This window comes from Xiphophorus couchianus, chromosome 3 (genome assembly GCF_001444195.1).
Source record: "Xiphophorus couchianus chromosome 3, X_couchianus-1.0, whole genome shotgun sequence".
In the NCBI taxonomy this organism is placed as follows: Eukaryota; Metazoa; Chordata; class Actinopteri; order Cyprinodontiformes; family Poeciliidae; genus Xiphophorus; species Xiphophorus couchianus.
The window spans coordinates 8,870,024-9,158,381 of record NC_040230.1 but is presented as its reverse complement, the minus strand read 5'-3'; the positions used below and the strand labels follow the sequence as shown (position 1 = coordinate 9,158,381).

Sequence of the window (288,358 nt, the reverse complement as noted above, 5' to 3'; positions counted from 1 at the left end):
TCTAGGTATAGATACGTGTAAAAAATGTTTTTTACTGATTTTATTTCCCATTCCATTTTTTAATGTATCCTTTCATTTGTCTGTCCATTACTCAATTCTCCTTTTATCCATCCATCCATCCATCCATCCATAAATGGAAAGGTGTGCTTGCCCAACGACTGCTGGAGACAGGTATCAACTCCCCTGGAAACCCTGCAAGGACAAATGAGTCTAAAAAAAAATGGATGGATGTTGACTTTGGAAACTGTCGTAGTACTGTATTGCATTTGGTAATTTCTTGATTCCTCCAAATTTACACAGAAAAGAAAACATCTCCTTTTGAAACATTTGATGATTTTTCACGTTGACAAGCTAAACAAATCATGTCCTTTCAATAATATATTATTCCCTTTGTTAAGAAACCTTTTCTGTCCCTCACCCCTCCTCCACTCTCTCCTGTCTGCAACCCACCTACCCAAACTGTGTCAGGGTAGCCCCCCACCCCCACCCCTCATCCATCCCTGTAGAATCAGGAGAGATTAAAAATTATGGGATTAGCTTCCCCTCCTAGCCCTGTAATCCAAAAAACAATGCTTTCTAACGCTAGCGAGAGCTCTTGAGGCGTGGGTAAGTCATCTGTGTCAGTTATTCCTTATGGAAGGATTCCCTCGGAATAGACGCATGCTCCCTTTCTGTCTTTGACCATTTACTCTGTCCCAACCCCCTCTCTTTATGGTCCAAAACTACAATGAGATGACATGGGACACAGGGCCCTAATATATCCTAATAGGGTCAATGGAATAAACTGTTCTATTAGGTTTATACTTGGCATAAACACAAAGTGATGAATGAATTCTCATCACCTTTGGTGCTAAGTGTATTGTTAAACTCCTATTTTGTACAACAGCTTTGTGTCAAGCAGTAATAATGATTTTGATAACACTGAGGTGTCCAAGGGTTGGTAAAGCACTTGCCAGCTACTGAATTAAGGTCCTGTTTTAAATATGTCAGTGCCACAGTAAGGCTGGAGCTACAGCTGGCCATGGGATGCACTCCTTTAATTTCATCGCTCTGTCAGCTTTTATTAAAACCCATTTGTCATGGAGAGAGAGAGAGAGAAAGAAAGAAAACAAGGAGAGAAAAAAGTATTCAATGGGTGCAGAGTGATAAGAGAAAGGGGCAGCAAGGGGAAGGAGAGCTATAAGCAGTAAGACAAACAGGGATGATAATTTTGAGGAGGCAGACGAAATAAATAGTTGATTTGAGGATGGATAAGTTTTATGGTTGGTGTTCACTGTTAGAAAGGGGGTACGCAAGGATAGGTTGCCATTACAATGAAGAACAGGCCTACAAAGCCAGGAGACAACGGTGGCAAGAAGGGGCGAGAGAGTCGGAGGGGCTCAGCTCAAGTGATTAATGATGAATCTGGGATATAGTGGACCAATGGGAAAACCCATACTTGTCTCCATTCTCGTTCCTTCTACCCCCTTCCTCCCCTTGCCCCATCCTTCTGTCCTCACAACCCCACCTGTGTAACCATTTATAACTGTCTTGGGAGGGGCAGTTCAGACTCACTGATGTGCCCCTTTGTTTCCTTAAAGAAAAAAGCAAGAAATGCATCCACCCAAATTCATTCCTTGAATTACTATTAGAGAGGGTATAGTTTACATTAATATCTTTAATTAAACAAAGTTACATTATTTTATTTCAATCAACAAACTCTGAAAATATCTCAGATCTTTCTCTTGAACCATTGGTTTGTTAAGGCAACTGAGGCAGTGAGCCAAGGCAAACTCCTGCAACAGATTTTATGTTATTATGTAAATTGTTATCCCCTCTCATTGTGACTATAGCAGTTGCTTCTGTACATAAGCCCAGATATTATGCCCTTTTGTAATTTACAGCTCATTTAGAAATGTAGCTTAATTGTGAACAAGAATGAAAAAATACAGTATCAACAAATGACATAAGAATGGACATCAACACTGGAACAAGTCACACTTCACCACTTCATATACTCTTCTCTGATCAGCAGCTTTTTGAGTTTGGGTTTTCTATTTCAAATCTCCCTTGTGTTTTTGTGTCATTGCTATTTTTGGTATTGATCGTCATTTGATATACATCAGCCTATTGTCCTATGTTTTGCTTCCTACTGATTTGTAGTGAAGTTGAAGATGGACATGCTTCTTCATTCTTTTATCCACTTTCTGCAATGCACCAGTACTACTAGTAGCGAAACAGCTGATTATGACTATGAACTTTTGTAGTAGTTGACAGTCATATAGTTAAACATAGTCACAGTTGACTATGATTTTGCCACTACTGTGTTTGCAAGTTAGAAGAAAGAACAGTTTGAAGAAATCATTAAAAGTTCAAAATTAACGCCATCTAAACTTCTGACCAAAACTATATATAAAAAGAATAAGGACAGTGCTAAGGAGAAGGGAAGTGGGTTAATTGGGAGTCCACACAATTGATAGGAAATCACTGATTTCAAAGCATGATAGCATCCACTCTTCTGTCTATAATTACAAAGGTTAAGACAGCCACTGATTGACACTGGTCTTCATGTGAAAAAATCTTTCTGGAAGGAGTAGTGAAGAAATTTTATGTCTATCTAAAAATGTGCATGTACAACAGCTATACTTTGCTCACTCTGTCTTTGACTTTGGCATAGAGCTCTGAAATGGCATCAAAGTGGTCCACCAGCTCATCTCAATCCCATCCCTTGGTCCCTTAATCCCCATGTTCCACCTCCAAACCCACGCACCCCTGCACCTACAATCAAAAAGGAAATTAAATGATTCATTATGTCTTCCCGCCTTCTCGACTAAGTAAAAACATAAAAAATAAAAGAAAGGGCTTCAGGAAATCCTTTTACAATGCTCTTACATTCTTCTGTTTCCCTTGATTTGCCCTTTCTAACTGAATAGTACATGATGGCACTTGACAGAGGAGAAGTGGAGGAAGATGACGAAAAAGCAAAAGAGAGAGAGTGACTGAGAGTGAGGGAGACTAAAATCAAGTGTGACAACATATGAATTTCAAATTTTTGAGGAGACATCAAAGTGCACCATCCGGGTGTCTCCTCGACAAGGACACTTTCTGATTTTTAATTCCATACCCTGATTGTATCGCTGAGGCCCTAACGAAGAACGGAGTAGCAGCGCTGGAGAGTGGCATCAGGCAGTGAGAGATAGACGAGCAAAGGAGAAAACGGAAGGGGGGGCAAGGAGAGAGTAAGAGAGATCAGAGGGGGTTAGAAGGAATAGATAGAGATGGAAGAGGAAAGAGAGAAGAAAGGAGAGCCTAATCCAAACACAAGCAGCTGGGCCCTTTGTTGTCGAAGTGATCATAGTTCCTCTTTTATCAGACAGAAAGATGGAGAGAGGAGAAAGGAAAAGAGACACAGAGAGTGAAAGTGATCCACTCCTTTTTCCGCTGGGGTGACAGGGACATGGATGGAAGGAGGGCAACTTTTTTCAGCCTTTGCACAAATCATATCAAGGCCCCTGTTCCAAGGACTCATTGCTATGTGTGCCCTTTGAGAGCAAATACTAAGAAATAAAGCTGGAAGGGCATGTTACCAATGCACCCTCTTTAACCAGAAACAATTTGCCTGCATACCCAGCTGTTCAGTCATGTGCCAATACAAACTGGTAGACTCTGCTAATCCTTCGTCCTGCTCAGTGCTTTCCCATTTAGACGGCAGATCACCACTGTAGCAGCGCTAATTGCCTGGGAGAATCTCAGCAGGAATGTGGCATGCTTCTGGCTTCCTCGTTCCTGCCAAAACTCAATGCCAGCACTGCTGAAGCGGGAGCCTTGCCCAATCAGCATCCACGCCAGAGGCCTCATAACCCCAAACAATGCCCCATGATGGGCACTCCCTGCAAGGCCTCACTGGAAACGGATGGGAAACCCCAGGGAAGACGCAAAGAGGTTGCAAAGGTCATGTTGATGGCACATAACTGCTCAAAGGATGATATCAAGTTCTAAGATGCAAACACACACTGAAACTCACATTAACTGCACTTAATTTTTCTTTCGACCCCTCTTTTCTTTAATATATGGAAATGGTTTTGAATATAAATGAGAACACAGTGAATATCTTGACATCAACCTTTGGGAAAAAGTAACTCAGACAGACAAATACACACCAGATTTGTCAGAATTTTATTAGCATAAAATGTCTAAAACCATGTAGGCTGTCATTGTCCTTTTACTGTCGTCGACTGTTGTCCTGTCAAGTGAAATTTGTGTAAATATATTGTTGTTTGTAGTTCTGAGCTGGAAAATTGTGATAATATTAAAATAGTGTAAACAATTTTGCGCATACTGTATGTTTTGAGAGTGTTGATCTGAGAAAAGAAATTTTGAAAGTCAAATTTTCTCTCTTGAAATGTGTTGTATTCTAGTTTGTGGCAGGTTTGGATTCCCAGCAGGCCAGTTTAGCACCAAGTCATGCTGTTGTAATACATGCAGAATCTGTTTGAGGTTTACTATTGTCTTGATCAAATAAGAAACAGCTTGCCTAAATGCATAATCTGGATGGGAACATATGTTGAGCCAGAACCTGGATGTATAGCTCAGCATTAATGCTGCCTGCACAGATGTGCATGTTAGCCTGCTATGCTCTCTCCTCCCATAATATCATCAATGCTGCTAACAAGATCTTGTATTTCATTGAAGAGGGCACTAGGGCACTTCATTATTATAAGTTTGCATTTCACAACACCGAAAGCACTCATTGCTTTTATACTCTTACAACACATTTTAAACACTAATATTTATTCTTTAAATGTGGCTGGTGCTTTTTTTACAAAATAAGGAAATTGATAAGCCAAAATCTGAAGCTATTTGTTTCTTTAATGATAATATGATTTTATTACATCAACACTAACATTTTATTAGAAGTGCATTCATGTTGTTGAAAACATCACGTGGAGAATACCTGACAAATCTCCAAAGTCCAAAATAAATTTTAGTGGACAGCAAATATATTTTATGACCTAGGAAAGACTTAAAGAGGCCCCAAAACCAGTTTAACCGGAGCAATTAATCACTGTGGCAATCATGTCAGTAGTTTAAGATTTAAGCATTGCACATCTGGAGTTATGGCCCCTTTCATCCTCACCAGAGAGGAGGCAAAGGTGCCGGCACCCACAGCAACACACCTGGGATTTACAACAGTTTTACCTCCACCTGTCATATTAGACTTGATATTTAAAAAGGATTTGAAATATGTTCTCCTGGTAGGTGTGAGTCTACGTCTAAAAGTCCTGAAAAAAGTACCTTTTATATTCTACTTAAAAATACTAGACTGAGTACTGAAAACAAACTTTCTTTCTGAACTTTGTTAAAGTTTGCAAATCTAGGTTTTTATTGTATAAGTCGAAATACAGAATTTATATATATATATATTTTTTTTTTGTTTGTCCAACCATGACACTTTTTTAACTTCTTCACTTTACAGTGACACATTGCACTGTACAATTTTTGGAATTTATGAGAAAATATAATGCAAAGCACTGGCTAGAATTCAACAATGGGTTCATTAAGGAACCCAGCAAACATGTGGAAGAAAGTGCTCTGGTGGGATGAAACCAGGATTTAATTTTATCAGATATAAACGAAAAATATTTTGTGGAAGAAAGCTAATACTGCACATCAAATTGATACATCATGGTGCCGAAGGAATACTCTCTTTAGCAGGGGCAGTGTTTAGGGGAAATGGCTTGAACTTTATACAAGAAAATATTACCAAAAAAACCTATTGAAAGCAATAGGTTTTTAAGAGCAGCAAAAACTCTTAAACCCAGACAGAGTTTCTGTCAAGCAGGACAATTACTAAAACATATACCGTGACTATAATAATAATGCAATGGTTTAGATCATTTTTGTTCCTTTTCACAGTTATGATGAACTTTATGTCGGTTTAGCATTCAAACTCACAATAAAACACTCTGAAGTTGGAGGTTGTAAAGTAACAAAAAGTGAGAAAGTTCAAGGGGCAGGAGTACTTTAGAATAGTTCTCCATATCATGCGTTTCTAACAGCTCAGAGAATTGCAACAGAAGGTCAGGCAAACCGATGCCATGCGAACCATCTCATCCTAATACACACACTTGCAATAGCCCCTCCTCAGTCATAGAGTGGGGTGAGCAGTGAAGCAGCTGGGAGACGTGGAGCCACAATGGCCCTTTAGGGCGAGACGGCCCTAATCCGTCCCGCGTCCGACAGCGCCGGTGAAAGGAGGCCTGTCAATCATAGCATGGCACCCTCGGGTCTCAGAGATGGGCTTGCTCAGATGTAGGATTTACTGTACCCCCTCTTTTCTGTCTTATTAAAATCTCTTTGCAGACAGACTGTGATACATGCATGCACGTGGGTACAAACACACTCACAAATGCACACAAACAGCTCAATGTTTCTCGTCTATCAAAGCTGAATATGTCATGATGACGGTAATGTACAATTTCATAATTTGGAGTTATGCATGTTAATTAGAATAAAATATAAACGTAAAAATGTGAACTGTTTTCACAATAAACTCAAATCTCTACAAATGACACATTCACAACAAAATTTGGTTCCATTTTCTTTTATTTATGTTTTTTTGCTTGATCATTATACAGATAAATCATTCTTTACTTGTTTAAATATGTAATGAGAATGTTTTTGGTTCATATGAAAAATTGCACATAATTATATGCTGATAAGGGAGAAAGTCATGTAAAGGCTAAAAATAGCTCATGATCATTTTGGGTACATCTCATTTGACGTGTTGTTGCCTCCCTTACAAACACACTAACACACACTCATAGTCCTAGATGGGAAGGTAACTACAGAGGAAAAAAATGCAAAAGGCAAATACACATGCACAGATACACGCCCTCTCACTGACACACACAGAGAAAGAGTAAACACTTATTTAGAGGTGTCAGACACTACATGTAATATCCTCTGGCACAGTGGCTGTTGGGGTGCATGTGTGCGTGTTGCAATGAGCCGACAGCTGAGCTGAGCTGCATGCTGTCCGTTGCAGTTGGGTGATGGTGATCAAATCTAACAGACAGTGAGGACTGGAGCACACTCGCTGCCTCTGAGACACGGAGAGAGAGAGGGAGTGCACCGAGATCGCCTCTGGCCACCATTATCTCTTCAGTGCATGACTGTGTCCATGTGAGTGTGACAGTGTGAAAAATAGTGTTTGTTTACTTGCTGCATGCTTGTGTGTGTGTGTGTGTGTGTTGGGGTGTTTGCATGTGTGTCAGTGGATGTGACTGAGTGTGTGTTCGTATTTGCTGGTCAGTGTGCTGAAATCCTAATAACTGACTGGGGGATAACTACATGACAAGAAGACACTTCTTCCCATGTAGGCCCAGAAAAAAAAAACCTTCCTGCCAGGTTTGATGCTGCTTAAACTTTGTTTCTTTGTCATTGACGGGTTATTCATTTTTTGTCATTATTAAAGTTGAAAAACTTTGAATATATTCTTCTCTTTTGCAAAAGTAAATAAATCATCTGATTATAAGGACAGTTCATAATTTTTCTAAGGTATAGTCCCGTTAAAAGGTGTTAAGCAGTTTGCATCATACCTACAGTAGAAGATTCTTCTCACATCTTCATCTAGCATTAACCCAGATTAGCTGGTCCCAGAGAATGGATACTCCTGGAAGACCCAGCACATACACAACTAAGTCCTGCTGACCTAAAACCGCTCCATTCTCAAGTACATAATCACAGTTTATGTAAAACCTAATTATGAACGTTTAAATATATGTCATTTTTGAGTCTGGAAGGGTTATGTAAAGAGTTTCTGGTTAAAGTAATAGATAAATAAGGCTGCGTACTAATAATAAACCACTACAACAGTTCCTCTTATTACACTGCTTTACCTTTTTAAGAAAGTTTTACTGCACACATTTTACCAGTCCCTTTCTGATTTACTCAAGAAAACCAATACAACAAGCATCACTTTCCACCCCATGCTTTTACTGTTCATGCATTTGTATATACCTATAACACTCCACACCAAAACTAGTGTAAAGAACAGCTAGTGACAGTAATACACAGTACCCTGGAGGCCCAGCCACATGTTGTCAGTTGGAAGTGAGAAAGTTTTGGGGCTTAGGTGAAAAGAAGTGGGACCAATTGTGCGCTAAGCTCAATGGTCGTATTATAATACTCTTAAGTCAATCTGTTTGTGAATTCATTCCATAACATTGATATCATGTCTCATTTACAATAAATTCACCACCAGGAGCACATCATGCCAAAAAGCCACATAGATTACCAACAGCATCATAATAAGTGAGCTATAGTTTCTGTTGTATTTTTGCTTCCTGGAAGACCCAGCACATACACAACTAAGTGTATGCAAAAGGCAAATACATATAATATATTCTACTTTGAATAAAGAATTAATTAATTTAAACAACCTGAAACTCACTTTCAATGCAACAAAAACCCAGAGGGAACTGTTCAGTTGAAATTAGGAACTTTTTTTTTAAATTTAAAATATGTCTAATTTATTTTAAAAAAAGAAATGTTATGTATTTGTATATTGCTATTATTTCACAAGGTAATTGTGTTTCATGGCAAAAAAAAATGGAATGGAGACATTTTGAGAATAAAGCACTCCAGTGATGAAAAGGAGACATTTGAACAGCAGTTTTATTTTGAATGATTTCTGTTTGATTAATGATGATTTCTAAAATTAAACTACTAAAGGAACAACTTTTGCTCTGGCGGTGTAGATTACCTCTAAAAAATTTGTTTCATTTTTTTTAGTCGGTCTAATTTTTCTTTACCACAATTTTCAACATGCAGATATTTTAGAGTTTAGTGTTTAGTTAACTTCAAATGAAACATTTCTGAGTCTTTTTCTCTGTAACCAAAAGGAGAAGAAATAAACTTTTTAACAAAAAGAAGGAAAATAATTTTACACATACTACTTATTGTGCAATGCCAGTGATGGGAGGAAAGCACTGCCTCAGAATTACATTTGTTAATTCTTGCTGCAGTTCCAGGGAATTATAACATGTGGAGTGCTAGAAGCTTGTAATTCATATCTATAAAGAAATACCTTCAGTGGACAGATAAAAAGGATAAAACTAAGCTCTGTGTGTAGCTTAGCTGGGGTAATAAGAGAAAAATAGTTATCTGTATCTTGTGAGTAAATCGGTTTATTCAGACCGATTTACAATCAGACCCATCAATTATCAGCTGATATTTTTTTTGCTATTTCTATTTTGGTGTTGTGCTTACCAAGCCTGGTATTTATTTTTACTTGTTGGGACATATTTAAGAATATCACATTTATACTTTCTGTCTGGCCAAAAACATTATTCAAAAGAAAAATCTTTAAAACGGTGATGAGTCTTTTCTCAATTGCTGAGAACAGAAAACAGCCAAGAGCTTTGCTGGCCTGGAGACCCACATCATTTAACATACTGCCAACACCACTCTGCATCTGCACCCAGAGCACCCCACTCACTCCATCCACACATCAGTCACTGCTCATATTGTGTTTGTGTGTGCGTGGGGGTGTGCATGTGTGTGTGTGTGTGTGTGTGTTTGAGGAAGAAACAGAGATGAATGACCGCCTAATCACTCACACAATGCAGCGAGGCCACATAATGAAAACCACTGATAAGAAAAATTCACATAAAACCTACGTAGTACAGGACAAGACAGTGGACATAAATAAAGAATGCACCATAAATCTAAACTATAAACACAAACACTGACAACACACTCATGTAACTGAGAGGCTTCCTCACTCTAGGCTGGGGAAAAAGACCCTGGAGCACATGTGCTCGTATCTGCTTTATCCTCATTTTTACTTTTTGCCCGCTCCCGCAGAGCTGGGTCCTCCGCTCATAGCACAGTGCAGTAAGTTTTAATGGTAAATCAACAAAGGGGCGACATGAAAGAAAGGCTAGCTTTCCAGTTTGCAGGGTGAAGAATTATTCATCAGCACTGTAGTGTTGCACTGCAGGCGAAAATCCTGCAGCAGCGCTCCATTTTAATTGCCAGAAAATGACTGTAAATGATACACAGAGAGAGAAGGAGAAGGGGGCCCAAAAGGAGAGAGAAAGGAAAAAGAGAGCTGGAATCAGAGGTATAAAGAACTGGAAAAAAAAGAAATCCCCCACTACCAACAGCTGCCCCCCAAAATTGAAGGCCGCGGTGATAAAAAGCTATGTGGCAATCACAGAAGTGGAGTGTCCCCCCACCCTCTCCAGCAGTCTAAAAAAGCGATAGTGAAGGGAGAAAAAGAGGACAGGAGGGCGAGGGGGAGTGCCATCAAAAAAGGAGTGGTGGGATTAGGTCTGAGAGAGAGTTTACTACGCTCTTTTTGTGCGCCGAACCTGCAGGATTAGAGATAACAAATGTTAGCTGAGGAGGAGCACCTGCTGTGAGCTGAGAAGTGGAGGAGGAGACGTGGAGGAGAGGGGAGGAGTGGAGAGATGAGCTAACCCGCTAAAACACCAAAATGGGCTTTTGCTGCCCCCCATGCAGAATTAGAGGAAAGAGGGTTAAAGGAAGAAGGGGGGAGAGAGGGAGAAGCAAAGAAGTGGATGGAACGGGTACAAAGTAAATTTGTAATCATCAAACAGATAAAGGAGGGGAAGTATTGTGGAAGGGTAAGCACTGAAGATGCTGCTTTGTGGAGCTCAGATCCCACACTGCTCTCAGCAACTCCAACTTTTTTACCTGTAAGGATTTTTGTGACTCTGGTGATCAAACTTTATGTAGGAAAAATTAACAGAAACATAACTAATTTCTTACCAACTTCCTGATTCTCGTTTGTTCCTCTCATTGAGGCCTTACTGCCCTGCTCTTTTTCTCCGCTGTATTTTTTTTTCTCCTCTCCACATCGCTTTGGGGAGACATGGCTAAAATTACAGCTGGGGCCTTGGGACCTCACTGTCTGTGCTCCTCAGTGACCCCAGCCCAGGCAGCACTCAGACTGGTCAATCAACAATTAAAAGCCTGTCTGTGGCCACTAACTCAATTCAGCCACTCAGCTTAGTGGTCTGTTAGAAGCAAGTCTCTCAGACAGAACCGAGACAGCCTTAGAGGCATGGACTACCCTGCTTCTCTCTTACACACACACCCACACACACACACACACACACACACAAACACACGCCCGCACGCATAAAAAGAGGGTCTTGCTGCTGCGATCACGCCTACGCAACCTTATGTCTAAACGTCCGTAGGGAAGGCATAAAAATAATCACTTTTTTGGGTAAACAGGAGTGGAAACAAATGTGACAACAAGAAGCAGGAGAGGTCTACCTTGAGTTCTGGCCTGGATATAAATGTCACAAGCACTTTCTGTTTCTTTCTGTTGATTAGAGCAACAACAAAAAAATTGTTAACTACAATCAAAAGTACTAGACACAAACTAATGCAAGTATGACTGCATTGTCAACCGTGAAGCACAGAATCTTGAAGGCCCATGTAATTGTTTAAATTTAGCAGTTCAAAGATGTGGAGTTTCAAGTAAATTGGGCAAAATATAGTTGAACAAATAGAAAATGGAGAGCCTATAGGTCAGTGGATAGGTTAACAAGGTGCAGTGGTGGACGCGACACCTCAGTACTCAACACAGCCATCACAGGTTTGAGTCCTGGCCCACTGACCTTTGCCCCATGTCTTTTCCATCTTTCATAACCCACTTTTCTGTCAATCGATTGTGAAATAAAGGCCCCTAGAGCCAAAATGTCATTTTTTAAAGAAAAAAAAATACAGCAAATAATTTGTATGTTTTTGTTACATTAATTTATGGTCTTAAGCACTCCACATCAAATAGTGTGTGGTAATAATGACACACAGAAGACTTAAGGGGAATTATCATTTTTCTTAAATTAGCATTGCAAAGATTTAGCTTTTTGGTAATATATGAAAAATGTAGAGAGATTGGTGGAAAAATGGTTCACCTATGTCAGCTGTTATAGCAAAGGATTTTACATATTCACTCTGTATCCTTAGTTACAAATTATTAGATATTATTAGTAATGTTCAGGAAATATGCCTCCACAAATCACTGGACACAAAATAAACAAACTCACCATTCCTTTTCACTCAAACTCAAACAAGTTTTAGCTACTATAGTCACTTATTTGCAGCCTTATGTTTGAACCCTGGAGAAGACGTTTCGTTTGGGAAGCAGGAGTAGAAGCAGGCATGACAACAGCAGGCAGGAGTGATTTACCTTGAGGTCTGGCATGGACAAAAGGTCACAACCTCGCTTGGTTAGGTGCACCTCAAACTGAGAGTTTAACCCTTCTTAGCCTTCAAAATGGACTTTGACCTTTTTTTAGCGCTGATGTTAAGCAATTTACTGTAGTGGATTGTTGGTCAGTGGGGGTGTGCGGGCGTGTGTGTGTGTGTGTGTGTGTGTGTGTGTGTGTGTGTGTGTGTGTGTGTGTGTGTGTGTGCGTGCGTGTGCGTGTGTGTGTGTGTGTGTGTCTTTGTGTGTCTGAGAAATTCAACATTTGACATAGACACACACCCATTAAAGTAAAATGAGCACAAACATATGGGTGCTGGTTCTCACTCTCAGCAGACGCACACTTCACTCACCCATATGTTTCCTGTTTTGACTGTTTAATCTTTCACTCACTGCTTCAAAAAAAAAATAAATAAATAAAAAAGATTTGAAAATGTAAAAGAAAAACAAAAGCCAGAGAATAACTGCAGGGGCTGGTAAATGAAGCATAAAGACCCCGAGTGACCGAGGGGAATTATTTGGCTCCATTAAGCAGGCATTAACATGAATTACTATCTAATTAAAATTAAACAGCTCATTAATAACTTTGCGGTGGGGCTTTAGTGTGGAAGTTCTCCTGAGTGTGTGTGTTTGGAGTGTGTGTGTGTTTGAGAAAGCAAAGCTGTGTTTGAGTAGTGGCCAAGAGAGCAATCAAGTGGAGTAAACCTAACCGGTCGCCCCAGAGGAAAGTCGGGGCCAAAGAGGGCTACATGTGAAACATGAGTGCACTCAAAAAAGATGTTCCTCTTCATAAAGTTAAGTTTAGTCACTGTTTAATTGCGCAGTAGAAAGAACAAGAACTGTTAGAAAAAACTTGCACCACTGTGACTCAGAGGATAAGAACACAAACACTTAAAATCATGACATCAAGCAGATGAAAAACCGGCAGACTACCTCTGATAAGATAAGAATGCCAAATTAAATTGAGTGAAGATGAGAACCTACCTAGTTTACATTTGAATATTTGCACATACAGTAAAAAACTGGGGCAGTATGTGCAAGATACATTCATTCACTCCTACAGAGTCCGTTGGGGGTCGTGGCCTCCATGCTGGCAAGCAGCTCATCACTGCGGGGCCTGTCAGGAGACAAGAAGACAGAAAAAGGTAGTCAGTTTCCTGGACTTTAATGATAAAGGGAGAAGAGAAAGGCGCTAAATCCAATTCACCTCTTTCCCCTGATTCTTAGCCCTTAAACCCATACGACACTAAGGGGAAAGGCGTCTCAATTGTTTCTGAAGGGAAGGCGACAGCAAAGGGGAATGGCTTTCTAGCCCTTAAATGCTGAGTTTTCTTAGAAGTACACTTAAAAAATGTAGGAAAAACACAGGACTTACAGTTCCACACACAAAAACAAACATTTTCCCAGATCAGGGGTTTTAGCATCGTAGTGACCACTGTAATGAGTGAACTGGAGTATTTGATATGTTCTCTATTAATGTTGGTCATAGTTAATCAATTTAAAAATATAAAATTTAAGAAAGAAAAGTAATAGAAATACAGTATTTCTCCTTTTAGCATATGTAAAACCGTTAATATTTAGTTTGATGCATTCTGATGTATTCCTGTGAAATACCAATATACAAAATAAATAACATGTTGACATGGCATAAGAATATTTGCAGAAGGACTGATCATAAATATATTTAAAATATCAAAGATCTATACACATTTTAAAAACATTGCACATATTTATTTCTTGTTCTGGTAACTTTGGTATTATGTTTTCAATGTCAGCCTACATGGGTGGGAATCCTTGTAGGCTGACATCTGCTACAGGGTTGATAACTGTTTACATGACCTGTAACATTAAGTCATGTATGTCCATATTTTAGGAATGAGCAAAAACCGATCTTGAATGTGCTTCTTGAACGAGTGTAAATTGGACATTTTAACTGCTACCTGCTCAAGAGCTATGAGTATTTTCAGAGAGTACCTCATAAGGTATTTATATCCCTTAAACTTTCTCAGTTTTGTTACAACTATAAATTTCTATTAATGTTATTGTGATTTTCATAAGACAAGACCAACACATAGTCGTGTCCTACTGAGAAATGAACCTCCTCCCTAGTCTGCAATCAGCTTTTTCATACTTTGATTTAGGTTTTCACCATTAGCTTTTTTTATAATTGTGCAAAAAAAGGTACTTTGATCATCTCTGAGCAGATTAACTTCTCCCATATTGTTGCATTTAGACGTTCTTTGGGGAAATGTTTAAATGTGAATTCTTATTCATTCAAATAAGCTTTTTCCTTAACACTCTTGTATAAAGGGCAGATTTGCAATTTACAATTCACTTGACAGATTGAATAGTGATCTTTGAGATATTCAAAGTTTGAGATTTGTTTTATTATTCGAACTGTGGCTCATAATTCCATATATTTTCTTAGACCTATAGTTCCTTGGTCATTATGAAGCTGTTTGATCACTAATGACGTCTAGCAAAAATGTGAGGCCTTCACTAATAGCTGTAATTGTGCTGAAATTCAATGCATACATGTGGGTTCTATCTATTAATCGAGTAACTTCTGGTTGGTTGTAAATGATTTTATTCAGTGGTTTCAGTGTAAATGGTAATTAAAACATTTGTGCAAAACATTGTTCAAATTTATTTGTCAATAATTTGAACAAAAAACTATGCATTATTATATTTTTCATCTTCACAATTAGAATAGAATAGAATAGAATTCAACTTTATTGTCATTGCAGTGTCACAAGTACAAGCAACGAGATGTAGTTTGCATCTATCCAGAAGTGCTCTACGAGATATAAATATTTATTTACAGATGTACAAGACTATGTATGTATGGACTATAAGGGGTTATAGCAAGAGAGATGCACTACCTGCATTTATTTGTCACTTAAACTCTCAATGCAGTACAATATGTTGTTGTCATTGCATTGTGAAAAAGTTCAAGAAATGAGAACAAGATGCTGTAAGATGTGAAGTGTATCTGCCATGAAATGTCTCCAGATAATGCAAGTCAGTTCCGCAATGATATAATGAAATAAATGTATATTGTACCTTTGTTGATTTTTTTTTCTAATGTGAACTTTAATACTCATTATGTTAAATGTGTAATGCACAACATTTCGAAATATCAAACTTTGATTTATTTAGAACATTTTAGTTGAGTTGTGGTGAACTTATTGAGAGTTCCCGAAGTAAATTCTGACATGGAACCCATACAGTCATTTGCTGACTCTCTTTGGATTTATATAGAAATAAAATGTGCATCGTAAAAAAACAACTGAACTGGCACCTTTACGTGTACTGATTCTGCTGATCTGGATAAACACATACTTTACAGTGTGAAATTTGCAAGTTCTGAGCCATAAGTCAGATTTACAAACTCCAACTTCCTGTGCATTGATAATGGAAACCCATCATCCAAATCCACAAGATCGTCCAGAAGGAAGTACGACAAAGAAATAATGACAGATAGCTCTTGATGATCAAGAATGAATGACAGGGAAGGAAAGAAAGGAAGTTAGAGCCCCAGATGTATGCCGGTGCATGCATCAAGCATATCCCTCCACCTCCTACCCCTCTCCTTCCTTCTCTTGGCCAGGAGCTGTTTACCTCTCTATCAGCAGCGCTCTCTGAAAGCAGGGACCCCATCCATATTCACCGGCCTCAAATTCCTCTGCTTATCTCCCCCCCAACCCTTGAAAAACCTCCTCGTGCTCTTCTCTGCACATACATACATACATAAACACGTCTTTATGGAGGCGAGAGGCAAACGCGCCAGGCCAGGAGGGGGTCGGGGATAAGCATCACCTTGAATTCAAAGCAGAGGATTGGGGGTCCTCAGTGGGCAGAAGAACAGGCAGCAAGGCGCATGGACTGAAGCTCACACTGGCATGACACAGACAGGTAGACTGAGGCTTTATAGGCTCTGAGTCCAGATGTGTGCATCTTTGGTAATTCAAAGGATTTGAAAATAGGGGCATGTTGTTGTCAGAAAGTGCCTAAAAGTGTGTATCTAAAGTATGGACTTTCAAATTGCATGTCCAAATTTGATTTCTAAATAAGTTCCAGAACAACTAGTGAGAAGGAAATGTTTTCTAATAAATGTGCTCGCACCAGTTTGCCAAAGATTGCAGATTTTCTCTTTTATGTCTGTGGGAAACAAAATCTTGAAAAATATGTAATCAACTGGTCAGACCTTAAAGAAAACTGGAGACAGCTATCAACCAAGAAAAATGTGATTGATCCACCTCTTTTTACACCCCTTATGCAACTTAAATGAAACTTTGAGAATACAATTATTTATGACCCTAAGACACTAACTTTTGATGAACTCTATTGTTTTTTTTTTTTACTTTGACTTTATCTTTTTTATGCCTCAACAAACATGGCATATTTCTTTGGGCACAAGAATAAACAAGGAAATTGATCTTAGCACGCAACAGCACTAAAATATTAAAACAAATGAAGTAAAACTCACAGGCTTCCAGGAATTTCTCTGACAATTAGCCTGCTGTGTAAAATGGCACTGCCTGTTTTCAATAAACTGCTTACGCCAGTATTTATATGGAACTAATTGTGTTTTTTTTTTTCTGCAATCCATCTTTGCATCGTTTTTCCAAAATCATTATTTCTATATGTTACTTTTCATATTATAGCTATTATATTACTACAAATATTTTCTTTACTTTTAAAGAATTTAATTATACAAAATTTCAATAATTTCATTTTTTTTAAAAGTTGAGCCAGTTTAGTAGGATACATTTATTTATTTATTTATTGTTTTGGAAATGTGTCAAATCTACTTGTTTGAAAATACACAATATAGAAAGATAACATCATAATCCAACATGCTGCTGTGAATGTGTAATTGTAGTGCCCTTAGATGGTAATTTGGTCATCATATTTGTAATGATGAAGATGTGTCAAAAGAAGTTATGTTTAAATTATTGAAGCACGTTTTGTAACTAACGCATAATGCATGTATATTATATGCAGGAAGCTATCCTGTTTGTGAAATACATTTTTTGAGTTATTGAGATTAAAATTCCAGAGCATTTCAGCAGTTTCACATAGATGTAGTTTTGATGGAATTTTGAGGACTAGATGACTTCCCACATAGCCTATGGATACATACTTAAATGTTTTCTAGATGTTAGGCCTGTGTTAGCTTGCTTCCTCTCCGTTTTGGTATGACTTTTTGCTAACAACATGCATCTATGTGTTCCAGTTCATAGTTTGTTGACATAACTTACAGATAATTTGTTCTCTTGCTTTTTAAGCTAATTACTTTTCTTGAAGATATTAATCAATATTTACAGTGTGCCATGGTTCTGTCCTCAAGTCTTACTGATGCAGTTGTTGACTGAGGTTCATTTGAGAATGCCGTAATAATAAGGTGTCGATAGGATCTGGACTGGCTTTTGTTATTGTTATCACTGATCTATTGTAAAGTTTTTATGTTCTTTAAAAACAATAATTTTAAAATAAATTCTAGGTGTAAAAAGGTGAATCCAAAAATCTCCAAAAGCTTTCATCACACAAAAAACTTTCTGTTTAGGCCACCTCAGAGGTTCCTGACAAATCTAATTGGATTATCTGTTATTCCCAACATGGAGATTCAAATGAAGTGGTCCAAACACTTATGATGGTGGCTGCCTTGAAAAGGAGGGGGGAGTGGGAGACCAGCTGATAAGCTCTGTGAGTACAAGTTGAGGGCTCAAAGAGCGCTCCGGCAGCAGAGACACATGGAGCAGGAGGGGGGAACTCTAGCCCGCTTCCTCTGCGAGCCATGCGTTGTTTTGGGATTGAAGTTGGGAACTCTCTCCTCTACTAATTGCGCACTGGTGGTTTTCATGAATATTCATTCTGGCGTGTTCAGACCCCGCCTAATTAGCCGGGAGATAGAGGAAGAAACTCGCACCTTTTACCACAAGAGAAACACACACCCCCCTTCCTTAGCTGCATTCTCAAGGGGATGCTGGCAGAGTAGCCCAAGTTCATTAGCCAAAAAAGAAAGAGGAAAAAAGTTACCTGAAAAGAGCAGGACGATTTAGTGTTCAAAATGGATGGCCTACAAGCAGCTTTTTCTTTTGGCGATTGCATATTTAGTGCTTATTACGCATGTCTGTCAAAAACAGTGAAAACAAAATACAATTATCTGATTGAACGACTTGGTGGATATTATTCCACTGTCTGCAGGAGGTACATCGCATGAATTTTAACATCTAAACACGCTCCTGCTGCTGTCCCAAATGTTCCCCCTGGAAATACGAAAAAGGATTATTGATCTGCAGTGAGGCTGAGTACAAATCAAGGATCTCTTCAGAAAGTTTTAAAAAGGGGTGACCAGATCGGTGGGGTGGGGGGAGCACTTATAATCATGAGGTAGCACATCAAAACTGAAAGTCATAAGAGAAATACAGGAGTTTTATTTTGATGTTGCAATGAATCTCTACTACATTCCTAGAACTTGCTGGAGCTCAAGGGGACCAAACAGAGGGGACCTCTTGGCAGACCCTCAACATACTCTGTTCCCAGGTGGCTATGGTTACCTTTTGTCCTATGCTCTTAGAAAGTTCACCTATATGGTTGTATTTTGGCAAACAGTTTCTGACCAGATGCCTATTATTTCCTTTGAATGCCTATTTATTTTTCTTCACTTTTTTTTTATACTTCTGCTGTATCCAAATGTCAAAAAATGGTCTCATTGGTTGGTCTTTCAGTTGTCAGTTGGGATGAAATGCTTAGATCTGCACAAGACCGTTGTACATATGTTTTCCAAGAATTTTCAATACCTCCACTGAATGAATCTAATATGAATCTGGGCACTCAAGGGGCCAATTTATTTGAGAAAAGTACATCTGTCAGTGGTAAATTCACTTTTTTCCCCTTTTCTTTTCTATTATAATCTTTTGAGTAATAGGTTTAAATTTATTCTTTATTTATTATGATTTACTTAAAAAGTGAGAATAATTATGTAAAATCTTGAATTTAAAAAAATAAAAGAATCAAAATATGATATCAATAAATAAATAATATGTCTTCTCTAACAAGACGTCTTGCTAGTATGAGAGATTGTAGCCCCAAAGCCCCCGGGCCCCACCGATCCGACCCCCCCTTAGAGACGCCACTGGTATGAATTAAAATAGATTTACGCGTCAGAGCCGGTTTAAAACCCGCAAATTCAGAAACTGCATTTCATTCATTTTATTTTAAAATTGATTTCTGACTTATTTTTTTATCGTCTATCTGAAAATGTCAGAAAATGCAAAGACAGTTTAAGAAACTCGTTAGACGCTTTTATCATGTTTTTTTTCCCCCTCTGCACATCCCACAGCAGACGGGAAATGAGAGAGGAACTTCCTGTCTCCTGACAATAAATGCTTTCTAAATTTCATAAATTACAGAAACTGGAAAATAGTTGCATACCTAAGTGAAATATTGATTCAAAATATATCGAAACTATAATTTGGACATAAAAACGTAACATACAGTTTGAATTACAAGTCTCAACTCGTTCCGCTTTTCTCATTTTCTGTAACGCATTCCCACATCTGTATCATAAGGAAAACTGGCAAAAAGTCAAGAATAAATCATAAAATCATGATGTCATATAGATACAAAGAACACTTATTTTTCCTAAAGGAGGTCACTCAACTTCCTCAACACTCATCTCCGCGGTTCACACTCGGAGCGCTCTGTAATTTCATCCTTTATACACTTTTTTTTTTTTCTTTTCAACCCATCATATCGCGCTCATTTGCAGCCGTCTTTTGCCGGAGCGGCCCGTCCCTTCACAGCTGAGTTTTGTGTGATCCCCTTTCATCGGGCGCACCATGGAAACCTTGTGCGTCCTGGCAAAAATGCACCTCAGCGCAACAACAAGGCCGTATTCTTCCCCCTGCAAAAAAGGGCCCAAAGCATCTGGAGCTTTTCTCTTTTCCAGCAGCTCGTCACTGGCATGGCAAAGCACAAGCCTCGGTCTGTGTGACAGAAACCAGCGCTTTTTATAGACTGGAGGAGACAAGAGTGACTGAATGGCAAACGTCTTTATTAACTGTGAGCTGCGTGGAGCTGCGGGTCCCTCAGAGCAAGCGACACGCTGGATCTCTCGGGGGTTTTACGCACAGATTCCAAGAAGTTTGCTGTTTGGAATATCTCGAAATATCAATATTATATATTGCTTTCTCATTTTTATAACATTTCCGTACTCTACTCAAACAACTAATTGCATTTTTAAAAGCCTTATTTTATGATTGCATCGCAGACAACAGTATTCCATACGTCCTCCCCCCCTCCCCCCCGTCAATTTACACATTCAATTAAGCATTTTTAATGTGTTTTTACGAGTGTCGCACAGTGATCACTGATTTCTCTCTTTAAAAAATCACGAGGTAACAGATTGGATTTACTTATTGATAAATTGCAAGAAGACGCATGAAGAGTGTCCCCCACTTATTCCAATAAATATATAAAGGACGCGTGGGCAAAAACCACGCCTTTCCGGAGATGATGACGAGCACCTGTGACCCCGCCAACATTTTGCGCACAAACGCACACCCCCTCACACACACTTTCACACATGCACACCACACTGTTAGCGTAGGAGACAAGGGTACAGCGAGGACGCATCCACAGCAGAAAAGAGACAACTTACCGTTTAGTCATGAAGCCCCGGATTAAAATGAACACCAGAGCCGAGTAACTCCTGTAAAGAGAAAAAAGGAACAGTCGCATGGGGCTGAGATAAAAAAGGGGAAAAAAACCCACATTGCTTTTAGGTGAATGATTAAAATGGGACCTTCCCCAAAAAGCAGCTCCTGTTTTAGAAGGAGCGGAACATGCGCCTGATTGCAGAGTTTTGGGCGAATGGAAGGGGAGAGATGTAAGATTTGTTTAAAGCCCCGCATTTCCATTTAAGAACGTGATTGTGTTTGCAAAGATCCCTTTCAATCTTTGCATCCCCACCACCGCCACGTCCTCCCCCTCCTCTCTCTACCCCTTCAGCGTCTCTGAGGCTGCTTTGCAATTCATAGAATTGGTAATTTGCTATTGGGACAAAACGTGAAGGGAAAAATAATCAGATCAACCGGGTGAGGAAGAGAAGAGTAAGCCAGGAGGAGGGAAAAAAAACAAGAGATTTATCTCTTTAAGTTGCAATGCTTCAAACGATAAATGATATTTGAAAAACATTACAAGAGTTGAGTAGAACATCTAGTCGGGAATTATGTTGAAATTAAATTAGATTGTCTTGTTATAGATAACGATCACGAGGAAGTAATAATTTCACCTACATTTAAAAATAAAGTCCTATTTGGGGGCACGTGTAGAAAGTTTTAAAGCGGTGGCCGGATGGGGGGCACGTATAGTATTTGAGTGGCACATCAAAATTAAAATCTATAACACAATTTCAAGAGCTTAATTATATTGTTGTCATATTTTTGGAGAGGTTAGAGTTGGAGTGACATTCAAAACTTGCAGAGACGGAAGGGCAAATAAATCTACATAATAAAACCTTATCTTCTATGTTGTTAAATATACATTGTAACAAATATTTCTCAAATAAGGTTATCAAATTTAATGGGTGCTGGAGCCGAATAATGTGAATACTCCCTGTTTTAACATTTCACCTGCACGCTGCAGAGAGTCAGAGAAAAGAGCCCCAAACAGAGAGCGTGCATCTTGGCCTATCATAACTAAGTGATGAGGTCTTACAACACTGAAAATTACTGGAGACAATACAAATAAATGACAGACGTGGAGGCTTTTGAAACAGAGCAAATGCTCTCAAATTTGTCACACCTTTTCTTCTTTCTAAAGCGCTCACAGACGCATCACATCAGCTTATTTGCGCGCCTCTCGTCGTGTGGGAGGCTGCAGAGCTGGAGAGGATCGCGCCTCATAATCTGTTTAAAATGAGGAGCGCTATAATCATCAGTGACCTATTATAAAGGTGCACGTGTGTGTGAGTGTGTGCAGATGTGTAGGGGTGTGTGTGCGTGTGTGTGTGTGATAAAGACAGAGGGGGGGCAACCCTTCAGAAAGATCTCCGTACTCCCCCACGTGGTTATTTGCAAAACAACCGATCCGAACCTGTGGAAACCCAATCAGACCCCGCTGCTGCAGCTCCTGCTCACCTTCTACACCGAGAACATTTAGAAGACACGCAGAGTCTGTGAGCAGGTGCGCACAGAAACTCAAAGAGACATTTCATAAGTAGAACATATGTTTTTTCTCTAACATATGTAAAACCGGACCTCCATCCATCGCGCACGCCGTCCTCTGAAAGCGTGCGCCTATTGAGTTTCTCTCCAGTGGGCTTGAGTCGGAGAGGAGCCAATACAAGCCGAGGGGAGGCGTGTCTTCGCTCTTCCCGAAGACCTCCCAGAGCAGGTTGTTGCGTTTTTGGCTCTAAAGCTCGGAGACCTCCGAAGCGCTCGTCAGTTTTCCAAGTTGGAGCCATGGCGACAACAGCTCAGTACATCCCGAGGAATAACTCCTTACCGTCCAACCCGCTCATGCATCCGGATTCGGACAGGATGCACCAGGGGACGACCTACAGAGAAGTGCAAAAAATGATGCACCACGAGTACCTGCAGGGGCTCGCGGCCACCAATACGGGGCATCCGATGAGCCTGACGCACCATCAGTGGCTGCCCACCTCCAACACCGACTGGTCCAGTGGCACCCACATCGGTCAGCAGGAGCACAAAGCCAGCGTTCAGGCGAGCAGGGAGGACTTGACCAGCGGCTTCCACCACAGATCTCACCTGGTGCACCAGCAGTCGCAGAGCGCGCACCACGGTTCGTGGGCGCCCGCTACTACTCACCACCTGTCCCCGCTGTCCCCGGCTTCTAACAGTCACCAGTCGCTCGTCTACTCCCAGCCCGGATACACAAACCTCAACGCGATGTTGAGCCCACAGCCGGGCGCCCTGCACCACGGCATGCGGGATCCGCTGCACGACGAGACAGGCAGCCACGATAACCAGATGGAGTCGCCCCAGCAGGCTTTTAGCCACCACCAGGACCACTCGGACGAGGACGCGCCCAGCTCCGACGACCTGGAGCAGTTCGCCAAGCAGTTCAAGCAGCGGCGGATCAAGCTGGGCTTTACGCAGGCGGACGTGGGCTTGGCCTTAGGCACCCTGTACGGAAACGTCTTTTCTCAGACCACTATCTGCAGGTTCGAGGCGCTGCAGCTCAGCTTCAAGAACATGTGCAAACTTAAGCCACTGCTTAACAAGTGGCTAGAGGAGACAGACTCGAACACGGGGAGCCCCACCAATTTGGACAAGATCGCCGCGCAGGGCAGGAAACGAAAGAAGAGAACCTCCATTGAGGTTGGGGTGAAAGGGGCGCTGGAGAACCACTTCTTGAAATGCCCAAAGCCATCCGCTCACGAAATCAGCACTTTAGCCGGCACTCTGCAGCTGGAAAAAGAGGTGGTCCGCGTTTGGTTTTGCAACAGAAGACAAAAAGAGAAAAGAATGACACCGGTGGGGGTCCCGCACCCGAATATGGAGGACGTATATTCCCAGGCAGAGACCCCTCCACTACACCGCACACTACAGAGTCCTGTGCAGTGACTGTTTTCATGAACAATCCGAGCATTTAGAGAGAATAAAGGAAAGGGACAATGGAGTTTTACAGTATTTAAGTTGAACTTTTGTTCTCCGGATAGGAAGAGAGAGAGAAAAAAAACAACAAAAAACAAAAAAACACAAGATCAGTTTTTCCTTTTAGTTTTCGGAGATTAAGTTAATCAGATATAAAAATCAGAAGGGAACATGATAGGGAAACAGAAAAAAATCGCTAAAACTGATTCCATGCGCATTCAAATTGAAGCAAATATCTTTTATTTACCAAAATCAAAGAGAGGAGAAAATATATCTAAAGTAAAAGTTGGCTGTACTGAAATGTTAGACTCGATCTCCTCCTCCTGGTGCACCATGAACTCTTGGACATCACTAGAATGAGGTGATCGTCTGAAAAATGATTAACACTGGAGACACTGGATCACACTGAATAAACTTTTTTGTGCTTTTTTCAGTCTCAAACTGCTCAACCAGATTTCTGAATATGAGTGCACACTGTCATTATAATATAATTATTTTTTATGTCTTTTTGCAAATACTTTAACTTAAGTGTCTTTACCTGCAAAAACAGTGTTTTGAATTTTGCTCATCATTTGCTCATCAGAGCAGTTTGTTTTGTGTTTAATGGTTTGCTGTTTTTCCTGTTTCCTTGATGGTGGATAAGTGTTTGAAAATCTTGAATTAAACATCTGTCAGATACATTTACAGTTAAAGTCCAATGCAACAGAACGTTTAAAGTTCTGAGGGCATGCCTTAAAAATAATAAATAAATAATAATAATAAAATGTTTTCCAACTGATCACGTCGAAATGTGCAAACAGCATCAGACGCTAAAATTTCTGCTTTTTTTATTTTTAAATTCGCATTTTGTTTTTGTTCTTTTTAGAAAATATATTCTTTGCATGGAGCACTTATTTTTTTTCGCTAATATTATTGTTATTATTATTTTATTGTTTGTTTATAAAAGTGTTGTTTCTGTCACCGAAACTGTCTGCTAGTCTGCTAAAACTCAAACATTTCAAGAAAACATTTGGTCTAACAATAAAACCGAAGAATAACTCAGGTAACTGTAGAATATATCACGCCTGTACATGATTTGCTGTTTGAATCTGATTGCATCTCTACCAATTACCTTCGTCCCATAGAAAACCTGTATTATTTTAGAAGGCTGTGCTCGGAGAAAAAGGGGGGAAAAAACAACGGTTTTTTTAAATCTATTTATTTTGTTCTCTTTCGACTTGTAAGGAAATCTGAAAATCTCATGCGTTGTGTCATTTCTCAATGTTGGACCAGTTAAAAAAAAATAATGATAATAAAAAAATAATGAAAATAAATAATACAGCAGTGCTTTTCAACACTAATGAGGGGTACTTTTTTTTCAAGAAAAAAAAAAAATAATAAAAAGAAACGTTTTAGAGAAAATGTTGCCAGGATTATTTCCGATCTGTAAATATGTCCAATATGTAAACTTGTATTTGTTCTGAGATATTGTTTTTGTTTGTTTGTTTGTTTTTCTTTCTTTTCTTTTTTTTTTTTTCCGGGCAGTTTTGTACACTTACTAATTCCAAGAAGATATTTTAATATGATTTCATTTATGAATCTGACCATTTATATATATAAATATTTATTTCCTCAAAGTGTTTGGAGCTCTTTTTGTTTGTTTAGCTCTGTCGATGGTTTTGTTGTGGATTTCCTTTTTTTTTCTTTATGACATTGGTTGTTTGTTGATTGCTAAATGTAGACTGCAAAGTCACATTTATATTTATGTTATAGTAATATTTTATTACTTACATAAAACATATATACAAGAAATTGTCTTTTGTCTTCATTTGAATCCAAAGCAATCGCTGTTTTGTTACCGTTTATTGTACAGCATCACCAGGCAAACAGAATGAACATGAAGCTGAGGCAGATCAGATTTTTTTTTTTTTCTGTTTTTCTATTATTATTTTTTTAGGTGCAGTGATTGGTTATGTAACAAAGCATCGTTTGAAAGCAGAAGCTGTGTGTACATGTGCTGTTTAAGGGAACTGACAACAGTTATTTTACCTCAGGCATTCCCTGCTAACTTCAGTCTGTGACGCTCTTCAAGTCTTTGTGAAAACGCAGAATTAAATTGTGCAATATTAATACGAAATTATTGTCTTTTTATTGTGGTACTCCTATGTTGTTGTTCTGATTCGTTTAGAAAAGGCCAAGATAGGCATTCTTCATTTAGCTTCTCCCACCCCCCCAATATAAACTATCAGATGACATGTTTTAGGCTTTGAAGGGAGAATTGTGAGACTCTTTGATCTGGCAGAGAAAAATGCCTGCAGGCGCTAAATCAACTAAAGATAAAGAGAGAGAAAAATACACTTAAAGGCCCAAGAGTTGCTAAATGGATGAATAGGGATTTACAATCTGCAGAATTTTTAAATGTATTACTTAGTAAATCATTGACTTCTATGTTGCAAGAGCGCGATGTTTAAGTCCTATATTGCTTTTTAATTCAAAATTTTAATTCCAAAGTGGATTTGACCAGATGTTGTCATTTTTTTTCTGCGGACGATCTTTCCCCCAGAGACAGCACCTAATTCTGAATTAAACTACTGGCCTTTATTTTTCCTTCCACCACAATTTGGAAAAATTCGTTCAAATACAACACCACGAAAAAAACCCGTAAAAATGTGCAAAACAATGAATAAGCTTGTGAACCACAAGACCTGATTTCTTTTTCTTTTTTTTTTCTTTCAAAAGGTTAATGGAAATTTTGCCTCGCGATTCATGTTTTATTATTATTTCGTTGCCAAATTCCAAAACGAAACCGTGACAAAGAGTTTGCTTGAAGTTTTTCAACAAAACTTCTTTCACATCCTGGATTTATTTACATGTGAGTTATTTTTTCTGTCTATGAAACCGAACTTTGAGTCCGCGAATATTTTTTCGTTCATTTGCTCCAGTGCAGTTTGGGTTCAAACCTGGTTTTCTGCGCGTCTTTTGCGCAACTGAAACGACCAGCTGACATTTACAGCGACAACATAAAACGGCAACCTGCATTTTATGTGGCTGTAAAGTGAGTGTCAAAAAGGGATATTTTTAAGTGACAGATGTAGTCAGTCTGCTGGAGAAAGACACGCTTAGGTGGACATCGATTTGCCAAACAATAACGAGTCAAAAGCTCCACCTGCTGGTTAAACTGCGGTTGTTCAACATGGTACCTGGATCTCAGATTCTCGAAAGATCATATTCCAAGCGGAACATCCACACAGATTATTGTGTTTCTGAGTTTCTTTCGGTTTCAGTTAAATAACGTTAATAAGTGAACTCATTTAGGCAAGGAATCATAAAAAATAGTTTTTTATCAATGTGTTTTTTGAACAAGCAAACTTATTTAATTTACTCATGACACCTATTCAATCATTGACTACTTTATTGTCGTGTATTTTTTAGACCTTTAATTGTGTTTCATTTTAAATAGCATTGTTTTAGATAATTAACATTCACCTTTTTTAATTGCTATGTTAACTGTAATAGTGAAAAAGATATATTTTTAACAATGGAGGAAAAGATAAATGCCAAAAATAAAAAAATAATAATGAAAAAGTTTGGCTTGTCAAACTAAACTTTTATTTAGTACTTAATCTTTGGCCATTAAGTCGTTGTTGCACTTAATGTGCAAGCAAGCACATTAAATTGGTAAAACAGTTACTGCAAATAAAAGATCAAATCTAGATGAATAAGTAATCAATGAAAAATTTTATAGTGGGTAAAATCTATCAAAGTAAATTTATAATAAAAAAAGTCTTAAAAACATGTCTAGGTTTTAAAACTTTAAATCAGTCAGAATAGCTACAAAGACACCAAACCACAGGTTGTTGTCCAACGTATGACATCAATAAAAATAAAAACTTGTCCACTTGAGGGGTCTGGAAGGTGCATAAGTCAAAATGAAATCAGACAAAGGCTTTGGACTCAGAGTATTTAAAAAATTTAAAATCTCGTAAATTAACTGTAAAATCAGCCCTAAAAGATACAGGAAGCCAGTGCAGAAATATCAAAATCAGAGTAAGCATTGACAAGGATGAGACACAGTTCTTAAAATGTCATTTAATTGAATTGATGTGGTTGCAGTAGAAGTGATAGAAAATAGCCACCCAATGGGTCCTTATAAATGTCGATTATTACATTACAATAGCATTTCCTCCAAAGCATCTCAAGACCGATGATTGATCTATCTTTTTTAGTCAAACTACAGGATATTTTTCTGAATACAACAGAGTGGACTAAACGGTTAAACAAAATGAGTCCACAGTGGACCGGATAAGAGAAGTGGTTGTTGCACACACTAACTGTTATTTTCTGATGATATGCAGTTTTTTTCCTTGTTTTGTGAAGGTACACAAGCTCCATTATGCCATTAAATCAATAATACATGAGCAGAACCCATCACAATATAGCAAAGCTCCCCAAAAATGCAACCCACAAATCACAACCGTCCATCCTCCCCTCTGCTCTCATCCCTGCAGCCTGTTCTCCTGCACTGAAGGGGCCCTCGGCAGCTCTTCAGGAGGAGCTCCAGCTTCAGCAGTGCCCAGACACATGTGAGCACCAATGCCTCCTTCATCAGGGAAGTATCGTCGCACACAGAAGAATGTGGATTAGTGATGATTAGCAGGGATTATGGCTGGTTAATCGTGGGAAAATACATTAGGAACCATCGGCTCTGTCAAAGGGGGGGGGGGAATTTTCACTCACACTAGCGGATTTGCATTGATCCACAGCAAATGAATGAGGATTAGCAGCATCAAGCTATCTGCCAACAGATAAATAACATTAAGCGCATTATAAGGCAATGCTTGTTATTAATTACATTACAAACGGCACTACAATGCTGGCAATTATGGAAATAATAGAAGCAGCTAAATAACATATTTGGGGGAATCTTGGATTTCTGTTAATCATTGTGTAGAAATGGGTAATGATGCTATAGAGGGCAGTAATAATCAATTTAGAAGAAATATTTCAGCTTTCCAGTTAAAGAATTTACCATTGTAATTGTCTGGCACCTTTCTTCCAATTACCTGTGATTTTATACCTGAAAGCAAGCCACATTTATTGCAGTGTACACAGAGTTCAGAATTGACTTTTCGTCTACAAGACCTCTCTTTTCAGATAACTTTAGATGGATTCATCAAATGTTAGATGTAGTTGAAAGAAACTCTCAATCCCACCATTATGGAGCCAACTTTCCAAACAATGAGGGCTTTCACAAGCTTGTTTGTGGTTATTGTCTTGTCTCTTCATAAGCAAGCTGATAGCAGAAGGCTGCATTTTGTTTAATTTAGAAATACAAATAGTTTTCAAATAATTCTCGATTAAAAAAATCATGATTGATTTTCAATATGTCAAACTTTTAATGTGAACCGATCTTTTATTCATTGAAGTAGTTACATGTTTCAAACGGTTTCATGTCAAAATAGCTTCAATACTGAGTCACAGTAGTTTGTATGGGTAAGCTGAAAGACTGATGACACCTTTAGAAGTAACAGCAATCTTTCTGGCATGTAAAGTACGTGATTTGAAAAACGATATAGTCCATTTATTTTTGGCTTTACAATGTGGTATAGTTCTCTTGTTATCCCATACCCACTTCCAGTTGGTGAGCCAGTTTGTTGTTACTTCCTGCAAAAAACTGTCATCAGAAACTCAGATGGAACCTTAGAATCCATCAAGAGCAAGACTTAAATAACCTGACAGTCAATCAGTGTTTTGTGTTTTCTTTGCAATCCAACAGGTTACCTTCATCTTTTTCTGTGTAAGGTTTATGCTTATTATAATCTTTAGCTCTGGTTTTAATTCAGCATGTTTGAATATGTAGAATCAATTCACAAAAAAAACATTGTTTCTGGATGCTCACGAGTCTCAGTGAGGTGGAAATCCACCACCAGCTTCTAAACTGATTAGGAGTTTGTTCTGCTGGCACCAGTCTACAAAGTATTGTCTGTACTTTGTGTCATCCTCGCATTTGATGAGGTTGACTATGGCAGAGTCATCAGAATACTTCTGTAGATGGTAGTGTGAGGAGTTGATGGAGAAGTGTGTAGTGTTGACAGGAAAGAGGAAAGGTGTCAGCACAATTCCCTGTGGGGCCCACGTACTGCAGAAATGGGCCTGTGTCCTCATAAACTATGGGATGGCCAGTGAGGTACTCCAGTATCCACTAGGACATGTGGTGTCCACTCCAGACAAGTCCAGCTAGTTCCTCAGAAGGCTGGATGGTGTTGAAAACACAGGAGAAATCAAAGATCCCGATCCTCTCAGTGCCTTAAAGGTTCTTGACTGTAAATACACAGTTTTTTTTTTTTTTTACTTTTGATGTAAAATGCAGACTAAACATTAAGACAATTTACATTGCTCCAAAATTGCTACATGTAGTAAGAATTTCTTAAAACAAACTTTCTACCTTCTCTTCATTAATCCTAGAGGTAAAAGAACCAGGAACTTTCTCTCTGCCTCTATTACCACGTCTTCCTCCCACTGAGCTCAACTCTTCTTTTCTTACCATTTATGTAATAAATACTCCTCTCTCGCAGTAAGTGGCACCAAAAAGAGCGGACTTGAGATTGGAAAAAAAAAAAGAACGGAATAATGCATTTCTTCATCAAAAATTCCTTCTATTCCTCTACCTCAAGGTTTCCCTCCTCTGAGTCACTTGAAAGGTGGGCAACAATGTGGCCACACAGTGAACACCTAGTTACCATATGAAACACTCCAGCAGTGAAGTGAAGGAGACGGAGAAGGGAGAGGAGAAGTCTTGTGTTATTTATGATACTGGACCGTGTAGCTATATGGGTTCCCCCCTTCATGTTGGCTCAGAGGTATGGCCCCCATATGCAGAGAGTAGTGGTGGGGGTGCAGCTTTAGAAAGCAACTCTCCCCTCCTCACTGTATCTCTTTGCTCCTCACTCAGAGCTTTAAAAGAAGAGAAGTAGCCCATCTCCTTCTTTCATGGCTTTGAGGGACATTTTATATCGCCTCAGGTGTCTGTCAGTGTGACTAACAGTTCTGAGAGTGGAGAACTAATATCTCAGGAACTTGCCTTCAGGCAGCCGCACATGGATGTTGCTGTTGGTGGCCTTACAATGAAAAGAAAGTCATATTTTGAAGACTTTTGGTGCAATGTAATTATTACAAGATCTTTCTGATCAACCTGTTATTGAACAATAAAAGTGTCATTTGGACATAATGGAAAAATACAAAACACAGAGTGAAAAATGGTATTGATACTAAGTGTTAATTACAAGGTATTAATGATTTTATCAATAATTTCAAATTATTTGTAATGAGACTACTGACATGAAATTCCTACCAGATGTCAGTAAGTAGCACAGTCACTCAACAAACAGTTCATAAATTAGTTACTGTTTTGAAACTTAGCTGACAAAATATGTTTACTTGCAAAATTTCAAACAGGTTTGGTGGCACAGTATACTTCAAAGTAGGTCCACATCATGATGTTTTCACCTTCAAACCTAACTTTTAGAATGGTGTTTTGTTGTTTGATGGGCAGTGCCATTTCTCCTCTAAACATTTTGTGTGAAATGACATTCAAAGAGGTTAATTTTGATTTTATCCAACTCCTCTAGAGTTTCACTGGCCTGTTCAAATTTTCTACAGCAAGCATTAAATAATCTTCAATATAGTTTTTTGTTTTCTAGATGTTTCTATAAGTATTTTGTAGCTGTGTAGAACTTTATGTTTTTAAAATTGCACATGTAATGAGTTGAAGGACTTAAAGTTCAATGTTGTATTTTTGCTCTGTGTTGGTTTTTGTTCCACTTTGAGCTCTCTTTGCTGTTTGGTTTGTTTTTTATTAAGGTAATCTAGTTTACCCTGTTCACAGTGTTCTATCATTAATTTCCTCCAGTTATACCTGTTTTGAACTCTTGGTGTTTTGTCATATCTTCTCTCAGATTAACATCCCCACCAGTTGTTTCTCTTGGGGTAAATTAGTCTTACATGTTCTTGTCATGCCATTCCAGTATATATCTCTTCTGATTAATTCTCAGATCCTCCTGTTCTCCCCAACACTGGTTTCCTCCAGGTTGTGTTCCCTGCCAGTTCTGTTCAGGCTTTAGATGTTTCATGCCATATTTGAGAATCCCTTTTGAAACCATAGGTTTTGACTGCAACATGTGACATTAACTTGCCCTGATAGGGTATAGGGCTATTTTAACTTTTTGCATTCTGTGCTTTTTTGTAGCTTCGTTTTTTCATAAACGTAATACATTTTCTCTATGTCATTCAAGTTCTTCATTACGCACCAACTTGATTCATGGAGCAGATTGCTTTCACTTGTTGTTGCTGACATCTGTAGATAATTTTGTGTCAGTAATGCCTTTAGACATATACGTATATATATATATATATATATATATATATATATATATATATATATATATATATATATATATATATATATATATATCCTGGGAAAAAATATTGACATACTCAGATAGTCAATGCGGTTTTCAGCATAGTAAAAACTGTCTTTGTCTTGCATAAAACTCAACACACCTGGAAAGTGCTCACAGCACTTCACATTTTCCACAATGTATTTTAGAGAATTACTCTAAATAGTATTAAATTAATCTCTTTCCTCAAAATTCTAAACAGAAATACCCAATTATGACAATGTGGAAAAAGGTTTGAGATGTTTGCAAATTTATTAAAAAAGGAAAACCAACAAATCCCATTTATTCAAAGCCTTTGCTTAACACTTTGTTGATACAACTTTAACAGCACTTACAGTCTCAAGTCTGATTGAATGTGATGAAACTTAGCTCACCTATTTTTATGCAGTTTCGCCCATTCTTAAGCTCTGTCATGTTGGATGGGAGATGTTTGTGCAGCCATTTTCATATGTTGAAACATCTCAGTGGTGATCAGTGGGAACTGCTCAGTTGTGTGCTTCTTGACAATGGCTGTGGATACTTAGGTAAATGTAATTTTTGGTTTTCTACTTATGATAAATTTGCAAAAATGTCAAAAATCTTTTTTTCACATAGTCGTATCTGTACGTAATTTGTAGGAAATATACTAATTTAATACAATTTGGAATAAGGCTGTAACATAACAAAATGTGTAAAAAGTGAAGCTCTCTGAACACATTCCAGATGCCTGGTATGTGGTAAAATTCACAACAAAGCCGCATTTCAGTATTATCTTTTTTGGACCTTGTGACTCATGTGAAATCATATAGCACAGCTGCAGGTGAGATCTTTCAGACTGCTGCACAAGGTTGCAAAGTTAATTGTTGCACCAAAAAGGACATGGCAGCCTCATGTAAAAGATTGTCCCTTCTCTTCACCTTCAAATAGGCCTTTTGTCAACTATTGCAAAAGGCGCTGCAATGTCTCTTGACTTCAGTAACAAGGTTTACTGCAGAGAAGAGAAAAAAAGATGCGGCCTCGTCGTAAAGAGACACACACCAGCAAAGAAAAATGAAGGTCAGCTAACCCCAGAGCTCAGAGAGATATTCAGGGTCTTCCTTCCATCAAATGCATCTGAAAAGAATGAACAATATACCTATTTAGAAATGCATACCAGTTGAAAAATGTATATATATATGTTTTGCATACACGAAGCACCGTGTTGTTTCGAGTAGGGCTTTGGAAAATCTAAAAGTGGATTCACATTCCTTACTTTTGTCCTCCATCCATGTCTCTTTTTTATGCATGTAAGACTAGATGTTGTGAACCGCAGCAAATTGGAGGTAGACAAGAAAAAGATCATAAAAATGATTTTACTGTCCGCGACAGCTGTCTGTGGCCCGTGATGCTCAGTTCAAAGGATGTAGATTGGTGGGTAAATGAGTGCTGCTGCTCAGCCCACATAGTCAACCGAAACAACAACAAAGATAAGAATGATGGGAATAAATAAATAAGGATTTTGGAAGAGAGGGGGGAAAAATGAGGCAAGTAGGCGGGGATAGACACAGCGGAGTGATGAAATGAAGGCCTGCCACTGTGCTCAAGGACACCGCATGCCACCATGTAATTAGAAATGTACACAGATGATTTGGATGCAGCGATATGATTAGGCAGAGCAGTCCCCAGTCCTGGGCCTAATCAGCTCACTTCTGAGAGTTGCTCCACTGCTGTTGCTGTGTGTATGTGTGTGTATGTTCAGAAGGGACTTACACACTTATGCTCTCCCCTCACTGCAAGTTTAAGGAGGATGTGCCAAAAAAACAAAAAAACAGTTTAACATGCAGAGATGAGAATAACACCGAGGGAAAAAAGTGAAAGAAAACATGGATACATTTATTGAAAACCTGTTAATGGTGACAAATTGTGTAATTTGTATTAAAGGTATTCAGTGTATCCAGTATGACTCATTTGCTGTGGTCATAGTAGGCATAACCTGTGAAGGGGAAGCAAATTATCCATGTTACATGTGGTATTATTTAGTATCCTTTTCATCTGATACTTCTAAATAAAACCCAGTGCAACAAATTTCACTTGTGAGTAAATTAATCTTAGTATAAATCCACTGGTTCTTCATATGCCTCAGAGGTTTGTAAGAGAATGTCAGGTACAGAAGGTCTTTAGCCTCAACTATTGAGAAAGGAGGCATGGACTCTGTTGACTTTTTAAATGACTGAATCTCATTTTACCATTCACTAATGTTTGGCTGTGTACTGTATGTAATGGGCCAGCTTGATCGTAAAGGAAGCTATGCTTTGAAGCTTATGGAAAAATTGTGTGCACTGTGAACAACCAGGCACCAGAAATGTGCCCATGTACAAGACATAAGCAGGGAATCACAAGGGGAAACACAGCTGACAGAATGGGATGATAGAATAGGTGGAACTCATTACAACATTGAAAGTGTACATATTAAACATGACTGAATTGAAACTGGAATGGCGCTATATTGGAATGGTTACACACATTCATGAAGGGCCCAAGCAAAGTCTTGACCTTAATCCCAATGATAATCTGGAGCAAGACTTGAATGTTGTTATTCAATGAGCTGAATATAGATGTTCCAATATTTTCCAATTCTATGTCATATTTTCATTAGTTGTAAATTGAAAATCAATATAATGAACAGAAATAAAGTATTGAAAACATCAGTGTGTGTGTAATTAAGCTATATAATGTGTTTCACTTAGTGAATTAGGTTTCTGAAATAAATAAACTTTTCAATAATATTCTAGCTCTTTAGGTGGGTCTGTACATTTTAAACAATAATTTTCCTGCCATCTTGTACTACTTAGCTTTAGTCTGTCACATATAATCCCACTATAATGCAACAGAGATTATGGTGATAACATGACAAAGTGTCAAAGAGGCCAAGGAGTATATATATATAAATAGCATTGTTTAACTATTGCCCCAGACCCAGAGCTAAAATTAGATGAGCAAATTGAAAAATAAAAAAGAGCTATAATTTTGAAGAGGAAAAAAGATGTAGAATATAACAAAAGTAAATGTTTTATTTCCTCTTTACAGTCTGATGCTGGGTCAAATTTGGAGTAGTAGCTGCAGAGTTCACCTTTACAAACAACCCCACCTCCCCAAACTCCTAACACATATGTGATCCAGAGATGAAGGTGGAGACACACAAAGGAGGTGATGATGCACACAAAAATCCAACTAATGAGCAGAGACCAATTAAAAAGAGCTGCTCTCTCTACCACCCTTTCTCCACCCCGTTCTGCCTGTCCCTCTGTTCCCTCCATCCTTCAGTGGCTTGTTATTGATCACCTTTAACCTCCTCTCTCAGTGGTGTCAAAACTACCATTTAGGCTCATCCCCAGGGCTAATGGAGTGTCGATCACACCCTGCCCCATAAATCATTACAGAGAGGAGGATTTGGGAGGTTTGGTTTGTTTGAACCACAGAGGAAAATCTTGATTTCTACAGGAAAACTTCGGCAGGACTCAGCCTTTCGCCCTGTGGGGTCAGAGGTCATCTGTGGTCCCATGGATTAGCACCCAGGCAACCTTCGCCTCGACCCAGCAAAACTCGATTTCCCCATGGACGCAGAAGTGGTACTCTTTGATTTTTAAATAAGATAAAAGGTCAGTCGTGGTCCTGCCCTCTCTTCACAGCAATCTACTGCTCTGGTTTCTCTAATTCTCTTTGGGATATAATTTTTATCTTGTTGGTGAAAAACTGAAAGAATGATGAGAAAAGTTTTACCTGAAGGTAAAGCAACACATTTTCCTATCACTTTCTAATATTTTCCACCTGGGCCTTCCCATCACTCTGGTGCATCCAAAGGTGCTTTCAGGGCACATAAGTTCCATCCATCCATCCATCCATTGTCTGTTCACCCTTGTCCCTAATGGGGTCGGGAGGGTTGCTGGTGCCCATCTCCAGCTACGTTCCAGGCGGGAGGCGGGGTACGCCCTGGACAGGTCGCCAGCCTGTCGCAGGGCAACACAAAGACATACAGGACAAACAACCATGCACACACACACACACACCTAGGGAGAATTTAGATAGACCAATTAACCTAACAGTCATGTTTTTGGACTGTGGGAGGAAGCCGGAGTACCCGGAGAGAACCCACGCATGCACAGGGAGAACAAGCAAACTCCATGCAGAAAGACCCCGGCCGGGAATCGAACCCAGGACCTTCTTGCTGCAAGGCAACAGTACTACCAACTGCGCCACTGTGCAGCCGCACATAAGTTCACCTCACAAAAAAAAAAAATAATACATTTAAAAAAAAGAAAAAAATCCAAATAAAAAAAAGAAAATGAAGAGATCGTGCAAATGCCTGTTTGAAGAGTAGCGCGTTCAGCTGGGATTTAAAGTCAACAGCGTGTCAGAGAGCCTTTGAGTGGGGAATGTTATCGTTAATTGTAAATAATGGAATCATGTGCACAACTTGTGCATTTGAATAGAGATGCTTTCTGTCCATAAAGGTACATTCACAAAGCGGGCGGCTTGATTGCAGGATGACTGCAGCTGGACCGGTACCGGTTCCGCACGGCTCCTTCTTTAAGTTTTGCTCAGAGCTACAGGATGGTCAGTCTGGGAAATCTAAACGCTAATAAACCATCATCAACATTTCCCAGCAGATCAATATGATCTCTGAACACGCGCTCCCTCTGAATCCTTCCACTGAAGATGTTCTCCATCAGAGCCAAAGTGTTCCACAATTACGCGGCTCACCTTTGCGCAGCATATGTACGTGTGATTGTATACGCACCTTAATTACCTTAAAAATAATCAAACCTGAACTGTCTGCAGTTAATCTGCTGATCCAACCCTGTTTTCTTTTTTTAGTGAGAATGAAATGATCCCGCATATGGATTCCATGCGCTCCGGCGCACAGAGTACGTTTATGAGACAAAAACTGAGGAAAAGTACTATTAATATTCGAGTGAGGTTTTCACATCCTTTCACTTTTTATTTTTTATTTATTTTGTGTGGGTGTTAGGTGATAAATGCGGTTCAGTTTCAACATTTACGTTTAAACAATAAAATCGGGTTTGATGCTTCTTGGTCTGAATTACATTGAATGTAGTCAGATTTCAGTGTATTTAGGTGAGTTTTAACGCTTTGTAATTTGATATTGTTAACAGAAAAAAATGTGAGTGGCTGCCGTGCATTTTCACGCCAGGGAAAAAGTGTGCGTATATTTATGCAAACTTTGACAAGTTAATTTTTATTCATGCCGATTTGTGCGTAAATATGGCGCCGCACATTTGTTATGCGTACGTACGCTTTATACATGAGGCCCCAAGTGTTTTGAGGTAATCAAAATAAGAGGAGTGGTACAGCACTCTCTGCAAGAATTTGCAACCCTCATAAAAAATTATTAAAAGCATTGAAATAGGACTATCTACTATTGAAATTAATATTCCTGGTTTGGGTCAGCAGCATCTTGGTGCCTCTCTGTGCCAAACCTTTGTTAATAAATAAAACAATACTGTCATACGGATATTTTCCACTGTAAACACGATACCAACTCAGCAACTTTATTAGACGATAGCAGACTTTGGTATCAAACATATTCTGGTCACATCTCTTTACACATGATTTTGTTTGCTGCCTGAACATAAAGATGAAAGGCCTCCATCGATTTTGATACAGGGCCAGTGGTGAGGCCATGCTGGGGTGTAGATATGGTATGTGTTGTTGGTTAAGGGTTCTGTTTGTGCTTTTCTACTCAAAGCTCTCCTTCTGCCCCTGCCAGGGGGTGTGGGGGCAGAACCCTCCACCATCAAGGGGATTATCTGTAGTGGCACCTCGTTGGCTTGCATGGTCAATGCAATTAAATAGTGGCCCTAGGCCTTCGGTTTGTGACAATATTGGTGATAACTGGAAGAAATTTGAAGGTTTTTTCTGGTACCATATATACATATCTTCATGCAGATGAGATGAAGCATTTTTTTCTTGTGTCAAATGAGGGATTTGCAGGTTAACATTACGAGGAAGGTAAATGTTAAAGCACAATTTGTCATCACAGGATGTGTAGGTTCATGTGTTCCAGATATCTAAACAGTTCAATCTAGGTCTGGTGGCTTGCTTCAGTCTCCCTCGTACAGCCTGCAGCCTTCAATTAGAGAGTGTTCAAGAAATCATGGTCTTTCACACAAGCCTTTGTTGCTTCTGTCTCTGTTTCCCACTCTCAGTCTCCTCTGTGTTTGAAGTTTGAGAAAAGGCACAACTCACGTTAGTACAGCTCTCTCTGGGGTTTTGGTTGTTCTCTTCACCTTTTTAAGACAGAGTCCACAGAGGCTTTAAACACAGGAGAAAAACACAGGCTAAGTCGTGGAGCACAAGTCCTTTCTCAGAAAATATCTATTTGTACTGTTTGATAGAGTTTTCTATCATCCCAAAGATCTGGTTGTTCCTAAGAAATATTAGGAGTGTTGAGATCAAGGGAACAAAGTGAGGAAAGAATAGAAAGGAAAGTAAGAAACATGTATAATAAAGTATCCATACTTTAGATTTATTCCCCCTGTGTACATGTCCATTTTTATTTGTCATCTTCCCTAGGTTTTTCTGCTCAGAAAACTGCATGTCCCAGATTAGTCACACAGATTAGTATCTTAAGTGCCAGTGAGTTTTTTTCCACCTAATCTGATCCTTCCGTTCTCTGTTGTCCATCACCTGTTATCCTTCCTGTGCTGTGTCTCGGTTGGTTTGTTTTCAGTCAGTTGATCTAAAGTTCCTCCAATGGCTCTTCCCGATCTTGTACATCTTCTCTCAGTAAATCTTTGCCTGCAATCTGATCCATGACTTTGTTGTTGGGGCCCAATTGCAATTTAGAGATCTATAACTGATTGTCTTCAAAGCACAAATAAACTAAAATGTATAACCTTTTTTATCATCATTGTTAAATGTAAACATTTTGTGCCAACTTGCTGTTCAGTTATGTCAAAGTGCAGCTCCAGGGTCTTTATTGAATGTTAAAGTTAAGTACTGTTTGTTAATTTTGAATTGTTCTAGTACAATAAAATTGAGCTAAAACAGTAAAACATTTTGAGTTTCTTCAGCACAGCCATCCATTGTCTACAAAAACGTGTTCACCCCCAACCGCTAAGCCATTCAGCCCAGAACTCCAGACACCCAAGTGGTAGGAGGCGTGGAGAGAGGGGCCAGACTGCTAACCATCCATCACATCCTTCTGACCCAGCCCATGGTGTTGAAAAGACCAGGGTTATCACTCATTGCTGACACCACCATCAATGTTTGCCCTTAGAAATGCACATGTGCAAAGACACCAGAGCAGCACATGTACAGCAGAAAGTCCAAAGTATTCTGTCACCTCTACCTCTGCCCTTCATTGAATTCTCATCATCATCCATCTGCCTGTTTCATTTACAAAAAATCTCAATGTCCTCAACAGATAGTTTAAACCCAGCCAGATCAAACAGGAACTTGTCTTGTTCTGCAATCTCAACAAATGAACTTGTTACCTCGAGCCCAGCAAAAATGGCAACGCAAAGCTCTGTGCTGATCTGAGTTGGAGGCTTTACAATTGCTTCTATTGTCCCTCTGCCTCTCAGCATTATTACATATGTATGTGTTGATTGCTCCAAGACAACAATGCTGGTGCATGGCATTAAGCAGTAACAATAACAGTGATGCTTGCCGCTCCTACTCAGCATTGGATGTTTTTCCAACAAACCTCTGTGTTGACGCCCAACTCACAAAACTGTGAAATACCAGCCAAAGAGCCAGCTTGGGAATATCATGAATGGGAATTCCATCATTATAAATATTATCATAGTAAAATATGAGTAACTTTACACATTGTGCTGTTCTAATTGAAGAAAGATGAAGTCCATAAGCTCTCAACTGTTCATTTGGCTACTGAGCATAGACACAAAGTTTTGTCTATAAATTCAGAAACATACATTGTCTGTTGATGTATAAGAAAAATTAAAAAATATGTGAAAAATCTGTCAGCTCAAAGGTCACCTAACCTGCCCACATTACTGTGTGCAATCCAAAGTCTAAAGATTACACCCAATCCTCTAAAACATTGTGACACACCCCAGGGGCCAAGCTATGTTCCACACCCACGGGTACCCTCTTCTAGAGAACTCCTCTTTCTTAGATCCCATTCAGACAGAACCACACATAGGCGTATGCAAACAACAGCTATCTCTGATGCTGGTCTGACTCTCTCTGCTGGCATTTAGCAAGAGAGACTCCCTGCGTGTGCACTTGTAAGAGGCAGTCATAGCCAGTGCGTTAGAGCATATTTTGTTTCGTCAAAGCCGTATGCAGCGGAGAACAGTGGCTGAGGTGACAAGACTTGTGGTGCAGATGTCCCAGCAGCGAGTCAAGCCTCATGAATGGCAGTCGTTGTGATGGTGACGGGGAAACGCGTTGGAAGTTGAGCCTACGCACTTCAGTCATTTGAATGGCTGGAATTTAACATGGTCGAAGAGAAAAAGCTCATGCGTGCAGATTGGAAACAAAGTGGCCTCTTTATTACTTTTTCTTTGTACTGCTGTCTCTGTCACCCTTTCTTCTGTAACTTTGAATCATTCCATCTGTACAAATGTAGTTGTAATTTTCATCCTGTTTACCCTGTGGGATCCTTGTTCCAATAATACAAATTACAGTATAGTACACTTTTAATGTGCTACAAAAACATCTACACAGCCAGAAGGATAAATTAATACTTAATTAAACCTTAAATGATGGCGGTAATTGTTTGAAAGACAAAGGGCAGTCAATTGTAACTAGGATGGATAGGAAGTCAAAGTGTAATTGATTTGAAGTGGAAATGTTATGATTGATCTATTGATTAGCTGTCTGGTGCTTCAGCTCATCTGAACAGCCGACATACGACTTTACTCAGGGGACCATGAAACGTTGGGCTGTGAAGCACACAGACACGCCTTTGGTTCATCTATTTACAATGTGACTTTCAGGACTATGAGACAAAGGGAAGACAAGAGGAGGATGTCCTATTAAACAGCTGTTCAAGCAGTATAGCAGTTGTATAAGTGGACTAAATGACTAAGTGCAATCCGTTTTGCTCCCTTCGATGGATACATTTTTACCAACGTGCCTTCTGTGATCAACTAACTTTGATTATAGTGTTTTAATCAAGACAGAAGCAGGCCACATTTAATTGGATAGTAATGTGACTGTATTTTTATCACATTGGAATGCATTGAATTGATTTGAACAGCCTCATTAAATATTCAGCTTTGTTTGATTCACTATGAATGAATTTAATGTTTTTCAGTTGTGATGTTAGGGTAATTTGGAAGAAGAATGTATTGCTCTGGGAGCTAAAAATTGAGAGGATAACGTAAATATAACAACATATTTACATATTTGTTCTGTACTGGCAAATAGAAGCAACCCACATTTTATTCCAGCGCTTTTACACATTTGAGCTGCCAATGCACTGACAGCAATACACTTTCTTGACATTACTTGAGAAGGCATTAAGTTTTTCATAAGAAAGGGGAGTTGTACAGCAAAAACTCCTAATCTACAGCTAAAACTACTCTCAAATTCAGCAGTTCAATCCCTGTTGCTAAATTGTACAGTCAGAGTATCTCTGAGGCAGACAAGCTTTGAAGTTACATTTTTTCTTACAAATACAATGTCATAAAATCACAAGCAACAATAATAAAATCATGACTGGTATACTGTAACTAAGTACAGTTGCATTATTTTTCTATAAGCAAGAGACAACAGTATGGCTAGATATTTCCCTGCAATGCATTTGTTTACAATACTTTCCCAGAGTAAATTATTTTTGTTAGTCTGAAAAACAGACCTTGAGGGTGAGAGAACTTTCTGCACACCTGTGGCGTAAGGTTGTGCCAAGGCTCAGATGTTTGAAAGGACACTAAAAAAACATTTGCACCCTTTAAAATATCAAAGGAACAGTGACCTTTGTCATTTTGAAATGAATTATAGCTCAGTGTTATAAACAAGCCAGACATCCTTTAATAGGATAGGAGAAGCTCACTGAAGAACGTGAGTTCAGCACTGTACTAACCTGGCCTTTGTAGACAGTGTTTTTTTGTTTGTTTGTTTGTTTGTTTTTTTTTTCAAATTTAAGCAAACATTTACACAAAACAGAAAAATAGTTAAATATTTTTTGACTATGGGGCGTGCTGTGGTGGCGCAGGGGGTTAGCACGCCCCACGTTTGGAGGCCTTAGTCCTCGACGCGGACGTCGCGGGTTCGACTCCCGGTCCCGACGACCTTTGCCGCATGTCTTCCCCCCTCTCCTCACCCTCCTTCCTGTCTGCCTACTGTCAAAAAAATACGTGCCACTAGCGCCGCAAAAAAACTCTTCGGAGAAAAAAAATATATATATTTTTTGACTATAAATCTGACAGAATCGATATCACGGTCACAAATAAATCTTTTCAAACGTCATGGATTACATAAATATGGACATTTTTGAAACTGTAAAAAATAATCCAAATGTAGGCAGGTAGACAAATAATGAAAATGTTATTAAATACAAGAGATCCAAAAGACTTAAAGTAAACAGGAAAGCGTGACTGACAGGTTGGCAGACGTGTCTATTAGCTGATGTGTAACTGATCTGAGGTGCCGAAAACCGAGAGGTCACTGGGGATATAATGACAGCGAAACAAAGAAGTTACAAAGAAACCATCCCACAAAACACTTTAAGATAGCAATACATCTAAACAATATCTAAATGATCCCCAAACATCTGGCTTAAAACTGATATACATTGAGTTTAAAAGTGAAAGGTTTCTTGATGCTTTATAACACATAGTGTCTAAGTGTATATTTATTTTCAGCCAAGATTGACAAGCGTAAAACAAGAGAGGAGTGAGCTGGGCTGAAACTCAAGACTGCGCGATTACTTAACATGGTGTCTTTATCATTTGAGCTATAAGTCAAAATGCTTCAGTGTTCAAATAGTACATAAATCCAGGATTTTCTTATGTGCATTAGTCAAGGTTTTATTGTAGTTTCCATCATATTGATGTTTCCAAAAAAATAAAAACTTAACTCGGCTACCTCAGAGTTATTTTGTCAGCAATGTATCAGTAAATCTATCATTTCTGTGTTACAAGCAACTCAGTCACAGGTGCTGCAGTGGTGGCTTTCAAACAAGATTGTATGCTCTTATTTCACTGTTTTAAACAACAGTTTAGAGGCTTTTTTGTTTGCTTATAGTAAAGTCTAATTTGTTTGTAATTGTGAAGTACATTTAAGAGTAATTTGATATGTGTAAGACTGTAAAGCATTATGAACTGAACTTCCTTGCAGTTCATGGGTGAAAACAGATCCATAACTGCACTGCTTGTTTATTAATTTCTACAGGCCAGATATATTAAAACATTTATTTTAGACTTTTTAAGGGGCTAAAAATACACAAAAAGGAATTTATGTTGGAAGGACAGGTTTTCTCACTTGTGGGAACACTCACGACTCAGACGTCATAGAAAATGCAGGGGAATGAGTTGGAGATGAACGTTTTTTTTATTTTTAACTTCTTCAGACCAGTCTCAAGCTGGTATCATCACATTATTAATCTTGCCATATATATTTGTGCATCTAAAATGGTACATTACCTGGATTTAAACACCACTGCACTGGCATAAGTAAAGGTTAATACATTTTGGTCAAATCAGTGGCTCTGGTTGATTGTTTGAAATCTTCTCGGGGCTTCTGTGGATGTAATTTATGATGCCCTTATATATTTGACATTACTAAGGCCTTCAGTCATTGTGAGGATGCTTTTTTGAGCTTGACTTACTCAATGAGTGTCCAGCTTCAGTCTTCAATGGCCAGTGTCCTGCCAGATTTATGTATGTCTCATCTTCAATACAGCTGATTCAAATGGTCCAACTACTTCTCATAATGTCAGAATGTTCAGCAGAGGCCTGCTAATGAACCATTGTTTGATTCAGACATGTTGAACCAGGGAAATAACTAAAACATTCAGCATTGTAACCCTTGAGGGCCGACTTTGGACACCACTGATTTGTTCTTTGCATTGTGTTCATAGTAGACTCTATTAATCTGTTTTTTTTTTTGCAATTTAAACTTGCCTTTTCTAGTTCTTCTCAGTGGTTGTTGCCCTGGCCTATGCTCACCTGGTTGATCATGAGCAGATTCTTAATTAGCCCAGAAAGCTGTCTGTCTGTGAGGCTGTGACAACATGAACAGCTCACCTATGTGTCTTTTCATGACTGCCCTTGGTGAAAAGCTTGTTTAGTACTTCAACAACACCTTGTTTTGTCATCCAACTATTCATATTCTGTTATTGAAGGCAGAGACAAATAATAGTTTATTTCCCATTTCCCCTCAGATTCAAATGCTTGTTAGGCTTCTTCATTGCTTAGTGCCAGCAATTTTATGGGTGCTGCTGCTTGAACATTTGTTTGGTTATTGGTGGGGTTTTTTGTTTGTTTTTTTTGCTTGAGAAAAATCCTGTAATCATCAGTTTTTGTCAAAACTTATAACTAAATCCTGGTTAAACCTTTTAAGTTTGGTCAGTATTATCATCAGTTTTTCCCCAGCCAAGCTAAGTTTTAACAAAGAAGAATTAATGTTAATTTACTGCATAATTTAGAACCTGGTTTAGGAAAATTTGCTGTATTTGGTTTAGGGCATAACTATTTTTTTTTTACATTCATAAAGATGATATAGATTTTCATTGATATAGGTAAAACTGGTCAGTGGGACTGCAGCTCAGGGGATATTGTTGAACTTGTTTTTCCCCCATATCCAAGATTCAAATAAATGTTAACCACTCTTGAAATGTGTGAAAGTGTTTAAGGTTTTGGGCATGTTTAGGAATCCAAAATAGGCCTTTCAGTGCCCAGACCTAAATGTTAATCCAATTCAAAAACAAAGATTTTCTGGGAGAATATTATTTTAAAAGTCAGGTCTTTTTAATATGGATCAGTCATATATTAGAAAAATTAAAAAAAATAAAATTTAACTGTCAGCTTGTAACAATATCTTATGCTGTTTCCTTATGCAATCAGCAGTTCTGTTTTATAATATGATGTATCAACATCTTCCAGTCAACATACACAAAGCTTTCTTACATGACTGTGATGTGGAGAGCTAGACTACAGTGAAGTTCTTTATCATGACTGAGGAGCAGATAAATCACATACACAGAAGAAGAAGAGAGATAGGCAGTAAAATCTGACAAGAGGGACTGAGAAAAGGATTTTTGTTTGAAGCAGGAAGGGGGTATTGTTCACCAGCTGCCAGGGCGTGGGCACCCAGGAACAGATTAGCACCAAGGAAACATTATCTCTCCAGCTAGTTTATGAGACCAAGTCTGCTCAGGCCTGACATAGTTTGACCATCTAGGTATTTTGTTCTGAGTGACTCTTGTCGCCCATACGAACAAAGTGAGGACTTGTTAGAAAATCCGGAGGGGCAACTCCATGCTCCACTCCCACCTATTCTCCTCCCCTCTGCCCCCCTGACCAACTGTGAGGCTGCTGGAGTTCAAGCCTGGCCACGTGTTGGTCATTACACTCCCACAATGACCTCGTTGAGCTCAACATTTAGAGTCTCATAAAAAACATTATTGTCCGACTCCTGAGATCATTTGTCCACCACCACAAAGACTGAGAGAAAACCAAAATATTAACCCCTCCCGGGGTTTTGTGGAGGCACATTTTTCAGATTCTGCCCCTTCTCATCTCTGTCCAGCCGCCCTTTTGAGACCACATTGCACCCACGCTGACGTAGTTCCCCAGTGGTGCCCACAGGGTGCTCCTACAGCAGCACTCTCAGATGTGAAGATGGCTGCATGCTAAAAATTCTTTTGTACCCTTATGCGCACCCAAAGAAGCAAATAAACAATAATATCCTTTCTGTGCAGCATACGTCACCCTTTCTGCTTTTTTTCCACTTTAATATCATCAACTTTATGTCATAAATGTTCCTGTTTGTCATCTAGCAGACTGTCCTTCAATCTAGCTCCCCTTTTCACATGCATTACTTTAGACCCATAACAGCTAAAAGTCTCTAATGGTCATTTAGTCTCTAAATATGTCCATCCCACATCAGCAGGGTTCATGTACCTTCTCAGTGAATGGGCAAGGTCGTGCCAGCCTATTAACCATATTAAAAACCAACCCATTATGATAATTGGGTAGGTCTAATGCATGTACAGGTTGCTTAGCGCTCACATATTAACTCTGATAGATGACTCAGTGATTAGCATTGAAAGGTACATTGTACTACAGCGCTGCAGCCTGCCCCTATGCTCCATGTCCTCTGATCCCTTTTTTCAGTGTAACGACCTCTGCTGTGGACTTTTTTAGTCAGGTGTAAAGAACCAAATGTTCGATTCAGGAACTCAGTGAAACAACCTTGGATTGAACATGCATTACCTGGAAAGATAATGACTGAGACGTAGCTTTAAAAATGGGTAATAAGTTTGGTTCAAATGGAGTCAGTCTATACACTAGGTGACAATAGTCAAATGTGATGAGAATTAAAAAGATTTACAATTTTACTCTCATATTGTCTTCCATGTGTTTTGTCTTGCTTCGCAAACAGCATGATGGGTCTGGTTGTCTATGTTATGATGAAGATCCATATTAAAATAGGCGGCTTAATGAAATGAAACCTTTGATGTATATGTTACTAAATACAATTAAAGGAATGACAACAAAAATCTTTTGAAGAGAACAAAAGGGACAGATTTCGACAATTATAAACAGACAAATGTGAAAGGGAGAGCGCGAATAGAGGAAAAGCTTGGTATGGAGACAAAAGAATGACACTCAAAATTAAAGACAAAGTGAAAAATCTTCCTCAGTGCTTTTCTCTTATTATGGTTACAATTCATCATATAGCCCTTTGTCATTTTTAGATGTAAAAGGTGCTACAAAGTTCTACTTACTAATTCAGTCCTCTGGGGCCAGTGTTTGTTTTATGGAAGCATGAATGCTTCCATAGTTAACATGTTTTTCATTTGGAGACTCCATATCCCATTTTATTAACCGTCTATCCAGCACCCACCTAACTCCAGAGCTCTTGCTCCGGCTCCGTGAGCGGCTCTGAATTGATCTTTCAGGGAAGGGAGCACATTCTCCTTACATTCTCTCTTAGAGGACAAACATCAGTCCCATCTCACGACCCATCCATATTCATGACTCTTTCTAAATACCTGATAGTGGCTTTGCTACAACAGTTTGGCTGGCAAAGCAGTGCAAAGAAACTACACGTACACAAACACACAAGCACTTTTTTTTGTAGGGGTGTGCATTCATGTGTAATATGCAGATGCTTAAACATATACTGCATTTCCACAACTGTGTGTATGTGCTCTGTATACACATAGACACGTTCTGTAGCACATCTCCCAGAGGTTTTACCTGAACTCCTGATAGCATCAGCTTGTTGCAGGGCTATCGCTCTCACCTGTCCTCTTTTTCTCTGGGATTTAATTAAAACGTATGACCACAGAATGAAAGGGGAATCCTTAAGTGCTGTATTTACCTTCCACCTGACATGACTCTTGCTTATCTGCACTGTTTCTAAACCCAGAGACAAAAATTTTTGAAAGAAAAATCCCTCAACATCTTAAGACAGGTGATTTTCTGTTTGAAACCAGTTTGAAAAAAATTCTAAATGATTTATTAAAACATAGGCATAGTAAATGCTATATTCACTGGCATATGACATCAATAGTAAAATATCTCTTGCAGTGATTTTTACCCCCTTACTGTTTCTCTTACTTTTTCCTTGAACACCTGCCTTTGATATGTTCCATACATGTAAAGTCTGACTTTTAACATCTTTTTTTGTTTGAATTTGGACAAAACTGCTAAAAAGGACACTTTTTTCCCCCTAGTACTTTGAAGACAGTACTATCTGAAATAAGGATAAAATTCTAGGGTTTCAGATTAGAGTAGTGATATGAAGACATCCTACTGCTAGTGAGCTCCGAATCATTTCCCTGCATCTGATGCTGTGGCTGAGACTGAATAAGACAGTAAGGGGGAAGACAGAGGAGATATTTGAGAACACAGAATGGAGAAAGTAAGCAACTATTCACAAGGCAAAATTCAAATGGTGCATAAAAAAATACTCATATTCAAATTTGACAATGCAGGTGAGCACTACCTGCATTTATTGTATTTCTGGCACACCAAAAAAAATGAAACAGCACCTTCTAAGGAGTTTCTTTTTATTTACTGATACCTAAGTGTTTACGCTCACCCTTCTTCTTCTTCAGCTCATTACAAAAATTAGAATTGCTGATGCCAGCATGAAAATACATTTTCCTTCAGTCTGAGGACTACGTTTGTTTTGTTTCCAGTACAAATAAACTGAGATTAAAATGCGATTCCTCTGTTGTGTGCCTGTGGGGTAAGGAAGAGAGTCTGTGCAACTGAAGCTGAGCTGCTGTTCAGAGTGTATATGAAAGGATGAGATACTGCATGAGCTTGTATGTATGAGTGTGACTCTATGTGTATTCGCACAAGGCAGTTCTGTTCCTTGTAGGGAGTCCAGTTAAGAGACAGTGTAGAGCTGAACTCCATAGATTCAGAAATGAATTTTTTTCTGCCATGAAGGTCATATAAAACTCTTAGCAAACACAACAGAAGCACACTAAAGAACAGAATACTTCTACAGATACAGTAGCTTGCAAAAGTCTTTATAAACCTTGAATTTTTCATATATTGTTGTTTATTGTACCCTTAATGTACTTAAAATTTTATGAAATTCAATGTGATAGACCAAGACATAGCAGCTCAAAGTTGTGAAGGGGTGGAAGAAACATATATGGCTTTTAATTTTTTATAAGACAAAAAGTTGTGTGGTGTGAATATGCATTCAGCCACCACATGTCAATGTTTTATAGAAATGTCTTTCCTTGCCATTGCATCTGCAATTCTTTTGCAGTAGATAACTAGCATCTTTGCACATCTAATGACTGAAAATTCTCCATTGCAAAATAGCTCAAACTAAGACCGATTGGATCTAAACCGTTCTGATGTAGATCTGGCTGCAGAATTTGGAATACTGCCCTATATAGGTAAATCTCTATTCCAGTCTTAAGTCATAAGCCTCTTAACAGTTTATCTTCCAAGATTTTCCTGCATTTAACTCTATTACTCTTCCAGTCAACCCTCCTATTTTGGTCTTTGCTAAACTGAACATCCCCGTAACAGGACTGCACTCACTATGTTTCACCATAGTGTGTTTCTTACATGATGTATGCTAATCTACCAGAAGAACTTCTAATGGATTTCTTTCAACAAGCTGAGGATCTCTGCAGCTCCACTGGAGCTATAGGTGGACGGCCATATTATGATCGGTTTGAAGTTGTGGCATACTCCTGACTATTTAACATCAACGTAACATAACAGTTGTATTTATCAATACTTTATTCCACACTATTTGCTTATTATTTAACTTTTATAGTACATTATATAGGGGTACTATATTGTAAGGGACTAAATCCATGCATGTCATACTTGTCTGTGTTGGGCCATCACAAAAACTATCAATAATATGCAATGGAGTTTTTGAAAATAATTCTAGAATACATCTGATTGGCACAGTAATGCTTAATATAAAGAAAAGTAGAACAATGAAATAAAAGTAAATAAAATGTGTGTATAAAAAATCAAGAAAATAAAAAGAGGCAGTGAATCTGGCTATAGCTTTCCTCATTAGTCATGCAGAGCATCTTGGCTCCTCTCCCACACCTCCCGGCTCATCATCGCCTGGGCCATGGCTGCCAGCGCACCCCCACCTCCATGAGCCATCCCTCCTGCCACATTTTCCCAATCCCTCCCTCCCTTCGCTCCCATCCCCTATAATCACACCCGCAATCACAGTCTCTAATTAGGTTAATTAATTTGTATCAGCCCTTGTAGGGACTTGGCTGATGAGGCAGCCATAATAGCGTCAGCAACTCCTTCCCACAAAAAAAAGAAAAAGAAAGGGGGATGAGGTTGGGAGAGTAGACAAAGATCTGATGCAAGACTATAAACCAGGGGGTCACAATTTTATCCCCCGCCCCCCAACCCCTTTCACCCCGTCACATTTCTCCCCCTGGCTTTGTTATTCAAACGGGGTGACACTGACACCTAAACAGTGATATATAACCCATCATATTACAATGTGCCGCTCTGTCCACTGGAATGAAAACGTTCCGTGTAATAATAATTGAGTTTGGATCTTTCCAGTAAAACAGTACTTCTCTGCATTTATCATCGTATTGTTCTGCTTGTTTGTTTACACTTCTTCCATGGTGTTTTCAGGAGCGGATAACCGAAAGGGGGGGAAAAAGAAAACAAAACTGTATGATAATGATTCTCTTGCCGGTTTGTCTGCGTAAGTAGTCAGAGATGCCGATCGAAGCATCGCATTACAATCAGCGGCCCTCGTCGCCCCTCATCAGGCCACTGACGAACAAACTCTGATTAACACAACCATCTGATTACTGCAATCACCCAGGCTAACCACGCACGAGCGCTGTCCCCCTGCCAGCGCACGCACACATCCATCCTAACACCACGGTGCTATCTGAGCAGATACGACACAGACGCGAAACAGCTCTCATCGTGCATTGTCACACAATTTCAATTAGAGAAGTGAAGGTTAGAGAAACACACTAAAAACTTTGAGTTGGGGTGGATTAAGATGCTGAGAATATTACAAAGGAGTGAAAAGGGGCATGACAAACCCACAGCTTACTGTATAAACCTGTCCTCTTGTGCGTTTTATTTAAATCACTGATTTCTTTGAAACTCCATAAATACCAGTCCTCATGTGAAGGAAATGTTGTGATGCATGTTGACGCATGCATAAATATACATACATGCAATCTGAGGCAGACAATGACACAAGGAGGCTGCAAGACAAGGACAGATCCGGTAGTTAAAGCGTAATGAACACGTCCCCAAGGCACGAACCTGGCATTCCCCTGAATGATGGACTGACAGTAATGCCGAGGCAGATGGGTGCGTTCCACGCCCCGTTCAACACCACAGACACGTACGCACACACGCACGCACACCAGTGTGTACACACACCCTCCCCCTGGTGCATCCTGGGCCTCTCTCCTGCAGAGAGATACCCCCTGTAGGTCTGATGGGGAGGAGGGGGCATAGCAGGGGTCCTGTGTGTATAAATGCGAGTATGTGCACATCTAGAGGTGGGGTGCACAAGTATGAGGCCCCTGTCATGATTTAGGCTCCCATGCAAATTTAATCAATTCGAGTACCTCTCGCCAGCCAGGGCTCATTAGCGGCAATTTAAAAAGGAGGCTCTGTGATCCCCACCTCTTCGCAAGAGCCAGACTTTTAACTCGGGCATCCACATGCAAACCCACACAAACATGCTACGATACATATTGATATCCACACACACACACACGCGCACATAAAAAAGGCATGCACATCAGGGGCACTGTCAAGGCCGCAAAGATTTTCCTTCAGACATCTTCCCTCTCTGCCATGGAGAAAGACACTGCCTCTTCCTTCCCCCCACTCTTCTGTCCCTACTGTCTTTCCACAACTTCAAAAGCCCCATGACACCCAGCTTTAAGTTAAAGGAGAGAAGAGATTCACAGATAAATACTAGCTCTCATCGTCCCTTTGCAACCCTCCTAACACTAAAATCCCATGCTGCCTCTCTCGTCTCCCCACCTCTCGTTCTTCAGCTCTCAGTAATTGGGGGATCGATTAGCACTGTCCTTAACCATCCTTAACCTCGGATCAGTATGCAGGGCAACCTGGTGGAGGAGCTGGATGGAGGTGCTGCACTTGTGATTTTCAGAGGAGCAAGTGCAAGGTTAAAATAGTGTTGGAGATCTACATTTGTATATCATAATTTATGAGTGAGAAATAGAAGCACAATGCATTATCCGTACATAGCCTACAGACGCAGACCAGTTTTTTGAGGTCAGGATGTGTAAAAAAAAACCTTTAAAAAAGTTCAGCTTTTATTACAGGAGCTTACAGGTTTCCCATATGATTTAGATCTGGTAGGTGAGAAGCAGGCTGATTTGTTGAAAGACCAAATACAGACTTGCTTTTAGTTTTTTTCTAATCAGAGTAAACCAAATTTTAGCTTTATATGGCATCATATTTTTTCAAGTTTATGATAACATTCTTACAAGGTTCCCAGATGCACAGCTTCACACATCCTCTTCTGTACCCAACAATGGGTATGAGGTGGTGGTCCACAGAATAAAGCACAGTTGTGTAGAGTTTAGCTAACTTTACATGTTATGTTTACTTAAGACCACCGAAAGTACTTGTTCCTGGCATGTCTCTCAGAAAACTGACAGACAGGTATATAGTCTCTGATACTTACCGAGACTTAGTGACTTGGTGACCCCAATGTGTCACACAGTAAGCCATGAAATTCATGGCTTACTTTTTTTTTTTGCCTCCCTAACCATTCTGCTCCATGTGCATGGTGGCCAGTGGCTAAAAGAAATGGTCTCTCTGTTTCGTGTCATATTTGCCCCCCAGGGAAACAGAAACTTGTAGATTCTTAAGCAGAAGTGCCTCGATTGTAAATGAAGTTCACATTGAGTTCAACTTATTTTGAAAGGGGGTTTTGCTTGTAACAGGTAATTACTTGAGTCAAATTTTTGTCGCCAGTGACAAAAATTGCTCAAAAAGGTTGGATTTTCCTTTTTTGTTTTTACACTTTTTGCTTTGGATGGTTTTTCTTATTACACATCTTTACCAAGGAGATTGATACATTTATTAGCATCTGCAAGACATTTGGTTTAATTCACATAGTCACCAGCTTTAGTTCAGATACACTGTTCAGTGCACTCTAGAAAATCTGATAGTTGTCATTATATTCAAACATTTCCAAACTGCAAGCAGTTTATAATTAATTTTTTTAACTGTAGTGGGCAAACAAAACTAATTTTGGGCTCTGAAGGATACGAACGATGGATCTCAATTTAAGAACCCGTGACAATTCAACTGAATAATACAATACTAGAAGTAAACATGTCTTTAAAGTGTGAATTTGGACTATTATATTCTCTAATATCTACATTTGGTGAACAAAACTCTTTTGTTCATTACTTCCTCTTAACCAGGCTATACTTTCCCTTTTCAACAGTACCAGGGTCAATGTCATACCCTGCAGCAGTGCCGCTAACACCCTGTCCTCCACTTCCAGTTCCCACTCAAAAACGTGACTATTCGTTAACAAACCTCATGGGTCATTAACTTTAGAGATGGCATATGGGACGGAAAAATGGCCTGTGCGAGCAGCCAAATGAGTTATGAGGTCTACGACAATAGAAGGAATGCCTGTTTATATCTTTAAAATCAGGAGGTCACCCTCTGTCCACCCCTGAGCTCTGCCACTGCGCCCCAGCGTAAGAGCCCCTTTGGTGGAGGAGGGAATAAAAGGATAGCTTGAGAAGAGACAGAGGCCTGTCTGTGCTCAGGTCTCATAGTCAGGGAGGGGTCCCGGAACTGCGCATACAGTGTTTTGACCCCTGGGCTCCTCTTAACGACCTACACCCCCTCAGCTTACGGACAGTGGGCCCCGGGGTCCACTGTCCGTAACGCTCTCTCAGCATCGTGACGCAGTATCACAGGGCAGGCTGAGAATGTGATTCACTAACACATTCAGGATACATCAAGTCTGAAATGAATGATCGGGTTCTGGGACATGGAAGTAAAGCTCTCCAGTGTCTATATAATTAAATTTAAACATTTAAATAACCACTTGTTCGCAGGTTAAATGATTTGTTTTCAATCTTTCAATAATTTCAAAGCTGATCGGTTTAATTTAAAATTTAAACAGCTACACCAGGTGGACTGTGGTTCATCCTGAGCTGTCTGTTTGTCCGATGCCTTCTCTCCTTCCCTTCCCTTCAGTGTCTCCCTGTTGAAGGTGATGGATGGGCTCTGCTTATGAAGCTGCTGAAACCACAATGAACAGTCAAACCAGCTTCACTGTAATCTGCTGGTGGGAGCCAGATCTTCAGCATAGTCTCCAACTTCGGCTGAAGAAGGCCATGGAGCTTATCCCATATGTGTAACCACAAAAAAAGACAGAAATGAAATGTAGTCAGAGAGTGTGTAGTTGTTTTGCTGTATCTATAATACCCTGAAAAGGTTATATAAAAATAAATAAATTTTTGGCAGCAGTTGCATGTTTTTGAGGTATCTTTCTATCAGTTTTGCACATTGAGACACTGAAAGGTTTGCCAGTTTGTCTTTGCAAATTAGCTTATGCTCAGTCTGATTAAATAAGAGGGAATCTGTATTGTGCATTTTTTATTTATTGTCAAAATTTACAATGTGGATTTAGATCTAAACTTTTCGTGGATGATTAGATGATGTATTGAACAATGCCTCATCAGATGTTTAAAGCTTGGCATATTGTTTTAAATTTTAACTCTGCTTTACACTTCTCCCTGACATATCTCTTGTGTTTCTTGGTTGGTGTGATGCTGTTTCCTCTCAAAAGTCACATTTCCACATGTACCAACGCAGCTTAACTCGATTTTAGGGTTTTCGATTACATACTGGTACCAGCTCCTTTTATCTACTTGGCCAGGCTTCTAAGCAACCTGAATTGAAGTGAAAATACAACTTCAGAAAAGTAAAAATCATTGATTGGCGCCACTGGTTGAGTCATGAAAGTGACTTAATTTCCAGAATCAAACCCATCATTTATAAAACTTTCAACAGCAACTGAGCATATCGAGACCTTAAGGAAATGGCAGAATGGGCCATTGAAAAGGTGCAATTTTTGTCAGATGAAATACTCAAAGATGGTTGTTTATCAAACACAAATCACATTAACTTACTTATTGAACTATCTTGCCATGGCAAAAAACACAACGTGGTGGTAATCCACTACAATTGAACAAGACCGCACCAGTGTAGCATCAGAAAATGAGAAAAACAGAAAAAAACTACACCTGGTTAAGGATTTTTTGCCCTGATTTGTTTCCCAACATGCGAGGTGGTCAGGACACCTTAAAATACCTTGTTTAGCTTGTTTAGATTTGAACAATTAAGTTAGAGGGGTTCTCATATTTAGATCAAAATATGTAAAGACTACTAAATGAATCTATAGGGTTAAAATAAATATTTAAGGTGTTTAAAATGTAAATCACAAAAGTAACATCCTGGGCTCCTCTATAATTATTAGATATATTAGAAAATTTATTTTTATAGTCAAAGAACACTAATGCCCCCTGGTGGTAACTTAAAATATAATTCCACCATTTAAGCACCTCCTATGAACAGATTGCATCTTTTCAAACTCAGCCTAGGGCCACTTCAGAAATCTTTTTCTCCAAAACTATGGAAACTCATAAGTTTGTAAGCAAAGCCAACAGCGACTCATCTCACTGAATTAAATGAATGAGAAATTAATTTGCATTTAGATTTTTATTTGCACAAAATAATTAATTTGCACTAAAATATTTGCACAAATATGCACTAAATGGCAATACTCCAGCAGTTTGGTGAAAAAGATTATTTCTCTTCTGGATTTCCTGGGATCAAATGTGAGTTCAGTACTTTGTAGGCATCTTATCCAAAAACTAACTTGGTCCTCAGTTGTCCTTTCTTAGCGTTTCCTCTTGGACTCAAACTTGTAAATGGCTGCTCTGTCAGGTGTCTCCTTTTTCACCTTCACTTTCTTGTTTTTATCCTGGAGCCAAAGTAAACAAAATATAGAAGAATAAACATGTTGACAATAAGGATTCTGGTGTTCAAGTGTTTAGCACTACTCACCTGTAGGTCTTTACGGGTCTGGATTTTCTGGCTGATGACAAACATTTTCTTCTCTCTGTCAATCCTTTGAGAGAGGATTTTATACTGATGCTTCCTCTGCTTGGCCAGTTTCTACAGGTGAAGCAAACAGGAGGGGTTTTTACCTCACTGGGCTCAACAGAAAAATAATTAACAACCAAAACACTGAAGATAGTACTCTTTACTGACAAGGAGTTGTCAGTAAATAGCACATGTGACTGAAAAACAAAAAACTGAGCAAACAACACTGCAAAAACTAACATTAATAATATTTGGTTTCACAGATCCTTTGATGCTTTTGGTCTCCAATGTTTGCAGAGTTGGTCTGTTGTACACTCGATCCACCAGCTTTGGATGAGTACCGAGGTGGCTGGCCAGGTTAAATGTTTCCACTGAGGACACAAAAATAAAAAATAAAAATGTATCTTGCATAATCAATTCTGCAAAACTGTTTGTTCTACACAAACCAATTGAGCAGTAATCATCTTCCAAGCAATCACTATTCAAACCTTTATCTATTAAACCTCTGTACTTACCTTTCTTGTTGGAATCAACAAAAAAAGTGTGTTTGTTCTTCTGTTTGTTCTCTGCATCCAGAAGATGAAGCTCTCCTTTCAGTCTTTCTATTTTCTGAAAAAAAGCACTATTATCAGGTATATGTTTAAGCTATCTGTCTTAAACTGTGCATGTATTCTATATAATCCTTCAGTAACTTGTCAACTGCACCTTCTGAATTTCAACAAAATTAAAAGGTATTTAGCTTTACAATACTCACAAGGTGACAACTATGCCTGTTTCCTATGCACTTTTTTTCTTTCACTCAACTTTCCAGTAATATACTTGATTCCAGCACAAGCAATAACTTGTGACTTAGTCTTCCTGTGGAGTGTATCAAAGACTACCTACAAAACTAGTGTAAAGTCAGAGATTTTTGTCATATTTGTGTAGCTCATATATTGGCTATAACATTTGTGTATTAAAAATATTTTTAATTGGTCTTATGTAATTGTTTTATTATCTGATGGTATGAATTTATTTAGTAAATCTATGTCATAAATGAATATACTTTATTAATACCAGAAGGGAACTCTCACTATAAACTACATAGAACACCAGTTTTAATATTATTACTTTTACATAATTACAGTACCTTTACAATAATATTTCATTTTGTTGCGGTACAACAGTACTACTCTTTGTGGAAATAGACAAAGGCCTGGCACCAGCTGACATACCTTTGCCTCTGCAACCCGTTTCATCTCCACATATCTCATGTCCTGGGTCCTCATTACGTTCTTCTGCTCCTCCGTCACCTCCTCCTCAGTTTTCTTCATCACATGAACTCCATCCTGTCAGCATGACAGAACACAGCACATAACTACTCTGTCAGATCCAGATATAGAGGAATCTATATAAAATGGTCAAAACTATGATGAACTAGTTCTAACCTCCAGTTTGGAGCTGATCATTTTGAAGTAAAACTCATCTGGGTTTTTCTCCAGAGCTTTCTTTCGCAGAGCAGAGAGAGTGTTTTGTTTCTTGTGATAATCTCTATAACAACATCAAAAAACACAATGATAAACATGTTTTGTATTAGGTTTAACCATAAAAAGGAATAAAACAGAACTTACACTGCTCGTAGTTTGTAGTCTTTCTTCTTCTCCAACAAACCCACAGTTTTCCTAAAACCAGGCTGGTTGGACAAATTGAAAAAATTAATACGAGTTTAATATTACTAGTAATACGTCTTGAAACGAAAACACAACCATACATTCTTGAATTTGAGTATAAACGCTTGGCTAACCAAGAGAACATCTAAATGTTTACCTGAGATCTCTCATGGTGGTTCCTCTGTTGGGACTTCAGCGCTTTTCTAAATGAAGACATCTTTAGTTAGTGTCCAGAGACCTAAAACCTCCTAAAAACCGTCAAAATAGATAAATGTTGTTTCTTTATTTGTGGAACAAACACAGAAAGCTAACTGCTACACCAGCTCTGTTGCTTCCTGTGAGCACGTGGTTTCCTGCCTGTCTGACGGCGTGTTGCTCATTTCCTAACCACAGATTCGCTACTTTATAGCAAAACTTTATAAAAGCGAAACTTAACGGATTATGACATTTTAAATAAATGTCATTGTTTTATATTATTACTTACTTAAATAAAAGACAATACAGAACAATAAATTGTTTATTTCCCCTTTAAATCCTAATCAAATTGTTGTGGTATTGTTTTGTGGGTACTGCAGATGAGTATAACACCACCAGAGGGAGCTGTTGCACAGAACGTTGAAGCTTCAGACGCGGCGCTTTCTAAGCCTGAGTAATTTATAGCAGTGGCAACTGTTATTTGATGTACAGCCTTTAATTTTTGTAGTCACCGTCTTATAATCAAGAATCACTATTTAAGAGTAAGTATAGTGTTGAAGTATGTGTTACATCCTTTACCGATGTCCATGTTTTAAATTATCTTGTACACAAGTCTGTTATTTAAATAAGCTCTTAAATCCTAATAGCTGTCTACCCCTTTTCCTGCTGGTCTTGGTAAAGACTTAACTCACTTTTCACAATTCAGAAACCAACTGCAAATCACCAGTTGTTGTTTTTTTTGCTTGTTTGTTTGTTTGTTTGTTTTATAATGGATTAGAATGCTGATAGCCTATTTTGTTTTCTATCAACCCATTTTATTAACTGTTGATTTTTGTTCCATAAGCAAACTAAGCTATTGTTATGGGCTCCAAAGTCCATAAAGGCCCTCCCGTCAATGCTTTAATCTTAATGCAGACAATAGATTTAATATTTTTATAATTTTTTTTATTGAAAATTAAAATCCTTTTTAATTTGGTTTAATAATTTTTTATAGATAAATGAAAAGATTGACAAATGTTTTAGGTAACTTGCAAGTGTACTTTGTAATAGTGTAAAGAATATTCTTTGTTGTAGTGCTAACATAGTTACGATCACATGTCACGTCTTTAATCTTTCACATGTGTTTTGATCTGTTCACAAATATTTACGATGTACTTAAATGAAACATTAACTCCAATTCAATTTTTGATTAAGGCCTCAAAGAATCAAACTGTCTATGCCATGTTCTATTCTGTGAAATTGTGTTCTCTGAGTGATAGTGTAAGTTTTCCATCAATCTCATCTCACCAAAGTACCTTCTTCCACTTTCTAATGGGGTACCATACATGGCCTGCTGTAAACCACATACTGGACTTACCATGACTTTCATTTAATACTTATTTTTATCTTGCCACTTTTTGTATGAAGGTCGAATGTACAGAGGAGACTGCAGATCCTCCTTTGTAAAGAATTACCATGACTTCACTTTTTCAAATTTTTTTTTTTAAATATATGTTTTAGCTTCTATTGAATTCTTTTTATCATAGAAGAATGTATTCATTTTGTGTTCATTTTTGTAAAATTGTTGCTGTAGAGTTAAACTACAAAGTGGCATGCAAACAAAAACCGATTGTAAGTTAAATCCAACTACTGTCTGTTACTTCACACTGCAGGGATCATATGCTAGATTCAACACTTACAGGTCTCTTGCAGCAACTGGATCTCCAAGTTTCATAATAATATATCTGTGTAATAAAAACATATTTACATCATTACTTAATGAAGTAAACCAATAAGTAAAGTTCTTTATGTATCTATCCATTTATCCTTAAGTATTCAGAGCTATAAAAGCTGCACCACAAAGATCAACTCCAAATCATAATGGGATGAATCATTTTCAGTTGTAAAGACCATAAGCCAGGCAAAATATATGTATTGGCTGCCCTTTATGGACACTAAATTATTTTAGTAATTAAGATAAGGATTAGCTTTTGCCAGAATGAACAGTTGACATTAATTTGGTAACAAGTTTGTATTTTTCCAACATTAGTTTAGTTCCTCAGGGTTTACAAACTCTGTTTGATTTATGGACCTACTCAACAGACTTAAAAAAGATTAACTCAAGCAGGAAACAAACTGTACAACTTTCCCATTTGAACTTAAAGCATATTATGAATTTGAACCACACAGGAACTGTACAATCAGGACTTTTCTCTTGAGACAGATACACATGGAGTCTCTTTGTTGTTTTTCCATTAAGTGATTCCTGCAGGAACCCAGAAGATTAAGGGGTCACTGCTCTACCCTAGGGAGAAACCACTGTCCACTTCCTGAGATGATATAGTCTTCTGCAACGAAAGACAAAGACAAAGCCACAGTGGCACCAGTCCCCTAATCTTACACATATTTCAAGCTGTCTGTGGATGTGAGAAGAAGCCAGTGAGACAGGGAAATATTCCACTCAACAACCATCCCCCCCTCTAGGAAGGGTCACTATCCCCTGCCGACCACAAGGAATTTGTTTTATATGTGTGAGATTTGCCTGGCATGCAGAATGTTTTGTGGGTGAGCAGAACTGTGAATGGGATCAGTGTTTCCACATTATGTCACAGGCTTGTTTATCAGTCTGATGGCCAATGACCCCGTTTTCTTGTGAAGGTTTCAGCCCAAGGCCTGTCTGATCCACTCAACCCCTAGCATGTTTCAACCAGGCAAATACAGAGAGCAGGCAAAACATCTTGCGCTCTGACTTACTGGGCTCCGTGCTGTTTAATTCATGTGAGTATTTATCATTACAAGTGAAATGCCTGGTGAGCCACAGCAGGGGTAAATACTACTTTGGAAATCAGAGGCTCGTAAGAAGCTGATGCAGGAGCAGGAGCACAAGAGCTTGTGGGTTTGTTCAGGGTCAGCAGTGGAGGAATGCCCTTGCGGAGCAGATGCAGAACCGTTTGGTTTGCTAATATGACCCTGTAAAAATAACACTGCTGACATATTGTAAGACTTCTGTGCTCAGGCTTAGCTCACAACTTTGGTATGTCTCCCCATTCTATGGTTGGTCCTCATCTAGAGTGAGCTGCCAAGCAAGCCAAGTCAAAAAAATGCATGACACAAAAGTTCCCCCCGTATGGTTGTTTAGACACATCTCATTTTATTGGTTTTGGTGAAATGTAATGCAGTAAATCCTCTGTTCTTTCTCATTCATCTTCTTAATTATAACATAAAGTCCAATTTTAAAGTGCATATTCTCTCCTAAAAAGTTACCACTGACAAAGTGCCTTGAAGATCTTGTCTTTTTACCAAGACTTTTCTTTCTTTTTTTAATGGCACCAACATGTAGCACATGTGGTAACTACTTATATTTACTTAGACTTACTCAACATTTTTGGGGGAATTTTTTTTTTCTAGGAGTAGTTTTACTGTACTTTTTACTTTAACTTTTTTTATTTGTACAAAATCTCCATTATCCTAATGCTTTTTTTCTGTCTGCTTGGTGAGCTAGATAATTTGGAGGTCAAATGAATATGCAACAAACCATATTGTTGCTAGGAGTACTTGTTCTGTTAATATTTTTGCACAAAAAAATATATATCAAGATCCACTTGAAAAGAATCAAGACAAGATTACCATGTAAAATGTTAGTCCTTGGGTTTGGTACTAAACCACAACCTGCCCCAAGTATGCTCCTTGACTCTTGAACTAAAATACTTATTATTACATTTAAATATATCTAAAATTAATTGTTACCCTGGTGTATAGAAGCTGAAGAACATTACCAAACACTAAATAGTAGGTGTTTGATAAACAAATAGGTGATCCTTTAATTTTATCCAGAAAGGTTACTACTCCTACTTCTTCAAATAGCTTTGAGTTATTTGATAAAAGTAACTCCATCTGAACTGTTTTGATGCATCAGTGTTCACAATCTAATAATGTAAATGTCTTGGTGTGACACTGACGGAGACTATTCGATTTGCAGTTCTAAACATTCTTTTGTTGTTCTCTTCTGTTTGATCCCAGCACAACTTAAGGACACTAGTGGGATAGGTTTTAGCATAACATGCTGAGCACAAATTCTTAAAAACAAAACTATCAGCTAGAGACAATCAGATTTGTCTTTCATAAAGTCGTATTTACCAAAACCAGTCTATTTAGTGTGGCATGAGGCCAAGAGTTAACATCAGACATACCTCCAAACTTTGCACCAAACCTCTAAATAGCAGTCTTATTAAATAAGAGATAATAGCAAACCTCTTTGTTCATCTAAACTAGAGCTATGTTGACGTTTTAATGTAGAAATTGGAAGCAGTTTAAAAAGGTAATGAAAAACCTGTGTACTCCTTCACAGGGGGCTCGTCCTCCAGAGTGACAGATTAGGTCTTCTCATTTCATAGCTTCACACAAAGTGTGTTATTTCATTTTACTAATTTTAAGAATTAGTTGGATAACTTAGTTTCAAGTGACAAATAAAATGTTTTGATCAGGATTTCTCAAATAGGGATCAAAGTCATTTATGACAGAGTATCAATTGTATTCTTCATTCCATATGGTAGGTCACATGTATCAATTGTATTCTTCATTCCATATGGTAGGTCACATGACATAGGCAGACAGGGAGTTGATGCAGCCTCTCTCCTAATGTCAAAGTCATTGTAAATGGCAAAAAGGGTCAGATTCAAAGCAGAAAATTAAGATTGAACTACAATTATGTTTTGCAAGGGTGGCTTCAATAATTGATTGTGACTGTTATAAAAACAAAAATGACTGAAGTTTACTGGGAAAACTGTACAAATTCAAGTCCAACAACTTGGCTGGGAAGTGCATTTAGTGACGGACTTTTTATGCTGTGATTGAGATTCCAAGTCAGGATTGTATCTGGATATCCCTAACCTGATTTCTTTGCCAATTTTCTGTTTTAAGATGGGTCAGAAATCATGGTCACTTCCCACCACAGCGCTTTGCAATATATGCAAACCCTTGGAATAAGTGTAACAGCAGGTATCAGGGGAGAGGTGGAATGAGCATTAGGGTTACATTTGTAGATCTGTGGTATAGCAAAATATGTTTAAATGCAATTAATATTTTTTTTAGAATGCACTAAAATTTAGCATCTTTTGCCTAAAAACCATTGCCTTTTGTGCGTGGGTTTCTCCATCATAGTTTGTTACTTTCTTGCTTGTCATAAAAACGGTGTCATCTGATTCCAAGTTATAACCCTATAACTGAAGTGCAACATTTAGCAGTATAAAGTTTAGCCTTGTGTTAAGGGGCATGATTCTCATTAGAGCTAATTTTACTCAGATGTCCTAAAACTGCAAATGTTTAGGAAAATGTTATGTTTACATTGTGGCACTAAATTAAATCTCACTGTAACCCGTTTAGCTTGCTGTTCAAAACGCAAAACAAAGAGGCATTTTAAATCAGCCACCCTTGACCTTTTTTCAAAGAAAGACGCAATGTGCAAGTTGTCCTACCCAATCTACCTCAATGAATTGACAGGCATGTGTATCCTTTAATTTGTAACATGCAGCCTGACAGGGCCACGCCTTGGAGTGTAAAAGTAGAATTTATAATTAAGGGGTTGTGGGGAGTTAAGGGGTCAGCGCAGTGCAGATCACATTCCCCCAGTTGTCACAGGACCATGAAAAACACAAGTCACAGGCTTTGGCTGATATGTATTTATTTAGCAATTTTGCATATACAAGAATAGAATAGAATAGAACAGAATAGAATAAAAATAACCTTTATTGTCCTACAGAGAGAAAATGCAGGTGTAACAGTACACAAAAGTGTTACAAATATATAAAAACAGCTTAACAAAGATGACAACAACAACAATAACAATAATAATAATAATAATAATAATAGTAATAATAATATTAATAATAATATACTGTACAAGATTATAACATAAAGATATTGTTGGGTAGAAATATATTCACCATCAAAGGGATGTGTAACTGAGTAGGATAGCTTTTTTAAAGGTACATGTTTGTTAAACTTTAAAAAGATGTAACAGACTATTTACAATACATTATATGCATACAGATAAACAGATATTAAATTATTACAGAAATTTTATTTGAAATGAGCAAGCAAAAAACAGTGCATCTGATTTTCTTCTAGATGAAAGTCCTTCTCTCCTTGAGTTGCTGCAGGTAAGAATGAAAACCAAAATACATCACAATGAGCCTTCTAGGCTTCATTTTAATATTTTATGTGGTTACACACACAATAGTAAAATGACCATTCACAAAAGGTGGCACCTCTCTCTCCCTCTTAATACATAACTGAGTAACTAATGATTAAGCTGATCAGAGGTGAGAACCCTTTCCTGAGTAACACACACAGCCTTCTGCATTGGGGCAAATGTCTCTCCCACTTGTTGAGTCATGAAAAAGATGAAACATCAGGGCTGCACACATTGTAAAATAGGGAAGTGAAATTCAATAACTGGGCTGGTCTGAATCTGCTCTAGTCATATTAGGACATACACAGATCGGCAAAGGTCACAGAGTGCAGGAGATGTTATGGTTTGGCCAGTGCTCAGTCTGTCCACAAGTATTTATTTGGATGTAATGTTTCCCAGGAATGGTTAAGGGTGCCTGGAGAAAGTTTGGAAAGGGGCGATCAGATGGGGGCCATAAGAGGACTTTGGGAGACATGTCCTGCCACCACATGTAGAGAGATTGGAGGTGGAGTCAAGACAAAGCTATTCAAGAGTATCATGGTAAAAGGTTTATATGAACAACCAACTAACCAGTCAACCAAACCAAACAAACAAACAAAAACAGTAACTAAATAAAAGTGGAACTCAATGGAGCATGAACTCATCTGTCCAAATTTAATATATTTAAAAGTATTCTAAAATATCTAAATAATAAAGATAAATACATGAAAGAGCTTTGGTAAAACCAGAAGACTGAAATATCAGCACCACAAACATGTAAATGTGAGGCAAATATCACACGTAGCATTACATTTTTGGGGGATGTGGGAGATGATAAAAACCTATTAAGATACATTAACTACTTTATCAAAATACTTTACTTTTATCAACTTTTATTAATAAGTTGTTAAAACTTTTGTGCCATTCTGATTGCCACCTCCAGATGGTTAATGCACCTATGACAAAAGCTTTAATTATTTCAACCTATTTTTTTGAATATGATCATATTTTCTTCAATAGCCTGTACAGTCAGATCTCAATCCAACAGAGCCCCTTTAGGATGAAGTGCAATGACTGATTCACATAATGTATGTGAAGCTGACAATTCCACTCAACTGAGAGATACTGTCAATATTGACCATTCTCTGATAATGCTTCTAACACCTTGTTGAATAAATTCAGTGGAGCAGTGAGCCCAAAATTATTCCTACCTCTGGTAGATTTAGGTTCTAAGTAATCTCTTAGCTTCTTATCATATGTCATCTTAGTGGAAGCAACATTAATGTTTTCAAGTGGCAACTTAAATCTCATAGAGCATCTATTAAGAGATGTAAAGATTAGGGTGATGGCAACAGGGCCTTCCAAACTCTAAGATGTGGAGTCCATTGCCAAAGATAAATCATCAAAAACAAACATGTAAAAAGTTGGACAACAATTTAAGAAAATGGATTTTATTGCTGAAATACCATCCATCCATATAGAGAGGTCGCCAGGGGTGCTGGTGCCTGTCTCCAGTGGTCACTGAAATACCAATAAAGATAACATAAATTTTTCCAATGCCTACAAAGAAGGGTCTAAATAAATATTGACATGCCATTTTTTAAATAAAATGTTAATAAATATTTTTTTATTCTTTCAAACTGATCCATTTTTTAATCAAGTTTTACATTTTGAGATGAGTCCTTTCCTGTTAGGATCAAACCTCTCAGTCAACTGAAAATATTTTTAGTCACTACTTCCTACATACAAGAATGTTGCTTATTTGCTAAAAAGGAAAGTGAGATACTTTTAACATGGGCTTAAACTCTGAACGACACAAAGGGCCCTGAAGTACTCTACCCTCCTGCCTGGAGTTCTCTGTCTGCTCTTGTTTGAAGTCGCAGAGGCTGGGAGGGGAGGGAGGAATGTATTTTGGGAGGCGGGATCTTGTGACTCACAAGCAACTTCCTCAGTAGTAGGACAAAAGTAGCCGGCAAGCCACATCCATCTTCGCCACAGAGGTTTGACTGCAGTTAGAAGAAGCGTAGAAAGTTTTCCAGCTGGAAGAGTGAAGCTCCTGACCCGTCAAAGGAGCAGACTGATCTGAGATCAGATCCTGACAGCAGCAGACTTACCGCAGACACTTTGGGAAGGCGAGTCCAGACTTCACACATTACTCCTGGTAAGGCTTCAATCAACTTTTTCCTCCCTGTTTCTTTCTTAGTTTTATCTATCCATGAATTTGCCAGTTTCCCTTTGGAAATTTTCTTTAATCCATACCCAACCTACTTCCGATTTAATTTTTTTATGGAAAAAGTTGCAATCATAGTGACCACAGTTGATGTGTAAAAAAGGTGTTAAAATGAATCAATGAAATATAGTACCAAGCTGTAATTTTTCAGCCATAATTGTTGTCTGTGCTTAAGGTAACTGCAAAAAAAACCCCTCTTAGAGCATAAATGATTAAAACTCTGTAAATAGAATCAACAGTTTCCATAGCTTTGTTATCTCAGAGAGATTGCATAGATAAAATTGCTTGAACAGGTGGTAGACATGTCAGTGTTAGTTGCTTGATAATTGTGACTCTGGTACCTTTGGATATAAATAATTCATTGCTTTCATTTAGAAGTTTAACCTTTAGTGCTTTTCTGCACATATTGATGTTGACCATGTTGATTCCTTTTTAATTGTACACAGCTTTTAAAAATAGGCTGAAAGTTCAAACAAATAAGGATTTAAGCTGCGGAAGATATTTCTAAACCAACTCTCACTTCTCATTTCACCTCTGGTTATATCCCCTCTACATTTCCACTAAATTAAGAGTAGCAATAACTTTGCCTTGTTGGAGAAACTTTTGGCTTGCATTATCAAATGAAGTGTCTATGGGGGAATTATGGAGCAACTATTGAAGCTCCCATATGAATGGTGTGTGAAAACCTCAGAGAGCAAAGTCCCTCAGGCTCAACGTGTCTGCTCTCCGGCAGGAGGAAGTGGAGTATGGCAATGTGAGTCTGCAAAGGGTGTGTCTGTGCGGCAGCGTCTGTGGAGCTGTGTTGGCAGTGCATCAATACTGTGTAGCTCTTAGTGTTGTCATCATCATGACGACTGTTTTTGCGCACTTGTTGCTTCATGGAGGCGTGCAGTTGGCATGGTGGGAGAGCAAAGTGTTGGGACTTGTCAATGGTGGAACAATACCAGGATGGAGAAGCTGCTTTATTTATCAGTTTCCACAGAAGGCTTCCGTATTTTGTACTGGATTTATTGGAAGAACATTAATGAACTTGTGATGAACAAAACGTTCAGGGCGCATTTAAGACTCTGCATTGACTCTGTAGAACATTTAGTGGCAAAGTCTTAAAAACGTAAAGCTGGATTGGATATTTTTCAGCGGAGGCTCTGTGAGGTTACTATTTGTAACAGTTTCCCTATCTGTTGTAGACCGGTGTCATATTGAAGTGAGATTGTAGAAAAGTCAAGAATACCTCAGAATAAGTTAAGGGTCACAGCTAATCGGACAGACCCCTATTTCTGGTGACTTTAGCAGGAAATAACATTTTACAATACTACATTAGTAGATATTAAATGTGTATCCTTTTATAGGAGGTTGTTTGTAAGAGGTTTTTTTTTGTCTTTTTCTTAGTTGAGGATCATTCAAGTTATTACCTGTACGTGACATTGTTTGGTAATGCCTGTTGTAAAATGATCAGCTAAGACTTGCCAGTCTGCTCAATGTCTGCCAAGAATAAAGTCAAATTTGTATTTCATTGCTGACTGCCATTTGTTTACTGTAGTTCAGTTTGGAAATTATTCTTGTTGCTTTTTAATCAGCTGATCAGACAACTTGATGTAATTACTTGAAAGTAATTTTGCATTGTAACAGTTTAGTAAAGAAGATCCTATAAGATTTGTCTGACTAGCTCTTATAGTGACTCTACTGCTCTGAGAATATCTTCATTATTCAACAAACTGACAGCAATATGACATCTCTCTGCTACAAGTAAGGAGACAATTACTGATAATTATTCTACATAAACTAACTTTAAAAAGTCTGAAGTCATCCTTTAAGCGTTAAGAAAGGGTAGCCTTTTCTGGGTCATTAAAATCCATTGGTATTGCTAATTGTGATGTTAACTTAAAAAGTAAGTCAATGGGTAATGCCTGGTTTTAATGTTTCTCAAATTACTAACTGTGTTTTGCTAAATCTCTGCTTAGTGTAAAATGATCAAGTTCACATTTGTTCACAGTCTATTTTAAAACTTGAATTAGAAAACATCAATGGCATTAAGAGTCATTATAAAGTGTACAAAGCCTTATGGTACCGTGTGAGTAGTTAGCCATCATTTTCCTAATTTAATTCATTGTTTCTCATTCTGGTGGTATCTCAGTGTCCTTTCTGTTCTTGAGGTCAGACTAACAAACACCAAAGCAAAACTCCTTTAAGCGTCTTTATTGTTTTGCTGCAAAATTTATACCCTGCAGGAATTTGGTCTCTGAGGAACCCCACTGTGCTCTCATGGCTAGCAGGTTATTTTTACACAACATTTTTGTCACAGTAACAAGCTTAAATAATGCTCTATTAGCAAAAAAGCCAGCCATTCAGTCCCATTTAGCATCTGGGAAGTTTGCCTTGACAGAATCCACGGGCTGTATAATGTATTTGTTTGCCTTTTTTCCTCTTCCTCTCCCTCTCCGTCTCACTGACCGTGGTTACATTCTTCAGAGGGCTCAGTGTTTTCCAAAGGTTAGCCCCCGCATGGTGACTGGACCCCCGCCAGTTCCAAACTGCAGTGGGACTGCAGCTTAAACAACCTGGACTGGTTGTGGCTGGTTTTTATGTGTTGGCACCGTTTGAAAACAGGCCAACAATAATGACGGAGGAATCAGCGGTGAAGTGTTTGCAGGTGCTTTGGGAACAGAGTTTAGATTTGTGCTGGACTTGCTCCCTTTTGACATTGTGAAGCTGACCATTTCTAAGTGGTGTTTCTGAGGGCATTGGGTACAGTTGTTCTTTGGCTAATTACTCAGTGGCACTTAATCCCAAAGATTTCGAAAAGTTTTCGACTCAGAATAGGGCGGTGCTTGAATTTGATTGTTACACAGCTAGTGCAGGCATACAACCCCTGGCAAAAAGTATGGACTCACCAGTCTTGGATGAGCACTCATTCAGACATTTCATGCTGTAAAACAAACTCAGATCAAAAACATGATACAATATTAAGGTCGTTCCAAAGTGCAACTTGTTGGCCTTCAGGAACACTCAAAGAAATGAAGAGAAACTATTGTGGGAGTCAGTGAATGATACTTTAATTGACCAAGCACAGGGAAATAAATATGGAATCACTCAGGTCTGAGGAAAAAAGTATGGAATCATGAAAAACGCATAAACAAAAGACCATTCAACATACATCACTAGTATTTAGTTGCACCACCTTTGGCTTTTATAACAGCTTTCAGTCTGTGAGGCATGGACTTGATGAGTGACAAACAGTATTCTGCATCAATTTGGTGCCAACTCTCTTTGATAGCAGTTGCCAGATCAGCTTTGCTGGTTGTACCCTTCTTGTGGACCATTTTTTTCAATCTCCACCACAGGTTTTCAATTGGGTTGAGATCTGGACTATTTGCAGGCCATGACATCGACTGAATGTGTCTTTCTTCAAGGAATGCCTTCACTGTTTTTGCCCGATGGCACGATGCATTGTCATCTTGGAAAATTATTTCATCATCACCAAACATCTGTTCAATTGAAGGGATGAGAAAACTGTCCAAAATGTCAATGTAAACTTGTGCATTGATAGAAGAATTAACCACAGTCATCTCCCCAGTGCCTTTGCCTGACATGCAGCCCCATATCATCAAGGACTGTGGAAATTTGGTTGTTTTCTTCAGGCAGGCCTCTTCATAAATCTCACTGGAACGGCACCAAACAAAAGTTCCAGCATCATCACCTTGTCCAATGCAGATTCTTGACTCATCACTGAAGACAACTTTCATCCAGTCATCCACAGTCCATGATTGCCTCTCCTTAGCCCATTGGAGTCTCGTTCTTTTATGTTTAGGTGTCAATGCTGGTTTTCGTTTAGCTTTCCTGTATTGAAATCCCATCTCCTTTAGGCGATTTCTTACGGTTCGGTCACATACATTGACTCCAACTTCCTCCCATTTATGCTTCATCTGTTTAGTTGTACTTTTTCGGTTTTCAAGACAAATGGCCTTAAGTTGTTTGTCTTGACGCTTTGATGTCTTTCTTGGTCTACCAGTACGCTTGGCTTTGACAACCATTCCATGCTGTTTGTATTTGGTCCATATCTTGGATACAGCTGACTGTGAACAGCCCACATCTTTAGCAACCATGCGTGAAGGGTTACCTTCCTCAAGAAGTTTCACAATCCTCTCTTTTGTTTCAAGGGACATTTCTCTTGTTGGAGCCATGGTTCTCACCACTCCACTTCGTCCAGCAGCCCTCCAAGGTGTCATGACTGCAGGTGTTTTGAACTGCACACTAACGGGCACATCTAATCTGGGGCAGGTGTCCATTTAGGGAAAGGAAATAGACTGGGTGTGTCCTTTTTTTTCTACCTCCAATTTGAGTGATTCCACACTTTTTTCCTCAGACCTGAGTGATTCCATATTTATTTCCCTGTGCTTGGTCAATTAAAGTATCATTCACTGACTCCCACAATAGTTTCTCTTCATTTCTTTGAGTGTTCCTGAAGGCCAACAAGTTGCACTTTGGAACGACCTTAATATTGTATCATGTTTTTGATCTGAGTTTGTTTTACAGCATGAAATGTCTGAATGAGTGCTCATCCAAGACTGGTGAGTCCATACTTTTTGCCAGGGGTTGTATGTCATCAAATTCACAAGACAGGAGTCTCCCTGATCAGCATTTCCTTCATCACTGTCAGTGTTCAACACTTTATTTCTATAAATCAACAGAGCATTAAATGAAATTCAAGCTTAGCACCTCTGACAGATCAGTAAAATCATTGCAATACACAGGCATAGGTTTCTGTTGTAGCTTGTTATAGTAAGCCAGTTCCCTCCTCTGTAGGATGTGGGGGCACGTGGCTGGATGGAATAGCATGTCTACATTCCCTGAAAGGGGGGAAGTGACCTCAGATTTCCTGTGTGGAGATCGCCAGGTGCAGCAATATCGTGGGGGTCCGGAGACTTCCTCCATGGATGCTTCTGTTGGTAAACGTCTGAAACTTGATCCCTTAAGTCAGGGCCCCTGTGGGAGGTGTTGCCCCCCCCTCCCTCTTCACAGTCCAGTCATCTCGCCTCACTTGCTAATCTGTCTTCTCCACAGTGCTCAGTCAGTGCCAGATTTCAGAGAAAAAGAGAACATAAACTTGATATAGTCTGCTAAATAGTGTGAATAGGAACCAGCTCCCCTGCTAATGGGGGTAATTACATTTCTCTAGGGATACAATTACAGGTCCATACCTAGTACTTACCTGCTACACTCAAAGGAAATTCTGTTTTTGAGGAAATACCAAATTGTGAGGCCGAATTTCAGATGCCTTGTAACTACATGGTTTAATGCAGACTAATTACATGCCATGAAAGAATTGGGGCTGGTATACCTCACTTGACCCCTCACTACTTGATATTTATTATATTTCATACACCATGAAGTGATGGAACATGTCCCTTCTGAAACATTGCTCATGTAACAGATGTTGTCCGGGTGCAGAAATGCTGTAGATTCACAGCTGCATCATCACATTTTGCTTTGTGTTGAGGAAACATGACTAAGGCCTGACTGTTCTTCTGCACCCTTGCCTAAAGGGAGGAGGGCAGGGCTGTGCAACAGAAGTCCATGGCATGCACACAAATTAACAAGACCTGACTAAAAGAATGTTATGCAAACTTGCAGCAGTTAACTGTCTCCTTCATCCAAACCTGGCTTGTTTTGTTTATTGGAACGAGAACCCAGAAGAACCTGTCTGGATGTACGTAAAACTCGGTTCACCTCTGCCTCGGGTAAACAAAATGTGTGCTGAAAGTGTGGAAATCGCTTTAGGATTGTGTTGATGTCACGACTTGCTTAGCATTCTGGCACCAGTATAAGATTTTATCCTGGGAAAATAGTTTGCTTCTACAGAGGGCATAAATGGTAGATGTTTTTTTTTTTTTTTTAAACACAGAAAGAGACAAATCATCGCCATTTTATACAACTTATCATGCAGTTTGTATTCCAGATCATAAACCTAATGGTTACACTGTGATGTCCAAATCACTGTAAATGGAAAATGGAGTTACCTAAGATGTGCATAAAAGAAGTAAAAAATAATTATTCCACTCTGATATTTTGTCTTCTGAGAATGATGAGAAAGTTAAAAATGACAAGCCTTGCATTTTATGATGTACTGCCACTTTTCTACGTGGGATAAAATAAAAAACTTTTTTTGAATCACGTTTCTATTAGAGGGGTCTCTGCTGCCCTGGCCTGTAATTATCAAAGCTTCTGTCCAGAGTATGCCACTATTAAATTGCTGTGTGCTTTACTTTTTGTTAGCTTAGTACATCATTTAATGCTGAACTGGGAGTAGACTTGGGCCTGTTATCAGTATCAAAGTCGTAGTTTTAGTTGTGAAACTTTAAAACCGTGGTGGAATAGAAGCCAAAAGATTGACTCATCACTCTTATTCACAGTTCTAAACTAAAGTTGGTAAAGAAACCGCAGGATGTCTGTTAAGCAACCCAATGGATTAACCAGCTGATATCATCTTACTATTCTTCTGGTAATCTATAATGGGTCAAGTGGTTTTCTGAATTTTTAAGATATTACTAAATAAGATTTAAAATGTAAAACTTTCACCACAATTTTTACTGTCTCTGGAATTTCAAGAAATGGCTCCATACATTGACATGGAATGTTAATGTATGGAGTTGGGTTCAAAGTTTCCAACACACTTGGACACATTAATTTCTATGAAAAAAATAAAATTAAAATAAAAACTTTAGCCAAAGAAGCAGTATGTCTTGCTGTGAAGTTCTTGTTGTGCTTTGACTTGTAGTTCTCACGTTTCTGTGTCTTAGCTTAGCTTAGTGGGAAATATCAGCACCACAGTTGTTCAGCCAGCCTGAGGTTCATACTGTTGCATGAAGGTAGCAGCTGGCTCATCAGGTCATTGGACGTTTTTGTGCTTTCTCTCTTTGGATCATCTCAAACTGGGTAGGAAGATAAAACAGTTATTGTAGAAAGACACTGAGTGTTGTGGAGAAAAACAGAACTTGGTGCTGAAAAGTATGATGCCAGAAAATATTTATTGCAACTGAAAAAAAACCCAACAAATTAATAAAATTAATTAGAGGGCATAAAATTCTTGTGGTTGTCTGTTTCTCTTACTTTCCCTTCCATGTCAAAGCGAGCTTTCAGCTTGATTAGGAACAGTCAACATTTCAGTGGAAGATGTAACAATCTGATCATCCAACTAGATGGAGACTTTGCTATATACCCCATAAAAACTATATCCTATTATTTTTTTCTGCCACATAATTTTAACCAGAGAGTTCATATTTCTTTTGTACAGTTTTTTTCTTTTATTTCATCCTATTAGTAATTTTTTTGATTTTGTAGGAAGTCATCTATCTTAAGCATTTTATTTTTCATTGTTGAAATTATATTAACCTGCATATGACAAATAAACCAATCTGAACATGGAATGTAAAAAATCATTACAGATTTGCACAATCAAGCTTTCCAATCATGCACAATTTGAGTTGAAGATGAACATTTGAAACATGAGAATTCACTTTAACACTTGATTTGGTATTTAGAGTTTTTAGGATAACACTTTAAGATTAACATTCATTTGTTAAACTCACAAATGTTATCAAGATGTAGTAAGGGGTTTCTTGGAGAATGTAAAAGTTCAGGAAAATATATTTCAAAGTGCTTGAAATAGCCCTGTGTGTGAGAGGTTATATTTGAGATTTTCCTGTTCACCACACAAGCTCATCATACCATGACATTCTTAGCTTCAAATAACATTTTATGCATGCAAAGCTCTAGGCAACATAAATCTGACTAAGTGTATTTGTTTCTGTAGAAGCAACACTTTCGTCATCTTTCTCACTGAGTGTCCTTCTAGGTTGACTAAATTAAGAAATGAATTCAAAGCATCAGCCGTGCAGTTCTCAAGCAAGCAGTTGCACACCCGGCATGAAGTGATTCAACAGTGGCCGAAGCTCAAAATGCCATCTTTCAGTACACTGTAGCTCTTCTGAATAGGCTGATAATAAGCTTTTTTTTTTACTTTATTCTCTACTCTGCAGAACTTTGCTCTTTTTTGCATTAGATAAATAAAGATTGGCATTCATATCTATGTACTGTTTGTTCCCTCATATATCCCCACCTGGATCTCACGCCCTTGTGATTGCTCACAAAGTTTTATATGCCTTGTAACATCAACTGCACAGGCGTTGACATGCTTCCAAAGCATTTAATAGAGATGGATCCTACACTTGCAAAAAAATGAACTCAGACCATGACATTACAGCAGAAAAAATATTGTTAAGGATTTTGGTGATTATCCTGTTTACACCATTATCTCAATGCACATGAATGTGTTGCATGTTGCACAAGTTTCTTACAGGAAGGAAACCCAAGGATATGAGAATGTGTTATTTGTTCAGATTAGAAGTGTATTAGCCTTTCTGTGATAAGTGCAGTAGTGTTTATTTGCAGTGCAGCTGCTGGAAAGAGTATTCCCCTCATTCAAAGTAAACACTGTAAAAATGCTTGCTGTGCATGATGAAACTAGCAAGTTATCAAGAATGTGACTTCTTACCCAGAATGCATTACGCTATCTCTCTCCATCATCTGCCTATTTATGTCTTTTCACTCACTAGTATTTACAAGCATACACATTTTGCAAGCTGTGGCCTCTCACTTTTGTCTCTTCGGCTCTGAGAGAGAAACAATAGTCTCCACAACCGAGGCAGGTTTAGACAAGTCACGGTTGCTAGATACACTGAGGTGAGGATTTATGCCTCTTACTTAATTGAACTGTATATGACAGTTGGGTGCTTTTCAAAACACACAGAGGAGACTGCACTTGACACTGCTTAGAATCACTTTGGCACACATTTTTAAAGCTGTCAAAGGTTCAATGGATCTGTCTTGTCCTTTTTTGCTGCTGCCTTCTCTCACCTTGGATGCTGACCCACCTCATATTGTTCTTTAGAGGAGCCATAAATGGCAGAAAGTGTCTGTCCTGTGTCTATAAAAGGACATCAGCTCCTGCATGGACACATCACATCGAGGTACAACAGGGGATAGTTACAGAGAGCTTATTCTGTTGTTGTGAAGAGAGACTGAGAGAGCATCTAATGACTTCTCAAATATGTAAATAATGGCTGTTTGGGAGGTGAGTACAGAGACATAAATGATAAATTCACATAAATTTCATTTTCTCTATATATTTGATTTATCTATTGAAATCCAATCCACTATGTATAACTTTCCAACATCTACATGTTGAAGCATTTTGTAACTTGTTTAATTTATCAGCACCTGTCCTATATTCCTGTTACGAAAGAGTCCACAAAAGTAAAGCAGTTTTTGTATTTTTTGTCTAATAGAAGGTTCAGTGCCAATCATGCTGAGCTGGCACATTTCCACAACATGGCAGCTCAAAGTGCTTTATAATGTGAAAACATAAAACACATCATATACAGTAGTCAACAGTTGTAAAAACTAATTACATTCATACACTTAGTCAGATTACACTTTGTCAAGTGCCATTGTCAAAATCCTCAATATATATCAAAAATGTTGGTCAATGTTGCATTTATTAGGGTTCTAAAGCAACTCAAAAGACATGGATTTTTTGTCTTGATTTAAAGGAACTCAGCGTTTCAGCTGTTTTGCAGTGTGATGGAAGTTTGTTCCAGATTTGAGGTGCATAGAGGCTGAATAGAGAAAAGCAATCAGTAATTTCTTCCTGATTTCCTTCATTAGTAGACAACAGACCATAACATGTTCTAAATCAGGTGTGGATTGCACCTCATTCACTTAACCCTACTGCATAGGTTATGTTGTTTGAGCACTAAGTGTTCTGTATTTCTACTAATATTGTGTTTATGATTTTGGGCAGTTAGCAAAACCACCTACAGGAAAGGAGGCTCGGTTTCATCAGCAACTTCAAATTGTAACAAATTTCTGTCATTAAAAATGGACTGACTTATGAATGAGGAACTTCCTACGAACAATAATTCTTTAGCGGAGTTTGATATAGTATTAACTGTTATAATAATAACTGTTTTACTAAGAAAGAAGAACAATAACACCAGTAGTCACACTGCAACACACAGTATAGTATTATGTTTAAAACTGTGAACACCTGTTTTGTTCACCAGCTTTTGTGTCATTTTTTTATGATCGTCCTCCTTATGAAACTGTATGCATATGAGCCAGGCCTGGTTTTCATTCATTTCTTAGTCAGGAACATAAGTAGACTCCATTTAGACATTTGCATCAATTAGATACGTAGTTTGTTGCACAACTAAACAGACATGACACTGGAAAAAACTGCAAGGAGAGCAAAAGGTTAAACTTGGTGGCTAATTAGATAAACATAGAAAAAAGAAATCCGGATGAGAATGCCTGAATAGAAAACAAAGTGGGACAAGCACTATCAGTTCTCTGAGCTAAAAAGTAACAATATCTTTGGTGTGTTAAAAAGTGAGAACTGTCACACCACGTTTTTCTGCAAAGTGTGAACTTATTTTGGTTTGCTCAACTTTTTGTGGAGATTTTCAGGTGGGAGGCAAAGATACACAGATGACAGATGGACCAGGGTCTGTTAGCTGTTTTCTTAAAGAGAACTTGGAAACTTGAAATAGTTCAGGAGCCAACAATTATGCACCTGAAAAAACAGAACAATTTAAAAATCTGTTTCTTTTTAAAATGCCTTTAGTTATGTCTTCAAACAATTTGAAAGCAGTCATACTTATGCTGAAGATATTCATAACCCCATATCCACTGTACACTTTACATATATATATACTGTAAAGTGTACAGTTATATATATCTATATATATATAGATATATATAGATCTATATATAGATCTATAGGATGTGTATCTTAGTATATAGACACTAAGATAAGGGTCTATATATAGATCTATATATACAGTATATATATCGTTATACTGCGATCGTTTCTGCTTGTGAGCTCTGGTTAGGGGTGGCTGAATAGTAGGTTCATGCACCGCAAGCCTCTGGAGGATCCTCCACCTTGAGGTTCCAGAGGCACAAGTAGCTTCAAGTAACTGTTTGCTGCTTTGTAAGGGCATTTTAACAGCTGCTCTCTTAATCTGATGAATTTGTCTAACAGAAACCTTCCTCATTATGCCTTTATCTGCACAAACCCATCTTTGTTCTGAATCAGCCACAAATCTCTTCACAGTACAATAACGCCTCAGTTTTCGTTAAATATCTAATGTTTTCATGCCTTGTCATATGGCACCACACTATCTGATGATTTTCGTCAGAAGAGAGATCCTTTCTCTTTCCCATATTGCTTGAAACCTGTGGCCTGCTTAACAATGTGGAACATCCTTCTTAAGTAGATTTCCTTTAAATGAGCTCACCTATAAATTTAATGGCACAACAAAAAATGTAATCTTTATGACACTTAAATTCAATTTGCATAATAATTTGGAACACGGTGCAGTGACGTGCGGTCAGGGGAGGCAGGTGAGGCTCCGCCTCACCTGTAATCATGGAAAAATAATAATGATAAAATCATTTATATTGCTATTTTCACCCGGTGGTTTGTATTATACCTATTTTTCATTTAACTTAAAAGAATTCAGATAATTTTTTCTTCAAAATCGCTGAATTTCTGCATTTTCCCATTCAAATGCTCGGAAGCGAAGCTGGTGAGGCAGCAGCGAGTTGAGCCTCACCTGGGATTGCGCAACGTCTAGCTAACTGCACTGGCTGCCATTCTATGAGAGAATGTTCCTCCTGTCTGTACGTCGCCAATAAAATGGCTAAAAAACATTTTTGTATGAGCTGATTTTCCATAATTTAGCTTATGTATATAATGTACAGTGTTTTTTTTTGTCACCAACTGTGTGCGTAACGTGTTTCATGTGCTGAAGAGCGATCAGAAACGAGGTGAGGCAGGCAGTTCTCTTGCCTCATGGCAGGGGGCGCTCATGATCCCAGACATTGTGACTCCACAACTGCAGAGTAAGATACTGTAAGCGAGCTAGCCATGGAGCTAGCCATACAGTAAAGTCAAGTGCAGCGATATATTTATAGTTTTCTCCTCTTACCACAGCAATTAATTAATAATCGCAAAAATAATACTAAAACAATACTACTGCAACAGACTGAATGTTCTGCTTTTTGCGTGGGAAATATTTGAGTGTTTTTTATTGTGGCGTTGTTGTCAGTTGCTATGGCAACGAGTCTGCGCGTAGCTGCGCTGATACAGAGAGCGACAAAGACGTGGTTTTGAGTTGTACTTTAACGGTTTTTCCCTTCGCTGCGGAGCACAGCACGAAATGAATAATATCTACATGTCCAAGTTTGATTGAGTGAACGGAAATAGTCTTTTTGCCCTCCAGCGTTGTCCACATGCGCGTAATTTCCTTACATAAACAATAACATGCAGGGGGTCTATATTTGTAAATCTGAAGATGATTAAGTCAGTGCCTCACCAGCTATGAACCTCACCGCACGTCCCTGACACGGTGTATACACTCCTTTTTTGACTGCACATATCTTGATGTATTTTTCAAGAACACACAGTTGTGCATTTTCTTGTCCAATGAATGCCTCCAAAAATGGCAGATTCCATTTATGTTGTTCTTCTCATAAGTCTGACAGAAATCTCCTAGTTGTTTCTTCTCTACTTGTCCTTAGGTCCACCATACGTTTGCAATTCTGTCTGCTACTTTAATGGGCCTAAACACTCTGCTTCAAAAAGAGCAACATTCACTGTTGGCAATGGAAATTAGATCAATGGGCAAAATGCAGGCCAGACGGTGAGCAAAGCACTGCAGAGGGCCAATGACACAAGCACCATGACTTCACTCTTGAAGTATTTGGCCCCCCTTAACCTCCTTCTTCATCCCATTGCTTGCTTTCTCAACCCTGGTGAGAGGAAACTGTTTAAGGTTTAATGACTGCTGAAAAAGAATGAAGTAAATGTGTTGCAGTATAAGATCTGATACATGACTGCTGGGCGCATCATGCCTTAAATTTGTTGGTAATAGACCACATATGTGATTTGTTTTCTCAAGATTTCCAACCTTGGATCCTTCCAGTCCAGAAATTGTAGAAATACTTAGATATCTTATTAATATACTCAAATGTGGATTGTATTTAAACTTGACCTGAATGACAAAGAGTCTGCGGAGCCACAACAAGATCCTTGTGGTTTCTGCATGTTTGTCTTTCTGTTTACGTCTGTTTTGTTTTCCTTATAACCCTGGAAGTCAGTATTCCCCCTGAATAGAAAAAGGAGCAGGATAAAAGTGAAATAAGGTCAGTAAAGATTTCTTGTTGATAGATTGGAAGATGTTGACTGGTCTGCGCTGCAAAGCAGGGTAATTCAGCCATGCTATCAGTATTTACCAAAGCACCTGTTCTTTCTTTGTCTCTCCATTTAACATAAGCAGATGGGACTTTGCATTTTATCACTTGTAATGAATTAGGTGGGAGAAGATGAATGGTGTTTTGCATGAGTGCATGATAAAGAGATGCTGGTGTGTGACACTAAGATAAGGGTCTGAAGGATTACAGCTCTCTTTGTGCAAAGTCAAGAAAGTAACTGCAGCAATTCTGAACTTGAACGCCTTCTTAAGACTCAGCTGCTAAGATCTGCTGTTAATGTTAATAAAAATGTTGTTTTTTATAGTAATCATCTTTTTTATAGTAATTATCATTTCTAAAGCAGCACAACAATGTCACCTCACTCTTCACTGTAGGGCTGCTATTTTTGTTAAATCCAAAAAAAAAAAAATTTCAGTTTTTACATAAGCTTTCATTCATGGCCCAGTTGATTGATACAAAAACTCAAAGCACAACAGATTTTGTTTTGCTGAAGGTTTAATAAAACAACAGAACAACAGAAAAGACTGAGGTAGATGTGATCAAATGTTGTCGGCAGTCTGCACTCATGGCAGCATGATTTATGGATAACTCTAAAGTGAGCTCAGTGCAACCTCAAAGTCTTCATCTACACAAGTCTGTGCCAGGACATTCAGCTTTCAGCTAAGTGACAGAGAATAAACCTTTTTTGCTCATTAATCTTTACCAGTGCACCAATCAGCTGGAGGTTTTGGTAATCATTAGTGTGCATTTGCTTTCAACATGCAAAAATGTGCTGCTACAACATCCAGTGTGGGTGTCACTCATTTATCAATAACATATTTGAAGGTCAGTGCAAACAGGGAATCAGATTTTCTTTTTTTTAGTAAGACAAAATACTGTTCCCCATTTCTGTCTGCCTCTTACTCAGACTTATATTTGTACTACAGATTTGGGGAATACCAAACTTTTTGTGATGTATTCAGAGGTTACAGAGTTTGTACTATCTAGCCCTTCAAAAGGAAATGTTCCAGCAGCACATCTCAAACAGAGAGATGTACTTAGCTGGTGAAAAAAAACTCATCTAAACCCCAACCTTAAAACTGGGTCATCATTTCTAAATCCACCACATTACATGAAAGAGACTGAAATATTTGCTGTACTCCACTCAGCTCTCCTGTTATCTGCTAAAGTCTTGCTCTCTTGCATACATTCACAAAATTAGATAACTTCTTGCATCTCTGTGCCTCCTGTTGATTTCACGTTAAACCCATCAATTATCATGAACATAGCTGTATGTGAGTCCTCTTCACATATTGACAGTTTCCACAAGTTCACTGATTGGGAAATACAAACATTTTGTGTTTTTGACTGACCCACTGAATGCCTCTAAAGCATTAGAGGTCCTAGTCACTAATGACTAGTCAAAAATCATTGGTCAAGAATTATGAGTCTAGAAAGGCGGATGCCAGTCACCGCCTGCTTCTTTTTTTTGTGAATCTCTAACTTTAACGCACAATCATATTGTGACTGAATTAAAGGGGGGTGAGTGAATCACAATATGACTTCACCTAAGTATGTTTTACTCTTCATGAGGTGTTGAAGACAAAGGTGTTTGATACACCAGTAGTAAATACCAGCTCTTGAGTCTAAATTCATTATCCACATGCCATATTCTGATCTTAACACTTTGTTAAAAAAACTCATTTCCTATATCCATCAAATTGTTTAAGCTTATCAGTATATTTTATGCAACCAGTAAGGCTAGGGATCATGGCTATCAAAAGTAATTACACTTGACAGAAAGTCCCCACAAAAAGACTCAAAGTCTGAATGCGTGTTTGCAGCTGCTCACTGTATGTGCTTTCCGTGGCCATGTCACTGCGCCACTTAGTTTGATTGCGTTTTTTGTTTTTTCCCTGTATAGCAACATTTATTTTTGTTTTTATGAATGAGTGTGAATTCATGCATCCCCTTGGAGGTGTTTGGCAACTTGCAGAGCCTGCAGGTGTGTCCATGTCACCCTGTCTTAGTTCTTGTGCAGGACAGTGTCTGTGTGTTTAGACATAATAAGGCTGTTTTCCATTGTAACTGTGTGCTAGTATGTATATGTTCAGCCGTCGTTTTGAGAAGTTCCAGAGACAGCTCTGTTTGGGGTAACAGGAAGAAGCACAGTGTGAATTCATAGTGTCTTGGACATTACTATCAGCCCTGCGCGGGTGGACCGGGTCATTGGCCAAAGGAAAATAAAGCTGGTTTTTTTTGTTGTTTTTTTTTTTTAGCAAAATACCAGTGTAAAGAAAGAAGACACAATGTTTTTATGACAGGAAATGGCTCTGAAGGATATTTTGAGGTCAACCCTCAATTACACATGAGGTCTTCAATTTGTTCTGTGTTTAATTAGTTTTTTAAAAAATCTGTGTTTTGCAGTATTGTCGCTAAAATGTATATTCTTTAACTTATAAAAAAAAACAGTTTCCAATGTATTAAAGTCCTTTTTTTCTGATATGTATTCCTACAGTATAAACGGTTGTATTTCTCATTTCTACCATGCTCTCAAAAAAACCTCAAGGTTATGAACTAAGCATAAAGTGTGACTCAATGTCGCTGCCAAAGCTTTATGGTCCTCAGCTATGTAGCCACTGTTTACTTGTATCCATAGAGACAAGTCAGAGAAAGGAAAGTTTGACTACTAAACTGGAAATGACTTATGAATTGATCATCCCAGGTCTCCCCAAATTTAAACAGTGTTATGTTTATTCAGCCAGTTGCTCTTGATTTGTGGTCTATGGTGGACAAAGCTGAATCCTGTGACTTAGAAAGATATTGATAGATAGAATTGAACCATACACATCACATGATTTAATGCCACTATCTGAAGTTAAATTAGACCAAAGTTGTCTTGTTAGAATTAACCAGATTATTTCTATTTGCTAAATGCCAGAAAATGTGGTGAGGACATCTTTTAGAGATTTTTTTTTTCAGAAGTTCACTTATCAGTCAGTATCAGAGATAATTGTTTCCTAAACTATATGTATTGGGTCGTTTGACCCAATACATTTTTTGTGTTTCCTTCCATAAGTGTCTTTGTAGTAGTTTTATGGAGTTCTGGTCCATTCCTTCTGACAGAGCTTTTGTAACACAGTCAGATTTGTTAGATAGGCTGCCTTTTCAGATTTACCCACAACTTCTCCATGGGAATGAGATGAGGATTTGTGATAGTTACACTAAAGTACTGACTTTGTTGTCCTTAAGCCACTTTGTAACCACATTGTCTGTATGCTTAGTGTTACCGTGCATTTGGAAGACCAATCATCAGACTAGGACATATCTACAAAAATGAAGGTCTTTGTACCTGTGTGCATTTTCAAATGGCAATCTGGCTTTTTATGTTTCTTTTGAAATAAAAGCTCATGTGGGTATAGGCAAGTTAGATTGTGAATGATGACAATATCTTATCAGCTTCAGCCAGCATCTTCACAAGATCTTTGGCTTTTGTTCCAGGGTCAACATGAACATTTTGGACCAAAACCTGTCCAAAATGTACAAAACCCATCTCCTCCCTGAGAGGTATTATTGTTGGACATTCCCATCATGTCTGCACTTGCATGTAATTGTTTGAACAGATGAATGCAGTACCTTCAAGCATCTGGAAATTGTTCCCAAGGATGAACCAGACTTTTGCAGTTGCACAGTTACCTTTCTGATATCTTGGCTGATTTCTTTTGACTATCCAATTGTGTTAAAAAAGAAAGCAGTGTTTCCCACCTGTGCCCTTAGAATCAGGCACAGGTGTACCTCCAATTAACTCAAGAATAATTGACACTGATCAAATGTATGTAAACTTATGAATTTTTAAAAAGCTACAAAAATTGTCTAAAAAATATTCTCGCTAGGTTCTGTGGCATTTAGCAAATAGAAATAGTTTTAGTAATTCTAACTAACCTAAAAAAACTAAGTTTAGTTTGATTTAGACAGACAGTGATAAAAAATGTGTATGTCTTTTTAGTCATTGTATCTAAATATCTGGCTTTAAGTATTGTTAAAATGTGGATTTTTCTTGCAGTGAAACAACATTAAGAACAATATTACAGTACATCTACCTGCTGCTCATAACACTCTTAATATTCATGTCAGAGGATGATGAGATGTTTATTTATACTGAAAAAATAAGATTTTTGGTTTAGGCTTGACCCTTATGACCTGGTGCCATGTCTGCCACCATCAGTTATAAGTCTGATTGTGTTATAAAAGATTGCTTGCAGCTTTTGCAGCTCTTTCATTGCTGACTTTGCAGTCTGTGAAATCTTTCACTGCTTTCTTATTGCCCTGCCAGGTTGTGTTGATTCAGCAACATTGAGAAAATGTCTAGGAAGCATAAGGAGCAATTTTCTGTCCATAAGTATATAAAATAAGTGATGATGATCTCTCACTGGACTCTAAAGAAGGATCAAACTATGACATCAAGTAGTATTGTATCAACTATTACATGAATGTCAATTCTAAATGGTTGTGTTTTCAGGTGCATAATGTATATTATATTTCCAAAAAGCTAAACACAAAAAAAATATAATTTTTTCTTAAAAAGAATACAAAACAGCATCCCGTTGGCTGATGTGTTTAAAAAGTACTTGACCTGGTGATTACTGATCAGAACTGCTTAATGGCTGATTCCCGTCTCTGTCAAGTTGAACGGATCATTGCTTTAAGAATGGTATAAAAACCATAATGCGAAAATAAAAGTAGCTTTTATGGCAAATATTATTATCCTCTCATAAGCCATTAACAGCAAGGTCAAAGCATTTTCCAACTCTTATGTCTTCAGATTCTTGTGGTCTTAAAAACCCACAGCAGTTCGTCAAAGGCACGTGCCTCAAATCCAAGAATGTGTAAATAGAGGGAGTTTTCCAAATTGGCCCCTGGTTTTTTTGTGGGATCAGACAGTTTAGAGAACTCAGCTTTATAAGTTGGAACAATTGACCTAATGATATAGTCACTGAGTTTGCCTGGCAGTAAAGCAAAAGCAGTTAGAAAGAAGAAAAATATATTTTCCTGTTTTGTCACTGAAGGTATTGCATCAGAATGGGGGTGGTCTTATGAGCACAACATCCTCTCTGGGCGCTTACAAACTAGTTACTAAATCAGCCAACATGCCAGTGGAAGTATTCTGACCTCACTTAGCATACTTTTCACTCGACTCTCATCTGAGACTGTTTCTTGTGTGGGCCTTCCTTAAAATGTTCTTTCAGGTTTACTGTTTTGTTTTAAAAGAATACTCTTGAGTAAAATACAACATGGTGTAAAAAGGGAAATTGTGCTCTAGTTAAAGGGGATGGCTTCAAATATCAAAAGGATTCCCTCACCCTTGGAAGAAAAGGTTAGGATGACAAGGAGAATGTGAAGATAAAATGAAAGTGACAACAAGTCACTTAGAAGGAATGGGTTAATTTGAAAGACTGATTGGATGAGTCAAAGAGAACTGACAAATAATCTCAGACTGAGAAATAGTTTTATGAGCTTATTGTTTTCTGACATTTGTACTGTGAAGATTAGCTTTTTGCCAGTTTTTTTCTGGCATTTGAACAATTTTTAGGAAATTCCAGCACAGAAAAAGGAGGGGAAAAAAGGACACTCTTCCGTAGATTTTGAAAGCAGTGACACTCCACTGGCACACAGGAGTTAACTGCATAGTTTTGTCAATGCAAACCAGATGTCAAGCACTAATGTATGGCAGTATTTTTTTTCCAAAAGAAAGATAAACGTAGGCTAAAAATGTCCTCCAGTCATGATGATATAGAAATAAATACAGTCATTTCAGTTTCAAACTTCCTCTCAGGGTGGTTGGGTCAGTACTGCAATGGTTTGCAGTAATTGCAATGTTATTGTTTGGCAAAGTATTGTGGAACGAGCTTTGGGAAAGAAAAAGATGACATGAGCCAGTCAGTCACATTTTCTAGTTGAACTACAGTGCTCTGAATATGCATTTTCCCCCATTACAACTTACCTCTGTTTTTTTTCTCCACATCAAAATAACTTAATCCTATACCAACATATGTTGAGTAATTGCAAAAAGCAGTTTTCACATGATTACTTCATTTAAGGGAAGAAAAAGCTACCCAAACCACCTTGGCTGTATGTAAAAAGCAATTGCTCCTTTAGCCTAATAACTGGTTATCCCTTCCTGGCAATGAGTCTTTTACATCACTGGAGGAATTCTGGTCCAGTCTGTCTGACCATGTTGTTTTAATGTAGTAAAGGCAATCTTTTATGGAGCATGAACTTTAAAGTTGTCCCACAACATCGCAATTGCATTTAAGTCAGCGTTTTAATTTGGCCACTTCAAAACTTCTGTTTTTTGAGCCATTAAGACATGAATTTACTGGTATGCTTCAAGTTAGCTTTCCCCACTGCATAAGCGAACTGCACTTAAACTAAAGGCCACAAGCTGAGGCTGGACATTTTCCATCAATATTTTATAATAGAGAGTTCAGAGTTCATGGTTCCATTGATTGTTGCAAGTCGTTGAGGACTCCAGTGCCTTAGATGGATAAACCTTTGGCACACTATTGGAACAAATTTGATTATGCCTCTCCTGGGGTTGTTCACCTCTGTTCCAAGCCTTGGAGACTGATTCTCCAATGTTCTTGACTTTTTATATATAATGTATTACTTTTATCCTACTTCCTGTTGTCAGACAAGATTTTTTCAAGTCGTTTCCTGATACTATTGGTCAGGTAGTTGTTAATTTATGACTTAACAAGGGGGTTGAATATATTTTCATGCAGAACTAGGTGTGTTTGGGTAACTTTTTCTGATCGTACTTACTCTGCTTATTTTGTCCAATATTGAAATTGGTCAGATGATCTGAAACATTTAATAATGTCACAAAAGCCAAGCAAGAAATTTGCAAAGGGATAAATATGTTTTCAGAGCACTGCATGCTGGAGTGAGCATTGCACATGCTGTTATTTTCTTTAGCAGATCCTTGAGTCTAAACTTGCCAAACAGCTGTCGCAGTATGACAAATTTGTGTTTTAACTTTAGCTAAATAAATGTCAGCCCTTTATCTACCAGACCTTTGTTTATCTTTTGCAGAACTAGTTCTTTTGATAAATGAGGTTATAATATTTTAGACCACAAATAGCTTTTCTCTAACCCCATAGTGGGCACTGTACAATACAGTACAGGCTAATATCAAGCCATATCTCCTCAGTAGCATAGTTATTAAATGTTGCCAAAGTGGGAATAAATTACAAAGAGCAAAGTGACATTTTCTGCTACAGGTAGTCATTTTCTTCCCTTTTGTTTATGGTGCTGGCTTTGACTTGAACCTTTTGTCACCTCCCACTCAACACCAGGCTGTGTTTAAGAGCTCAGGGACAATAACAGGTTTGTGTTCCAGTGTCTGGTCCTGCAGCACGTACCTTGTCGTCAAGTCTGACCCAGCTCACGCTGTGGAGCAGTCTCAGGTGTGCCTGGATTAACCTCAGTCCGCTTATCCTCAGTCACTAATGTTCTTACAAACCTTTATCATCCTGGTAATGTGCTGTTGGCAGACCTGGTTATTATTTATCCAAGAAGGAGAAAGAACAATTATGACAAGATTCATAGTTAATTCCAATATTTACCAGTCCTATTTTAACAGTGGCTCAGTTCCAAACTCATAGTATAAACTTGGAGGACTGTAGATTGCTTAAAATCTTTAGGTTAGCACTCCTGTTAAAAATGTGTTTTAACATAAATCAATCTTTTAATGCAGAAAGATCTCTCAAGTTTCAAGTCGACTATTCTACTATTTCAAGTCTCTCAGGTTTAAAAAAATCCAACTTTTAATGGCAGTACATTAATTTATTCTGAGGAGGAAATAAAAAACAAAATCACTTGATTTGTGAGTGAATAAGAAATTCTAATCAGTTCTTCATATTTTCTTGTTTTAATAGGATATGACATGACGCAGGAAGAATGAACATTTTGTTGTACTCTACAGAACCTGAAATTGTGTGCCTTGGTCAGATGAGACCAAGATGTATTTTGCGACAATAACTTCCAAGTACATAAATGGCATTCAGGTTGATTCAGTTATTATCCTTTGTATTTCCAGAACCAGCCATCAGGAGTCTGTTTAAACAAGATTGTGTTTATAAAATGAGTCTGTATGTAGATCCCCTTCATGAGCAATTTCCTCTCTTCCTGTGGTAAGATTCATTGCCTCAGTGTGTCCTTTTGATTATTTCTCTACATTTATCTGATCTAGTGAAAGCCAAAACACAAAACATTGAAGTAATTAGATAATTTGTTAAAAAAAAAAACACCCCCACACACATTCTCTGGGTCCAGCTCTGTTTTGTGTTACAGTGACCTGGAAAATCCTAATGTTTTTATGTTATTTTTTTTATAAACCAATTAGACAACAATTAGTTGCTGTGGTTAGTTTTGTGTGACTCTTAAGTCACACAAAAGGGATTCATTTTATGTGCTTAAAAACATAAAATGAATCCCTCTGATGCTGTGTTGTAATTTTCTTTTTCTGAGCCATTTGGGAGTATTTGTCATACACTTCAGCTTTTGTCTTTAGTCAGTAAAATAAAATTCTTTCAAAGTCATGAGGTGGAAAATCTATTTGACTGCATCTCTATCAGGGGGCTTTCATGTGTCTGAGGCTTTAGTTTACCTCATTTTGAAGCAAGGAATGATGCTTTATCTGTTAAAAAATGTTCAGAAAACTGAATGGATACAATGTGATGATGTCTTGTCCCAAAGATGTTTTTTCTCTAAAGGGTAGTATTATGTAAAATAATTTTTTTTTAGCTTTATGTCATGATAAAAGTTATTCCCTCATCAAAAACATACCTAAAGTGTTGTGTCTATTCTTTCATGCAGAATCCATGAATCTCCCCACTCAGCTCCTTCAGACTAGCAGCAGCAGCAGCAATTAACAAACACCTGTTAGAAATGGGTGCCTGCTGAGATTATCGTACACATTACTTCTCAGTCCAATACTACTAAGACCAGATCTAAACAGAAAAATGGAATGCCATTGTTGTGATGACGTGCTGAAGGAGGAGTGTTGGGAAGAATAGGAGTTTCTTAAAGAAAGAGTCCAAATTCAATGTGTCAAATTATGAATGAAGTTTTTCTTATGTTTTATATATGCAGTATTTCTATAACAACTGAAGGTAACAGTTACTTAATTATTCTACAAAATGGCACTATGTGCCTGGAAAATACATAATACTGCCCCTTTGAGATTTCAGTTTTTATTAGATATTGATCCTTGACCGTAACTTTTTCTGGATTAATTTGGAAAAGAAAAAAAACACTTGAGTATTTGAAGGCATACTGTTGCAACACACTTCTTCCACTGGTGTCTGAGTCAATTTGTTGCCAGAAGATCCGTCCAGACAAAAGCGATCAAGTGCCCTTTTTAGCTGCTACTTTGGAAGTACATTAAATGTTACTGAGCACAGTAAAATCCACACATGCTGAAGTATCCACTTTAACTAAATAGCCCCTCAGTCATAATAGGCCTATAAAACGCAAACCTAACAATTTCAGCATTTAATCTTGTGCCTATCCACTCTGGTTGGCTTTATAAAACACCAAACTACTTTATTACAAACATTTGTGCTGAACTTGGCTATTTGAAATCACATATCAGACAGAGACGTCTGGATCAGTGGGCAGATTAATGGTTTTATGTCAATGTCTACAGGTTCGATAGCTATATTTCAAGAGATCACTCCCAACTCAGAGTAAAATCATTACCAGTCAGCTTAATATAGAATGGAAAATTCTACTTTTCAGTACTGTAGCTGCAAATTAGACCTTAAAATGACCTTAAAATAAATCCAGATGGTTGAAAAAAACATCCATCATCAGACTGTTTTATAATAAAAAGGTAATTTATAATAAACCACTTAGTTTCCCAAATGTCATATATAAATAATGAATGTGAATTTCTGTCATTGAATATATTAATCTTCATGACAGGCTGAATTGAAATGTAGAAAAAGTTTGAAAGTAATATTTATGGCGACCTCCTTGCTGGATGTTTGTATAATTGAGTTAATTGTGAATGACGTCATCATGGGACAAGAAGTAACTCATCACCGCAGGAGTATTTCTGTTTTCATCAGGATGGTTAGGCAGAAAAATTGTGCACATGTAACAGAGCAGAGCAGCTACTATCACACTGAGACATAAGCTGGCTGAGGTAGGATGAGCTCTCTCTCTGACTATGCTCATATGGATGGATGTCAAGCTTTGTCTAGCCTTATTTTTCCACTAGTGGATGGCAGAAAAATGGGAAGCTGGGAGTCTTATTTCTATCAAGCTCCTAAGGCTTTTCATTTAGAATTAGGCAGCTAGTAAGCAAAGTTTGGGCTGGGGATTTCTGGCCTGTGGGAAAGAACTGAACTTGGTGCAAGCTAACTCACCAGTAGCCGTCCATGACTGTTTCTCAGGGACAGCTTTGATGTTGGTTTGGATGCATCAGTCTGTTCTGTGGTGTCTCACAGTTATCCCTGAATATGACCTTTTTCTGCCAATCAGGGAGTATTGTGATGGCTAGCAGAATGCAGCCTTCACATTCTTGCCTTATCTCATATCCACATATGTAACAACAACCTAAGAATCCAGCAAGCTGTTTGTAAGTGATATTTGTGCAAGATCACATATGACTAAATAGGCTTTTTTTTCTTTTGTGCTTAGACTAAAATGTTTGCATTGATAAAAATTAATTGTAAATAAGTTAGTTGCTTGTCAAATGCCACTTTATTAGGAAATTATGTTTTTCTTTAATTAAAAAACTGGAAACTTTTAAGCATAAGTACCTTGTGTTACATTGATTTAAATTTGGCATAATATGAATATGATATGAATGCAATGATAAAATCTATAATTTTAAATTAAACACTAAAGTAACTGTGGAACATGTTACACTTTTTCAATGACCAATATTTTGATGTACAAATGCACATAAAATAATGCAAATGAAGTTTACATTACTGGCTGTAATCTCTTCTCCATCTTTTAATGGTGGCTCCACTCTGCATGATAGGCTAAAAAATTGTTTGTCTTTCATTCATCATTGTTTATATTTTGTAATTTTCTGATTTTTTTCATTTTTTATTGTTGTATTGCTCAGCACTACATAAAACACCTTTTTAACAATGCCAACATAATGTCAAGATGTGAAACAGTTTAGGAGTAATTTAACCCTGACCAGAAACACCTTACCAGACACATTTGTGTTTATTATTCATGCTTCTACATTTTTGTCCTACCGCCACTTAAATACATTAACTGCAGTTCTCTATGAGATTATGAAAAGTTACGTTAGTTGTCATCTGTTATAGTAAACAGCTCTGACTGGTACTAATCATATTGCATGTTACGTTGATTCTGTAACATCTTGAATGTCTATGTCTGAATAGTTATTTATTTGTAATACATAATTTGCTTTGTGATGTCATTTCAGGAAAAAGTAGGAATTTTTCCTAAAAAGGTAAAAAAAATATATATTTGAGGCCCTTTAAAGGTACTAAGCTCATCTGCAATACTAACACAGACTGACTGTAATAAGGCATACCATTGTATAATCTTAGGAAGGTTGAAAAATACCGAAAATAGCTCAGGACAATAAACGTGACTCTTTGTTCTGTGTTGGTACAATAATGATTTCCTTCAAAAAGCCCACAAATTTCCCAGGGGCCTAAAATCAGTCATAGCTCTGGTATTTTGGAGGCTTATTAGTGAGGTTCTTAGTCTGTGAGCACTGGAAATAAAGGAGATGGACCTCTGCTGGGAACAACCAGAGTAGAGACTGTAAACAGTGCTGTGAGAAACACAGCCTCACGTCTGGAAGCTCTTCTGTCTTCTCTTTTGGGTCAGCAACATGTGCATGCACTCACATCTATGTCCGTCACCCCTGGGGTTAGTGGGTTGACGTCATGCCCCTCTCTGTGAGACCGTGTCATCAGAAGTTTATTACAGGCCTTAGTTTGGCTTGTCAAACTCTGATACTGGAAGCAAATCTGCAGATGAAAGTTGAGAAGATCTGCCAGGAAAAACAAGCATTTACTCTTCTTTATGGGGTAGTGTGTGTTTTTTAGGCTTTCTAGGCTTTTCCCCAGTTGTTCAGTCTTAAATGGTGTACCAAATCACAATATCTCCCTCAGATCTTTTTTTATTTTTTTTTTCTGAGAACACAAAGTATGATGGGAAACAGTAATTCTGTGTCCTATAGGTATTTGCTCCTTGCTGATTTCTACCGTTTTTACATATTTTTGTGACCTTTAAATGTTTTTGATCATCAAGCAAATTTTTAAATCAAAGACAATACAATACAAGTGGTTTTGGAGTGATAATTAGATTTTTTTTTGTTGGGGATAAAAATCTTTCACATTAGGCTGGTCTTATGCAATCACCTAACTCTCGAAAGTAGTTGTACCACCAACTGCTAGCAAATAATTGCAATGGTGAAAAGTAGTTGTTTACGTTACTCTTGAAATCCCCAGCCACGTTTTCACCCTACAGAGCACCCGTCCCCCACACAGCTCCACCAGTCTAGTGGCAGCAACAACAAGCAAACGTGATGGAAATGCATGTCTGTTGAGCTCTGAAGAACAGTTTGCATCAATGGATGTCAGGAAGAAGCATTGTTGTGATAATATGATAAAGGGAGAGTGTTGGAGAAGATTGGAGGTTCTTAAAGAGTCATAGACCAATTTCAAGGAATCAGATATGGTTCCTTGAAATTGAATTGATATATAGAACATTTTCATAACTGATAGTGACAATGTTACTTGATTGTGCTATAAAATGCGACTATGTGCCAATACATAATAACCCATCATTACCAAAATACAGTAGAATTGACATTATTCATCAGGATTTTTTACAAAGTTAATTTTTTTCACAAATCTTTCAGTACTGAAGCATTCCCACAGGATGACATACCACCAAGCTATTTGACTGCCAGTACTGTGTTTTCTTTTACTGAAATGCTGTTTTATGTTGGATATGATGTAACAGACAGAAGTCGGAACATGATTTGTTGCACATGACTTAATTCATGTTATGAAACATCTTCTTTTTAGCTGGTTTCTTAGTTCTACAGGTGGTAGTCAGACAGTAGTCAGACATGAGTACTGCTTGTCCAATTAAATTACAAACATGTGGTTAATCACAGTTAATTCAGGGTTTAACAAGGAGCAGGGGAGCATTGTATTTTCATATATGAACACAGTATTTTGAGTAATGGTTCAATAAATTCAATTATCTTTTGAAAACTGTTTTACTCTGGCAATTTTTGTCAGAATCAGACTTCTTTGATTGTTATTGTACGGAAGCACAACAAAAAATTTCAGTACAGCCTATTCAATTCTAATACTAAAATCAGTTTTATGATCTGATAGGTGTGGCCAAAAAGCAAACACAGAATACATTTGTAAGACGAAGAATTATTCTTCACAGTACTGCATTTCAAGTAGCATGTGCTAGGATGTAAAATTGTCTCTACTTAATCAACTCACTCTTGCAGCATTTCTGGCGTGCTGATACGTAAAATTATACATGCACATTTAGAGGGCAATAAATATTTTAGCAGTGCAATTTGGTTTGGAAATTAGTGTTGCTTTTGTGTCGTTGTGAGTCATGCCTCATCTCGTTCGCTGACCCGGCAGACGCAGACAGCACATTCTGTACCTTTTTTTACCTGGCACTGCTGGTTACAACATGATCCGAGTTCTCCTTTTTAGGTATATACCTTGTTGATCTAATCTCTTCGTAATCTTGATGTGGGCTTATGGTTGCAACATTGCTGGAATTTAGGGATGGATGGACTTGTGAAATTCAGCGAATGTTGAACACATGCAGACAAGTTCATTGCCTTAATGTTACATTTCACAGACCAACCACAGCTGCTCTCAGATATTTAGCCATAACCTCCAGATGGATATTGTAACATGAGTGATTAGATATTTGTGATGTATTTAGCCAAGTCTCTGAGTACACTTAGAGATGTTGCTGTAGTAATGTGAGCTACGGTGCTATAAACACTGGGCTGCAGGGCTGTCGTGAGTTTAGACTTCATAATTAATGTTTTAAGGTCACTGAAAGGGGTGAAAGTGCCTTGGGGAAAGATGTGTCATTCTACAGCAAAAAGCCTGTCAAAGGGCTTTATGTAGGGGCTGAGAGCAGGTAAACTCTGTTGGATCGTGACTCTCTCACCCCAACTCATTAGGATCCTTTGTCTTGCAGAAGGTCCATACAGAAACTTGATTCTCTGTTTGATGATGAATTGTGTGTAATTTGTCTCGTTTTGTTCTTTTTTCTTTTCTCCTATGTCACTGTGTGTTTTTCTGTGGGAGTATGTTTACATGCCCCTCATGTGCTTTTGTGTGTGTATTACACTTGAGTGTGTAAGATGGGCAGCACGAGTCTGGTTTGAAGTTTGATTGATTGCTATATCAGTGTTGATTATTATTCCTGGGTGGTGGGAATGGATATCCAGCCGTGTGCTCTGCCAGAGGACTGGATCACTTATCACCGGGCTGCCCTCCAGCCATGTCGTAACGCTTAAGCAACCTGATATTGTTGCCGTAATACTCTCATAATGTTATTCTGTGACTTTGTTGTGTGCTCAGTCATGGTCAGGGGGCCAACAAGGATGGTAGATCATGCACCCCCTAAATCTATGGGAATTATGTAGCTTTACCTTTATTCTGAAAAGGAGCTATTTGTTCAGGGATCTTGGTATTTATATTAGGGCTATAACTAATCAAGTACTCTACTGAATCAAGTAGTCAGGTTTATGTGTGCTTCCCTACAGGCATAGGTATGTAAAACCACATGAAGTATTGAGCTAGAGATTTTTACCTAACCGTGTCATTCAACACCTAATTTACAAAGACACACAGACAGGCGAACACATTAATACTTTATATATATTCATAGGTGTATATTATGTGTTGTGTGTATTATATAAGATAAGACTGCAACAGCTTTTTGTCCTTTCTATAGTTTTAGCAGCAGATATTTATTCTTTATTTTCATTAGGTTCCATTTTTGGTCAGGGTTTCGTCTAAGCTGAGAACAGCCAATTATTTTTGCTATAGCATCTGCTACTGCTGGTGCTGTGACTCTCCCTCCATTACTTCCACATTTTCTTATCCTCATCTCTGCATCTTTTTGATTGGTTTACTTTTTTTCTTTCATTTGTTTTTTTAAACACTGTAGTCCTGACCTTCCTCTTTCTGGGTTGCAGGTTTTCAGAAAACTACAATGGCTGACCGATTCGACTGCGATAACTGCAAAGAATCCCTGTATGGCCGCAAGTACATCCAATCTGATGACAACCCATACTGCATTCCCTGTTACGACAGTCTGTTTTCAAACACCTGTGATGAATGCAAAGAGCTAATTGGCCATGATGCAAGGGTAAGGCTTCCATGCTGATGTCACCAGATGTGTATGTAGCAGTGCTACAACTCCAAATTGTACATGAAAAAAATTGCACATGAAAAAGGATGTATGAAAAACCTCATATGTAAATTTCTTTCTGTGTCCATCAAACAACTGCAAACAAGAGTTATGTACTTCTATTAACAATTGCTTTCTTATTTCCACTGTTTGATAAAGATCAGTTTTGTTGAGTGGTTGAGTCGTCTCCTACCTGAGCTATTGATCTCTACAGCTTCTCCAGAGTTAACATGGTCCTCTTGAATACTAGTGTGATAAGTGCTTTCCTTGCCCAGCATGTCAGTATGGGTTCAGATGTAGCTTAATCCCTTCATTTCCAGATTATGGTCTGAACAATGCTCTAAGATGTCCAGAGTGTTTGGGAAATTGTTTTTCTTTTAACTTAACTGCTTCAACCTACTTTACAACTTTCTCCCTGACCTGCTTGTTGTGTTTGTTGGTTTTCATGGTACTGTTTGTGCACTTATGCTCTCTAATAAATATCTGAGACTCTCACAGAACAGCTGCACTTGAACTGAGTTTCAGTTGCAGAACGGTACTGCAGGTAGGAGGTAGGAGACTTCTGAAGGCATTTGCTTGACTGGATGTCATTTAAGAGTAAAGAGTTGGTGAAGACATATTTTCTTACCACAACTTTTACATTTTTATTTGTTTTTGTAAACCCTTTTCCCAACTATGTGGTAATTAGTGTTGGTCTGTTGCATAAAATCCCAATAAAAAAACATTACATTTTGTGGTTGTAACTTAACAAAATGTAAAAAAGCTCCAAGGATTTCATTTAATTTGTTAGGCACTGTAGGTTCGCCTTGTTTCGCTGTGCAGAAATCTTGTTGTCACTTTAAAACGCCTCTCTGCTCCTGTTGTAAGTATGGGTGCCTGTTTACTTTAAGTCTTCCTGTCATTCCCTTATTTGGCCTGTTTGATTCCCAAGTCACTGACAGGGAGACTTAATATCTATGGAGATTTTACAGCTGTAAAAAATGACTTCCACTCTCTTCTTTGTCTCTTCCCTTTTCCGCTTCTAGGAGCTCTTCTATGAGGACAGACATTATCACGAGCATTGTTTCCGTTGTTTCCGCTGCGACCGCTCACTGGCAGATGAGCCCTTCACCAGCCAGGATGACGCGCTGCTCTGCAACGACTGCTACTGTAATGAGTTCTCCTCCAAATGTGTCGCCTGTGACAAGATCGTCATGCCAGGTGAAGGTGAAAATAGATATAGCAATTGTTTCTTTTTGTTGTTTTTTTACAAATCTGATGAAATTGTCTGGTCATTTATTGAAAGATGAAAAAGCCATAAATCCCTAAAAACAAAAAAAATTTGGGAACTTTTGGAAATATTTGTTATACAATCCATACTTTTATTTTCCCTCATGTACAGAGCCTCATTGTTCCTCCTCTTAAATACCATGTAGTATGCAAACTCAAATGATAATAGGCAAATGATTTCAGAATATACAAGAGAGGTAACCAACTGTGTTCAGTGATGAATGAAAGTAATTACATATTGGATCAAACAGAGAGGTAAGAGGAAGAAAATTCAGAAAAAAAGGAACAGGAAAAAAAAATAAGTAAGCAGCCGCCAAGGATGAATGTAACAGTTTGTCTCTCTGGATCACTTGTTATCTGTAAACTGAATTCTTGGGTATGGAAGCCTACTAGCAGAACTAATAACAACAGGAGATAAAGTTAGCCAGCACCTATACAGCACCTTACAGAGGCCAGAACAATTCCACTGCTGTCTATTGAGAAAAGCTCCAGTGGCTCAAATTCAGAGAGACTGCTGATAAAATTTTGTTGAAATTTTATTTCAAATATAGACTCTTCCATCAATGATGGAAAAGTTTATAGGAAAAGACAGATACCTCATAAAACAGTCAAACTCTTAGTCATGCTCCTACTGACGTCAATTCACAAAACTGTGATGTTTGCAATGGAATGAGAAGTAACTCATCACCGCAGGAAAAACAATGACTCTTTGGTAATGAGGAGGATACTTACTTCTTGTCTAAGACTATCAAGGTGTTGTAGTGTGAACTACCCAAGTTTCTGCTGCCGTATCATTGCTTTATAAGGTGTTAACTTTAAGATTAATTAGATATTGTCTTTCAAAATGGGGTACAAACCTGATGAAAACATGAACACAGAATATTGATTTATGAGTTGTTCTGTTTTACTTCAGCAAAACAAAATTAATTCTGGCAGCATTCAGATGTTGTGTGCAGAATTGTTTGGTCACAAACTCATTCCGCTTAACTATCACAATTACATGTTTTTTTACTACACTAATTTTTTTTTTACAATTGTATGTAAAATAATTTCATTTCTCCAAATCACTTCATAATTTTCTCCTCACTGTTAATGTTCTCAAGTTGATATCCTGCCAGGATCCAAATGTACAACAACCAGATTCACACCCTCAGCTTACATGGAAGCATAAACAGGGAAGTTGTGAAATTGTCTTTACAGAAGATTTTAACAAGATTATTTGATTGAGCTGCTTAAATGCTCCTATTGTCAGTGATATTCTATTCATCCTGGAGTCAAATCCTCTGACAAAGAGAGGCTGTGTTTCCGTCCCTGATCACTACCATCTAAAAATGTATCTCAAGTTTATTTTGGAATCTGAAATTATTTACAGCACAGGTTTTCATGTGTTATTTTTCAAATGAATAAATACATTTAAATACATAATGATCTAGGAGTATATCATTTTCTTCCTTTGCACCTCTGAGGAACACTCTTCAGTTGTTGTGAAACTAGATTTTAGACTTTCACACTGGTCCTTGTTTTTAGCTGTGCACAACAAACAGCTTTGTTATCCACCTTGAGCCACAGTGAGTCCTGCATGAGTTTATAATCTGGAAAGACTTTTCCAGGTTATTTTCATGTTTTTGATTAGGGAGCAGTGCGGCACAGAAAGTCTGAAGCACTGAAACGTAAGCAATCTGTGGAAATGTCAGCCCCACATAAACCACTGGATCACAGCATAATAAACTCAACATCCAGGGGATTTACAGGAAGATCAATTGGTTTGCGTAACAGAGGGAAAAACTGTATTACTTTTTTTTTTGTCTAAAGCTTGCTGCCACTTTCTTGCCGTAGAAAAAAAGCATGGGTCTGTGGTATTCATAATCAATCAGAATGTGAAATACAAGGATTTTTATATGCTGCTGTGCAGTCAGGTATCTTGTTTCCCATTTTAAGTGAGCACACTGACATATTTTATTCCTGTTGGACTCTGTTTTTGCAGGTACAAGAAAATTGGAGTATGCAGGCTCCACATGGCACGAGGGCTGCTTCATTTGTCACAGCTGTGAACAGCCGATTGGCTCCAAGTCCTTCATTCCTGACAAGGACGACCACTACTGTGTGCCCTGCTACGAGGAAAAGTTCGCTCCCCGCTGCACACGCTGTAAAAAGGTCTGTAAATCCGTCAAATATCTACAGTATAACATGGTTCCCATTTTATAAGGCAGAGGAAAATCTTTTAAGCTGCAGAAACCCATGTGAGAAATGATCCCACATTTGCTCTGTTAAGGCCCTGGCTAAAGGTGGTGTGACCTATCGGGATGAGCCGTGGCATAAGGAGTGTTTTGTGTGCACAAACTGTAAGACGCAGTTGGCGGGTCAACACTTCACCTCCAGAGATGACAGCCCCTATTGCCTGAAGTGCTTTGGCAGCTTGTACGCCAAGAAGTGTGAGGCCTGCAGCAAACCAATTACAGGCAAGATGAAATTACTTTACTTCATCCAATTATGTACATTTGTGAAAGTCAAAAACAGTCCCTTAATATTTAACAAAGCTTTATCAGTTGGTGTGCTGTAGGTTAGAAGAACTTTTTTGTATGAATTGAGAAAGTCTCAAAGAGATAAATCTTGATTGAGCTTTATGGGGAAAATGTAGGTGTTTTAGTGGCACAAACTGAAAATTAAGTTGCACAAATACGAATAAAAATAACTCTAACCAAGCCTTGATACAGGACAACTACTTGAATTATTTTCAAAGGTCAGGGCTAAACGTTTCTACTACTGCAATTACAGTGAAAGTTTGTTCTTGAAGAAAGTTTGATCTTGACTCCTAAGGAGAACTTCTCCCTACTTTTTATCTACTTATTTAGTTGAAAAGTAAAACGATTTTATATTTATATTTTGATTCCTGACAGCACATCATTTTTTCCTCATCTTTAATCAGGGCTTAATATATACTGTGAAGCAGCTGTTCAAATAAAATAAAAATTAGAACCCATTCTAGATCTTTTCAAACAGAAAAATGCTTATTTGGCTCAGACTTCATTACGAAAAGTCTACCTTTGTGCAACTACACTTATTCAAAAGATCCGCCAGCAATCTCTTAAACCCAGACTTCTTGTTCCAGGATTTGGAGGAGGCAAGTACATCTCATTTGAAGATCGTCAGTGGCATCAGCCGTGCTTCACCTGCTCCCAGTGCTCCATCTCACTTGTGGGCGCTGGCTTTTTCCCTGATGGCGACAAGATCCTGTGCCGTGACTGCAACAGCAACCTATAAAGCACTTAACCTGATCTCACCATTCCTTTTGTTCTTCAACAGCTTTTTTAAACAACCCAGATTTACCATGGAGGGTAACAGGCTAAAAATATTCTGCCTCAGGTCATTTTAACATAAAGACATTAGTTTCTCAATAAACTTGTCATATAGGAGGTTGCAATCGTGATGTTGCTATGTTGTTTGCATCAGTGAAAGTTAAAGACTGAGTGTCTTATTACCAACATTATTTCTATGTTATTTAGTGTTTAAATAAAATTCTGCAAATGCTTGTCACTTTGCCAAAAATGTCTTAATTAATATTACTTCAGGGCTCTAAAGAAAAGACTCAGAACACTGATATAGTATGCAGTCTATATTACTATTCTAATGCTCTTATAACTGCAGGTCCATGCATTTTGAATGTTGCTTTTTATCACCTTTCTCTTATTGCTTTATTATCTTATGCCTTACCTTATGCATTTTGAACAGGTTACTGTATACAGTGACACAGAAGGAGGTGTGACACTTTTTGTAAAAAGTGGCCAAATATTGGACATACTTTTCCTTAAATTTAAAGTGAAAACATGTAGAAGGTTTGTTGGTGTAGCTAGCTTTTGGTTTCCAGGACATTTCATTTGCACTTTGGAAAAGATGTGCTTTTTTGCTTTCATTATTTACTGTTATGTGCACATAATTACACAGTTGAAACACATGGCAAAAGCAACACATTTCTTTTTGCCACTTGTCTGCCTATCTTATTTTACATAAATGTTCAGTTCAGCCTTCTTTTTTCAATATTTTAATGTGTATTTTTATTATCTGTTCACAAAGAGTCAGTATGTTTAACTTTGAAAGAAAATGCAAAACTGTTCTGCATTGCAAACGTTTGCATGCCTTAATTTGCCACTGCTTCTCTCATTACTTAATTTGTTGGGTTTTTTATCGTTAGCTATAGTCATGTATGTCAGAAATTATTGTGTTGCAACAAACTATTTGCTCTCTTAGCGATTTCTTCTGTTTGGCTTTTTGTTGTCACACATTTTAAGTCATCAAACAAAATTCATATATTGGAGAAAGATAGAAAAGGCAGTTTTGACATCATAATTTTATTTATTGAGGTAGAAACTCATATATACCTGGTCCACTGTGAAAAGTATACTTAATAACTGGCTTTGTAACTCCTGGAAGCAACAATTGTTGTCATGCATTTGCAATAAGAGGCAGTGAGTCGTTCGAGGAATTTTGTCCAATTTTTCTTTGCAGAATTGTTTTATTTCAGCAACATTTGGTTTTCCAGCATAAATTTATGTTTTTAAGTTAATTCCACAGGTTCTCAATTCAATTGAGGGTTTTGACTTGGCCTCTCCAAAACGTTCTTATTGCTTTGTTTGCTTGTTGAGCCATTCAGAGGTGGGCATATTGGGATGGTATAGATTATCATTCTGCTGAATAACCAAAGTGTACTTTTAAAGTCACAAATTGACAAACTGATGGCCAGACAATTCATGGTTGCATCACTTATTGCTGGTCATCGAAGTCATGAAGCAGCAAAGCAACCTCACGTCACTTTACCACCACTATGTATGATTGATTGCTTACTGTTCTTTTTCTGAGAAGCTGTTATTGTTATGCCAGATGTAACAGGATGCACATCCTCCAAAAAGTTCTATTTTTGTCTCGTGAATGCACAGAATAGTTTCCTAAATGTTTTGGGAAAGAAGATGTTGTTTTTACGGATGAGATCTGAAAGATCAACAGTGAATTTCACCTTGAAACTTTCCTATTGATACCATTTTCTTAGTGGTAAATAATGAACAAGGACCTTAACTTAGGTAATTAAAGCCACTCACTTTATATGTAGGCTGGGCTCTCCCGTGTTCTTCTGGATGAGTCACCGATGGGCGTTTAGAGTAATTCTGGTCATCCAGCCACGTTTCAGAACAATTTCCACCTTTCCATATTTTATCCATTTGTGGATAGTGGGAAGACAGACAACAATGCCTTTTACATTTTGCATTTGGAGCTTTTTATTATTATTGTTTGTTTGATCATTTCAAACTTTCAAGTGCGACAACAACAAAAAAAACAAGAAATCAGTAATGAGGCAAATACTTTTTTTCACAGCAGCATAGTTATACTATTTGTTTTGATTATTTCAGCTTTGATGCTGGTGAGTCAGAGTTGGCCAATACATGTTTTAAAATGGAAAATATGCCATCAAAATGATAATCTTTTTTAATTTACTGTAAATCAGTTTGTGATTGTTGTGGATAAATTGTTGCTTCTATTTTTAAAGATCAATTAAATAAAGTGACACTGACTGATTTGTGTTTACAGCTTTCTTATATTTTTAGATGTTGTGGTTATGCTGAAGATCTATTGCTAAACTAAGCCAGCATGGCTTTCTGGTGACTTGTGTTTAAGGCCTACGCCAAAGAAAACCCCATTGGAGTGTTCAAAATGTCTTTCTAGGAAAGAAAGTGTGTGTGAGTCCAGCTAAGGAGAGAGGGGGACTGAAAATGTATGTATGACAGAAAGTGTTGAAGAAAGCATGGAAGTAAAAAGTGAGTGTATTCATACACTTAAGATAATCATATGTGCAAGTACAAAATACAAAACACAAAGAAACGCATGTGTGTCATTTTGCCCCTGATTGGACATGAATGCGCTCCTGTTTATGCTGAGTGGACTGTTTTCCTGCCTTGATGGAGTGCACATACACCAGATCCACTCTCCTGTCGGCTGTTGGCTAAATGTCCTCCTCCCTGCCTGTGTTTCAGATTTTTTCACCAAAAAAGGAGATGGAAAAGTCATAGCTGCATGGGGGAGGGCAATGGTGGAGCACAGAGAGAAATGAGTGTGGGAGAAAGAGAGGAGAGAGAGAGAGAGGGAGGATGTTCACATCTGGAGTTACTCCATGGCACTTTCATCTGGAGGGGGGTCAGCTAACACGCGGCCCCCTCTGGATTTATTAGAAGAAGGGACAAGAGGGGAAATGATGGGCTAACATGAAGGGTCAGAGGCTGAAAATGAACTGTGTCAGACAGGACACACATTCTAAAAGCATCACAATTATGGTGATGGTTATTAAGATAATATGATCGGTCTTAAATGAGGATCTCTTTTTCCATGTTAAATACTTCCAAGACAAAAGAAAATCTGATCTTTGTACTGCTAGATTTTCTGTAAGTTGGTCAACTGATTCAAAAATTCTGTTTTATTCAGCTTTGTCAACCACCACACTGTTAATCTAAAATGAATCCATATGGCTCTTATGTAGGATGCGGACATAAAAAGGGAAAACATTGTCTCGTAATCAGGTTTATTTATTAAAACTACCAATGGAAGAGCTAATAATCTTAAATTTCTTAAAGATGTTATCACTTAGTAAAATTGTATTAGTTTATTAATAACCAATCCATGGTATACATTCATCAGTATATTCATCAATCAAGTGAAGTTAATTCTTTTGTCTTTTCTGGACTTTCTAACAATTTCAGTCAAATCCAACAGGAAATGATGTCAGTGTGTCACTGTTTTATATTTTAAAAAGGAGTTTCATTTCTCTACCAGTGCTTTCACTGATGATTAGCAACAGGAAAATGCAACCTCAATTTTACTGCTAAATATTGTGATAATATTATTTTCAGTTAACTCACATTTTGGGTTCAAATCCCTGTCTGTGGTCTTACAGAATTATGGAATTTTCTCGCCATGCATCTGTAGATTTGAGTACTCCTCTCATAGTCGAAAAACATGACTCTTAGGTCTACAGGCCTCTGCACATTGTCTTTAGGTATGAGTGTGTGCATTCATTGTGGTTTGTCCTGTCTGTCTGGTGAGATCGTGATCTTCCACACATTAAACTTTCACTGATGATTGTAATTGTCACAGCTGCTGCTGAGCTGTGACCACACACCTGATCATCATTACCCTGATCTCCAGCTGCTGCTATTTAAGAGCAGATCTTCCTCCTACTTGGCGTCAGATTGTTGTGAAACCCTTAGCAGTAACACCTTCAGGCCTGCTGTAGATACTAGAGTGATTTGCTATGTTACTAATCTGTCTGTCTCCTCCCTTCTGTCCAGTTGCCCTTCCTGTCCCCAAACCTGATCTGCTCCACCGGGTTTGGACCTCCTGGCTTTTGACCCTCTGTCTGTCTGACCCTGAGATCTGGAACTGCCTGACCTGGATTTGGATTTCCTGGCTCTGACCCTGGTCTGTCTGACTGTGAAAAAGCCGAGCCCTCAATAAACACCAGTGCTGAATTCACTACTCAGTCCCTGTGTCGATCAGTGCCTGAACTGTCAGTAATTCAATATATTGCAAAACTCTGGCAATAATTTATTCCTAAAAATATTTATGAAATTGACCATAAGTTACTAACACAACCAACTTTTAGTGAAATTTATAGACAGCATTTTAAAAAAAGATTTCCAGTGAGAAGTAACTAATAAGTCAAACTAACTTACTACACTTGTAATGATGAGTAAAAAGCTGAGTGTCTAAAGAAATAAGGGAACATTTAGAAGTTTCATTAGCTGGGATTTTAGTGGTTATCAGATTGCATCAAACCTTTATAAAACCCTCCATGAAAAGATTTCTGCTCTCATACCAGTTTAGTTCAATAATTAGCTCTATGTTGAATAATGCTTGTCTACTTCTTCCTGCAAGAACATGCATATGATGCAAACCCAATATAGTGTGTTATTCAGAGCATCTAAAATTTTCTGTTTCTCCCTTTTTACTTCAGGCAGTTTTACTCCCATAGTCTCACCCTCCAATAATTTGCACTCACCTGCTGTTTATTGGTCGATGGTTGCCACAGTATTTACTGGGCCCAGCTGGTTTGGTTAAATGCCAGAACATTGTTGCTCTACTTTGCTGCCGTTCCTCATTGTTCAGCTTTATTTTTCAGCCTTATTTTCGCCACAATTTTTTTCACAGTTTCCTTGTTTTGTTTCAGATTTTTTCTAACATTTAACAATTTCAAATAATAAAACTATATATACATATTATAAATTATAAGAAAATAAAGCAATATTCTTTTTTTTTTTCCTTTTCCATTTTTTACTCCGAAGAGTTTTTGCGGCGCTAGTGGCTCGTATTTTTTGTACAGTAGGCAGACAGGAAGGAGGGTGAGTAGAGGGGGGGAAGACATGCGATAAAGGTCGTCGGGACCGGGAGTCCAACCCGCGACGTCCGCGTCGAGGACTAAGGCCTCCAAACGCGGGGCGTGCTAACCCCCTGCGCCACCACAGCACGCCCCAGAAAATAAAGCAATATTCTTGACTAAATTTTCTCCTCTAAAAGTAGGAGTTCAAGCTTTTCAGACCAAGGTTAGGGCTTATTGTAGTTGTCCTTTCAGTCCCTTAAGAGCACTAATGTCTTATGTAATTAGATTAATCTAAACCTCAAACACTTTAATGTTTAGATGCTTTAATGACTTAATTTTTGGATTAAACTGAAGTTAGTGTTACGGCATCAAGTTCAGCAGACTAAAGTTTAATAAGCTTATTTATCATACATAGACATATCTAAATTGAATAAGTTTTGTCTTTCTGTCCTGGATGGCATGGAACCCAATGTAGCTGATATCTGATTCTACATCCACATGACATACTTTCTTCATTAAGTTATTGAATAAAAGTAATTGTTTCCATTAATAGATGGAGCCTATTATGAAGTGTTTGGTTTCATTTTCCCAGGTGGACAACATTCCCAAGCACTCAAACCTCTTTTTAGCATGAGAAAATATTGAAACTCTGTAACTTAAGATCATACAAAGATGACTGGGTGCTTTGCATCTTTGTGGAAATTATTTTTATTTCTGACCTTTTGAAATGAAAGATAAACTAAACGTTTCTTCCTATGCAGAAGGGCTACGATAATACATGCAGCTCATTAGAAGATTTTACGAACAAAATATTTCCAATAGTTTTAGGCAACTGAGGAATACCTCCATCTTTTGCTTCATGAAGAAGGTTTCTCAAATCAGTATCCGTTTGATCAAATCTGTAATTTGTATAGCTCAGGAGTTTTCAAATCCAGGCTTTGAGGGTCGGTGTCTTGAAAATTTTAGATGTGTTCCTGATTCAACACACCTGAATCAAATGGCAATGACCTCCTCAGCATGCGGTCATGTTCTCCAGACTCTTGTCATTGACCTCATTATTTGACTCAGGTGTGTTGAAAGAGAGAAACATCTAAAAGTTGCATGACACCGGCTCTGGAAGTCTGGATTTCAAGAACCCTGGTATAGATTATATCGGTCCACACTTGATTGGTTCAGAGTGTAGTATTTCTGTTTGTTCAATTCTAAGGAGATCTTAATGGTATTTCAGCTAGGGATGCACAATATATTGGCACCTACATTGGTATTGGACGATATTAGTCTTTTTTTTTTTTTTTAACATATCGGTATTGGTCCGATAAATAATACTGGGCCAATATGAACAACCAACATTTATTTTTATCTTGTTGCCATCTGTTTCTAGTTGGTTCTATTCTCCCAAAAGTAAAATGTTCATATCGGTGCATTCCTACTTTCAGTTTTAAAATATTTTATTTTATTTTTTTTTCATAAATAGATTGAGGGTTTCACTCGATTGAAATTTAACTTTAGTAGGTCAGAGTAGACTGCATCAATCTCTCCTTTAGTCATTAATTTGATCAAATAATGTGGTTGACAGGGAGGGTCAAACCAATTTAGAATTCAAACACAAATTAGTCATATAGCTATTGTTTTAGGAATTTTACATTAAAAATGAAGGATTTTTGAAAAGAGACTGCCACGTGTCAAACATTAAAGCACAAAGTCAGATTTGTGCATCCTTATTTCTTCTTTCTTTTCTTTGCTGGCCTGTGTATTTTTCAACTTTGTGTTTGGTGTCCACTTAACAAAGTGCTCCGGTCCACAGCAGCCACGTCTGTTGCTTAAAACCTCAGTAGACGTTGGCTTACCCAAAATGTCAGCGATATTATACTCTTGATGGTAATTTTGCATTTTCATTGTCTTGCTAACTGTATGTTTGCAGGCTGAGGTGTTGCATGATAGGGTGAACAGAATGTATAAATCATGGGCAGCTTAGATAATTATATATACATATATATATATAAACGTGTATTAGAACACACCATCAGAGGAATTGACACTTAGAAGTTCATCAACAATTTCAAAAACTACATCTATATGCAGGGCTGACATGGTTCTGGTAATGTTTTCAGGGTTTGAAGTTGGCCTCTGTGATTTAGGCCTGGCTTTTGTCCTTTTCATTCACTCCCAGCACAGGTCAAGGAGTTGTGCTTGTGGCAAGGTCTTTAAGCTGTTGTAATGAGTGCTCTCAGCAAGAAAACAAATCTTTGTTTTTCCAGAGCTTTGGGCTGGATGTGTGTGCTGCTCAGATCAGACCCAAGTTTCTGTCATTGGTGGCTGTCGGGTCTCTGCATGTTTTTACTGTCATAAATTGTATAGAAATGTGAAAATTATGTACAAAAGTAGTACATAATTCTTGATTTAATTTAAACTTTGCTTGCAAGATGTAAGTGTGATTCTGAGCAATATTTCTTCAGCTTTTATTATCCCTCAGTTGTTAGGTTCTGTTCCTCTCATCTTTATTCCAACCCCTGAATATTTTCAGATGAATGTGATTATGTGAGTTAAGTCCCTTCACTCCTTCCCCTTCATTTTCTAAAAAGGTATTATAAGATAGACACTTTTTCATTTATCCCTCACTTTTCTACTTTCTTCCTTTTTTAAAAGCACAAATTAACACAATATGCTGTCATTGTCCAGTACAGGGAATGGTAGCCCAGCAGAAAGGACAAAATGAACTCCTGAAAGACTAAGCAAGAGAAGGCCAGTAGAACTACTAATGAAGACAATAAAACAGCCTCCTTTGAAGAGTGTTATATCTGTGACTCTTTTAATAGCTAATCATATTATGTTTAAATGCAAATAGAAAAACCTTAAAGCGACCTAAAGAAGTATTTGAATCTGTTACTTCATGGTAACTGATTATGCAGTAAATGTCACATTTACACTCCACTTTTGTTCACTTGCATTTTACACCCACACTCCAAATCACACATTAGCTGCAAAATGTGTCAGTACACACAGTCTGTTTGTGTTGGTGCCATTAACTCTCTCCATGTACATTTTGCACGTTTGTGGAGCTGTATGCGGTTTTGCAACCAAAACCCTATATTGATGTGGAACCAAAGGAATGTGATAAATTCTTTTAGGGATCTTTAGACATGAGCATCTTCAGGGCAAAACAAGTCTATTGTCTGACTTTGGTTTTAAGACTTTTACTGGTCTGTGTTTGGTTTGTTGAAAACCAGAAGAAATGTAATACCTAAATGTGTTTTGAGTTGTAAAATATTTAACCTGGTTGGATATAAAGGCTTGACTGGGAGAGAGGCGGACTTTTCAACAGAAAAAAAAAACCACAACCCTAAGCTCTAAGCCAGAGCGACAATAGAAGAGAGTAGTTTAGATCAAAGCATATTCATGACCTACGCCATGAGAATATAAAACAAGTCTTGAAAACTGAAGTTTACAGAAACTCTCCAACTAATTTGACTTGAGCTTGGGCTATAAGGTGTACAAAATATCCTGATGATCTTTGGTCTATAGTCTGACATCTGAGGCCATTTGTTCTAATGCATGAGAATGTTCTCCTGGGATCTGAGAATGTCCCAAAATGTACACTGTAATACAAAAAGCTGAGTTGCAACTGCAGCAAAGAGTGATAAATAAAGGCAGATGTTTTTTTGCTTTTGTTGGTTTTGTTATTTAAAACAGAATTAAATATATCAAAGTTTAAGATTTGAATGTGACTCTAATGAAGGTCATCATTACTTGGCTGGAAAACACTTAAAATGTGTGTTGAATAATAAAAGAAACAGGTACAAACAGATTGAAGTATTTTATTGATTATGTGTTTTTATGCAGCGTCATCTCAGCTGGAACTGGTGGTGTCCAGTTAAAATAAAACAAACAAATGGATAATATAAGTATTGTGACTGTTTGAAATACACTGAAATGTTTGAAGGCTTTGTAGATGTGGCTTATCTCTGTCTCTGCCTCTGCAGGATGTTCATGCTAAAAGATTCCCTGGGGGCTTGAGCACCTTTTTAAAGGTTCCAGAAGAGACCTTATTGTAGATGGAAGGGGGAGAGCAATAGAATTATGCACTTTAGAAGTTTAATGTTGGATTTATATTTTTGGGAATGTGTTTTTATAGGTGCTTAAATTGAATAATATTTACTAATATATATAGTGTATAGATATATTATTCTGATGATTTGGTTATTTTTGTCAAGTTTGTTTGTGTATGTATTTTTGTTTTACCCTGCTTCTGGGTAGGTTTGTTAATTGGAGCAGCCATGGACTATAAAACGCTGCATGTTGTCCACATTGAGAGTTGTTGCTGCTGAGACCTTGGGCCATTGTGAATCAGGATTGTTTGTTTGTTAAATGTTGCTGAATAAACACCCAGTGGGATTGCAGCGTTTCTCTGCCTCAAGTCTCCTACTAAATCCAGCTGCTAAGGGCCATTCTAACAGTGACCAAATGTGAAAAGGTTCAAGGGGTATGCATATTTTTGCAAGACTGTGTGGCTACTTTTGATATTTTTAATGAGCTTGCTTTTCAACATGACCATAGAAATCCTTAGCATGTTTACAGCAGAGGGAAACAAACTCTAGTTTGCACTGCAATACAAAGAATATAAAACTAACTGTTTCATGGTTTAATGCTTGTTGGTTTAAGGCCAGATGACAAAATGGTGAAAGATGAATCAAATCAACCAAAACTGTTGACAGAAAAGCTTCTGCTCCAGTAGAAATAGCTTTAGTCCACAATCAGAAAAAATATCTCAGCATTTGCAGGGTTTACAACATAGAGGTAAACTGAGGGTAAAAAATAAAATTGAAATTTGATGATGCCATCTTTTTTTATTTCAAGATGGCTTTCCATTTATATTCCCATGCAGTTGCTCACTCCTGGCAGTTGGGCTGCTTGCTTAGAGCAGTTGCTTTGGAGATAAAATGTTTGGTATGCAAAATGTTTGAAGAATGGTTGCCAATGATCAGCTGTATTTCAGTGTCTGATGAATTTAGCTGAAAGACAGAGATAGCCTCAAAATTATTGTGAAGTGGTAATCTGGTTCATATGACAAAAAGAAAACCTTTTTTCTGTATGTGCTAACAGAACTGCAGATAGACATGAGATATTACATATATTTTTAGCTAGACATAATTACAAACAATATTTTGGAAAAAAAAAAAGTTAAGGCAACGCATAAGATTTTAAATGAGCTGTTTCTTAAAGTTGTGAGAATTTTGCAGGTTAGTGTAAGGAAAGATTTCATGTCCTTATAATATTCTCTCAGTAAAACTGCAAGTGCTTAATGACGTTATTGCTAAAAAAAAAAAAAGAATCTTGTGACAGACTGATAAGGAATGTGTAATGAAAGGTAGAAAGTAGAAAATGAAAGTCACACATCAATGACAACAGTCAAGCCACCAGAGAAAAGCAATTGTCTCATTACACTGAGGGAAAAAAACATCCTTGTAAAGATTTACATTTTGAAAAAAAAATGTTTTAGAAATACAAGGTTTTCTTAAGATTTTGGAATACCTGACTTGGGATGTTGCAAGGTGATAAGATCATTTATGTCCCAATAGAGCCTTCTGGTGGACATTTATTTTATTGCAATTATATTCAAAACTGATCAAAACTAATATGTTAAAGAAGATGAAAATTTCAATGTGCGTGGCTTGTTTAAATTCCAGTCAATTCAATTCTGTCAGTGGGTTTTTTTGAGGGGTTCTTCACCAGGGTCCCAAAAGATGGATGTCAGGTCAGTCACTCACTCTACTTGCCCTTAAGTGTGTACAGTATATTATATGACTGGTTGTGTGTCTCATTTATACTCTTTCTTCCTGTCTAGGAAGAATCCCAACTACTTTTCCTTTGACTGCTTGAAATGAGCAACAATCTTACACAACCTAATTATGAAAAATGAGACCGCTGGTTGGATGAAGTTTCAGAAATAATTTCTCAGCATGAAATATTTACTCCTTTTACCCATCAAGCATATTATTTTCTAAGAAAATATTATTTTTCCTGTTTGTGCTGTGATTCTTCTTACTTTAATATTATATTAGGATCAATTTTGTGACTCTGGTTTGGTCTCGAATGGTATTCTGTATTTAGTTCTTCCTAGTACATTTGTTTTGTATTTAAATCTGTTTCTGTTTAGATGTGAGTGGTAATACAATATCGTTTTTTTTCTCATAGTTCCTATTTTATTTTAAAGTGTGACTAGAACCTTTTTTCCCCATGTATTTTATGCTGTTTATCTTTCCGTATCTTTCCAATATACCGGACTGCCTCATTTAATAACCCACCTGATTTCTATAATGCAATCACTCCTCCCTTTATTCACTGTTCTTTTCAGCTCTTAGTAGATCCTTATACCAGCCACTGCTGTCTTCAGTCCTCACTGCAACTGGACCTTTAGCAAATCCCTGAATCATGACAATTGCATCTTTTTTTTCTATGTTCTCAATTATCATTCAACTAAAACATGTTTTTGGTCTTTCTTTCTCCTACAGTTCAAAAAAGTGACCCTACGTTGGACTGAACATCTGTTATCACCCATGTTTTTTGACAAACGTTTTACAATCATCCAAAGCAAGATCTATTTAGATGCATTAGAGGCAGATATTTATTTCAATCAAAACAGCCAAGTATTTAATCAATAACATTTATGGTTTACTATAGCAGAGATTACCATCTTTAAGTCATAAAGTCGTGTTTTCTATCCAAATATACACAAACATTTGTACATTCTTCATCTGTCAGAGACGTTTCTCTTGTGATGCTGATTATATCCAATAGGGGGCAGTGTAAATCAAGCTTTGTGGTTTTCTAAAAATGTTAGTTTTAAGTCACAAAAGGGTCTTGACTCCATTTCCAGATTAATTTAGAAGACCAAAAATACATGACATTTTCACTAATAAAAGGGAAATTTTCTTTTCATCAAACAGCTGTAATGTCACAGTTTTTATTTCAATTTAATGAACTTTTGGGCTAATTATAAAGTAAAGAGTTTACCTTATGTTTGGGAAGAAGAGTTTTGGTGGAACTTTATAGAGAGCCATCAGGTTACAAGTCTTTGGAAAAAACTTAGAACTACATCCTTTGCCTAATATTAACAGTCTTAAAGGCAATTCCTCCTGCGATTCGGCTCATTAAAGACATTGTTACATAGTCAGTTGTTACTCAAAAAAAACATCTTGTTTATGTGGCTAAAGCTTAATTTGGTGGAACTAATATGCTATAGACCAAATTAAGAACAAGCATAAAACAGAAAAAAGGCCTGATGTTACATTGTGAAAAAGACTAATGGCACTGAAATGTGCTTCTTAAAAGAAACTATGGCTGTGGCTTTAAAGAACAAAAATGTAACAAGAAATTCATAAAGAACACTCTAGCGTCAATTTTTTTGTTACACAGGCAGCATTTTTCAACACTCATTGACACAGCCACCTACAGTTTGGAAATGTCTACGGTGCGCATACTGTAGGTTTCAACCAGTAAACCTCACCACCAGATGAGCTATCACACATGCCTTGATCCATTTCTTGTATTATTCCAGACTCCATTTGAGTTTTGGAAATGTAATAAATAGTATTCCCCTGTCTACACACAAGGGTAACTGCTGCCAAGATTGCATGTCCCCTACTGACAATTTTGGACCATGATTTCCTATCATTTTACTTGAAATCTCTATGACCGCACAGCGTTAGGAATGACAAACCCCCAGCAATGTTGATGGAGGTTCAGTATCTCTAGATAAGGGGCATGTACTTTGGAACAAATTGTGATTGCTGAGTGGTCAGTTACTGAAAAAACCCTTAGAATAGTTGACATGTGGCATCATGTCAACTGCTTTGTCTAGAGGAGAGAGAGGCATAAACACAGTAAGACTGAGCAAGGTGTATCATCTATAAAGAGAGACCATGAACTTATGGTTGAACTTGTGAAGGGGGGGCATAGCTCAATCAATGCCCCCTCCAGAATTGTGTCACTGATAAACACACAAATGTCTGATCAACATCTGTGTGTAAGAAAATGTAATTGTAATTTTTATTTTTATGGAAAGAAGAAACAGAACACAAAGTTATTATCAGCAACGGCTTCCAAAACTGTATAATTTGAGAGTAGGACAACGTGTCAGAGTAAGGACAAGTGGTCAGCATGTCCTCTTTGACAGCCTGAACCTATAGCGTCATAGCTTTAAAGATAGCTTATGATAACTTAAGCCACTTTATCTATATGCTTTATCACAAAGGATGGTTTAATGCTGCAACTTTAAAGTAGACGGTTTGTCTTCCTCAAGGACTAAAACTATGAGCTGTTTAAAGGACACAAAGCAGATAGATGAAAGCATTTCCCCCATATTCTTATTTTAGGAACCACCAGTAAGTGAGAAGTGCTCCGTTGGGAGCATATTGATTGATCAGACTAATGTTGTATGGTAAAGCTCGATTATTAACATGCAGGAAGGAAAAATTAAAATTATACTGTGGATTTGTCATGGAGCCAATGAAATGAATCTAAAATTAGAGAAAAATTTCATCAAAACTCTTGCAGCAGCATTTAGGATAAGTTCAAGCTTTTTAAGTAAGGTTTTAGGATTTTTCATATTAAACAATAGTCCAGCTTTGAGGTAACAAATATTTGAAGTAGATATTCAACATTAGTCTGGGCATAGTCTACAATTATTTTTCTATAACTGCAAAACATTATGATTGTCTCACTTATAAAAACCCAGATCGCCTCTCTTGGCCTGCCCCCATGTTTTGAATCTCTGGTTTAGATCGAATGTTACTGTTTAAACACTACCTTGTGTGTTAAGCTTTGTGGTTGAAATGGGACAACATATGGAAGTGTTACTTCCATATTCACTTTCTAAGATTTTAGCTAGATTTGGACAGATCATGGAGATCCCTAAAAAAATCAATCTTCCAACACAGTTGTTAGAAGTAAATAAGGACAAGAACTTGTTGACCTAAGATGGCCATAAAACTATTTCTATGGACAAACCAGGACTTGGAGAGAATTTGACAAAATCCTTCTGCATCTGATGCCTTGGTAAATCAATGGCACCCAGATATTCCAAGGACTTACCAAAACGTTTTGCTTGGAAAACTGTGGAGTGGCGAACAAGAGACCAGAAACTACAGAGAGTGAGAGTGGGAGGTGAGAGAGAGCTCCGTCCAGTGCAGCCAAGGCAAAAATTTATGGTCAGGAAGAGCGATGAATGTGTAATTTACGGTGTATGCTTTGCCATTTTCCCTGCCTTCCCTTTGGGTAATGAGAAACGGCTGTTTTGTTGTGGGCCCAATACGTGGTACACCCCCTCCCATCTGGCCATGACACACCATTAGTTTTTATTTCTGTCTCTGCTTTTACGACCCCCTGCCCAGGCGCCAGCATTTGGCCGGTGATCCCGAGCATCCTATCACACCATCTGAGCTCTTCCACCTCCCAAGATGACTGTTTCTACCCAGACTTTACCAAGACGAGGCTTTTTTTATTATGTTGATTATGCTGAGACAGAAGGTTCAGGAGGATTTTACTTGCATTCTTTGCTGATTTGACAAAACTCTGATTCGCAAAATTTTAAAATGCTACTTAAGCTTAAAAATATCTGAATTATAAAATCTTTACGTCTTCGTCATTTGACTTCATTATGTGAAATTATTATTTTTTTTGATACTGTAGAACTAATCCACTTTTAAATTAGGTTTTGACAATCATGTGCATTGGTTATCGGAGAACTTCCAAAACAAGGTAATTTAAAAAAGAATAAAATTTTGCAGAGCAGAAACAAAAAACAGCAATAGTTTAGTCATGTGATCTGTCATCAAAATATAAAAGCAAAATCAAAATGGAAATCCACTTGGGGGTGCACAGATTAATCGGCCCCGATTTCCACAATTTTAGGAGCTCAACCGATACATGTGAAACTGATCTTATCCTCCAATCTTTTAACCTCCTCAAGGGTCTCAAAATCAGCCACTTTCCACTTTTGATCTGCCATGAGAGACAGATGACTAACAGACTCAAAGCATCTTTGCAAGCTGTTCAAATTGAATTGATTGACAGTTCATTGCCTTCCTCTGAACGTTCAAATGTTTAAAATGTTTTAAGCAAAAATCATCTACCACCTATGGCTTGTATTCAAGGAACTTGCTATTTCTAATAAGAATAATTACAATCCAAATGCACAAATTACAAGCACATCTAGTGTACGACTGATGCATCACCAGCTTCATCTGTATTTTATTCAGGCTTTCACAGAAAAAAAGCTATACATGATGATACTAATACTGGTAAACACATCTTGACATATTACATATCTCAATCCATAGCATCAAAGAATGAATAAAGTACCATGTAACATCTTCAGATATTTATTTAAAGACCAAAAGCATTCCGTGTATGCGATGTGGTCAGTTTTTGAAAACGTAAAATGCTGTGATTGTTCTGGAATATGAGCAGTAGGAAAACATTACAGTTGTGCAAAATCATCAGACCATGTTACATTCTGGTTATTGACAGGGCTTATTTGATGGCTAGTGTAATGGTAAGTGTGGTTCTTATATATTAATGTGCGTCTATATGTCCTTCCATTTATTTTCCAGACTTGGTTCCTTCAGTCTATGAGACGAGTAATAAGACAAACTGCATGTGCAACGTTGACTACTCATGTTCACACAGCAAAGATCCGTCGAACACTGAAATCCGTGCAGATATGCATATAAACTACGCAAACACGAATACTTCAGGTAGATTTAAATGCACACAGATGCACGCGTACACAAATGCTACTTAGTATCATGCAAATATTAATTCTTGTGCAGATATTCTTTTTTCAGATAAAATATTTCATTTAAAACAATCAGAAAGCGATGATATTGTATTTTTGCTTAGAAGCCACAGAAGGATATGGATATAAAGGATATGATTGGTTATTCTCAAGTTGTTTTTGTACCAGATGCCTTCAAATGTATTCACCAATGATTTTTGATCCTCAGCAGCCATGATTCATGTCCAGTGACTTTGTTTTGTTTCAACTCCCTACAGAAAATATTGGTGCTGCAACCTATTGCTGTTCATTGTCTCCACATCATGAGCTGTGACGTTTGAGGAACTCCATCAGACACCTCTCCAAAATACAAAAACAAATGAAATACAGATTGTGATTACAATCAGGCTGGAAATTATACACTTTGTCTGTCTATACAGACTTTAGAAAATCTTCATGAAGAATCAACCTTCCTGCTTAATGCTGCACTTTGAAAAGAAAGACCTGTCCAAGAGTTTTAGTACAATCAGTTTAAGACACAGACCAAACCAAGCCACAATTTGCAATGTGGCTTCACTATCCAACTGTGATTTCAACTGGAAACCAGCAAGGCTGTCAGAATAACACAAGATCCGCAGGATTTTTTTTTTTTTTTTCCCAAAAGTTTCAGAAAACCTTTTTGTTGAAGCAGTCCTCCAGTTCTCATTGCATGTTCTACAATGCAGCATAGCAGCAGTAACTCTTTCCCACTAATCTCTGTGTGTTTTCTGGGGCTGCTGGGCAAGGCACCGTCTCAGTTTTTTTCCTGTCCTCACCCAGCAGGCTTCAGAGTTTAGGTGACAGCGCTGGTTGTGACGGTGGACGCAGTGGTGGTCCTGCTTTGGCCTTTCCTCCGCTTCCCCCCTCCACCTCCTCCTTTGCCTTCTCGTCCTCTCCCACGTGGATTTTCTCTCCTGTTTGTATCATCCTGTCTGTTGCTCTTATTCTTTTTGTCTGAAATGACAATATATACAAAATGATTGATAGTTCTACTTTCCAAAAGGAATCTTAAAAGGTAATTTTCATCATCTTGTGTTTTGTGGAGAAATTGCTGTCAAAAGAACAATATGAATTGTTGAATGAATCTAATAACTAATAACGGATGTATCAATATGTCTACTTAATCTCGAAAGTCTAGATAATCCTATTAAAATGTTAGGATTTTGAAAAAAATAATAAGACCAACATAATTTCAAATCTATTTTAAACCTTGATATGACATCCTGCACAATTTAAATGAAAAAAAGATAACAACAAAATGGTTGCAGAAGTGTACAAACCCTTTAACCAATGCTTTGTTGAGGCACCTTTTGATTAAGTTTCAACTTTGAAGAATTTTTATTTGGTCAACATCCTACATCTTAACTTTGCAACAATTGGTCAATATGTCTCATCAAAGGTTGCAGGATCCATTAGTTACATTAGTTACATTTTGAGGATAAATCTTGTCCAAAGCTTCTTCGATCCTAAGCGCACACCTGAGAGTTTGGGATGAAAACTCACTAGTATTTAGAATTGTTCTGAAATCCCTCACTTTTAAAAGAAAAAGATACACCCGTAGCATAATCCTGTCACTATAGGAAATAGGGTTTTTTTGTTGATATGCAGGGGAGTAGTCTTCGAGTTTGGTTTCATAAGCCCATGATAGATTCTTCCACAAGACCTTGGAAGATTTTAGACATGACAAAAAGCTTTTAAAAACGCTTATGTCTTTCAGCCCTCTTCAGTTTAGACATTTAGATAAGATGTGAGACCAATATCACATGAAGAACACAGGACTACTCAGAAATTGCAGCATTTTAGCATTGCAGACTCCCTCACCTGTATGTGTCTGTGCCTCGACTTACCCTTTTGTATAATTAGATCATTTAAATCAGGGGTGTCAAACTCCAGTCCTCAAGGGTCGCTGTCCTGCAGTTTTTAGATGTGCCACAGCTACAAAACACTGGAATGAAATGGCTTAATTACCTCCTTCTTGTGTAGATAAGTTCTCCAGATTCTTGCTAATGACCTAATTATTCTATTCAGGTGTAGTGCAGCAGAGGCACATCTAAAAGTTTCAAGGCAGTGGCCCTCCAGGACTGGAGTTTGACACCTGTAATTTAAAACCTGCGACATGCCCTGCGACAGACTGGCGACCTGTCCAGGGTGTACCTCACCCCTCGCCCAGAACGTTAGCTGGAGATAGGCATCAGCACCCCTCCTAACCCCACTAGAGACAAGGGTGTTAGAAAATGGATGGATGGATGGATGGATGGATTTAAATTCTTTATCACCTTCTGTCCATCCATAGCTTTAGTTAAATGATGAGAGAAAGGCTTCAAGGAGAGCTGAAAGTTTAGTCAGATGCACTGGCATTTATGTCAGGTGTTTACTACCGAACACTGACTGCTGGAGTTGAATCAAAAGGTGATTCAACAAAGTTGAGGTTCACATTTATACCACCAGGTAATTGCAGATTGTTTATTTTTTAAATTTCTCAGTCTGACAGACCTTTTTGTTCTTCAGTTGAGTAATAGAATGTATTGCACTTTAAAGATGGAAAAACGTCTGTAATTATTTGTCCTAGGCTTGGTCAATATGAAGATGAATTTTCATTAACAATTAAGAAAAATGTCTAAATGGCAGAATGCAGCACCACAAAAAGGTTGCACTAGTATCTAATAGATGTGCAAGGCTAATATAGGCCACTCTATTACAACATCCATAGATTGATACTTGTAATCTGTGCTTGTATATTTAGGGAAATTTTCCTCAGTCAGTTAATATAGTACATATTGACAGTGGCAGTTTTAGTTCAGTTTGGGTTTCCTAGAGCATAACAGTATAAATTGTGGGACGCCAGCTGCATGACATAAGAGCTTATTGTGACAAGGCAAATGAACTGTCAAGAATAATTTAAAAGGTCTTGGAGGAAAGTAGTTTTCGTAAACCAGAAATGAAATGGTTCTACATGAATATGTGCAGGAAATACTAAAGATTATGATCCAACTCAATACTACAACAACTATGTTTGCTTCTATGTTTTAATGATTTGGACGAATTTCTCACATTCTCAGGAAATAAACACCAGCAACATTGCTGGAATAATGTTGGATTTGCTTTGTTGGATTGTTCAATTACTGTAAATGTTTAAGTCCTCACTAAGAACTGAGTTGCTGAAGATAAAGCGGTCTCTCCTTCGTTTTTAGATTAGTGCAACTGAATCTTGTAAAAAAAATATATTAGTTGGCTCAAAATATTGTATCATTTCTAACCAGGGGCCTGTTTATTTGTAATTAAAATAAGGACCTATTTCTTAGATTAACAGCTTATTTGCAGCAACGACCATCTCCACAACTGAGTTCCACTACTGTACAATCTCACTCCTGCAGGAAGAAAGCCAACTCTGAATGCTGTATATTTGCCGACAGTCACAGAAAATTAAAACTATCATCTCTTTAACATCAACAAGCCAGAACTTTTATAGCAACGGATCAACATTAGCAGTGAACTCAAAGCCCAGCTGTCCTGTAGCACATGGGACCAATCTGGCAGTGGTCTCTTGGTCTGTTTAATTTAAATTTCAACAGCTACTCACTCCTTTGTCCCACTTGACACACTCTCAAACCGTGCACGCCCTACTCTCTGCTTTAGCTCTTGTACACACCTGTCACAGATTTTAAGGGCATAATCACAGCCTAAATAACAGACTTCCCACACTATAGTTAATTTTCACTCACCATCAGTTCAGAAGTGGGATAAGCTGACAATTTTAAAGGTTTATAAGAGCACTATGGATAGTGAAGTAGAAATTTTCTGTTTTACAGATCACTTAAAATCACTTAATGAGACAAATGTCAAGGGCCTAGTGAAGGCCAGTGACAACTTGAATAGTAGCCAACAAAGTGGAAAACAAACAATGTCTAACAGTCACTGAATCAAATTTGATTGTTCTGAGTTCTGATTGCTAACAAACACCACAAAATCTAGAAGCTCGTCCAAAAAAATGTAAATAAAAATAAAAAAATATATACAAGTTCATTATTTGTTGTCACTCGTTCCACAAAATGAAACTCCTATGTGTTTTTGGTTCATTGCACACAGTGAAAAATGTCAATGAATGCATATACTGTGAAGCTGACTACCTGAAATGAGGGACAAAAAATATAAACTTTTTTAGCATTCAATGGCATACCAATTGATTTTTAAATTGGAGACTCCAGTCAAATACTTTGAAGCTTTAATAATAAAAAATATCTTGTGACATGATGCACATGCTTATATTTTCAGGTGTATAACAATGATTGTTGATATATGCTCTGTTTTGTAAAGGAGATACTGTATGTCATCATTCTATTGCTGGGTTTTATTTAAAGGTGTTTCTGTCCCATATTTTTTGTAGATTTTCATTGACCCAGAGAGACACAACTCAGCAACTTTGGACTATTTTTTTAAATATGATTTTGTAAAGTAAACAAATGTTTATATGTGAAAAAATTAATTTAATAAAGTATTATTAGAACATTTTGATTTATTTACAACAGCAAAAAAATAAGTAATTGTTTATTTATAGGTCTTACACAGTAAACAGAATCAGCTAGACTCTTTAATGGCAAAGTGAGGATTCAAATATTGGTCACAAAACCTAAGACATCTGTATTTCTGCCACTGACCCAGAAAAACATCATTGTTGGCATACTTACAACTAAAACCTAGAAGAATCTGAGCCATGCTAATTTTCCAGCTATAATTGATTTGTTAAAAATAAACACAACTAAACACTCATTTGGTGAACTGACTGACATTTAGCAAGATTCCGTAAAGAATGTGAATCATTAGTGTCTTTAATTTCATTAATGTTGCATCTATAAACTGAGCTTTTATGCTCACTATTTTAACAAGCCCTTAAAACTAAGCGTGAACAGCTGAAATTAAACATGATGAGCAAGAGTGGAGCATGTTTGAAGAGTCCTCGAAAATATTTCAAAAACACTAGCAGACGCACTCACTGTGTAAGGACTTAATTAGTTCTCTAACAAATCACTGATGGGGCCCAGAGACGGGGACTCCATCAGTTTATGACAGCTCTGATTGCACCTACTCTCTATCCAAGCTAAACAGTTTTGCTTGACAAATGCAATAACACATGCAGCAAATCCTTTCGCGTGAGACTTTTTTTTTTTTTCATTGAGCTTCAGGAAACGGCGGGGGGAAAAAAATCACAGCCAAATCAACACAAAGCGTGAGATCTGCAGGCCACTAAATCATTAATGTTATACAAGATCTGCCCCCTGTGTTTTATATAGCCCGCCTGCCAGCCAGCTCCCACAGATGAATCCACAGCTGCGCTCTTTTACCCACATGAACTTGTTCTTTGGAATCACAGTGCCATCACCCATGAATTATCCAGCCAATAAAAATCGTTCCAGTGCATTTTAGCAAGATAAGGCTAAGAAAAAAGGCTTCTTAACTTTAACAGTTGGTTATTACGTAATCCATAAGGCTTCTAGGACTTTATATGTGTCATATGAAACTTCTATCATTCTTATTTTCTTAATTATAAAATAGCTTTGCATAAAGTTTAGAAAGAGTTTGCAATTTTTCACCACAAAGTATTATTTTGAACTCAAAGCTGAAGGTGTTTCCTAGAAGAGGTGGCAAGAGTGAATTTGCTTCTTATGTTTGATACCTTGTAGTCAAAAGTCAGTGAATAGCCAGCTCTTCGATGAACAACTACAATCCTTCATCCGAGCAGACCTGTACAGGACACTGTCAGATCATGTTCTGTTGTTTAGATCCAGAACCCGAGAGGAACTTTCCAAGTTTAGAGAATGGTAACATAATATGCGAGCCCTCCCCATGTTTACTCACATACAGTATCGGGGCAGGCCATCTGTTACATGTTGAAACATCTGTACTGCTGCCAGAACTGTGCAAATGTTGTTAGCCAACATTGCTGCTGTGACCGAAATCCCCTAAGCGTGCCACCTTCCAATAAAGACTTTAAATACTCCCTATTTAAAGTTCCGTTTGCCCTTGTAACTAACTTTACTGTTCTAGCTCTTGTTAAAATTGGTGCATTATGTAAAAGAAACTGACATATGGGGGCATTTAGAGAGAAAGTGATTTGCTAATAACTTCAAATTAACGTTAATCTTATTGCAATTGAAGAGATCTAATCCAATGAAATGAAATAAGTAGGTGCAACAGCTACCAAAGTGCAGCAAACAAGTATTTGACCTTTACAGATTTTTCTGTTTTTGCTTTTATCGTCACACTTTCTTTTTTTAAAGTCTTCAAAAAAGATTTTAGAAAACATCTTGACAGGCGAAAGCCCAAGGAATACAAAAACTGTTCCACAAATGAGCTCATGTTTTTTAGGAGAAAATGCTTTCAAAGCCAACTGGGCCCTGTGTGACAAAGTAATTCTCCCCTTTGTTAAATGATTTATCAATTGTGAATAACATTTTTCGGAAAGCTGCTTTCAAATTCAGTGGCCAGATTACTGATACAATCAATATGTAACTTAAATAGCACCTCAGTGACACCATGAACTAAGTTAAACTCTCAAAAAGCAACTCTTCATGTCCTAATCTAAAGAAATGTAAGAACAAATGAGAAACAAGGACATTTATCAGTAATTCATAAGAATTCCAGGGCCTTTTTTCTGGCTCTGAGACTATGGCAGAGACTTCCAGAGTGAGAGACATGAGTAGTAATGAATCCTAGGAATAACTGGCCTACTATTTATACTAAAATCACATTAAATGTTTGTAGTCCAACAGAAAGAACAACACTGGACACATTTGAAACCCTTGGCAAAATCCACTGCTGATCAAAAAGAACACAAAGACCTTCTCATATTTTCTCAAGAAATAAAAAAGACATCTTGACCACTTTTAGGGAAATATTCAGTAGACTTATAAGGCACTATGTGTCATCGAAATGTGACCTTAAGATCCAACATACTTGGCAGCAGGGGGAAGATCTGAAGAACATAAGTCTTTGAGTGGGAATTTATTAATAGCCTAGTCAAGTCTGAACCTAAATCCAGGTGTGATAGCTGTTTCTCAAATAAACAAATACTGCATTTTTCTTGAACTTTATATGCAATTTACATTTGCTTTTTGCCTGAGTTGTTATTTGATGGCCTCAGCAGTTAACAAAACATAGCGTTACCAATAAAACATTAATGGTCACTAAACTGTGAGAATGACTGTTCACCTGCTGGAGAGCAAGCGGTTGTGTGCAGCCATAAAAGCCTCTCGCTTCAGTGGTCTTCAGAAACAAACAGCCCTTTCTCTAGTTTTTCAGATCCCCATCCAGCTCAGCAGTGCGTAATGTCCACCCCTCATCTGCTCAACTGGTGGATTGAGTTTATTGTTTATACATGCTAAGCTCAGGAGATTCTGTAACCTTCTGCTTCTTCTGCCAAACCAAGCCAAACCAACATGCTGCGAGTCAAAAACACACTTGTGAGTGTGCTAACTTTTTAAAAAATGAGTCATTATAATGCCGTTTTTATGGAACATTTCAACTTTCATTTGCTCATATGTTCAAGGGAAAAAAACTCATTTATGAATCAGCTTTTTTGATTGTGTCTTTTACCTCTAGGACAAGGCATCTTGGTCACAACACACTTCCTCCTTTCTGTCTCTGGAGCACAGGTCTGTGAGGGCACATAAGCAGGGGAGGTGTCCACACTGTGAATCTGGGGAAGGGGTGAACGAACCCGGGTTTGTGAGCCCTTCTTAAATCCACATGTCTTGTTCTTCTTCATGCAGGAACTCCATTGGCTCCACTCTCCTAGTTCACACTCTGAAGCATGATGACCTGGGACAAAAAAATATATAAATACATATATACATATATGTTCAAAAAACTTAGGAGCTGAGTGAAGTGTTCAAATCTTCAGCATCTCACATTCGCTTCATATTTTCTGCGCTTTTCACACCTCAGTAGGTTTGACTTAGGATAATGAGCTTAGGGAGTCTGCACATCTGAAAACAATTTGTGATTTGTGGATGGATTTATAGCAGCAGAGCAACAGGTTTGGGTAGTTGCTAAGAAACTGAAAATGTGTTGTCTTTAAGCAGACTCTGCATGTGACAATTATGGATAGGAGCAGAGCCAGTTTAACTTAGTAATACCGTGCCTTGCAAAAGTATTTATATCTTTGGAGCATTTTAACATTTTGCCAAGTTATAAGAACAGACTTCAGACATCTAGAAAGTATTCACGATGTTCTACATTTTCTCTTTCCTCAAAATTCTACACACAAATACCCCACTATGAGTATGTGGGAAAAGGTTTTGGGGATTTACTAAAAATTTAAAACCAGAAAATCACAATAAGTATTCACAACCTCTGCCATAAAGATCACAATTTAACTGTTTCTACTGAAATCCTGAATGAAGAGCTATTAGGTTGAGGCAGAGGTTTGCCTTCTTGCGGAACATACAGCAAGAACTACAACACATTGGTTTGTTCAGAACCAGAATGTAACTGAGAATCTGTGGCAAGTATTAAAAATTCCAATTCACAGACTCTTATTGTCTAATCTGACTGAACTTGAAAGAAGAAAAATCAAAACTACAGTTTCTGGTTGTACCCAAAGAGAGGTACCCAAAAGGCCTGCAGGTGTAACTGCAGTGAATGTGGTTCTACAGAGTATTTATTGTAGGTAGGTTGAATAGAAATGCATTACACACTTTTCAGAGAATAATTTGTAACATAAAACATATAAACAATTTATCAATTACATAAAAATCAAATTAAAATACTTTGATGTTTGTAGTTGTAATGTGTCAAATGTGAAAAGGTTTAAAGTGTATGACTACTTTTACAATGCCAAAAAGTTTGGCATTTGAAGTCTTTCGACTGTAAATACTTGAGGCACTAAAAAGGAAACTGGAGTGTCGATATTGTCTCAAACAATGGCTAAAGAAGAGATGCGTAAAATTTGCTCTTCACATTTTTCATCCAAGTAAGATGAAGTGGCAATGCTGTTTGTAAGTTTTACACAATAAATGTAAACGTTCACTCACCGTCACAATCCATGGTGTTATTGGCGGTGTGCTTGCCTGGAGGGCAGCTGACATAACATCGGCCACTGTGTGAATACAAGCCCTCCTTACATTTTGTGCAAAAGTTGCGACTGAAGCATGCTTCACAATTGTCAATTTTACACTCTGAAAACATACAAAGAAAGAGAATTTCAAAGCAATCAGTTTCAGGATGTTTTCAGTTCCAAACAAACACAATGAAATATTCAGTTTAAACATTTCAAGCTTTAAGACAAAATAGTTTCTCAAAGAGATTTATTAGTACTCGTAAAATGCACAGGACTTTATTGTTTCAGAGTAGCTACAGTTGCCTTTTCAAAACACATCCAACACAGGGGTGTTTTTTTTATTTTTTAAGCTAGTTTAAATAAACGCTGCCAGAATCTGTTATAGCAGATTTCACAAGAGGTGATTTCTCAATATCTCAGACTTGAAAACCGTTCCAGCATAGGGGTGACCACAAGTACCTCAAATTCGACCCTTAACACACTTCCCTTTCTTGTGTAGCTATATTAAAAATACTCCTGCTGGCCTCTCATAGTTAGTCTTTAAAATAGAAATATCTTCATGATACCAAAGTGTTATGCTAAAAGAAGCATTGTCCAAACTCCAGACAATATGTGTCAAAGTGTTTATCATCTATAGATTTCTTCTGTTTTTATCCATTTTGAGTCATCATATGCATGTGTTTTGTCAAGCATGCATAAGTAAATACGAGAGTGATTTTGAAATGTTAATTTTATGTAGTTTATCCAACACAATCTGATCTAAATCATAATTGTGACATTTTTAAATAATGAATGAACTATGGTTTAATAATTTTTTAGAATTCAATTTCACTTGACACCTCCATACACTCAGGCCTTCCCGTCTGACTTGCTGAATCTAGAAATAACTTAAATAGCACCGGTCTGAAAACATGAAGTTGGTTAAAAGATTTCAAAAAGTAATACATTGTTTATGATTTAATAAAATATTCCGTGGGTGTGTGTACCACTACATCTGGCTAAAACTAACGGCATTTCAGACAAGGAAGATCATATCAACAGTGAAACACGGTGGTGTCATTGTGGTGGTCATTGTGTCTTTAACATATTGGGAAAGATAAGTCCCAATATAGAAAAAAATTATCCTTTGTATAATTTAACTAACTTATCAATGCTACTCTTAGATACATTAAATAGAGAAAAAGTAAAATAAGATATTATGAAGTACTTTATAAAGTTCTGTTGGGTAAAATCTTTATAAAACAGAGATAAAAACGTATTTTTTTTCTACAGGCTACATTTTCTGCAGCTGTTGTGATGCCAAAACCAGAAATGATCCTTCAGTGAGATCTTAATGCTCTTCCTTTTTGCTTCCAATTACTACACTCTAAAAGGCAATACATATTCTTACTTAAATTAGGTTTGTATGCTTTACTCAAGTCTCACTAAATTGTTTATTCAACTCAAGTAATGTGAGTAATGTACGTGTTTGGCCTGAGAAAGATACAAGACAAAGTTATTTTGAGTAAACTGGATTTGAATATTTTTGTTAGTGGAGTGAATGCTTCAGCTCAGCAGTGCGCATGCGCAGCAAAGTGCAGGAAGCTTCCAGAATGTTTGTGGACTTGTACATTGGAAGAAGCAGAGCTTCTCTTAAAGGTGAGTTCTTTGTCTTCGGTATATTTTAATTTGTCATGTATGCCTTTACTACTCGCATATGTGGTTACAGGTTGATTTTTCTCAAAAAGGATGATGCATTAAAGTCTTTACAGCAGGGGTCGGGAACGTGTGGCTCTTTTGATGATTGCATCTGACTGGCAGATAAAACATAAAATATTTAATTTAGATGGATCGATTTTCCACTGCTCATGTCCTGGCCAGGGTTGCTATTGGCTGCTGGAGCAGTCCATTATTTTAATTGGATGATAATAGCCTACGGTGACTGTTGCTGGGTAAGCAGGTAAATGCCCCCTTTTGAATCAGTCTGCTCGGGCATTAGCTCAAAGCTAACCCTTCGACGAAGACAATGGCGAAAAGAAAAAAAGACAAGGAGACATGTCTCTGTCGGCAAGAACTGTTCATGATCGCACCATCATGATGGGAAACCAAGTGGAGGAAACGCAGGTGAAGGACATAAATGCAGCGCCGTTCTTTTCCCTGGCTTTGGATGAGTCAACAGACGCAGGCCATTTGTCACAGTTCAGTGTGATTGCAAGATATCCTGCTGGTGCCACACTGCGCGAAGAAAGTCTTGCTGTTCTGCCAATAAAAGGGTCCACAAGAGGTGAGGATTTATTCAAGTCTTTCATGGCGTTCGCTCAAGAAAAAAATCTACCTATGGATAAACTTCTCTCGGTGTGTACTGATGGTGCTCCATGTATGGTGGGGAAAAACAAAGGATTTGTGGCGCTTCTGTATTGACCATGTTTGGATCTACCTGTGCATGTGAGCAGTCATTCTCACATCTTAACAACATCAAGTCCAACCTACGGTCACGTTTAACGGATGAAAGCCTCAAAGCTTGCATGAAGCTTAACCTTACCAAGTACCAACCAGACTACAAAGCCATCAGCAAATCCATGCAGCACCAGAAGTCGCATTAATGGTGAGTATTATAACAACATTGTTTAAAAGAATAAATTCAGAGTCTTATACTCGCATTTAGTTGAATTCAGTCGTAAAATATATTATATGGCTCTCACTGAAATACATTTCCAAATATTTTTGCTTTCATGGCTCTCTGAGTCAAAACGGTTCCCGACCCCTGCATTACAGGCTGACATGCTAATGTTAGCATGGGCTCATGGGTAAAACATTAGCTAAAACTGCCATGCCTTTTACTTGAGAGCCTTTAATGTTTTTGTCCATGATAAGAGATCTGACTAATAATTGCCTGTCTTTCAACTGCAGCCCCTTAGCATGTTTGTAAGCATAAACCCAGCCTGTTAAATGTTCATGTAGCATTAATTTTTGGTCGACCATGCGGAGTGTAATGTGGCATTCAGGAACAATTCGATTCTTTTTTTTAACGGCTCTATGCCGTGAACGGGAGGACTCAAGTCTCAGTTAGTGAGAATATAATTACTACAAATAGTAATATTAATAGTAAGACTATTAACAATTGATACTTATACTTGAGTAGAATGAGTTTGCATAAGAAATAGACTTCAGTGATTTGAAACATTAGATTCTTAGACTTCTGCAACATATGAGCAAATGTTTATGCAAATCCGAGCATAATTGCTCAGCATTTTCTACATATCACTATTTACATCATTAATAGGTATTTTATTTGAAAGTTGTTTATGTATTTGTATTTTAAAAAATGTGTGTTTACTGTGCCATCCCAATATAAGCTAAATTCCTCTGGAGCTGGGTTTGATTGTCACTGTTTTTGCAGAGTTCACCAGAGTGGAGGGTGGGATCTCCTGTGGTGCATTCAAGTCTGAAATGGAGTCGTTGACAACACACTTCCCATGATTCTTGTCCAGGTTGAACAAAGGGTGAGCATTCTGAATGATTTTGTTTAAGGTGAAGAAAATTCTGCAAGTTTTTAATTTATATCTTGTTCAGTTGGACGCGCACACATGCACATGACTCCTCCTCGCATCTTCTCAATAAACTTCAAAACCAGCCAGTTTGGTGGTGTGTTTAAGGGACATTGAGTCATATTGTTGGGGGGGAATTTGTCTTGATGATATTTGGGTGATTGAGACTGGAAGAAAGACAGTTAGCTGTTGAAATAATGAATGATTGAGCAACAGTCTGTGGCATTAATATAATAATCAGCTGATAGCAGGTTGGAAAATTGCTGTTGCTTCTTTAACCATACAACCATCAAAATTCTAATCTAGTCTTAGTCGGGCAATAAATAAGGGTGAATAATTATTTTATGCCACTTATTGTGAAAAAATGTGATTTAGTTTCTTCAGAATATGCTTGTCCTTACTTTTATTGTTTTTCCTACTTGTAGACCAAAAATGTTGCCAGGAGGACTGCTATCCTTCGATGTCTCTCAGTTTTACTCGAGGATGATGAAAGAATTATACAATGTCTCTGGTATGTATTACTATTTTGCTTGTCAGAGGTGGTGAAAAAAAATCAAAACTTCACCTCATTCTTTTTTTAATTTGTACTTTTCTTATTATTCACAGAATTCAGATGCCATGGCAGACTACATCCAGGTTCCTGTGGGGTTATTGACTGTTATGTTATGCTAGGTATATAATTTTGTTAAAATAAAATGTTAAATTTTGTGAACTTAAAATCTTTTGTTGTGGTTACTTAATTTATTTAATGCAATTGGTTTCCTAGATTCTGCTAAGTAAACTGTACTGTTCATGTAAATTGGACTAACTTGATGTAGTTGAGTTAAGAAGAGGATAATTTACTTGTTACTTCACTTAACTAAGTTAAATTAACTTGACACAATTAAGTTCATACAACAAGGTCTTAAGTACACTGAACAAGTATATGTTAAAACAAAACGTAAGAATAGTAGTTAAACTTACTCGCATTTTGCAATCGGTTTCCAAGATTTTTTTAATTAAAGTCAACTTGTCAAAGTTTAGAGTGTATTGTCAAGCCTTGACAGCTAAATTTGGCATAAACAATCATTTTAGCGTGATAATTTAAGATTAATGTTGCTAATGTTACATTTAAAGATGACATGTAAAAAGCCAGATGATTGGATAATAACCCCAGTTTACCACTAAGTGCCTCTGAAAAGAATGTAAAGAATAAATTTAACCATTTGAGCTACAAAATTGAAACAAAACAACAAAAAGAATGTGTTCTTTGGAGTATTGTTTTGTCTGCAAACCATTATGCCATTACATTAACTTGTTTATGAAATATAATCTAACTTGATGTGTAAAATATAGTCTTATTATTCATATGGAGGCAAAATCCACCAACATAAAAGTAGCTCAAAGTAGTATTTATCTCATTCTTTTATGATTTAACATGCATAATTAGGAAACCAGCTTCACTTTTGGTTTTACTCATAATCCAAACCAGCCACTGTATATGACTGCATATTATTCAAAGCATTGCTATAGCGAGAACACAACAAACATCCTGGCCTGACATCAAACCTGCAGATCAGAGCCAGCTAAAAAGCAGACAAATACTGCAAAACAAACTCTTAAAAGTCTTTTCATTGGGATTTTTAGTCCAATGCTTATTTCTACCCACACATTTGTGAAAACAAACATCAGACAAAGCTCCTGGCACTCTTCACCTAAAAGCACTGGAGCTGATGCCATGAGAGGAAAAAAAAAAAGAAGTTTATCAAGTAGTGAGAGTGCAGCTGCCCTTTTAACCACCCTGTAAATGAGCAGAGGAGTATTTAAATCCTTACATTCCTGCAGCTTTGCACATTTATAGCTGTAATATGTATTTATGCCAGTATTTTCAACTGGAAAAGCAGCAATATAAAAGCAATTTCACAATCAATTGTTTAACTGTTCTTACTGTGCATTGCCTTTGTGTAACACGTTATCACGGAACATCTTGCTCGGTCACAAATATTTGTCATTACAAACGTAACTAATACTGAAAAATTGCAGCATCCTCCAGACTATTTTAAAGTATGTTTGAAAAGTCTAGATGCTTAGCCTTATTTTGTTGGATTAAATCTTTTTACTTCAATTAATAATTGCTGAGTTTAAGCGCATTACTTTTTTTCCATTCCTTGTAAAGGGACAACAGCCTTACTATAAATAACTACTTTATTGCAGTAACATAACTCACTGCAAAGGTTAGGAAAATCCAACTCTAAATTGAACTACTGTTACTCACAAGGAAAATGACTGCTTACCAGCAATAGTGGTGCCACAAATGTTGTCTTTTTATGATTCCTATAAAGTTTATGTAATTACAGTATATCTGAAACATGACCTTTTTTTTTCTTCAGGTTGACCTAACCTAAAGATTTGAATTACTAGTTAAAAGTTCTTAACCGGTAATCCATAGATATAGCTCTATTTATCTTTAAATTTTCAAAATAAAAAAGTAGAAGACAAAATGCACATAGCAATAGTTAAACTGGAACTATGACAAACAAGGTTGGATGAGGTCACCCACCCAGACAGGGTTTAAGGAGTTAAAAAAAAACAAAAAAACATCTTTACAGTTTAATGTTAGCAAAGTGGGGCGCTACATGTATGCGACAGCCTTTATAAGCTATCTACATCCAAAATGGTTGTTTGGGAGGCATGCCAGAGGAAAGCCCTTTCTGTCCGTCACACATGTGGAGTCTGCTAAAATTTCTATTGAACCATATCGTTTGGTCAGGTAAGACTAATGTTCTCAGCAACAAACACTCCAGGTGGACTTGGAGTAAAAATACGTACTTAGAAAAAAATATGAAATGTGAAAAAAGCACTTTATACTGTGGCTGTAGGCTTCTTTCCAAAATTAAAACTGGATGAGGGTTCAGGTTTGTCTTGCTGCAATGTACAGTAAAGATGGTAGTTATGGAGAAAATACATCTGCTACATCTTGCATCTTATAGTAAGAACAAAATATTTTCTTTTCTTTGAACATATCTTTGTCTAGGTGGTGCTTATATGTGGACTGCATAATATAAATGAAACTGGCAACATAAAACTAAAGAAATAGAGAATCAAAATAAGCATTTACCTTCTATGTCTGCCTAAGCTATTCAAAATAAATGAATATAGTTTCTATTAAGACATCTGCAGACGCAAGAGACGCAACTTAGCCAAAACCTGCGCGGAAATCTTGTATAAACCACTAAATGCCCACATAAGCAGGATATGACGAGTCAATAGTACGCACATCTTCCAGAGGTCTAATTTGAGAATTATCGAGAAATGAGTATGCTGAAACCTTCATGACTGTGCAGGATTGTATAGGGATGTCAACAAATTTACTATGCCCACTCATGTCCTGTTTAGGTTCATCTGGCTCTTTTCGGGTGAGCTTCTTTTCATGTTTTCTAATGTTGAAAGTATTACTCACGTGTGCATCGGTTGTTGCCTTCTGGATTCCGCATGCCAAAGTATCCCACAGGACATGAGGGGAGGCACACTCCTATCTGACGGATGTCATTGCGCTCCAGGAAGATGAAGAGCTTTGGATTGCATTTAATGCAGCCATTATACTCAGAGCATCGGTCACAGCCTTTTGGGCAGGATGGTGGTCCCTCTGTGCTAACTGTGGAAACATGAGAATAAACAAAGAAGGAGGAACAGGCATAATGAGCCTACAGACAGTAAAAAATATGATCCACATTGGGTTGATGAGACCAGGGAGCTTCTGTGTTTCTGTTTTTGACTCCCCGATTATCACAATGCCAGCATTATTACAGTCCACAGGATTAAAGTTGTGTATTTTTCACAGTTTATTTGGGTCAAAAAACATCAAATGATGGAAAACAAAGAAGAGGCGAGGACTCTGTTGAAATTTTAAACAACTGAATCTGAATTTATCCAATCACTAACGTTTGGGCATGATGCACATGATGACCATAATGCACCAGCACCAGGAAGGTATGGAGCTTGACGGAAATTTTCTGCGCTGTAAACAAAGATCCCCAACTACAAAGAGAAAGTGCCGAGCCGAATGGCATTTTTGTCAGCAATAAAATGTCTTAAACATTCCTCTTGCTCCGACTTTTATTGCTCAATATTTGAAAGAGTGGCCAACACACTTGGAGTGAACGAATGACTTCTTTCACTTCCTCCACTGTCATTGCCAAACTATAACCATTAGTAGACTACAGTTCTAAAGCAAAACAGAAAATCAATGTCATCATCCACATGCAGCCCAGTTGTTTTGCTGCAGCTTAAAAGGAAATTACTTAAATAATCTCCTGTAAATGAATATGTTAAGAGAAATGTGAAATTTAAAAAAGCAAACAAAATAAAAGCTATGCAAATGGGAATATTCAAAAGAAAACTGATTAGCAGCCTCAGGCTGACTGTGATTTTATCAGAGGTATGTGCACACAAATCCAGGTTGTTGTTGTTGTTGTTTTTTTGCAGCTTGATTGAAAACAAATTAAAAGCTGATGTTTTATAATCTACACACTATGTCTAAAGTAAATTTGACTGATTTTGCAGATAAGTCAGGATTGTAGCTTTTAAGAGGAGTCCAGAATCTAAATAAATATTGACTAAATATCTAAGCACATTTGTTTAAGCTGCTACTATTTGTTTATTTCAAGATTGGATTGATGGAGAGCACAAAAAGATTTTACTGTGGGAAAACAAACCAAAATTGTGACTACCAGTCCACTAAGTAAAATCTAGAGTTTGTCAACAAACATTTCTGATTGATGGGTAAATGGTTTAGAAAAGTAAAAAAAAATACAACAAGTGTAAACATACTAATTTAACAAAAGCCCAAAATTGCCAGGAAACAAACCCTATTTAAAGACGCAACACATACTTTCTTCATCCCATGCTACATCATGACTCATATCCCTCAATCCAAAACAACAAAAAACAGAAGACAACGTACACAGAAGCAGTAACCTAAATCATTTCTAGGAAATGTGTGTGCATATCCTTTACTAGCAGTGTTCTTGGGTAAAAAAAAAAAAAAAAACAGTCATCTGAGTTGATTTACTGTGCTGTTCTCTATCAGCTCAACGGTCATTTGTACAGCAATCAATCTGCTGCGCTGCCTCCTAGAGATAAAGAGGGAAGTCCAAACCAGCTAAAAGGTTTCTTCCAGGAACAGATTTCTCCATGGCTGAAGAATGGTAAGCAGCAGTGAGCAGTAAAAGTTCTAGTTAGTCTCTGTTACAAATTGTGCTATCGGTAAAAACTGTCTTTCTGATGTGAGATCATGGAAAATAAGCCGTTCTAGATATCAAGGAAGACGATTGTATACCTCCACAAGTCTGGTTCATTCTTGTGGTACAACTTTCAAATGCCTGAAGGAGTGAAATTCATTCGACTAGACAATTATATGCAAGTAAAAACATCAAGGGGATTTCCAACCACGATAGTTGAGGAAAGAGGAGGCATTCGAGAGATGATCATGGTTTGGTGTTAAATTTGTCAAACGTCTGAATGGGGCGTCTTTTTTTAAAAACAACCTTTTCGTTTTATTAAGCATAATATTGTGTGTGACCTTAGAACAACATCCGCATTCCTTTAAAGGTGGCTTTAGTTTTTGTGGTCTACAAACACCACAACAAAAGCAGTAGAAGTTAATTGGTAAGAGTCGTTATTCACAACAAAACTGATACAGGACCACACTCAGGACACTCCTTGTGTGTAGTCCTGTACTGACATGGTATGAAAGGTCACTCAGCAAGCAAGAAGTCACTACCCTGAAAGCACATTTTTTTTACATGTTTTGAGAATAATGGGGAGGCTCTCTCATAACATAACATAAATAAAGCCTCAGGATGGCAGCATCATCTTTTCACCTCACAAAATAGATTGCATTGTGAGAATTAGTAATGCTCATTACATACGGGACAAGGTATAAACGATAGACGTTTGGCCTATGATAGAGATTTGTATTCTACCAGCTAACCGCAGTAATACTTGTTGATGATGTAATCGGCTGGCATCAAAACAGAGCAAGTTGGAAGCAGCCAGGGAGGAGCTCTCTAAAAGGCAGGTGGAAAAACATCAATTTTCTGGACCTGGTTCGAGTTCAAACTAAACTCAATTAATCTAAAAGGTTTAGCATGTTAACAATACGTAATGCACATTGATCACATTACCTATTTTGACCTAAAAGCCTCTCTCCTGTGGAGGGCTATCTAGTTTGTAGCAGCAAGGTCTTGTGCTTGTAATACACAGTCACAAACGAGTGAAACGAAGAGTGAGGAGCATCAGACTGGTGTGCTCAACGTTTGGACAAAACCAAGATATTGTGTTGCCTACTTATTGCAATGATGAATTATCCTTCCACTGAAGCACAATCAGTTTATAGTCAACATTTCTAAATTACATTTGAAAGAAAATGGCTTCTTCAGCCATCCTGAATATAAAAACATGAAAAACTGAGATGCTTGGTTTGAGACAATAAAAGATTTTCTTTAACATTTTAAAGCTTACAATAGAATTTTTTTAAAAATGCACTAATTGAGTGGAATATATGCTTTTTTTTTTCATTTTATAAGTTTTATACCAAACACATATTGTGACATTTATCATTAGCGCCACCCATCACAATTGATATCAGGATATGAATTTTGTGCCATATCACACATCCCTAATGGGAATATTGAAGAAACATCTCAATTCCTCAGGCATGGGTTTCATTTGTCTCTGTCAAATGAAAAGTGACACAAAGCATGCCATCAAATTAGTTACAAATTGACTTAAAGACAACAAAGAATGTTTTAGAGAGGTCACAAAGGAAGTCTGTATATTAGATCAAGGTGTCCTACAAATCTAACTTAGTTACGGCAGTTATGTCTACATTGTTCAGTCAAACTTCCAGCAAACTTACAAGAAGAATGTTGAAGAATAAAACTTCAATGTTCAACACTCAGTCATACAGTTGAAAAGGCACATTTTGAATTTAAAGATTATAAAACATTCTCTTCTCAATTAAATGTGAGACGGTGAGGGAAAATAAATTAGATGCCCCAAGAAAAAAAATCTGGATTCAACCATAGTTCACATGTGAGATGGAATGTTTTAAGCAGTTTTTTTCAAGAAATTTTCCTGATAATGTTCTTTTTGTTTTAGTTTGATCCTTGAATTCAACTAGGGCTAAACAACTTTAAAAGCAAGATTTCTCTTCTGCTGATGAAGCCAAATCTGGTCACTTTGAAGATAAATATCTTAAGATGAGACGTGTAAATTAAAAACATTTCCCATATTTTGAGAGGGAAACCTTGAACTGGCTTCGCCACTCTGGAGGGAACCTCCTGAGTATTATTAGTTGCTCCATATCTTCTGTTTTCATCACATTGCCACAAGATTAATTCTGACTTTCCCTCCCAGTTTGCGTGCTTATATTAGCACCACATCTGTTACTGGGGTCGGTCTTGGTATTATATGTATTCTTGCTTTGAGGAGTCGGGCGAGCTTGGCATCCACTGAAAGCTCCTTGTGTGTAAAGGAAGAATTATTTCAAAGCTGACAGAAACACCAGCGCAGAGAGATATGCTGCAAGTCGATCCGGGCGCCCCGTCTTTGTAGTTGCGTGAGGTCAGAAAAATGCTTACAATAATACTGGCTGCCTGGTCCAAGAGAGAGCTTAGAGCTGTCAGGTACTCACTCTGTTATGTGCCCACACAGCCAGACACAAAATGAGCAATGGCTTTGTGAGGGAATCCATCAAAAAAACCTTTTATAAACAACTTTAATACCCATAAAAGTTTTACATAAACTGAGAGGGGCATAATCTTAAAAGAGCCAGAAAGATGATCCATTCCGGGGGACACTCTGAACCCAACATAACCCGCCTTGGAAAAACAAATAAGAGTCAAGGGAAAATAAACAAAATGCTATCGTTACTTTGCTCGTTAAATGTTTATAAGATGTCCACCGCAGTAAGTCAGACCACAGAAATGAAAAGAAGCACTGGTGCAGTGGAAGGAGACGGAAACCAGTAAAACAAACTAAAGCGTTACAACTTACCCCGTCTCTGCCTTCTCGCCTTGGAGAGCTTGAGAACGTCACTGTGACCCATGGAGCTGAGAATAATCATTGCCAGCGCCACCAATCCCAGCTGCATAGTCCCTGCTGCCTTCTAGGCTGTGCAAGGCCCCCCCCTTGCAACCAGATGGATCAGGTAAGGGGGGGGGTTCCCCCTTCCTCTTTGGGGCAGGTGGATCCCTCTGCTGCAGGTACTGATGGACCCTCTTCTCAACACGCAGTGCTGCTCTCCTTCCTCTCCTTCTGTTTGCCTCTCCCTCCCCAGGTCTCTCTCTGAATCGTTCACTCTACTGCCTGATTTATCCACAAGTCGGAGATGTAAAATGTGACGCTGCAATTACACGTCCGGGCAAGTACGAGGCAAAACAAGTCATCATGTCAGAGGTGGCGTAAACAAACGGAGGCGGCGGGAAGCGAAAAGGGTTAGAGCAGGGGTTGAGGAGGAGGCGTGGTGGAGTGCTTGTGGGTCAACCCATGAAGTTTATGAGGAGCTTTAAAAAAGCTTAAAGCCTCCTGCTGGAGCCAGATTTGCTGTCGTTTAAGTATGCGTGCTGCTTTGGAGATGGCGGCAAATAATGGTGTGCAAGCTGACAAAAGACGGATACAGGTTTTTCTTCCGATGTCTGGTTGCACTTTTGTTTGATCCGGTGCCTAATGAGCAAAAAAGAACTAGAGAAGAAAAAAAAAACTAAATTAGAATGGATTTTATGTGGAAAATACAGACACAGCAAATCACAGAAAGAATACTGACATTTTCACGTTTTTGAAAACTTTTTTTGTATCTTCTGGGATTTCTAAATACATTGCCTTTTCACAATGTCTTGCAAAGTTATCATACCCCTTGAACTTTTTCACATTTTGTCACACAACAGCAAACTTCATCAAGTATAATTGTTCTGTTTTTTGGTGAATCAAGTCAAAGTAGTTGATTATTGTAGGGTGAAAAACAAGTTATATACGGTTTTGATTTTAGATTTTCTTTTCCCCAGAAAACTGCTTCAGTTTTGCAAAGAGAGGATGCAACAAACAAATGGAAGAAGATGTTCTGGCTAGTTGGGACCAAAATATAACTTTTTGCCCTAGATGCAAAATAACCTGTGTCACGTAAATCAAAGTCTTTAACACATCACAGTAAAACCTGGAGGAAACAGGAAAGTTGTTCAGACTAAATAGAGAAGAAAACTTTTTTGAGGTTATAAAAGACTTTAGAGAAATTTATTTTCTGAACATATAAAACTAAATCTACGGCTTAGAGCATAGAATGGCCCAGTAAAAGTTCAAATCTATATAATCTGAGCCTTAAGCGCTTTTGAAAAAAATAGTCAAAAATAATTAGGGTGCTAAATACAAATCCCACAATTTTCACACTTTTATTTATAAAATCTTTAAAAAACAATGTAACTTCACTGTTAAGCAATATTTTCGCTTAGGTCTGTTACATAAAATCCCAGTTAAATGCATTAAAGGTTGTGAATATGACATGACAAAATATGAAAAATGTTCAAAAGTTTTGATTACTTTTGCCAATCGCAAGAATATATACGAAAACCCTTGAAGCTGCCAGCAAGAACAGCTAAAGTGCTCTCATTGGCACATTTTTTTTCTCTTTAATCAACAACAAAGGAGTCTTGTAAATGACAAACTGAATTATTTTCAGAGATTTATTGGCTACTTATTGGATGATGTAAATCTTACCTAAATTTTTTAATAGAAACTCTCAAGAAGTTAACGGAGCAGGCCAAAAAATATCCCTTAGCTTCCCTCCTTATAAAATACGAAAATGCTTTGAACCCCATTACTGTTTTTGCAAGGCTAAGCAAGGCAACAAATACAGTTTTCCACATCTTTGTCAATCAAAACAACCAACTTAAAGGTATTTTATGTGGACATAATATACCAAAGTAGTGGATAATTGTTAAGTGAAAGAGAAGTGTTATTTTGCCAAACACTAGGTCTTTTAATAAAAATCTAGAGTGCGTTGTACATTTGTACTCAGTCTTCCTTACATTAAAAAATTCAATGTTGTCAGTTGCTTTTAGAAGTTGCCTAATTGCTAAAAAGACTTCACCCCTGTGACATTTCATCTCAGTATAAATTAGGAATGAATATATAAATTCAGCTGTTCTGTAGTGGCGTAATAGGTTTTGTCACAGAAAATCTAGAAAGAAACAGCAATGAGAAGATCAAGGAACACAACAAACGTGCCAGAAACAAACTTATAGGGAAGTTTAAGTCAGAACAACATCCCAAGATTTGTACACATCAGCTGGTGCTGTTCAATCCATCATCTGATAGACAAGAGGCAATAGCAACTTCAAATGTGCCAAAATAGGAATATTCATTTAAAGTCATAGCTGCACAATGACAGAATGAATCGCAGACACAGCCAAAAGGCCTGCAGTAACTCCAGAGGAGCTGCGAGGATCCTGAACTCAGATGTGACAGTCTAGGGCAAAAACAGCTTATAGTTGTGCACCCCACAAATATGACTTTTGGGAAAAGTAGTTAGTGCTACTTTTCCCCCCATTTTGAAAGAAACCCATAAAAGTCTCCTCAAATAAGCCAAATGCCATGTCTGAGTCACACGGAAGAAGGTGCACACAATACTCTTGCAAAGTATTGTGTGTGCATCTTTATATTTTCTGGTACAGATACATGAGAGTTGTTTCAATCTCCTGTGATGTAAATGTTAGCAAATGGCCACAAATGAGGCAATATTTATGTTCAGTCCTAAAAAAATATAAATATTTTTGACTCATTTTTGCAGAGGAAAAAAGGTTTATATCATTTTCTTCTGACTCAGTTAACTAGTGACACTAAATCCTAAACAGATGCAACAAAGATGTGCAATTTGGCTCCAGACTGCGTTCAGAGTGGTGTGGTGCTTACTCATAAACTTTAAGATGACTGGCTAAATGAAACAATCCATCATGCAACAGGGAAACCTAATCCCACAAATGCTTTGCGTTCACAACACCTTAAGCTGGATTTGGCCCCGGATCAATAACTCAGGCTTGTTTATCTTCAGGAAATTCACTGTCATCTCTTGGAGGAGCAACACAAACATCAGAACCTCAAAAGGCTTTTGTCATATTTGGTGCTGAGATCTTTTTTTAAGATAGTGTCATGTGCCGCCTGTATTTACAGCTCCCGTGTGAAGAGGACACACAGAACATGTTCGTATCTGAGCAATGGGCGGTCCTCCCTCGCAGCTCAATAAAGAAAAATAGGACCATATTTGGCCGCTGAGCTGCTTGTGGGTCTGAATCACGCTGAGGACAATACCATTTGGTGCGTATAAACATTCCAGCAGGCAATATTGCATTTCTAGCTCATGTATAAATCAAAAATATTTTTTGAATTCCAAGCATTCCTAAGGCCAAAATGTCATGAGAATACGCATTACTATTACTGTTATTCAAATTATATGTATATATATAATTTAAGTATGTACATACATATGCATACTCCAGTGGAAGGCAAGGTTAGGCAAATTGTATCATTGATAATCATCAAAAAATAAAATTATTCATATTCAAAGTTTGTTTTACACTTTTTTTCCCCAGCAAGCATATAACAAATGTACAATTTTCATTACTGCCACTTTGATTCTTGTGCAAATTGTGATTCAAGTAACCGGAAACTCAGCATTTGGATGAGTCAGAGTGAAATTTTCCAGAACTCACTCACTCAAACTACAGGCCAGAAATGATTTTATAATCCTGAACTTTAACACTTCCGATATTACTCAAAGGCTGAAATCATTTCTGAGCACAGTGATCCAAAGTATATTTATCATTTACTATAAAATATTATTCATTTTAGTGTTTCATTACAAACATTTGTTTCCCAAGGCAAATGTGGTTTTCTGTAAGCTGTTAAAAGTTCTCTACACCTTTGCTCCCTCTTCCATTATACTTTGTCTTTCCTCTCCCAGAGCCCAGACAGCTCATTAAAAAATCAGGAGATTAAATTGCCTCCTTTGTAAGCCCTAAGTTTGATGTATCAATTATTCAGACGCCGAAAAGGAGCTGCCACTCTGGGAATTTATTGAACCCAGAGAAGGTGCCACAACTCTGAGCGCAGAGTTGCAAATGTCTGTGGATGAACTTTGTGCCTGTAATTCAACCTACTGGCATATCGGAGTGCTGAACAAATTGTCTATCCATAATACGTGCGTCAGATTACTTCTGGAACATGATAGTATAAAAGGAAAAATCACAGGAAACAAAACAGAAAACAAAGCAAATGTTATATTTTTTTAAGTTTTCAAAGAAAAGCTTCAAAATTATTAAAAGATCAATATTTTTTCTGAGAGGTGATGCTCTCAGAAGTAATACTTTTTTTTACAGCAAGATTTTCACAAACCTCATTAAAGAAAAAGCATAGGTTGTTTTTGACAAAGAAACCTGTAAAATCTACACCTTTTTATAATTCTTTATTGCATTTATTATTTTTATTTTATTTTTTTTAATCCAAATCACTATAAGCACTCCAGGAGTATCTGCAGAAGCCGTAATTGCGCTTGTCATGAGAGGTCAAAACTGGAGCAACTAACATAACTTATCAGACCAGGCAGCCAAGTGAAAGAATCCCTGCCCATGTTCTCTGAGTCGAACCCCCACATAACTCCTGAGGCGTGCAGAGCTCCAGCAGCCTTCGGGTTGATCCTGCACAGCTCAGATCATCGCAGGTCAACTTTCCCCTCCAGATGCTTGCACAACATGCCAGATTACAGTAAAGTGCATAAGACAGCTCTTTGAGTATAGGTTGAAAAAAAAAAACACAACAACAACACAGATTTTATCTCTGCTGCTGGACACTGATAGTTTTGTTCAAAGCTCTGAAATTTCTTATACCATAAAATTCTACATAAATTTTGATTTGGTTTTACCTTGAAAGAACAAAACCAAATCTGCACATTTTCATCCATTCATATCCAGTGTACTGGAAGAAGTAGTATTACACCAATTTATGGATATGTTTAAATTATGGCACGAAAGAAAACTAATATTAAAAAATTAGACGCACTGGAACTCAAACCTATTACTTCTACAATTAAAAATATTTCCAGTTAAATCGTTAATTGATAACGCAAAACTGATAGTCATAATAATAATAATTCGGTTAATTTAGTTACTTTACTTTTCAAGTTTAGATATATCCAATAACATAAAAGCCATAGACTCACCTGATTATGTTGTGTCTGAAGCTGATCCCTCTTTTAAGTTAAAATCCTTCACTTCTTTAGTCACAAAAGAGATCCTTTTTACCGGGAACTCATTCGCAGTTTTTTGCTCCTCTTGTCTTTTAAACAATTATATTACTACTCGATGCACACGACAATAAAATATGAATTCTATATTATTATTATTTTTTAAAAGGCACAAAAGCTACGCAGGCGCGCACAGTCCGCTGTAACAGGTCAGTCTGACTTTTGCTCCTTTCTCTCAGTCGCGACGCGCTGCTTTGTTCGGACTCTCCTGCGAAGTGCGCTTTTTAAACGCGCTTTCGGGCTCCAACTGCGTCCAACTCCTGAGAGTGGTTCCAAAGCTGTAGTATTAACTTATAACCTGCAGTCCCTGCCAGAGGGCACTGCAAGGCCCGCCCCTTGCATTCTCACAATAAGAGAATGAAAAACCTGCGCTTATAGACATGATGCTAAATAAATATCTGTTCCAGTGTTTAGTGTCATCTTGGAATATGTTTTTGTTTGGGTTTTTTGTGCCGATTGTTCGTGTGTGTGTACGTGCGTGTGTGTGTGTGTGTGTGTGTGTGTGTGTGTGTGTGTGTGTGTGAACTCTGACATAAACCGACAATAAAACAAAACCATATGACGGAATGAAATACTATTGTGCACGTTGGCACCACTGGAAGCTAACGAATGAGCCTCTAGCATTTTGCTATCTTCATTCATTTATTTTTAATTGCCCGATTGTTAATTATTTGAGATGCATCAATCTAAGAAAATATAAATCACGAAAAATAAACGTGAGGTCCACATGAGCCAACTTTTTTTAAGGATTATTTTCCTTGTTCCATATTTTTCTAGCTGCATTGAAAGCAGACATTCTTGACACATGCCATCTAAAGACACTGATGTGATGAAGATTACAGGATAGAGGCACAGAACAAACAAAAAGCCTCTGGTCCCATGGAGTACTTTTACATGGGAAAGAAAAACAAAAATGTAGACACCATGTTTTATATTGCTCTGTCAAATGTCTCCGTCTGTGTTTGAAAAAAAAAAAATCAACAGACAGGTCACTTAATAACTCTGTCAATAATTCCATTAAGGAAAGAAACACTACTAAACAGAATAACTAAGCGAGGAGACTTCCTAGGGGAACAATTGAACATTGTTAGGAAAATATACTCAGTACAGATTACTGACAACATCAATTAATCTTTCAGTGACTGTAATTAGAAAAAAAAGAAAGCTTAACACAGAAGTACTGAGCCATTGGTAAATATACAGTACACAGTAGACATAATTAAGAACACCAATGATATGTCCAAGAAAGAGACAGTGCTAAACAAAGAATCACTGGGCCAGGGGTATCTGTAGTCGAAAGAAAAAAAAAATTGAAAGAAAAATATCGCCTTTCTCGTAAATGAGAGAAAAAAGGCAGAAAAACAGCTTTTGTCAGTTTGCACAAAAAAACTGATGGAAGACAGCAGAACTGTCTCCATTGCCTTTTTCTCCTACAGGAGTCTATAAGCAACATTTCTTGGAAATTCACCACAGTAATATTGCGTTTTTCGGAAGGAGACATTTATCAACTGAATTTCAACAAGATAGGTCACTGGATAAACACACATATTTATTCTTCTGAAAGGCTTAGTGTGAGGGTTTAGAGTGCCTCCTCTCTGTTTTTTCACCTAACAAAATGATAATCAGAGCCGTGATCTTGAAAGCAGGCTTAATCCTGTCTCTATGACGCCTAGTGATGCACTTGGATTCTTATGACGTAAGAAGAAGACCAGTGAATGGTGAAATTTAAACAAACCCATTCATTTTTTTAAACATTTCTCTAGTAAATACATTCTGACTCAGGTGTCAGATATTCGTAGAATTTGCTGTAGCCAAATCCTCTGTGGAATCCGTAAGGGTGAAAGAAGTATTCCAACTGTCTTGAGTTTTGAACGTGAATGACAATAAACACTCCTTAAACATCCTGCTATCATTTATTCTGCAGTCCTTTTTAAATCATCCCGACTGCTCATTATGTCATGAGTACATCCACTGACTGCCAAGAGATGGTCCAGGGGAGCCCTAAAACAGAGCCAGACAGTCATTTTGTATCAGCTGTAAAACGCTTATGCATGCAAATATTGCAAGGTCAACTTTATTAAGGTCATAATTCTTCTCACGGTCTAAAAGCCAAGGGTAGTTATGGACCATGTACCTTCAGGGTAGACTGCAAAGCAGCCAGTTTCAAGAGAGCCAAGGGGTTTAAATGATGACTAATGATAGGTTTATGACTACTACACTATGACTCCACAGAACAGGGAGAACTTTGGAAAATATTATAAAGATGGTGGTTACATCAATCAAATATAAACAAACATAGTTTTATTGTCCCAAAAATTATGAACCAGAGGAATAATATTTTAAAACCAATTATATTTATTGAATAGAGTGGTTTACAATACACACCAGACAGTTTTGAAAAGAGAGAGAGAGAGAAAAAAAAAAAGGATTGGATTTAATTTGCTTGCAGGGTGCAAATCTCACACGGGACTGTTTCTAAGTCAAACACCAAAACATTCGGATGTCCGGGAAGTCTTAATTTTTGGGTGGATGTGATGCAAAAAGAGTCTAATTTGTTTCTACTGGTTGCGTTAAAAGGCAGTGTTTGGACCATGATACATCAGGGTGTTTTGTTTTGTAAATGAAAAACCGAGATGCACCACACTGCAGATGTAAAGGATAAAAGAAAAATATTGAGTTAATAGTGGAAGCAATGAAAGTGAGTCAGGACTGCTCTGTCTCTGAGTTTTCAGTCCACAGCTAGGTCAGTTAGAGAATCATGATTTGTAATTGTTTGCTTCAATGTGTTAAACACCAACTAAACAAAAGAAAGCAGGTGTGTAGGATAAATTTATTTGCACTGATCATCAAGAATCTTTCTTGTGCAGACTTTTTGCAAACAGTGAAAATCAACTGTTGTGCATGCAATGAAAGAAGAAGAGGACAGAACTTTTTCACTCTAGATAATTTTCACATTATGCAGCCAGTAAACATTTAACTTGTGCAAGAAGTAGTGGTGAGTGTACAATGTGGTGTTTAGTGAACACTGATGTCATTGCAGACATAACAAGTTTACTTTTTTTTCTCATAAGACTAAACAATGAAGTGATTTGACAGTGACTTGGATAGATCTGACTAAATTAATCATGAAACCCTTAGAGACAGATGCTTTCCAACATTGCAATGGAACATTTAGATTGCCACTCAGATTTTGATGATCTTACATCATGGGCAAGGATATAATAAACCCTTATTTAACTTGGGTTGCACAAATTTTTATTTAGCATAAGTTGTCTCTAATCTACACAGGATCAAAAATATACATGCAGGCTCAACCACATAAAAAATTCTAACTAAAATTTAAATAAATGTCCCTTAGTAAGGTGACAAATTTTTGTAACGGTCATCATGGCCATACATATTGAGGTCAGGGTTATACTTGAAGATCAATGTATTTTGGATCATTCTTTTGCTAGGACATTCAATTTTGTTTTAACTCTTTTGCTGTTGATTTGAAGTTAAAACTTCTGCAGAAAGGAATTGGTTTGTCCATGTGGGCAACTGAAACTTTCAGCTCTGCTTGACTGTGTTGATGTTGAACTATCAACATCTTCTCAGTCCATTTTCATGCAAAACTTTCTTCACTGAAAACAATGACTGGTGCTCCAGCCACTGATTCCTGTATAGTACTCAATAATTCTTTTTCAATTAGGTTCATATAGTTTAAACTCTCAGGCACAAATAAAATGTTCAAAGAGTACAATAATATAAAACAAAAGTGACAATCAGAAGACAGGCTGTTTTAATTGAATTGCTCATGTGTGATGGCTGCTTTTGTTTTTCTAAATCTTAAAATCACCTGTCTTGTAATTTTTTTTAGCACAAAGGAAATAGGTGGACATATTCTTATTTCGCCTCAGTATTGATTTCCTTTCAATAAAATAAAACTTTTTTATAAACTAAGTTAGATGACCACATTACTGCAGTTGTGAAATCCAGATTTTTACAACTAAATGTTCTACCAAAGTAAAGTAATAACTTCCTTGGAAGAGACCTAGAAAAACATATTTTTATGACCTTCTGCCTGAACCATTTTAATCTCATTGCATCATTTCCAAACTTTTCATAAACCTGCTGCTTGTTTTATACTGCTTGTTTTATAATTTCTATCCATTTCTAAGTTTGAATACATTTTCCTTAAAAATGTATTCAAGAGAATACATATATATATATATATATATATATATATATATATATATATATATATATATATATATATATATGTTTTTTTATCCACATTTAAACATCCATACTCAAAGTTCACAAAGTACACCTTTGTAGATTATTTTTTTTTAATTTCCAATATCTGAATTAAAACATAAAAGTAACTGAGCTCTTTGCAGCAATTGTTCTAATTCTTTTAAATAGTTTTACCCAAGATTTTAAAATGTCTTCTTAAGAGTCATCTTTTTTCATGGTTTAAATTAGAGTAGCACAGTGAACTACCTGCAGTTGATGCATCATGATCGCTTTCTACTTTGATTTAATTTGTGATTCTGTTTGTTTGGCTAAACTGTAAGTCATTTTGGTCCACTTAATGTAAACAGCAGAAAGATGTCATAATCCTGGGATTGCTGTCTACCTCACTGTGTATGTTCACCTCCCCCTCTGTGCTGCTAAATTGTACATAGGCAGGGCTGCTCCTTCTGCCTTCTTTTCATTCATTTCTCCTTACGAGTTCATTAAGTCACAGGTGAAAAGGACCTGCACACCTCTCATAGTTGGCCATCACTGAGGTGGTAGCCTCTCCTCAGCTTTTGCTGTTTACGTAATATTTGCGGCTTGTGCTTGTTTTTTTTTTAACTCAGCCTTCCTTGGATTAAACTTCAGTTTTTTGTTGCAACTGTGACTGTCATTGTTAGCTTGTCCCTTTGATGTGAAGAAATATTTGGTTTTAGCAATAAAAGTTGCTGTGCAATTGCTGGTAGCCCTGGTTTTGTGCATTCCCCTTTTGTCTCCTACAACTTTTCAGTTTGGAGCATACACAGAGCTGAATATTTAAACACTCTTCTTTTCACAATCTCCATGATCGCCCAAAGCCCTGTGTCCTCTCTAATGCTCTCATCTCTTCAACTCACCCCCCAATTTATTTATTTTTTTTTTTTTTTTTGATTTAGTACAGTAAGATGGCAAAAGTTGATTTTCAAGTGTTTCAGTTGGTTTTGGAATATTTTTCTCTAAAAGACTCAGTGAAGATGTCATGCTACCTAACAAATTTTAGGGAGTCTTTGGAAGAAAAGGAGACTAACAGTACATTCATTCATTCATTTTGCATATTTTCATTTCCTGCATAACAATTGATCAACCTGAGTGTTTGTCGCAGAAAATCTCGCTCTCAATCTCATCTCACTAAAGCAAACAGTTCCAGCTTCAGATAAGGCAAAAATTATGCCATCCAAAGAAAAACTACATTTATTTTTAAAGTCATTTGCGCAGCTTTTTGTTCATTGTGAATAACTGATGCCTCTTACTTATTCTCAATTCTACTTTTTAACATTTTATTCCAGCAAATTTCAGACATAATATTCCAACCATTTGTGCTAAGAGATGTTTAAATAATGTGCCTCTATAAAGCAGTTTCAGTATATAATCTCATTTAGGGTACATCTGTAAATTAATCATACCTTGCGTGGAAGAAACATGTGATGATATATGAGGATTACATGCATGCAAAGGTATTTAGTTCTTTTTTTTTTTTTACATATCTAAAGATGTAGATACTCATTATGCACCCTTTTAAAATGGAAATATCCAGAAATAGCTTCTTTAGTTGATTGTTTTAAGAGAATAGAGACGGAAACATTTTGCAGGAGATGCCAGCAATAGTCCAATCTGCATTCCTTCCATCCAATCTAGTATTTATCCAAGATTGCTTTAGCGTTTATGAGAAAGTGATAGATGAAATTAATGAATGTCCTTTGACTATTTTTGGATTTGGAATATTGGAGCCTTCATCATTCCTTTAGAGACAAAGTGTTTATACAATACATCTTTAAAATTATTACTGTCTCAGTCATATTTCTAAACCATATAAATATCTGCATTTAACATTTCTGAAGTTCACTTTTTGTGTATCTTCACAGCCGTGGCTTTAACAATGTTTCACATTTCTAACCTCAGTTCTAACGGTAATGTTACATCTGTAACAAAGGTACTGTATGTTTACTGGATAAGGGACGTTTTCATTTTTGAACCTGCAATACATTCATAGCCATCTGAGCAGATGTAAACATTGTGCACGCAGCTATTTATCAAGTCAAGACAATAACCCTAACCCTTTCTTTAACATCAACATTATGATTGAGAATATCTAAATAAAAGCCATCTTGTCAAGTGGACAGAAGATAGATGTATACCTCAGATGTTATGGGAAGCTTTTTCTTTGAAAGCCTTCCCACTGCTTGAAAATAATGATTGATCATACTTGAAACAGTGTGCCAGGAGAGTTATTCGCTGCCAACATGTGTTTGCCATATTGGTCCTCAAATGAGCAACCCTAAAGACGAGGAGAAAATCACCTTATGTCTGAGCACGAAAGCCATGTGGCTGCTCTGAAAGGATGTCAACAGTTTCCAGAAATTGAAAGGAATCAAATGTAGTATTTTTTTTAATCAGTTACAATATGTTGACATGGCTCAAACTGGTTTACCTCAGTCTTGAAATGTAAACTAATAACAGATAGGAGGAAAATAAAAAAAACAAGATAGAGTAATCATTAAATGTAAACTAATAAAAGATAGGAGGGAAAAAATAAGCAAGATAGAGTAATCACTTACAGTACTTTCCAAAACTAATGAGATTAGTTGTATTTATATATATACAATTAAAATTGTGAAAAGTGTGACTTGTATATGAATTCAGAACCATTCAATGTTTTACCCCTAAAATCCAAAGCAACCAGTCACCCTCGCAATTGATAATCTAGTCGTGGGTCATTTCTAAGCATATACATAGCTGTACTACAATGACCTTAGAGGTTAGTTATAGGTTATTCACTTGTTTAAAGTGAACAAGTAGCATAACGAAGATGAAGAAATACACTGGACAGGACAGGGATGAAGTTTGTAAAAAGAGATTGTGGGCGTTCACCTTCCATTGGGACATGAGCCAAAACATACAGCAAGAGTGTAATGTATTGTTTTATATCAGAGCAAATGTATGCCGTATAATTTCCTAGATTTAAATCCAGACTTAAATTCAAGTGAAAATCTGTGTGAAAACGTGAGAGTGTTGTTCACCGATGCACTCCTTCCAATCTCAATGAACTTGAGTTATTTTGTAAAGAACACTTGGCAATAATTTTAGTTGCAACAAGTACAAAGCTGGCAGAGTCATATCCCAAATGAAATGTAAATGTAGCTGCAGTGAACTGTGATTTTAATACCATTGACTCATGGCGGCAGAATGCACACACATGCCACACCTTTCAGATTTCTAGTATAAAAAACACATATCCTCCTTTTTCCACAGTGCACCTCATTGTATCAGTCAGTTATATAAAATCCCTACACATTCAAGTTCGTCTAACAAGACGATACTGCACAATATAAAGGGTATTAATAGTTTTGCAAGATATTGTAGTTATTTTCTGCAACAGAAATTTTCTGCATTTTAAATTCCCCTTTGGAAGATCTTATTGGACGTGATGTTCCAAGACAATTTGAAGCAGGTGCGCTACATGTGCTTGAGTTTCAACAGACAGAAACAAAACTAAAATAAATAGTTTTATACTTATGCTTAAAGTTATCTGACCTTAAGTCATATGATGTTGATTATTGATGATATTAGTTGCATTTTAAAAGCATTAGGTAATGTTAAAGTTCATCTCTTGTCATAAGAATTGAAGTCATAAAATCAATCAGTCGGAGAGTAAGAGGCCCACAAATGTATGAGACAAATGACTTGTCTGCAACAGATGTCTGAAAGATCCAGATGTGAAATAAGATTTCATCAGTACATTGACTCACCTTCTTAAGATTATGTTCACATTTTTCAACTTACTAAGAACCAATACACAGACTGTATCACCTGAAAGTTGTTTATGAACTACAGTGACGTTCAGTAAATTGAAAAGAGATGACGCAAAAACATTAGAATTAAGCACAGGAATAAGCATGTAACATGCAAGCTTTTACAGGCAGAAGAAAACTGAAGTGCTAGAGTGGGGGAAAAAATATTCCCTCTTTTCACATTTTTCCACCAATTAGTTTGGAAACGGGCTGCACAGTGGCGCAGTTGGTAGCACTGTTGCCTTGCAGCAAGAAGGTCCTGGGTTCGATTCCCGGCCGGGGTCTTTCTGCATGGAGTTTGCATGTTCTCCCTGTGCATGCGTGGGTTCTCTCCGGGTACTCCGGCTTCCTCCCACAGTCCAAAAACATGACTGTTAGGTCAATTGGTTTCTCTAAATTCTCCCTAGGTGTAGGTGTGAGTGTGTGTGTGCATGGTTGTTTGTCCTGTATGTCTCTGTGTTGCCCTGCGACAGACTGGCGACCTGTCCGGGGTGTACCCCGCCTCTCGCCCGGAACGTAGCTGGAGATAGGCACCAGCAACCCTCCCGACCCCATTAGGGACAAGGGTGAACAGAAAATAGATGGATGGATGGATGGATGGATAGTTTGGAAACATTTAAAACTGATTCCTGGGTTGTTAAGTTTTAACTTTGCTTTCAGCTTTTGCTGTCTGTTGGGCCCATTTGAGTTCTAAAATACAAAATGTGAGTACAAAATCACATGTTGGTTTGATTCATTTATGCAAGTTTTTGATGAGAGAATAACATTATAACATGATGTAACACTCAAAAAGTGGATTTTACATAAGACTGGCCATTTAACAGAGCAAAGTTAAAAAAAAAAAAACAACAAAGATCTGAATTTGGTTTCAAAGTTATGAATATGATTTTTACAACTTAAGACTATTAGCATTTCCAGGTCTTAACCAACTATTTGACCACATATTACCTTTTTTTTTTTGTTGAAACTAATCCATTCGAAAGGCAACGGATTGAAAAGAAAACCCTCACATCTGGGGAAAAACAGATTAAATGCCACTTTCACCTGTTTATCTCACATCTCATGATACTTAATTAATCACATTGATCAGCCTTTATTACTTTTCAGCAGAGGTGGTTCATGCAAGGCCTGGGTGGTTCCAACCTCTGGCTCCCCAATGACATAAGACAATGACAAAAAACTAAAACAACTTTGTTTAATTAAAAACTTTATTATATTTGTCATATTGATCTGATAATATAATGTAATATGTAGATGGAAGGATGGGGACAAACACAAAAAGAATTACCAATTGCACAATAGTTAGCACCTGATCATCAGTTGAAAATAAAACTGTTATCATGCTGACCTGAACCCAAAGCCTTATTGCCCATGTCAAAAGCCACCTTTAAAGAATGTGAGTTATGCCTATTATGAAAAATAATTCCAATGTATGACCGATTAATATTGTCCTCTGAAGATACCTGCAGACTGCATGCAAATTGTATTTCATGTCCTCAAAATAAGAAAATAATCATATGATTTGTGTTAATGTATCTCAGATTATTTCAAATATTTAATTTCCTTAAAGATAAAAAATTTGTTTTCCCTAAAAGCAGAGGTAGTTTAAGGTGAGCATGGGCATGAGCCTCAACCCCATAAATCTCCTCTGGGGATCTGGCCTGTGCACGCAAAGATGGCTTTCCTTTGCCAGAGAAACATAAAACAAGAGTTTGCTAAGATTTTGAACACAGCTGCTAAGAGAACAGCTAATCAGCTCTAATCATTTACTATACTGATCATAAAAACAGACAGACAGAATGACAAAAAGACATTCTGCCCTCCTGCAGTTCACGATAATTTCAATTGTATCGTCACCAATTGATTGACGACAAAGAATAATTGCTTTAGGTGTCTTTAAAGGAGCAGTATTATGTAAATTTGACCTTTTTGGACTTTATATTATGTTTTAATGTTATTTTCTCATCAAAAACATACCTGGAGTGTTGCTTTGATTCTTTTTTGCATGTTTGAGAACTTCTTGAATCTCCTGTAGCAGCCGTTCAGGCATACTGCTCAAGTCTCCAGTTTTGGCCGTGAAACTACAGTATTTTACCTGTCTTTCCCACTGACCTCCCATATTATTATTTTCCTATAAATTTCCCGCCATTAGGGTGAACAGAAAATGGATGGATGGATGGATGAAAATAGTATCTCATGATGTGTGTTCTGGTATTTCTGTGTGTAAGCTTTGAAAGATCCAACTGCTTCAAAACCACCTGGACTTCATGAGCAGAAAAAAAATATCTGGGATCAGTTGAAACAAAAACAAAAAATACCAATAAGTACAAAGTGGTTGGATATGCAATGTGCACCAAACAGCTTAATAGACCTCAACGTCTAACAATGAATTAATTAACCGCTTCAGGGGCAGTTATTCCCTCTAATAAATTTACAGAATTTCAAATTGCAGGTATTGAGATATTGTGGAGACAGCCATTAATTTTGTTGGCAAGTCTCTCTTTTTTTGCTGTAACCAACTGTGCTCACAACAGTCATTTTGTAGCATTGTTATATTGTATTGAAAGGGAAAATAATTAGGATTGATTGGAAGACTTTCTACTCACCATTTAGGAATGAATGGTTCAGATAATTTGTTAAACTGCTACCATCTGAACAACTGAACTTAAAGAATACTGACTGAAACAGAAGTAACATCAGTTTTCACTTATTCATGTGTTAGAGAAGTTAGAAATTTGTAGCACATAGCACAAATAAAAACATGAATTGTATTACTGATGCACACAATGGTGCACAAAAAATAATAGGGACATGTTGATCAGGATTTTATGTCCTTGATACTTGTCTCAATCATTTAAGATTAGGCATATCTGAATCTTATTTTACCACTTCTAAGAATCAATTCCTCATATGCTTGAAAATGCAGTAGCTCTAAAGTTTCACTGTAAATGACACATTAAATTATATTAGTATGGTCTACATTAGCACTTAACTCACCAGTGTTATGGTAATGTGGAATATTAATCATCAGGAGTGTTGGTGCTTTCATGCAGAGCAACTTACTGACATAGGCTAACTCAAGCATGCTTTTTCTGTTTTAATATGGATTCTTGAAGACTTGGTGCAGGTCTGATTAATTGTATGTGGACAAAACTACAGAGTAAGTGCTTTTTAGTTGGATTTGACCATTATAAAATTTTACTACTAGTCTTTCAACTGTACTCTGAACATATCTCTCTCCTATACTTACAGCTGTCTGGGGACATGAGTACAGCACAAAAAGCAGATCACAGGACAAAGACAGCATAAAAGCAGCAATAACCATTGCAGCCTTTCTTTCACCATGAAAATCATTGTAAGATTGAAAAATACTTCGATCATTTTTGGACCATAATATGTTAGTTCAATATGATAAGTTCATCTTTTTTGTTTTTGCCTCCTGGTGATGTTGCTTTCCTTTTACTGCTGAATTACTTCAGCAGATGTGCTTAATCATCTCCTTAACTGTCCAGCATTTTAGGACCTCCTAGACTTGATTCATCACCTTTGTTTGCAATAAAAATAGCTCCCATGCAGTGAGGTCTCGGTTGCTATGGAACTCACAAGTCCTTGTGTTCATGGACAGCTTACCTGAGTCTTACTATGAGTCTCCACTGAAGAAATTCCCAGACCTTGAGCAGTCCATCAGATGTACCTACTTGGATTGTCTGTCCCAATCCACAAAGATCTGTTGTAGGTTTTTGTCTAGGGTCAGTCACTGCATAACTCATCTACCCGTCTGCCCACTAATGCCCACATCTGAGGTCAGCTTACAATCACAGAAGCCTCTGAACCTCCCTTCACCACATCTGCACCAAGTTACACCATTCAGCTTAGAATGCTTAGCTCCTCACTCATACAGTGGAAATATTTACAAATGGGTAAGACAAGTTTTAAATACCTGCCCTAAGTTCCACATTTTATTGTTGAACAATAAATCTTCTTTTTAATCCTTTGTAATAATTTACAGTAATAGTTGCAACACTATCTTTGCATGTTGCAATACAGTTTTACAACCTGTGCATATGGGAATAATCTGTGATTTTTAATATTAGACTGTGAGGGTTACATTTGATTGAGATATTTAGTTTAGCCAGACAATTTAATGGGGGAGATTTAAAGTAATTTAGATTTTTTTTAGATTTACATCATAATACAATGTTATTCTCTCATCAAAAACGTAGCCATGGGTGCTGTGGTGGCTCAGGGGCGAAGCACAACCCAAGTATGGACGTTTTAAGTCCTTGTGGCAGTAGTCGCAGGTTCGAGTCCCGGCTTAGCAACATTTGCTGCATGTCTTCCCCCTCTCTCATTAGCCTCTTTCCTGTCAGACTACTTTCAAATAAAGGTCAGTAGAGCCAACAAAACCTCTAAAAAAAACAGAATTCTTGATTCTTTCGTGCATGTTTGATAAATCCTACAATCTCCTCTGGTAGCCATTCTGGGTGAAGAAAACAAGTGGTGTAACTGAGCACTGCCTTTTCGAGGAAGCTCCTTCCCGGAGCTGTAATCCCCAAGCTTCCACGTTACAGAGCAGTCCTCCCCCGCGACTCCCCCACTCAGCTCCTTCAGACTAGTGGCAGCAGGAATTTGCAAACACCTGGTGGAAGTGCACATTTGCTGAACTCACCATAGGAACTACTTTGCAGTGAAACTGGTTAAAACATTTTTTAGTTTTTGATAGCAGAATATTGTAATGGTGTACTGAAGGTGGAGTGTTGGGAAGACTTTCTTAAAGAGACAGAGACCCAGTTTCAAAGAGTAGTCAATTGTGATTTTACAGCATGCTCAATTGCAAAGTCAAATTTCTTTTAAATCATGTTTGACATATACAGTCTTATTAAATATGATAAATAATGCTATCATATGACAGTATTATAAGAGGCAGTATCTACAATACTGCCACTTTAAGACAGCCCTAATCAAGATCCTGATGCAATCACAAATAAGTACATCAAATGAGGGAACCCTAGTATAATAGTAAAAAATAAAAGTACATGCTAGTTATTAACTGTGAGCTAAAAACTAAGTTAAAAAGAAAATCAGCACAAACATTTATCAGAAAGTATCAGTCATCTGAGAAATGTCAAACAGTCATGGATCTAAATATTATGCAAGTATATGAACCTCCAGGGCTTTCACCTCAAAATTACCATGAAACACTTCAATGAGTTATGTACCACGGCAGTCAAAACAGTTACAGTGCCATTTATATAATTGTTTTGTCCTATTCTTCTATTCTTTATTACTTCAAATGTTATTATTTTAACTATGGTTAATAATGCAAATAAAATAGCCATGACACTATGACAACGTTTTGAAAATGAAACATGAAGTGCTCTGCGTCTTTGCAGGTTTCTGTCATCCCCTCTTTCTGCATAGCGCATGGACTACACAGCACCAAACATGCTTTTTCTCTCTGCCCAACATTGTTTATGTTTCACTCAAGCACTTTTCTCCTCCCACAGATGTTCTGGAACTGCCCAGAGTGTTAATCACACCATCCTCCTCAGTGTGAAGGAGCTGGCGACACTTCAGCATAAAACTCCTTGAAAAGTTTTGCATGTTTTTCTCATTCAGGGGCTAATGAGTTCATTATCATGTGAGAGGAGAAGGGGTTTCATAGAAAACTGTTCAAACTTTGCAATCAAGACCTGGGTGATTCAAGTTCAACCTGAGAGTTTTAAAATGATCTTTTGGCAATTAATTCTCTTTCTGCATGTGTCTTAGTTGTCCACATGTTTTCTGATCCCTTAATGCTTTCCATGTCATCTCTAAAGTTAGAATTTGTAAATCCCCAGTGCAACACCATGCTAAGAATGAATTCTTCTGCAGAAGGTCGAGAACACCTGTGATGCCCATGTTAAATAAACCTAGTTTTCTCACAACAGCTCTTTGGTGATTTTATTTAACTGGAATCAGATTTAGTTCTTGATTCTTGTACACTTATAGGAAGCTATATTTCTATTAACCTGGGATCCCTGGGAGTGGCACTTTGTAAATCCTTCCTGAATATAACAAAGGGTCTAAGGACGCATTTAATTTTATATCCATAAGAAAACCTTCCAAAATCCTAGATGTAGTGTTTAAAACTCAATATTTAGTGTGAGAGACTTCTTGAAAGCCCCAATAGAATTTTTGAGTCTTTTCATCACAAAATCACTGGATCACCTTTTATATAATTGTAGTCAGCTATGTAATCTCCAAATACAACCCAAAGCTCCAGGTCTGGTGCTCAGCATGGTTCTGTGAGGAATGTCTGGTCTTATTTGCACTTAAGGGAACATTCAGAACATCAATCATGGCATCTGGAAATATGTAAAAGCTCCATGAAAATAGGCGTCAGCAGTCATTTTACAACATTTAAGAGGAAATTTTGCCTTTAGCTTTTAGAGGCTTTTAAATGTCATTTTGCTTTTAGACACTAACAGGTACCATAGAATAGCACAAAAATCCGTGAGGGACGGCGGAGTCCCTGCTCGAAATTCCGTGAAAGAGGTGTACGGAGCCTTGTGCCAGAAGCCCATTAAAATGCTGTCTACATCGTTTTAAACTGTGTGATTGTGAGCGTGAGTGGGAATAAAAATAGCAATAGGTATTTTGTTCCATATAACACAGTAGGAGTGTAAGAGGTAAATATTGTATGGATGCAAACTTGACTAAAAAGCCACCTGTTTAGGATTGTATTTGAAACGTAATCAATTACAAATTTATTGATGGAACCTGACTTAATGTCGTGTTTTGATTGTTGATTCTATGTTGCATTGTGTTTCTGTGTTTGATATGATGTAAAGCACTTTGAAATGCCTTGCTGCTGAAATGTGCTATACAAATAAAATTTGATTGATTGATTGATTGATTTAAAAACATGAGCTATGATATCCAACCATAATTGCACATGAGCAGATTTTTATTCATTTTATTGCATGGGTTAACTATATAGCAATTACATGGTGAGCTCCCATGAAATTAAATATTTAGTAAACAGCAGCTATTTACAATTTATCAAATGTTAATACTTTACTTAAGGCGATACAAAGTAAATCCTCAACATGGAACTACCAACAAGTAATATTTGAGTCAGGTATGTTGTTGGAGATTTACACTTTTAGCTGTTAATAAAATTCAGAAAAACAATGGTAGAAATAAACTTTTGACAGGTATATCTGCATTTCTTATTTGGGTTGATCAGATTATTTTCATAAAACTAGGTCTTGTCTCTATGTCTCTCCTTTATACATTTTAAGGTACAACAAAAACCTTGAGAAATCTTGATGTGATCTTTATAAAATGGGCTCTGTTTATAAGAATATGGAAATCCCACAAAATGAAAAACAAAGAAGCATATCAAGAGAAAATCCCTCTTATGCTTCTAAGCTCTTTTAGGTTTTGGCAGAAAACACTGGGTTCCCACTGCAGAAACAAACTTTAAATAATGTCTCACCATGAGGCACTTAAACCTTAGATTATCTCTTCAGTAATAGCAGTCATGATGGTCATACAAAGAAAGCCTGAATAGGTGATGTTCACTGACTTACTGGAATACAATTCCTTGAAACAGTGTGGGTATAGTTTAAAGCTAATGGGCCTTTTGTAATGTTACAACCATATAGTTCAATGTACCTTATTTTGATTTTATGACAGATTAACACAAAGAAGTTGTGAAGTGGAATGAAAATTATTAAATGATTTCCAACATTTTTTACAACTAACCTGACAAGTATAGTTTGTATTTATATTCAGTCACCTTTACATTTTATGTTGTACTAAATCTGATGAAAACATGGCCAACCTCCCCCTGTCCTCTTAGCAAATCACATACACAGCTGGTAACATGGTGGAAATAAACATTGGTTGTTAATTGGCCCAATTTGTCTTAGTCGATCAATAGTAATATGTCAAAACGTGACTAACATTGGTTGACACTGATGTTATGCATCACTTCTCATTTTAAGTCACAAATTCTCAGCAGGGCTTTAAAAATCAGACTTTTTTCTGTTGATGCTTTTTTTTTCCTAAATTGACATAGATTATGTTTTTATTTTATGTCAGACCAAAGTAACCAGAGAAAATTCAAAAGGTAATTTTCTAATTATCTTATTTGCTAAGGGGGGAAAAAACTACCCAAGCCACACTAGTCTGTAAAAGCACAAGACCCATTTTTAAATGATAAGTTTCCTGCAATCACTTTCTTTGGTTCAATTTTATTAGTCGAACACAGTTATGATTACTACAAGACCAGTAGACTCAAGAAATCCCTATAAAAGAACATGCCTGACAACATGAAGAAGGATGAAAGATGTCAATAAGCAACATATCAACCCTGGTCTTAGGAAATTCAAGAACAGGTGACAAAATACAAACACTGACAATGCATTTGCAAAGCCATTCCTAAGGTATTGGGACTCAACAATCATAGAAACAAATATTCTCAAATGGAGAAAACAGAGCAGAATCCTCCCAAAAGTGACTAACTAACCAAATTTACTCCAAAGTGTAAAAATTAATGAGATTAACTACAAGCCTTAAGAATTGATAACACGATGTCTGCTGATATTGTTTACATATTAATATACTTTTATCATCATATTATAATTTTTACAAACACTGAAAGAGAAAACATAACTTCATCTACATGCCCAGTTTTTACTGAACAGAACTTTATTAAAGGTAATTTCACTAGCAGATAAACTGTAATGTTACCTAGTTGTTATGACCTTATTTATGTATCGAAATTAAACATTTAATAGGCTTGTCTCCTCTAGCACCTCCCAGTGTCTGTCTGTACATGTTCCTGTTGCCAATTATCACAAACACCTGATAGCAGTTGCTGGCACAACCAGTCATTAGGGTTAAGAGCAATTACATTTTCTCAAAAGCCCCAGTTAGTTTAAACAGCTGTTTTCCCTAACAAATGAAATCATAATATAATACTGATCGATATAAATGTTTCGTATTAACATTTGTTTGATGGTGAAACATTAAAGTTTTACCAAAAAAACGAGAACAGAAATCTATAAGCAGCAAACACTTTTTGCTGCTTATAGTTTTTCTACTGTTCAAACTTGAAGTGTGGATCCCAAGTAATTTCTCACTTTGAAAAATGAACATGAACCCAAAGAACCAGAGGAATGAGCTTCTGTAAATTATTCTTGTTAATGCTTCAGCGCTGTCCTTGTTCTTCTTCTAAGAGGCTCTATTTTTATGGTTGTGTGCAGGGCTTTAATTTCAGGACAGCTGTACTCTCTCAAAATGAAAGTTGTTTGATGTTGCATGAGTCAAGAACTCATTTGACATGTCTTAGTTTAAAGGACCCTGCTCCAGTTTCAAATTCACTAATATTATGAATGGCATTCTACAACATACACATGTATGAATACGATCTATTCTTTTAAACAAAATGCTGCTATTTTTAAACACAAGTGAAGCAATTCTGAGGGGCAGTGTAAAACATTATGGTTACTCTAACCATATGGGGTTTGTATTTAGACCTATCCAAACTTTGTGCGGAAGCAAAACAAAATAAATTATGTTGTCAGACAGGATTCAAGCTGGCCGAAAGCCATAGTTTCCAAGACAAAACTAAATGAAAACCAAAAGGTTTTCAGAAAAACAAATTAACAAATTAAAATAGCTGCATCTTAGTCTCCCTCACCCCATGATATATATATATATATATATTATTTTTTTTTTTTATATCCTGATATCCTGCTTTAAGCTATTGTAATGTTAGTTTTTTATGCTTTATTGTTGTTTATTTTTGTAATTTATATTGCAATATATATATATATTACAATGATATGAAATAACCTCTGAGCACTCCATGCTAACACAGCCATAAAAGCAGTTGTAGGGTTTCAGCCAACGTATTCTCTTCAAAACTGATCTGTTAAATTCCAGAAAAATGATTGAAAATCCTGAGCATCATTCAGACACAGTTTCATGTTTTAGTAAAGCTACCAGTGTATTTTCCTAGATGCAACACTGATTTAGTTAAGTCAATTAAGTAATTAGTTTACCATCAGATGCCCTTTAGTAATAATGATAATAATAGTAGTTACAATGCATAGTGCCTTTCAAGACACCAAAAGACACTTTACAAGACAAAAACAAGCATACACTAAAAACGTAAACAGATGTAGAATGAAAAACATAACAAACAAGAGATCACAATTAAAAGATCAACTTGAACAGATGCGTTTTTGGTTGTGATTTGAAAGAAAGAAGAACATCAATATTGAGGATGTCTGGAGGCAGAGGGATCCAGAGTTGGGGAGCAGAGTGAAAAACGACTCACAGTGAGGTGAATAGAAGAGGAGGAATGAAGAGAGCTTGAACTGGATGGATAGGGAGCACTTTAACAGCATCTTAAACTGGATTTTGCACATGAGAAAAGGAGGAGGTTTGAATAATGGTAAGGGCAACTGAACTCTGGAACAGCTGAAGTTTCTGGATGGATTTGTGAGGGACATAAAGGAGAAGACAGTAATCAGAAATGACAAGATTGTGGATCAGGACGGAAGAATAATATAAGAAAAGCACAGAATGGAGTTGGTTGATGCTATGAAGAAAAAAATGCCTGCAGGATGTCTTCAGACCTAGTAATCTTATTGATGTGAGAGGGACATTACAAAGTTCTGTTGAGGATTTCAGCCAGGTTTTTAACTGAGAGTAGAGTAAGCTGTACAGTAAAACTGCCCTCGCACAGGTAGGCAACAAGTTTCTTCATATGATATATCTGATATGCCACAAGAAGAAATGGGACAAATGGTTTTGGAGATCCTGGATACTGTATGATTGTCTTAACCCAATGTGATGAGGGCCTCAACAATAAACACCTAGATAAAAGTATGGTGTCATCATCAGGTTTGGAGCCAAACATTACGATCCGCAAGAGCCCAAATTCTTGAAACTATAACTTCAATTGTATCCAGATTTTGTTTCATTTTATTGATATTTAAAGATTAAGAATTTCACAAACATTTGGATCAAAATTTGTAAGATAGTGGTATAGATCCTTTGAGATGGGACAGTTTTTTATGCTTCAAAGCTCAGTTGTTAGCAAAAAGGAAAATTTTTATTGTTAACCAGTGATTCTTGAGAATTGGGTCAAAATGGGTTTAAATTGTCCCAACATTTTTTAAAACTATTCCTCAAGCTTATGTATACAAATATGACAATAACATTTGTTGATAATGTTGGGAAAGGGAATGGATACAGTTTTATGAAAATTTGTACTTGTAACAATTACTTATGAACCACAAAAACTAAGGAAACTGCAATTCAGTCTAATTTGTTTACCTAATTTTGACTGTGACCCCGAATCTCAGTTCAATATTTGAACAATTTGACACTTCCTGACTATTTCTTTAGTTTTCTGTGCCCATTGATCATTAGAGGTCCTTTTTGGACCATGCTCTATAAATTTAGCATTGCAAGGCAGTAGTTTTAGGTTTCGGGTCATTTGAGCATAATTAAGTTATAAAGCTATTATAATAGAATGCCAGATTTTAGAGCTGCTGGGTCAATCTTCAAATGTTACTCAAAATCGCACATTTTTTAAAACCAGTACAAAACAGTTTATGAACCATAAAAAAACATTTGAAAACCACATGCTGCCTATTTGTGCTTTAAAAGGATGACAGCATGTGCACTTTGCTCATTATTAAGCTACAGGAAAGAACCCTTTGTGATTTCTTTATGGTATAGAACTTGTTTCAGGAGATCTAAATCCTAAGAAATGATTAAGAGTTCTTATGTTTCTGTGTTTAATCAAAGCAAAATAAAGTTTTTTCTCAAAATTGCAATCGCAGAATTGAACAGGTCTGACGTCAGTGCCGTAGAGTTTACCTGCCTTCTTCAGATACTTGACAATTTGTTAGGATTGGAAAGGCCATTGAGAACTCGGTCCAAAATAAACACATTTTTGTGAGTTAAGTCCGTCTCTTCCTTCAGCCAAAAACAGATGTCCAGTTGGGCTGATGAATTGCAAACATCTGAAACAACTCTTTTAGAGTTTGTTCAATAAATACACATTTCAACACTTTCACAGCAGAAACACCTAAGTGCATGCTTTAACTCTATTCATGTACCTGTCATGAACTATATGTCCCAGAGTAATTATAGTGAAGCTTGATTGACAAACCATGCATATTAGAGTCAGTGGGAGTTATTTTATTTGCTCAGAAGAATTTATCCATTCACCTGCTTATGAAATTCCTTCAAATTTCAAATTACATCATGGCAGCTATAAGATTGATTAATAGCGTCTACCAGCTAAGTTTGAACACCATATTCAAATCCAAAATGGAAAACTTGACTATCTTCTTGATTAGTCTTCAATTAACATAAAAGGCATTTGTACCTTGCCAAACTACAGCGTTAAAAAAATAGTTATGAATTGAACCCTTTTGGTTTAAATGCCATGACTATTTCTGTTTCACAACCAGAAATATTTCTAAATGGTGAAATGTCATAATTTTTGTAAGCAGTGAAAAAATGTGGGAAAAAAAACATAACAATAGATGCGGGAGGGATGGCACTACAAACAAATCTGATCACTTCAGGCTTTCTTCCGCCCACTCATTGAATTACTTTAAGCGTTAGGAGCAGTATGACTAACAGTTTTAGCAGTTTTTCAACTGATCATTTAAAATCTTTGCACCAAACTTGATAAAAATTATTAACAGAAACTGGATTATACAACTATGTCTATTAGTTACTTTGTGATTATGTGACAATGAAAGATGCCCTTTTTTTGGCACATTCCTGTGTTGCACTGCTGCCAGTAAAAAGTTACTTAGCTTCACTTCACTCCTTCTTGAAGTTGTCGAACACATGTTTTATTAATTTACCAATGGTCATAACAGAAAAAGGTGAAATTTAGAATTCACAACTTTTCTGATTGGAGAAAACAATATCAAAAAAAGATAATTAAGGATGTAATTCTTTTTAATATTAAAAAATATATATTAATAAATATTACCAGTGCAGTGATTTTAAGAAAAAACAAAATACATAGATCACAAATATGATTATTGGTAGCACGTTGAAATTTTCTTCAATCTGTTTGAATAAATAATTAAAGGGAGCTGCATGTTGGCTTTCTAAATGTGTCAGTCATTATATCATTACGCTCCAAAAGCAATGACTTTAAATCCTCCATGAACTCCTGCTGTTCAGAAACTTTTTCTCATAACCAATGCAGACATATGAACCCAAAACTGAGTTTTAACAAACACGCCACATGAGTCATGACAACTCCTGACTGACCTTGGAAAAATGACTCTGATTGGATTTGTATGTGATTTTGTAAGAGAAGGGAAAGAAAATGAAAGAGGGGGAAAGGATCTGACAATATTCATGTCTCCCAAAAGAGTCTAGAAGTCAGTTAGAGTGCCTACAAATTGTTCACAGCCCAACAATTGAGTGCAAGTGTTTCAACAGGAGACAGGCCCAGTGGATGATCAAAAAACTGATAACTAGAAAAAGAAATTAAGCATGGCAGTTAACCTTTGTTGAAGAACCAAAAAAAACATGATTTGTAACAGAACACATGGAAAAGATAGACATTTTGTTAAACAAATTCTTTGTCTTAAATGAAGGTTTGGAAAACATTGGATGATAGATAACATCATTGTGATCCCGATTTTACTTACACAACTTTAGAGGAACAGTAGAGAGAACAAACAGCCTGACTACATTTTGACAGTTTTTGACCTCTGTTACAAACGTGATCTTTTTTGACAAAGTTCTTCTGAGTGACATGTGGAAAGGCCACTTTACCCAGTGCTTCTGTATTTAACTGTGTCTCTCTGCTGAAGATAACTATTGTTACCTTTAACTGTGTACTCTTGTTATTTTTATTCCCGAGTGAAAGTAACCCTGGCTCAAAGCCACGCCACTTGACTATGTCTCTTTTCCAGACAAAGTCATTACTGCCACTAACCATGTGCCCTCTTTGTTTAATTTTTCCCATAGAATGTACTTCTACCTTTGTGTTTCTGCTTTCTACTAAACCTTCTTGGTATTCTTGGTAGTAGAAGATAATTCTTTCTCTCCTCTTTCATCACTTTACTCCTTATATGAGGTTGGTCCAGTAGGATTCCATCTGTACTTTTACTCTAACATTGAAATAGCTTTGGCAAAACATTTGTGTCCAATGGATATTAAAGATGAAAACTGATATACACCTTACACCTAAACATGCAGCATCACTGTAGTCTCAAACTGTATTCAGTTTTCGAGACAACATTTTACTAATTGGTTGCATATGGGCAACTGAATTTTATATTATATTTTGAATTTGGACTGAATTGGACAATATGTAACTGGACCTGAATAGAATAATTTTATTGTATTGTAATAAACTGGGTTGATCGAAATTAAATTTAATACCAATTTGATTGCTCACATTGTCTTTTGAAATGCACAGAAATATTTGTTGTAAATTGGAAACATGCACATAAAGTGAAATGAATTTATTTGAATTGAATATTTTTTTTGTATTTTTAAAGAATAACAAATATGATCTTAGAAACCAGAAAAACAAATGATAATCAATGCAGAAAAGCTGATTTATAGGTGAAAAGAAAAAGTGATAAAAATCCATCATTGCAATACTTTTTTCTTGTAGCAGTTTAGTGATATGGAGGAAAACACAAGGGGCTGGATTTAAAAAAGATTTTTTTCATTTTGGACTCACACAACCTATTTTTTCCCCCAAGACCACCCGAACTGCTGTTTTACTGTCAGTGGCCAGATCCACTGGCAGCATCTGAACATATGCAGCAACTCTGGAACTGCAAAGCACATTTAAAACTAATTAAGCTCTGAGTTGATGACAGAATCCTTCAACTCACACAAATTAAAGCATAAAAATATCATATAAATCTAGAAACATCAAACTCACCACTGTTCTTCAAATTATGCCACAGAACAGAGTTTGCCTGTCATGCTGAAAAGCAAATCTTTTGCAATCCTAAAAACCATCCCCTGTCCCAAGAAGATTAATGTTTGTGTCTGTGCACACTAAAATGTTCATTCTTCTATGGTTCTTGTTGACCTCACAAATATTTTGAGATGATAATAGGATCAGGATTGCCTTTCAGCACTTGTAGATGAAATAGGAATGGGAAAAACCAGTACTCTAAAAAACTTGCAGCAGTGCTTTTAACTCTGGGGCTGCTATGCACATGGTATTCCCTGAGTGTAGGAAAAAGAATCTCATCAAGCAGCTCAACAAAAAAGAAATCCATGATTTATCTGTCCAATCCTTAGATTAATTGGACAGATAAATCTGTATACACACATTCATTTAATTAGAATATTATTGAAAAGTTAATTTATTTGAGGATTTTTTTCACACAGATGGATTCAAAGCCTTTATTTCTGTTAATTATGAGGATTTTAAACTTACAACTACTACTTGACATTTAAAATTAGAATATTACATCAGACCGATAAAAAATATTTTTTAAAACTAAACTGTGGACTTCAGGAAAAGTGCTTAATGCCTGCTGAAAGATTATTTTCAAAACTTTTAACTTGACTCATCGAGAAGTATGTTGTAATTTATTGAATATGACTGAATGCTGCTCTCCCCATATGGCTCCCAGGTGCAGTGAAGTGTATGCAGGCTGAACCTGCCTCTAAGATGACCCTAACAATGTCTATACCTGAAACTAAGTGGAAGTGCAAACATGTTCCATAGATACAGACAGAGTGAGAAGAAAACCTACAGCAGGTATGATATGTAATTATAGGGTGGTCAGAAAAGCAAACGAGAAAAAATATGGAGCAGGCACTATACACAATTAGGTTATGTTTTCCTTCACATAAAAATAGCTATGTTCAAACAAGTCTTGTATGGGGGAATTTAATTGCCAAAGTTTGTTGATTTTTGGCAGCTAAATTTCCCCATAGTTCAGCATCATATTTGAAGGAGCTTATATTTAATAAAGGTTTAAGTTCTGTGATAAGAAAAGAAGTTGCAACACTGATTAAATGTTAATATTTTCTCAACAATGACAGAATTGTTTCTGTAAGATTAATCACTTAATGATCAGTATCGGCTATGCTGTCAGCTCAACACCAGTCGGTGTCCTCTTAGTGTATTGGTTCTAACACCAGTCTACATTTAATCAGTACCTGGCTTTCACATATGATACTTGAACAAACCATGAAACATGCTGCACAAATTATTTGTGCTTTTGCAAAACACAATGTTTTTATCAAAATACGTCTTGGGGATTTGTGAAAATACAAAATCTTAAATATTTATTTTGGTGAGCCAAGAACTGCCTCTTGTTTGAGTGACAGAGCTGAGTAGATACCATCAATGGAGAGACGGATATCAAAGGAACTTAAACAGAGAGTTGGAACTTCTGTGAAATCCCAGACTTGGACACAAAAGAAGAACAACAAACAGTACATGAATCTTTGTTTTCTCTAAATTCTTTCCAGCTGTTATTTGGGGGGACCGCATATTTTAAAAGCCAACATTTATCATATCAAGAAGACTTGAAGACCATAAAAGCCTCTTACACATCACAAACAAAGATCTGTACTCATGCTACATACAGTATTTTAATAAATTCCTATTTTTATGGAAAAAATTAAGATATTTTCATAACCACAAATATAGTAACAGTCAGAAACCTGTGCTTATATTATTTGGGTTTTCTGTGATAGACTAAGAAGTGGCCCAAGTAGTGTTAAAACAATGATACTTGTAGTTTGTTTTTCATATTTTTTCCCTTTTACTGTGATGCCTCTGAAAAAAATCCAATGCAAACGGTAGTATGTAAAAGTCTGAGCTGAGAACGGTGTTCCTCTCTGTGTAATTTATTCCCAGTATGAGTACTGCTGTAGTGTGAAGGCCTCAGATGTTTGTCAGAGAGCAGTAGTGAGCAATCACCATTATGAAGACCAGACAGGTAGGTCTGATAAGGATGACGCTTTAGAGAAGTTTAAAGCAGGGTTAGGTTATAAAAAATTATCTTAAGATTTGGCCAGCTCAAGGAGCACGGTAAAACCCATAATCTACAAATGGAAAAAATATCAATCAGTCAATTTTATTTGTATAGCACATTTCAGCAACATCACAGCTCAAAGTGCTCTACATCACCAAAACACACACCAACAAAAATACAAAGTTGTAGAACACACAGTCGACAATAGTCAAGTTCCATCATTAAATACAATTTGTCAAGTGCCATCATTACACATCAAAATGTTTCAATGATTATGTTTCAAAGCACAATTGGAAATATACCAAAAGGCAGACATGTGACTAAAATGCCAGTAAAACAAAAATAAGTGGTTTCTTTATGCATTGATGTTGATGTGTGAGGCTTCTAAGTGGATGGATAAGACTAGGATAAAATCATTTTTCATTAGATAGTATCACTACAAAACATCATACTGTATTAGTTAATGTTCCATTAGAAAAGCATAACTCCATTGATCAAACCATATAGGAAGCAGTGCCGACTATTTCCAAGCTCCTGCAATGTGCAGACGTGTAGATCACACATGCTAACTAGTCGTGCAATTTAAATATTTTTGCCCCGTTTAAAGTGCTCCTGCATTTTTTACCATCTTCAGCCCTTCCAGCTGATCCTTTCCAGATGTGCATTGTGTGCGAGCTGAGTGAGGAAGTAGCAATTACCTTTTTCTGCTAGAAAATAAAAAGCCAAGTGAATTACATTTCATTTCATTGTTTTCCTGAAATACTATGAGAAGAACAGTTAACTTGTTTTCAAAGAAATAAAAAAAACAGGAGGACGTATCCCTGCAGCAACTGACTAACCACAGTCTGTGCGGCCAGCATAATCACTGTCATGAACAATACTTACATGCCCATTTTTGATCGTTTACAGAAAACGTCTGGGCTTACTGCTGCATTCTTGAAAACATTCTATTTCAGCAGGCTCCCAATCAAAGGAATAGCAGGAAAGTCAACCTAAAATTGGGATAGGGAAAACTCGTGGCTACAGGAAAATAGTCCTAAAATATTCTGCATGAGGATTTGTTTTTAAAATTTCTTTCACTGAAAAATGTTTTGTTGTTACACAAACAGCACATACAATGGAGTGCCCAAAATGTACTCCCTTTTTTGTCTATTGTTGTAAGGTATAACCCGGCTCCGACATCATGAAGAGGAATAGATGAGTATGGACACAGGGAAGGTTCAAAATACTTCCAGTTATAAACTTCTCTGGCCTAGATAAAGCCCAATACAAGTACAGGCCATTTCGTAATGATCACATCAAACTTATTATTGACCCTTGCTGCGAGTTTTAACATAACTCAATGTTAAACAGCCAAAAGATTCTGCGCACTTGTTTGTGTCTCTTTGTGTGTCCATTTTCAGTTAAAATTTTAGATTATTTTCCAGATTTTTAAAAATCTCTGGTTTCAGACAATTGCTCAACATTCATATAATTAAGTATTTATTTAAAAGGTAATAAAATAGTTATCAAGTAGACAAAACGATTATGAGTGTGGTGCTTTTCATGTTAGATGTGAGATTAACTACTGTCCATATAAGTCTTTCTTTTTTTTGATGTTCAGTGTATTACCACGAAGGGGAAACGTTTCAAAACAGCATCCAGAATTGAGAGAGTGGAAAGAGTGGTCAAAGAAATCTCACATCTATCGACAGCAAACTCAGTGGTGCACAAAGGATGGAATGTTTTTGAAAGCAGCTGAGGCATGAAAGAGACCATAAATAGGCCATCAGGCACAGGATTTGCAAAAAGGTTGAGCGCAACAGACACGGTGAGGGGAAAGGCAGTTCAAGCTGAGTTGGGACCTTACGCTTGATGTCAAAACTGCGGCTTCTGACAAAAATGTTAAAAGCTAAGCCCGTTCATTTAAAATTAGTAGACTTAAATGAGCTTGTCAAAGCTGTAACAGTACTCTAAAATGCATTAAGGGTAATATGGGTTTACAGATATGGAAGATGGATGCATTCACTGAGTTCTCTATTAGAAGCACCTTTCTATTACAAAGTTGGATTACCTTTTCCCATCACAGCTCCATCAGTTCGTAATGGCATCGATTCAACAAAAGATCGTCAACATTCTGTAGATATTTCGGTCCATATTATCATGATAGTCGTGAACTATCTTGATCCATCATTTCCCAACAACACTTTCCTGAAGCTAAAATGGTGACTGGGAAAGCCATAAAAGGAGTTCTTTGTTATGCTCAAGGAATCAGGAAGAGGTGATTTCAGCATTAGAACCGATTATACTGCTTCAAGGGAGCATCAGGAGATGAATACATCATGCTCATAAAACAGGAAAATGGTAATCAACAAGGTCTGTTTTGTGGGCTGTAATTTTTAAATGATGCTCAATTTGTACCAAGTTACAAAATGATTCACAACCACAGGAGTGGCAGCTGGTGTGAACTTCTACTGTGGTAGCCCATCCACTGGAAGGATTCTGACATGTGTTTAGGGATGGCATTAGTTATAACTTAGCTATTTTTTTCTTTCTATCATATGAGATAAGCTTATCCATTCTCCTCTGACCTCTGAAATCAACAAGTTATTTTTATCCAGCTGACTGCTTTTCATGTGATCCCTTCCCTTTTTTGAACTTTTTTCTGTAAACCAACAACTATGTTTTTCTTTTGACCAGACAGAGAGAGCAGTATAGTAAGTGATGTATAAAATTACCAGATATATTACATTCTATTGCATAACTTCAATAAACAACAGATTTTCAGGGTCGCCATAAAAAACATAAGACGTTATTGACAAGTCAACAGATTTTTTTCAGGAGGTATGCCGGACAACTGTGGAGTCTGCTAAATTAGCATTAGCTGTAACTGTGGGGTCTGGTCAGATCAAAATAGGATTGAGAATAAATAATCTGGAGTAATGATCATGAGGTGTGAAAAAGCACCTCGGGCTCACACTAGGATTTGTTTTTTCTTCCAAATGCCCTTTAAACTTTGTTAGAGTGCTTGGCATCATGAACTATTTAAAATCTTAAGAAATTTTAAATGTTGCCAAGGAAAGTCACAGTACTAATAGAAAGTCTTCTATTAGTAAGAGGGTGTTGTACAAAGAATTGCCAGCAAAGGTGTAAACACATGTGACACTGGTGATTACCAGAAAGAAAAAAAAGATTTTGGAAATTGGTTTTTCATTCAATTGTAAGTATTAACGATTCTGTCATTGCAGAGATTATGCCATGAGACCATCTCACATCTTTTGGCCTTGTTCTAACAATTTGAACAAACATATCACACATTTGTGATGAGGTGGGGCAGTAATTTACAGATCCTCTTGGCCTCAATGCCAAATTTGCACCCAGTGGTGAATTGTTCCAGTCTCTTTCGGTCAGGTCAAATGGAAACCATTCAAGAGGAAATACAAGGCACACAAAGAATTGACGTTCAAGGTATTCTTGGAAAATCTGACATTCTCAAGCATGTCCAGGTCAATGTCATGGAAACATATTTTTTTAACATCCTCCCAATAAACCAAACCAACAGATGCTCAGTCAGGTAGGTAATGAACATGAATCTTTAAAGAGTAAAACCTAATTTGCCCAATTCAGTGGACCCAGGGAGTAGAATCAAACACAAAGACAAACATGGAGGTGGAAAAAAGGAGGGCCTGAAAAGAATGAGGACTACATGGGAACTAATAATCCCCTCACAATGGTCTATCCATGTGGGTTCCGATTTGCACCACAGAATCTCTCTAATATCTTGGACATTCCTTGAGACACAGGTTTAGTTCCTCCTGGAGACAGAAGCAGGTTGGCTGTTTCTCCTAAGACCCTTGTCAAAGCCAGTATTTCAGATCTCATATAGCACATGGCAGGGGGCTGACAGACTAACAGCTTTTAATGTCTAGGCAACTTTGAAATTTCAGGGATTTCCACTAAAAGGAGTAATTAAGATGTAAATAATATTAAAGAATTAATCACTCTTGAGGTTCTTCTCTGGGAAGACAACCTTTCCAATCCACTGAGCCGTATGAATTTTCTAGCCCCATGTCAGAAGAAAGTCTGATGATTTTGTGTGTTTGATAACCATTCCTTTAATGTAAGTAAAATAAAAAACACAAAAATACCCTCCAAAACCACTTTGAATGTATCCTATTACATCTGTACAGTTACATAGATTGCAGTTATCATTTTTATTTATGAAAAATAATGACAAAGTCCTATGATGTGATGTTACATTACACAGTTATGACCATTTCAGGGGTTTTACAAGCAGTAGAGGTTACATGCAATTTGACTGAGAGCAGACTCCATTCCTTGATTGGTCCATGATTGGCAGTGATGCCAATCATGGACCAATTAACAAATAATTAGCAGTGCATAACCAGTAGCATTGCAATATACTGGCAGACTTGCCGTCTGCGATCAGAGAGTAGAGCATGATTATGAGTTTAATCTTGACTTGTGTCAAGTTTTGAAGTGATTTCGGACCACATCTCTTTTATGAATGGATTTGCAATAAAGAAACGAGAAACAGTCGACACTTTGTCAGATTGAAACAATTAGTTTGACATGTTTTGCATTTTATTCTTTGACATTTTAATTTAAACAAAATGTATGTGCGTATACCTCTTTAAATCTTTTGACTGATTCTAGCCTGGCCATTGACTTCCTGTGCCACTTTGCTTGGAAAAAAAGAATCTCGCTTACAGCATAATCTGGGCTTTCTCCACTTAACTTGGATTGTCAAGAAAGAGAGGTTTAATATTTTGGAAAAAAAATGTCACTGAGTGTTTAGTTAAGATTTGATATTTTGTTTTGCTTTCCATCTGTACTCCAACCTTATTGTAAAATAAAGATTTTCTACTGGTGTGGTTATGTCCTGTAAATCATGGTGCAGGAAGGAAAAATGGGTTTTTGATAAATGACTGAAAGAGCAACTCAAGTTTATGATTGAGGTTGTACATATTTAAATCATAGAGGACAACTCCCTGTTCATAAAAAGGTGAAGAACAGGGCTCAGATCTCACTAAAATAAACAAGTGTTAGAGCTATAAATGACACTTTTTTTTTTATCTTGCGCAGTCCCCATAAATAAAATGCTAGTAATGTGGAGTGTAAACTTAACTCTAATGCTCATTCAGGCAGATTGCTCCTTTAAAGGTAATCCTTGAATCAAAGGGACACTTCCATAGACAAATGTAGCAACTACTGCGGACAAAGATTATTAAAGATCTGAGCTGGTGGGAGACAGGCATTAATGTCTTTTTCCATTGGAATCTCAAGAGGGTATTAGGAAATAAGTTCCAGCAATGTGCTGTAAAACAAACATAGCTTCAATTTGCCAAGGTGTCACGGTTGGAAGCAATGGAAAAAGGAACAAACAAAATGATTAGGTCTGAACAATCTTACCTTGATAGAGTTTAGGTACACTGACTTTTTCCTAGGTACAAGCGATTAACCATTAAAGTTTAGTCAATTTGAAACTACTCTTTTATTTCTTTTGATTAGAAACTACTGTGGGAAGATTTTATGCAAACTATTAAGTCTTTTAGCTAGACTGGAGAATACAACTGAGATGTAACATATTGTGATCCAGGGAGAAAAAACAGTAGTGGATGTAGAAAAAAAAATGCATAAAGCATAACATGTCCAGTATACGAATAGACTGAGTATTGAGCTCAGTATGATAAAGCACATTTCCATCATGTATTGGTATGCACTGAGATGTTTTCTCTTGTTCCAAGAGCCCTGAAAAATTGTCTTTTGACATTAATACCCAGCCACTCTGTTTTACCACAAATGTCTCTTTTGTAAGCATCTGGTTTTGTACAGAAGAGGGGTACTGTATCTCCCAAGCCACACCATTGGCTCATAGACAGAAATTCAAATCAAATATTTTACTTATTATTGCCATAACCCTCTTTGATTTGCAGAATTTCCCAAATTGTGACATTTGAACAGCTAAAGCATTTACTTGAATTTGCCGTAGCCAGTGATCTCAAGAGACTTTGGAAATGCAATGAATCTTTCTGCAAAATGACTAACCATTGTTTTGTTGCTTGGGGTATAAACAGTAAGGTTTCAAAACAAACAAAAACATTGTGTTTCTGGAACAGTTCTTAACAAAGATAGAACAGTCATGGTAAAAAAAAAACAACTAACCCCTATTTTATTTCTAGTGTAAGTACACCAAGATATACTATTAGTATTCCTTTAATTATACAAGAAAACCTCTTGAGACTTATGGTTTCATATACAAGAGAGACTTTTGTAAATACATCAACAAAAATAAGATACAGACAACAATACAATCCACCAAACACTCAAAACAATACCAATCATTGTCAATGGAAGTGCCCACAGATGTGTTAAAACAATCAGATTTGTAGCAGCTTTTAAAATGATATAGGTGCATGTTACCCTGCAACCTCGGATGGCTGAGGGTAATGTAGATGGTGATCTTCCCTCAACGTGTAATGCTGTAATATGGAAAAGACGAGACACACACGTTGAGCTCCTTTTAACTTCAACAGGAAGATTTATTCTTCTTATGATGACCGTACTCCATATACAACACTACATATGCAATATCAAATACTTATATCAAATACTTCAGATATCACTGTATAACTTACACAAATAACCCTTCGATTCATTACATTACAAATGACTGCAATATCCCTTTAAACCGAACAAGAATTATTTTAACATGCTCCATCATGAATTTTATTGAATGGCAAAATATTTTAGATAGCTTTTAATTATCCAAACCAATTAGCTTTGTTTTAACTCCCCTTTTCCTCAGACCTTTTGTATTTTTAACTGTCAAAATAAAAATACATGGATTTGCTTTTAATTATTTTAATAGCTTTTACAATTTTTATTCTGCACAACATATACTCATTGAGTTTGACTGACAACATTGTTTCTGTGTTTCTCAGCTAGCTCAACAATGTTCGCTCTCATTAGCATTAGTTAGCCTCCAGAAATACATCCCGTTTTCTACACAATGTCCATCCAAAGCTGTACAAAGTGACCCACCAGTTGACTCCCGAATCTATGACCTCTAACTTCGTGGACACCACATTTATGCCTCAACATACATTTTTACTGACCTGCGATATGGAGAAGATGAGACACACAGGTTGAACTCTTTTTAACTTCAACAGGAAGATTTATTCTTCTGGTGTGCTCAATCTTTTCTTGGTCACCAACGCGTCAGCGCCCCTAGCGGCCATGTGTAGAATTGCACGGACTAACTGAAATAACACTACAGAACTTATTACGATGAGAAATTAAAGATACAAAATGAAAAATTATGTTGGGGTGCCTATTTTCTTACTTCTTGGTTTTGTTTACTATCAACTTGTTTTTCACCCCTCTACATGCAAAAAACTTTCACATTTGTCATGTTTGGGGACCACAGAAAGGTTTTGGCATAGCAATGGAGATCTGTTTGGACAAGACCAGATTGTCTGAGAGAAGAAAAGGAAGCGATTCAAGATGGCTGGGATAATGAAGTTAATGTTCTAAAAATTAAAGTAGAGCTGGCAGAAGTGGAATATCATGTTGATTCGGAGGATCCTGATCAAAAACTGAGAATCCTCAGTTTTTGATCCTGAGGAGAATAGTATTGTGTCAAGGCTTGTTGATAAACTGGAAAGTGGACAGGCAAAGGAACTCAGAGGTACAGGAACAGTGGATGACATCTTCAGACTAATGTTTTTCTGGGGAGTAATGGAGAGCTTCAAGTTGAATTGGAGCAGGGAGAGGAGACTTGCTAGAAACAAAAAACCTTTGGAATCTAATGGCATGAGGATTCAGTAGATAGACTGGATAAGATCTGAGGGAACAAAGAAGACATATGTCAAAGGAAACATGGAGATGTAATGTTTGGCTTGATTCTAGAAAATGTTGTCCATATAGCACTGAGAGGTCATCACAAAGCTCCTTATGAACCCTGGTAGGGAATAAGGATATTGTTCTCAAGTACCAGAGCAAGCAGCTGCCTTGGGCACGCGGACCTGTCGCTGGAGGCAGAGATAAAAAATGGCCAGTCACACTCCACACCATGATAACATTGACATTATTTTTTCAAAAATGATTAAGCCAGAAAGAAAAAGCCTTTTATGAAAACCTAAGCATATCTTATAATTCAACTGGTTTTAGAAACTTCATGTTTGCTGTGACCAACATGACTTTATCAGTCGCAAAGTTATAGAGGAACTATGACCTGCCAGCCCTTTTATCGCTTTGGTTTTTAGGGGTTTGTGGGAATTTATTTAAGATCAACTCTCTTGAGGTCTTTAACGGGGCTCTTACAACAACCTGGTTCTTTAACTTATATGTTAGTGACTCCATTGAAGATTTGTTCAGGGAGGGGCCCTGATTTCAACTGTTTGACAGATGACCTTATGTTTTTGCCTCTAGGATTTTATACACAATGACTGGAAGAGTTTCATGTCATGTGGCTGCAGGTTGTCTGTGCTGAATGTGATGTGTTTAGTTTTTACCAAGAGTGTGAAGTACAAACAGACATCTTCACTTTTGAAAAAAGTTCTGGTAGACTTACAGTTCAATAAACTACAGCTTTGCAAACCTAAATGCTGCCACATTGTTTTTATGGAAGAGACTTTCAATAAACCATTGTTTCAAACAAACTATATTTGGACATTTAAACACTGAACATGCTGACCAATCGCTGTAAAATCTAAGATGAAGCTTTAAAAAACATAGGCTTTAAAAAAATCTGAACACAGAATTATTTTTATTGACTATGCAAAGAATTAGACTCCAGGAGAGACTGGCAACTATTTAATAATGGTTAACTTTGAAAATAATGTTTCCTGCTGTTGAATGATGGCATTTAAATTGCCTTGGAAAAGTCTTACAAATTCTTCATAAATTGAACAGGACAGCAACTGTTTGTTAAGGCTATTACCGGCATTTTGTTAACACATACCTTTTAACCCAATGGCTGAAATACACATTTCCAAGTTGGTCATTCCTGCTGATCCTCAAGTAGAGTTTTTATTAAGAGTCCCTGATGATGGAGAACAGCAAGAGAGTATTTAATTGAGTCCCACACAACTTTTACATTTTGGCTTTATTTTTTGTTTAATAAATAACAACAGAGTATTTTGTTCACTTGAGGTTAAATTTAAATCATATTGGAACCATGTTAAGATCAGCTCATTAGTAGACTGGTAAAAATCAACCATTTACCCTAAGCTATTTGCTTCATACAGAGGGTTTGGGCTCTTGGCTGTTGAGAAACAATTGCTTTCTGGACTGTGTTGAGGTTTTAGATTTTACCCTAACATTCGCCCATGACGTATGTAATGCACCAGTTCAACGCTGAGAAGCTTGCCGGATATTGCCTGTGCTGTAAACAACCATCCTCCATTGCGAAGAGAGAAGTGCCAATCTGAACGAGGTGGCTGTTAATGTTAATTCAATATTTGGAACATGTGCTGAACAGCTTTGTTCACTTCCTTTGCTGCCATTGATAAAGCTACAGGCAGACTACAATTCTAAAACAGCACAGAAAATGAACCTCATCATTCACAACTTCTTCTTCTGTTTGCTGATTTACCCAGTAAAAACCTTCCGGACACAATCCATGTCAAGCGAAGAAAGCCCTGACTGTGGTGTAAGTGAGATTTTTTTTTTCTAGAGAGGAATTGCACAGGAAGGCAATGGCCAGGCTAGCTACTTTGATGTCCTGATACACAAAACTCAAGACTTGTAAAAAGAGTTTACTTGCATTTTGTCCTGAATGTTAATGCTCTAAATTAATGACAAATTTTTTTAATAATATATATGGTACCAAACATTTACATTGTCTATTTGCCAGTTTACAACAACTGGGTTCATTTACTTTAGCAGTTACTGCTGTCAAAGTGGAGCTTGAGTGAAAATGCCAAATATCTGTCACTAACTGTGACCTAAGAACTGCTTTGTATGGATCTCAGTATTTGGTAAAAATGATGACAGTCATTGCAAACACTCAAAGTACTTTAAATTACAAATTACATTTATCCATTCATGCTCTCAAATCTTCACACATACTGTTGACACTGATGCACAATACAGTGTCTTGCACAAGGACTCTTTGCCATACAGCATACAATGGAGGAGATTGAACCAAACTTGCAGGCTTCCAATTATGACTACTTTCTCCTGTCACCAATTTAAAAAAATAATTTTTAATTCTATGGACAATGATTATACACAGGGAATTTGCTGACTGTTTATGGGTGAAACGACTACTTTACCCAGCTTTCAGGGCGGTCTTAGAGGACCTACCAGGATGTTAAGACAAAAGAGTCCAATTGTTAAGCTGTGGCAATCCACCCAATTTATCACTTGTCTACTGGGGCTATGGTAGAGTAAAGCTAACTATTAGTGAGGCCAAGCTTTCAATGTTTTGTTATATGATTTGTTTTTGAACCAAAGCTTCCTCTACTTTCTTAGCTCCTCATCTACTTATATTGAAATATCTTACTAAAAGCCTAGAGAAATCAGACTGATAGTGAAGGAAGTTCTTCAGTAATGCAGCCCCTTTTCTCACGAAGTTCCGGATGGGAATGAGAGGAGCAGTGCTTCCACTCTTTTTTCCCAGAGTAGTTCTTACTTTTACAGGCCAAGTCCACTACCAAGAGGAGTTCCAGGTGGTCTCCGGGCTGCCTTTGATCCCCCACAAACCAGGGTCCCTTGAACACATCAGTCAATGTAATCACTTGTGTTTCAGAGTGCTTAGGGGAAACAGTAGTGCTCCATTTCCCTTTCATAGCATGACCTCAACAGTGGCAGCCACAGTCTTGAGGTGACACAGACCTCTGTCCAAATAGGCTTCTCTGTTGTCCCTATCTAATTGACAGAACAGCAGATAAAACAAAAGAGACAAGCGGTTTCAGTGAGCCACATGAAAAACTAGAGACGGATGGTGCTGCTCACCTCCAGTGAACACTATTTCAATTGAAGTAAGGAAAATTTTGGCAGAGAAACATTGGCACACAGCCTAACCAAAACTTGCCATGCAACATTTATTTTTAGCTGAACTTTTAGGTTTACATTGTTGGCAACAAACAGCTTTGTTAAGCCAAGGGCCATGTATGCATGGATGTACCCATCTGTGTTGATTTCATCCTCTGCAGTGAGAGGGATTTTGATTAGTCAATCAACACAGAAAACTTAACCCCACAAGAAAGTGAAAGGTGTGTTGTAGCAAATATATGCTGACTTGAACAACAATTCAAAAGCACAATCAATGTCACAAATTAATAAGCCACCAAATCAGAGTCTATTTATGCATCTTAATGAGACATACTACAGATAAGCAGAATGCATCACGATTGAAAATGTAACAGCAGTATATTATGCAGAAATGGCACAAGATTAAGTTTTACATTTGGAAAAATTAAACTTGATAAATGCAATTATCAAGCATTAGTACTTATTTACTATTGCTTGTAGTAAACAAGTACTGACATCACAGCACTCTCTGTGCTTTATTTTAATCTTTTCATGCACACCATATTTTTTGAGTCTTAGTTCTTTCGATATAGTGTGCTCTGTAAAACAGAAACAGTAGCGGGGGGGATTGTAAAGCTAGTGTCTTCCTACATACATCTGTTTGACTAAGATTTACCTTATGCTTTGTTTCAAGATGCTATTATTCTCCTCAGATGAAACATTGACTTTTGAAAAGAATTAACAGACTTGCTAAAAGAACAACATGTATGATCTTAGGTTTGAGAAATTACAATTAACATATAGGTACATTATTTTAAGATAAACATCAACTAATCAGCACATGATATTCTGATCTCGCCAACTATAATGGAACATCCCACCTTAAAAATAGTCAATTCCTCTTTGAACAGTTTTAAAATCATAGAAATATTGAATTCAGGTATATTTTAATGTTGCAACTGTGAGACTAGAAGATTTCTGATTAACACCTGGCTTATTGTTCCATTGAACACCATGTAATTACTACTTGGATTCCTGACCTTTAAGTGCAATTCCATTATATGTCTATATTTAGCTTTGATGTCCCTTTCCCAGTCACATTTACTGGAAACAATGAGATATAAAGCTGCTCCTGAGTGAACCATGTGTAATGTTTTTCCATTGTAGCAACTTTTAACGTCTTTCTAATAAAATTTCTTCAAACAGTTGTTACTTAGACTTTTAATTACTATGCGCCAGTGAAAATTTCCATGTGTTTAAAAGAGATGCAAACCTTATAAGTGAAAAAAAAAAAACGACTATGCAAGAGTATTTTTGTAATTCTTTAAGGAAGAGAATCTAATTTTTCCATGGAACTCATCAAGTGGCTAGCTTCACCTGAAGGTCTGGCACAGAGATTACTTTTTTATTTTATTCACAGCAGAGATGAGTTAGAGTTAAACATAAACTTTGATGTACTTTTGTCCTGTAATAATTGTTGTTTTTCAGAGCTTCCTGAGGACATCAATAAACAGTAAGTAGGTCCGTCTTTCCTTTAGCTTTTTACAAAAAGTTACAAGAAAGCCAGATTCACTGAGAATGCCTGCTCAGAACAGTGAGAGATCCATTTTCACCTTATTGCAGCTTATCTCTACCAAAAACGTTGGTTTACATGCCACAGATTAGCACTCATAAACACCATTCATTAGAGCACTCCTCCCTCAGGTCACTGCCAACAGATTATGCATGATTAATGTGGTGTGAAACTTGTGGCCATGACAAGCTGTGAACAAAACAAATGAACGATTTAGGGTTGGTAAAAATAAACAGAGGATATTACACATTAGTGAAGCATATTTTGTTAAAAAGCAACAAATTTCATCATTTCATCTCTGGCTCGGTTTTTCTAACAATGTCATTTATCTGTTCTGCCTTGGCTCTCTCTTATATTATTATTATTTTCTTTGCCATGTAAATGTTCTAAAACTGGCAAAAGCATATCTGTGTCTAAATGAAGTGTGGATGTTTTGTGATGACAAGATCCCCCTTATAAAGAGTGCTTTGGCTTTAGGAGTCAAAGCTTTGGCATTAAGCTGTTTATATTTAAAAATGTCATTTCTCTGTGTGTTTAGGTTTTATACAAAACTAATATTTAGAAAGTTTCACTGCTTTTAAAAACGGTAGGAACCACAGTTTTTGGATTGAGTCTGACCACAGACATCATTTTTTAAAAGCTAAGCAGGGTGGTTTGTTGCATCACACAACTTTTCACCACTGACTGAAAACAAATTAACTTAAGAGAGGGCCAGACCAGAATGGCTCCATGATGTTGAGTAAAGTCAGGTTCACATGGTTCAATCAATGATCATCAGAGACAAAATCTTTCATCATGAAAAAACTGTTAGAAAATCTCTGGTCATGACCAACATCAATAAGTGTGAGAAAGTTTCTGGGAAAATGTTAAAATGGTGCACAATGACTTATGCTGTCATACTGCTCCCTTGTCTCTACGCTTTATGTTAAAAGATGTGTCATTAAAGTAAAAGACAACGGCAGGCATGGTTTATGGTCGCCATTTCTGTCCATATCCAAGGCAACGCATGTGGACTGGTCCTATGGTGTTTAGTTATCCATGTGGGGTCAATCTTTGTGGTTAGAGATGCATTAGAGATGCACTTCCCCTTTAGACTCCTCTTCTGCTGAATACAGGCAGATTGTTATTGCAGTTCCATCCACTGAGCTACAATAGTTCAGCTGAGCCTCATGTAAAGACAAAGATGGAGAATTTAAATGAGAACACATGAATGACGTATTACTGGGGTTAATGCAAAAGGACCTTTGAGAATAACAAGTCGTGGTTAATTTGTTAATATAAAAATTTAAGTAGAAAAAAGGAAGTTGATGAAAATTAAAGCTCATTACTATTTTTTAAACTGCAATTCATAACACTGAACAGAGAAATATAATATCTTCCTTTATTAGTATGTAAACCCCTTAATTAACTGTTGCTCACTTTGTCCTTATTTGTTTTCAATAATAACAAGCAAAACTGCAAGTGGCCTAGAAAGGATTTATTTGAATGGATTTAGATGACTGATAGTACAATTGAGTTCCTTTGCATTAAGCCGTTCAATATCTGATATTTCTATGGTGAAGAGTGCAATCACATCTGCAGTCATGTGTTGCAGAAGCAGCATCAAAGGCATTAAATTTAAAAAAAAAGCTGAACTAACTGATAAAGGAGGCTGGCACTAGCCTGGTAAAAACCAGCCCTTTGAACTACACTTTGCTTCATACAGAGGTATTATCAGTTATTGAGAAATGCTTGCCTCCTTGGAATTTCGTCCCAGTACTCCAGCTAATATTACCAATACTGATTATTACTGTTGTCTTGAAATATTGTCATTTGATTATTTGGTGATTTGACTTCTTTTAATTGATTATTATAATGATAAAAGACAAAGATGACAAAGAATTTGTTTAAATAAGTGTTCTTTTTCAATTATCTAACTGCAATATAGCACAATGTTGCAGAATAGCAATAAAATTCTCTTTTTTACTTTCTACTACACACTATTGTTATTAAGACAACTGAGTCTGTGACTGCAATCTGCATGTGACCTAAATAGGAATATTATCTTCCCTTCAATAGTTATGTCATAAAAGAGTTTATATTTATATTCTGGGTTTGAGGTATATTTACTTAAGTGTAACATGCGGAATCCAATCAGGACTGCATTACATTTGGGTTTAGAGATTATTTCCACCCTGTTGAGTATTAAATGTGTGAAACTGGTCTCAGAGGATGCTCTTGAGGATGCTCTCGAGCCATTTTGTTTCAACTGCTCCTTAAATGTTTTGAAAATGCTTTATAAATTTCTTAAGTGCTTCTTACATGCTCTGAAAAATGCCTTGACTTGTGAATGTTTAGCTGACCAAGGAAATTTATCTGCCAGTATAGAATAAAAGAAATAGGCCCTCGTATTGTCTTCAGTAATATTTACAATGAATCCACTGGATTTCTTCCTCAGCATTGTGTACTTCTACTAGATCAGGTTGCCACCAAGGTTTTTTTACTGATATTTTTGTGTAGCCTAAAGAGCTAGTATATATTTGAATATAGGTCAGTGTTGAATAAATTAGTTTGGCACATAAGTGTTGCTTTAAAAGCACATGTATTCAAACTTGTCTTTGGACTTTGGTGCAGCCCGTTTTCTGCAGTACCTCAGGTCTAACTAAAGAGCAGCTCATGACACAGCAGTGGTTAGTAGCCCTCCTTTGAGCCATGAAACATTCTAAGCAGAACATTATCAACAGTGAGGCTATAAACAGGAGCACCCTTTAGGCCTTCATCAATTTCTCTGTTTTTGTTTAGTCAAGCCCATGGGCATCTGCACTCCATCATTTAGTTCCTGTGTTCTAGCTTTGACTTAACGTTTCTGTTCTCGAGTAAGCCACACTGACATATTATTCACAAATGCACAAGTTCATGTGGAAGCTTTAATGCTTTATCGTTGAGCTGTGAAATAGCATTTATCATACTTACTCTCCTTTAACTGATTTCTGTCTCGCTGAATCCCTAAGTAACTTTAACCACTAAAAATCTTCTTCATCTGGTATTTCTCATGGAGAAAATTAGTTTGTAATTTCTGCCACAGCATATTAAATCCTTGCTGTGAAGAAATAATGACCTGATTGTATTGTTTAAAGTGAAACTGTGTTCTTTTTGGGTGCTTTAGTTTTACTACCAACAGCAAATTGGCTTCTGTTTTGTTTTGTTTGATGTTTTTCTTCTGGTTTTCCTAAAGTTGTATTCACAATTTTTTGTTCTTCTTACATCGCCTTATTCTAAATGAAAGTATAATGAGTTTGTTTGGTGAGAAATTTATTTTGATAAACTAAACGTCCAACTGCAACAGACTTGAAAAAGTTGCTGCAAATCTGTTCTCTGATTTAGAGTTGATGAATTGTCAAATGTCTCTTCATTGGTATCTTCATTGGTCTTATTTCAAACTAGTATATTTTCACAGTAAAAATGTAATCCCTCACTAAATCCAAAGGAATTTTTCAGACATATGCTTAGGTTATCAATCTGTACAAAAGCAGATATTCTGTTTCATCCAATAAGCTCAACATTTTGGTTACAAGCTGTAACGACTGAAGAGGTTTTCGTTTGCCAGCTGGAAAGAAGAATCAGCTGATGGCTCCATCTAGACAAATAAAATCCAGAAGAAAGCAGATTCTGAAAACTACATTTCTGTACAGATTATTATTTTATGCGTCTGAAAGCTTCTGGTTTAATTCACTCCCAATTAAACCAGAATTGCATTTTAATGCAAATCTTTAAACACACTGCTTCATTGTATGACATCATGGACAAGTCAAATGAAACAAGCCAAGAACTCAGGAAGTGAATTATGGACCTTCACTAGTCTGGTTCTTTTTTGCATATATTTTTCAGATGCCTGAAGACGAAACATTAATTTATTCAAACAATAAAATTCAAATATGTCAAATAGTCAAACTGTCCTTCACCCTTTAAGCCAGCATGAAATGTCACGTAAAATTCTCTGACATAAATGACATCGCGCCCTCTTCTGGAGAAAACATAGTACAGCCAAATCCTGCTAATATAAGAAGTGCAGAAAGGAAATACGCATCCTAATAATTTATTATTGATTAAATACAACAGTACATATTTTTAATATTGTTAATAAGCGTTTGCAACCGTTTCTTTTTAATTTCCAGTTTTCTGATTGGCTGGTTCCACCCCATCCTCTTGTCATGACGTCCTTCCTGCTTCACTAGAGGGACACGTGCAAGTTCTAACATCTCTGAGTCGAGGGGGAAGGCTTCAAACTTCAGCATTTATACTGTCCCGATAGGTGTACAGTTTTGATTTTCTTGTGAAAGGTTTTACCGAATAAGCAGTCAACATGGTAAAGCCTCAGTTTAAGGGGAAGAACTCGATAAACCCTTCTTCATCCAGCTCGAACCCCGGTAAGCTAGACAGTTTGTTTACACCTGTAGCTAACTGCAGCTAATAGCTTTAGCGTGCTCTTCTACTCACTGTATCCTGGATGTAAATGCTGCTGGTAAACATTTAATCCAAAATTTAGCTATGATAGTTTAACATTTTACCTCGCAGCCTTTTGGTTGTTTCATTGAAGTAATTTATTCCAAGTTGCAACCTCGCAGTTTCTCCCACTAGATTCACATGCACAGAGCAACAACATATAACTTATGCAGATGTATTTGCGGAGAGTTATTCATCAAACTTTCCCCTCGAAAGATCCAAGAATTTACATTAAGATATAGTTTGTTAAGGTTCATTATAAAGTTGGAAAGAATGGACACAAGCAGTTGCGATGTTATTTTTATTGCGATGGCGTTATTTTTATTTTATCTTATGGTTGTTTTTTATTTATTTAAATGTGTTACATTTATTGTCTATGCTATTTTTGTATATGTAAAGTTTTAATCTGCATAACAAAACTGTCTTGACCATTGGTTCCCCAGATCGAGCCAAAGGTGCAGGGGGAAACAACATGAGGGACAGAGCCACCATTAAGCGTCTGAATATGTACAGACAAAAACAAAGATGGTAATGACTGATAACATATTCTATGTTTGTAACAGCATTGTTTGTAGCTTTCAGCTGAAATATAAACATAAGTGCTATATTAACACTGATGGGCTGGTTCTATCTACAGTAACAACCGAGGGAAAGTTATCAAACCTTTACAGTACCAGTCTACAGTAGCACCAGGAACAGTTGCCAGAGTTGAACCCAACATCAAATGGTTTAGTGAGTATGTTTTCTTTCTATTGCTGCTAATGGCGGAGAGATTATTATTTGTTTTGGCATTGTTTTATTCTGAATATCATTTATTTGTATTTGTGATTGATATTAAACTCAGTATGTATTTGCATGTTACATTTAGAATTGTCTCTCTGTTGATATGATTTTAGTTTTACCAAAAAAAATAAATAATTGTTCAAGTAATATTTCAGTCGAGATATACTTGACTAACATCATTAATGCAATGTGTATGGTTACAAGTAAATATGCACCTATATTTTCAGGTATAGATAAGATTTACTTTCTAATGATATAATGATGATGATAATAATTGGGGGGAGAGTTTCTGTCAAATATGTAGTGGTTGCAAAGTTATAGGCAATGTTTTAATTTCTGACAGGAATAAATTTTATGTGTTTGGTTGCTTTAGATAAAGTCGTATTTAATTGCCTCCGTAAATGTGATTAATTGCAAAATATTTGAACCAATTGAGCCTTGACTCATGTTTGGGTCTTATGTGTTTCAGCAAACACTCGAGTGATAAAGCAGTCAGCCCTCCAGAAGTTTCAAGAGGAGATGGGAGCAGTGCAGAAGGATCCATACCGTGTGGTGATGAGGCAAAGCAAACTGCCCATGTCTCTTTTGCATGACAGAGCCAAAGCTCATGTGAGTAAAGTAGCATAGCCATAACACAAAATCCAAATACCACCAAGTTGTTTTAGTTGTTGTAACATTTAGTACAATCTCTTATGAAAAATAGACATCTTTTATAATCCACTAATGATACCTTTAATCATCTTAAGAAAGTATTCATACCCCTGGAGCTTTTCACATTAGAACCACAAATTGCTTTTCACTGGGGTTTTGGGATGAACACAGAGTCACACTTCATTTTCAAAGTGGAAAAAAGATGCTCTCTTTTCAATTGTTTTATGTTTTCCAAAAGAGTAATAAGAAAAGTGTATCATGTATTCATCAAGGAACACAGATGAAAAATAGGCTTTTGGCATTTAAAGAAATGTTAATGTGCCTTGTCCCTGCCAAATAAATTAATTTTTTAAAAATTAATCAGCTCACCTGCCTATAATATTTCTATCAGCTTTGCACATTACTCTTTACAAAAAACCTCAAGCTTTGATTTAAACCACAGTAGCTCTGGCTTCATCATCCACCCCATTCTAAAGTCTTTTGCAGCGCGTAAAAAGGTTTTATTAAGAGCGTAGTCCTTTATTTAGCTCAATTTGCACATTTAAAACCACGCTAGTTGAGTCAGAGTGCTATAAAACATCCTGAAACAGGTAACGAAACACTTAGTAAAAATAATACAATGAGAAAAGCAGTGCTAACTTGATTTTAGAACAGCACCAAACTGTCAACAATATTGTGTTATAAACTAACTAACCATGTTATAAATTTCTTTACAATTTTATGATGTGTTTCTTGGGCTTCCACTTTGGAATTATGGACTACTTTGTGTTGACTCTAATGTGATTAAAATGTGAAAATCTTACAAGCATATAAATGTTGTGTCAAGGTTCTGTATGGATATTTTTCTTTCAAATGCTGAGCTTTTCCTGGAAGCTGTTGTGTTTCCATTTTTATATAAAGGCCAGTATTTGATTGCTTAGATGAACTCACTTGTTCCAGAAAAAAGTCATGAATTAAAGGATCTTTCTGATTTCTTTTTAAGGGCCTTTGTTTGGGTTCTTGGCACGAGTATTTTCTGACAACCTCTGTAACCTTATTCTTCTAAAGAAATGTTGCAATAGAGGCATGGCTTTTGTTTCAGAATCACTGGAAGATTTGATTAGCACTGGCATGGTCTCAGGGTGTTTTGTTGGCTTTTTTGCTACATATTTGGGTGTTCTGTTTACTGTATACTTTTGTTCTGTGTTGTCTTAAAGCCTTGAAGGGCTGTATTGAAAATTTGTTTAAATTCGGGGGAAAAGGAGAAAATATCTTTCACCAACAGCAAAAACTTTCCTTTATCGTGTCTTATCAGATATCTACTTTTTATTTTACAGCTATATACCATGCATTTTGTTCATTGTACAATACAACTATAAATACACAGCCATGCTCTTTGTATATAGCTTTTGTTATACACAGAATGGTTTGTAAGTGTTTAAGGACAAATATCATGTGTGTATGCACACTACTATGTTTTGAAAAGCAAGGTTGTGAGTCTTAAGTTCCGAACAATCAGTGATCTTAACGTGTTTTTCTATACGCCTGTAGAACTCTAAGGTGCACATACTAGACACTGAGGGATTTGAGACCACATTTGGACCTAAGGCTCAGAGGAAGCGGCCCAATCTCCTGGTTGGAGATGTGAAGGATCTTGTAGAGAGAGCGGAGGCTTCAGCGTTGGACTACAGTGCCGACAAAGACACGAACTTGGTGACAGAGGACACTGGTGTCCGGTATGATTTTTACTTATTCTAATCACAAAATGGAACTTTTTTAAAGTCTATGTATAGTTACATTTAAAGATAGTGACAGACTTTTGCAACAGGGACGAAGTACGTGAGGAGATTTTCAAAAAGGGTCAATCGAAGAGGATCTGGGGAGAACTCTACAAGGTAACACTCCTGTATACTTGATTAATGAGTCTCAGTATTACAATATTGACAAGTATTTTAAAGAAAATAAAACTCCCTCCCCCCAAAAAGTGGTTGCTATGTAAATGTCTTTTCACCATCTTGGACATTTCATGTAGCTTTTTTGTTTTTCCCTTGCCCAGATACTCTTTTGTCTCCAAGTGCTGAAAAAAAAAAGAAACATGTTTAAATGTTCCTTGAAAAGGGAAAAAAGCAACAGGTGGAGGCTTTACCTGCTTTAAAACATATTTCCCATTAACCTATAGATTAATCAGGCTGCCATGGATTAAAAAAAATAATCTATCCTCTGGCAGCATCATCATAAGCCATCTAATATAAACCTCAGGGTTTTTATCCTCATAGTCTGAGGTCTTTAAAACAGGATGTCAAGCTGTTTGTGTTTCAGTCAGTGATCTAGAGTTAATTGGATTCATTCTGGATTCGTGTTTTAAAGGTGATCGACTCGTCTGATGTCATAATCCAAGTGCTGGACGCCCGTGATCCGATGGGAACCCGCTCCAAAAGCATTGAGACATATCTGAAGAAAGAGAAACCTTGGAAACATCTCATCTTTGTATTAAACAAGTGTGATCTTATCCCTACCTGGGTCACGGTGAGATGTTTAGAGCATTTTCACTTTGTTTTCTGGGTTGCTTTAACTGCTATAGTCTTTAGTAATTTGTCTTCTTGATTGCCTTTTTCCCCACAAATCAGAAACGGTGGGTTGCCGTTCTGTCCCAAGAGTATCCAACTCTAGCTTTCCATGCCAGCCTGACCAACTCATTTGGCAAAGGTTCTCTCATCCAGCTCCTCAGGCAGTTTGGGAAGGTAAGCTAATGCTTCCAAATGGAAATCTACTTGACTTTTCTTTTGATGCATAAAGCTCAAATAAAAGTGTAAAATGAAGCTAAAATCTGTATTTAGTTCAACAACTGGTCTGAATAATCTAGTCACGGCAATACAACAAAATAACAATTATTTAAACTTCATATATCATTAAGTTTAAGAATAATAATCTTGATTGTTAAAATCCAGATTCAAAAGATACTTTATTAAAAGTTTGTCTTTTAAAACATAAATTATTTCAGATGCCTTCAGGTTTTTAAGATGACAACAAGGGAGGGCTTTATAGGAGCAAGCAATGCCTCAGAGAGGGTGTTTTGTTGCAGTAGTTGTATCCAAATGCCCAGTCTTGAATACTGGGCATTCAGATACAAGTACATCTGATAACTACATGTACTCTCAAATACAACTTTTGTTGTTATTTGAGTGGTATACTAACAGAGTTTGGAGGTTTACTGCAAATTTCTCATTTAAGATCAATTCTTCAAATTCAGTTTTGTCCTCATTCTTGATTTTTTATACATTTGATCTTATGAGATTGTCACATTAGGTTAACTTTGAATAAGGATACCATCATTTCAAAATGTGTTTACAAAAAATAAGAATGTCATATGAAATCTTAGTGTTTATTCCAAATAAAAAAGCAGCAGTTATTCCTGTTGCTATGAATATAATATAACATATATATTATTATACATCTTACATTGTTTACCGGTAACATTTGTTCCCTATTGCAATTTGAATGCATTGACAGTTAAAACACTTAAATAAATACCTCATGAGTCATCAGTAGAGTTTACAAAAACTTGGAAAGCAGTTTAGTACACTTCAAAAAACCTTTTCTTTTAGTTTAAATCACCTTATCAATAACTCCTCATTCGTCTGGCTTTTTAAACTGCCCTTGCCTCGGCTATGCTTCCAACATGTTTGATAGATGAAGTGGAATGCTTTAAATTATGAGCTGTTTTCCTGTCCAAAGATTTTAGTTCCAGAGAGCAGACCTTTTATAAACATTTTCAAGCCCATGTTTTTTATGGACATTTTGTATTTGAGCTAAGCCTGCTTTGTTTATATTGGAATCAAAATGAAGAAAATTGTTTACTAAATTGAACTCGCCTTTAAGTCTGTATAAAGCAGTGTTGAAACGCCTCTGTATGATATTGCGAGTTTTGTTGTGTTTTCCTTCATGTGCAGCTCCACACAGACAAGAAACAGATAAGCGTGGGTTTCATTGGCTACCCAAATGTGGGAAAGAGTTCAGTTATCAACACTCTGCGCTCAAAGAAGGTCTGCAACGTGGCACCCCTCGCTGGAGAAACAAAGGTAGAGTCGACATTTGATCGCACATGTTTCATCAGTGTTTCTTCTTACTCATCAAAGTTAGCATTCAACCCATACCTCCCACAGGTGTGGCAGTACATCACACTAATGAGGCGCATCTTCCTCATCGACTGCCCCGGTGTCGTTTACCCATCAGAGGACAGCGAGTCTGATATAGTCCTAAAGGGAGTGGTAAGTGATTTTTTTTTTCTGTAGTTCTGTGAGAAAATAAATTTGTCTGTGTTCTGAGTAATGCTGAAAATTAAACAATAAAAAAAAAAACTTACACACAAATTACAGATTTATTTAGAATAGTCCAAGTGTACACAAGATTCTTATGAAGTCTAGAAAATTTAAATGTAATTAATTTTGGTTACAGACAGAGTCCACAAGTGGATTCATATTCACAAAGAAAAAAAATAAAAATCTATGTTCTCAAAATATGTTGGAACTATTTTTTTCATTTTGCTGCAGTAAAAAACTGAAATGAGCTTCAAAATGTATTAAAGCCAAACACCGTTTTATCAGTTGGAACTTTTAAAGATATTCTAAGTATGATGTCTGAAACCTGCACATGCTTCATCTCAAATATTTAATGTCAGTTTTAGCCTACGCCTTTGTCTCAATATTGTTTTTATTGTTTTATAACCTCAGCAATGTTCCTAAGGTTTGTTTACTAAAATAGTGTGATGCTGGATCTTCTTGTGTGTTCTTCCCTCCCTGCCAGGTTGTTATTGTAAATATAAATTTGTTATTAATAATTCAGCAGGTTAAATAAATCAATAAATGTAATTGGCAGTCTCAGTAAGATGATTAACTTAACTTTGAGACTTCCAGAAATATTTTTAAAGTACAACACGTCCCATGACATAATGATCCATAAAAGCTGGGACGGATAAAACAGAACAACCTTTCTGTGTTCTGTTCAGCTTTGGTGTTTACTTGTGGAAGTGTTGCTCTCTCAAATAAAATGAATCACAGACATAGATCACAAAAAGTCTCCTTTTGAATAGCTTTTTAAAGGTATCTGCTTTTTTTTACTTTAATGTGAACACATTTCTCACTGGAAAAAAAAACCTTTATTCTTTTTTATGATGTACTTTCACAGCAAACGGTGTTGTTGGTAACTCTTTTTGTTGTTGTGTTTACTGATCCCAAAACAGACAATTTCCATCTTGTCTGTTTACAGTCAGGGAGAGTGAAGGTGGAAATTTTCTGTCTGTTGTTTAGGTGTTTTTTTTCTCTGCACCTCTGCTTTTATTTTTTTAAAATGGAGCAATCCAGATCACAAATATCTGGGGAAAAATCTCTTTATTACATAGAGTAATGAGGACCCGTCCTCAGCAGTGTGTTTCAAGATTGGTTAAATATGTATTGATAATTAAACCCAGAAAATATTTTTGCAGGAAAAAACAAACACCTGTCTCAATTTTCTCTGAAAGGAAAATATTTGCAGTTTGCAGTGGAGTTACTATAACTTAAAGGTTGCACCTTCATATTTTACATTTCTTCTTTTCCTCTTCCTTGGTAAGGTTCAAGTGGAGAAGATCAAAAACCCAGAAGAGCACATCGGTGCGGTACTGGAACGAGCCAAACCCGAGTACATCCAGAAGACTTACCGAATTCCAACATGGAGTTCTGCTGATGACTTCCTTGAGAAGCTGGCATTCCGTACTGGGAAGCTTCTAAAGGTTTGATTCTTCATTTCTTATAAGATTTAAACACAGGGTTTGTAAAGTGCCTAAAACCCTTGAAAATGATTAAAACTTAAAATTTAACGAGAACATTTTTTACATTTTTTTTAATGACTTTTTTGTATATTGTGTTTAAGAAAGTAATTTACCTTAGCACAATTTGCTTGGATTGTTTCAATGCAATGAATATTTATTATTCTTAACAGTTCAGCGACTTATTAATCATCTTATATTTTATACCGTATATTAAAGTTATTGATATTGGTGGATTTTGTGTTAAATGTGTCTGGCGTATTGTGTGTGTGAGAGAGAGACATTGCAAAACATACAGTTTTTCTATGTTTTAATTTACTTTGCTGTAGAATGTAGAATACTACCACCGGAAAAAATTTTTTTTTATTTACGTGTGGTAAATAGTTTGAAAACGTATCTTTAAACTGCTTGAAAAGTGCTTGAATTTAAAAAGTGTATGAACCCTTCAAGCATATTTTATTCTCTCTATATTATTCAATAAAGATCACCTTTGCACATTAAAAGAGCTGTCAAGTTTTGGTATTTGAACTATAAACACTTTTTTTCTTATCTGTATTTTACAGGGAGGTGAGCCCGATCTCAGTACGGTCTCCAAAATGGTTTTAAATGACTGGCAGAGGGGACGGATCCCCTTCTTTGTGAAGCCTCCTGGACCAGAGGGAGATCCAGAAGTAAGAGTTTGCAAAGTCTTTTCCTTCTCCTTCACCAGCCTGTTTTTTTACGTAAATTACTGGGACTTCTGTAGGATGAAAAAACATGGCCCCTGGAAGGTCCACCGGCTGCAGAGGAGAACATTCAGGAGGAACAGGCTGATAATCTGGACGGCGCGTCCGGAGAACAAGAGGAACAGCAGCAGCGGCAGAATGAACAGGTCCAGAAGATCCTTGCTAATGTCCGACAGAACTTTGGCAAGATCAATGTGGCGCCTGAGTTCACTGAGGAAGATTTGATTCCTGTGGAGATGCCAGACTTGGACTTGTCTGATTTTTCTGGCTCCGACGTTGATGAGGACGTTGACGAAGACGAGGGAGGGCAGGAAGACGAGCCCAGTGCAGAGCCAGCTGATGGAGATGCTGAGGTCTCTGAGGACACACCATCTCAGACTGACGGTACCAAAGGCAAAAAGAGTTTACGGGAGGTAATCCGTGAGCACGATGAGAAAATTACGAAGTACAAGCAGTTCCTGGACCGAGCCAAATCCAAGCGCTTCTCTGAAATCCGGTAAGTTTTGGTGTCCAAATATCTTACTACATATTTTCTTTGTCTAGGACTGGACTTTGTTTTATTTTTTTTGTTCGTTAATGAGATGTTGGCAGACAGAGAGATGCCAGGCGCATCAAGGAGGTCCATGGAAATCAAGCTTTAAGGACTAACAGCTGTCATTTTGACTAATCGGTAGCCTGTTCCCAAAATGTATTTCATCGAGTTCCTTTTCTTTCTTTTTTTTTAATCAATTTGAGCCCACAGACCAAATTACAAATCATATCCAAGCTCTTCAGTTAGATTTAGTCCAATTTAGTTTATTTCTGCAAATCCCTGAAGAAATAAACTGTTTGCTTTGCTTGGAAAACTTAGTAGTTTGCTATTTTTCATCTGTTTGGACAGAATACCAAAGGCACTTTCTGAGAAAGTGTTTACAGACCTCAAGACCAAACAAGAAGCAGCTAAACAAGCACAGAAGAGAGAGAATCCGTCAACAGGTACGACCATTTATCTCTGAGTTTGGCAATGGATTTTGAAATCGAGTCAGATGTGGTGGACATCCAAACGTCTTCAACAGTAAAACTCTTTGACTCAGTCAGGCTAACATTTAAATACTGATGGCTGTTTTTTTTATCTGACTTATTTCAGCTACAAACCAGAAGAGCAAGAAGAGGAAAAGTGCGGCGGATGATGATAAATCTATTCCGCAGCACAGGCTTACATCTAAACAGGTTTGCAGCTTTTGTTTGTCTTGTGTCAAATAAAGGGTCTCGATAAACTAGTCACAGCCCTTCAACTTTTTTACGTTTTGTCACATTACAAAACATAAAGATGTAAAACAAAGACATTTGTGAACAAACGGCATCCCGAAGACCACGGAACAAGAAAACATTGTAGGGAAACAATCTTACAAAGATATAGCTGTCCACTCAATCTGATTAAAAGTAACCAAGAGGCCTGTGCTAAATCTGATGGAGCTGTAGGCAAAGTGCAAACTTAAACAAATTTGCAGCAAGACGTGGACTTTCCTGCTTGCGGATGCTTAATATCTAACCTGAATGAGTTTGAGCTTTTTCACCAAGGACGGGCAGAAATTTCAGTCTCAACATGTGCAAATATGGTTGAGATTCAAGCAGAACAATGTTTTGCAATTTTATAATTCCTGCAGTATCACTGTCACAAGGGCTGCAATAAATATTTGCTAACTAGTTAAGTGTTATGCAGTGATACTCTGAGTGTATCATTTAAAATTCCAATAAAATTCCTTGAAATTTGGTTGTCAAAGTTTAAGAGGAATGAATATTTTTGTGTAGCATTGTCTGTCCTATATACACTGCTCAAAAAAATAAAGGGAACACTCAAATAACACATCCTAGATCTGAATGAAAGAAATATTCTCATTGAATACTTTGTTCTGTACAAAGTTCCATTTGCACAACAGCAGGTGAAATTCATTGTCAATCAGTGTTGCTTCCTAAGTGGACAGTTTGATTTCACAGAAGTTTGATGTACTTGGAGTTATATTGTGTTGTTTAAGTGTTCCCTTTATTTTTTTGAGCAGTATATATAATATTAGAAACTGTTTAATGTTTTTGATGCCCTTTTTGTTCCTTTTTTTAATGTCTACAGAGGAGAGCACTGGACCGTGCTAAGAAGGGGAAGAAAGTTGGAGTGCGTTACTATGAAACGCACAATGTGAAAAACAAGAACAAGAACAGAAAGATTCCAGCACTGCCTGCAGAAAGTCGTGGGGCTAAAAGATCAAAGCACTAGACGGGGAATAAACACAAAACTATACATATTTAAACTGGCCAAATTGGCTACATTTTATTGAAATGACAAGCTAGGCAAAATCTCGAAGCTAAACATTGACGTGTCTTTTTTCCGGTGGTCATGTGATACTTTATTTTGACTGCAAGCAAATGGTCGCACCTTGCCCTCTCAACTCTTGAACTACATGTAATTCCTCATTCACAAGTGAGCTGCTCTCTTGACATTCAAGAGCTGTCAGTGTGTTAACTGCTTAAAATATAGCTGTCATGCTCTACAAATAAAATGCTAAATTTCCTGCAGCTGTCAACTCATTCATTTATCAAGTGGAGAAAAAAAACATCTTGTACTAAATCTGCTATCCGGTGTGAGAGGTTTCACTTCTTTGGATTTATCATCCCATCCAGTTGTGTCTGAAAGCAGAAAATTTATACACTATTAATGTTTGGACATTCTACACATCGCAACACATTTGTGTTGTTTTACAAGGGATAGATAGAAAAAGTCACCTTGAGCTGTTGATTGGTTTTCTTCAGGAACTGAATTTCCTCATTGAACTTTCTTTCCTCCACTTGTCTCTTCTCAGTTTCCCTCTTTTCAATTGCATCACATCTCTCCCTCTGTTCATCCAGTTGTCTCATGAGTTCCTGCTTCTCACTTTCCAGATCTAAAATCTACAAATGTGATGGAAAAACACAGGAGGAAGTTCCCAGTCTTTTCAATATCTGTAAAGAAATGGCGCTCTCTGCTGGACTTGTAATAACAATGCAATTTAACAGTAAGCAATCAGAAAGCAAAAGGGACAAAGCTGTTTGGATAGTGTTTTTATTCAAATCTAACAACTACAGATAAGCTGATGCCCTTACTTTTTTTTCTATGTCCGCCTTTCCCTGTTCAGCCTGCAGTGCCTTTCTCATGCCAAAAGCAATGCTGCTTTCGTACAGTGTCTGGTACGTGGCAATGGTCATTTTAAGCTCATCTCTGACTCGCAGCAGAAGCAGACCCCTCTCAGCACAGATGATGGTTACCTGTCTGATTAATTCATCTTGGAAGAAAAAACAGATTTAAATCAGTTTGTGAGAACCTGTCTGTATAAAACATAACTAATGAATTTAAAATCCAGCTGCGTAAATCTCTAAAAATATATTTACTAGAAATGTCAGGAACGTTGTGACCTTACGGTCGCACTGCCTCAGCATGACGTTACCTCACCCATCTGACAGATAGTTAAATATTTTGAGATTTTAAAGCCTCATTTGCCTCAGCATTTTGGCCACAAAGCTCAGTTTTTGTCTCTTCATGTAGGCAATATTTTCTCCAAATCGCATTTAGCTTTTTCCATCGGAGCATCTGTATATTTCATTCATACTTCAAAGTGTTGATTTTGGAACTGGCTCTTGTTTTTCATCAGGACCTTCCTGGTCTGTGTAGACCATTTCCCAGTTTAACATGTTTTGGCTGTGATGGTTTCCAAATATCTAAATCAATTCATTTTATTCTGACAGCAAAGGTTTGGGACAGATGGTTGAGAATCGAAGGTGTTCCAATAGGACAATGTCCCTGAATCGATCAAATTAGCTTCAGAAGTCTAACATTAATCTTCCTGAACAACCTCTCCAAAGTCCTGTCCTAATCTCTAATGAACATTTTTAAACTCTTTTCTTTTTTATTGATTCCATCCTGGAAAACATTCAAATGTACACTACTGTTTTTTTCCCCAGTGGACTGGTCAAATATCTAGTTGGAATTATGCTTGAAGCTTGATTACTTTAAAATGTGTGTGATCAAGCTACAACTTGCTACATTTGCCCAATTATTAGTGGAGCTCTATCTATATGTTTCTGAATATTTTTGAAAGGAATATTTAGTAAATTCTAACTTGAGCAATCAATTCTGGATATGAAAATAATTCAAGAGGATACATAATTTTTCCGCCCAGGAAGATCATTTCAGTTGCACCAATAAAGGACAAAAATTAATACAACTAAACTAATCTAAACCTCAGATTAGAACATTGAGTTTTATGATAGTGTCATATCCACAGCCTACTTACCAAAACACTGAGAATAAAGCTCTCTGCGGATAGGACAGATGCCTGTATGTCTGGCCTGTCTCTGCTCCAGCTTTGTGTCCAGCTCTTCCTTCAGGTGAATAATTTCTGGTCTTGTACAAGGTACACTGGATACCTTCTGCACCCACAGCTGGCTTCCTTCTGACCATTCCCTACAATATTGATGGTTGAGAAGGTTGAACTTAATGAATCAGTTTACTAAGTAAGAGGACGGGTATACCTGGGTGGAAGGATAGCATCCAGGATCTCCTCATTTTCCATTTTGCTGACATCACTGGTTGCAGGTTTTGATTTAGGAGATGGTGGAACTGGTATGGTGTCAGGGCCCTGCAGAGGGATCCTTTTTATTTGGCGCACCTGCTAAGAGACATATTCTGCAGTAAGTTCATTATTCATGATACAAGAATACTTTTATTATTCCAGATCTGTTGGAAATGCATTGAAATAATACATGAGCCCAGGGGTTATAAAAGGCATATTCCTTTTGTCTTATGGTGACATCTCTCCACTCTTGCTTTGTAACAATTTTCACTTTCAAAATCCTATTAAATACATTGTAGTATAAGTCAAAGATGGGCACCAAGGCACTTAATTGTTTCAAAATGATGTTTTATGCCATTTTTGTCATATACATCTCAATTATGTCATCAAAAAGCACATTTACATAATGTCATTTGCAACAGTAATGTTATGTTGTGCTTTGTACAATCATGGAAAAAATTCCTGATGTTTTCCACAAGCTGGTGGTCCAGAGTGTTGAAGCTAAGCACATGGGAAGTTGAGTGGAAGTACAATGCGTGGTAGGTAAAGACACAGATAACATGTATAAGTATAACCTTGCAATAATTGCGAGGCTACTACTGTTGTGTCCTTGTGTGAAGGCACTCTTAAAGGGACAATATTATGTATTTTCCAGGCATATAGTGCCATGTTATAGCATAGTCAAGTAACTGTTACCTTAAGTTGCTATACAAATGCTATATAAAGATCAAACATGGCAAAAGAAATTTGACTTCACAATTTAAGGCCTTGAAACTAGACCTTTGTTTCTTCAAGAAGCTCCAGCTCTTTCTGACACTCTGCCTTCAGCTCATCATCACAGCATTTCTCCATTAAGCCTTTAACATTGTTCTTAGGAGTGTTGCACTGAAAAGTAGTTGATGTGATAAGCTCAGCAGATGTACAGTTCCAGAAATTTGCTCCTTACTGCTGGTGCTAGTCTGAAGGAGCAGCAGATCAGCGGAGGGAACCTGGGCTTGGAGACTGCTGCTCAGAACAGACTGTGAGTTTGTTCATACACCCTGAATAGTTGCCTCGAATCAAAGCAACACTCGAGGTATACCTTCGATGAAGGACTAACATCATAATATGATGTAAAGGAAAAAAGGTCAAGTTTACATAGTGCCCTTCTTTAAAGCAGACAGAATATTTTTTTATTTTTGTTATTCTTTTTATTTGATTATTTTGTTGGGTTTGAGGCACTTTTTTGTCAGTAAGTCATAACTACTAAAATGTACATAAAAACTTAAAGTATATCACTATTTAATCATTCTTAAATATCTGTTTGAGCATAATTCAAAGTTTTTCCAAATATTCATCTTTCCTTCTCGGTAGTTGCCACTTCCACCTCAGTGGCGACTTACCTTTGGAGATTTTTCCCCTGAGGTTGTCTTGACCAACATTGGCGTATCATATTTCAGAAGAGAATCCGCTGGCGGAATCATTTTTTCCTCTTTCTTTTTAAATAAAAAATAAAGCTATTTTTGCCTACTGACACGAAAATATCGTTGCTCGTTAAAACTGTTGATCATGTTGTCATGGTAACACTATCCTCGCGTTCTTTCTGTCCAAGTACAAAATAGGTTTGAAATGGTGTAACAAAAAATAAGACAACTTACAAAGTGTCGGATTTGTACAATACAGCCCAATTATTTTTGTATTTTGGAAAAGAAACAATAACGGATCTTTTTTTGATAAAGATGTAGATGGGTAGACTCCGTAGATCCATAGAAACGACACGGTAGCGCGTTCGTCATCTTGTGAGTGGCAAATTGCCCTGGAAATAAAGAAAGAAAGACAAAACTGTTTATATTGATCTAATTTTAGTTATATTATGTACAGTATTGGATGTTAACTTTTAGCATTGGTAATTGTTAACTCTCAAGAAATTCACCTACGAAATGTACCAAATCAATTAAGTTAATTCAGCTTCAGATATAATGTTTAAACTGCATTTTGTCATTCGTTTTGTCAATGTACTAAGTATTTGTGGATTGAAACAGTTTAATCTTGTTTTTCACGTACTAATAATATAAGTTTCTATAATGTTTCCTTTTGAGCGTACTTTAGCTTTAGGTTATAATTTATTCATGTACTTTATTGGCACCTATCGTAAAATCGAAGAGTTTTGTAATGATAGGTTACGAATATTCACTGCAGACTATAGTCATATAGCTGACGGACTTTTACAGCTATTTCGCTTCTGTCGCATTAAAAAATGACACTCACAAGATGGCGGAGACGCCGACGTACGATCCCGACACGTTTGCGTTTACACCGGAACTTAAAAAGAAACACGGCAAGCACATCGTCGAGATAAATTCTTTGTGAACCACAGGAACCGGAAAGGGTGATCACGACACAAGAGCAGAACTTTAGTAAGGGATTAAAGCTGTGTTTTTTTTGTTTGTTTGTTTGCTTCTGAGTAAATATGTATATTTAGTCGAGTTAAAAACGGATTGGTACATTTATTTTCTCTGAAAAATGACCAAAGAGAAACGACATCGAAGAAGGGAGTCTCCTACGCGAGAGACCGAAGTAAAGATAAAACAGGAGAAACTGAGCCCCAGTAGGCCACAGAGATCACGCCGCTCGAGGTCCAGATCCGCCGGGACATCAACTCCACCGAGAAGAAGAGCGAGCAGGTGAATGTAATAAAGTCGTCATATCTGGTTGTATGAGGTAGATTGGAGGTGCAACGTTCCATTGTTTTATATAAGCTATATTTTAACTTGGAGATCGGCCTGGATTTACCAGGACATGGATGTGCTGGTGTTACTGAAGCAGGGTTTCACTCATGAAACTACGGATTAATAGTTAATGATCAATAATTCACAAAACCTGCTGTCTTGATCACAGATCAATAACACTGAATATATTTTTGCGCTTTTTTTGTAATTGTATGCAGAATTGTAGGAAACGACGAGTAGTTCTGTTCGTTACCTGTTGCTACAGTGTGTGCTGCAGTTTGTTGAACCTGTTGTCAACACCAGTTACTCTCGGATACTTAATTTTTTAGGGCTCTGGAACTCAGACATTAAAATCAGATACCTAAAATTAATGTTCTGATGCTCAAGCTCACAAAAGTGTATCTCCCCTTCTTAATATTGTACAGAATGATACTGGAGATATTTGCGACCAATCATAGATTCATGATTGAACGAATCAGGATTTCTGAGTGAATTGTGTGTCGTATGTTTTAAAATCTCTGTAGTATTGCTCAAGTGTCTGTTTTACATTTCATACAGATCACCGGCCAAGGCAAGGCAGCGCTCACCAGATAGAAGAGGAACCTCTCCTGTTGGAACGAGCAGCAGATCTCCCAGAAACAGAAGAAGTCGCAGTCCTCATCGTGGCAGTGATGCCAAAGTGAAGCGGGTAATTCGGTTTGAATCATCAGATCAGCACTGAACGGGGGGAGAGCTAGGCTTGAAAACTTATAAACCAGTTGGTCTCTAATAATCAAACTTCCTGATTACTATGATGGGTTGTACACATAAGTGTTCACACCCTTTGACCTCTTCCATATCGTGCCACAGAACAAATACAAACTTCAACGCATTCCACTGGGGTTTTATGTAGACCAACAAAAAGTGATGCATTAATGAAGAAGAAAAAAAAGGATTTAAGGTATTTAAAAGTTTTACAAATAAAAAGCTGAAAGACGTGGCACGTATAAGTATTCACCCCATTTAAAATGAAACCTCCCAATAAAATTCATTCTAATCTGTGGAATTTGTGGGATTAGTAAATGGAGTCCACCTCTATAATATGTCAATATAAACAAGCTGTTCTATGAGGGCCTCTGACGCTTGTTAGAAAACATTAATAACCCGTTGAATTTTGTTGTTGCAATGGGACATAATGTGAAAATGTGTTTGACGTATGAATACCTTCACAAGGCATTGCCACAATATATATGATTGGTAAATCCAAATGACAGGCACATTCAAATATGGAAAATACTTTTTTTTTTCATTTCCTGAATGTCACCTGTAGTTATTGAGTCACAATTTGAGTAAAGGTGTCACAAGTTGTTTAAATAATTATTGTTGCAAAACTGTCTTTTTACTATAACTAATGTAATTTTATTATAAAGTGTGTTTATAATAAACTGTGTTATTATAAACTGTGTTACATCCCATAACACATTATAACCACACTTTAGTTCTTAAATATGGTGATGATAATATATCACAACCAATCATATTTGCTTTGTAAATGCTTTCTTTTTAAATCCCACAGGAAAAGGAAGAACAAAGGGGAAGTGGTGATGAGCGGAGAAGAAGGAATGAGCAATCAGAGGATAGACGGAGCAGGTGGGAATCAGACAGACCGCGGGACAGAGAACGCAACAGAGACAGGAATCGCGAACGAACCGCTCTGGCTTCTCAGCAAGAGGAGCGTCGGCAGCATGATGACCGACGCAGGGAAAACCGTCAACGGCGTGAAGAAGGCGGCGAGGAACATAATTTCGGAACCTCTGACGGAGGGAGTGACGACTCAAGACCGCCTCCGGCTGAGAAAGAGAAGCCCAACTTTGAACTGTCGGGCGCGCTCACAGAAGACACCAACACATTCCGGGGCGTGGTGATCAAGTACAACGAGCCGCCCGAGGCTCGCATCCCAAAGCGCAGATGGAGATTGTATCCCTTTAAGAATGATGACCCCCTTCCTGTCATGTACATCCACAGACAGAGTGCCTATCTATTGGGGCGCCAGAGAAAAATCGCTGATATCCCCATTGACCACCCGTCCTGCTCCAAGCAACATGCGGTATTCCAGTACAGGTGGGAAGACTAGCTGTCAGCAACTCTTATTTTTTGTTTTCTTAAGATTTTTTTGTCATATTCTTTCTTCCTCTACTGTGATCTATTTAACTTTAATGATGAATGTAAATGGTACGCTGTTCTGTGTTTTGCAGATTGGTAGAGTATACTCGAGCTGACGGCACCACTGGCCGCAGGGTGAGGCCTTACATTATTGACCTTGCTTCTGGGAACGGCACCTACCTGAACAATCAGCGGATCGAGTCCCAGCGTTACTATGAGCTCAAAGAAAAAGATGTCCTCAAGTTTGGCTTCAGCAGCCGCGAGTATGTGCTGCTGCACGAGTTCTCAGACACGAGCGAGGTGGATGTGAAGCAGGAAGATGAAGAGGAAGACGACGAGGGAATTGATGAGTAAATTATTCCCACATACTCGATTGTCCGCATATATTCAGGCAAGATCACTAAAATTGTTAAAAATGCAGAGCTGTCTGCTGAAAACAGACCTGCAAACTTGTAAAATGCAGGAATTAATGTCCCAAAAGTGAGTGGAATTGTATATTTTCTGTAAGTATTGAAGTCTTGCTTGAATCTGCCACAGGTGTCTCAAAGTAGACCTCCTTTTCTCAGGTTTGTGTGATGCATGATTGATCTTTCTGATCTCATGTAATGTGTCAGGGTACATAACATTACTGCGGTGTGATCCCTGGATCCTTAAATAAAGATTTCTTATTGACAGAATAAACATTGAACTACAGATTAGGTTTATTTTTCTTTTGAAATTTTTGTAGAGCAAGCACAGGGAAAATGTTTGACTTGTGCATTTTTGCACCACTGCAATGTGTATTCAAAGACTTGCCATTTGCTTTTTTTCAGTTCAGATGCATTTATAGTAAGTGTTAATTTTTGTACTGTAAATAAAAGCTAAAAATTTAGATTAAACAATTGTTTTGTTGTTATTTGGTGATTTTGTTGTATTCTCTACATTCCTGTCATACATTAAACAAGAGAAAAAAATAGAAGTATACATATTCTGATCTTTCATTACCTTTTAACAATTAAGTAAAAGCCAACTGATCATGTCATGGATTTGTATGCTTTGGATCAAATCACATCAGCTGAGTAAAAAGGTGGCCCGGAAATACTGGGACACTGATGGCATCATGAGAAAAGAACATTATGATGAAATATTGAAACAACATCCAAGATATTTTCCAGGAAATTAAGAGCAAGGAAAACATGGGCCTTCTGAAAGGATATGTGACCGAATTAGTGCGTAAGTGAAGCTGCTTAAGGATAACAGAGTGAATGTTTTAAAGAGGCCATATCAAGCCTTTTAGTTTGAAAACTCGTGTGGATTTGCTCCTAATGCCTAACATATTCACAAATAAAGAAGACTGTCAACACAAAATGTGTTTTTTTTTTTTTGTTTTTTTATCAGTTCCGACCAATGCTTTTGAAAGAATGCAATAACATAAGTTGTAGACTGACTAGATAAAAATGTTTTCTGCCAAATCAAAAATTATATGTAAATCACATTTTTACTGATTAACAACAAAAATAACTGTATTAAAGGACATCTTTGTGTTTTTGTCCAATTTTGAACATTATAATGTCCATTCATGTAATGTGGATATATTACTTGTTCATGATGTGTCGCAAATGTTTATAATTGTTTTGACATCGCGGTAGTTTCGTCACATAGACACTAGGCGTCGCAAAAGAGGCCACAAATTCTTCAAACCTACGTACTTTGCTCACTCTTTCCACATGCGGCCCCGGGATTGTTTGTGCGTAAGTAGGTTTCTTGATTTCAGCGTACCAGCTCTGAGTAGCAAATCTACGCAAGTCTTTGCACTTGAGTGCCCGGTTCAGTTTCGGTCTCAGGAGTAGGGGAGGAGGCCGGGGTAGAAAGGCGGATCTTGTGGTGGGAAGCACTAGGAGTGCTTGACGGGATGTGGGACGAGCCGAGGCGGCTGCGGCACACCTGGGAATTTACAGGAACAAGCAACGGTGTCTTCACTTTTCCACCACAAAACTCCCAAAACCAGGACATGCACTAACTTTCAGGCACATTCTGCTGGAAAATGTACACGACGGAGCGCAGGCGGATGAGCCTGCGTGACGGGAGGAGGAAGGATCCCGTGTGGGTGTCCGCTGGAAGTTTGTGGCAGGACTCTTCGGTGCTGGAGCTGACCGCCAGCAGCGGCGGGTCGGGCAAGCAGCTCGTATCCCCGCGCAGTCGGAGCAGAGCGGTGTCCGTGGCTTATATTGTCAGCGAGGACGCGTCTGTGCCGCAGACAGAGGAGAACCTGTCGCTCAAGTGTTTGAAGGAAGCCTGCGCAGACGCGCACGCCTCTTTCAGAACAATTTCATTTGGTAAAATTTCAGTGGGAACCACAGACATCCTGGATAATTTCTACAATACAGGCAAGTGCAGGCACGCAGACTTGAGGGGAATATATTTTATTATGTCTATCAGTTAAACTCACCCTGCCTGTTCATCTCTCTGCAGATGTAGCAGTCGTGGAGATGAGCGACTCTTTCTGCCAGCCTTCTCTTTTCTACCACCTGGCAGTGAGAGAGAGCTTCAGCATGACTAATAACATCATCCTGTATTGTTACAAGCAGGACAGTGATCTGCAGGCTCTGAAGGTAACACGTGTATGTAATGGTCTGAAATCCGGGTAAAACTTTAACTAGAGCATGCAGCCATGCTGGATTACAAAACTGCGGGCTGGCTGTCAGACAAGACACGGCAAAGAAACGTGGTAGATTTCATGACGATTGGATTTTAATGAATGTAAATACAGGCAAGTACATGCAGTGTTCTTTGCGAAAACCCTATTGTTATGATGATTATTTACTGGGCCATGATTTGTGGAAGGTCCAAAATCCAATTATGTCCATTATCTCTTATGAAACAACTGAACAGTTTTTTTTTTTCTAGAACGTGTTGTAGGCTTGTACGTTTTAGGGTGCAGAATAGATGCATCGCAGTAAGTGTATTTATTTTCAAGTAATTTAACCCAGAAAGAAATCACACATTTTAAATGTTCATCAAGTAAACTATTCATTTTGAGTAAAATATTTCAGGAGTTTATATTTTTCTAATTTCTTTAAAACAATTGTCCTTAAAATGCTTGAAAAGAGTACTGTGAACTGTCAAATGTTCTTTCCTATATCTATGTATTTTGCATGACATTTCTGCACATACAATCTGTCTTATTGGTCTATGGTAATATTCTGTATTTCCTGGAAAGCTGAATTTGGAAGTTTCAGTAATACATATGAGTTTCAGGTTTTGAATTGAATGATTGAACTAGAGGAGCTTTTCAATGAAATTCTAACATGTCAGATGGAGCTATTGTAAATATAAAACAGACACACTATTGTCAAGACTTTTGGGTTGTATAAGATTTTTAAGTTCATTATTTCGCAGCATAATATCATATTTGGGTGTTTCGGTTTAAAAAAGGCTTTTTTTTATTCAGACTTGGGATTATTTTGTCATAAACTCTCCAATTAAATGCCATCAGGCATGCACAGACATAAAACTGTTAGCCAAGGCCACGAGTGCTCCTCACAGTGCTTACTGATTGCCTGTTCTGTTTGTTTAGGAACAGTGTGGGAGTTACACCTTCATCCCGTACGTGGTGTCACCTCAGGGCAAAGTGTTCGCCTGTGATGCCACCATGATGACCTGCATCAAGGAGCTGCTGCAGCCCAGTTTGCAGCTGGAGCCCCTTCTAACCCCGCTGGTGGAGAGGCTGGTGCACCTGTTGAACAATGTGCACATTCAGTCCAGGTCAGTTAAACATCACAGTTCTCCAATTACTTGTTTTTGGAGAAAACAAGTAATTGTTGACAGTGCATGTCCCTGCATGCACTGTCAACCCAAATCAGTAATCATTACTAAATTCACGTATGGTTAAGTGACTGCATTGGGATGCCTAGGTTTTGCAAAATTAAAAACCAAACAAATCAAGCTCTGTTTACATAAAGTATTATGTCCAAGATAATGAATTACTAAAGAACTAAAGCTTTCAAAACTGTTTATGAGTAATTAGCTCAACCATTAATCATATATGTCAGTAATCGTTACGATTATCACTGTTTGTTACTTGTGTTTATCAGTAATCATTATTCTGCATGATAACTGAATCAAATTTGCGCCTTACCATATGTCGCTAAACTGTCACATCAACATACTGACCCTGACTTCCCCACTTCATTACATTATTGTAATCAACAGGGAACCCATGCAGCCAACTGTCAGATGAAACATTCATTAGGCTCTCTGGTCTTCTTCTTCTTTGTGTAGGCATACGACTCAAATGTGCATTACTGTCACCTACTGGCTCACCTGTCTGGTGTTCACTGACAAATCCCTCCCAAAATCAGTAAAAACATGTAAATGAGAGGAGTCCCAGCTAAGTGCCAATACTACAGCAAATACTCGTTTTGAGTAGTTTACAATTCACATTTTATTTAGTAATGATCTCGCCTTTTTTGCAAAATAATGAAAAGATTAGTAATAGTATATGTAGAATACAATTTGGGTGTACAGTGTATGAACTCCCTGTAAAAACACAATTTTCCAAACTTTAAATTCCACTTGTTTTGGTTTATTGAAGATTGTGAAACAGTGGAACACTACCTACTTTCCTTTGTGTCTTTGCTAACAGTGAGTACTTCCGGGAGTCACTGAGGCAAGAGATCCGCTTGGCACGGGAGCGATTCAGTGGAAGAGCTCTGAGCGAGGAGCTGAGTTGCATCCAGAGTCGCCTGGATAGCGTAGATCTGCTCACGCCGGATATAGTCATGAACTTTTTGTTGTCCTACAGAGATGTTCAGGTGATCACTTTATGAGTTTTGTCTAGTTTTAGTATCTGTACAAATTAAAATGGTTTTATTTGATAAAACCATTTTGTAATAATAACAGAGGAAGGTCACCATGTCTTGTAAAAAGATGTGTGAATTAAATATTGAGATTTAGCTGATCATAAAACCATTTTTCTTAAATTTGAAAAAAAAAAGGCTTATTATGAAATAGTTTACAGGTTCTTAGCACATAGTGCCCAAATTTCCTATGCAATTGAGACAGAAAGACACATTTTCTCCTTAATTTTTGTTCCTACTTTGTTACTTTTCTTTAGGATTATGATGCCATGATCAAACTGGTGGAGACTCTGAACAACCTGCCGATGTGTCAGGCAGCAAGGCATCAGAATATCAAGTTTCATTACATCTTTGCTCTGAACAGGTACCCACCTGTTTGTGTAATCTACAGTACATAATTAAACATTTGTAATCACCTCTTTTGTGGTTTCAGCCATGTGTTTAGTAGTATTCTTTGCACATGGCTTTTATTTGTTTTGTTTGCATTCAGTCCTCTATAGGATTTAGTCAAAGCTGCCAGGCTGCAAATATAATCCCTTTATCCCATTTTTAGGAGGAATCATCCCGGTGATCGAGCAAAGGCTCTGAAATTAATCTTGCCCATTGTGGAGTCGGGGGACAAAGTGGCATCAGACGTCTACTGCCTGTGTGGACGGATCTACAAAGACACGTTCATGAGCTCTGGCTTCACTGACGTATCCAGCAGAGACCAGGCCTGTTATTGGTACATCCAGTTTGTGTGTTTTTGGATCCGGCCATATACTGGTGTTTCTCAGGATATTAAAATAAGCATAAAAAATGAAACTCTGAATCACTACAAGAGAAAGTAATGTATTTCAAGTGTTTATTTCTATTAATTTTGCTGAAAGGAGCTCACAGTTAATGAAAACCCAAAATTCAGTTATTGAGAAAATGAGATTATTGTATTCAAACAAAAATTTTATATTTTAAGAAAAAAAATGCTATGCTAAGGCCAGCTAAATCACAAAGAGAGCTGCTGACTTGACAGTTGTCTGGAAGATTGTTTTTAGCCACCGCTGAGGGAGGATTATAGGTCACAAAAGGTCACCGGTAATACTGGACAAATACTGATAGTCAAGAAGGTGGCTGTTTACAGTGATGAGTGGAAGGAAAATTTGTTGTAGAAAACAGAAACCAAAAGAAAAAACAAAAGCACAAACACATGTTCTAATGACTAGGGCGTTTCGCTTCATACTACACCACTTGGATGCAGCAATTCATGTAAAAGCATCGAGTGTCATACTTTATTAGTAAGGTGGGGTTTCTGTAAAAATGCTAGAAAAAAATAATTTTCCGTATTATTTTGCAATTCAGACAAAACAAGTTTGAGGTTTTCATCCATGGATTTTGATGAACCCATCAAAATCTAAAGAAAAATAAAAACAATTGAAATTTCACTCGGTGTGTATCTGATATATTAAATTTGTAACTTTTTGAGATCCATGTGTAAGAAATCCAAATTAGATGCAGTTCAATGTTTGAATTATTCAGTGTTTTCCAGTAAATTATGTATGTTTGACTTTATAAAAAATATTGTATTCATCCTTAGGTATGGAAAAGCTTTCGAAGCAGAGCCAACCTTCCACTCGGGGATCAACAGTGTGGTCCTTCTGACGGCAGCTGGACATGAATTTGAAACCTCCATTGAGCTGCGCAAAATAGGTGCAAATCTACTAATTCTCAAGACTGTTTTAAGGAATTTCAGAATGTTTTTTTTTTTTTTTAATGAACATATACTATGATAAATGACCTAAAGTTTCTACATAAAAATATTTAGGTGTTACCATAAGCACGCTGCTCGGCAGAAAGGGCAGTTTGGAGAAGATGACAGAATACTGGGATGTAGGATTCTACCTCGGAGCAAACATCCTCGCTAAAGAGTTCAGGAAAGTCATAGAAGCTTCTGAAAAGCTCTACAGACTCAAGGCTCCTGTTTGGTGAGAATTAAGCACAAATTCTTGAACTCGTTCGTTTTTTTATGTTTCAAAAGCATTAAGCGAATATTTCAATTGTAACTCCATGTGGACTAATCATTGTTATGCGTTTCCTTTAGGTATTTGGCATCCATTATGGAGACGTACATCCTGTACCTCCAGTTTGCCAAGCCTCCTGAGGTGAGGTCTCCCAAAGAGGATACGGTGGACTTCTGGATGGAGTTGCTCCTGCAATCCTGTAAACCCACCGTCTCGACAAATCGCTGCCCAGTAAGAGAATACAAACTACGCTGGCATACCTCACAAAGATGTGTAAAAAGCTTTTATAAAACATTTTATTCACCTTTTGTTGCAATAGCAGAGCCTCACATATTTGTTTCAATTTAAAAAAAAACTGTTGTAGTACAGTTTTTTCAGATTTAAAAGAGTTACATGTTAAGAAGTATTTTTGACACTACATCTAATGACATTTTTTACAATTTCTGTAATAACAAGATAAATGATTTTGAATTTAGATATTCCTTATATCTTTTTTGTTTAGTTACTAAAACTGTAACTTAAAAAAGGAAAGTTGTATTTTTTCCCCCAGCATTATAGGCATAGACGATACTGGGACTTTAACTAGAACTGGATGCTTTGGCTAGAATAGAACAAGCGTAAATGTTTTGTTAAAAAAACTTTAGGTGGATTCAGTGTGGAATAAAATACAAATATGTGGAGAAAAATTGGACATCTTCTGAGGTGTGAGGTGAGGAGTGTGAGAAGGGATGATGAGGTAACGTGGAAACTTTATTTTTAGGGTTCCGAAACACGAAGTGTTGAGAAAACATCTCTAAACTATTTAGCAATTAAAAAATGGATGGCCTTTATCAAAAACAACTAAAATTGATCTTTTATCAGGACAGTGATTCAGAATATATGGTCAAAAAAAACATAGAAATGGTTCAAAAATCAAAATTTTTCTTTGGCCAAGTCAGTTCCTAGACCTAAATCACATAGCTGAAGAGAAAAGAGCTCAGGACTCTCATAGTTTAGAGATTATGCAAAAAGGGATGGACAAAGATCACTCTAACACTGAACGCAATGAGAATAGGTGTTGTGTTGACAAAAGGGGGTTGTAAATATATCAACTCCAGATGTGCCAAAAAGTATTACAGTGAACCCTCGCTATAACGCGGTTCACCTTCGACGTCCTCGCTGCTTCGTGAAGTTTTTTGTGCAGTTTTTTTTCACAGTGCATTGTGTTCTGGTCCTGATTGGCTAAACAGTTTCCGCGCTTCTTTTCTACCTGTGTGCCAGTATCGTTACGGTATTTAAATATACAGCTTGGCAAATTTTGGCAAATATTTTTGCCCAGAAGAAAAAAGAACAACTACCGATAACTATGTTGTTCTTTCAAAAAAACACAACTGCACCTCAGGCTTCAGAAGAAGAAGACACTAGAGAGCGGAGTCAGGCCGCAGCGTCACAGGTAATTACTTCACGGATTTCGCCTATCACGGGTTCTTTTTGGAATACAACCCCCGCGACAAACAAGGGTTCACTGTACACCATTTACCATTGATGTAAGATATTTTCTTTACTAATTTAGTTTACATAAATATTTATATGTAAGATTATGTTGCAAAAACACAGTTAATCTATCTTAAAGCTTTTACTGACCTTCAGTCTGGAAAAGTTAAAATAGAAAACAATTGATTCCTGCTGGATTTTAACCGACATCCACTCCTCTTTAGATTCTAATCTTATCAAGTAAGCCTAATTGACAATAAGACAAATTGCATTTCCTCCAAAAATCCACTGTGAATTGGTAAGATGATATGTTGGAGAAAGCTCATCTGATGCGGAAATGCGTGTTAAGGACCACTAATTCTCAGAAATATTAGAGGAGCAAACATTTTCAAAACAACACACTGAAGAATTACAGTAGATGCAAGGGAGGGATAGATAGTATAAGATGAAACTTGAGCAGAAAACCACTGAAAGCTGCGATAAAACCAAGCCAGCCAATTCAGTCTGCTGAAAGTAGCTTTGGACCTAAATAATCAGCAGTGAACACATAAGAGAAATGCAGTAAAACTGAAATTCTACAGGGTTCAAGGTCTTTACAAAAAGAAAAGTGTGTAAGCTAGTTGTAGCTACCTGTAACGACAGTGGTATTTGTGCTGCCGTTAGTAAAAAAAAATCATACTGTTAGCATATTGGCTAATGAAAATCTCATCCACCTCAATAAAAAAATCCCCTTATATCTGAGTCATGCGATTCAAATTCCTTAAAGCACAGTTGTGAGACAGATGTGTGATTTGTTGATAAGTAAAAGATATGAAAATAGGAAGATTTTGTTTTCAAAACTGAATTGGAAAAGTTTAGCCTGGCAGTAGATTGGATCATGCTATAGCTTTAGGTGGAAAACAGGAGTATAAAACCAAAACGTTTATCAATTTTAAACTGGGATTTTATAAGAAAAAGGCAAAAAATATTAAGAAGTTGAATTAAATATTATTAGCCCATTTAAAGTTTCAATGACCTCACTTGGTGAAAGTAAAAGAAAAGCAAAGAATCTCTAGAGAGAACGAGATGTTGAATGATTTGAACGATTGTCTCATTGAAATCTACATGATTTAAAAACTTTGTTTACAAAAGTGTAGTTAAATAGCAAAGTTCATAGTCATTAATGTTGAGCTTGAAATAACTAAATATTTTTGATATTTGAATGTTGATAATTCACAAACATTGTAGAAGAAGAAACTGTATAGAAAAACATCAGGACTGGTAAGCTCTCAGGAGTTTGAATCCAATAAATAAGCAGCAGATTTTATCATGATCTCAAAAGCTATAAACATACTATTATTGAATGTTGATTGAATTTGAATTTGTGTGTTAGGTGCTCATTCTGGAGCCCAGTAAAGTCTTCCAGCCGTCTATTGTGAGTGTGAGTGAAGAGGACGAGAGTCGCACTGTTCAACTGAAACACGTCACACCTTTGAAGGTTGGAGCTTCTCCATATGTCTTTCTGTTTGTTCATATGTCAGAATACAATATAGGACATGCAGTGCTGTTTTTATTACTGAAGTTATTTAGCTGATTAATGTTAGCTTGAATGTTGACATTAGTGCAGTGTATGAGTTTTGTGCCTATAGAGCAAATACATGAGGGAAAATATTACTTTTCTCATGCCACATATTCCACACAGATTTATTTTTCTTCCATTTATGCCTTCATGCAAATGAAAACTGCATGAAGGCATAAATGCAGTTTTCATTTATGCCTTCATGCAGACACACACTGCATGAAGGCATGTGTGTCTGCAACCAGCTTATTTTTCCCCCCCCATATTTTCCCTTTTTATAATTGATTCTGCAGAAAGGCTTACACCAGTGGACTTTCTCAGCAACTAAAATCCGAGGAGTGAGGTAAGATGTGTTGTTGTCAGGGAACCCATAAAATGCGGGTTGTCTGGGGAAATTTTGGCTCGCCCTCACATTTCTGTTCCATCAACATGGTTTCAGGTTTGACCTCTTTCTTATTTATTTGTTGATTTCCCCTGTGGCTGCTGATCGGTGTCACAGTGCTCTCCAGCGTTATCTTATGTGCTAATTTAGGCCATTTTGAGCTAATACAGCAGCGAGCTGCCGGGCTGGTAATGATTTTATTAGGTTTCAGAGTGATGTGGAGTGATTTCAACTGGAGTTGAACATGACAATACCCACCCTTCTCCTTTTGCTTGGCCTGAAACAACAAAATATTAACTTTACCCATTGTTCCAAACAGAGATTAGATAGTATACCAAAAGCAGATTATATTAGTGTGTCATAACTTATGAGAAGAATCTTTTTTTTTCATTTGAATTTAACAAATAAAGATCATATATTCGTATCTATTTTCCCTAAAGTGCATCAAAGAATGATGAGCGTAGCTGCTTCCTGTATGTACACTACAACTCTGATGACTTCCAGCTTTGTTTTCCATCAGAGATCCACTGCAAGGGGTGAGTAATTTGTGTATTTGAGCTAAACAATGACTCGCTTACTGCCAAACTGCCTGAACTGGCTGCGCATATGATCAGAGCCACCGGCACATTGTGGAGGAGGATCATAAGGAGATGTTTTGTCGCCAAGTTCAGGCAGTGACCTGAGGAGGCGATTGTGATGAAATCAGTTTGGGTGACTCATGTTTCCTTTGTGCCTCCTTAAAAACACTGATCCTTTCAGTTCTGCTTCGGATGCGTAAGCTCCTGTTGAATGTAGGAGCACACATTTTGTTTTAGTTAGAGATAAAAATGTTTGTGTTTCCTCAAGAGGCCTTAATACAAGGCTGTGTTTACTAATGCTCGTGTTACTTGGGAATGCTTTGAACTTTGATTGAAACTGAGAGTCTTTTTCTCTTATTATTTTTAGATGAGGAAGCTCTTAAATGCTTTGGGATATATTTTTATATGGATTAACTTTTTTTATTATTATTATTTATGAAAATGCTGCCAAATTACACAATGGAGATTAAGTGGTTTTTATTTAAAAACTTGTTTTGTATCCAGGTTATTGTAACAATGGTTTAAAACAATTTTAAATAGAAGCCAAAACCTTAACCTTCCCTTTATATTAGTAAGCATTCCTTTCTAGAAGTGAAAAGTAGACAACAGCAAGTCAACAACTCTCGGCTAGAAGTTGAAGCTTGTTAAAAATGACAGGATCTTCAACGTTAGCGTGTCCAATATAACATTTCTGCATCATACTACAGCATGAGGAAATGCTAACACATAAAGTTTCAAGCTGTTCTGACAGACCTCTCAAATAAAATCTAAAACCTCAACAAAAACAAATTTTTAAAGGTGTTTTATGGATATTTATTTCCATTTGTTTATTCATCTGCATAGTTTTTTTAGTAATGCACTTTGACACCTTGTCCTTTTTCACTAGTTGTTCAATCAACAAACTGTAATGTACTGTATTTTATTGGATTTATATATGACAGACAGATGCAAAGTATTACATGTCTATGAAGTGGAAGAAAAATTAAACATGGTGTTTAAAATAACTCTTAAAAAGTGAAAGTGTTTATTCACTCCTTATCTGGAATAATTTTTTTAAAACTGAAGGTTATGATCACTGATTTTACATCAGGACTAAAATAGCTAAAAAGAAGAGCTATTTAATTAGGATGTATCTTTATTTGCAATTTTGTTTAATGTTCTCTCACTAGTTTCTGCGAGTTGGTGAACTCTTTGCTTCACCAGGCTGAAAACCCCACACACGACCCCCAACTTCTAACGCAGGAGATACTTGAGGTCAGTCACCGTCTGTACTTCTTTCCTCTGACGCAATGTTCTCTCTATTTTAGACCTTTCCTGGCAGTGAAACAAGAAAAACAGCAGCAGTTTCCCAAGAAAAATGCACAGTGTGACTTTTCCCAAACATGTTGTGCTTGCGTGCTATAGTTAGAACAAAGATTTTAGTCAAAAAACTCTCTGAATTGCCTTTTTCATTCTATACCTGTGAAATTCCTCACAATCCTGCTTCTTTCCCGGTTCTCGATGTTTCAGTTCATCTACGAGACCAATGAAAATGGCGACAGAGAGGTTCTTGGGAAAGGGACGTATGGTGTGGTGTACGCTGGTAGAGACCTCAGCAACCAAGTCCGCATTGCCATCAAAGAGATTCCTGAAAAGGACAGCACGTATGAGATCCATTTTCTTCTTTATTCACTTGATACATTTAGCTTTTTTTCCCCCCGTCAGCTTGTTTTGCTGACACAAAGTGACAATATTTTCAAATGTGCAAGACATTGTAATGTTTATTCTGAAACAAATATGAGAGAAAGAAGTTGAAGTGAATCAAACATCTTTCTTAGGACAAACTTTAATAGCAATTTTGAGCACCTAATCCCTCTAAATGAATATGCTTCCTGATTGTGTGACTAAAGCCAATATGTAACATGTGTTGCTGAATTTGTGTTACTCAGGTACTCACAGCCGCTCCATGAGGAAATAGCTCTACATAAAAGGCTCAAACACAGGAATATTGTCCAGTATCTCGGCTCCATCAGTCAGGACGGTTTCATCAAAATCTTTATGGAAGAAGTCCCAGGAGGTACAAATTCACAGATAAAACATATGACACTCACAAAGCAGCCTCCGCACTTACTGTCAGGTCTGGTTAAAATGTGTATAAACCCTTACAATGATAAACTCATCTGATATTGTGTCAATGTAATTTATTGAGGACATCCTTGAAAATAAACCTGGGTATGTTAAGAAATAAGCTGAATAAATCCTTAATTGCTGTCAAAGCTGTCACTACAATCTATGTCTGGGAACAGGACAACAGTTAGTTTTTCTATCTATTATTATGTTTCACAAAATGAAGCATACAGAGGGAGGAATCTTTGACCAATCCCAATGTCTCCAGCCATGGATCATCTTTTTTGCTCTCTTCCCTTCCGCTCACCCTACAGAAAACCTAAATACTAGAGAAAGCTTGTAGGATTTAGTTGTAGGGACTGAGATGGTCATGAAGAAGGTAGATTTTTGTATCTGTCGGATCTGATTGTATCAAACAGTCGCAATCCTGCTATCTTATTTTAAACTATTAACTCTCTTCTAAATTATCCACGTAGTGGTTTTATAGAGACTTCACCTACTATATGTGAAAGCTTTTACACTTTTTTGATGAGAAAGTCTTTTATTAGGGCCCAGATCATCCCCTCTGCTTATGACCCTTCAGTCGTTGTGCCTTGTTCTGCTGTTTTACACAGCTTTGAATGTGAGACCTTGCAGTCATTGCAGGAGGTGGTTAGTCACTTAAGGCCAACTGGTTCTCCGGATGATGCTATTCCACCCCAATCATTTAAAGATGTTTTTCTTACTGTGGGTCCTTCTGTCCTTGCTATTGTAAATAGCAGCTTGTCCTCAGGTGTTTGTTCCTAAAACTCTAAAACATGCAGTTCTGCAGCCTCTACTTAAGAAACCAATTTTGGATCCTACTGTTCTGGCGAATTATAGACCTATCTCTAAACTGCCTTTTATTTCAAAAATTCTTGAGAAGGTAGTCTATAATCAGCTAATGGTTTATCTTAATGAACGTAATATTCTAGAGGTTTTTCAGTCCAGTTTTAAACCATTTCATAGCACAGAGTCAGCTCTTTTAAAAGGTTTTAATGATATACTTTTAGCAACCTATTCTGGTGACTGTGTTGTTTTGGTGCTGTTGGATTTATCAGCTGCTTTTGATATAGTTGATCATGGCATCTTACTTTCCCGTTTGGAACAGTGTGTGGGCATCGGTCCCATAGTTCTGGATTGGTTTAAATCTTATTTGGCCAAGTGTACTTTTTCTGTCCGTCTTGATGCCCATACGTCCCCCTCTGCTACACTGTCGTGTGGTGTCCCACAGGGCTCAGCTCTAGGCCCGCTTCTTTTCTTGTTGTACCTCCTTCTTCTTGGCTCTATTTTTAGAAAATATGGGATTTCTTTTCATTATTATGCAGATGACACACAGACATATTTACCACTAAAGAACGCAGACTTCACCTCTTTCCAGTCTCTGTTTTTATGTCTGGAAGATTTGAAGGCCTGGGTGGCCCTATATTTCTTGAAACTTAATGAAGATAAGATGGAGGTAGTGATTTTTGGCAGATCCACTGTAGATTCCCTGACCAATCTTGGCTCTTTGGCCCAGTATGTCAAGCCAGTTCTTACAAATTTAGGGGCCAAGATGGATGCTGGTCTTAAGCTGGAAGCACACAATAGAGTCGTTGTAAAATCCAGCTTTTTCCACTTAAGGCAGCTAGCCAAAGTAAAACCTATTCTTTCCAGACAGCACTTCAAAACAGTGATCCGTGCATTTGTGACCACACGGCTGGATAACTGTAATGCACTTTATATAGGAGTCAGTGATTTATATATTTCCCAACTTCAGTGCTGCTGCACATCTTTTAATAATATGGTCAAATAAAAATTTGACCATATTTCCCCTATTTTAGCCTCCTTACACTGGTTGCCAGTACATTTTAGGATTCATTTTAAAATCCTTTTATTTGTTTTTAAAGCTCTTAATGGCCTTGCCCCTCCCTGTCTGTCTGAGCTGTTACATTCTTACACACCCTCCCGTTCCCTCAGGTCAGCTGATCAGTTGCTTGAAGGTGCCAAAGACAAAATGCAAGTTCAGAGGGGAACGTGCTTTTTCCGTGGCAGCTCCCCCTTGCTTTGGGCATAAGACAGGCCTCTTCACTTGCTGTTTTTAAGTCCCTTCTTAAGACCCATCTTTTTTCTTTGGCTTTTGGCACAATCTGAGAGGTTTCACTTTGTTTTATTGTGTCCGTATATTAATATGTATTCTATATTCAATCTTTTATATTTTATCATTTCATTGTATTTTATGATTGTGTATAGCACTTTGGTCCTGTCAGTGTATAAAGTGCTTCATAAATAAAGTTGGTTACTAGATTCCCATTTTACTGGAAGAGAAACAGACCCACAGCATCACAGATCCTCCACCAGAGCCAACACTGAGTATGAGAGGCTTTCTCACAGTTTCATCCTTGGTTTGATGCCAAACCTACCTGTGGTGCTTGTTGTGGAAACATTCAACTTTAGTCTTATCTGACCAAAGCAAATCTGTCAGCTAAGGATCTAGCTGAGTTAGCAAACTCTACATGTTTGTGTTTGTGATGGTTTCCTGGAATGCGTCCCAGACAACCGGTTGGAATGTGGATAAAAATAAATGTTTTTTTATGGACACTTTGCTGCAGTTTGGAACTTTGAGTTGGATATATATTTTTTTGTACCTCCATCCTCCTCATTGTGCAATATGTTAAAACAAAAATGGGTCCTTGTTACTCAGAGTTCCACCAGCTTCAGGCTATTTCATTATTCCTTTGAATGTAGATATGAGCAAATTTGTGAAGCCTGATTTATAGTGTTCAACACTCGCCACGCACACTTGATTGACATTTATGTTATTAGATACCCTGCGGGCTGCATGGTGGAACAGTGGTTGACATTGTTGCCTTAAGGCAACAGGATTTCTGCATGGAGTTTGCCTGTTCTTTCCATGCATGGGTGCATTCTCTCTGGATAAGTTTCCTCCCACAATTTTAAAAACATAACTGCTGGGTTAATAGGTCTTAGTCCTGTGTTGCCTTGTAATGATGTGACGACTTGTCCAGCGTGTACCCCACCCCTCAATTGGGTTTTGAAATTGCTTCAGCTTGAGATTATGCTGCTGGAATCAAGAAATATGGAGCACACTGTGACAGACAGTAATATTTAGTCATTGTGGGAAACTATCTACTCTGGAGGAGCAGAAACTTGCTGCTTAGGAATTTCCAGAACAAGCAAAGCCAAGTGCTTGTTCCGACTCTGGCTCTTTTCTTTCTTTAACGTGTTGCTTTTGACTTATTGTGCCTGTCAGGGATATAATGTGTTCAAAAGAACAAATGCATGTGATGAATCAACATTCACAGAAAACCTGTTTTAAAGCTATTAGTTGTTCTAAAAATATCCTGCAAGACGAAAACATTTTCAGACTATGACGTAACTGTAATAACTGAAACTAAACATCAAACCTGTCTGATCGGACACACAAGCAATTCAAATGTTTAAATTTGTGAGTTTTCAATGGAAGCTTTAGCCTCTAAAGCAAATATTGAAGGTTTTTATGCTTTGCACTTTTTCAGGAAGTTTATCTTCTCTCTTGCGCTCCAAGTGGGGTCCTCTGAAGGACAATGAAGCTACCATCATTTTCTACACCAAACAGATCTTGGAGGGACTGAAGTACCTTCATGACAACGAGATTGTCCACAGAGACATTAAGGTGAAAAGTTATTTCCTTTGACTTACCTTACCATTGTTAAGTATTTGAAATTTTCCTGGATCTCCGGAAGGAATTATTTAAAAAAAGCATATATATTTAAACTGGTATAAAAAAAACAATAAGATATATACATAAAGATATGTTGACTTATAAAACAAGCCTACAGATCAGATCACAGCAGGACATTTTCATAGATAAGAACATGATGAGCATTTTTTTAAATGTTTTTTTTCTGTCTGTAGGAGGAGAAACTAGAAAATGGATACATTTTTTTAAAAATCACAATACATTTAATTTAGTAAAAAAATAAATAAATAAATTTTGTTATTTATATTTGTGACACCAGCTGCTAATGGTTAAAAAAAATAGCAGCCAAGTATTGCACACTTTCTTTGTTTAATTGATCATTACAATATCCATCCTAGCCAGACTGGTAAACCTGGTGCAAAATGTAACTATTTTCTCAGGGTTGTAAAACACTGGCGTTTTAGTTAATCTAACACCACTAGATTGTTTCACATTAACTTTTCCTGATAAGTTATTTCCCCTGTGGTGCAGGGCGACAACGTGCTCATCAACACCTACAGCGGCGTCCTGAAGATCTCTGATTTTGGGACGTCCAAGCGGTTAGCAGGGATCAACCCCTGCACTGAAACCTTTACAGGCAAGAATCATGGGATTTGTAGGCTTTCTAGGAACTGGTTAAAATAGAGAGCTTTAATCACTGGCCTCTTTTTATTTATTTTTATTTTTTTAAAGGAACACTTCAGTACATGGCTCCAGAGATTATAGACCAAGGGCCTCGAGGTTATGGGAAGCCTGCTGATATTTGGTCCCTAGGGTGTACTATCATAGAAATGGCAACAGGCAAACCTCCTTTTCATGAGCTGGGAAGTCCTCAGGCAGCCATGTTTAAGGTAAATAACAAACACATGTTTTTGTTGGGGTTTAGTGGTGATAGTTTATCGTGCAGACATTATACACAATATTTAATATGTGAATTGGATAAATTAGCAGCTGTCTTACTCTCCTTACTTTATGCTCAGCAATGTGATGCTGTTTCACCATTTTTAGTTTAAAACATTTTTATTATTCTGGAGCAATATTCTCATCCTCGATGTCATGGTTTTATTAGCTGCAGGCAGAAAAACATCCTAATGAGCAGAAATTACTGTCTGTGAGTAATTAACCAATATAGTTTGCTTCACGTAGTGAACTGCATATTGAACAATAATAACTAATTTATTGAATATTTGGGTACTATCTATTTGGCTTACAGTTGGATTGTCACCATATTTCAGACTAACCATCGAAACATTAATAAAAATTTATCTTTCAAGGATCTTCTGTCACATGTGCTTGTATTTTTTTTTTTTACAGAAATCAAACCAGAGCAATGCAACGATGCATTGCTCAACGATGCATTGCTCTGATTTGAGGCATTGTATCACTATGTTGCATTTTAACATGTTAATCTTGAATTTAAATCAAAATAGACCTCTAAAATAAATTATTTTACATCTTCTGAATTTATATCATCTATCCAATTTTAATGTTTTATAAACATGATTAACTCTGATTATCCCATTAAGGTGGGCATGTTTAAAATCCACCCGACGGTTCCAGAGAACATGTCAAATGAGGCCAAGGACTTCATCATGAGCTGCTTCGTGCCAGACCCGGACGACAGAGCCACGGCTACGGAGCTGCTGAATGACTGCTTCCTCAAGTCATCCTCCAGGAAGAGGATCAAACCCCCAAAGGTCTCAGACTCGAAAGATTCAAGTCATTCTAGTAAGGCTTTATCTGAACTTCACACATTTGTCTTATTTTGTTATGAAAACTAATGAATTCTCTTAAATGTAACCTTACTTGTTTTTACAGCTGATTATTATCGCAGTTTATCAGTGCCCATCTCCATCCTGGTGGAGGACACTGATTCGGACACAGGCTCGGTTGACCTGGCGTCTTCTCTGGACATGAGGAAGCACTTGTCCCCCCTCAGAGTGACAGCGATCTCAGAGAGTCCGCCCTGCACCAGTGGCTTTCTGTCGTGAGTGAAATTTTTGTTGAGCTGATAAATCCGAGCTGTAACTGTATTTCTGTGGGTCATTGCTCGATCAGAATCGAGCAACTTTGAGGTTTTAGTTTTAAGGTCAGGTCAAGCTGCTTTCTTTTTAACAGAAAAAACACAGAATTCTTTTTCGTTAAATCCCACAACTGTGTATAGCTTTGGAAATGACCTACAAACCCCACTTTTTTTTTATTTCTCCAAATGTCATCATCGACTTTATTACCACATCCTGTAATTTTCATGATATTCCAGTAATGTAGTTTTATCTAGCTGACTCACTTCTTTGTTCTGCTGTACAGAACACCATATGACTCTTCATCAGACATGTCCAGTCCAGCCTCTTCGGAGGAGAACATCGGCCTCTTTTTGCTGCGAAAGGACAGTGAGAGGAGAGCGACGCTCCACAGAGTCCTCACCGACTACATAAGTTATGTTGTCACTTATTTACAGGAGTCAATACTGCAGGTGTGTGGAGCAAAATTCAGACAGAAGATTAAAATGTTTACAGATGAAGTTGATATTAAATGTATGCACAATAACTTTTATTGTGATGTTTATCCTATGCAACATGTGTCATAATTGTGATGTGGTCAGCCTCTCTATTTTCCATTGACCAGGTTTTGTAATGTCATTGTGGTTTTCTTCACTTGTTAATAACTGATTTTACTGTGCTGTGGTATATACATAATGTTGTGGTTTTTATGCCCTTCTTTTGGTGAATTAAATCAGTTAAATTCCTTTCTGCAAGCTTCAGCTTCAGCAAAACATTGCAAATTTGCTAATGTCAGAAAAATCTTAGTAAGACAGTTGAATTTTCTTATTTGTTCATATTTACTTTAATGGTCTTTTTTGACTCAAAAGACTATTAAAACAGGATCAAAATGTAATTTATTAAACTGTTACTTTAAGAAAGTGCACATTTATTCAACCATTGTTGTGCATTTTTAAATCTGTAATTATTAGACTCATTCTTTTTTAATTGCACAGATTTATAGTTTAGAATTATTGGGAATAAACAGTAGAAATAGTTTCCCCTTTTGTTTCAAAATTTCTCTTCTTTAAAAGTTGGATGAGGGATCAACACTTAGTGAAGACCACATCATCACACTTATCGCCTGCCTCCGTCAAAACATCCGCTCACCAGACAGAAAGCAGCTCGCCACCAGCCTTCTGGAGCTTCGGTCAACTCTGTTAGCAGCAGCAATACCTCTGAACAGCCTGCAGACGGTGCTCTTTAACTTTCAGGATGCAGTAAGTCACTTTTTCTACTTGTATATGCAACATAAAAGGTACCTTCATGGACTCATATTTAACATTTGCTGTGCGTGTAGGTGAAGAAGGTGTTGAAGCAACAACAGGTGAAACCTCACTGGATGTTTGCTCTGGACAATCTGCTGAGACAGGCTGTGCAGGACGCCATCACTGTCCTGCTCCCAGGTACAGGACTATTTCACACTTAATTTCCTTATCTGTGTTTATACAACTGCTACTGGGTACACATTTATTCACAGCTCTGGTGATGATGTTCTTCATCTTTAAAATCTTTAAAATGACTTGATCTCTAGTCATGCTGAACACTCAAAGCGCTTCTAGACTACAAGTCTCATTTTCCCATCTCCACTAAGTGTTCACACTCCTATACATCAATATGCAGGTCAGTTGGCCACCTAGCAGTAATTAGCTCATCATTATTTGAGTAAATATTGAACCCACCCCTTTCCATTTGTAAAATGAATTCTCCTGCAACATTTCCAAAGTCACCTAAACAGTAAAATGTAGAAACATTTTACCTCTGTACATTTATTCAGCTGGGTTAAAACATTAATGTTAAAAAAAAAAATGCTGTAGTTATTTAAATTATTCAGATTTGCATATAAAACGAATGTAACAGGAGCATTTTTTTACCTCATACTTTACATTTTTTAAGTTGATCAGAATCTAGGAAGTTTTAATTAAAAAGCTATAGTTCTGTTTTTCCTTTGGGTGTAAATGTGACATGACTGAAGCTAATTTTATGCTCTAAAATGCAAAAGACAGAAGAAAATACATTGAATCTGAGTTGACTAAAATTAGGATTGCTGTGATTATGCTTCCTGCTAGATAAATTTAGCAGTGCTATGATGCTCAGATCATCTCCTACTGGTTTACGGGGTATCAGTTTATGTGACACAAATATCCTCTGCACACAGTGATGCACATTAAGGAGGATTTAATGTTTTCACCTGATGTATTTCCTTTCATGTGCGTTCACTTCTGATCTCCTCGCCTCTTAGAGCTGAAACTCCATCTGCAGTTGTCGTTTGAGACCGAGGACAGCATCCCCGAGGAGCAGTCTGTCGACCCAGACACTCCTGTAGCTCTTGTCCCCGACCAGCCGATGGCGCCAGTAGACAATCGGCAGGCAGAAACCGGGAATGAGAATGGGACATCAGCCAGGCTCGGCCCCCCAGATGAGGTCTTATTCGACAGGACCTGTACGCTCAGCGAGAAACTGAAAGACATGAGAGTAGAGACCAGGAGGTATCCTTCAGCTCTCTCCACTCTTATTATCGAAACAAATAAGAAAAAATTCATCTATTGTAATACAGTAGAGCAGGGGTGTCCAAAGTCGGTCCTGGAGGGCCGCCATCCTGTGTGTTTTAGTTCTCTCCCTGGTTTAACGCACCTGGATCCAATGATGGCTCATTAGAGGCCTTAGGAGAACATTGACAAGCTGAGAAGGTTGTTACTACAACCAGGGAGAGAACAAACACATGCAGGATGCCGGCCCTTGAGGACCAACTTTGGACACGCCTGCAGTAGAGCAACGGTTTCGCTTTTAAAGTGTGAAAAACCTTTACAGGTTTTCCAGTTTGGCAGACGGGAGCATAAAAAATGTTGCATGTTTTTAGTGCTGATGGCTTTTTGTGTCATGTGTCAGACTGCTGACTGAGCTGAGTGAGAAGGAGAGAGAGTACCAGGAGCTGCTGAGGGCCTCTGTCCTGAAGAAAAAGGAGCAGATAGATGAGCTGAGGAAAACGTTCATCATCGAAGGTAAAAGTTGTTATGAGTACAGAGACCAATGCATTCAAATGGATATTTGTAATGTAATCCTTGTAAGTAAAAGGTGAATTTATTATAAATCTGCTTTGCAAGTTGAAATCAAATTAGCTTTAAAATATCAACTTTGGAGGAGCTATGGACTAGTTTCTTTTTTGCCCTACCCACTTAAGTTTCTCTGTCACACACAAACTAAAGTTAACTGATAGTAGGCATTTCATGATAACATATTTTGCCCAGAAATTATTGCAGTAAGCAATATTATTGTTGTTTTGAGACCACTGTTGACTACTAGCATTAAAAAACATAATAATGCAAGTACACTTACTGAAATATCAATTAACTTATTTCTATAGAATATTTATCACAGGATCTGGAAAACATTTGAATATCCAAAATAAGTAAGCAAACAAACAACAAATAAAATGGATTATGAACATTATAAACACACCTTCAGTGAGGCCCTTCAAAATATATTTACTCATTAGGTTCACACAGGGAAAACAGGCAAAAGGGCCAGTTGGGACTTTTTTGAAAAAAGAAAAGAGTAAAACTCACTACTGTGTACTGGATGTCAAATGTTTACAGCACTGTGTTTTTGAATGCTGGCTTTTCAATGACATTAAACTGCATGACCTCAGAGGGCCAAGCCCTTTTGGTCATCATGAGTGTTGCTTCACTGCTGCAGTCTCTACCACGCCTCTGTTTCAGGCATGTTGCTGCCTGGACTGGTTTCCCTCTGAGGCGTGGGCCGCAGATCAGAAGCTTATATGCCCAAACTTGATTTGGAAGTTTGAATAATGATTATACAGTCTGCTTGCAGAGGCCAAAATGTTATATTTAGGTGTAAGATTAACATCACTTAATAATCCATGAATCTAGTCTGTGACAGTTTTATTGATAATCTTACTGTGGTACAATCTCTACCTTACAGAAAGCGAGTTGAATTCAACTAAACTCTCTAATGCAGAGACTAAAAGTTTGGTTTGCTGGCTCCAATCTGTCCCTGTGAATCAAGACACCATCAATAAGGTAAATCAAGTTAGGGTTTTACTTTTGGTGTGTAGACCTAAGGCATGTCAGTATTACTCATCTGCTCTCCGTTCATTTCATCTATCCGCTCTCGTTTTTTTAGCTACTTGCTCATGAGTTCACCTTGGGCTGTCTCCTCCACATGGCCTCCAGGGATGACTTAGTGTACTGTGGATTAAGGTAAACTGTCTCCGCACATCATCCTCACACAATCTGTCCAGGCAGAAACAGGCACACATCATGCATCATTCACAATAACAGTTTTTGTATAATTGATGCCCTGGGCGAGAGCCTACTTCTGGTGCCCACAAACAAACCACACACGCACACAACTAAGCAGGTTCTGGATTTTTTTTTTGTCTCACTTCTCCATATTATTAGGAACTAAAATATACTGAACTCATAATAAATGAAAACTTGGTAGATACAAATGGACAGGCATATTGGCTAATTGCTTAAACTAGGATTTCAATATTATTTTTTTAGAACATTTACAACATGTTGTTTTTTTTCTATGAGTTTAATAAGTTCATTAGGATAATTATTCAAAATCTGACCAATGCAGGCTTTACTATTCTCATGCTTGTCTCAGTCTAAGATGTTCTTAATGCTAACAAGTTTTTCTTTTTTGTGTTTTCAGGGATAGAAAAAAAAGATGTGTTTTGAAAATAATCCTTGTTCAGTGTAGAATAAGACAGCCTGGCCGGTCAAAATAAGTCAAACCTAGAGGCAGAGATGATCAAATGCAATCCAGTCTCCTTAAAACATTAAACTTTATTTATTTATTATTTATTGACCTTTATTTAACCAGGTAAAAATCCATTGAGACCAAGGCCTTAATTTACAAGGGTCACCTGGTATTTAAGTCGGTTTCATCATCCATCTGTTGTTTATAGTTGTATTATTTAGCAATTGCACTATGCACACAACATGTAATTTATAAAAATATGCAATCTTTTTTTTGTTTTGTTTTTTTCCTTTGTGCTGGTACGCTCCCCAAACCGTGCTGCCCTGCTCAGAGAGCCATAGTGTCGTACCAAAATGATTATATAGTTTGTCTGGATCTGTTCTAATTTGTCCTACATCGCTGTTTCAGAGGTGCAATGATGTGTCGACTCTGGACGGCCATCACAGATCGAAGGAAGACTCCTCTGACCACGAGCGTCAAGGACAGTGAGGACACTCGGCTTTAATTGCTGCTGATGTTAAGCATCAAAGGACAGTTTTCCTGACAGGCTGGCCCTGTGTGACCGGGAGATACAAGCTGCTGATGTAGACAGATTTTAGTTACTGTGAATTTATCTTGTAAATGCACTGATAATGTGTCTTTGTGCCTGTTAGCAGAATCTAATATTCTCCTATGTTTTATACATTCTCTCAGGGCTTTGGTATAAGGGATTTATTTTGAAGAAAATGTAGCCTAGAGGAGCATTATGTGTAGGGAAACAGACAAACTTATTTTTTAACTTTTTCAGACACATTTTACAGTTTTCCAGAAGCTAGCTTAAGTTATTAACACTTTCAGGACAAATGCTCTTTATTTGTATTTAACAGGATATAAAAATGAAATTGGAAAATAAACAGGAGCGTCTCTTACTGTTTTGTCTGCATGCAGCTGTTGATTTGGTTGTTTTCTGTGAGTGATGTTGAATGGAAGAACTGAAGCGGTGAACAGTCATGACATTCCACGTGTGTGTCCTCATCTGTTTTCTAATGTTGACATCTCCTTAGAAACAGCCACATGAACTTTGTGTTTCAGTTGAAACCGATGTGTAGTCATATGCATGTCATCTCCTGTGTGCAGTAGGTCTTTCTGTTTCAACATGACGGGTAAATGCATACGTTGTACAACAATACAGACATTTATAGATTTTATATATTTGTCATTAATAACTGAGTATAGAACACAATCAGAACATTTGGTGTTTTAGGTCTCTTAAAACTGTAAGAGACCTTATTGCATTCATTTTGTGCATGCAATAAGGATGTTTTGTTCCCCAGTGTATCCTCACTGACGAGTGCCCTCAGAGACCTTAAACTGATAAGCTAATGTTTGGCCACATGCATGTAGGCTCCAGTCTTTGTCCATAGGGAGATGACTTCATTGAAGATGTGGGTTTGGCTCCATGGGGTTCGCTTGTGTGAACAATGTTCTACACTGGCATTCTAAACCTTGGAATGTTTTTATGAAAGTATAGTTTCTGCATCATTGGGAGAACAGAGCAACATATTTATGAGACCTCTAGGACGCAAAAGAGCAGTTCGAGAGTTTTAGTAGTTTATGGCTGCTGGAAACCTTTGCATAACCAAAAGGTTTTTGTCTCAAAAACTGAAGAAGAAACAAAACAAAGCATCTGATTTATTATACAATGCTTTCTTGTCTTTTAAAAAAGAGCTTCGGTGACTGCCATCTATGCACTATGTTCCTTTTCTAGCAAAAAAACACAATATCATTTTCTTTTTACATAAATTAAATATAATGAAATGGCTGACTAAACCATGGGGAAGATTTCAGACTTTGCATTCCTCCAGCAGACAATCTTTGACGCCCTCTACATGGAGGGCAAACCACAAAAGGCCATTTCTGAATGTTCACAATGTGCTGCATCCAAGATGATTAATGGAAAAATGAGTGGAATGAAAAGTGTTGTAGGAAAAAAAAGGACATTGTGAAGCAAAGTTGGCTGAGGGAGGTTAACATGACTTGGATCGCAAAAGAAGACAACATTTTACAATGTTGGTTCTCCAAAAAATAAAAAAAAATTGCAAAGTCACATTAAAAGTCCATTAAAAATGCTAACTTTGCATTAAACTGTCATTATTTACAAAGTTATGCAAAGTTGGGACTTTCAAAGCAACTTTGCATTAAACGCGTCATTATTTACCAAATGACACTTCATGACAACAGTCATAGAAATTCATAGACTCCTTCATGTTCATGACAGATTTTGTCATGTTTATGACAGTGTCATGTCAGCCTTATGCACACCCCGTCAAATAAAGTGTTACCGAAAATAGATTAAAGTATTTTGTCATAATAGAATAACTAATTCTGCATCTGACTAATGATATGTTGCTCTTTTCATACTTGTTTCTGTCTAAGGTGGTCTTCGTGCTAAGAAAAGTGTATTGTTTCTGTTTCAAGGTTTCATATTTTGAATTGCATATTTTAGCTCTGACCAGCTATATGCAGTTTTGAAGAGCACATATAATCAAATACAGTCAAGACTCCTAAAAACATTAAATTAAACCTTTAATTCAGACCAAGCCGGGAGTCAGAGATCAACTTCAGTGTCACCAGTCATCTTTGGTTTGTTGAAATGTAATCTGGCAGCCTTTGCAGGGAGAAACAGGGCTCTACTCCAAACTCCCTGCAAGATGACGGTGCTTATTACACAGTCTCATGGGTGAGTGACTCCAGTCCTTGAGGGCTGCTGCTCTGCTTGTTTTAGATGTCTCCCTGCATGAAAACACCTGATTTGAATGAATTGGTCATTAGCATGTTATTGCAAAAAATTGGTAGGAAGCCAAAGAGACGATATAGCTATTTAACTAAGATTATGTGGGGCAAGGACACATCGAAGACAGAAATTGTTCACCCTATGGAGAAAGCTAATTCCAGCTAATTTTATCTGGTATGTCGACTCTGTCTACTGAACAACACACTGGACCAATATATGAGGGTGAAAACTTAGATGAAGGAGTAAATTAAGAGCTCTTCGTCTGGATACATACTCAAGATTTTGAAATACTTAAGATAGTCATAGGTTGGTGGGAATATATGACAAGAATAATCTGATATCGATCCAAAGTAATCAAGGTAATTAGACACTATATTGTCATGCAGGATTCCTTATGTGATCATAGAAAAGGCCTTTAAAAGTATAAAAATGCTGTTCTCCCTTCAGAGGTTAGTCATGCTTTGCTGATTTATTTGCAAAACATCTAAAAGAAATCCCATCTCACCATCACCTTGAAGCACAGCTTTAATTCTCACATTTAGTAGTTTATGATGCTGAACGAATCAGGAGGTGTCTCCATAAATCATGTCAGACATCATGCCCCTTGTGTCCTTGGAGGGTGTCGGGAGAAAAAATAATCCTTAGATGCTGCCATCCAAATTCAGTTTGGAATCATCAACTCCACTCACTGCAGTCGCTCCTTATCTGCCTTATGCTTGATAAGTAAAATGGAAGATGAACAAACATAAGTTCTTGCTGCCTATGACTCAAAGCAACATAAAACACATTTTGTTTTCAGATTTCTACATGTTGAAATTAGAATGAATTATTTTGTCTGTAGGGTCTTTTTTAGGAGAGGTTTCTATGAGGTAGGGTGACTAAATTAGCTGCTGATGCCAGTCTACAAAAATAACTGAGTCACTGAGCCTATTGCAGTAATGCTGGAAAGAGCTGTCAACTCATATTTGTTTCTTGTTATAAGTGCTTTAGCTTAATCTACGGTAATATGAATACATCCTGTTTTATATAGTCTATTTTAATAAGCTTTATAGCACAGCAGCATTAACACTATCTTTAACCAAAGGCTCAATCCTGATTCTGTACTGAGCTAGTAAACATTTAAAGCAGATATGCGGTCATGGTTAGATTCTTTTTAATATTTTCTTTGTGTGATGACTTAGTATTGGAGATTTCCTTACATGCCATGTTTTTTCTCTCTTGCTTTTAGAATGACTGATTATATGTAGAAAATTGAGACTTTTAATGGTTTCCATTCACTGTTGCTATGCTTTTAACAATAACTGCCTAGTTTGCACACGTAGCATATTCTAGCCCCACAGTTGTTCTGAGAAAAGGAAGTTCCTATGCTTATGGACAAAATGGTAACAATGTTGGTTGGAATCAAACTTGAATTATGATGTCTACTTGAATGCTGCCCCATTTTCAGCAATATACTAAGTCATAGTTGCATCACGAGTCACCAGTTACCCATTTCCTAAATAACAGCCAGAGAAACCCAGCACACAGTGCAATAAAACTCCTGGATATGCCACCGGTCTGTTTGATCTCCCAGGTATTGCTCTCAGACAACTTCCTTTCCTCTCTAGACATTACAAATCACCATAAAATGATGATAAAGCTGGAGACTCACTGCTTTTGTCTTGCATAACCTTTGAGTTAGAGACAAGGCTAGTTTACTTACCTTTTCATTTGGTCTGACGTATAACATTTCAGTGTGAGTCCAGAAAGAGAAAATCCTTGGTATTTATCTATAGAGTAATAACAAGGTATCCCAGTACTAGTACTCCAGTACAAACATGATTAAAGTAACTATTTTAAGTTGAGTCTGTACAGCTATTAATATTTTCTTCTAATTAGTTATTTACATGTATCAGTTCTTTAAAATCCTAAATGAATGTCAATAAATTGTAATTAATTAAACATTTCTTATAACTTGTAAACAAATAATGTTTGAAGCCAATTTTAATGCCCATTCATAAATATTTCGCAGACATAATAATTTTGACCGTAGTTTAGTGTGTCTAAGAATTTATGTGTTTATGGGAGTCCCCTGGGAGTTGTGAAACCACTCATCGGTCATGTGCCACAAAATCAATGATTTCTGCAGCAGAGAAATCAACCTTTAGACCTCACCAGACATAATTAAGAAAACTGATACATATATGTTCTTTCAAGAGGCTGTGTCTTCAATTAGCCACCATGCAGACATAACAGAAAATACAACAATGCGCACACACACACTCAGTCCTAATTACAATTTAGTCCCCCCTGCAGGACTTTAGTTTGCCTATACCAGCACTGCTGGAGTTCAAATTCAATTGTTACCTTGCAGAACTTTTGCAGGTCAGACATTCCTGTCATTCATTTTCTTATACAAAGATATGCAATATGATCACATGACATATTATGAGTACAATTGTTGTTACATAACTAGTTGCTGCTAATTGCTACTTTCAATACGTTATTGTATTGAAAGTAGCAATTAGCAGCATACGTTATACGTTATACAGATCTACTTTCAATACGTTATTGTATTGAAAGTAGATCTGTATCTAAAGACAATTTTTGAAATGCTTTTTAAATTATTATTTTGTGAATTGTTATTCTCATGTTGCCATGTTTCATCGAGGTTAAGTTGTATTGTGCTATTTGGATTTCACAGGAGAGTTTCTAAGTTATCTTTATTGTCTTTGGTGAACCAGAGTATTCTTTTACAAGCAATTAACTGAAAGGCAATTGTGTTATTTACCCAGTCTCATTTGGCTTGCAAAACTATATCTTGTGAGCAGCTTCTATTTCTTTTAGCAATATTAACTAAATTGTGTCGCTTAAAGAATTAGAGTATCTGCTGTCTGCCTTTTATGATGTACGACTATTCCAGTGGGACAGAATTTGTCCAGTTCTACCTAGAATTAATTCCAAATGTAATCTATGATCTGGAATTAAAAAATAATCCCTGTGCAGTATTTGTCTATATATTACCATGTTTATGTGTTACAAAGAGACTGGTGTCTGTTGTTGTGAAGCCACTCATAGGTCATGTGCCACAAAATCAATGATGTCGGCAGCAGAGAAATCAACCTTTAGACCTCACCAGACATAATTAAGAAAACAGATACATACAGTATATGTTCTTTTAAGAGGCTGTGTCTTTAATTAGCCACCTCGCAGACATAACAGAAAATACAACAATGCGCACACACACACTCAGTCCTAATTACAATTTAGATTAAGAAATGAATATGTATATTTTTGGACTGTGAATAGAAGCTGGGGGTCACAGAGGGAGCCCATATATGGACTGGGAGAAAATGGAAAAGGGACCTAGACTAGAAATCAAACCAATTCATGCAGCGTTAGTTAAATTAAAACTAATGAAACAAAATCCATATCTTTGACATTTCTGCTCTTTATTATTTCTGCTAAGTTTTTCATTTAGTCAGATTAATTACTGTTGTTCATTTTCCACTTCCCCTTGACAAGTCTGGATTCCTGCTGCTGATGCTATTGTGACTGGTCAGTTTAAGCTCAGTAAAACTTAATGACATGAAGTGAAGGGTTCCCTTTTTACATATTCAATGAAAGGTCAAGGCATAGCACTACCACCCTCTCATTCTATTTTTTCTGTCTCTGCTATTTCCCTCTCCTTTTATTGTGAGTTGTCATGGAAATGAAAGCCCATAAGGATAGAGTGGGGGTTGGGGGGGGGGGGGGGGGGCATCTATTCTTGAGGCAGTAGTGAGGTTGGTAGTGGGCTGGGAGTTGTAAAAACAGAGCAATTCATGCACTTATAAACAGAGAGTGCGACAGAGCAGAAGGGAGGTGGATGGGTTGGGGGCGGAAGAGAGAGAAAGAGTCCCGGGAAAAAGCAAAATAGTGAGAGGCCCTGGGGGTTTAGCGGCAATAGGAGCCAACGCCACGTGTTTTTGGCCCTGTTTTCTTACTGATAGCACGTTTCAGAAAGATTACATCATGGCTTACAAGACTCTGCTATTTGAGACAGACTGCAGAGGAATCACACTCTTCACTGCTGACTGCAAAATGAACTCCTGGTAATGCCACCTGTTGTAGAAAAGCTTTTCTTTCTTTTTTTAATACTGTGTAAACATTAGTCATCGTTCATGCAATTCTATTTTGAAACTATGCATTTTTATGCCAGTATAGTTTTCTTGGGGGGGGGGGTGATTTAATGAATAAAAATAACAGAATCTAGCTCTTAAGTCTAAAGGAAAATTTTGATTTTGCAAGGCTATGGAATGCTGCTGTTGTTTGGAATGCAGTTTGCTTGCTTTTCCCTGAAACTCATTTGCTTTATTCCTTGATGATACATAAATTAGTTCCGATGCATCATATCCTGAAGGTGAAAAGATTTCTGTTTCTTCAGTCAAAACAATCAAATCTAATCATAAATGGTGCTGGACACGCTTGGACTGTTTCACTTTTTGGAACATCATGACCAACATTTTCAATATATTTTATTTTATATTGGGATTTAATTTGTTCAGCCAGCACAGAAACACACCTCTCTCCCACATTATTTATTTGGGTAGCCATCTTGCACCAGCACTTACAGACACAATAATAAGTAGGAAATGTGAAACAGGACTTGGATCTTGAAACTTAAATAACATCAGGAAACCAATAATATAATAGCAAAATAAATCATGTGAATCTTTAGGCTTTTCTACAGTTGCTGTTGACGACTTGTTGCCTTGTTGACAGAAGCCAATGCTGCTGTCACAAAAACAGAGAAAGCTGATATCAAAAACACCCTATGACTGTTCTGTAATTTGCAATGAGGAATTATGGACCTGGCAAGTGCACACAAACATTTCAGCCAGGAACCGAAAATAGTAGATTGATTTTTTGTTCATTCTTTCCTAATCCACTATCCTGTTCATGCTGCTTAACATGCAAAATTTGCTCAAGGGACAAGATTGTGTGTTCAGTTATCTATACCATAGTCTGGGTCAGTGGTCCAGGGAGATTCTAAACATTCCAGCTATTGTTATTTCATTACCAGGATGAGCGTCAGCCTCGCCATTCACAGCAGCTGACCTGCAAACTGACTGGTGAGGGCACTACTGTCTGTGGCCCGAGATAAGTCTGTTGTTTTTTAATTGATTGTCAGAGGCGGGTAGTAACTAGTTACACGTTACACTCACTCAGCTGCATCTTCTTGAGTAACTTATTGGAAGAAATTAACTTTTAGATACCAGAAACATTGAGCCAGAAGAAGATGAAGTTAAAGGCAGCAATTGTTACAAAGAAATTAAGAAATGGAGAGTAGTATGAGAATGTGATGTAGTAAAAAAAAGAGGTCAGTATGTCCTCCAGCAGTCAAAGCTCAGAGAAGTATGGAGATGGCTCAGAAAAACCTAAGCCACTCTATAAGCTCAAAAAAAGGAACTTTTTAAACCTAGTCTTAAAAGTAGTCTGTCTTAAGACTGGTTCCACTGAAAAGGAACTTGAAAACTGAAAGATCTGCCTCAAACTCTACATTTAGAGACCGTAGAAACTACCAGTAAGCCTGAGAGCAAAATGTAGTGTTAGGAACACCATTAGAGGGCTAATGTATATCGGAACTTCAATATTAAGGGCTTTTATGTTTGAGGGAGAACTTAAAATTATATTCTGGATATAATAGTGACTAACAAAGAAAAGCATAATCTTTTACATCAGAACTTTTGTGCACACAATCTATGCCAATAAAGTTGATCCTGATTCTAATTTTATTTCGGATTTTGATTCTGTTGTTCAGATACTCTGTTCCAAAGACGACAAAGTCTTGTCTTAGTTTAAAGTATGAATCTTAAAAGTCATCCAAGTTTTTATGCCTTTATGTTTGAGATCACCTCTAAACGGAACCTTAGATGCATCAGACAATAGAAACACGCTTTGATATAAAAGTAACTGAGCTAAAACAACTAGTCAGATCACTGGGGTGGAACTGTCTTAATTGACACACGTAGTGGTCTCCAAAGGCGTGTCTTCGTATTTTTCTTGTATTTTTACCTTGTATTTTTCTAAGGTAATTAATTTCTTCTTTGTGGCTTTAGTTTCTGATAATTATGATGAGCTGTTGGTGTGATTTTATGCACTGGATTGTTTGAATAAAATTCTGGTTGATTGTGAAGTTGAACAGTGACTGTTGTTTCACTTTTACACACGACATTAACGAACCTGGGAAGACGAGATAACAACGAGCAACAGGTAGAAAATATCTTGCTTTTTCAACAATATCTTAATTCTCTCATTCAGTTGCTTAAATCTTCTCCAGGCTTCTTTCGCTGACTCTTCAGCCTTCTTCCTTGTTTTCAGGATATTTTGTGGACATCGATGCAATCACTTTGCTCCCTTTTTGATGTTTTCTGTTTACTCACTTCTTTTTAGAGACCATGTGTCAACGAATGAACTGCTCTTGGTGATCAAAGTCTTATCGTGATTAGGAAGAGATGGAGAGGCTCTTCCAACAATGTGCAGTGAAAAGCCCCAGTTACACAGTGCTTTTAAGAATTGAAAACGGCAAATTTAAAGTAAAAGCCAGTAAAGGAAATAGCATAAAAGCTCAGTGACCAATGGTAATACCAGTCTACTAACTTTTCTAAGATCATGCAACATTTCTACACATCTAAAGAGAAATTATTAGGGACCCACAGAACTACCTCTGCTGTTTTGCATGCATCTCACTTTGGATGGCTCATTAACACAGTAAAGTACACCACTGTGTGATAACCTAGGGCATGCTTCCTGACTCTAAGGCATGCTTTCATCCTGTGCCCTTTAATTTTCCTATCAGACTGATAATAGAAAGTTTTACTGTTGAATGTTCAGGGCCAGGCTGTAATATTTTATACCACAGCGTTACTATGAATTCTTGAAAAGTAGGAAATATGATTAAAATAGTTTCCTGGTCTAGATAATCATTGGGAAAGAACAGATCATTTATGCGTGTTTGCATTTCCATACTTTACTCCTCTACTAATAAATATAATAATATATCAATGACACTGGAATCTTCTATGATAATCTTATTTGTGATGTGATTTTCTGAATCAATTGACAGACATGTGATTACAAGTTGAGGGAAACCCTGAGACAAAAACATGCTTAAAAAGATTTTTTACTTTTAAACCAGTAAGGCGCCCATCCCAAAACTCACCCAACCCCCCAGAAACCTCAGCCATCTTCCACAGTCAAGTTGCAACAACAGGTGGCTCGTGGGGGTTTGGGTGAGCGCAACTCAGCAGCTGCACAAAAAGACCCAACCAGTATCCTTTAGATAGGGTGTCCCCTCTCAAGCGTGCCAAGGCGCCTCTGGCCCTGCCCCCATTCACCCGGGCAGATGCTCTGAGCAATCCACAGGTGGCAGATGAGAGGAGATGCTGGACTTCTATTGTTACGTAACACAGATCAGTTGAAAGGGTAGACCATTTTGGAAGTGATTTTATTCACCTTAATAGAGAAAAAGACTTAATGAGCCAACACAACGTGAGCATCAAGTGTAGAAAACATCAAACAACAAAAACCTGGCAAGCAGAATGCAGTGATTCATGTAACCCATAAAATTCCTTCGTTGTGCTTCCTTTTAATTACAACCAGGTTCTAGTTTCAGTTTTAGCATTGTTGTTACTTCACAACAAAATTTTGCAACAAACTCACACACTTTAATGTTTTTAACTGGGATTTTTTGTGCTAGACCAGCACAACGTAGTGTGTAAATGTGAAGTGCAAGGAAAATGATACATGGTTTTCAAACATTTTTTACGAATAAAAAAATCCTGATACTCTTGCTAAATCTAGCGACTGAAATGTAGGCTATGCCAATTCTTCTTTGTAAAATAGGTCTGGCTCAGATTGGAACATCCATTTTCAAGCCTTAACACTTATTCTCAATACAAGTTAGGTCTGGACTTTGACTGGACAGTGGCTTCATATTTTTGTTGATTGGAGTTTCAGTATTCTGTTAAACTCTTAAGCACGTATTTTCTGGGATTATGTGAATAAACACATCTAACAGGACATGTTAGATGTTCTTTCTCCTCATTTCTGTATGAATTTACAGTTGTATAAGTGGTGGGCATAATTTGCATAGCGGTACGTGTCTGGTAAATTCCACATGTTGCAGCTTCACAGTTTCATCTGTTTTTTTGTGCGTACGCAAATAATTCAGCATACGCAAGAATTTAGTAGAAAAATACTCCCAAGTCTTCGCAAATGAGGCCCCAGAAGTTTTGTAGGCGAAAAGACCAAACTGAACCCTAGGGGATGTAATGTTTCCTTAAATTAGAAAGCAATTTAATTATTCTCATTTAGATATGCCTTTGTGCAATATTTAGGAAACCTATAACCAATATGTGTGAGATTTGTGTTTTTCAGAGAAAAACAATCGTGGTATATGTTTACTAAATGTCATTTAAAAGCAGCGGACTCCCCTCTGATTCATAATGGTAAAGTCCGATGTGAAGCGCAGACAGATCACAGTGAGCGGCGCATCAGCTGTGCGGTTGTCTTGGACTGGGGATATTCTCTCACCCCCTCCTCTTTTTATTCCCCCAAATTCCCTCGGACAACGCTATTTTTATTCCCAGCAGCATACTCAACTACCAGTGTTCAACTACAGACGCGTTCAGAGTGTTTGTCACCTCTCTGGACTCATTGGCAGAGGATTTCCTGGCTTTTTTAAACAAGTGGAGAGACTCGACCAAGTTTCCCCCTCCTCCCGGTTTCTGCCTGAGGAATGAGAGGTTTGCCGGGGAGGAAGAGCCGAAACTCTCAGGTCTGAGCGAACAAAAGGACAGAAACGGAGGGAACTGCTACTGAAAATGGAGGAAAAGACTCTCCCTGGAGCAACACGTAAGTCTTTACTCACTTACGCCAAATCGTCAGTTTGAACGATTTGTCGACTGTTTTGTGAGTCACCCACATTTCCACACTGAGAGGAAATTTAAAGTTATGTCCTGCAGAGGTTCAGAAATAAGATTAACAAAACGCCTTGGTCGAAAATAAACATGTTAACGTCATTTATAAATGCTAACTCATTGGGGTGTCATGCTAGCACAACATAAGGACCAAAATTTTGGAGCAAAAATATTTTAACAATGATACTTTTTAATATAAAACAGCTGTTTCCCTAAGCAAGACACCGTCCTTCTCACCCCTTTAACCGCTTTGTGTCGTGCTCCATTCATTGCGCAGAAAGCCGTGGAGGTTATAATAACACAATTTGCTGTAGATGAGGTAATCTCACCAGTCCCATCCCATCCCCCTCCTTATGTTGGGATTAGATCCCCACTAACACGACGCAGTTACAGACTGGGGTCCATCTCTGTGCAAAGGATGTTTTATATATTCAGTAGTGCACAGGTGGAGACAGAGGTATGGAGTGTCAGAAGTGCCACAATGACTTATTTCTTGTATAATGTTTAAATTAAAAATGTGAACAAATGCATTTATATAATCTGGAATTTATTACATGAAATGTGAAGATATTGTATATTAAAATTCTTTATTTATTTTATTTCACTGTTTTAGTGTGCTGCAGTACACTGTAAAAATAATTTTAGCGGCCGTTGTAACTTGCCAAGTAGACCCCAACTTTTACCTGATTAACCAACGCAACAAGTTGACATAAGTTATTTGAAGCAGTGATTGCTCTGCTCTCTGAGATTTCTTAATGCGTTTCAGAATTCTTTATTACTTCATCAGTCCAAACCAGTGCCATGCTCCCCATTCAGCTTTTGCAAATTCCCTGGAGGCTTGCCAGTTTGAACGCTTTCTTTGTAGTACCACTGCTCTTTTGGTGGCATCAGATGTTTGGATCTCCACATTGAAGCATTTGAGCATTGAGATGCTGCCTGTTTCTGGAAATAGCACAATGCAGCCTCCTCCTTCAGACAACAAGAAGACTTCCTTCCTGCTGACGGGGGGCTTCATAGAGGGAGGCTAGCTTGTTTTGGCTTTGCATGAAGTGGGATGTTAGATGTGTTCCACCCTGTTATGTGGGAATCCTGAACGACAGCCTGCATGGTGAGCGTTCTGAATAGATAAACCCTTAAAAGTCTCAAAGGTCATTTATCTTGTCATCTGACTCACAGCAGAGAGAAGGATACTTTAACTCTTCAGTTTCATGTAATGTATAGTTTGCCAGTCATGTTTATTAATGTTCAAGGTGTTTTCCAGGTTTTAAGATGCAGTGTATGCAGTAAAAGAAAACTTTTTACCTATTGAACTTGTTCACATTTAGTCAGATTACAACCCTAAATTTAAATGTCTTTGTGGAAGTCCAACACAAATTGTGAAAACTTGTATAGTGGGGGAAAAAAAGCATTGTTTTCAAAATGCACAGATAACAGCTTGACAGTTTGGCATGCGTTTATCAATCTCATTTACTCTGGTATCCTTAAATGAAATGCATTGCAGCTTGTTTTCTTCAGAAGTGACCAATTTGGAAAATGCAACCCAGCTTTGTGTAGTTGTTCTGTGAAGGCCTGAGAGGTTTGTTAGAGAATTGTAGCAAAAAAAAAAAACAACAACAATAAAAACATGTTTATGGAATGTAAGTAACACAGTAGACATTGTCGAGATTAAGTTGTGGAAAAGTTTAAAGTAATGTTAGGTTACAAAACAAATTCCATGCTTTTAGTATCTCACTGTGCACTTTGCTCACTGAAGTGAAGCTGCGAACTGAGAATCTATTGACAGACCAGTTATGAGTTGTGCAAATCTTGACTTACATGATCCCCATAGTGAAACATGGTAGTGGCAGCATCACATTGAAGGTATGTTTTTCTTCTTTTCTTTAAAGATGGGCTACCTGCTTAGAGTTGGTATGAAGATGGATTGAGCTGAAAGTAGATCAGTCGTGGAAGAATCATGGAGTAGTTTAGAAAGCATATTCATGCTAGAGAAGACTTTGATATAAAACTTGAAAACTGACATTTTATCTTTTTCCTACCACTTTGATAATGTTGTTTTTATGTTATGTCACATAAACCAAAATAAACAGTAAAGTTTGTGGTTCTAATGTAAAAAATGTGAAAGAGATATGATTATGTACTGATACAATGCTACAGCTGACATATTGTTGATTATACTTTGTACATGTATTTTCTCGTAAACCTTTTGAAGCTTTCTCAGCTATAACATTAAGCCTTTAACAAATGAGAGCATAGATGTGTTTTCTGAAAACCGTTAAAAGAAATGGTAAGAATATTTAAAAATAATCTTCTGAAGCCTTGTCTTAGCTGTGTGTTGCCCACGTAAAACATGCTTGAGCAAGAACACCTGGATTCTTCCAAATAGTTGGGCTGGGCCTCCCTAGCCACAAGATTGTTCATTTATCTCCTCCTTTGAAAGGCTTATCTTTGGACCTGAGCTGTTGAAAGCTCCATCACCAGCCCTGAGAAAATGTGCTGTCAGGATTTTTTCCCCCAAATCTTCTAATCCCTCGTTTTTCTATATTCTTTTTTTTTTTTTTTTCTCCCAATAATTTTTTTTTTTTCTGCTGCTTTTATGGCAACCTGCTCTTTTTAAGTGTAGCACCTGAGCAATCCAGGCATGACAAGCTAAGATAAGCAGGGACTCTACTTTTCCCCCTTATGTATTTGGCATCCTCTGAGAAATTTGTGCTTTAGTTAAAAAATTATTCACTTGAATTTGAACCTGCATCGCCACACTTACGGTGAAGAGTAAAGAAAGGGATGATAGTGTAATCCTTGTCTGTTTTGTAATGAGGGAGAATCCACCAGCTTTAGCAGTCAGAACTGCTTTAGCTGTAAACAGGATCAGTCAACTATGCTTTTTCAGCCACAGGAGTTATGTAATTCGGGGAGGGGGGGAGCATACAACATTGTCCCATTTTTGGAGCAGCTTTGAATCTCTTTGTAAAGAAATAATAGTCTGGATCCCACAGACCCTCCTAGTTTTACAGTCTAATGATAAATCCTTATAGCAACAGAAATGAGTCTTTGTTTAGCAGTGGGGCTTAAAAAAATAAGCTAAAACTAGCAGTTTGAAACATGCTAGATTCAACTTTGACAGTGTACCGTATATGAATTGTATGGTTTAAGCCATTGTGTAAGTAGCATTACCATTGCTTGACTTTGAGCTTAAAATTTGGGTTATTAATAAAAATACATAAATATGTATTTTTCATATTCATCTTCTACATTTTAAAGTGTAGAAGATGAAGTCTGTTTCTGGATGACATGTAATGCATTTCATGTACGATCAAATAGGTTTTTACTCCCATGTATGTATGGTTTGTTAGATTAACATTGAACACATCACAACTGCTCATAAAGTACCTGTAAAACCTACATATTGTCACCGTAGCTATAGTGTGGCGTTCATCTACAAAAGGGTTTCTAGTTCCCAGCTGTGCAAGATGGATGCAAAGCCCAGACTCAGACTCAGCAGATTTCAAAGTGGGGCTCAGCCGTATAAGCTGTACAGAAACAGACGTGAGAAGATCAGAAACATCAGTCGCAAAGAAATTTATTGAAGTCACTCCAACTCTGTAGCAGTGAGTCCTTAGTCTGAACTCACAGCACAGTTTGTGGACTGTGACATACAAGTAGTTGTTTATGCTGCATTGTACTGTGTCACACTCAGTTGAATATGTTGACAAGGAAAATTTAGAAATACAATGACCACAACTTTATGTTTTTTTTTTTAGCTTTGACCAGTTGTAAGGATTTCGGTCAATTCAAGTTTCACATTACAAAAAGACTTGTTTGCACTCAGATGTAATCACCTTGTATTAGAAGCATAAATGATGTCACACTGTGTGTGTGTGTGAGGGAGCAGCAGCAGCTCTGTTTTTTTTCCTTTTTCATGGATGATATGCCTCATACTCTCAAGGCACAGTGACAGTTTTAACAAATATGTAACAGACGTTGTTTGAAAAAAACTAGATTTAGCTTTAATCCATTGAAAAGTCAAGAGAGTAAATACATTGTCATAACTTTCCTTTTCAGAGCCAAAAATTATCTAAATAATAAGATTTGTTCAGTAAGCCCTGTCTTCCAAAAATATTTAATTCAGATTGTCTGTTATATCATGATTCCTATTTATATATTTTTTTCTATAGGATTGCCTCTTTCTAAAAGAGAAACTGCTGTGTAGAGTTTTTAAACAAAGACTCAAGCCAATGTGACATAATCCAGGTTTAAGACAGTTGCACCAAAACAAATTTTTCTAGAGGATAAAAAATGCTCTAAGGAGGAGCAGACTATGTCTGAAGTTCAACTCCACACATAGATGAAGGGTCACGTCAGTTCTAGTCCATTCTATAACACCCAGCTGGTGTAAATCACACCACCCTGATGTTGACCTATCGTAGGGGGATAGAAGGTGGATCCCAGCCTGCAGGAAAGGCAAACCGTGTAACAAGTGGTTTCTATTAAAACTTAAAGTGGTCCTATTGTGATAGCTGCTGAAAGAAATGGAGAAGTTTGAACCTCAGTTTAAAAAAATGCATATATGAATGGTTTTAATTTGGAAACATGAATCATTTTAAAGGGTAGCAGGCCCACATTTGAACTTTAACCCTGGCAGCTCAAATTCAACAAGGACTCTTCAAATAAACCCTTCAGTAGTCCATATGTTGCTGTTATTCCTTCTGAAATATACAGGTTACAGTGTTGGCCTGTGTGTGGTTAAGTTTTTTTTTATTTCACTTATGATGAGAAATTTATTTCTTATTTCACTCTTGGCAAGCTCTCCGGCTAGCAAGCTTATAAAGCCAAATGTCACAGATTCTTGCAATGATATCAGAGGCCACCAGACTGTAGTCCTGTCCTGCCAATATTTATTCAGTGCAGCAGAGCATAATGTAATCTGAAAGACAAACACTGTGAACATTTGTTCAATCACTGAGCTGAAGAGAAGAATTATAACCTTTCTCTTTGCGCTCACATTTGAACTTTACAAGTGATTGACTAGTCAAAGCTGTACAATAATGTTTTAGAAATATCATTAAAACATGCATTTGGTAATTGGAAGGTTATTCAAAGTTAAATGAGCAAGTTGTTGTTGTTGAAATGAAAAAAGGCACATGCAGTTGTTGGAAGGCATCTTTGTGGTCACCCCTTATCTTTTGTGTTGATGGTGTGAAAAAAGCTGAAGTTTACTGTCAGCTGCCTCCTTGGAACATAGAGGAAGTGCAGGTAAAAGGAAGTCTTGATTTGGATTGTGTTGTTTCTGCCACCTCCATTGAGATGAATAATATCCCAGATTCTGCTCTCTGGTCATCTGAAAGTTCCAGTCACCAGATCTATCTGCTAATATTAGACCACTTCCTCCTCAGTTAAAGGCCAAACATCCGATGTGACATCCATGTAAACGGATCATCTCTTGCATATGTTCTGCTTCTTTAAAATAAATGCTTAAAAATTTTACAACTTTGCAGGAGTTGATTTTTATCTTCTATTGCTGGAGCTAGCTGACATAAAGAACCATGAGGTGACGTTGCTGTCTGTAAATAAGCTCTGGGTTTTTATGTGGGGAGACAAAAATCCTCCAAATGATGGCTCTTGGTTGTAATTGCATGGTGTTAAGAGTTCTGCTTAGATTGAAGCTTGAGGTAAGTTTGTGAAAATATCCACGTTGTCCGTGAGTGTACAGAGCAGGTGATGCTTTAGTCTCTTTATGGCCAGAAAAAGTCTGAGACAAGCATGCTGCCATCTTTGTGCTTATAATGACTTGTTTGCAGCCCATAAGTAATGCACAGGTCACTTATCAATGCTTGATTACCTAGTTATGGTAAAAGTCTTTTCAGTTCTGTGTCCTTCACACTCTATTGTGTTGGATGCTTAAATGCCTGATAAAAATATTAAATTTTTATATAAAAGAACTGCACAATGTACAGATATGGATTATTAATTTGCCTAATGTGCACTGCAACGAGATACCCGAATGAAATTATTGGTAGGATATTATAATTGATGTGCTATATATATTCATGCTCTGCATACCACACAGCTCTGATATACAATGTTTTATCAACTTCAAAGAAACAAGTATAAGCTACAGCATTTGAATCTACTTGTTTTAGTGTTAACTATGGTGAGCTAATATCACTCCAGATATCCCAAATCAATAACGGCAAGCAGGAAAACAAAAACAAAAGCTCTGTATGTTTTTAGCTGCATGGAAAACAGTACTAGTTTTTGGTTGGATCAAAGAGTTTAACTATTTGGATCACTTCAGTTTGAGATCTGTTTGATTCAGAAAATATTTTAGTTTTCAACGCAATTTTTTTGGGGGGGGGGGATTTGTTACTTCAAAATACTTATCTTATTCAAAATAATTTCAAAAGTGCATATATTCATTTAAGATGCTAAGGTTTTACACCAGACTGTCATATTAAATGTTCATTTTCTTATGTTTGGATAATTGCACAGAAATTTAACAGACAGGCGATACACACTTTTGCATGCAAACAGGAAAAAAACAACACACATCCACCCATCCTTCTAAATTCCTAGCTCCAATCACTCAATATCCTGTTAAATTAATAAAATGAAATAGAATAGTAAAACTGTTTGCTAGGCAGCGCTTTTAGTTCAGTAAAACAGGAGAAAGTGTTAGAAAAGAGGATAAAATGATATGATTAAAGACGATGAAATACAATCTTTTTTTCATTGAACTAAACTTTTAGGATTCTGAATATGGTGATCATTAAGGACCTTGGACAGAGGTGAAAAGAAACAAGAAGCTCAGCAAGTTTGAGCACTTTAAAAGAAACATGAATTAAATGGCCACAGGAGAAGCATTTCTAATTTTTGTTGAGTAAATGTAGGTGTTGCATTGATAACTTCCAACCTTGTGTGAACTTCCTCATCTGTCATAGGTAAAGTTTATGTTCTGGCAAATTGCCAGGTAGCCACTCCCCTGCTGCACTTTTCTGCGGCTTCTCTGCTTGTTGGTGATGAGAACCAGGTGGACTCAATCTCCCAGCAATCAGAGAGTGCAGGTACTTTAGGTGTGACTGACCTGTCACTCATGTTTGAAGAAGTGCCACAGCATGAGAAGCAAACAGTGTAAATTCAGAACTGTGCAAAAGTTTTCTACAAACTGTGAAGGACAGCCGGTAAGCCTCACAATGCTGTTGCTCATTTCCTGACTCTCATTGGAGCAGCACGTGGACTCTGATTGATTGTTGTACTGAAGTTTTAATATTCGAATCAAATCAAGTGAGTAACTTAAAAAATAAATAATAAAAAAATTCACTTGGTGTTTATTGTTTATGGTAGAAAATGAATAAATGTTGGATATAATTTTGACTAAAAATATATTTAACAAAAGAGTCTTCCCAGCCTCTTAAAATAACGTTTACATCACTTCCAGTTAATGTGGCAGCATCGGTGACCTAGAAATCCCCCTCGTCTTCTGATGCCATTGAGCACAGCTTGTATTTTCTGCAGCTTGACTCAGTTTTCCTCCCCTACCTCTAGACATGCCATCTAGGTTGGGTCTTGGTGTTTGTTGGGGGTATATTCCCTGGCAGCAGCAGATGCTGGGTCCGTAGGGAGCTGCTGCTAGTTCAGATAAGCGGATCCTTTCATCAGTGCGGTGGCTTTGGCGCACACACCCACACACACACACACACACACACACACTGGCTCAGAGGAGAGCAGCGGCTAAATGCCCGGCATTGTCATGAGTCCGGGCCAGGTGATGAGAAGAAAGCTGCTGCAGCCATTAGTCAAAACATTAGTATTCACAGGTCTGGTGGACAGCAGTGAAGGAATGCTGGTCCTGTCAGTCAGTATGCACACCTACCTGAATGGATCAGTCTGATTACTGAAAGCTACTGCCTTATAGTGGGGAATGTTTTCTGTGTTTAATTGGTCTTACCTAAGTAGTAATTGATAAATGTTAATCTTGTATATTTTGGATCATACACCGACAAAAGCAGTTTATTAAAACTGTTATAGGTCTTTACTTAAGATATTTTAAATAATGGTTTATTGACTGCTGGGTGATATCGCTAAAAAATAAAATCCAATTGACTTTTTTTAATGCCAGATGCAATTTTAATTGACCTCTGTGGTGATTACGAGAATATAGTCATAGTATTGGCAGAATAAAGATTATAATTTTACCAGGATGGTTAGTGGCTAATGGATTCTTAGGGTGTCTGGGCTCTCCCTTAGAAATAGGGTGAGAAGCTCAGTCATCCGGGAGGAACTCAGAGTAGAGCCTTCTCCTTCACATTGAGAGGAGCCAGTTGAGGTGGCTCGGGCATCTGGTCAGGATGCCTTCTGGACGCCTCCCTGGTGAGGTGTTCCGGGCACCTCCCTTGTCAAGCAAGGTGGTGAGACTTGGGTTTGCTGACATCACTCTGAACAAAGGAAACCAACAAAGCGCAATGGTGGAAAAAAAATTCAAAATGTTCCATAAATTAAGTCTTCAAAAACCAAAAATGTTATCAGTAAAATTGATTTATTGCCCAGCCCTGAATAACTAACCTTTTCAGAGCTTGATGTTATTCTGAGGCAGTAATGCAGGTGTGTGGCAACATGGGAACATCATGGAGGACGGGAGCCTTCCAGCATCAGTGTTAGTTGGGTACCACTGTATTAAACTAGGATAGTTTGTAGCTTTCTTCTGTCAGTGATGAGTATTTTCAATTCCTACCTTTTAATGATGTTTCCACTTCTAATCACTACTCAAACCTTTGGTCTGAAAACAGTGGCTCAGAGTTCAGTGTGGCTCAGTCCTGCTGCTTGTTTACTCTGCGCTTCCTCTGCTTGTCTGGGCCCCTGGCTCTCTTACATCATCCTTTTGGAAACTAATGGACACAACCGGGTGCGAGGGGTGATGTGTTGGGAGTAAGTGATGAGGTAGTTCATTTGTCCCATGCTCCATCCCAAATGAGATGCAGATCTGTTATGTGTGTGTGTGTTTCCCTGAGTTCCTCTTTTCTTCCTAATCAGTTGCACTCTTTCCTGTTTCCTTTGCAGTATTTTACTCCTAGACTCTGTCTTCAATATGTTTCAAATATGTTTTGCTATGCAGTTTGTATGATTTAGAATCCTTTATAGCAATCCTTTCTTTCATGCTGTAGTCTATCAGTATTTTCCAGCTGCATTTAGTCCTTTTCTACTAACTGATAGAGCTGCTTCAGAGAAAAGCTTGTGGCTTCATAAATATTACATCTGCTGCCCTATATTTTTACTTTGCCCTGTATCTTGGCACGGCAGTGGCAGCTCTCTGGATGCTGTGAAATGAACATCAGCTGCAACAGCACAACAGTAGATCTGCTACTGGATAAAACAGGCATCAGGCTGTTGCTGGTATCAAGCTATACAAAGATTTTAAACAGCTATTGTTTTTAAAAAAATGCACATCTTGCTATTTCAACTGTTTAAAGTCCTTTTTTAAGATGCTGGAGAAAGTCCCAGACTGTCCAGGGTTTTTGTTCATCTTCATGGAGCACAAAGTGATGCATGGCTACCCATTCACCACCTGTTGATCAGATAGTTTTAATATTAAACAACTGATATCAGCTCTTTAGATTCAGTGTGTTACTCCATTAAGATCAGAACAGCCACATAGCATAAAAATCTTCAGGTTTCCTTGAAATCTGCTTCTAACTTTAGCTGGTGTTTATCCTTGATGTTTGCCTGAGTCTGTACATGTCTATAAAATATATTTATGGTTTCAGCTGTATTAAGCAGCTGCTTGCTGTAACAATGCCTCCTGCCTCTGTTTTGAAATAAAAGCAATTGACTCATGATATATTTTTATCCAAAAGGTTTTATATAAATAATGTAAAACTATTGTTGCTAAAAGATTTTAAATCAACATAATTTCATGTCTTCCTTTAAACGAGACAAGTTGTCTGTTTGTATTAACACACATTAAACATAGAAAGACATGACATGGTCCATGTCCGCGACATCTGTATATGTTATCAGCATAAACACACATTCATAGAAATATGTTGCAAATATAATAGTTCAAAGCAAAATCTGAACAAGATGAATAATTTTTTTCTGTAAAACAGCATCACGGTTGTCTAAACAGATTTCTCAAACTGGGGAATTTTATGTTGAAACACTTGAAGTGAATATAGGTAATACTTAAAGGTAATATCTGTAATCAAACTAACACAAATTAGATCAGTGCAGTAAATAGTTTCAGAGCTTCAGATTATGTCGTGTTGTCGAAAGGCCTTTGGTCTCTAAACACACAAATAACAGATCGACCTGCTCAAAATGCAGATAATGCTCCAGCAAATCTGTGTGCAGTTAAATCTAAGTGCTGTGCTCCAAACATGAGCACAGCACTTATAAACACATTCATACCCCTTTGTTACAAAAAACAAACAAACTTGAAGGACTTGACTGCACTTAGGAAAGTAATACGTGGCAAGGGATACTACATGGAAAAAAAGGCTCACATAAGTGGATATTTATAAAATAGCTCAAAGAATTATTAAAGCATGAAATTGGATTTCGGCTAGAGCCCATTTTGTGTCGCAGGATTCCTCATCGCCCCAGTTTTAATTTGGCTTTTTTTTACCCCAAATCTCCTCAGCTAAACTACAAAGTGCTGCACTTTTGAATCATCATCAGCAAACACTATTAAATTAAAACAATGAAATTAAATTTGCAATTGCCCTGACATTATTCTATGATTTTCCACTGGTCCACTTTACAGGATGAAAATGCCACTGACTTGTGCTAATTACCTGCTGATTCCCAACCTGTCACTTTGCTGGCTTGCTGTGCTCAGGCATGCAGGACATCCACACACCTCTGCATGGGTTCCTTTGCTCCTTGACTCAACTTGAGTGTCACTTTTACACTGTAATGGACTCATTTGTATGCTTCCTTGCCTGATACCTGTAGGGTGGTAACTACACGGAAAGGGAGAGCATGAGCCGCCGTTAAAGGTGATGTTCAATGAAGCAGTTTCCTGAATCTTCTTAAATCTAAATTTTGTTTTCTTGCAATCTGTTTGTTGTCTAAACAGATCTTGTGTATATAAGTACTTTTAAGCAGAACACAAATTTTTGTACCTCTTTGAAAAATAATCTTGAAAGAAATTTATTTCAAGCGCACTTAAGAAAAAAATATTTTGTTCTTTAAATAAACCCTTTATTTAAGAACGCATCCTTCAGACTGTATGTGACTTGTGAAATATTGTTTCATCCATACATGTTTTTCAATAATCTGCATTAGATGGCTTTTCCACACACAGGCTGTAGAGTTCAGCTTGTTTGAAGAAGTAGATGTGCATTGATTCATAGATCTAAATAATGTAAAATGATGTCACAGGGGAGTGGACTAATGGCTTTTGGCTGTAGCTCTCCTGTGGTTGCAGTTTCTTTGGGAAGCTTGAGGATAAAACTGGCTGAGTTATAAAGATCAGAGACTCTGCTCTAGTGTAATAAGAACAATAAAATTTGGTTTATTATTATTATTAGTATTTGTTTTAAACTGATGTTATGCATAAGTACATAAAACATTTTAAATATCTATTGTTTAGTATACAAGTTTAGTTTCAGCTTTTCTCTCGCCTCTCTGTCTTACATCAGCTTAACCAGCCTTTATGTGCACTGAGGAGAATGCTTATGCAATATTTCCACAGACACTGCTGGAAGTAACAAAATCTCTTAGTCAAGTCATCTCCCATAAACTCTCTCCTCCCAGTTATCTGGCTGTACAGGCAGGAGCTGGCATCAATCAGCCCTTGTTTTAGTCTCCAGCTCTGCAGAGGCAGTCCTCCCTCTGATCCCATCGTGTTTTACTCCCAGAGCGAATCAGATTTCATCGGTATTCATTGTCAACAGCACCTGCATTCCAGAGATTGTGTTGCATTTTCATTCTCGTCATCATTGGCAATATAGTATGACCAGTAACTACAAGTCCAGTTCCCAAGTGTTGGAAAAATAAATGTTTGTAACGACTGCTCTGGCTCCTGTAGCTCTTGTTACCCTAGATGCCAGATTTGCCCCTCGGGAACGGTGAGGAAGTAATTCTAAATTCCAGCACAAAGCTCCCATGATTTACCATCCAAGGTGTTGCAGTAGATAAATTCCTGCAGCTCTGTTGCATCACTTATTTGCATAAACATTTCAGGGATGTGGCTGTGCTAACACGTGAAAAGTTCTCTGACACACACAAATGCAGCTGGAAAAAGGTCAAAGCTGTTGCTTTGCCTTGTTCTTTTACTGCATTCTTGGTTCCCACAGTTTAAATTATTAGCTTTTGTTTTTAGAGCTTCCTTTTGTTGTCCTGTACTGATTCCAGTGTTCATCTTCTGCTCACAGTTTATCTCATTACCATCCCCCTCTGCTTCCTCTCTCTTCTCGCTGTCATTGCAGTGTTTTGGCTGCTGTCCCGTTGCCATGCAGAGACCTCAACAATGGCCCCTCTCTGCCTGGGAATGCTTATTCAATTGTGGCAAACTTGGACAATGGAAACATAATGTCTCATCTCCCACCTGAAATCCTTTATAGACTCTGAGAGGGATTGCTGAAGCTTTGAGAGGGATGTGGAAAAGTCAGCAACTTTTCCACATCCCAGACTAATGATTTATTATTTCCATACCTGCTTGGAGACCACAGACTGTCTCTGAAGCGACATTGAGCATGTGTAGATCCAGGATCCAAACTGTCCAGATGGACAGAAGAAACAGTCAAAGAAAAATCAGCTCCCTTTGAAGTTCCCTGAATTGGCTGGTCATTTGTTTTCTACACAAGCGTTTAAACAGCACGGCATCTGCAGAGTAAATCTTTAGTGTTCCAGTGTGACAGCCCCCTACTGTCCGAATCGTTTAAGCCAAAGTCTGAATAATGTATAGCATGTTACCCCAGTGTTTACCCTCAGACTATACAAAAGTGAATGTGCCCCAACGTGGTTCCACGGGGAATGAAGGGTATACAGTAGTGGGTGGATGGAGCCAAGTGTCCCTACCGGGACCGTCTTTCTTTGGCAGTCCAGGCCGAGACAAACTAATGTTTGAGACGGAGATAAAAGTTCAGCAGACTGCCAAAAGTGAGTCATGCTGTAGCTAAAGTCCCAAACAACCAGCCTAGTTATCAGCTAGTCATCTACAAAATATTTTAGATCTTTGTCATCAAAAAGAACGGTGACTGTTTCTAAATCAAACATTTGTCTTTTATGTTCAGTTGCTGTTTCTCTCATTTAATCTGTTCATTAAATTTCTGAATAACAAGATGAACCTTCTGCTTTTGCTATTGGGCGATAATCTGCTGTTACTCAAATAGACTGTTTTGATTGTGTTTTTGTTCCATTATTCTGTTAAAAGTGCTGAAATCAACATTTTGAAAAGAGGGGGTTTCTCTCCTCTGAGCCATGAGCCCCACCTAATCGCCGCATGGCTGACGTCACCCACGCCGATCTGCCTCATGGACTCAGCTGCGAAAGGAATGAAGAGAAACAAGTCGAGATCTGTTACTCAGGTTGGCTTTGTCGCACTCAGTCACTCACCTGATATTTCTTTGTGTGTTTCATTTCGACCAGCTCCCTGCTCTGCCCTAAAAACCAGCTCTCTGAGGCCTGAACCAGAGGGAGAAAGCTGTCCCCTGAAGATGGACAACACCCAGCGGACGGAGTCTCCGGTCAAAAAGGACAGCGATCGAAGACCGACGACCCCCGTGAAACCCAACATCTCTCGATCACCCAGCTCTCCTACTTCACCGGTGTCCAGGTCAAAAAGAGGTAAACGGGCAAGAGATCTTATTGATGGTATCTCTGCGATAAAATGTCTTAAAATCTGCCTTTTTCTTGCACTTCAGACTGGTATGATTGTTACCAACTTGTCGGATTTATTGGACTAGTTGAGTCATAGTCCAGAATCTGCCAAAAATATTGATACAAAGCTTTTTTGTTCAGCCAGTTCAACTGTTTTTGTCAAAAGCTTCAATACAACAGTCCTGACTAGAGATGCATCAATTTGGTGTTAATATGTGTATCAGCCCTGATATTGAAAAAAATTCTAGATTGGGTAACGGTGATAATGTGCCCAATCCATAAGAGCAGATCTATTCAGTCTAATTCGATGCTTTGCGCTCTGAGCGACTTCATGCTTAATTACTTATTTTACATTATGTTTAAAATTCCTAATTGCACTTTCTGCACCATTTGAAAGAAGGTTTGATGTTTATTTTTCACATTTGACCAAGGTAATCAACCTATTAGTTTTATTATTTATTTTACATTGACTGTTATACTCCTAATTGCACTGACTGAACAAATTAGAGTTGTGTTGGTTTTACATGTTTGTTAAACACTGATAGTTTGTGAAGCAGAGTTGATAAATAACTTTGTAATTGAGCACATTTATGTCTGTGTTTAAATAAAGAAACATTTTAAGCCAGTTCAGCACTGTCGTTCTGTATCGGATCCGTATCGACCGATGCAATACCTTAGATATTTGTGTCGATATCGGAAGTGAAAAACATGGGTTCCTTGACCTGATGCACGGCTCCCTTCAAACTTTCAAATGACCACATTTTTATTCTGATTTCTTAGTTCCAGATGGATTATGAAACCGTGCTGCTAACATGTCTGTGAATGAATAAAAGATGATCAACCTGCATTTTGAAGGTGGCACAAAAAGATAGAAAAAGGAAACATATTGCTAAAGATGGAGAGAAGTAATGAAATATAAAGTTCATTAAAGGTGATACAATAAGTCACAATCTGGCCAAGCTTAAGAAAATTTTCAAACTTGGCAGAAGTTTTGGAAAATTTTAAATAAAAAATGTAAATACTGTTATAGTAAAGGAGCAGTGAAAATATGCAGGTGTGGCAGTGCTGCTATCTGTAAAAGTTAGACACCCCAGAGAAATCGGTTGGTCTGGTTAGAGGTCTGTTGTCTTGAGTTAAATATTCTGTAAGATGATTTTGCTTTGACTTAAGGCACAGTTTGGTGGCGATGCCCTTGCATCTGCGCTCTGCTGGAGTTGGGTCGGCTCTCTTGAGGCAGTCTCTAGGTTAAAATTGACCACAGGCTTTCAGATAAGAGTGAATCCAATAATAATTTTCAGGAGGAAGAACAAATTTTAATCATGTTGTCAGAGAATAAAGTGGCTCAACTTTTCCAGGTTAAATCAAGTTAGAAAAGAAAATATCTCTAATATGAACAAATATTCTCTGTTGTGAAGTGGATGGTTAATATGGGTAGATGCCATGTGCTTTTTCTATAATAATGCATGGCATAAGGAGTCCCATTTCAGTCAGTTTGACCTGGTGGCTTCGTAAGAGTTGTTTCTTTAATGGCTCCACTTGAGTTTCAGGGTTTTTGAAGTGTAAGCCTCTTTTATCTCCTTAATAACAATTAATCATTATTGTTTTTGTTTCACTTTTCTTCCACCAAGCTTTCGTTTTACGTGCTTTAAAAATGTTAGTAACCGCTTGATTTGTTGCTGTTTTTTTTATTTACTTGTAATTCTTTTATGCAGATGGCTTTGTTTTAATTCAAGACAGGTTTGATCCAATTCAACATAATCTGAGAGTTTCCAGATTTCCAAAAATGGCCCCCTCATCTTTCTTTTGATTCTTTTTAGCATTCAATTTTCTTTTCCCAGTTGGTCTGTAAAGCTCATTTCTTTGGAGGTGTGGACCTTGACCCGTTTGGAAATTAAAGCTCTTTCTGAGCCGATAATTAGTGAAATAAAAGGATAAGACTGGTTCAGCTGCTAGCTACTGCCCATGGTTTGCTTACACAAATTTTAAACCATCAGAAGCATTTTCCTAAAATAGCAAAATAAAACTCCCTAACACTACATTGCATAGTTGTGTTGTCCCCCCATAAGTTAGAGACAAAAAATAACAGTTTCCATTTTTAGAAGGCCATGCATCTGTAATTTAAAACCCATATATTACCTAGCCGCATTTTATAGGCCGGTCTGTTTTTGTCTCTAAAGCTTTGTACCAGGGGTGGGCAAACTTTTTGACTTGCGGGCCAGAATGGGTTCTAAAATTTGACAGAGGGGCCGGGCCAGGAGCATTTGGACAAGCAATGTAATTTATTAAACCTGGGGATTGAAATGTATTAAAAAATTTTTAAAGAAATCAACATTTAGTGGGAAAAAAAATCAATGGAATCACTTTCAACATTCAGAACATATTATTACCCAACGAAAGGAAGGGGTCTTTAAAATGAGAGCGATGTGCGGCATGTTAATTAAGCTACTGTATACCGCTGCTGTGCGTAAATGCGCAAGTTGCTATTTTTTTCATAACACAGTAGAAAAACTCACATTTCAGTGGGAACAGTGTTGTTGTTCTCCTTTTTTTGCCAGTGCATCAAAGTCTGGAGTTAGTTTCATTGTGGCAATTCTCAGAATAGATCTGAGGTGTTGGTCAGTTAACCGGGATCTGTATCGGGCTTTGTTGATGTTCATGACGCTGAAAGTCTGCTCACACACGTAGGTCGAGCCAAACAATGCCAGCATCTTCTGTGCCGTCCTCCGGAGGTTTGGAAATGTGACTTCGTTAAGTGAAGCGTAAAAGTCATTCAGTTTAAGAGATCGGAACTTCTCTTTTGAGACGGAGTCAGACTGAAGATCGATCAGCTCCAATTGCAGCTCATGCGGTGCTGTTTCGGGGTCTTGTGACAGGGGACAGGACACCAGCTTAAGTGACTTTTCAATTTTTTCAAAATCAGTGAACCGACGGCAGAATTCTCTGTGCATGTCGTCCAGTGATTTGCAGTATTTCTTCACGTTTCGGGTGGCCTTCTGCATGGCCAGTGTGGGAAAATGAGTGAAAGATTTGTTTGACATTTGCCTGGAGAATAAAATCAGCTTGGATTTGAAGGCTCTCACATTTGTGTACATATCGTGCACAAACTGATCTTTCCCCTGCAGCTTAACGTTCAGCTCATTCATGTGTGACAATATGTCCACAGCAAACGCAAAGTCACAAAGCCAGTCCTCATCGCTCAGCTCAGGGAATTCGTTGGATTTCCCCATTAGCTCCGAAAACGAACGAATCTCCTCTTTGAGCTCCCACACTCGTTGGCAGACTTTCCCCAAACTTAACCAGCGGACACGAGAGTGGTAGGGTAAGTCCTGGTGATCCGCATCGGTTTCCTCTAGGAACGCAATGAACTGACGGTGATTAAGTCCCCTTGCTCGTATGAAGTTAACAAGTTTTACAACTGGATCCACAACATGATTAAGCTGCAATACAGACTTACACAGAGATTCTTGATGAATGATGCAGTGAAGAAAAGTAACACCCTGCTCAGGGTTTTCTTCTTTCACTTTATCTTGGATTCTCTTCAGCAACCCGACGTTTTTTCCAGTTAAATTTGGCGATCCATCCGTGGTGACACCGGCAAGTTTACTCCAAGGCAGCTTCATTCTCTCGATGACATCATACACCTGTTCATATAAGTCCTCTCCTCGCGTTTTCCCCTTCAGCGATTCCATGCTCAAAAGCTCCTCCGTTATCTCAAAACTGTCATTTATCCCTCGGATAAAAATTAGGAGCTGAACAGTGTCTTTCATGTCGTTGCTTTCATCCAGTGCTAGTGAATATAAATTAAAGGACTCCGCTTTTTTGTTTAACTCGCTGACTATATCTTCGTCAATCAGTTCCACACGCCGAGTCACTGTCCTGCGTGACAAGCTGATTTTTTCAAACTTGCCTTTGCTTTCCGGACACAAGAGATCTGCTGTGTCTACTATGCATTCTTTCAAAAACTCGCCTTCGGATAAAGGCTTGCTAGCCTTTGCTAACTTGAATGCCAGCAAAAAACTTGCCTTGGTACTTGACTCCTGGATCGCAGTTTGTCGGTGAAAGAAATTCTGCTGAGTCTGTAAATTAGCTGCCAACCTCTGAGCAGTAGCCGCCCGTTCTTGTGTTGACAGCTTGCTAGCGTAGTTAGCATGCTTTGTGGCAAAGTGACGGCTGATATTGTACTCTTTGAAAACTGCAACCGTTTCTTGGCATATCAGACATACAGCCGTTGATCGGACATCAGTAAAAAAAATATTTTGTTGTCCACTCCTTTTTAAACACTCGGCACTCAGTGTCCACTTTTCTTTTCTTTGGTCCGCTCATGTTTACCGAAGGGGGAAAATGTCAGCTGGAAAGTGTGTCTAGACTAGTGCGCCGTCTATCGGGGAAACGAGGGTATTGCAGGGGAAAGGGAAATGAAACAGGATTTTACACATCCATGGGTTTTTACGATAATTTGGACAAGTTCGGCGGGCCGGATTAAAAAGCCTAACGGGCCGTATACGGCCCGGGGGCCGTAGTTTGCCCATGTCTGCTTTATACTCAGGATTGTTCTGATTAAAGTGGCTGAGAGGTGCTAACAGCGCCACATCACTCTGACCAAGACTGCACACATGGACTTTCCATCTTGCTATAAATATCAAAGTGGGTCAGCCGTTGTTGTTGTTGAGAGACTGCACAGCAGATAGTTTCTGCATTTCAAGATTCATGCCTCACCCTATTAGAGGAGTTCCCACTTTGAAGACTCTCAACATCTGGGCTATGAAAACCGAGGGAGATGATGCAGCATTGCGACTCGAACCAGGTCAAGAACGTTATTTGTGCCGCTGTTTCCCAAAGGACCATGTTATTTTCAGTCATCACATTAGCCTGTTCTGTAATACGGAGTCTGGTTTTACATTGCTATTTTATGAAGTGGTGATTTCAATTGACCTCATTGAGTTAGAAAATAGGTGACCTATATTTTTATGTGAGGGATTTAATTATAACAGGAGAGATTTTAGAGTGAGTGCTCAGATTCTGATAAACTTTAAAGCTGCAATAGAACAAAAATGTACAACGGCAGCCGTGATGAAGGTTTCCAGGGTTACGACAGATGAGAAACATCTAAATGTTCTGTCTGTACATCGTTTTCTCAGTTAACTCTCTGTCCATCCATTTGTTTTTGTTCATTTATGTCAAACCATTTGTTTAGTTGTTCCATCTATGTGTTCTTCAATCTGTTTCTCCATTCTCCCTTTCATCTAGTTTGTAGTTTTTGCATATTTTGTATTTAAAGTCTGTGGTTAATAGTAATATTTGTTGTAAATCTGTAGGGAATGTTTGTATTTCTGAGTGGCATCAAAATAGACTGAATACTTTAGAAAATTGCTGAATTTGATAGACTGATGGCATTAATCAGTTTGCAAAGTTTGTGTTGCTTTTATACTTTTAACTTTATAAATTTCATGTAAAATAAACTGATGTAGCCCTTGCATTTTCAGAACTGTTGCAACACCCATGCAACACTTCTGCATGCGTGTTGAACTGTTTAAATGTTGAAACTGGATAAACACATGGAAAGTGTGGCTGTGATTAAATACAGCATTAGCCACATTTTTTTCTCTGGAAAGCTCCGGTTAGTTTGTGGTTTGAATTCTTGAAATAGTTCAGTGTCTTTTGTTGCTTTTCTCCGCCATTGTCCTGAACTGAGTGCGTCCTCTGAGGTATTTAGAATTTTATGTGAGGATCGGTTGGAGATGCGAGTGTCCTCCTCCAGGCATTAAATATTAAATTCAAATGTCCACCCACATGAAGGTGACATAGATTTGCTGTACCTTCCTCCTCTTTTCTAGAGAAGAGACTGCCTACTCTGCACCATTCACTGGAAGGATGTTTTTTTTTATTATCAAGAATATGCATTCGAAATGAATGCTTAAATAGACGTTTGTGGCATATTGCCTGTTCTCTACATGGATTTCCTTGTGGAGACATATATCCTTGGCTTTGATTGTTGAGATGCAGAAAAAAAAATAGTGTTTGTGTTTATCGGACTCCTTGTGCTTTGTTCTTGCCAAAGTCAGTCCTCAATTAAACAGGACACAAATGTAGCCGCTATTTAGTAGATACTGGACAATATAAATGCAGAGTTGACTAAACTATGCATTTTCTAAATGAAGCAAATGACCGATAAGCTATGTTTTTTGGCTACTTTGTACTTGGATTTGCTAGTTTGATTATTCGTAGAGCTTTGCTCTCAGCTGTTAATTTAATGCTCTCTGTACACAATGCTTTGCAGTGCGCACAGTATATTTTATTAGCATTTTCTGTCACAGACCAGCATAAATAGTGCATATTCTTGAAGTGGAAGAAAAAAGGTAACATGCTGCGTTTTTCTATATAGTCCAACTTTGATCCTGTGTGAAATTTAGTCTCTGCTGTTGTCTAAAGTGCTCAAATGTTTGAGACAACATGATTGTGCAAACGGCATCATAGAAACCAAGAAACAGTTCAGACAACTTGGGGCTGAAGTTGTGGTAGTGTTTAAACCTTGGATAGAATATAAACAACAGCCCCGGCTTTGAACATGAAAAGAAATTTGAAAGAGTGTGGCTTAACAACAAACCTACCAAAGTGTGGTCGTCCGCCTATCCTGACAGATCAGGCAAGGAGAGCATATTAATCAAAGAACAACCAATCTGGCCTGTTTGGATGTGCAGTTAAAGGAGGTCATTGTTTAATGGAAGGTATAAGAAGTCATGTTTTCCATGTACAGGACACTGCAATTATGTGGTTTAGACATTCCCCAAAAAACTTGAAGCTGTAATTATGACAAAAGGTGGTTCCACAAAGTAATAACTAAAAGAGTTAAGGGTGGGACTGTAAACAAATACATGTCACACGTTTCAAATTAAACAAATAAATAAGGCCAATTATCTTTTTTTTCTTCCCTCCCTTGTAAAGGCACACAACCTTTGGTGTATTACACATATTTCTCGAAATATATTGAAATTGGTAGCTGTGATATGACAAAATGAGAGTTATACTTTAAGGAGTATGAATATTATTGCAAGCCAAAGTACATAAAGAGATAAAAACAATTTTATTAATGTTGAGTAAACTTGATGTAATTCAGGGTCGTTCCTCTCCTTCACACTGCCTTCTCTTTCTCGTTAATTGTTCTTATCTCAGATGTTACGAAGTCAGAGGAGAGACAGAAGCTTGCAAAAGAACGGCGGGAGGAAAAGGCCAGGTATCTGGGTAAGTAGAAACAATGAGTGGGCATACAAATGTTTCTTACATGTGATGAGAGCTCCCCCTTGTGTTGGCGTGGAGGATGTTCAGTTTGTTTTTCTGCACTGGTCTGGCTGCGGAATACATGCACATGCTTCACAGACACTTTGAGAAAATGAGAGCAGGTGGAGCTTCTGCAGAAGCAGAAAATGTCAACTAAAGAAAATCAACCAAATGGGCCTTCATTCTGCATGTTTCTGCAAGCAGCATTTGCTGAGGTTGCTACTTAGCTGCTCACCTGACTGTGTCTCGACCAAGTCGTATAAAAAGACTCTTCACATGCATGATGAAAAAAAACAATAACTTGACAATAAAAGGACACATATTCTCTTTAGTGATTATATCTGGAAGTTTCACATCTTTTAAAGACAACAGCTCTGCTGTTTATTTAGCTAGATTTTTACTTTTGGCTGATGCATTTTATCACCCTGCTCCACTCAGCCTCTCACTGCTTTGCATGATTGACAGTTGCTCCTGTCTTCTTTCCTCCTGCAGAAGAGCTCAGCAAGTTGCAAGGTAAGCCACTCACCTGCGTTTCTGTGGTGGTGGTGATGGCCTCCTTCCGCTTTCTTTCTTTCATTTTTTTTAATCATTCAGTTTATGCTGGATGTGTTCACTTATGATTTTCATCTGTATTATCTAGAGCTGGGTAATACATCAATAAATACAATTGACACTAGGGCTGCACAGTATTAAAAAAACCCATGAAATTATAGCTTATTGTTGAAAATATTTTATTATGATATGGGTCACAGCATTTTCCTTAGCAACTTGTTCACAAACAACTATCGTCAGATAGTATTCAAGAGAGTGACGTCCATCCAAATGGCCAAATAAGTTATTAACAAACAGGGCTTGAATGCATAGTCAACCACATATTGAAATCCGTTCTTTACAGTTGAAATTTTTATTACATTGATTGCATTTCAATATACTGTGCAGCTCTAGTCAACACCGACTATAAGAGATGGAAGGTTGGAAGACATAACGCATCCGCTTGTACCTAAAATCTATTTTATTTTTCTTATTATATATATGTTTATATATTATGGCACAAAAAATTTTGATTTTAAATTTAACAAGCTGTTGTATATGTTGGTGATCTTGCCCAGCCCTGGGGTATTCTTTTCTTCCATTTTTAATCTAATGGTCCTTTTTTGAAAACATTTTTGCCATCTTTTCTTTTTGACCTGTCGAACCCTACTAAATGTCTCTGTGAACATCCTCATCATCTTTTAAAGCAATCATAAAGTGATCCTTTAACCATCCATATGAATGGATTTAATTTAATGCACAGAGGCTGCAGAGTAACCTGCCCTTTGTGTGAACTTTGGTCATCGTTCGGTTCCAGTTACAGAAGATAACATGTTAGAACCACAGAACCACTGATTGCCATCTTCCTGGAGAAATTGAAGGTTTTTTGAGACACGTGCAACTTCTTTTGGCTTGGCTGTGAAATTATAGTTAAACAGCGCAGCGTTGCCAGATGGGACGTAACATTCAATTTATTCCAAAAAAAAAAACTATGGCATTTGAAGTAAACATATTTAGCTGCATAACTGAATGGCTCATAGACTGTGCTACATAATACTGATTTGTATTCTTCCGCATTGTAGGTTTTCTCCAAAACAGGTCATCATTTTACTTGTAGCAATGCGTTGTCCTTGTCTAATCCATCTTAGTGTTTGAATGTTGTAAGATGTGTTTGACACAGTTGATGCTGTGGATCAGTGTAATTGGGCGATCACAGGGCCATGCCAGATGGTATGGGTCTTATCTAATTCACTGTCAGACTGGGATAACAGAAGAACTTCAGCCAAAGCTCTTGTTTACATCGTCGGCTTAAAGGGAGGTATTGGTTCAGCCGCACAAATGATGGTGTTTCTAGTAACAAAATGCAAACGGCAAGTTTACTTGTGTTGTGCTGTTTATTCACAATGTTTTTTCCCGTGATTTTAAAATGAAGAAAAGGGGGGAAAAAAGAAGCTTAGATCAAAGAAGGCATTAAAGAATAATAGCAAAATGACAAAAATAAACAAAATGAAAAAAGAAAAACAACTGAAACAAAATGAACTGATACTTTGGCTTGTATGGCAGATTTTCAATTCAGTTTTATAGACGCCATCATAAACATCAAACCTAATGAAAATCTTTTTTTTTTTGTTGCTCTTTTTCCTTCATCCTGCTAATCATTTGAAAAATGTAGCTGACAGAGTTTCAATAAAATTGACATCTGAGTACTTTACTTAACTCTCTGGTTTTTAGGCTTATTGAGTCAAGTGGATTAATGATCTCTGACTTTGTATGCAAAAATTCTCACCCTTCCAATCACTGATATTACGAACAACCTTACTCTTGAACTGCAGGGGGCGTCAGTAATGTATTGACACAGATGAAAAGTTGTGTATCATTGTAATGCTTTATATAATCTGAACTAGGCAAAGCATGTAGTAGATATTTGTTAGAAGTGTTCAGAGAACAAAGCCTTGAGGAACCTCAAATTTGATTCACCCAGTTTTTTTTAATTACCATGTGACTGAAAATCATCCCAGTCTGCCAAATAAAATGAACCAGTGCATCACAATTTCAAACTCTTCTCCAACTATGACTGGTTGAGGAACTGAGTGGTAATAAGGGTGAAAAAGACATTTAAAAAAATTATTTTACGTGTGTTATCTTGCAAGTTGAACTGTGTTTTGCTGTAGATATAAATATTTAAAGTTCCAGGTCAAAGCTCCTCTCTGGCTTTTTAATGACCTTACTGTAGTCTGAATCAATGTTGATTTCTGTTTATGTGTTTACTATGCACCAGCTTGCAGTTTCAGATTTAGACATCTGTTTAAAATTTAAAGCCCCAGAATCGAAGTGGCTAAATATCAATAGCACTTAGCTGCCATCAGACTAACTTCAGGTAGTGTTTGGCTGAAGACTGAAGCTAATTTGCTTCTGATCCCTTCTTGCATCCAGAATCTTTGTTTTGATGACAAAAGGAAGTTAAATTCAAACATTCAAATCCGAATTCCCTCACATTTTGTATTAACTAGTTTTGCTTGTATGGTACTTGCAACCAATTTTGTCGTCTTCATTTTAAAATGTCCATGTTAACGAGAGTGAAGGTTATTCATTAATAAAAGGATGTCTTGAATATTTTGGTTGGCGTTTAAGGTCATTCCTTGGGCCAGTTTTTCTGCGTTCCAGATTTTCCTGAAAGGAAGAGCTGGTATCTCTTCAATGTCAAGCAGCAAAGAACAGATTTTCACTGCAGCAGTCATTTTCTTTGCTTCAAGGAGAGCCTGTGTATAACTCAGCTTTTTTGTTCCATTCTTTCATGAAAGATAAACTGTGTCTTTAAACCCATTGACTTCCACCATCACTGCAATTATCCATCACAGTCTTCCGTAAACAACAACTTGTTTTTTTTTTGTTGTATTAGGAGGACTGATTATATATAAGCAGCACTGATTATTTTTTTATGGAGGCTTTCTCTAGTGGTTTAATAGAAAATGCTGATGTGTGTACACAGGAAAGAAGTCTTCTTAAGTCACAATTCTTAAGTCATCTATTTGCTCAACAAATGGATGATTTCCATATCAAAGTGTAGCTTTAGTGATGCTTGAAGGAATTGCCAAACTATAAAAATCTCACCTCAGATGTAATTCATTTGGCTTAACTTGCCATTATGCAGCAAATTTAGAACTTTTTAAAGCCGAACTGCAGGTGTGAAAGATATAAAGCACAACATGTAGGAAATGTCATTTTTACCGCGGGCATAAAACCCGTAGTATATTTAAGATTTATTAAAGCAAAAGCCAAAATTCACAGTTTCACAGAGCACACATGGAACCGTTTTCCCACTAAGAGGGGGCGAGGAACAGGTAGCTTTTGAGAAACTTTTCCTCCCCTAACCATGCCCTCTACCTGATTATAGCGGCCAAAAAGAATCAGTGGCTGGAGAAGGAGGAGAAGGCGCGACAGCTGAGGGAGCAGCAGCTAGAGGAACGGCGCAGGAAGCTCGAGGTGCAGCGCGTCAAAGCCGAGAAACGGCGATCCGCCTTGGAAGAGAGGCAGAAACAGAAACTGGAGAAGAATAAAGTACGTTTGAATGGAAACGGAGGCGATGTTTGTTTAAAGTAGCACATTTAGAAAGTGTTGCATCACCAGTCTTCTAATAGTTGAGACAATAGTTCATTGAGGAGTGAGAAGTCAAAGCTCTTTTTTTGCTGTAATGGAGCATGAAGTGAGTCAGCTGCAGATGGAAGGATTTAGTTTTACTCAGTGTCTGAGTCAGACGTTGTGCATGAATCTGGACTGTTCATTTGACTGACGTCCAGCAAGATAAGTTCTAACAGCTTCCATCTTTCCACGCATGTTTCCCAGGAACGCTACGAGGCGGCTATACACAGATCGACTAAGAAGACGTGGGCGGAAATCCGCCAGCAGAGAAGCTCATGGGTCGGCACGGGATCCCCAAACTCCAGCCAGAGAGAGAGTGAGTTCATGGTGCACATCTGGATCAACATTATAATTCAGTCTGGATGAGATGAAATCAATTATATGAACAACTTCCTATACAATTGTTGGTTTAACATCAAGGGAAATATTTAGTTATTTAGACTGCCTACAGATTCTGAGTGATGATGGTGTTTCCTTGTGTTACTGCTTTCCAGGGCTGTGATCTGCATCCTTATCCACATGCAGCATTTTGACAAAACAAATACTGATTTAATCTATAACGCACAAAACTTTTTAAACTTTTCCAATGTTTACCAAATAATATTTTTATGGGGACCCAAGTGTAGCATTGATAATTTCATAAATCGAAACATTGAAGGAGGAACATGTCACTATTTTTGAAAAGTACTGTAAGCTGTTTTTTTTGCCAAAAATGGTAAAATGTTTTTATAAAATGAAATTGTCAAGGAATGTTACCTTTTTGCTCACTTTTGAGTAAAGTAAAAGTTAAATTTTTTGCTACTTTCATATTGTTTTGCTATTAAAACAGAAAGAAATATATTGGACTCATTAGTAAATCTAAAAAGCAATGTTTTTTTTTTTTAAGATTATAAACCTTTTCCTGTAGGATTTCCAAAACTCTGCCAACATTTCCAAATCTAGCATACTTCATGACTGTAAGAGATTGAAAGCTCAAAAGGTTAAAACGGAGAAAGAGCTGCCTGAAGGAATGGCTGACAAAGAAAAGTTTCCTTTTTAAAATAGCTTCTTGGAGCTAATCTGTCCTTCTGTTCACCTTACTGATTTATTAACCACCTAATCCTGCTTGAAACCTGCTCTGTCTAGTGTCCATAGACGTTCTCTTTCAAAGGCCGTTTCTCAGATTCCATATGCATTAACTATTTACAAATGAGTAAATTATTACATTTACCTATTCTTTTATTACATTCAGTGTTCCTTCAGTGTACATATTTTTTATTTTTTAACAATGATCCATTAATTTGGGACAAACTGCTGATTAATAAAATACTAGTGAAATGCTGTTAATATTTTGTTGCTACTGTCTTTTTCTGTTGAACAACTGAGTGAGTGTGTTGTACAAATTGTGCTATTTAACATTGTTGTTCATGTATTTAAAACAGGTTCCTCTTGAAAATGGGACTTTGTGTCTCAGTGACCTTTACTTGTTTGAATAAAGAAGAAATGACTACAAAACTAATGCAGCTGCTCCTTCAAAGAGTCGATGTGTCCTAGCATAACTCATGACGCCTCAGCTGCTCCCGTCTGTTCCTCTCAACTATGTGACCTTTGTGAACATCTGTGTGGCGCTCTCTTGGCTTCTTAGGCAGATGCTCTGTCTCTGCGGTCAACCTGCCCAAACATGTGGACTCTGTTATAAACAAGCGACTCTCCAAGTCCTCGGCCACACTCTGGAACTCCCCCAGCAGAAGTAAGGCTACATCTGGAACGGCCTGCGCCTGTTTAAACCTCTCCATCATTCAGCCACTGGCGACACCCACGAGTCCTTCCATCGTTGTCCTTTTTTTTTTTTTTCTCCCTCGCAGTCGCTCCCTTTCACTGTCTGATTTCAGCACCTCTCCTCACCCTGGTGGTTGACAGTTGACTCATTTCCATCCTTCAAAACCACAATTATTATTTTTGTTTTTTGAAACTCCAGACGTGGGTTTTTTTTTCTTAAAATTGTTCTGCATGCTTATATGTTTTATGGGATTTTTTTTACTGTTCTTTTGGTTCTTTCATTGTCTGGTGATGATCATTACATTACTGGTGGGTTTTGCACTGTCCTTATTGGTTCTTTTATGTTCCTTCTGATCATAATTCACTGGGTGAGGGACATCTTTGGTTATGTAATTTACTAATGACATCATATTTGTGGAATTAAAAGGATCATTCTTTTTATTGATGTTTTAAAGGTCTGCTGAGGTTTAAGAAGTGATGCAAAGGTGGAGAAACATTAGAAGCAAAATGTTCCAGTAATTTTTTTTATTGTTTGTCTTCTCAGAATTATTGCTCTTCAGTGTTCATGCAAAAAAATCCTGTCTTTCCATTTTACCCCAACAAAGACTGATCAATAACAAACACAATACCTTTCAAACGAAAAAGTAATTACACTGATTGATTGCATAATACATCTTTTAAAGTATTTTCCTGCAGAATCCTTTATTTCATAATTGTGGGAATACTTTCTTTGGATCTCTGTTGTGTTGGGTTAAGGAAAGATGTGGATCTGAGGCTCATTTTGTACCAAACTTTATATTTTGTTTTTTTTGCAGCTCGCAGCCTCGCACTGACTCCATGGGAGAGCAGTATAGTCGAACGACTGATGACGCCCACCCTGTCGTTCCTCGCTCGCAGCCGCAGTGCTGCTAGTGTCCTGAGTAATGGAAAAGATGGACGTAAGTTGGGCTTCATTAGAACACATGAATTTTTATAAATTCATAAATCTCTTAACTCTTATCCATAGAGTCTTCTCTGTGCCCTCGTTCGGCCTCAGCCAGCCCCCTAACCTTGTGCGCCCACCAGCCACACCACCGCTGCTCTGACCGCTGGAGGGTGACATCTAGCACACCGGACATCACCCAGCGGCAGCACAGACGAAGCTCCACACCTGTAAGTTAAAAGCAGTAGATACATTTTACTAGACCTGATAAATAAATAATAGGTGAAATTGAAACTACCAAGAACTCTTTGTCAGGATTTTGTTACTGAAGTGCTTTGCTAAATCGAACATCTTCATCATCTGCTTTGATGAGATTCAGTTAACCAAGTGCTGATAAAACATAAAATGGTTTCCTATTACTTTGAACTTCAAAAATTGCATGAGTAGTGTTTCAACTCCTCTAGAGGTGCCTCAGTTCTTTATGAGCAGCTGTTGAGAGGATTTTTGAGAACAAAGACCAGGTGACGTGACAGTTTGTTTTTTTGCAGCAGACAATACACCATCTGGTTTCCTGTGATTAACATTTTGCATGTTGTGAATCTTAAAAAGGGTTTAGATTTTTCTTTAATTAGCTATACAAACAGTCTCATGTTTGTTTTTGGAGTTGCAGCTGACATGAAATCCCAGAAAATTGACAAGTGCTGAGTATCTGGAGTCGAGTTTAGTCAGGGGGGCTGATGAATGTAGCTGGAAAAGTCTCGATCGTGGCTTAGATCCAGTATTTGGGATTTTTAACACACTTTGAATTAAAATGTATCCTGATCTGCAAACTGTTTTTTCTAAACCTTTCAGCTTTATTTCCATAATACAAAAACTTTTTAAGCAAAATGAATGCTAATTTTGATTAAAAATCTCTTTATTTCAGATGGATAAAAACAAGAAGGAAAAAAGAGACAAAGAACGGGAGAATGAGAAGGAGAAAAAGGCCATCAGTAAAGAGAAGGTCCTGAAGAAGAGGCAATCCCTGCCCAGCATGAGACACCGACCTGATCCAAGGTATGTGATGTATTTGTAATATTCTCAGCTTAAAATCGGTGGTTATGACTGTTAAAGTAGAACATTTCTTCATACAAAAAATTGTTCTGTTTAAACTTTACCTGGCTGCCAGAGTGAGACCAAAAACCAATAAGCTTTCTGAGCTGGTACAGTAATCTGCTCTTTTAAAACCTGTAAAGAAACATTCAATGATGCTGTACTCTAGAATAATTGAACCATGATGCCCTCCGGCTTGCTTCTGCTTACTGACTGAGTTTTTGTGTCTGTGCTGGTCTGACCTTTCATTAACCTGCTTTCATAACTGATGGAGTCGCATGTTGAGGGACATTCAGAGATTCCTCTCTATTTCCCAGACCACACAATAAGTCACTTCTATAACAGATGGATGGAGTGAAAGGGGAAAATAAATCAAATTCCTTGAGTACAGGCTTGAAGGGGGAAAACATTTTAAGGACAGGAATGGTTCACTGCCAAGTGTTTGTGGGGCAATGCCTGTTTATTTTGCAGTGAGACTGCAATTATTCAGAATAATTTTTACCTAAACAAGCTATCTTGTGTTTTTAGTTTTCTGTGTTGCAATAATTTCCTTCATGTTTCATATTTTCCTGCTCTCTCGTCTCTCTCTTCCAGTCCAAGTCCTTTATCTAGACAGCGACCAGCATCCCCAGCCACACCCAAGGGCAGAAATGCCTCTCCAAGCCCTGCTGCCACCCCAAAGCCCCCATCAACCCGTGGAACCCCAGCCACTCCTAAAGCCCGGCCGAAACGAGCCAGCACCCCGGCTAGGATAGACCACCGGACCGCTTCCCCTGCTCCACTGGAGAGAGTGAAGGAGCCCCGCAGGCCCACCACTCCAGAGAGACGGAGGAGTGAGTAACTAAAGCTGGAAAAATGCTGCATTTCTTAAGTTAGTGTTTCAGTATGTGCTTCTCTAACGGGAGCTTATATGAATTAAATGTTTATTGGGAGTTATACATGGAAGTAGACACAAACATGGATACAAATGGATTCGATTTTTCTTCAGATTGAAGTGTAAACTGGAGTGAAATGTTTCAGACTATATTATTGCAGTACAGGTGCATCTCAATAACTAAAATAATCAAAAAGTACTTACATTTGACACAACTCAATATAGTTGTGTCAAGCCACAATTCATACCTTGTAAATCTCCACTAAGCTCTAGAAAGGACTTGGCTTCACATTCCTGTAAAGACTGCAGTTATACATGTCACTTGTTCATCTTTTCTGCCAAACTTTTCCCTTCCACTCAACTTTTCATTTGTAGACTTGAGATCTCTTCTTTAACAATAACCATGTATTCTGTATCTGCTTGTCTTTAAAAAGACTCTTTAATGTGAAGTCAGTTATCTTCCCCATGCATTTATATGCTCAATAAGTTTCACTTTTTAAACAGAATGACTGAAATAAATTAACCTCTTAATGACATTATGTGTATTGAGAGGAAGGAATGTTCTACTTTAAAGACTTTTGTCCAGCTTAGCTACATCTTAGTATAATTCACCAATAACATTCCTATGGTATGTCCACTAAGCTAGTTTTCTCAGCAGATAGTGATGTTGCTGGATAGTTTTCTCAGAAGAAAGTATTTGGATCTGGGAATGGCATCCCACCAGCATTTTAATTTAGCATTTCAGACATGGATAAGTACAGAAATAATTTCCATTATCACGTTTAATGTGTTAATGCACACATTAACACATTTATTTAAATAATTGCCTTAAACTCTCTTCTCTTGTGCCTCGCTCTGTGTCTATATCTCGAAAGAACAATAGAATAAATGTAAAACATCTGTGTAATGTTTTTAATAAGCAATAAGTATCAACAACCATCTGTCATGTCTGAACCGCACTAAGTACAGACAGACTGTGCTGATTAACTTGGCCATTTAGTCCATTTTTATGCTAGAATTTTTTTTTTTTTAAGAAAAAGTAGCGGAAAATATCCAAATATTACACAATTAAACCTGATGGTTCTCGTTTTAAAATACTTGTGTTTCAGGTTCTCCTGTGGCTCCTGCCATCACAGTTTCTTCTGCTGCTTCCACGCCTCAAACTCCAAGCATCCCCAGTCCCGCTCCCACTCCTTCCCAGCTCGAGCCAGCGGCTTCGACCCCCTCTGCTCGCGCTGTGTCGCCTTCACCTTCTCCGTCAGCCAAGCCCATGGCTGGCACCAACGACCCTGAGGAGGCAGCCCGCATCCTGGCAGAAAAACGCCGCCAGGCCCGGGAGCAGAGAGAAAGGGAGGAGCAAGAGCGGCGCGAACAAGAGGAGAAAGAAAGGTCAGTCGGTCTGGGGAGAGTAGATGTGCAAATGGAAAGCTCTTGGTTTGATTTATAGCATGGTAGTAAGCCTTTACTTTTTTTGTTTTTGTTTTTTTATGGATTTGACATATCTGTCAAATATGTACTTTAAAATGCACTGCAACCAAATTGCCTTTAGAATACACATAATTAGTTAACACATTCCACCTGTGTGGTATTTAATGTCAGTATAACCCTGCATAAGCACAAAATCTTACCAAGTATTCTTGGTCTAATTTTTAGTGCAAATATCTTAGTACACTTGAAATAGCACACAACTAACTTACAAGTAACTTTTCAGCAACAAATATGAGCTTGTTTTAAGTCACAATTTCCTAAATGTTGATTTAAACGTATCGGTTCCACTGGCAGATTATTTCCCTTATAACAAGACTTTTTTCCCATGTCACAAGCCATATATACAGTACATTAGCCATATACTCCCCAAGTGTGACCTTTTAGAAAAGACTGTGAAAAAGACAATGTTGAAACAATAAGATAAGATGTCCTGTTTTCTATTTGCCATATGCAATATAAAGTAGAATTTGCACTAATCAGATAAGGCATAAAAATAGAACTTTTTGGTTCATATGCAAGACTAATAAACCAGAAACCCTTCATATCACTCTGAACACACCGTCCTCGCAGTGACACATGGTAGTGGCAGCACCGGGATGTGGGGATGTTTTTATTTCAGCAGGAACAGAAAGAACTACAACATAATTTAGTTAAAAATGTATTTGTGTTGGGACAGCCCTGTCAAATTACAGATCTAAGGTAATTTTACTGATTCAGACAAAATTCCAAATTTGTATCTCTGAAACTGATTTAAAGCTTCCATGTGGATCAGTCAGAGTTGTGATCAAACACATTTAAGAGGGAAAGTCCTGATGTAATATTAAGTCCTGTTTTGTCCTCGTATGATCCAGGATCCTGAGAGAGGAGCGAATAGCAAGAGAGGCAGAGGAGAGACAGCGCAGGGAAGAAGAGGCCAGAGCCATGGCCGAGGAGCAGCAGAGGAGGGACGAGGAGAAGAGGCTGCAGGAGGAGAAGGAGGCTGAGGAGAAAGCCAAGGCTGAGCAGGAGGAGAACCTGCGCTTACAGAAACAGGTCATTTGGATAAACTGGTTAGAACAACACAGCTGGAGTTTGTGTGGATGAAACTAGAGAGGAAGTGTGTTCAGCTAGGAACAGCCAGAAAATGCACTTCTCAATTAATTTTATATTTTGTAGACACATAACATGATTCTACTGTTGTGTCATGAGCGGTAACACTTTGCTGCCCTCTTGTGGTCATTCCCAAATATGTTTTTGTGGTCAAACATGATCCAGCATTCAAACACAGAGCCCATTGTTTTGATGACTTCTTTCTTTTTTTCTTTTTTTTTTGACTGAATTGTCCTCATGAGGACAGGAAAAGTCCAAAAAGGATCTTTTTTTGTACAGGAAAATATCCCGTTTGTGGTTGTAAACAGTAACAGTAGGGAACAACCACACCCTTGTTACGTTAAGAGAGAGAGAAAAAAAAAAGCCATGTTTTTTTGGCTGCAGTGTTTTCCCCCCCCTTCATTTGCCTGCAAAGAAGTTGTGGTTGGATTTCCATGTGTTTGTGTTTCAGAAAGAAGAGGCTGAGGCGAGAGCTCGGGAGGAGGCGGAGAAGCAGCGTCTCGAAAGGGAGAAACACTTCCAGAAGGAGGAGCAGGAGAGACTGGAGAGGAAAAAGGTAGGACTGTACATCTGCTCTCCCACCGCTGTTCTCTCCACTAGATTGTAACTCGAGTTCAAACAAGATATTCACCATTATGACTTTAAAGGGAAGCATGCATCCAAATCCATTGTTCATTGAAACAAAAAATACTACAAGTTAAGAAACAAATTAGCTAATGCAAAATCTCCTTCACTCCCCCATGAGTGGTGCATTTATATTCTGGGTTATGTGCGCTCTGAGGCCTGGCCTCTGACACAACAAAAATCAGGCTGGAAAGCCGAGTCCCTGAAACCAATACGAATGATGTTTTTGGCTTATCCTGGAGGGGCTGTCTGCATGCCATGATTTAATAGGCCTTGGAGTGCCTCTGTGTTTTAGAGTGCGTGTCTATATATAAGTCCTAATATTGGCAGGCTAGCTGCCCCAATCTTATCTGAGTGGATTTGTGAAGATCTTTGCACATGTATAATGATACTTCTGTGACCTTTATGTTCATGCTCAGCAGCCCTGGGTCAGCCATAAGACCAGAGGGAGGACAGAATGGTAACTAAAGTGAAGCGCTTGGGGAGAACAACCACAAATTTGTACTTGACTTTCTCTTTTAACAGTGTTTTTTTTTTTTTTTTGGTTTTTGTTTGTTTGTTTCTGCTGCAGTACGAAACAGCTTAAAGGAAAATATGGGTATAAATTATGAAGTGAAAGATGTGATCAAACCTGTTCACAAATCTAAAAAAGCATGGCGTGCATTTTTATTCAACCCCAGTGCGGCAATCTGCCTTTCAGACAGCACCAATTTACTTTACAGAGCCCACCTGTGTGCAATACAACCCCACTTCTGATCCAGCAGGATTTTAGTGAATATAAGTGATCAAACAGCCTCTTGAAGAACAAAGGAACACACCAGAATGGTCATAAATATAGCAGAGTGTGTTTCCAGCTTTAAAGATTTTATTGGACGCTTTTCATTTAAACTTAAAAATTTAGAAGATATGGCACAACTTCAAACCTATGTAGATGGGGATTTGCCAGAATTGAAAAGCTGGCAAAGGAAACCATTAATTAAAACAACCATGAGCCCCTTGGTGGTTTTGAAAAGCTGCAGAGATCTATAACTAAGGAAGGAGAATGTGTTGACATGTCGACTATTAGTGATGCACTTTAATAATGTTGCTTTTATGGAAGTGTCGAAAGAGGAGCCATTTTAGAGAAAAAGGTATAAGAATTTTTCTTATAGCTTTCAACATGTCATATAGGAACCACATCCAACATGTGAAATAACTCAAATTTAATTAAAATGGGACAATGTGCAACATACATCAACCACTGAAGGAGAGATGTACTGTACTAGGTTATAGCTACAAATGCTGATTTCCACCTGTAGTCCCCAAAACATACAGTAATATTAAATCCAACATGTAAGTATACATAACATGAGGATAAATAAAAATAAACACACTGTTCAGACCACAATAAGGGCAATAAAAAAAATAAAACAATGAAAAGACCAACAGTTATATGGCTCTCTGGTCAAAGAAAAACATAATTTTAGTCCCACTGAGACGACAAAAGGTCAGATTTGTGTGGATAAGAACCAACACTGCTCATTGCCCTAAACATTGAATAGAATAAAGGATCAAACAAGTGACCTTAATGTCCGCATCTGTGATATAACTATAGAAGCGTGACATATCCCATCCATGTTCGAACCTGGAGAAACCCTTTGGATGAGAACAGTAAACGTCTTCAAGAAACAGAAATCCGATCTTGTTTTTATGTTTTAAGAAATTTTGAAGTTCTTAAATTCATTGAAAAAATCTGATTGTGATGTGAAAAATGTGGTAAAGCTTGAAATGTATCCATACTTTTGCAAAGCAAAATGTCATGCCTTATATGAACATATCTTAATATCTTCGTAGAAAGCAAGAATGCGTGTCTTTTTTTTTTATCCGACTTGTTTTGTTTGGTCTTAATAGTTCCTCTTCCATTATCTCAAAAGAGCTTTGTAAGCATGCTGCGTCTTCCTAGCAGACGTAGTACTGCCAGGGGTCACTAAATCAGCAGGAATGAGCCCACAGGAACATCTCGTCCTCCACAACAAAGATGCTCCGTTTAGACCGGCTTCATAAAGCACACAGGTGGCTTGAAGTGCCCTGGGGGTTACAGCAGCATCAGCAACTTACTGGGACAACAGAAATCTACAGTGTGGAAGCACGTTTTGCAGCTAAACTAGATACCAAAGCTATGAGTGTCTGAGCTGTGTGTGAAATAATCCCGGATCTTAAAAATGCCTCTCGTTTATGAGCGGCAGCTGCAGTTGTGGTGTAACTGCGTCAGAGGAAGGTCAGATCTTGTGTCTAACTTCAGTGCATATATATGTGAAAAGCAGACGGGGTTAATTTTTTATTAAAGCACAGCCACACCATCACCTCACTGCTCAGCTGTGCAAAATTCAACCAATACCTGTTATATTTTTTGCCAATTACACAAGTTACACTTCATCATCATCATCACTCAAAACCGAGTGTCGATAATAGAACAATCTATTATAAGTTGTCTTACTAATAACTAGTTTAGTATTAAAGTTACAAAAATAGAGAAATATTATGACATAGAAAGAATAAATAGAAAATGAAACACGAGACTGAAATTGTAAATTAAACAGTCCGAAACTCTGATAGGCTGAGTTTTGCAGACTATTCCTGTCAAGTTTCCAACCAAGTACTAGAAACTAAAGTAGTAACCATCATCAGATTCTGGGTAGTTACACAAAACCCTGAAACAAAAATGCATAACGGTAATTTCTTTTTTTAAGCAAGACAAGCAACAATTTTGCCTCCACTGAAGTAACATTACTTTGACTGTTATAAAATTAGACATAGAAAATGTTACTTTGGTGCATAATTATAATTGTAGATCACACAGTTTACAAGCTTTCAGGCTGTTTTTGTATCATGCTGTCATTCTGTTCAGAGTGTAGCAGCCATGCTTTCTTTAAAGCTGAAAAGCAAAATTACTCATGTGTTGCTCCTGCTGAAATAACATCATATTGACTATTCTAAAATTAGCTATAAATGTTACTTTTTGCCTCTCTATAAATGTAGAACACACAAAGTTTACTAGATTTTAAGCTGTTTTGTATCATGCTGTCATTCTTCTGGTCAGAGTGTAGCAGCCAGTTTTATATGTTCTTTAAAACAGAAAAGCAACAATTATTCTTGTTTTGCTCTTGCTGAAGTAACATCATGTTGACTGTTCTAAAATTATCCATAAAAAAATGTTACTTTGATGCATAAGCATAAATGCAAAATAAACACAAAGTTTAATAGCTTTCAATCTGTTTTTGTACCATTTTGTCATTCTTCTATTCACAGTGTAGCAGCCAATACAGTAATCATTTTTGACATTTTAAATGTCAAACAAGCATAACCAGCATTCAAAATAAAATTTTTAACAATGTAGTCACTGTAGCTAAACAAATCATATTTAGGACCGCTTTGGGAAAGAAGCTGTTAGTGCAGTTTCCTGTTATAATGAATGGCAAATTTGTCATTTTTATTATTTGTTGCACTATTTCTGAATTTGTAATATTGGAGAATTGTAGTAATGTTCAGAGAGAACAGTGGTCATGTACTTGTGATATTTTTTATAATGTTCAAAAACTTTGTTACTATTTGACAAGTTAAAGCAATTTTTGGTCTTATTCGTTTAAAATGGCACTACATAATTTTTTATCAGTTGCTACAGAGAGTGACATAAAAATAAGCTGATATTAGCTGGTTTAATAGTCAGTCTACTCCATTAGACGACCTGCTGTGGAAACAGTTTCACTGTAAAAACAGTGATGGGTGGCACTCTTTGTTTAAATGCCATGATTGTCTGAGAGTTTCACTACCAGACTTACTTCCAAACAGTTGAATCTGCCGTTTTGTTTTTTTAAGCTAAGGAAATGTTTCAACCAGTTGACCAGCCAGAAAAAAACTAAATTTATCACTTAGCCATCTTATCAGAATGACAGGAAATCTATGCCAGTGTTGATTATTAACCGACACTTGCCTACATCAGACTATTCATAGAACTGAAGCTGGTATCCCAGCTATTCAAGGACAACTATTTCTATACTGTTATGCATTGCTATAAAATACAGCAATGCATTACAAAATGTTAAAGTAAAGAATATTCTGCAAATTAAAAAAATTTATCAAACTAAATTTTTTCCCTGACTTTATTACTTCTGTTTTTGTTTTGTTTCTTTGTCAGCGTCTGGAAGAGATCATGAAGAGGACACGCAAGACTGATGGGGGTGAAAAGGTAGATGTAAACTTTTACTTTTTTACTAAAACAAGAAGCAAAACCCTTACTGTTCAGTAAGTGAGCAAGTTCCTCCTTTGCAGAAAGAAACTAAATCCGCTACAGTCGCTTTCTCCAATGACTTGCAGGGAGAGACCAGCAAAGGTAAGCAGAACATTGAATTGGATTCCTCTGACTTTTAAAGATGGTCTTTAATCAATTAAAATAAAACATTGTTTCCCCATCAACCTTTAATTTGCTGAAAATGATCATTTAGGACGTAACATTAAGGCAAAGACTTAAATTTAAGTGAAGACTTTGGGATGGTTTTCAGAGTCCACTAAAAGATGTTTATGACCTTAATTAATAAACTGTAATAAAAAGTTCTCTTACTCATCTCGTTGCAAGTTAACTGATTTAATTATATTTTTTATTAAGCAGTAATAAGCAGTAATTTGAACAAATGTTCCTTTTCTCTTTGTGCGGCACTAAACAAAAGCACAAATATCTGCTGCATCTTCAGTATGTACTCCCATGTGAGTCGGATTCACCGTGAAGCTTGTCGTATTAAAGGGTTTTTAGATTATATCTCTGCCTCATATCCTGTGCAGCTGCAGTCAGGCTTGTTTTACGCGGCACAATGGGACCCATGTGTGCTCACTGCTTGTTGAATCCCTTAGCCTGAGGGATGGGAGTAAGAGTGGGCTAATGGCAACAGCCTGCTGCAGTTTTACACCTATTTTTGATACATGACACTTTTGTGTCAACCTGGATCTAAGGGGGAAAAAATGTGTTCTTGATAAATGTTATCTGAAAGTATTATCAGCTGCTTCTGTTATGTAACAATCGAGTTGGATGCGGTGACTTCTCAGAGAAAGGCTGCTGGTTCCAGTCTTGTCTGAATGAGGAAATCGTTAGCCAGGAACTGATGTGGTTGGAGGTCTGGCAAGTAGGGATCCGCTTTAATCAGGGTCGGCTGGTGCTTTTTGTTAGCCACAACCAAATGCTTAAGAAGCTCAGATTGGGGGGTCCCCGAGTCCTTACGAAAGATGCCTGAACAAAATTAAACCTTTCATTATTTACTTATGTCTACAATGGTATTTGTTCTGAAGTTTTACAATTAAAGTAAATTAGAATACCATTGAGTATAGTTCAGAAATTAAAACATTTTAGTTCATATCAACATATTACATTCATGTTATTATTTCAAGATATTCAATTAATTTTGATGCTGATAGGAAAAAAAAGCAACTTCTGTTTTTCAATTAATCAAAATATTACAATAGACTAATAAAAAAGATTTTAAAAACAAAAATGTAATGTTGTGGCCTACACACAATCATTTGTAAGACAGCTCATTCTATAGTTATCCAATAGACTGCTATAAAAGGTCGTGACTGAAAACATGACTGCTCAGTGCTCCAACGAAGCATATTAATGGAAAGTTTAGCAGAAGGAAAAAATGCGGTAGGAAAAAGCTATACCAGGTGTGGGATGAGGCTGGTGTGCAGGCTTTTACACTGGACCTAATGTAGAAATGGTGACAGCTGCTAAAGCATCCTGGACTTCCTAAACGCTTCAGCAGAACCACAGGCTGATTCTTTACTTACCTGATATATTAATATAATTTTATGAAACCCAAATTGTCCTTTTTTATAAACTGTTAGCCATAGTCATCTAAATTACTGGAAATAAACACTTGAAATGTATATTTCAGCTTGCGTAGATGTATCTTTATAGTGGAAATTTATGATGTACTATAAAATCATTTGTAAAATTTTTACTGCCAGTTATTAAACCATTTTTGCCATTTTGCTTCTGTAACATGTAGGAAAACAATGTGCACAGTCTCAGAAGAACATTGAGTAAAATAAGCAGCAGGAACCAAAATAACAGCAAAGCTTGAAATGAACCTAAAATCTGATGTTTTATGTTGAACTTTGGTAGAAAATGTGGGTCAGCTGTAAGCTCTACTGTTTACTTTGTGTCACTTTAGTATCTGCTGACAATCAGGCGAAACTGGAGGAGGGTCTGCCCAACAACAAGGCAGAGAATGGACAGAGTAACTTCAAAGAAAGGTAAGGCTCAATTCTTCTTGCTCGCAAAGCACCACGAGCGGAGAAAAGCTTGCCAGGAAACAAAGGTGGAACATTACTACCAAAATTTACTTGCAGGAAATTTGTTGGTTTTATTGGTAAGCAGAAAGCCACAAGGATCAGGCTGTCAGTAAACAGTGTTAATAGTTGAAGAATTAACTGATTTCCTCATTTTCTTCAGCAATGGCAAAATGACTCACTCTGATCTGAGTCATGTTGGCCAACCGAGCTGTTCTCCATGTTTCCCTCTCTGTAGCCTCTCAGTGGTTAATGGGCTCCAGCCGGTGAGGCATGAAAACGGTCTGTCCTCTAAAGGAGACGCTGGCCACTTCGAAGACTTCATCCACCTCACAAACCAGGACAACACGTCCAATGGAGCCCGGGACAACTCTGAGACCGGCACGTCCGCTGAGCCCATCCTCGCTTTCGAAAGCGAGGAGTCTTTCATGAAGAAAGCAGGCCCCATGAAGCCGCAGCACGTTGCAGGTACACAGTTTGGAAAATGTTTTATGACACACAGACAAAAACTGGAAACAAAAGTATGCAAAAATGAACAGGTGACGTAGTTTTAGAGCCTGGATATTTTTTCTCAATTGGTGCCACTTTGGGAGGGGAAATCAACTTGCGAGTTGAGCACGGTGGAGGCAGTGTGATGATGTGGAACAGCAGCTCCTTCACTGCTCATCAGTGGATGCAGTCTCCAATATATAAATATTTGACCCCTAAAAGCAGGATTCAGTAGAACTAGCTCACTCTTTCTACAGGATATTTTGTGTAACGTAGAATTCAATTGTTCTAGAAAACCCATTGCAGCTTGGCTGATGTGTATTTGAAGTAGACAAAGCATGCTTTGTCTTTAAATATGGGTGAACTGTCCCTGCAGTGAAGCTGCTCTCAATCAAACATGCAGTTCATCACCACAGTGAAAGCGAGAAGCCCCCCCGAGAAAAGGAAGGCGCGGCACGAAGAGTTCACTTACACTAAAAAAAGGTGGAGATGGGATATGGAAGCAGCGCTGAAGGAAAAGTCGAAGAGAAGCGGGGGTATCTTTATCCTGTTGACAGCTTTTATTCACCAGCTCGACTGACTCGGACCGGGGCCCAGAGAGGAATTCCAGAGGCGACGAGGAGCCCCAATCCACAAGTGCTGCGCCACCGGGGGTTAGAAACACGACTCCGCAGCAATTAAGCACCGTGCAATGCTGCACTCGTTTCCCTCCCAGGAGCAATGTCAGCAGCCTTCCCCCCCCATATATCTGCTGGATTTTAACTCTCACCTGTTACCAAAGTACAAGCCAGAAATCATAATTGGTTAGCCAGGAAAATGGATCATGACTTTCTTTGGTACCATCTCGATCAGTTCCCTTTCTCTCATTCTCAGTCCCGCATATCTCTTTCTGTTAACTCCGTCATAAAACCTAAACATATTTGGCTTCTCGTCTCCACTCGTAAATCTGGATATGTGAGATGACTGTCTTAGCAGGACTAATACACCAGGCTGATCTAAAGTCACAATGTAACGCTGCATGAGGGCAGTTTATATTCAGACCTGAACTTAAGGTGAAGGTTAAAATCTGACCAGATCTTGACCCCATGTCTTAAATACCTCTAAAACAATGTGTCCTGCGTTTCACATGTTAGCTGCTTTTCTCTGTAATGTGTTTGGAGTCTTGCTGCCTTTTCATTTGATCCTTGTAAACAAGACAGTAAAGATTTATTGGGAACCTGCCCCCTGCGGCATGGTTAGCATCCTTTTGCAGTTAGTATTGTCAACGGGTCAGAGGTTTGTGCACCACATCGTTGCCCTGTTCAGTGAAGCCAACAGAGTATCACTGAACAGTGGCTACCGATCGGAGTCTCTTTTCTGGTAATATGATGCTAAAAAGTTGCATCTTAATGAACTTAAATATCATCAAAAAATATAATCATTTATTTTAGTAGGTTAAAAGTGAAACATATTCACTAGAGATAGAGTTGAATATCTCAAGCACCTATTTCTGTTTATTTTAAAGAGTTAGGAGAAGATTCACAAGCCAAGAGCTGCAGCTGAAGTCAGTGCAAAAATTTTCGATTCCTTGTAAAATTGCTCCAGAGACCATCATAACTTAGATAAAATCCTTAAAATCCTTTTGAAGTTGTGGTTATCTGTGATGATTCTCCACTTTTTTTTTCTGCATTTTCCTTCCACTTACCTTTCCACTAAAATGCTTTGATACAACTGTCCTCAAGTGGAGCCGACAGGCCTTAGCAACACTGTAACATAACCTTTCTGAAGTAAAAAAAATATATTTTACTTACTTTTGAAATATTCTAAATTAAACTATATTAGATTTTTAGTTGTACTCTATAGTCTTGAAATATAAGACATAAACACTTGAAATACATATGTCACTATGTACTGATAATGAGTTTCACATTTGAATCGAATACCTGAAACTAGCTTTCCCATGATATCCTATTTTTTTAGATGCACCTGGTATTTACCGAATAGCTTTTTATTTTTTAACCTTTCCTTCTGCTCCTCTCTTCCAGAGGTCCTGTGACTTCCTCCTGTTGGAGTGATCACGTCGCCTTAGTTTGTCCTGAACCCTGCCAACGCTCGCACAGCGAGACCTGTGACCTGTGCCAATCATAAATCTTCATCCAGCTCTCAAACGTAAACATGCCTCTGTGAAGATGAAGGTTACCACAGATGATGACCCATCAGGGGAAAAAGATGACACAGGATGAAGCATCGCATGATGCATCAGATCTCCATGCCACTGATTCAGGACTCTTCACCACTCAGCATCATCCTTTCAGCTGACTAATTATTTTACAGAATAATGTTTTGTTCTCTAGATATTTAAGTGAAAGAAGTATATAAAGGACTGGCCACGTCTTTGTGAATACTGTACATGAACTTTGTGTCAGAGGAAGGAGGAACCACAGAGGATTTTAAAGCTCTACAAAAGGGAGTCTCATCAAAACCCAGCTGTTCTGCAGCCTGGTTTGTATAAAGCTACATGTAACAGTTTTGTAAAGTTAAATAGAAAAACATTTTCAAGCGCAAGCTGATGAGAAACTGCTTCTCACTGTCTACTAGCTTTGAATGATTGTATGCAAACCCTGGATGTACTAATGAAGTATCCATCTCTGTTGCTGTAAAACAAAGTTGTTTTCCTACAGAAGGAGTTTCTCCTGCTGTAGTTCTTTGTCCTCCCACACTTGTTCAAGCATGACAGTTTTCTCTCATTTGCATTGAGATTCACTGAACTTGTAGGTGTTTTTGAAAAGCTGTAAACGCTCTGATTTTGCTGTGTTGTAAGGTCAATGGGAGTATCCGAAGTCTTAATAAAGACAGGCAGTCTACTCTGGAGTCTCATCTTTCTTTTCTGCTATTTTTCTGGTTAACTATTAAACTTACAACAAATAAAATAAGCCCTCATCTGCACCCAAAAGGGATTCTAAACGCCATCCATTTATCTTCTGCTTAGGCAGCAGAGAAGCCTGGATTTCACTCTCCCCAGCCACTTGGATATGACGGGGGATTGAAGGAAGCCAGATGATAAAGCCCATGTGGAAAAAAAGCTGCTAAGCTTAAGATTTGAAAAATGTTGCGAAGGAACCCAGAAGTTTAATATGCCAACCTGATTCCGAGAGGACTAAGGGAAAACCAAAGGCAATATTATTGAAAAGATTCAGTAATTTATGACTAGATAAAACATTTAGTCATGAATGTTTTATTTAGTGATAAACGTAGGTATAACATATTCCACCTATGTTATCACCTTGTCATTAAAAAGACTGCTGACTGGTCAGCTGTTAAGCAGACAGTCCACTCAGGCCATCCACAATGAAATGAAATACTCCACTAGTCCACTGCAGCTTTTTCCTCCCATTCAACTTTTCCTTAATGATTCAAAGCAGCCTTCTGAACAGCCACTATGTTTGTGAATGACCTTCTGTGGCTTATTCTCCATATTTGTAAGATTTTAGGTTTTAGGTGTGGAAACCACCTTCCAAAACCGAGACCAGAACATTTGAGTAAGACTGGCCTCATTACTGTCACAGCCAAGATCCAAACTAATTTGAGTTTAAACTAAAAGCTTAAGTTAAGTTTTAAGAGTTGTAATTACAAAATGATGAATTATCCCAAATTAAGGACTAGATCTCAAACAGCGCATGAAACTAAGCAGTTTGCCGTTTTCCCCATGTAGATATTTTTTGTGTCGGAAAAACTGGAGTTTCCCCACATAGTTTATAAATAAGGGAGATTGATGTCTGATGAATAACGATCTCAACTGGGTTGGTGGCCTGGAAAGTCTGAGCTTTATTCTAAAATATGCTTTTGATGCCTAAAGGATTAGTTGTGTGAACTAAAAATACACTGATGTTGACTGTCTCTGAAATTGAGCAATTTGGAAAACAAGCTGACATTGATCATGTTTGACCAATTTGACAGAGGTATTGGTGTACTTTGGTCTATTTCTGATCAGTAAGTAATTTGCATTTGAAGTGTTACCACTTGGATGCATTGCGGAGGAATCTTGCCCACCACACAAAACCAAATGCTGTTAAACTTCATGAACATTGCAAGTGCATTGGCTCAGCTGTTCATTTCACTTTGGGTCTCCTTTTTCAAAATCTTCACGGGGGGGAATGTGACGCTGCAGCTCTGCCCTTCCCATTCCACTTTATTTTTGTGGCCACTGGCAAGCCTGGCACAAAGCTTCCAGCTTGCTAGACAGCTGACGACATGATTTATGTTCCCCTGCATGCAATCGCGAACACATCCCACACTGATAATCATGTAGAACTCGTGGGATTTGAATGTCTTAAAACGGCTGTGAAATATCACCGTGGTGTTGCCCACTCGATTAGAGGACCAAAGCTTGTTCACAGTTTGTCGTGTGAGGATAGTGCCTTTACTCCTTGTTCAATGCCTTGCTAAAATATTCATATCCCTGGGACATTTTCCAAGCCAAAAATGTCACATTGCTGGGATTTGAGTTCATAGACAAACACAAAGTGGTGCACAATATGTGGTTTTAAAATGCCTGAATAAATAAAAATCCAGAAACTATGGTATCAGTTTCATTTTGGCATCCCAGGAGATCCACATGTCGCTGCTATGAAAACTGCAAGTTGTTTGGCTTACATCATTCTTCTATACAACGTAGATCAAGCTCAGTCAAGTTAGATGGAGAGTGTCTGTGAATATCATTCCACAGATTCTGAGTTGGTTTTAAAACTGGAGATTGGATGTTTTAGAAGAACCACATTCCGGTAATAGATTGGTCGCTGGTATGTTTAGGGCTGTTTTCCTGCTGGAAGGTGAAACTTCTCTTTGTTCCCTCAGTCTTTTCCTTTTTTCCTGCATTATGCCATATTTTGCTCCATCCAACTCTGATCAGCTCCTTTTGTTTTCCTTTCTCATTTGATTTAAACATCAGTTGATATTACAAATAATACTGAACATTTGTAAGAAAAATGTAATGAATAATATGTTTTTATTTCATTCTGCTCTTTTCTGAACAGCCCGTTCTTCCACATTTGCTCTGTTGCTTCCATGGCTTGTGCCAAATTTTAAAATTCTTGCCCTTCACAAATAGCCTTTTTCCTGCCATTCCTTCATAAAGGCCACATTTGTTTTCAGCACAGCTTTTAGCTCTCTTCTTGACAGATCCTCCCACCTAAGTTGTTGATCTTCACAGTTTCTCCAGAGTTGCAATGGGCCTCTTGGCTGTTTTTTTCATTAATGCACATCCTACTCATCCTGTTTGTTTATAGGGACTTTATCTTGGTAGGTTTGCAGTTATGATAAACTTTTTCTATTGTTGGGTTTTAAATTATCCATAAGATGTCTAAGGTTTGGGATATTATTTTAGAATCTCACCTACTATATTATACTGTGGAATAATTCAACGGGTTGCACTGGAGTTTACTGAAGAGTATTAGACTAAAAATAGCTGAATTAATGGCTTTCACACCTTTCTGATTTTTATTTGTAAAAGACTTGACAAATAAAACATTTGAAAAACAAATCATTTTCCTTACACTTTTTACCACTTTGTGTCGATCCATTATAAAGTCTCAGTAGAATACAGTGCATTTTGGTTATAATATAACAAACAGTGTGAATATGTTTGCTAAGTGCTGCCTAACGAGATCATTTTTAAATGGAATAACTTGGTAAGATAATCAGATGTAGCAAAATTAGCCCAAATTTGGCAGACTTGAAGAGAATGAGTTGCAAATAAACGCACTTAAATGACTTAAACTTTTCTGGTGAAATATGATCTAAAATCTTTGTGTATAATGATCAGTTTCATTGAAAGATTAAAAGACAGCTAATTATAGAAAGAAATTTCCTTGAGCATGATGTAAGCGCTTACTGACAAGAGAGTTTCAACAACGTGATCTATCAGCTTCACCCCACAAGAGGGTGTTGCACTGCATCAATGCAGGGGATGTAGTCGAACCTTTCTGGATTATACCTCTAAAGTTATTTGCATCTGATATGTGCACACATGTTTAATTGTCCACGTCATGGAACTTACATAATTCATTGAAATTAAAAGCAGAAAAAAAGGTGAACCCTCTTCTTTGCTAGAAGAGGGTTCTTGCCAATCCCTGGTAATGTGTAGCACTTCTCAGAGGGGGTTTAGGGATTAGTGGACACTATTTTTAGGGAAGTGTTGCAGGGCAGTGCACAATTACAGGTCAAGTAGTGCCAGGGTTTTAAATACGTTCTCACAAAAAGAGGTGAAATCAAATGTAGGCCGGAAAAGTGATCCAAAACACACCAATGCTAACTAAATAAAGGAGATTTATGCCGGTTAGGAGTGGCCAGATTCCCTAGTATTCTTGCCTCCCTAGTCTTCTCCCATTAACGTCGCCTGCTGTGTTCCCTCCTCTTTGATTTATATGTGCATTATCTCCTCAACATGCGAAGAACCAAGAACGTGTCGCCCTTCTGACTCCATTTCTACTTCCTGCCACACCAGGAGAAGATCTGCCTGTTGAAGTTGAAATAATATGATACAAAGAAAGTGAAATGATTTCTTTTACTTCTCTGAATGTCAGAACTGTGCTTCTGCGTTTCCAGCCAGCCTCCTCTGGGACACGCGCTTAGTGCCATTCCTGTCATAAATCTCTGCATGTGAGGACTATGAGGAATCCTGCAAATGTTTCAGAAAAGCAGCAGCAGCAGCAGCGTCTGCTCAGCTGCCTTTGAAAACACGACTAAGGGGACCAACATGTAGGGGTCAAACCTCCCACTCCAGATAAGACCACCACTGCTACAATTGAGCCTCTATCACAGCCATCAAAGCTCGACCTCTGCTCAGTGTTTAGTCTCACTCCCGTCTTTATCTGCTCAGCAACAGGCTCTTGTCAAAGCTACTCTTAGATGGCAGCGCGTTAATGAAAGGCCAGAGAATGGACGGCACTCTCAGTAAATCCTGGTACGCTATCTAAGCAGCTATTGTGACAAGAGATGGCCTGATTAGAGAGTGACCAGAAACCCCTCAGGTTAGATTATTTATACCATCTACTGGATATGGCTGCTCTTTTACTAAGCTTTTTCCTGGTGTGTATAATGTTTCACTAAATCTTGAGTATTTAAGGAGTTGGTGACATCTCTGGTGCTTTCTGCACTCGTCTCATTGTGAACTGACGGTATTTAATGTAAATAAAAACAAGCATAGCTAAAGTGGAAAGACATTTATTGGACAGTTAAATTATTTTATGAGTGCATTTGCTTTTGACTCTGAATGTCTGAGATTCTTAACAGCTAATAAAGCACATGTCCAAATATCTGTGATGCTAACAGTCAACAGTTGATGCTGTTAAACTCCTTTGAAGTTAGCAAGGGACCAATCAACTGGCCATTTGTTGAAATCAATTCTTTTTATGGAGACCTGCAACTAGTAAGCCGCAGGTCTAAAAGCACCTTTGCAACCAACATTACATTTGTGGGGGCACTTAAAGATTGAGGGTATACTCCTTGATGCATAAATAGATACTTATGGATGCAGATACCTTTGAAATGTTTTGAATCTTGATGCTCTAATTGTCAGTATTTGCTACATTTATTTATTGAATTTGAATCCAGAAATTAAAACTGAAAATTAGCATCATCCCTTAAAACCTGATTTGTGCATTGCTGTAAAAAAAATCAGTGTCTAAAAGCAGAGCATATAAGTTTTCAAAAGCAAAAAAATTTTATTGTCCAGGATTTATTGTGGTCATCTATGATACTACACGTAACGAGTTAGACAGCATTCATCTTGAAACATTATTTTGGAATTGGGGCATCCTGGGTATAAGTCTGTCCAAAGCAATTGCAAATAACTTACAAATCATGGCATTACAAATATCAGTGGGCAGCGTCCTGTGCAAAAATGTATATTGTGTAAGTCGTCTTGAGCAGCCTCACTTTTAGCTCTCTAAAAAAGAGCTAAAAGCTGATCTTTTAGCTCTTCCAGTATCCAGTATTTCCAAAGGGATATTTTCTGTTTTCTGTACAACTCTGAGTATTTTGTAGTGTGTGTGCATTCCCTTAAAAACTGTCTACTGTAGATAATCAGTATGTGAAAGTCAAGTCTTAATGAAAAAAAATAAAAATGAAAGGAGACAGGAACTGTGAGCTTGGATCTGACCAAGTAAGGTTGCACAGAGTACACTGTTCTTGGAGGCAGAACAGCCAATAGTCAAATACAGATTAAAGTTGACCTGTGTGAAATATGTACTGATATTCATCCCCTGGAAAGAAGATGGATTACACATACAACCTCAAATAAAAGTGTGCTGTGTGTTGAAACCTCGCCATAGCAACGGCTCTGACTCCAACTGAGGGAGCAGTTAAGGCAGCTAACATGCTTCTAGAACCTGATGTTGTTGAACATATCTGAGTGAAAAGAGGTTAACAGTGTTAAAGGCAAAGTGCTGGGGCCCACTGGTGCCATGAGCCAGAACACAGTTGGTTACCATAGAGATATTGGTTTTAGGCCTGTGGTCTCAAATTTCAGTCTTAAAGAGCTGGTGTCCTGCAACTTTTAGTTGTCTCTCTGCTTCAGCATACCTGGCTCCAATATTAGCTCATTAGCAGAGCTTAACTGTTTGTAAGTGAGGCAGTTTAGCCATTTAATTCAAGCATGTAGACACATCTAAAGGTTGCTGTATGCTGGCCCTCTAGGACACCAGTTTGAGAGCACTGTTTTAGACCGGCAGACTGACATTGCTTTTTTAAGAATTTCCTGGGCAAATTCCTTCATTGCTTGGCCACCAAAAGGTGTTGGTCAACTCCATACTGCCATTTGATCTCATATACCTGAAGGAAGATATTTGTGCCTTGATATCTGCTGGACAAGAGAAATTTGACATTTCTCTTTGCACACACTAGCTACTTTACTAAGTAAAGAGAAATGTTAGAAATGTTAACATTGCTGTGACATGAAGTAAAGCAGCATTTGTATATTTTTGCTGATAATTCTTTAAGCATTACTTTGTGGACACTAAGACATAATGTTCAGTTTGTTATGTTATGTCATCTGTGCTGTATTTCATAGAGTTAACTAAAAAAATCCTAAAACAAGTTGCATGTCTGTTACAAGGCTGCCAGAGCCGTTTGGTGTAACTCTTTCTCCGATGTTTTCTGTTATAAGTACACACTGCACTTCTGCATCCCCATGAGTTGAAAAATCTTTTAAGAAATCACATAGAAACCACTTCATACTTTAAAATGTTGCAAGAAAGCCAGTCTCCTTTGAAAATTTGGAAATAGGGGCATGACTCAGGAGTTTTGCATGTTACTCCTTTTTTTTTTAAACTACCAGAGATGACATGCATGCCAATAGATCACATAAAAAAAATGATCAAAGCACTTTGGTTAAAATAAAAATAAAAATAAGAAGCTATTAAAAACCCTCAGATGCTTTTCACTGAAGAAATACTTGACTTGGCACAGAACAGCAGATTTCTGCTGAACAGGATCACAGTGGTTTCTTTTAATGCAACCATACACTGTGACAATGATGCAGGCCGCACAACAGAAATACTTTCCTCCACTAGGAATGCTGCCATCGTCAACACACCTGTGAATATCAACAGAGGATATGCACAGCCTAATTTGCTTCCAGCTCACAAGCTTGGCTATTTTAGTTGGGGTGAGGAGATAACTGAAAATGAGACCCTGATGGTTGCACCCTGCCAGCTTCATTTCAAGCACTTGTATCGCTCACTTTTCTTATTCCATTTCAAAGAAAACTCCAAAAATGGAGTCCTTAGAAGGTAAAAGAAAAAGCCAGGTGAATGTACATCTGAAGTTTCAGCTTAACTTTTTTTTCAATGCATTATATTATTGGCTCAGCAATGCTTGATGGCTGCATACCTTCTTTCAATCTTGGACCAACTGTAGGTAAGTAGCCCCTCACTGTGCTTGTATGTCATTTCTTGATGGCTGAAACTCATTGGAATATCGCAGCATGATATTCAAAGCCCAGGCAAATATTTCCCCGTTGTGTACAAATTTGTGGTGCCAGAAAAAGAACATAAAGTTGTTTAAAAGATCACAACACGGCTATACATGAGGCAAAGTAAAATCAAATTTATGTTGTACTGCTTGAGCAGTCTTATTATTTTTAGGGTATATGTACATTTGCAAAAAAAAAAAAGGAAATGAAGGAAATACACATGCATTCCTAGCTGTTTGAATACTTGCTGAACTTTAAGGACTTTAAACATGGCTAGACGTGAAAAAAAAGAAGCGTTGGAAGGCTGTGTTTGTGTGATATATGAGAACAGCCGTTGGGACCCTGGAGAACAGAGAGCGAGCTGAGAAAAAAATGTAGGTGAGGGAGTGGGGGTGTGAAACTGCTGTCTGCCATGCAACAATGACCCTGAGATGTCAGTGCAGTGAGAGAAAGAGAGAGAGGGAGAGAGAGAGAGAAAAAGCATTCAGGTAGAGGAGGGAAAGAAAAACATCTGATACATTTCACAAGGGAAAAAGGTCAAGCACACTCATACCTGGTGTGAGGCAGTACGTGAAACAGAGACTGAAATGTTGAGATATTTACATAAAACACTTGTGTTTCAGTCATGAATGCTGGTTTAGTACCATTCCTGCTATGCTTATGTTGTTTGCTCTCATTATTACTGGTAGGTGACTAAAGTACATCTGGGTGAAACTAGATATCACGTCACAATATTTGTGAACTACTGCTGTTAAAATGATCAGTAACAATAATCCTTGAGCTATGGCATCACTGTGTTTTTTTATATCTTGCAAAATGCAATTGAAACCAGATATATGCATACACTCTGTAAAAAGACAACCTTTTAATTTTCTTTGTTCATGTTTTTGATCAAACTAAACTTCATGGTTTTGGCCAGCTAGGATTACCAAAATTATTTCCATCTATTTACTGTAAACGCTGTGCACTCATGACCGAACTTCAGGGAATCAGAATGTGAAACTCCTGAGGTTTTCAGATGAACCCAGTGTCACTGGTCTGGTCAAGGACAGTCTGCATGCAGACAGGAGGTGGATCAGCTGGTCCACTGTTGCGGTCAAAACCAGCTCAAGACTGTGGAGATGATGGTGGACTTTTGGAGATCACACCCACTCCTGCCCTCATCCTTCCCTCATCATCCTCAGCAACATTGCATCTACTGTGGCTCACTTCTGGTTCCTTCAAACAAAGGTACTGCTCAGAACAAGACCCAGGAGAGACAGCACTTCCAGCATTAACTCAAGAACGTCCTGCTACAGGAGCCGCTGGTCATCTTCTATGTTCCAGTTATTCAGTCTGTTCTTAGTTTGTGTGGTTTGGCTCTCATGACATCAAACAATCAAGTCTACTGAGAGGATCATCAAGGCTGACATTCTCTCCATCTAGGACTTGCACAGATCTCTGCAGACCTCACACATCCTGGACATGAGCAGTTAGAATCTTCACCTTCACCTTCGTCGGTGCCACAGAGCGTTATTTACAGGAACCAGCTGCCACAGAAGCAGCTTCTTCCTCCCGTCTGTCTCTCTGATGGATATTTAGCAGTCAGAGTGCGTAAATTCATATCATGCATATTTGCACATTGTCTGTCCAGAAAGAAGTCACAGCACTTCATGTTACAGTCTTATTCAAATTTGTAGTAAATGAATCTGCCCAAAATTCTACACACAAATATCTGATTATCACCATGTGGAAAATTGTTTTTGAGACTATTGCAAATGTATTAAAAATGGAAAACCAAAAAATCACATTTACATTATTATTCACAGCCTTTGCCATGGTGCTAAAAAAATGATCTGCTTCCACTGATCGTTTTTGAGATGTTTCTGCAACTCAAATAGAGTCCATCTGTAGTAAATTCAGTTGATTTGACTTGATTTGGAAAGCCACACACCTGTCTATGTAAGGTCCCACAGTTGCCAGTGCATGTCAGAGGTCAAACACAGAGAAATTCTCTGCAGACCTCAGTGACAGAATTGTCTTGAGACACAAATCTGGGGAAGGATCCAGAAGAATGCCAGCTGTTTAGAAGCAATACGCTCAATGGGCTCCATCATTGGTAAATATAGAAATTTTTAACCAATAGGGCTTGTTGTAGATCTGGTCAAATGTCTAAACCGAACAATCAGGGAGATGGGCTTTAGTCGGGGAGGAGACTAAGAATCCATCTGTCATGAAGTGGTGTGGTGAGGAGGTGAGGCAAACGCTTGAGACCCAGGTAAGATGAATGATGACAGTTTAATGAAGAAGATAAGTCCAAAATAGTCCACATAAACCCAGGCAGCACGACTGAGGAGAGGCCAGGGCTCAACGCCGGTAGCAACTGGTAAACAGGTGGACAGAACTACACGCTAGACAGAATCACGCTGGAACAAGACGAGGACCCGA

General features: G+C 37.6%; 9 protein-coding genes and 1 long non-coding RNA gene across 19 annotated transcripts; 7 read left to right on the top strand and 3 right to left on the bottom strand.

Annotated features, from left to right (window-relative positions):
* Window positions 1–22,555: 22,555 nt before the first annotated feature.
* Window positions 22,556–25,650, top strand: pou3f1 (POU class 3 homeobox 1). The gene has a single exon (XM_028013584.1). The coding sequence runs from the start codon at window positions 22,702–22,704 to the stop codon at window positions 23,827–23,829; it is 1,128 nt and encodes a 375-aa protein (XP_027869385.1). The 5' UTR covers window positions 22,556–22,701; the 3' UTR covers window positions 23,830–25,650.
* Window positions 25,651–55,680: 30,030 nt separating this feature from the next.
* Window positions 55,681–58,099, bottom strand: utp11 (UTP11 small subunit processome component). The gene is made up of 8 exons (XM_028008598.1): window positions 57,893–58,099; window positions 57,697–57,758; window positions 57,514–57,616; window positions 57,301–57,414; window positions 56,602–56,695; window positions 56,327–56,457; window positions 56,048–56,158; window positions 55,681–55,964 (listed from the first exon to the last, which is right to left on the bottom strand). The coding sequence occupies exons 1-8, from the start codon at window positions 57,950–57,952 to the stop codon at window positions 55,881–55,883; spliced, it is 759 nt and encodes a 252-aa protein (XP_027864399.1). The 5' UTR covers window positions 57,953–58,099; the 3' UTR covers window positions 55,681–55,880.
* Window positions 58,100–66,029: 7,930 nt separating this feature from the next.
* Window positions 66,030–101,935, top strand: fhl3a (four and a half LIM domains 3a). Of its 2 annotated transcripts, none has more exons than XM_028012515.1 (6): window positions 66,030–66,239; window positions 94,888–95,060; window positions 96,128–96,308; window positions 98,356–98,525; window positions 98,644–98,830; window positions 99,481–101,935. In XM_028012515.1, exons 2-6 carry the CDS (start codon window positions 94,905–94,907, stop codon window positions 99,630–99,632), a joined length of 846 nt encoding a protein of 281 aa, XP_027868316.1. In that variant the 5' UTR covers window positions 66,030–66,239; window positions 94,888–94,904; the 3' UTR covers window positions 99,633–101,935. The 2 variants fall into 2 exon arrangements, with proteins under 2 accessions (XP_027868316.1, XP_027868317.1); XM_028012516.1 differs by having other exon boundaries at window positions 66,031–66,239; window positions 96,128–96,302.
* Window positions 101,936–114,937: 13,002 nt separating this feature from the next.
* On the bottom strand, window positions 114,938–141,711 carry rspo1 (R-spondin 1). The gene is made up of 6 exons (XM_028013195.1): window positions 141,369–141,711; window positions 136,160–136,846; window positions 131,562–131,756; window positions 124,570–124,713; window positions 123,131–123,355; window positions 114,938–116,494 (listed from the first exon to the last, which is right to left on the bottom strand). Exons 2-6 carry the CDS (start codon window positions 136,254–136,256, stop codon window positions 116,334–116,336), a joined length of 822 nt encoding a protein of 273 aa, XP_027868996.1. The 5' UTR covers window positions 136,257–136,846; window positions 141,369–141,711; the 3' UTR covers window positions 114,938–116,333.
* On the top strand, window positions 124,742–128,841 carry LOC114142111 (uncharacterized). Its single transcript, XR_003594964.1, has 3 exons — window positions 124,742–126,233; window positions 128,548–128,633; window positions 128,729–128,841. It is a non-coding gene; the product is annotated as an uncharacterized LOC114142111 (long non-coding RNA).
* A 41,542-nt stretch (window positions 141,712–183,253) lies between the features above and the next one.
* On the top strand, window positions 183,254–194,034 carry gnl2 (G protein nucleolar 2). Its single transcript, XM_028011414.1, has 16 exons — window positions 183,254–183,471; window positions 183,991–184,075; window positions 184,185–184,279; window positions 184,800–184,939; window positions 186,512–186,696; window positions 186,789–186,855; window positions 187,328–187,486; window positions 187,588–187,701; window positions 188,911–189,039; window positions 189,124–189,228; window positions 190,569–190,727; window positions 191,327–191,434; window positions 191,509–191,984; window positions 192,369–192,463; window positions 192,615–192,697; window positions 193,596–194,034. The coding sequence occupies exons 1-16, from the start codon at window positions 183,408–183,410 to the stop codon at window positions 193,737–193,739; spliced, it is 2,208 nt and encodes a 735-aa protein (XP_027867215.1). The 5' UTR covers window positions 183,254–183,407; the 3' UTR covers window positions 193,740–194,034.
* On the bottom strand, window positions 193,768–197,679 carry dnali1 (dynein, axonemal, light intermediate chain 1). The gene is made up of 6 exons (XM_028011426.1): window positions 197,451–197,679; window positions 196,028–196,164; window positions 195,790–195,959; window positions 194,603–194,781; window positions 194,246–194,410; window positions 193,768–194,149 (listed from the first exon to the last, which is right to left on the bottom strand). The coding sequence occupies exons 1-6, from the start codon at window positions 197,529–197,531 to the stop codon at window positions 194,114–194,116; spliced, it is 768 nt and encodes a 255-aa protein (XP_027867227.1). The 5' UTR covers window positions 197,532–197,679; the 3' UTR covers window positions 193,768–194,113.
* Window positions 197,680–198,408: 729 nt separating this feature from the next.
* snip1 (Smad nuclear interacting protein) lies at window positions 198,409–201,800 on the top strand. The gene is made up of 4 exons (XM_028011400.1): window positions 198,409–198,731; window positions 199,335–199,464; window positions 200,332–200,876; window positions 201,011–201,800. The coding sequence occupies exons 1-4, from the start codon at window positions 198,571–198,573 to the stop codon at window positions 201,270–201,272; spliced, it is 1,098 nt and encodes a 365-aa protein (XP_027867201.1). The 5' UTR covers window positions 198,409–198,570; the 3' UTR covers window positions 201,273–201,800.
* Window positions 201,801–202,616: 816 nt separating this feature from the next.
* Window positions 202,617–225,264, top strand: LOC114140993 (mitogen-activated protein kinase kinase kinase 5). 2 transcript variants are annotated; one of them, XM_028011380.1, is made up of 28 exons: window positions 202,618–203,284; window positions 203,370–203,509; window positions 204,475–204,662; window positions 205,543–205,711; window positions 206,014–206,120; window positions 206,310–206,480; window positions 207,327–207,439; window positions 207,555–207,714; window positions 207,831–207,981; window positions 210,596–210,700; window positions 211,075–211,124; window positions 211,604–211,699; window positions 212,911–212,995; window positions 213,251–213,384; window positions 213,670–213,797; window positions 217,384–217,520; window positions 218,079–218,184; window positions 218,280–218,437; window positions 219,113–219,314; window positions 219,405–219,573; window positions 219,894–220,059; window positions 220,660–220,845; window positions 220,926–221,031; window positions 221,868–222,114; window positions 222,515–222,627; window positions 223,568–223,665; window positions 223,769–223,845; window positions 224,762–225,264. In XM_028011380.1, the coding sequence occupies exons 1-28, from the start codon at window positions 202,942–202,944 to the stop codon at window positions 224,856–224,858; spliced, it is 4,002 nt and encodes a 1,333-aa protein (XP_027867181.1). In that variant the 5' UTR covers window positions 202,618–202,941; the 3' UTR covers window positions 224,859–225,264. The 2 variants fall into 2 exon arrangements, with proteins under 2 accessions (XP_027867188.1, XP_027867181.1); XM_028011387.1 differs by lacking the exons at window positions 223,568–223,665; window positions 223,769–223,845; window positions 224,762–225,264 and having other exon boundaries at window positions 202,617–203,284; window positions 221,868–222,179; window positions 222,391–222,627.
* A 10,361-nt stretch (window positions 225,265–235,625) lies between these two features.
* map7d1a (MAP7 domain containing 1a) lies at window positions 235,626–278,826 on the top strand. Of its 8 annotated transcripts, none has more exons than XM_028011492.1 (19): window positions 235,626–236,003; window positions 249,653–249,850; window positions 257,054–257,122; window positions 257,651–257,671; window positions 261,084–261,247; window positions 261,533–261,644; window positions 262,953–263,057; window positions 263,902–264,024; window positions 264,123–264,238; window positions 264,934–265,064; window positions 265,695–265,933; window positions 267,084–267,363; window positions 268,314–268,494; window positions 269,003–269,107; window positions 273,350–273,400; window positions 273,484–273,544; window positions 275,376–275,457; window positions 275,732–275,961; window positions 278,007–278,826. In XM_028011492.1, the coding sequence occupies exons 1-19, from the start codon at window positions 235,973–235,975 to the stop codon at window positions 278,015–278,017; spliced, it is 2,310 nt and encodes a 769-aa protein (XP_027867293.1). In that variant the 5' UTR covers window positions 235,626–235,972; the 3' UTR covers window positions 278,018–278,826. The 8 variants fall into 8 exon arrangements, with proteins under 8 accessions (XP_027867293.1, XP_027867276.1, XP_027867284.1 ...); XM_028011475.1 differs by having other exon boundaries at window positions 264,093–264,238; XM_028011483.1 differs by lacking the exon at window positions 257,651–257,671 and having other exon boundaries at window positions 264,093–264,238.
* Window positions 278,827–288,358: the final 9,532 nt, after the last annotated feature.

Excerpts from the sequence above, each read along its gene's own strand:
- pou3f1 (XM_028013584.1), top strand. The coding sequence starts at position 22,702 with ATGGCGACAACAGCTCAGTACATCCCGAGGAATAACTCCTTACCGTCC.
- rspo1 (XM_028013195.1), bottom strand. The coding sequence starts at position 136,256 with ATGCAGCTGGGATTGGTGGCGCTGGCAATGATTATTCTCAGCTCCATG. Across the intron at positions 131,757-136,159 it reads GGCGAGAAGGCAGAGACGGG|TTAGCACAGAGGGACCACCA; the intron begins GTAAGTTGTAAC and ends ATGTTTCCACAG. Across the intron at positions 116,495-123,130 it reads CAAGATGCCTTGTCCTAGAG|ACAAAAAGAATAAGAGCAAC; the intron begins GTAAAAGACACA and ends TTGTCATTTCAG.
- fhl3a (XM_028012515.1), top strand. The coding sequence starts at position 94,905 with ATGGCTGACCGATTCGACTGCGATAACTGCAAAGAATCCCTGTATGGC. Across the intron at positions 95,061-96,127 it reads TAATTGGCCATGATGCAAGG|GAGCTCTTCTATGAGGACAG; the intron begins GTAAGGCTTCCA and ends TTCCGCTTCTAG. Across the intron at positions 96,309-98,355 it reads GATCGTCATGCCAGGTGAAG|GTACAAGAAAATTGGAGTAT; the intron begins GTGAAAATAGAT and ends CTGTTTTTGCAG.
- gnl2 (XM_028011414.1), top strand. The coding sequence starts at position 183,408 with ATGGTAAAGCCTCAGTTTAAGGGGAAGAACTCGATAAACCCTTCTTCA. Across the intron at positions 184,940-186,511 it reads ATGACAGAGCCAAAGCTCAT|AACTCTAAGGTGCACATACT; the intron begins GTGAGTAAAGTA and ends ATACGCCTGTAG. Across the intron at positions 189,040-189,123 it reads CCCTCGCTGGAGAAACAAAG|GTGTGGCAGTACATCACACT; the intron begins GTAGAGTCGACA and ends TACCTCCCACAG.
- dnali1 (XM_028011426.1), bottom strand. The coding sequence starts at position 197,531 with ATGATTCCGCCAGCGGATTCTCTTCTGAAATATGATACGCCAATGTTG. Across the intron at positions 194,782-195,789 it reads GCTTTATTCTCAGTGTTTTG|ATGAATTAATCAGACAGGTA; the intron begins GTAAGTAGGCTG and ends TTTTCTTCCAAG. Across the intron at positions 194,411-194,602 it reads AGGCGGACATAGAAAAAAAA|ATTTTAGATCTGGAAAGTGA; the intron begins GTAAGGGCATCA and ends TCACATTTGTAG.
- snip1 (XM_028011400.1), top strand. The coding sequence starts at position 198,571 with ATGACCAAAGAGAAACGACATCGAAGAAGGGAGTCTCCTACGCGAGAG. Across the intron at positions 199,465-200,331 it reads GTGATGCCAAAGTGAAGCGG|GAAAAGGAAGAACAAAGGGG; the intron begins GTAATTCGGTTT and ends TAAATCCCACAG. Across the intron at positions 200,877-201,010 it reads CATGCGGTATTCCAGTACAG|ATTGGTAGAGTATACTCGAG; the intron begins GTGGGAAGACTA and ends TGTGTTTTGCAG.
- utp11 (XM_028008598.1), bottom strand. The coding sequence starts at position 57,952 with ATGTCTTCATTTAGAAAAGCGCTGAAGTCCCAACAGAGGAACCACCAT. Across the intron at positions 57,759-57,892 it reads ACCACCATGAGAGATCTCAG|CCTGGTTTTAGGAAAACTGT; the intron begins GTAAACATTTAG and ends TTGTCCAACCAG. Across the intron at positions 55,965-56,047 it reads AGACCCGTAAAGACCTACAG|GATAAAAACAAGAAAGTGAA; the intron begins GTGAGTAGTGCT and ends CTTTGGCTCCAG.
- map7d1a (XM_028011475.1), top strand. The coding sequence starts at position 235,973 with ATGGAGGAAAAGACTCTCCCTGGAGCAACAC. Across the intron at positions 257,123-257,650 it reads GGAAAAGGCCAGGTATCTGG|AAGAGCTCAGCAAGTTGCAA; the intron begins GTAAGTAGAAAC and ends TTCCTCCTGCAG. Across the intron at positions 264,239-264,933 it reads ACAGACGAAGCTCCACACCT|ATGGATAAAAACAAGAAGGA; the intron begins GTAAGTTAAAAG and ends TCTTTATTTCAG.
- LOC114140993 (XM_028011380.1), top strand. The coding sequence starts at position 202,942 with ATGTACACGACGGAGCGCAGGCGGATGAGCCTGCGTGACGGGAGGAGG. Across the intron at positions 222,115-222,514 it reads ATGAGAGTAGAGACCAGGAG|ACTGCTGACTGAGCTGAGTG; the intron begins GTATCCTTCAGC and ends GTCATGTGTCAG. Across the intron at positions 222,628-223,567 it reads GAAAACGTTCATCATCGAAG|AAAGCGAGTTGAATTCAACT; the intron begins GTAAAAGTTGTT and ends TCTACCTTACAG.